Source organism: Oreochromis niloticus, linkage group LG16, assembly GCF_001858045.2.
Source record: "Oreochromis niloticus isolate F11D_XX linkage group LG16, O_niloticus_UMD_NMBU, whole genome shotgun sequence".
Lineage (NCBI taxonomy): Eukaryota > Metazoa > Chordata > Actinopteri > Cichliformes > Cichlidae > Oreochromis > Oreochromis niloticus.
The window spans coordinates 13,296,095-13,523,782 of NC_031987.2; the positions used below are offsets into that span (position 1 = coordinate 13,296,095).

Here is a 227,688-nt window from a genome sequence, read left to right on the forward strand (position 1 = left end):
TTATATCTTTGGACAAACCAAATATAATGTTTCCTAGAATAAAATGTCCACATAAAAATGTCATTCTATCAGCTGGACAATGCTATACTATGGAGAACACATGTGGGACCACAGCCGACTGTGCCAGCAGCTTGTGACTGTGAGATAAAACCCCTGCCAAAGTGGAATGGCAGAACTGGCAAAACACTCACATTTGAGAAGAGACACGTGCATAAAAAAGAGGTAATGGTCAGAGTCTGCCCTCTTGTTTCTTCAGAAATGAAAGTGTCCAGGAAAAAAGGTGACAGCTACTCCAGGAAAGAAATCACATCAATAGAAGTATCCATATGTCACATACCCTTTGATGTACAGCACATTTAATGTAGTCTAGATAGATAGAAACCTATTGGGTTTTTGTTTTTCAGATCTAAACTGGTTGGAACAGCTCAAAAATATACAAAAATATATATTTTGTTGATTTATTATTAATTATCAACATTGTCATTGTTGTACACTTATGATGATCCTTGAGTTTTAAAAGCGGTATTCGTCTTCTGGTTCTCATTACACTGCCTTTACACAATTATCCTCAACATGAACTGAGCTTCCCTTATCAATAATTTAGGTACAGGAATTTGCACAGCACCTGTCCCAAATTAGAGGGTATTAAAGTCCTCAGTGGAAGAGAATTCAAAGACTTAATGTTTGGATAGGATAAAGCGTGTTTGCACAGCGGTTTTCTTACAAAAGCGTGCATATGCTTTTGTTCGGGCATTTAGACATGGAATACGCAGACAAAGAAGAATGACTTGTTTTACATGTGTTTTACTCCTTTTAAAACTGGGCTGAAAAGGCCAAAAATGAATTCTAAATAAAGATATTATTAATGAATATAATAACAAATGTTCTACTGGTGGCCAAACTAATACTAAAAGCCTTAGTCTTTAGCATATTTGTATCTTCCCTGCAGTCTCTCCATCCATTTCTTGCACTACACCAAGTTCAAGGATTAAAATAAGGCAATAATGCGGATTTAAGTAATGCAGTTGTAATGCAGATTCACAGTAATGCAGATTATGTTGCCTTGATGTGAACTCTGAGAAAAGATAGAATACGTTTAGGATATGCAATATATTATACAGCAGTCCATTTCTTACTACTGTTCCAGAATGCGATTTTCTCCATTTAAAAATGACTTTAAGCTACTTACCTATGACCTGCTGTATGACACAGACATATTTGTGACAGTTGCTGAAAAGGTAGTTTATTTGTTACCAAAAGCTATGTCTAGAAACCTCTTTGGCAACCATACACTCCGTGTAGCTCTGCCTCTGATTTCCTAGTAACAAAGTACCAGGTTATGTGAATAGCGTCCAGGGATGGAGAACCTAGCAGCTGACATCTTCTGAAAATGACAAACTGTACTGAGTTAAAAGTAAATTATATATGTGTGTGATTTTAATTTAATCAGACACTGTTGTCCCTGGTTATTATTTGTATTTCACTCTATTTGGGGTTCATTAGATCAATATCAATGTTAAAATGCTGTATTTACTGGGGGGGAAATGATTCAAAAGCAGAAACCCAGAGACAAATTCATGTTTTAGGAGCTTTTATTTTGACAGGATTCTCAGACAGAGGCACGCGTTAAAATAAGTTTTCTTTAAGCACAGGGACGAGGGAGGATACCACCAGAGAACTGCCAGAGAAGAGAAGACAGGTAAGTATTGAGGCAGCTGAGTATTTTGCCAAAATTGTTAAAAAACTTAAATTGAACTTACTTGTGATTCCCTTGTGATTTGCAGGCGGGGGAGGCAGGCAAAGGCTTCGGATGTCAGGGCTGGTGGAGAGTGAGAAGACGTGTGAGATTCCTGGGTGAGTCTGAATGAGATCAGCTTGGGTTTATGGGAAATCCGTCCTTTGCAGGTGAACAAAGGGAGCCTTGCTTCTGACTTGAGTCCAGCCAAGGAACACACCAGGACAGAACTAGCAGTGGAGAAAAGAAAACAAGGTCAGGTAATAGAAGGTACAAGCAAAAACTACAAATGGTTGTGAGCCAAGCTACCACCACAAAGGTAACAAAAATCTGGCAAAGAGTAAAGGTTTCAGTTGGACCTTTATCTACAGGATATAAGGAGCTAATGGTAGATAAGCTGTTCTGGCTGCACTGAGGGCAGGAACATCACACCCTAGGGCAGGGCTGGGCAACAAGGACTTCCTCTATACCACCTGAGAGCAAAAGAGAGAGGAGGAGAAGAAGAGAGAGTGAGAGAGAGAAGGCAAGCAACAGAAGCAGGTCTGCTGGGAGCATGACACACACATACACACAATATTGTCAAAGTGGACTTGTGTTTTTTTTTCACTGTTCTTACAAAAGACACAAAATATCTTGTAAAGTGTTGTTATCAGCTGGTATTGCTAGCCATGTCAAACTATACAGCCAACCACCCAACTGCTTTATTGTGTGTCGTGTGTGTGTTTCTAATTAGCATAATTACTAATCCTGGAGAATTGGTAGCTGCAGAAAAACTAGGTAATCAAAAATGGGGTTTTTTTTTCATCAACTTGAAAATCAGAAAATAACATCCAGTTTTATTATAAAAGCAATACTCTGACCTTAAATAGCAGTTAAGGAACATTGACTGACACAAAGGGGAAACTTCAAAAGGTCCTTCAAAAAATTATTTGCATAAAAAAAATCCCTGAAACTGAAAGAGCCTTCAGGAATTGGAAATACATAGCAGACAAAAGATATGCAAATATACTTTGTTTTAATGACAAGCAATCAACTGTGTTAAGAGTAAAATATTTCCTGATAATATGTCCATCTACATCAACAAGAACTGTATTCTGAACACATATATGCAGGGAGGAGGCTGAACTGGTTTCAGCCATGTAAGCTGTAGCTGCTCATAAAGGCTGTCCTGCAATCATTTATGAATCATTGTGACTCACTGCAAAGAGAAACGCGGCGCCCTCCGAACACAGGGACTAAATGTCCAAATTTTATCTGTGCACTTGTTTTCCTGTTTTAATAAAGAGTCACATTCATTACCCTTTGACTGACAACACAGACCTTCTATTTAATTATTTCACAAGCACAAAGAATAGTCAGTTTTCCCAGCAAACATCAATGTTCCTGGCTGAAAATGGTCACAGACCAATGGCAAAAGGCAATGCGAGTAAAATTAGACCATCTAATTTTCCTTTATTTAAAAAAAAAAGGCAAACTTATTTGTGCTCTAGATTGGGATAGTACCCAACAACCATGCCTGTACAATTCTATTGTAAGCAATATAAATCTGTTTATGGCATGGCAACTGGTTAAAAAATTCCATTGTCACACCTTGCTTTACTTTGTAAGTTATTTCTTCTTCTTAGTTTAAAGAAACTGTGGATAGAGGTCATCAGTGGCCAACTATGAATTCAATCAAATACATTTCAAAACAATTTGAAGGCTGGCTCAATATTCATCAGCTCAAAATTATACAAAAAGGAAAGATTATAGAAAAATGATTTTATTTGTCTGAAGCGTACTTTAGATTATGTGAGCGCTATCATGTTTGTAACACTAGTTCTTGTGTTAGGAACACAATTGGCTTCTTAATGAAGAATTAAGGGCTGAAGATTTTACTGACTGGGTAATTAAAGAGAAGACAGTGGCTTTAGAAAGCCTCATACAATTGGAAACAAAAGACAGAGGAAATTAGCAGCTAATAGACAACCCCAAATTCCATTTTACTGTCAGCTCTAAATCAGGCCTACAGTAAACCCATGTAATATTATAATCCACTAATGGAAAGAAGCACTTTAAAATCTGCTTTTTCCACCATTGTCTACAAGATGTTGCAAGACTTGCTGAATGTTTGGTATTAATATGTACAATCTTTAGGAACTGAATTTGAAAACGCTTTTGCCCTCAAATTAAAGTGGGCCAAAAACATCCAGAATGGTTGGTACATATGTCTATAAGCTGTGGTTGCAGTACTTCATTATGTCACTAGTGCTACAGAATAGGAGAAAGCATAAAGAGAGTATTGTTTTTTTAAGTAATAGGTAATTTAAAATGCAATGCTATGATTAGCTTGTCACACGTAACCAGAGGGTGTTGATTCAATCATCCTCTTGTGGGTTTTTTTTCTTTTTTTTTTGTCACATTAACCTGTTTTCTCACGTCTTTGACTTATTCAAGGTTCTGATTGGTTGCTGAAGGCTCCCAGCGCAAATATAAACCAAAATAAGGCAGAGCATGGTGATTGGTAACTTTCTCTTTCCTTCCAGTTTTTCCAAATCAATTTTATTTTATTTATCTACCCCTAAATCACAACTACAGTTCTCTCAACGTACTTTATCTTGTAAAGTAAAGACCCTTCAATAGCAAAGAGAAAACCCCAATAATCACGACCCCCATTTGAGCAAGCACAACAGGAAGAAACCTTCAGCAGAACCAGTATAACCCAGGGAGGATTCATGGTCAGCTGATCCAGCCCTAACTATATGCTTTGTAAAGAAATTTAAGCCTAATCTTGAAAGTAGAGAGGGTGTCTGTCTACCAAATCCAAACTGGGAACTGGTTCCACAGAACAGGGGCCTGAAACCTGAAGGCTCTGCCTCCCATTCTACCTTTAAATACTGTAAGAACCACAACCAAGCCATCGGTTTGACAGCAAGGTTCTCAATTAGGAAGACATGGTACAATGAGTTCTTTAAGATAACATGGGCTTGATTATTCAAGACCTTGAGGAGAAGGGTTTGGAATTGGATAGAAGAAATATGTTTTCTCTTTCTAGCCGCTGCCAGTACTCTTGCTGCAGCATTTTGTATCAACTGAAGGTTTTTCAGGCAGTTGTAAATAATGATAATACATTTTATTTAAAAGTGCCTTTCAAAACACTCAAGGACACTGTACAGAACAAATAAGACAAGCATAAAAACAGGAAATGAACACAATAATAAAATAAAGTTTAAGAGCATGGAGTAGTTATACAGAGTAGGCTATCTTGTGGATTTTCAGTGTGGACTTAAAAAGGGGGAAAAAACTGATATTTCTGAGGTCAGGGGGTAAGGAATTCCAAAGTTGAGGGGCAGAGCAACTTAAAGCCCCGCCCCCCATGGTAATAAGACGAAATGAAGGAACAGAAAGAAGAAGAGAAGAGGAGGATGTTAGGATGACTTGATGTTTCTAGTGGTCTAGTGTACCAAAACAAGCTTGGTAAGAAGCCTGAATCTGACAGCTCATTGTATGTTAGGTTCACGTTTTTGGGGTTTTTCTTCCATTTTTGTTTGCAAAGGGTAATTTTGGATTTAAGACTGCATTGTATACTTATGTCAGTGAAACACTCAGGACATCAAAACAGACACTAAGTTAATTGATTTTTGTGCATTTAACAAACAGAACAAAGTGAATTAAGATGACAAGCCCATCCTAATGAATATTGTTTTTTATTCAACATCATTGTCATTAACACACTCTAGACCAGACTGTTTTTAATCACCAAGGTGATAACGGCTGGTTTGTTATGCACTGTTATTTTTCCACATGGTGGTTTTGATGTTCTGCATAGTACTCAACACCAGTAGAGTGCTCAACACAACTTTTACAGAAAACTGGCAAGTTTTTCAGGCACCATACAACCTCTCTTCCTACCTATCTACCACACTGATGTGTTATACTTTCATGCACTATTAATTAACACAGGCATTTTCTACTTTAGTAGGAGTACCAAAACCCCAAGAGAACACAAAAAAGGACCATGTTGAAATTATTATTCTACAATTTCAAGGTTTACTATAATAAAAAAATATATTTTTAAAGAGAACAACTGGGGAATCGATATTAAATATAGACTAATGCTACAAAGTTTGAAATGTTATTGAAAGTTTTCACTAAAGCCAACTACACTTTTGCTTGTTTGCAAAGTAATGAAGTTTTTCCTTTGTTAAACTTGTATTTTGCTGCACAAAAATCTCAGGAATATTTTGAATTGTGTGCTAGGCTATGTAAATTTGACTTGAAAATCAAAATTTATAAAACGAAAAGTTCCAAAGGGAGATAAAGCCATCTCCTTTGAGATGGCTTTGTCATCAGAAGGCCGTCTCAATGGATTTTGTTTGTTATTTAACATGTTTGACATCTACATATGCTCCTGAGTGCCCTGTTGACTTTAATAGACAGTGCATTCGTAAGTCCAAAATAAGCCTTTGTTAGGCATTAACAGTTAATGCAGATATGTTAGTGTCACATTTTCAAGTAATACCCAGTCTGCAGAGCCAGACCTATCATCTTTCCTGCAGACAGAAACCGGACACAGCCCAAAGGATGGGGAATATTAATTCACCAGCCAGCACACTGCCAAGCTGTCATTAATCTCCATGCAGCACCAATGCTGTGGTATCAAACATTTATCCCATTTGCATACAAATCAGAATCCCAAAGAAATCTAATGTCAAAGCCAAGGCTGCGGTAAAAAACTTTTCTTTAAACATCCTTGGGGCTAAAGCTGAGGTTGATGTGTGGCTCATTCATTTGGGGCAGTGATTGGGAATGAGGTCAGTGGCTTCTTTTCTTCTGCTGAGCCCTTATATTAAAATGAGGGGTGGGAATTGCAGATTAATTCGGGATACAAAAGTATTGCTATACATTATCTACCATAACAGTGTTATTACTGTCAGTTTGACCAGCAATAGTTTTTAGCTTATCAGCCACACTTTCTCTTTACTGAATGTCTTAAACAGGTGATTGGTCTTCCTTCACACTTTGTCTCATGCACCACTGAGGACTACTACTACTACTAGAGAGAAGTAAGTACTGCTAATATTATAATTTGTATATTATTAGTTGACTTACTGTTGGTGAAAAGACAGACCACAGAAGTACAATGTGACCTAATGACACAAAATAATACTTGTGTGCAGTTATGATTTAGGTTTTTGCTTTTTCACAGGTAGGACGGCTGGCCCAACTCTTCTTCCTGTTGTAAACTGTCATGGTTTAATATCAACAAAAAGCAATGAAAAGTGGAAAAATAATGAACATGAATGTCAATTTACCTTGGAATGCCAGTCAGTTATTAACTAAAAACATTATTTTATTGGAGTCTCCATTATAATCACAGTAATGGACTACTGATTACATCACAAAACAATCACTGGTGATATATCACACTATCTCTGTAAGTGAGGAAGAAAGCATACCCATAATAAGGCAAAATGCAGAAATTATTTATTTAATTTCCACACATGTCTTTATATGTGAATGCATTTTCAGAATTTCTACTTAAAAGATTTACATTCAATTAATTAACTCTCTGATTTGCTGTCCTACAGTCTCTCAGAACAAATAGTGTTAGTTTTGGTGCAGTTTTCCTTTTCCTGTTCACTAAATGAGGAGCACTATTCTGTGATTGGTGAGAACAAATCTCCTTACAGAACCAGGATATTTTAAGAAAAGTAATGACACCATAAATATAATTGTATTGAAGGAGGAAATAATTTTATAAATTACTGTATCAGTATTTTGTCCTAACCTTAAAAATAGTCAAACTGAAACTGAACAGATTTGTATGTCCTAAAAAACATGAATTGGTTTGCCCAAATTTGGATATATAATATCATAGTCTAATGACCATTAATATTACTTAGCATTCGACAGAAGGTTGATGGATGTGTTTTGCTCATAGCAGCTCATATTGAATACACACATGGATAATGAAGTCCTCCTTTTAAGATATTTTCAGCATCCTAATGTCAATGACAGACTGTTCCTTGAATCAAGAAGTAGGTTATGGGTTCAGAGACCTAACAAACTTCACAGGTCTCCCAAGAGTGTTAACATTTTAGTCTTCAGTGTTGGCCTATAAGCAGAGGCCTGGCCACTGGAGATAGGGGTGACAAATGTGTAGGCTACCATTGGAGGAAAATTGCACAAACACATCAGGGCAAACAGAGGGCAAAAGGCTGTGATATTCCTGTGTTCTGCTGAAACGCCGGGGCAGTGACCTATATGAATTGGATATGCAGCTTTCCAAAGCTTTGCAAAAACTTCTTTTGGTTTAGGTGCACAAGTAAAAGGAGAAAAATATTCTTTTGTTTTATTAAAGAAATGTTTGTACACAGTGCTAATCACAAAAAAAACAAAACAATGAGGAGTCTCTCTTTTCTCTGTTTGGCAGTCTCCAAATCCTGTCTCGGAAAATTCTTCAAATTTCTGTGAAATAAGAAAAACATCAATATTTATTATTTACTTTTGTTACCAGTAATCACACACATTTACATATAGAAAATATTGGTTTGAAAAAAAAAACTGTGAAAACTAAAACTTTGATTTTGGAGATCTGGGCACAAAACAGTACTTTTAGTGTTCAGGTTTTTAAATTTACTCATGTGAAGATAATTCATCAAAGAAAAAAGTAATAAAGAAAAGATGGATTTTTTTTCAACCTCAGCTAAAGATTACCTCTTCAAAAGATCCTTTGAGAATAATTTATCTCCATCAGGAATGTGAAGGTCTTTCTCATTTGAACAACAAACACAGACAAAAACTGAATGCATCACACAGTAACTCTAAAACTTAGGAATTTAGTATTCTTGTCCCCTGTTGTCTTGCATTTAGCCTGTCCATATTTCGTTTTAATGGATTTTAAATATGATTTGAGGAAAATAAAGCTGTCAGTGTCATCACAGCTTTTAGTTAGATACATTAGCTTAGGAGGCTTTGATAGTTGAGATGAAGGTAAATACACAAACAGGTGTGACTTGATTTCTTGGCATTAAACTGACATGTTGTTCAGCAGCAGTCAATAACAGCTCCATCTGATTGTTTAGGGATTTCTTGAACAATTTGCTGATTGATTAGTGTAATGCTACAGGGCAAACAGTGGTTTAAGACCTCTATCAAGGGATTGAGACCATGTGCATTGAACTTGCAATCTCTTTACCTTTGATAAGATAAGATAAGATAACCTTTATTAGTCCCACACATGGGAAATTTGTTTTGTCACAGCAGGAAGTGGACAGTGCAAAAGTTATATAGCAAAATTAGAATACAATAAGAATAGAATAGAATAGAAATAAGAATACTGTACACAACTGTAAAGAATAGAATAAAATAAAATAAAATAAAATACTATATACAGTAGAATAAATAGAATAAAATATACAATAGGATAAAAATAGAATGCAAATGCTATATACAACTGAGAAAGGGTTGCTTTAAAAACAGGGACTTGGTAGCCAATCCCTTGCAGTTGATTGCCATTTTCAAAACATTTTTGGTGCTGATTGGTCAGGCTGCTATTACTTTGCAATTGAATGGGGTCAAACTGAAATAACATGCTGTCTGTGATAATAGTGTGAAATTCAAAAATCTACACAGACATTCACATAAAACATAAATTGACATTAATTAGTCACATTCAAAGTCCATTCAGAACCTTATTGGTTTGACACAGAAATTCCTTAACAAATAGTGACATAGTTGCTGCAGGATGACGATGTAACTGTAAAATGACATAGGTGCTCGACAACCTCACTTTTATATAGGAATACAACTAGTATACAGAATACAGCTAGTTGGCAACCAGTATAATCAAGTCCTTTATTCAAAGAGATGTTTCACAGACAGATTGCACTCATTGCCACAGATTGACTCAGACTGACTGCAAGATTTTGGTAAACTGTATTTATAAATTAGACACATTTAGCTTCACCAGTCTGTCTGAGAGCGATTGCAGTCAGGTTGAGTTGCACAACGATTGTTAGCTGGCCTGGAGCACCACCCTACTGACCTACTGCTGGACTTGAAATTGCATAGCCCATTAGAATTCTCTGTCTTAAGGCTGCATAATGTATTTGTAGCAATAGGTAAGGGGTAGGTAAGACAAGAAGGGTATATTAAAATTATCTTTTATACTAACAATATAACTTTGATATAATCAAGAGAAATAACAATTTTAACATAAGCCATTGACACACTCCGGGGCCTGATCAGCCCTGGCAGGGCCTCCTTGGATGAGGGTGTCTAGTGGTAATGGCAGAAACACCCGATGAATCCAAGGTCCACTACTGACGATGTGTCCCAAATTTTAATAATTTAGATCAGATCTCTAATCCCTAAACCTAACCAAGGAAAAATGGCAGATTAGGTTGGGTAAAAGAACAAAAGTTGAGGCACACAACGATGTGTGCCACTGGTAAAGTTTGTGGGCTGCTTTACCTCATAACAGCCATCCCCCAAGATTTTCTCCATTAAAAGCAATGCACTGTCAGGGATTGTAACATCTAGTCCTTTTACTGAATCAGAATTAGATTGATTTTTGATCAGCAGCTGCTGTATCTGAAGCACACTATGTAAATTTACTTTGGGTTTTTTTCTCTCATGAATTCCACATATAGTTAAAGTATATGCACAAGGGCTTCGTACTATCCTCTCGTAACAATGCTGGATTTGAGTTTACATTCATGATGCAATTTTCATGGACCTAAAAAAGCATTTTCAATGTGCATCACTGGAAAAAGAATTATTCTAAAATAGGGAATACATTTTTACTTGCAAACCCTGTGAAAATAATCTGTTTTCAGAATTAGATCAGTTCAATCTAGAAAAAAAAGTAAAATCTGATTATTTTATTTTTACCCCAAGTTTTGTATGTTCAACAGAGCCTCTGCTGTCACAGCCAGCAGAACTCTTAGAACTGAATGTAGACATTTTGACTATGCATGTTGTATAGGGAAATATGTTGATAGTGCAGCCTTGCAGGGTTTTAAAGACTCTGATAAAAAACAATCCCCGAACATCTATGCATATTTCAAATTATGTCAAAAAAATCCCTTTTTGAATCACAAATTAACTAAAAAGCATCATCCATGGCACATCAGAAGAGACCAGATCTACATAATTGATTCTCACATATGACATGAACACACTTTCCCCTCTCCTTGCATTTGATACACAAGTATAACTCAAAAAATTAATGTATATATTTTTTTATTCTTGCACTGATTTCAGATTTACATTAGAGTTTAAGATCAGAAATTTTAAAAGCGAATACAGAAATATCATGTTTTATTTTTGCATTAATTTGTCATCATACTGTGCAACTAATAGGTACAGTTTTTAATTATTTATTTATTTATTTGTACAAAATGTATAATTTTCGCTACATAATAAAAGTCACATAACAGCATTAGACTTTTAAGTCCTCCTCAAAAAAAGGGCATGAATGGCAGCAATTTCATCCTAAGCTCCCTCTCATTAGTGTTTTAATCAGAACATGATAATGAAGGAAGTAGAGAAAGGAAATGACAGGGTGCAGCAAGTCATGAAGATAATTTAGTGAGCCTCCAAACAGCAGCATTGCCCTGCAAAGTCTAAAACAAATTTATGGGACAAAAAAGGTAATAGGCTTAGATTAACAGACTTGAACTAACACAGCTCAACCTTATGGCAGCATCCCATTCATTGATTCTAGTCAGCAACCAGCTCTGACAAGCAAAAGTAACATTAGGAACTAAAAATAATAAATACAGCAATACCGTATTAGTATGTAGGGCCTTAGTATAGTAAATTTTGCTTCAGGTGCTCCACATAATTTCTGGGTTGGTTACCATATGTCAGCTAAAGGAAGCTCTAGAGAGCTAGAATAGTAATTTACACCTTTAATACTTACTGATTTGGATAATCAGCAACAGATGATCTCTCTAGAGGCTCACACATGATGCTATGAGATGAAAACATCTGCATTTTTCATCCCTTTTCAGCGTTCTTTTCAGATTCTTTTAGGATAACACACATGCACACACATAATTCATAAATTTGCATTACTTAAAAGTTTCTTGATTGTGCATGTTATTATACAAAATTTTTAGACTGAATTGAGAATTTTGACCAGCTTCACACTCGGTATTTTCTTCATCAAAATATGTATGCCTGCAATTGTCTGGGAATAATGTATGCATGAGGTTCTTCGGTAGGACCAGAATACAAAATAAAAGAATACTTGGAACACAAAGGTCTTCAGTGAAAATCACAGTGGGATGGAGCAGTTGCAGGCACACAGTGATGAGACTTCTAATAAGGGCTGTATTACATCAGCTCTGCTCTTTGTGCAGAGATGTTGCATGATAAGTCAAAGTGGCTTTGACACAAAATAAACAAGGTGATTTTCTCTGACACTGTTTTCTTCTCTGTATGAGAAATCAGCCCAGACTGCACTGAAACAAAATTACTTTAATATATTTAAAGACATTCAATTTATAAGGTGATGTACAATGATGGGGTATTTTTCATGCAGACTGCTAAGGTGTATGAGGCTCACACCTGTCAATTACCAGTATGTACCTCTAATCTTAGAATAGAATAGAATAGAATAGAATAGAATAGACTATCACTTAATTGTCATTGTACATTTACATGTGGATGCTTCACACCAATTGTGCTGGAATAACATATAAATAGTAGACAGCAGGAATAAATAGCAAACAGGAGAAATGTATACAATCAAGAGGGATATATACAAAACAAGAGAAATATATACAAAAATACGCTGTATATGGTTTAATTCATCTAGTAGCTACATGGCCACATGCATTATTTTCCAGTGACTGAAAGACAGACAAGACAAGTTTCTCAGCATTTTGAGACTTTTGAATACAATAGATTTTCATTTCATTTCAGGCTAAGCCTTGGCCTTGTTCCCTTTGGCAAAGGTTAGACAGCCTCTGTGATGAGGAATCACATTTTATCAAGGCAGTCTTATCATGCCTTATGCCTGACTCATGCTTGTTACAAAGATTGTTGCACACAGTCCACTTGCTACACCAAACCCAGCTGGAGTGTTAGGTCAACTGTCCGGCCAGAAGCAATTGTACATGATTGGAGACGAGCCCTGTTTGAACTGATTTCCAATAGATTATGATATGCATTAAGGTAAGAGGTCACACTGGTTTACTGATGATTATTAAAAAGATGCATAGACAAAATTTCACAAATAGCATGTTTGCACTTTGGAAGGTTTTTTACTATCCACCGGTTTTCACAGATTCATCCCAGAAAAAGAAGATGCAGGATGAGGGCAGTCAGCTGGAAAAGATGCAGCAGTGCATGTTCCTTCAACACTTAAACCCACATCAACCTGGCATCAGATGTGAGCACTTTATATGAAATATATAAAAAGTACCGTGGTATGCTATCACATGATAATGCTATTGCAGTGGTTGGTGTTGTCGTTAGGGGATTTAGTCTTTTGAAACACTCAATAACTCTTTGCTGAATTGGATTGACTCAGAATTTTAATACTCTTACATACAGTGCAGACAGCCTTCAGGGCTTGCAGTTTTCCTAATCTATGTTTTCTTTAGAAACGGGGTGTTAAATGAGACAGCCAAGATCCAGCAAACAATTTGGTAATATTTGACTTAATTTAAAAATGTATATAAACCTTTTTTTAGTAAAGTTGCATTTTTTGTTTTCAAAGAACTCAAAAAAATAGAGTAGAGCCATAGTAACTACTGATTTGATTATGTTTTTCAAGCATAAAAAATAAGTTTCCAATGCTTTAGAAATAAACCCGTTTCATCTGTATGATTGTATATATTATTTTCTTATACATTACAGCAAACTTGTGTGGTTTGTATGGTTTGTACCTCCTGCAGTGATGTGTAGCATGTAATTATAACTTAGGACTGGTATAAAGAAGGCATTGTGCAGCATCTATTCATAGCTGGGCAGTCCTGCTGACAGAATTGCAGGAGTGTGATTGGCATCTATTCATTTCCTCGGAACCAGGAACAGGCGAAATCAGAGTCAATCATTGACCCTTTCAGACAGATACCAAGGACTGAATGATGCAGAGGATTAGCACTCTCATGCCATTGCCTTGTTTACTTCATCTTCTCTTCATCTTTAAGCCAGAAAATGACTGCATAAATTTCATAAAACCATTATTAAGAGCATACAATGTTCTCCCCCAAAAGTAACCCCTTCTCATGCAAAAAGCTTTCATTACCTGTTCAGTCTCTTGACAAAAATCCAATCAGGAATGGACCATAATTTATTCACATGTGGAGAAAGAATACACTTCAACTATATAAAGACATCTCATTATTTTACTACACATACACAAGAAGGACAAAGCCCTGCATTAGCAGGTTACAAACAGGGATTGCATTTTGAGCTTGATTGACAGAAAAGTATGGATATTAGAATAATCGTCAAGCAAATACTCATTGGTTTAAAAAGTTGCTATCAGTTGCTAACTGATAATGCGAATATTGAACAAGAACAAAAAGCTAGTGGATGAACATGTGCTGTTGTCTATGAAATGTGCTACTGTGTTTGACAGCAAGTATCCTAGTCCTAAGAGACTGTAATTAATTTGATCATTTTCACCTGAAGTTGCATAGTAATTAAGTGGTTTATTTCTGCAGCTCTAATCTATAAAATAGTAATATAATTTACATTTGTATCAACTCTCTGTATTTTGTAATGTTTTTGTTATTAGGCATTAGGTTTGAGAACAGAGAACTGGCCTCAAGCCAAGTGATAAATGGCTGGTATGCAGGGCAGTCAGTTTTAATAGATGACTGTTGGCTGTTTAATGACACCTGCTACCTGCTTTAAAATAGAAAAGTGTACAGGTAGTTTGGCACAGCTATAGCCATTTTATTCTTTCTTGTAAACATTTCAAATCAGAATACAGCCATAGCTGCGTGTAGTGCATATTACATTTTCTTACATATTTCTGAGTGGCCTGCCATGTCAGGGCAAAAGTAAATTAAACTGTCTTTGTTTTCCTTTATATATCTGCTACAGACATTTGCTCAGCAGCCACTTCATCCTGCTAGTACTGTATTCGACCCTTCAGAACTGGCTTAATTCTTTGTGGCATAGATTCAACAAGATGCTGGAAACATTCCTCTGAGATTTTGATACATATTGACAAGATAGCATCACACACTTGCTACAGATTTATTGGCTACGCATCCATTATGTGAAACTCCTCCTGTGTTATTGGATTGAGATCTGGTGACTGTGGAGCACAATGAACTCATTGTCTTCATCAAGAAACCAGTTTAAATTGATCATGGTATGTTATCATGGAGCAGCCATCTTAATTTGGATGACCATGCAATTTAACCAATCCTGAGCTGGTAGTTAGGGGCACAAAGTATTGCCAAGAAGAATATCCCACACATCATTACACTACCAGCAGCATCAACGACTGATACAATGTAGGATGGATGCATCAATTCAGATCATTTTCACCAAATGACCCTGACCCTGCCATCTGAATGTTGCAGCAGAAGCCTCATCAGATCAGGTAACATTTGTCCAGTCTTTTATTATCCAATTATGGTATATTTATGCAAACTGTAACTTCACTTTCCTGTTCTTAGGTGACAGAAGTTGCACTGGGTGTGGTCTTCTGCTGATATAGCCCATCTGCTTCAAGGTTCTGCATTCAGAGATGCTCTTCTGCATACCCCTTGTTATTATTTGAGTTACTATTGCATTCCTATCAGCTCAAAGCAGTCTGGCCATACTGCCTCTGACCCCTTGCATTAACAAAGCTTTTTCACCCAGACAACTGCCACTTTTCTCCTTTTCAGACCATTCTCTGTAAACGATAGAGATAGCTTTATGGGGAAATCCCAGTATATCAGCAGTCTCTGAAATACTCAAACAATCTCATCTATCACCAATAAGCACATTCAGTCACCTTTCTTCCTCATTCTGATGCATTTCTGATGTTTGAACTTCAGCAGGACATTTTGATTATGTCTACATACCTAAATGCACTGAGTTGCTGCATTGTGATTGACTGATTAGATATTTGCATTAATAAACAGCTGAACAGGTACTTAAAGTTGGCAATGTTAAACTGTTTTGGTAAACTTAGAGCTGTGTCTAATAGTGTGTTTATGGACCTGTGTCTAAGCAAAATATAGACTTATTGCATGTTGTGAATAATCTGAGCTAAGAAGTTATTTGCTTCTTTTTCTTTCATCTCTCTCTCTCTCTCCCTCTCGTTCTCTCTTCCAGGTTCCTCATCAGCATGAGTAATGATCTTGTATGTGTTTGATAAGAGCATTTGCTGTACCTCTGGAATTAAAAAATCAACTGATGCATGAAATAAACAAAAGAGAGACTATGATAAGGCATTGCTTTCCCAACAGTTACCAGGCAATGAAATGTAGGATTCATAATTTTATAGATGCAAACACACAACACTAGCCTTTCATAGTTCAAACCCTTTAATATATTGTAAAGAATCCAAAATTAGCACTAATTATTCCGCTACCGTGACAAAATAAAAAAATCTCTACATGTGTATCAGACGGATTCCAATATTTTTACTGCCAAGTAAACTTTTCTGTTGCCAATCTGTAAGCTGTTATTTTACATTAAATTTTACATTGATCATATAGCAAAATGACAAAAAGAAAGATTAATGTGGATTAAATACTGAAGCCTTCTCATCCTTTCATTTAAGTTGATCCTAACATTTCAAGAGAACAAAAGATCAGAGATTGTATGCTTCCAGTTTACGCTCAAATAGGATCCATCTCTTTGCTCTGCAAAAAGCATAACTATACTGTGAAATAGCAAGAATGCTTCTGCAGTTGAACTGTGTATCCATTGAGCTACAACATAGAGAGGAAGGAAACTGAAAACAGTTTAAAGTCACACTTGTATTGATTTATCTTTTATTGCTTGGGATTTATGAATTATTGTAAATCTGACAGTGTCTCTCATGATACTGCCACAGGGTTTTTAAATCAAGCTGACAGGCTTATTATTGAGCTCTGGTGGAAAAAGCAGAATAGCATAGGGGAATGTACCATCCCTGATCCAAGAGAAAGAGAAAATATTACCCCACACTCCCTGGTGGTGAGAAGTTGTAGCAACCAAACTACATCCCCACACAATTGCCATGGCACTGTAAATCACTCATATCAGTGAAACAGCATCAACCTAACAATAATGAGATCTTGAGCCACTAACTGTATTATATTTTAATAATATAATACATCAGCCTACTTAAAACACACATCCTTAGGAATCTTCCTTTTTCAATCTATATGGATATAAGTAATCCATGCAAATTAATACACAGCATAATGGAAACAAAGTGGCAGTCTTTGGAGGTATGGCCAATTGTTGCCTACAGCATGACTACCAGGGGCTTATTTTAGCCAGTTCGGAATGTGGACAAACTGTTGGCATGACCACAAATTATTCAGTTCTTCAGAGCAGTTGCTGAATTAGTTGTCACAGCAACACATCCAAGTCAAATGTTTTCTGAAGCAGGTTTACTCAGTATACACTGGATTGGATGAGGGATTTAAAGAGTGTCACCCAACTATGGCAGAGGCTTTGGCTTACTTTAGCAAACATAAAGTCCACCTCATCCTGCAGAGGAAGAGGTTCAGCTACCAACTGGTCTCCCAGTGGTTAGGCCCTCAATCACAAGGCAACTGCACAGGTTACTTGATGGAAAGCCACAAAAAAAAATGAATAAATAAATAAATCAAAAAGTCAGTCTGCAGAGATTACTGCAACCTGTCATAGATTCATCTCTTTGCAATAGGCTACTCAACTGTACTGGTTATCAGCTGGTTGTTTTCTGGTTATATACCTAAAAAAAATCAAGGTTGCTGATTGCCATTGTTATTTTGCAGTTAAGTCATTGTCCTAAAGCAACTCTGTCACTATTTGTGGATGAATTTCTGTTTAATGGGAATTTCTGTGTATGTAGATGGCAACAGTATGCAACAGATGGCAGAAGATTTGCAATTCCTGCAGATTTATCACAGTTAGTTGCCATATTATGACAACTAGATTGCATCTAATTGTCAGTTTGACCCCTTTCAATCACAGACGGATAGCAAACTCATTCTATATTATTGCCATTTTATCAATGTCTTGATGCATCAAGTTAAGAAATGAGATCTTGGTGCGGATGGGAGAAAATACATGCAATCATCAATGTTTAAAGAAGAAGGACTGTGACTCTCTTATGCAGGCCATTTCATTGTACTTGGAAATCCCCATACAGTGTAAGTGCTCATCTTAACTCAGAGGAACAGCTTAAGCTGCATGCTTCATGAATAAAACTGTGGTCTTTAAAATGTCCTCTCTTCATTGCCCTCTGTGCTTCTATTCTACATTTTATGAAGTATTTTTTTTAAACTGCCATTATACTGAAGTAGAAGAAATATGCTTTGACTTCTAAAGCACCAAATCTACCCGATATACTGTATCTCAGATTTATCTCTGGCAGTACCAAAAATGAAAATGTGTCTCCATTTGTGTGAGCTGCCACTCATTTTTATCTGAAGCACTCAGCTGCCCTGACAACACTCCATCGTCCACATTGTTTGATAATAAATTGTGCTTTTTTTCAGTTCTAATTCAAGAGCTCAGACTGAGATTAAATAGATTCAAAGTGTCCAAGATTCACATTCCAATTTAGAAAACACAACAGATAAGATAAGGCAGTGTAGAGAGAATAACTTTAAACAATTTGGACAAAGCTGAAAGGCCTTATTTCCTATTATGAGCACGTAATACCGTGGCATGCCTATATAGTATAAAATGATCTGTGAATTTATACAGTTCTTTGGTATAAGTATGACATTTTCTGACAAATGCTTTTTGAGGCCCATGGACTTGAAAACACTTATATCTCCACTATGCACTTCACATCTGCTATAAGAATAAGAAACTATAACAAGAACAGGGCAGGACTGTTGCACAGTCTACATGATGTGCTAAAGCCTTTGGACAAAGATTCTCAAAAGGCCTGTGCATTTTTCTGTAAATGGATAAACAAGCATGCAAATCAATCATGTGTCATGCTGATAACATCATAGATTAGATTTCTCTCCAGCCTTTGTCATTTCATTTTGCTGAAGCATTCTCTGATTTGACTCACGATGTCCTTAACAATTTCAGAAGGCTGTACTGCAAATAGCCTTTCTATTCCTCGTAGTCATCTATTGTGTTGGAATCTTGGTTTTTTGGCTTTCGTCCACGCTAAAATATCTCAATAAGTTCTGGAAAAGAGCATTTTAAATGCATAGTTCAAAGCTGTATTTGATAAATTCAAATGGAGTCTTACAAAACTGTTTTAAGCAACAAAAACAACTTCAGCTGTTGATTTTGTTACTCTATTAAAACCTGTTCTAAATAGCCTCCTTATTTATCATAGTCATATATTGTGTTCATATGTTGATAGTTGGGGTGTTGTCTGTCTTTTTCATATTATTGCAGTCTTTGACTTACAATATAAAGTGCCTTGAGGCAACTGTTATTCTGATTTGCCGCTGTATAAATAAAATTGAATTAAACTGAATAGAATTGAACCAATAATGTTACCTGGTTCTTTCTAGTAGTACTACATTAGTTTTTGCTGTGAAGTATTTTGCAACCTCCAGTGATGTTGCAGAGGAGCATTTTGTGTGAATATGCTGCTCCCGATTGTTCTGGGCTTCATCTCTAACGTAAGAGTTGGTACAAAACAAACAAACAAACAACAGGTATTTAGCATCTTACTATACTAAAACAAAATGGTATAGATTATAAAGGCTCCACATTGCAGCACCATTGTGAGGATGGTGACATGCTGTGCTTAAGTAGAGCTTCACAGAGCGGTTAGCATAGTTACAGACTCCTAGTCTTGTTGTGTTTAATGGCAGGTTGTGTAACACTTAGCGGTAATCACAATAATTCAATATGCCATACACCTATTTACTGCCATTTTAGTACCTATCTAGTACTTGTGATAGCTACTGTGTAACTGTGTTGATTTGCATGCTGACACATACAGTTAAAGAGCAGTTTCTGATATACATCATGAAGGGACCTAAGTTTATCCAGACAGCTCAGTGAGTCACACACTATCCTAAAAGACAACATGTCACAGCTGTATCTTTAATTAGGTACAACTGGCATTGACTTTTAGAGAGAAGCTTTCAGATGGGTTGCGTGTACTCCTTTTATCCTTTCTTGCGGAGAAAATTATGTTTAGAAGGAAACCTACTCGGTTATTGAAAGGCTTTCTGTGTGCATCAGTAATCACTCTGTCCTTTTTTCCCTGGGTCAGCCACAATGCTGGGGGTAAAGCAGCTAAATGCTGATGGGACCAAGCAACAGCCGCAATCCCATTTGAGCAGTCATTGGTACTTTGCCTTAAATGCTTTTCAATCTGCTGAAGATCACATTAGGCGGCTGCTTCTTATCGACTCATCTAAAGAGTTTATGTCTTCATCTAATTAAGGACAGTGCTTCCTTAATAGCCTCATGCTTAGGATGAGTTATTTCATAAGTGCATATCTTGGCTAGTAGTCCACCATCTTCTACTTCACTGTCAGCTGAAAATCATATTTTTTCTCTACCCAGGTCTGTCTTGTCTCATGGTGATAAACTGTGGTCATAGTCAAAACAGTGAACATGTCACAGATGGTGATAAACAAATTCTAGTCAATATAAGCTTTAAGCATTGGGTCTTTGTAATTTTTCAGTAGTTCTAGCCTGGTTGCTCTCCATATGGACTGTGGGCTTACAGCAGTGAGTGTCAGTTTTTTGATATATTGTATCCCATACCTGTGAGGCTTAGTGAAGTTGACAAGATCACAGTTCAAGCATATATTAGATAGATCCAAGGTGTCCACTGCCAAGGCCTGCCAGCTCAGCCCGTTTCCATGCTGCTCTGCATGCCGTGAGGGCAAGCCTCCTATTTAGACAAGGGAATGAAAGATGGAGCTGAGATGTATAATGCATGTGAATGCAAGGGAGGCAGGCATCTGCTCTAACAAGCCACTTCACTTTCACTCGCGTGTCTTCGCCTTTCACCAAAATAGATTAAACCGTTGTAGATACTGAAGTTTATTCTTTCAATGGTAAACTTTTCTAATGTTAGAGAAATAATTTGCAACATTTTCAACGTTATATAAGCCACATATTTGCCACAAGGAAATATGACAAGGAATTTGAATTGCATTTGACAACATATTCCACATTGTTGTCCAAGAGAGGTTTTAGGTCTTCGGAAAAACCAAATCATGAACAAAACATATCCAACACACTATACAATTCACATTTAACTTTATTTATACTGCATAGATTTTAATTATTTCCTTTCTATACATTTTCTTTTGGCAGTATTTTCCACCTATGAACTGAATATGAAGTTAATGCAAAACCAAAGACAATGACAAAAGCAATGTGAACTTAATTTGCCAGTGTAAGTATGCCTTCTGGCATTAAAAAAAGAAAGGGTTTTTTTTTCTTTCTGCTGTGTATGCACATTCTCAAACCAGCAGGTGTAGAGATCAAGTATAAACCTGAGGCCAGTGTGCATATTTATAAACAATACGAAGCATTATATAAAGTGGGTGTTTTACTGGTGGCTTCCATTTAATTGTTAAGTACTGAATTTTGAGCTCACACTGACTATGTTATTTATAGTGAAGTCTGTAAAAATGAAATTCAAGAATGAGCTAAAGAGCTTTTACAGTTCATATACAACATCTGTATTTTTTTAATCACTTATCTGAACTTGCTTTTGGATGGCTTCCATCAATAAACAAAGATGAAATTCTTCCAGATAGGTACCTTTGCAAAGTGTAGAGTCAAACGCGTCCACTCAGCAGCTTTCTTTCAAATGAATTACAGGAGCTTCTGCTGTCAGCCAGTCTTGTCCACTATTGCGATTTTGCCTAGGAGAGTTCGGTTGGTCATAACATTTATATAATTAATAGCCCTTCAAGCTGAACTGAATTTGTCTGAAAAATGGGCCATGTCCCAGTGAAGGCTGTTGAGAATAAAAGCTGCAATAAACCATCATGTCCGTCATTGAGAGATTGTTCAGGAAAAGAGCCAATCTTCTCTTTCTGTTTGTTGTTTTGATGAGCTTATTGCTTGTGTTGTGCGCCCAGTCAGTTGTTTGAAGACGAGCTTCTGTCAAAATACTCTCTTATTTTGTTCCTTATCTTTGATCTTCATGGTTTACATGTGCAAAAAAAAAAAGCTATGCCCCTGGAACGTTAGATGGCACACAAAGAAATCCAAGTCAAATAACACATTCATGTTGGAATGAAAAATTGTATCATCTTTATATAAATGTTATTGAACATAAAATAAAGGACTTTATAATGATTTGCTTCCATTCAAGTTGTGCAAATATCATTGGGTGTTGTGAAAATGAGTGTAAGGAATGTGCAGGCTGTTAAATCTGGGATAGCTATGTAGCCATGCTATCTTTACAATAACATAATGCTCATTTTAGGCCTATTTTCCAAGCATTTTACTGTGAAGCAATATTTTTTACGCACCTGACTTATACAACCTTTCTCTTTTGCGGTACTTATTGTGCATTTATCACTCATGCATGCTGATGTTTTAGCGATCCTCTTCCTAAAATAATTCTAAAGGGAACAATTGGTTCATTTCTTTTCATTGCTATCATATAGATGGAGAACTGTGTGCTTTATTTCATTACGGTGATAAAGTTGTGAATAATTAAGCAGCCAGGCTGGCTTTTATAACATGCATACTCATTTCAAGTGACTTCAAAACATTAGACTGGCCCTATTCACAGACAGACCTCATAGTGGAGCCCTGTTAATGGCTCTGCATTAATTTATTCACAAGACCTGTGGAATGCTAAAATAGGAATTAAGAATTAATTTGTGGGATAATTGAGATGCAAATTAAAGCAGACGTCTACCCCAAAATGAAATTCACGTTTGGTATTCTTGTGATCTTGGGGCAGCGTCCCAGTTGCTGAGAGTATTAGAGTTTATGACTAATAGAAACAGCATTCTTCCTAGCAGCATTAGTGGTGATTTTTAGCGAACATTTTAGTGAACATTTTTTAAAAGCCCATTAGTGTCAGAGAAGGTTTGGAATAACCCAAAATTCAGCTTTATCTAGAGGTTCTTTACATTCCGTAAAACAAAAACGTCAATTATATTTTCAGATGGACTTCTGATGAATATTCTTGATTTAGGAAAAAAGTCTTTCTCATATCACATTAGTATTCAAGTCATGCGTGACAGATACACCACAGGAGACAGCATTAGGAATGCATTGCACAGCCAAGTGAAAAATTAAACTCCATGTCCACTCTATTAGCTGTTCTAATAACGTGTGCAGACACATTTATTGTACAAACAACATCAATTAATGGTATCCGTGTTGCACGGTAAGATGATTGGAACATGTAAACTATATAAGAATGATTAGAAATGGTTCCCCCTAAATGAACAAAATCAGAAATGTGTTGTATCTTTTTTCAGAGTCCTAAAATCAACCAGCAGAGATCAAACCTTTGGAAGCTACATTTGAAGTCAATGGTAAAGGGACTGAAGTCTACATAACTATATAGACTTACCATTTAAAATTGATTTAAAAGTTCACATATTCATTCTTATACCGCTTTAACGTATGCTACACACTGCATTTGCATTCAGCATTTAATTTCTCTCTATCTCAGACACAGATGAATGCTTTGGGAGCAATGTCTTACCCAAGAGCACTTCAACATATGGACTGCCCTCTCACCTATAAGAAAAAGACAGAGGAACCGAATTTATAACAAAAGTTTGAGAAATTTAAGCAGTGCCCAGCAGTTGAACTGCATGATAAAGTAATGTCTGAAAAAAATGTTAGATCAACTTTCCTATGATTTTAACTTTTTTCCCATGAACTGTTTTTCACATTTATATCTTTAAAATTAAAAAGATATAGCAATCAAACTTATAATTAAATGTGATTAATAGCTAGTTTAACCTTGTCAAAGCACATGCATTTTTTAATAAATTGCTCCGCTATGCACAGTGTCCTTCATGTTGTTTGTATTCACACATATTTTAACTTCATTCATTCAAAAGACAAAATGTCCTGTTACAATAAAGACGTGCTCATGCTGTAACAGTAACAGAATACAGTCAGAGACTGCAATCTAAGAAATCATTTCTTAGATAATGATCAAGTTTTATTTTTTCACTTGGCACAAAATAGATGAAACTGTTGAGAGTTTTCAGCTAAGGGACTTTTGCCACAGAATGCAGTTTGATCTCACATATGTGATATCACATCTCATTTTTCAGCTTAGGGGTCACAGATGGATAAAAATATATTGTCAAAGGGTATTCTACACTGAAATTATTTTTAACCCTGTATTTGATTGTGAGGTAAGTCACGGGTACGTCAAAATTGTAATCATCTGCATGTTGCGAATTTGAAAAGATGTAAATATTTATTTTGTTGTCAAATGCTGGAGTAAAAACTCTCTTACTGTGTTTTCAGTTGCATTGTCTGATAGCACAAAGCTGCACTATTGAAATGCTATAAAATTGCTTTAAGATAGCAATACGACAGCAGGAGCAGTATTTCCTCACTTTGTCATAAGAATACACATGCAGCTTACCTTTGCTGTCATTCTGTACTTTCTGAATATCTGTGCTGCGTACTTTAGCCATTTGACACTTTTTTTGTTTAGTTTTAATAAAAAGCACACTTTTTGTCATCACTTCTATAATGATTTTGTTCAGTTCAATTCAAATAAATATATTTAAATAGCAGCAAATCTCAGTTTGCTTTACATTGTAAGGTAAACCTACAATACCCTACAATAATACAGAGTATACGGAGATGACCCTGTTTGAGCAAGCACTTGGTAACTGTGGGAAAGAAAAACTCCCTGTTAATAAGAAGAAACCTTGAGGTTCAGAGAAGGGCAGACATCTGCCATGACTGGTCGGGGGTGATGGGAGGGAGACAGCTGTGGAAGAGAGCCTGATAATTAATAATAGCTAATGATTAAATGCAAAGTTGTATAAAAACACATGGAGTGTTGTGTGAAGAAAAAAACACTCAGAGCATCACTGGGAGCCCCAAGTAGCCTAGCTCGATTGCAGCATAACCAAGGGAGGGTTCAGGATCATCTGAGCTAACCCTATATAGATTATATACTTTATCAAAAAGAAAAGTTTAAATCTTAACCTTAAAAGTAGTGATGCTGTCTCCAAAATCCAAACTGGGAGCTGGTTACATAGAAGAGGAGCCTGAAAACTGAAGCCTCCCATTCTACTTTTAAATATCATAGGAACCACAAGTAACCCAGCAATCTGAGAGTGAAGTGGTCTGTTGGGGTGATACGGTCTTTGAGATAAGATGGGACTTAATTATTCAAGACTTTGTATGTGAGGAGGAGGATTTGAGATTTGGTTCTGGATTTAACAGGGAACCAATAAACAGAAGCCACTATGGGAGAAATGTGCCCTCTCTTTCTAGTCCCTGTCAGTACTCTTGCTGCAGCATTTTGGATTAACTGAAGGCTTTTCGGGGAGGTTTAAGGACATCCTGATAATAATGAATTACAATAGTCCAGGCTAGAATTAATAAAGGCATGAGTTTAACAAATTTTATGAATCATCTTGGTGCAGTGTTACGTACCAATGAGCCATTTCAATTGAGTCTTTGATAAACCAAAATAAATACAGATAACTAAATACAAATAAATAGGATAGAAATGTGGAAACAAGAAGGCAGTTAAAGTTAAATAGTAAATTATTACCACAACATTACCAAAGTAATATCCAAGTAATGATTAATTCATTCTCTTGTTGAAAATGTTTTAACTGAGTAATATTGCACGGCGATATATGTAAGTGGGTAATAATTGGTCAGAAACTGTAGGAATAATGTGGAAACAAGCATTTCTCTATGAGGGAAAAACCAACTGGCATAATTTCATAACTTTTTAGCAATTACATGATCAAATCTGTGCATTTGACTTTTTTTTATCATGACTTTAAATTGGTAGTAACGCATGATAATAAGTTAATATTGATTGTGCTATCTCAATTTGTTAAAGCGTCAACCAATATTGCCTAATTAGCATGAAGTTACTGCAACTTTAAAGTCAGTTTATACAAATTCTACTACACAACTGGAAACGGTGTATTGCTAGTAAGCTATCATTTTACCAGTATATTACTATAGCCTTACTAATTGGTTTTTCCTCATATGTTTATGTTCTACATTATCACAACCAGGTGCTGGCCCTTATTACCAAATGGCATCAGTTGCAGTGTAACAATACTCAGCTCTAACTATTGCTTTGACACAGATATTTTGGTAATTAAGTGCAATAACGGTATTTCCATATTATTGCCTTGTTACTTGTTTCCACAGTTTCCAGATACTTACTGAGCTGTAACGTCCTATCATTATGTATTTAAAACTGGATTGACCTAATTGTTGGTTTTTAATCATGGTATTTGCATAAATTTGCTGCTGCAAACACCAAAACAAATTTTGAACCATACCATTTGAGGTGTCTCTATAATTTTTGTTCTAAGAGAGCACACTATAATAAAAGTTGTATCTCAATTTTGAAATCTCATTTTACATATAGCGATAACAGCAGTGAAATATGTCAGTAGAAGAAACGTCCAACTTTTAATAGGGACAGATGTTATGAAACTGAAATCACTGAAGCAAAGTGCCAGCAATGATCTCTGTGAAGTTAACCCTTCATGCTAAAAAGCTAAAGCATTAAAACTATTTTTTCTTTTCTCTACCTGGGAGCAGTGATAATAATTTGTGAACAAAACACTGACATCGTCACCTTTCAATTTAATAAAGCAGAGCTGCTGGAAAAGGCCATAATTGCACATTCCTCTTTTACCGAGTAACATACTCATTATAATTCAATATTATCATTCATTTGGAAAACTTTTGATCTCTTTCAAGGGAAATATGTCTCCCTTTATGTAAAGGTATGTAAAGCCAGAGGAAACTGTAGATGCGGGTTATAATCCTCTGTGGGTTTACTATACAAGTGATTTTATCCTTGGATACATTATCATTGCTAAAATATAGCCACTTTGATTAATAGCGTATACATGACAGTAATTACAGCTTAATAACATTGTACTCATTGACTCTACTGTAACTGTATTATGTAAAGAGTCTGTTAAAAGTATTGCATGATAACAGCACTGAAAATCTGTTCATCAGTTATTAAACTACTTGTTTCATAACACATAAATCAGGAGGCCTGCTGACCTTGTTCATCATGTATACAGAGTACAGTGTGCCTAGGGAAATTTTATTTATCATAGTTTTCTCACTAGTTCTTGTCATCGCTCCACTTGCTAAACAATTAGTCAACAAGTCAGGAATCAGTGGGCGTGTGTGTTTAGAAAGTGCTTTTATAAATGGAGAAGGGCATGAATATTAAATGCATCCCAGATGCTAGGCTTTCTGCACCTTGCACACACTTAACAGTTAAATGGCTTTGCATTTCATTTGCTGTCCCATTTAAAATGCACTGTCTCTCATGGTGAAACACCTGGTCTTATTAGTATAGTGCGAAAATCCACATTCTGCCATCTGCAGCCGTGATGTCAGCACCTCAGTGGGTAACAATTCCCACTTCTACATCTCCCTGAATCAGTGGTGTTAGATGGAAGAAAGAGAGCTGATGAAGAAGGGAGCAAGCAGAACGAAAGATAGAGAAGATAAAAATCCCTGCGGTGAAAGGGTTTTGAAATTGCTGGAAGCCAGCGCTCCCTTGAGAAGCAGTCTGTGAGTAGCAGAAATGAGGATGGAGAGGGGCCATGTGCAGTAACTCTTTTGTATACTACTGACTAATTATCAGTCCAGCAAGGAACAACCAGCTGTTCACGTCCACCACACACCATTAGACTAATATCACACATTAGCATCAAAACTGTTCAACTACAAACTTGGAAAATAGGGTAAATGAAGATCGCATCTTGAAATAGGTTTTAGAGGTAAGACATTCCTGTGTAAAAGCAAATAAGTGGCATTACAAATATTTGTGATCTAGAAATGGTGAGTAGCAACCACAAGCATCTGCTATTACAGTTTTCAGCTTTAATGTAAATTTCCAGTCTGATAAGCTGATAGAATATTTGAATGTCAGAATCCTATAAATTTACAGGTATTTATATAATAGTTGCAATTTTCTTATTTTTATGCACGTTAAATTCAAACTTGTTTGTTTGCCTGCTTGCTTGTATTTTTCAAATCAATATTGATGGCCTACAAACAGATCATATCACAAAAGACTGATTTTGTATTTAAATTGCTAGGGACTATTTGTAGCCCCTGTGGCAGGGGATAGTTGCAGGGTTGTGCATTATTTCCCAGCAAACAGAAACCACATGTCTAATGCTGTCATCTTATTAGGACCCATATGGACATGCAAATTGATCAGATGTCAGTTGACTGTGAGGTTACAAACAGTCCCATATGGCAAGGGTAGCAGTAAAGAAAACATGTACAGTACAAGATAAAATGTCACACAGAATTTTTTTTACACACATATGTGTAGATATATATATATATATATATATATATATATATATATATATACAGACATTAAAAACTGCTTAGGCTCTAAAAAACTTTCTCTCTGGCAGACATCGCACATTTCTTCTTTCAAAAACAGTGAAAATCCTGTTACAGACACCAGGGCCACAACTCAGTAGTTCATATCCTCAGGGGTTAGAGTAATTGTCAAGGATTACAGTTGAATACATTACTCTCATGACTGACACCCTTTGTATGTAGTGACAATCAGTTTAATTGGTTGCAAAATGCCGGGTAGCACTATACCTCCCTAGTGCTTTATGAGTATTGAACTGGAGGAAGTTCATGTTGTATCACATCATGCCACCGTGTAAAGTTGACACAAAGCATAATAATTTAATATCTGACGTAAAGCAGTTAATACCAGGAATCATGATTTGTCCCAGTGCAGTAGCAGCAGCTGTCAGAGTCTACGCTGAGTGGATGTAAGGTGTCTCCCATGCAAATGCATTTAAATTATTGTCAAAAATGATTAGAGTGAAGTACTCACGCAGCGTACATACACTCTAAGTATAATGGAGGCAATTGTAAACAGTGAAAAATAGCTCGCTGTGACATTTTGTGATAATACTTTTAGTGTTAGTCATCTACTATACGCAATTTTCAATTTAATATTTGCACTGGCAAACAATTTAGTAACAACGAGTGTACGCATTTAGACTACTGCTTACATTAGAAGCTGCCAAATGGGTTTTATATATGTAAACAAAATCTGACTCACCCACATTGCATTCGTAAGAATGGACCAAATACACATTCACAAACACCGAAATGTAGGAGTTAAAAAGGACAAAAGTTAGACTTTCTATTTCAAAGCCATTTACACAGCAAAAAAGTAAAAGCCACCACAATGAATTTTAAAATGCTTGTGTGACTAAACTCCAAGCCAGAAGAGAGCAATTAATATTCCCAAGGGCCCACATGAGGAACTGGGACCATTATGGAGGGAAGCGCCAGCAAGCTTATAAAGAGATTTAAAAAATAATAATAATAATATTGAGCAGAATTGAGTTCATCTAATTCCTGCTGCCCTCTGTGACAGTCCCAGTTTTTCATATGGCCTCTTCGGAAAATGAATTACCCACCCCTGCCCTAACCTAAGGTTGGCTATATCAGTTGGCATTCCCATCAATTTGTTTCAGAAGAAATACATCACAACAATTACTACACAGACTTCCATTTCTTTTTTGATATTGCCCCAGAGATGAATTCCTAAATAATGAAAACCTCAGTCAGTCAGTCTACTTGTGAAATTATGGCTGATATGTTGCAGCAGCAGAATACTGTTGGGGCTCGGCATGTGAGCTCCAAGCGTATCACTCCCTCTAAAAGTGGTACTTAAAAGGTTGGAGAGTAATAAGTAATTATCCCTCCAGCACCTCAGGTTGATGTTGGGGTCCACACAGGGTGGGTTTTAGAATATGATGTGAGGGGAGAGAGAGAGAGAGAGAGAGAGAGAGAGAGATAGTGTTTTTTGTAAGATTTTGCTTTTATTTCTACTTCTTTTGTGTTTTATTCACCTTCTATTGTGTTTTTGTGTGTTTTTGAAGCATTTTTCTAGTTGCTGGTATTTTCCAGCAACTGGTATTTGCACTGCATTTGACCTCTCAGGACCAATAGTCTTCTAACCCATCCTATATGGACACATGTAAATGGTCCTGTTGTGTCACACTTGAATGAACTGCATAGTAGCAAGGGTTAGCACCAAAAAGTATTATTTTCTTGACCAAAACCTGTTTCAACAACAAACCACATTGTTTTGGTGAGTAAACCAAACCCCAGAGGACACTTCCTCCTGTGTTTTCTGTCACGCCAGCAGCATCTAACAGAAGGGTCATATTTAATGGTCAGGGATGGCATCCTAAAGCATTTCCAGATGACAGCCTTTCCAAAGTGCAATTCAGACTATTGTGACCAAAATTATTATTACAGAAATAAAAACTTCATCCTAACAAAACAAACGAGCAAAGCCATTTTCAATTTGGCTTTTTCTTCCCTTTTTTGCTAACCTGGAAAAACTATCTCTTGCTCCCCAGGGATTCCTGAGAAGCAAGATGTACCTTTTCTCCAAAGGCCTTTCTTCAGCCTTTGGAGAAAATGTACATCAGACTGATAATATTCTCATCTTAGCTACAAAGAAAATATTAGGTGCAGTCAAACTTTTCTTTGTCCCCCCCCAAAATGTTCTTAAAAATGTTCATAAGCCTAAGGTGGGAAATGCTTCTCACATGAATGCTTCTTATAATCATATTACCCATGATGAACACTGGTGTTTTTGGTATTCAATTAATGCATTCATTCATACAGCCTAGTCCCATATTACACCCTTAAAATCCAGCATATTGCATTTGATGCATATGCCAAAGTGTCCCTCCAGGCTTTCTCTCCACTTCAGCTCTATTTGCATGTCTAAAGCAGCAGAGTCATTAAAAGGCAACCAACCACAGCAGCACAGTCTCAGTGCTGAGTACCTCCCTGGAGCTGCTGAAGCATCGTCAGCCTTTGGAGAAAGCGAATCAGAGAGTCACTACAGGTCCCCTATGGGAGGAGAAAAGAGCTCTTATTCTAACTTGGTGGAAAATGCTAGCACCCATAGGGGCACTGTTACACACAGCTGGGATAATAAGTATCACAGGGAGACCCACGATCTACCAGCGAAATTAGACCAGCACATGGATTTCTTCCCCTATTCACCGATGCCACCAAGCTGACTCATCCCAAAATACCAATGAATATCTCCCCCCTTGCTGTAGCAGGGGCTATTTGAATGTCTGAATCAGTGTGGCATGTAATACAGGATGTGGATTATAGGACCACAGAGTAAAGTGGATGGGGTGAAACAGTCTGGGCCTATGAGATGCACTCTCTGGACAGCAGGCTGGAATTGAAACACTTAAGCATACAATTCACACTGCACCCATTTTCCAAAAGACTTACTAGTTCCAGGTTTTTTACACTGTTTTATACCTTCCTAAACCACTTAACACACAATTACATTTTCAGCTCCTCTTTACAGCTACATAGCTTCACACATCTTTCTCCACAGTATTTGACATTGTTATTTCCCCAAAACATGACATGCACTTTTTTATTTTAATTTCAGGATCCAAAAATGTTATAGAATTTTTTTTAAATGGCATCAAGAAATCAAATCAACCTTAGAAAATCTTTTTGTTTCCCCAATACTGCTACTACTATGAATCCTTCGTATACTGAGAGATACCGTACCCTATATACAAAGACTGTTCTTATATAGGGGTTCTTGAATTCATTATTATCAGATGACTAAATTACTTCACCAACTCAGAGCAGATTCTGCAAGAATTTTTTAAAGTAATGCATGGATCAGCCGGAGAGTCGTGGATTCACATTGTTATGCAGTCAAATCAGTAGCGGATTGCAGCGGATTGGAGCTCAAGCCTAGGATTACATTTGTCACAGTAAAATTGTACTACCAATGTTAATTTCAAGCCATGAGCATAAGACTCAGCAAGTGAAAGGCATATTGCATTGTTATGTTCAAAAAAAACCTGCTAGAGATATTAACGCAATGCCTTTATCAAGAATAAGCATTATTTCTATGTAAGAGGACAAATATATGCTTCACTTACACAAAAGTCTTAAATCACTGAAAGCCCCCTTCCTTACTCCTAGTGGTTTCTTGTCTTTTTCCCCTATCTCACAAGCTCAGTCCCCTTTCTCCCACTCTGCCATTCAGTTTAATAGGTTAGCATGAATAGCTGTGACCGAATATAATGCCTAAGACCTGCTTGCAGGCTATAAATGCAGCCCTAATGGCAAAACCATTATACCATTTGGTAGACTCTGCTGTAGTGAATGTGTTGCTGCAGGAAAACTGAGGTGGTGGAGGGCACGAGGCGCGGTGGGGGATGAAGAGCTCGTTTTTTCCATTAGCTGATTGAACTGGAACCACGTCATGTGGGCTGCCAATTGTTTGCCTCGCATCGAACACTGCTAAGATGTAAACACCTCAGTTAGGGTGTTCTGGAAAGTGTCATATAAAAGAACCGTCCTGCCAACAAGAGCACTTCTCCATCCAGCAGTAAGACACAGGTAGTCTGTTAAGTGGTTGCTCTAGTACATCTTTCAGAATGATGTTTTGTATCATCCACCCCATGTTTTCATGAGCCAGAGTGAAGGCCTAATGGACCATAGCGTGCTGGAGTAGCTGGCTGGCTGTCTTAAACAACACATCTCATATTAGGCTCCAACGTTTACTGAAGTGCAATGTCAGATTTAATAAATGATATATATAGTTGTGCTGACTCTATTGCTGGAAGTGGTGTGAGAAGAGGAAGGAAGATGAGAGGCTTTATAAAACATAAGTGTTCCTTTTCTTTTTAACCAGGTCAACAGCCAAGATGGTACTATACAAAGAGTGGGGGAAGGGTTGTGGGGAAGAGGTGGTTTGTGCTGCATAGTAAAGAACATAAAGTAGTTCATGTTGGGTAAAACAGCATATTTTTACCCAGGATAAAGATGTTTGTCTTGGACAGTCTGGGGAAAAGACATGCACTCTGAAACCACAAGAAAATGTTTGGTAACATGAGCGTAAAACCGTTTGTGAAGGAGGCAGAGTTTAAAGAGGAAACAGCCAAAAGAAAAAAGTAATGGAGAAATGGTTTCCGCCAGAAGTAGCTTCCATTTATAAGTCTACATCCAATGTCAAATGCAGATTGATGACAATGAGATGTTAAAGATGTTAGATGTTAAAGGAAATTGTATAAAAGTTAACAGTGTAACCTTAGTTTGCCCTCACGTGTTTTCCTAAATGCTTCAGCTGATACAGTAATTATCCACTTTGCCAGGGTTTCCAAGAGTAACCACTTGCCACAGGTTTTGTTGTGATTTGCAGCTTCGCTTGTATCTGCATTTCAAAGACCTGCCACCTTTAAGAGATAACTAACCATCGCACGAGCCTTGTCAATGGCTGTGGCAGTACCGTCTCACAACCTGAGTGACAAAGCTTTGCTCTCAGATACTCTGTTATTTAGTCTAATCACAGAGATCTTATGCAGAATCTGAGTCAAACATTTGAGCCATTAGATTCTCTAGTATTAGAAAAATAATTACTTCAGTTTCACTGACAGGAGCGAGCAAACAGAATGCTCTCTAAATGGATTTTCACTTGTGCAGGGCAAAATATTATAAAGCTTGATGACTGATGCTGAATTTTCTTGAGTTATGTTACCAGAGATATATTTAGAAGAGAAGAGGCCCAGCACAAGCCAGTGCATTAATGAGCATAAACACTTGATTTATTTAGACTACCTCTTCATGTTGAGCTGTAGCATTTCTTGCACAGTTCTTATCTTTTCAGTCTCCAAACATTCACCAATTTCACAGTTTTCCTCTCAGTCCTCCTCCCATGTGATTAGTGAATACTTAATGAAGAGAGCCAGCATGGGATGGTGAGCTAAACTAGGTTCACCTCATCCGAGGAAGAAGTGTCCCTGCGCCTTCATACCTCATATAGTCACATGCATAGACATAGACACAGTAGTTTTTCCTAAACATATGTAAACAAGCAAACACTTAAACCTCTTTAAATTTAAAAGATGACTTTGTTGAACAAATATGAAACATAACATTGATATATTTTTTGAGATCAGTTTTGCAACTACTGCAACTGAAAATTCATAAATTCATAAAAATGAACACCTTCAATGGATGAAAGGTGGAATCTGCCATGCATAAAGCTTTCTTGCTTCAACCCATAACATCTAGGGTCTGGTGTTACCTTTGCTATTAAAGTATTTGTTTCCCTCATGTCACAATCCCAAGATTGTAATCCCAATGCACTTTATATTGTTAGGTAAAGACCCTAGAATAACACAGAAAAAGTAGATATCCACAAAAAACAAGCCCAATTTCTCCAGGACTGGCTGAACAAGAACCCCAAAAAATGCATCACATGATCTACAGGTAAGTTATGCAACTGCTCATCAAAGTGCATATGTCTACAATCAGAAAGACACAGCAGACATTTGACCTTCATGCCAGCAAGAAGCCTTTGCTGACCAAAAACAGCACAAGAGGAAAACAACCGTTTTTAGTCTATGAGCGAGCCGTTATGTGGTCTGAACAGACAAACCAAAGCTAGAGTTGTTCGACCACAGGACCCCTGGACATGTTTGGCACAGTTTTTCAGAGAAATACCTTATACTAACTATGAATCATGGTTGTGGATACGTTAGGGTTTTGGATGGCTTTGCTGCCTTGGGGACAGGGCAGCTTATAGTCACTGATTCAGCGATTAATTCTGCATCATATCAAAAAGTGCTTCAAGATAATGTGAAGCCATCTGTCCAAGAGTAGAGGTTGGACAGGAAATGGAGCTTTTAGTGTGATAATAATCCTTAGCACTGCAGCAGATCCATTAAGGAATGAATCAAAATGAAAAAAAATAAAGGGTTGTGAAATGGCCCAGGCAAGAAAAAAAAATGATTTGAATCCATGTGAAATGTTGCTGGGGAGTATCTGAAATTGGCAAGAAAATCATCAAATATAGTGCAGCTGAAAGAATTTTGCATGGTGGAGTGGTCAGAAATTTCAGCATGCCGATGTCAGAGACTGGTGGACAATTATGCAAAATACCTACATGAAGTTATTTCAGCTAAAAGAGGGGCAGTACTAGCTTCTGTGGCCAAGGATATACCTACTTTTTCCTCAAAAGAATATTCTATCTAGCAATATTTTTGCTTTAATAAATATTTGAAATGTCAAAAAGACAGTGTGAAATGCTTACTTGTACAAATATGTCAGAAAAAAAAGACAACAATTGCCATGGCATATGTTTGCACATGAGTTTGTGCCAAGTGAACACCTAAACATACATGCAGATGTCATGTAGGTTATGAAACCATGCAGTTAAAGTTAATGCGTGAAAATATATCTGCAGCAGCATCAGTCAAAAGTATGCTGTGATGTATAGTTAAATGCATTCTGTGAATTAGCCTGATCTCATTAGATCTGACCTTCCATGATGTCTGCAGCAGATGTAAATGTATATTTAAAGTTGAAGAACATAAGTTTTTGACAGTCTCACTCAACCTGAGGACTAACAAGTATTCATTACTCTAAAAAAAACATATCCATTACTCAGAAATGACCATAAATGCATAGTAGGTTGCAGCTGACAAGGTGTTTATCAGTCTTTGTGGGAATGTCTAATTAAGTGCTGGTCTTCTAGCTCTTAGTCGTCTACCCTTAGACTGACTGTAGTCAGGCAGTGGCCCCTATGGGCTACCATTTGTAAAACAAAGCTGGTGTTGCTCTGCAAAGCCATACTGTACTTTTCAGTTAATGTGGTGGTGTTTGGGGGTGGGGAGCTGAGAAGTCAGACTCCCTTTTGCAGTGCACCATTGAATACAAATAGGTCTCCGTAAAGTGCGCTAGAAACGAGTGACTCAGAGAAACATGCTGCGGGTCATGTGTGAAGACACTGTCACGGGCTGGCACACTCGCGCACGCATGGAAACACATATTCACAGGCGTATAATGAGGCAGGCGTGCACATAGGCGCACCCGTTTACAGACAGGGGAAAGGCTCGCACACATATTTAACTGATCTAGCATACCTCCTCAATTTACCAGCTGCTCCTGTCGGAACCAGTCTTGACTAATGACCACCTATTTGATCGTTTTACTTCGTCCCAGCCTTTAACCCTTGCAGTAATGCAGTCATACTTGTCCTCGGATCGTGGGAGGTGAGTGTTGTTGTGACTGTGGTTGGCAGAGGGGACTGGGGGGGCGCTCTGCTCTGCTCGGCGCAGGACGCAGGAGATAGTCGCTCTCCAAGGTGCTGAAAGTCGGAGCGCTCCCTCGTCAGTCTCGCCTGCTGATGATGAACGTGACCTCGGCCACAAAATCAAAAAATGACTGGCTTCAGCCGCGAATGGGTCGATTTTTTATACTCTTTAACTTCTACCCATGTGGATTTTTTATTTTCCGCACAACTGCTGGATGTATACACACATGTGCAACAAGACTGGCTGCTGCTTTCTAATATTCACCTCCATCGTGGGGAAATACTGAATTGACTCCGGATTCTCAGGGAACGCTATAGAGGATTTCTCGAGCAGTTTCTTTTTCAGTCTCTCTTTCTCTGTCTGTAACGCATGCAGTTGGACTTGAACTGCGATATTGTCTCGAAAAGGTGAGTCGAATGAGGATAATCATGAAGAAGACCTACTTTTACGCGGATGTCTTTTTCTCTGCAAGGGGAAAAAGGGGAGCAAACCTCCAAAAGGCTGTTGTTTAGTTGCTTTTAAGCACATCATCACGACAAGAGGGCGGATTACAGTATCTCGTGGAGACTGGTGATTTCAGCCTGTGGATAGAGTGAAGTTTCCAATAGGCAAGGCGACTATTTGTAATCTGTCGCCGCTCTCTGTGTTGGGGATCCTGCCTTCACACTTAGTGGATATCAGTCTTATTCAAAGCGGTGAGTGAGTTAGAGCTGTCGCTTAATACGCATCATAGAGATATTTATCTTCAGCTATATATTGCCCAACTGTCTGGATTGTCGATGTGTGTGTTTCCCCTTCCAAAGGGTTGACGCATTCTGGGTTAAATCATTGCGCATTTCTCAATATTTGCATGTATCTGCATGGAACATGGTTAATATAATAAGAGGTGGTTACAAGAAACCCAGAGTCGGAGAAGTGATTACTATCATTACTGGCCTGGAGGAGAATTGAAAGCGTTAATGCTACCTGTTGTCTCTGATGCCTCTCATAAAGTTTTAAATTGTAATATCTGATAGCTTCGGTTTTATTTAATGGGGAGAAGACGACCGCGAGGAGCTCACTCCACCCACTTTAGATAATCAGTGTTATAACCCTTCCCTCTGTTGATGGTCGTAGCTGTTGCTGTGATTTTGAAAGAGGAGAATAATTTGCATCTAATGCACCACCAGCACACTAACGCATATAGACTGCATGCTTCTTATGTTAGCAAATGTTTTTATATTTGTTTTCACCATCCCTGGCTTTAGCTTTATGTGTAAGATATTTTCTTTTGTGACAGAGCAATGATAAAGAATTCCGAATGATCTCTATTGAAACATTGGTGCAGCATCTGTGCACCGTAAATAAAAGATACCCTACATAGGCCTAAGCCAAACAAAAAAGAGAAAAAAGGGGGGGAAAGTATTTAAAAGGTAATTTTGGTTTGTAAGGATGTGCAAAACAGCAGCTGGGGAGTCATCATCCATCATATCATCTTTTATTTTTTCCACTGCAGCTCATTTCCTTACGTGATGGTGGTGATAATGAAGCCCTGGACAGATCCGGAGAGGATACAGAGAGGCTAAGGATGACATCCACACAGCCGTTTTGAACGTGGATGTCAATGCCGCGGCAAAGGATGGGCCTTCTCCTCTTGACTACCTTCGTCCCCCTGTTGGCCCTGAGCGCTGTGTCACCGGCCACGGTGGGTAACCCCGAGGATTACGCCGCAGACGAGGCGGAGCGGACCGTCGGTGAGAACATTGTGTTTGATGACTACCGGGGCAAGGGATGCGTGGATGACAGCGGCTTCGTCTACAAACTCGGGGAACGTTTTTATCCGGGACACTCGAACTGCCCGTGCGTGTGCACAGAGGACGGGCCTGTGTGCGACCAACCCGAGTGCCCGAAACTGCATCCAAAGTGCACCAAAGTGGAACACAATGGATGCTGCCCTGAGTGCAAAGAGGTGAAAAACTTTTGCGAGTACCGAGGGAAAACCTATAAAATTCTGGAAGAATTCAAGGTAAGCAATGAGTAGATTATGATTCAGTCTTTAAAAAAACATGTGTTTACCAAAGTCCACTAGCAAAACTCTAGCACTGAACATGAATATTCCACCAACAATCACCACTTTGCATCCTATTTATCTTTATTGACGACTAATTGATGCTCAAGACCCATCTTTCCAGTTCATTTGGTAAAACACAATCAAGCCACACGCAGGGTAGATGTTTTAAAACAAAACAGGTCTGTGACAATCATATACATTCACAGCAACACCTCTATGGTCAAGGTAAATTGAAAAGTTAATTCAAACATAATGTAAAAACCACGTCTCATATTTTTCTTTCCTTTTTAGTCTGTCAACTTGTTGACAGCAATCATATTTGATCACATTTACTGATGAAAATAACAAAATGTAACACAACAGTGGGGCAGATGTGATCTGGTGGGGCTGTTAGGGTTCAAATTAGTGAGGCTTTGTATTTGAGTTTAGATCAGTCCTTGGCATAATGTGAAAGTAAGCTCAAAATGTGTTTATTGGCCAAGGGCACCAAGATGGCTGCCACCCAAAGTGATGTCATCCTTCAGCCTGCTTCATCAACTGAACATTCATCCAGCATTACCAAACTGACAGATGCTATAACAGTATTTTAATACTGTGATTTGTGGACACTGAGTCATCACTGGCAGCTCCAGTTTCCCCGTGTCTGTTGAAAAAAAGGTTTCTACCCATCAGACCAGTGTCTCAGTGGTTGTTACAGAGCATGACAGTACTGCCTGATTATAAATGACACTGGGAGCATGACAACTACAGTCTGTGTTTAAATTGTTGCTGCCCATGAGGAAACCTCCTCATTCACATTTCTCACTACTGGATTGAGGCAGTAAGTGACTGAAATATAATATGACATGTCATAGCCAAAACAAGGGTATAGCTCTGTGGTTAATCATAGCATTTGTTCATATCTGTGCAAATGTATCAGTTACCAGTTAAGATAAGTGCATCTATTGCGGTTGTCAGCCAAATGCTATAAGCCTCCAATGGTAAAATGAATTTTTGCGGGCTCCACTTTAGTGACATAAATTAGCTTTTGAATGACGCAATCAATCAAAAATTCAGTTTTTTTGTTGCTGTACATAATAGCTGTGAGTTTATCCCATTATGGAGTTAGCAGTTACACAGTAGAAACTAATGTTAGAGGTATGTTCTCATCATCAGCAACATGAAAAACTTTCTATCAATTTTGTGAACATCTGCCGAAGATGTAAAATAAGACAAAACTAGATAGGATATTTCTTATAACAGATGTACTCTGAAGATAATTCCTGTAGTTAGAATTTTTGTTTTTCAAAACCAGCTACCAGCATTTGCAGATCAAAATCAGAAGACATTAGAAGCAAAAGCCTGCACTAGCTCCTTAGACAAGGGTTATTGTATTCAGATAGGATTTATGACCCCAGCAAATATCTGTTAAGTGTGACCGGGCCACAGCTGGGGAACACAAGTTGTTGGTTACCCTTTTAAAGACACATAAAAGGTACTCAAGAACTAAATGAATAATTGAAAATAGCCTTTCAAAAGCTCAAAAGCATCTTCAAAGGTAACTTTGTCAGTTCTAGTTTGCAGGAGTGGGTGGACTACATGTGCGTGCGTGTGTGTGCTTATACAGTCCAATAAGTCTGACTATTTCTCATAAGGTTTCCTTTGCAGGGTTAAAAAATATTGATCTTATGCTGTCAAATATGCAATGGAATGCACAATATCTATGTATCATTAAAACTGTTTTCTAAGATGAAGACTGCCTTTGAAAAATGTAAAGTACCATACATAAAATTAATTTTGTGCATAGCTTTAATTATGCTTTTTGGTAACTTAGAGGAAGTGAATCCAGCAGTGCACACAACATAGAATATCAGATTATGAAGTGTTTACATCTATAATAACTCTGTAGGTCTGTTTTAGGTATTTGACCCGGTTAAGTACCAGATGATCATCTTTTTGTATTTACAGCAACTTCTAGTGAATATAGACACTATGGTATATTGCCTTTTGTCTTCCTTTTTTGCTTGCTGTCCAAAACTCCAAGAAAACATGAAGTGTTTTAATGTAGTTTTACAACAGCTTCAAGGTAAAACAAACAAAGCTCTCTGTAATGTCAGAACATTTTGCATAAGAAAATAATTAGCATGCCACTTGAACGGAAAGAAAAAGAAAAACTGACGCATGCATGGGGCTAAAGAGTGAGTTAAGCCAAGCAGGTGTGTAGACAGGCCATCATAATTAACTTTTCTGCTACAGTTTCTCTGGAAATGCATTTTTTGGACAAATCACAAGAAATCAAACAGCACAAGGAGGGAAAAAAATAGTGCGCTAATGTTTATTCATCAGTTTTTAATGTAAAACCTTTTAGCGGCTGTGGGATTCATCTGCATTATCAGCTAGAGGCGCAAAGAGGCATTGCATTGGAGTTTATGCCTTTGTTCAGAACTGTTACAGTACGTCTCTATTAGGTGCCATTCTGTCAACAAGTCTGTCAACAATATTGATATACGAATATCCATTCAAAGATTTTAAATATTCAGGTGTTCTCTTGCCATTGTAAACAGAATGACATAAAGATTTCAAATGTTAAAATAAAGAAAAATGATATTGAAAAAATTGAAAAATGTTTTGCATTAGTAGGCAACCACAACTCTTGGTGGCATGAAAGTGACATAGTGTTCCCATTAACAAGGGGTGTGAGAGATTAGCCCATTTGAAACCCATGTACTTAATCTGTAATGATTGGTGTGTTTGCACGTCAGACACAATCAAGCTCCTGCAGCCCCACAGATTTCTGTGATTTTGTAAGAGCCACTTTAAGGGCAAAAGCTTCGCAGTCTGATGTAACATCTGATCTATCAATAGTGCATTTAAGAGCAAGAGAAGGGAAGGACATTTCAACATTACTTCAAGGTGAAGAACAAAAATCATTTGTTTTTATGGATTGTCTCGGTAGAAATTGCACTATGGTTCATAATGATCAACTTTTTTTAAAAAAACAATCCATGCCCACACAAGTAGCAGTGTCTTAGTCCAAACTGTGAAAGTTGAGTTTCTTCAGTAAAGACATGAAAGCCTCAGAACCCCGCAGTGTTAAAGGAAATCAAAGGCCGTCAGTGTCTGATATGCAGACCCCTGTTTAAAGATGCCGACAGGTTAACCTTTGGTTTGGGCCTTGTTGGCATTTCATTTGAGGTGATTGTGTTGCATTGTGTAGAGGTTTGCATTTATATTCAGTAGCAGATGATGGAGAAGAGAAGAGAGAAGAAGAGTCAGTATTTTGGGAAGATAACAAGAGAGATGTGGGCTGTTTAGAGCTTCTGGGAAACTGGGATGTCTGGCTATGAAGAACTGTTTTGTACAGTATACATAATTTGGCATCCACCAACACTTCATATTGCCACTTTCCTTATGCTGAAAACCTCATTATACTGTAGGCTGATCATTAAGTATATTGCACCTAAAGTATGCAATCATTATCATGCAAGTAGTATTGGGCATTCCTTCAACACAAAGCAGCTGACTCCAGCGAAATGTCAGCCTGTCATTTGTGAATCTAATGCTGGCATAACTCGTGCATCAGCAAATTGACAAATAGGTCCAAACTACATTTCCCACTACAGCTCATCCACTTAAAAGTTTTTGCTTGTAGCAACAAAGAATTTAATACTGATACTGTTGATTCAGCATTCAATTCTTTGTAAAAGTAGATGCAGTAATTTCCAATATCTTGTTTTATTGCCATGTGAGTGAGTCATGCCACTCAACCATAGTAGGTGTTTCACCTACAGGGTTTTCCATCTGATGAGGAAGGGACCAGTCCACCCAGCATGGCTGCCGGTGTGCCTCTGGCCTCAGCGCAGCTGCAATCAAGAACCAGGAGGTATAGGGTGAGTTCAGATCCCAGATCTTCAGGCTAGGGCTGGGATGTGAACTCAGATGTGAAGAATCCCATCCATGCTTCTTATGACCACCCTCCCCCCTAGGGAAGGGATGCAGATTTGACAAAGGTGGGAGGGCTCTAATATGTTCAGTAACAAAGGTACACACAGTGCAAATCAGCCATCAGATCTTGAATAGGTTCTCATTTAAAGACAAACAATTTTAATTTGTGACTAATAGCCTTAATGCTTGAGTTCTGCTCACCTTTCACTTAATCCGCATGAGACAAGTACTATTCAGTGGAGTGCAATTAAGCCCTGTACCAGATTTAGATGTTGAGGAAATCTCATAAATGCATTACTGCAATCAATGTAAATCAAACACAGTGGTTGGATTTTTTCATGTCTCTGTTTTTTGGTAACTTTTATTATATCTGTACTTTTCTATCACTGCAGTGATCTGGTGAAGTCACAGAAGCATTCTGTGAAAACATGTCTGCAGACAATTATAATTTGTTTAAAATTGTGCACACACACACACACACACTGAGCTGCCCACACATCACACACAACCACAGTAAGTTGTTGTGCTTTTAACATACCTATGTGAGAAAACATCCATAAAAGCTGTTAAAATTATTGCTCAAATTGATTTTCTTATCCAATTTGCTGGAGGCAACAATAGTCGCAATTAGGGGAAAAAAATTGTTAAGTGCAAACAATTTGACCGCACAGAATGTCAAACACGTTTTTATGGTTTTGACATATTTGCACTTGCAGAATTGGTGTGCAAGTGTTAGTACTGCATGTTTTTCATCCTCATCCTCAAGTCCTTTCTGTCTATTCTCTGTGTTATTTTACCACTGGTAAAACATTGTTTTGACTTGAACAACAGAGCATGCAGTTTGACTGTCAACTCATTCCTGTCACTGCTTTTAACAGCATGAGTATATTTCCTGTGACCCTGTCGTCCAGTCTCAGAGTATTTTGCATTGCCATTTGCCCTGCTGAAGGTTACTTGACTATTCATTGCTTCCCTGCCATGTCTCTGTTTGTCTCAGTGTGCGAATGAAAAGCATGGCAGTCGATTGACTCTAATAGCCAGCCAAAAAGATGGGGACAACAGGCGTCTTTTCCTCACCAAAACATCTGGCAGCAAGTCTAAATTCAGTACTAGTGCTCCATTTTCTTTTGTAAGTCTGGGCTTAGGCATGACTGATCTTCTTCACGGTAGACCTCACACAAAAGGACGCATTGAAAGCACCAGGCATGGCTCAATACATTGAAGGATTCTCAGCAATGTGTCAAAGGTGCATGAAGAAGTTTTCTTTTCCAATTGCATTTTTAATATACTTTTTCCCGTAAAGCATCTGAACTAGCAGGCTGCATTACAGGCCGATCTGGCAGATTAACCTACAGAGAAATACCACTTTCAAATTAATTTATTTTAAAGGTCAGTTGTGATAGTGAATAAAAACTGCTGTCTCTCATAGCCACAATCTCCAGTCTGTACTTTAATACAACTTGTTACATCTAGAAACACCTAGGGATTAAATACATGCACATATATTAAAGTAAGAACCCAGTTCCCTCTTCTGTGTCAGTTTTTGGATGAAACCTTGTTCAAAAATATTTATTCACATTTGTGTCGCGTTTGTACCTACCCACTCATGTTATCCATTGTTTTTATTATACATGATTTCATGCAAGTTTCTGTCTGAATGGATTTCAAGTAGCTCCTCTACAGCATCTACTCTGGTATCTGTACCAACTGAGCTTTTTCAGCAATTAAGAATGAGTCCACTTTTATTTCTGCCTGCTCAAGCTCTGCTGCATTCTGGTTGCAGTTCCTCCCATCTTATCAGTGACGTTAAAGGAGGAGAAAACAATGGCATTTATCAGGACTCCTGCTTGTAACTTCCACTTTCATTTTAGCATATCATGCAACAACTACTCACATTGACCTGAGAGACAAATTATGTGAAAGACATTGTTGGAAAAAGTAGATAAGGTATTTATGTGCCACAGTGGAAACACATTCCTACACTCTTCTGTGGAGCTGTTGAATCCACTTTTCAGGCTCACAGCTTCACTTCAGGATTAGCTAGTGCTATAATCAAGTCTATAACTGTGAAACATAAGGTTCTCCCCAGGGTTTATCCCTAAAGCTTTGTTGTTTCGTTGTGAACATGTATCATATTACGTTATATCTAAAGTGATTATCTAAATGGATCTGTTCTCATTGTAAAATACACAATTAGATCCATATGTTTTGTTTTGGTTAAGATTGGATTTGGGGGTTTTTTGGTCAATGATAATGAAAAAAATCTATCAGTTAAGATTTGGTTTTTCATACTTGGATTAAAATCATTTACAGTCTGTGACTGCAAAAATGTTGCGTTTCCTCCCTTGAGATGTTCTGCCTGGCCCTTGCTGCTGGTTCTTTCTCCTTCCAGGTTTGTCTTCAGTAACTGAAAGGCATGCTCTATTAGGTTGGGATCAGGTGACAGGCTTTGCCGTTGAAGAATACCCCATTTCTTTGAGAAAGCTCCTAGGCTGCATGTGGAGGATATTTTAGGTCAAAAGCCAAATGCTGCAAAAAAAACGTCCTGTTTGTTTTGTAGCATTTGGCTGAATCTGAGCAGAGAGTAAAGCGCTGTACACTTCAAGATTCATCCTACTATCAGTACTTCTATCAGCAGTCACATCATCAATAAACAGTAGTGGCCCGGTTCTGGTGGCAGCCATAGATGTGCATACCATGCTATAACATTACTTCTACCAGATAAAGTGGTATGCTACAGCCGTTTCTCATCCTTGTGCATACTTTTCTCTTCCTATCATTCCGGTAAAAGTTAATCTTGATTTCATCCATCCAGAGACCTTTTTTTTTGTCAGAAATGTGAAGGCTCTGTCAGAAGTGTCCAAGGCACAGACTAATCTGGCCTTCATGTTCTTTGCACCACATTGTAAACCTACAATGTGAATGTGTCTCTTAAAGGTTTAGACAATGATGCACCTACCTGCCTGATAGTGTTCTTGCTTGGCTAAATGTTGTAAAGGATTTTTCCTAAACAAAAAAAAGTGGACTTTGGTGCTGTTGAGCTGGTCAGTGCATTCCTTCATTTTAAGAATTTCCAAGCATGGCCACATATAAAGTTTTTGACATCTGTCTAATAAGTAGAGGTCGGTGGATTGATGCAATATCAATAGTATTGGTATTCAGCTGATGCTTTGTTTCTACCCTCTAAGCTCAGCAGATTTTTTTTTTTTTTTTTGGAAATGAAAAAATATGACTCAAACATGCGCTATGAAAAATGCCTGAACATTTTTGTGTTGACTGTCACATCTATTTCATTTATAGCCTGTGGCACATTTAAACAATAGAAGATGACCAAAAGTGCTTTAGAGACAAGCACATTTAAATTCCAGGTCTCCGAAAAACCCAGTTTTCAAAATACGTGTAAACCGTGAAAAAGTTGTTGTTGTTGTTTTTATATTATTAACTAATTACTGTAGAAAGTAATCCCAATCATAGTAATCACAAATTTGTACTGAATATGCAAATTAGTGATGATTCATTTTATAAATTATGACACACTGCTCTCTTCTAGATGAGGCGCCTTTGCAGGTCAAAAGCATCAGTATTAGTATTCGTATCTACAATACTGGCCCAATTTACTTGGTATCAGATCAATACCAAAATTTTCAGTATCGCACAACACTACTAATAGGCTTACTTTGGTTTTTCAGTCTAATGATGACCTTTACTTCTATTGGCATCTCTTTGCATGTCATATTGAGAATTCCAGTGGATAGATGCAAGTTTAACACTTGGAATAAACTCTTTAATCGGCTTAACTTGTCATGGAATAACGAGGGAACAGGCTTCACCTGGACTTGAAACTGCTTGTCCATCAACTGATTTGATACTTTTGCACCTGGGGGACTACAGTGGGGGAAATATTTTGGATGCTGTGCTGAATTTGTAAATTCACTGACTTACAAAGAAAAGAACAGCCTATTTTACACTGTAATTTCATTTTAATGGAGAGAGACAGAATATTATCTAGAAAAAACATAAAAGTTATGAACTGATTTGCATGTCATTACTTGAAAGTACTTGAAGTAATTGATCCCCTAAAACCCAGCCAGAATTTTGTCTCTCACAGATTGCCTGCGGGCTCATAGATTACAGTCAATCAGTCAGTTTATCAGTTACAGATACTCCTGATCTCAACACGTTATGTTTATAAAGCACATGACGAGTTGTCCACAGAATCACTCAATTTTCTGTCCACACAATAAATTTCTTTCAATCTAACATCCTCACCACTGTGAGCAAGACCAAAGAGCTGCCAAAGGATCTCAGGGTCAAAACTGTAGACCAGAACAAGACTGGCATGAACTACAAAACCATCTGCAAGAAGCTTGATGAGAAGGTGACAACTGCTGGTGCAGTTATTTGGAAATGGAGGAAATGTAAAATGGCCAACATCTGGAGCTTTGCAAGATCTTGGCTCCTGGGGTGAGGATGATCATGAGAAAGGTGATAGATCAGCCAAAAACTACACAGTAGGAGCTTGTTCATGATCTGAAGGCAGTTAGGACCACAGTCACCAAGAACTCCATTGACAACACACTACATTCTAATGGATTAAAATCTTGCAGTCCCCACAAGGTCCCATTGCCAAAGAAGGCACATGTACAGGCCCTTCTTGTGTTTCCCAGTGAACATTTAAATGATTAAGAGAAGGCTTGGGAGAAAGTGCTGTGGTCAGATAAAACCAAAATCTAGCTATCTGGCATCAACTCGATCCACCGTGTTTGGAGGAAGAGAAATGCTGAGTATAAAGAAAAGAACACCATCCCCATACAGACATTACGGGCCTTTGGGCCTGTTTTTCTGCTAAGGATACAGAATGACTTAAACATACCGAGGGACTAATAGACAGAATCATGGACCATGACTCAAAACATACAGGCATACAAGGCTACAAAAGAGTGTCTAAGGAAGAAGTGCATCAGTTTCATGGCGTCTCCAGACCTCAATCCTATTGAAAATCTGTGGAGGGAACTGAAACTTTGCAAAGTAGCACCCAAGAAACCTAAAGGATTTCGAGAATTTCTGGAAAAATCCCTCATGAGCGAACCTGTTGACCAACTACAAGAAATGTCTTACCACTGTGCTTGCCAGGAAGGGTTTATCCATCAAGTACTAAGTCATGTATTGTTTGGAGATCAAGCACTAATTTCACTCAATGACCTGGAAATCATTTTATAACCTCTTTTGTTTTTTTTCTGCATTATTGGTTAATATTCTGTCTCTCCATTAAAATGAAATCACCATAAACTCCTTGAATTAAAGTATGAAAATCTGCACTTCAGTTGCATCCAGATATAAAATCCACACTAGTGCTTTACAGAGGCAAAGTTACAATAATGGTGCCAATGTCCAAATAAATATGAACACAACTGCATACTGTATGTAAAGCAAGTAATTTACATAATTAATAACTTCAATCAGTGTGGTCAGATAAGAGCATTTTTTGCATGGCACTTAAATTGAGTTATATAAAATCACTAAAACATGATAATGTCATAGTAACCAAAATATTTATTTGAGCAAGACTTTACTTTCTCATATAATGTATGTTATCATATTTTACTGTCAGTTTGTTTGTTTCCTTTCACTGAAATTCTACTCAAAACATTTAAAATTCTAAAATCTCATCCTGTGTGTTGTCTCTGGGTACTTGGAGACACAGTTCTGCATGTTAAGCTAATTAGTGATTCTAAATATACTGTATCTGTGGATGTGAACATAAATGGTTGTCTGCATCTCTTTGTTAGCTTTGTAATGGACTGTTTATTGTGCTCCTCACCCAGTGTCAGCTGGCAAAGGCTCGAGTCATCAGCAGCCCTAGTTAGATAAACAGTTTAAAACGAAGGATGGATAGATATCGTGTCAGCTGGATTCTGTAGGCCTCATTAAATTTCAGCATGTGATGGTGCAAAGCTATATATTCACACAGGACAGCACAATGCCATGATGTATAAATAGATGCAAAATACTATAATATGGTGATATTTTTTTTCAAGATCTAAACACTTCTGGCAGTACAAAATAGCTGAGTACATCTGCAGAAGCGCTGCCATGTTCCTGTTTTTATATCCATCCATCCATCCATCCATTCGCTTCCGCTTATCCTTTCCAGGGTCGCGGGGGGTGCTGGAGCCTATCCCAGCTGTCATAGGGCGAGAGGCGGGGTACACCCTGGACAGGTCGCCAGTCTGTCGCAGGGCCAAGACACAGGGACAGACAACCATTCGCACTCACATTCACTCACACATTCACACCTAATGGCAATTTGGATTATCCAATTAACCTATTCCCACAAGTTGCATGTCTTTGGACGGTGGGAGGAAGCCGGAGTACCCGGAGAGAACCCACGCAAACACGGGGAGAACATGCAAACTCCACACAGAAAGACCCCGGCCTGATGGTGGAATTGAACTCAGGACCTTCTTGCTGTGCGGCAACAGTGCTAACCACCGTACCACCGTGCCACCGTGTTGCCCCCTGTTTTTATATTTACTCTGTATTTTGAATGTGGTTATCTGTGCCCACAGTTTGAGCATCAGTTTGGTTTTACATGCCAGATATGTCAGAAGTTTAGATCTCTGCTTGATGTCTTGGGACTTTCTTTGAAAAGCATCCCATCATTTCTTTTTAGTCTGATCATTTTAGCTAGTTTGATAAGTTTATTCAAGGGTTTTTAACATTTTCTGGGCCATGTTTATGCACCACATCCACGCATAATATTCATTTGGAATATTCTCTTCTAAACATTGTAATAAACCCATGGAATGTAGTTCATTATTGCAAACTAATCTTGCTTTAATATCCCCAATGAAACATATTACCCAATATAATCTTGATTTAACCTGAGCTTCTTCTGTTGTCAGTGTTTTTGCATTTTTATTCAAGTCGTAAATGTGATGGACTACAGAGCTACATCGGCTTTAAATATTTAATCAGTCTTCTCATAGTAATATGTTAGAGATAAAGACTTTGTTATTTGTCATGATTTAAAGCTTTATTCTTATATTGCAAATGCATATAAGAAATTAGTGATGATTTTCATCTACATTCATCAGAATTACAGCATATGTAATGCAAAGTTATCAGATGTTCTATCGTGAGGAGAGAAAGTTTAATAAGAGGAAGTAACATTTTAGATTTTTTTTTTATCAATTTATTTATTTTGCATTGATTCAGAGAACTCTTTCTACATGGTCTTGGGAATAGCTACAATCAGTAAATGGATTGTATTTATTTTGCACAGTTTCCCCTATATCTCTTAATTTGAATGCTCACTTTCAGTTTCTAGCCACAGTGCATGCTGACTCCTATAAACTTCAATAAAAACATAAGGAGTTTTGACACTTTTATTATGTGTCACTTAATGCAGTCTGCCCAGAAGAGATGGGAAAAGTAACACAAATACATCTTGAAATACCTTAGCCCTTTCACCTATCTCTGCACAAAAACAAACTGTGGAGCTCCTGTTGTTGTGGCTATAAATCCATATATTTTGGGATCAAATGCAGCTCAGATATTTGATGACACAGTTCCAAAGTACTACATTAATCCATTAAAGAAATCAGAAAAAATGAATCTGTTATAATGACTTAAGCGCAGGCATGAGCTGGTTAGCTTAGCATACTATACAAAATGGAAAAAGTCCATCCAAAGAAAATAAAACATACCTCTGCCTAAATATTAGCTTACACTGTAAATTTTCCATTGTATAGAGACATCCCATAAGGCAAACCCACACCAGCGGGGAAAACGATGTATAAATAGACAGCTGCGGATCTCCTTTTTTTTAATGCATGAAATTCAATTCTGTCTGCTAGAAAAAAGAAAAAAAATATTGCAAGTTGGAATGCAACACTTGACCAACAGGGTAAAGACCCATGAACTAATCATTTAAAAGCTGCCACCACAGAGTTCACAGGAAATTCTGTGGTAGCAAATTAAAGGATGAGTTTGTAATTGATATGTTATGAATTAAAATTATTGACTGCTGCAATAAGTGAAATTTTATCCTTCAAATGAATAAATCATGAAGATTATAATCATAATGTGAAGCTTATTGTTTATGTTGCACTGGCTGCTGTCCACATAGATCAGCTTTCCCACCAAAAAAGTTAAGACCACAAAAGGGGTTATCAAATATGAAATATTATTACTGTCTAAGCCCGACACCAAATTGCTGATACAGCAGTGCAGAGACACACTCAAAAGGCTGTTTACTATGATGAGCAAAAAGAAAATCTAATATGATGAACAGCTGACCTTTTGTGATTTGGAAACAGTTTGTATTTTTCCACTCCATGAAATTGCATTACAGTTCATTTTCCGGTCAAGAGACTTTGTAAAGATAGAGTCAAGTATGAGGCAGCTGCACAGGGAGCTGCATAGTAGCTACTGATTTACATGTTGCAGAGGTGGTGAGATAAGTCTCTGAACTGTTTCCTGAGGCAGGCCACAGCAGAATGCAGCAAAACATTAAATATCATGAGCATTACTTTATAGACTCCCTTAGTTATTTCTCGAGATTTTGTTGTAAGCCAGCAGTAGTATAGGCTGTTTTTGTTAAGGCAAAACTACCCTAATAAAACTGGGGATGTGAATAATTTATTAACCTGTGTCTTTGTTTATCACAACACATTTTTTTCACATATCTGAAACTATTAAGAATGTGCATATGAGAACAACACGATCATGCATGGACATGCACACACATACACACAAGGTGAAAGCTACTGAGTCATCTAACCCAGATTCCCTGTCTCTTTCCTCCTCTGCCCACAGCCGTCACCCTGTGAGTGGTGCCGCTGCGAACCAAATAATGAAGTGCATTGTGTGGTGTCCGATTGCGCCGTCCCAGAGTGTGTCAACCCTGTGTACGAGCCAGAGCAATGCTGCCCCATCTGTAAAAACGGTAAACACTCATCTCCTCTGGAAGTCAACTCAGATTCCTTAGAAGTCATTAAATTTTCATTAAACCAATGACAGCAAGTTTATCGGTGGTATCACCATTTGATGGCCGTGCCTTTAGATCAGGATGAGGATGTAATTGATGTTTTATGAATTAAAATTATTACCTTGGGCCCGTTGGACACTAATGAGCAGTACTAGTTTTAATTATAAATGACACACTAAGCAGAGTAAACATTAGCCCATTGATTAAAGGGATGGTAGGAGGGACTAATGGGTCCTCAGAGAGCCTTTTATTTCCCAGTGCCCTGGAGCCCTTGTCACACGCAACCAATCCCTAAATTAGAATTATAGGATTCCAATGGTTCATTGACTATTTACAAGGCGAGGTGAGAGATTTCCCTTTGCCAGCACCAGTCCTGAGGGACAGATGGAGCTTTATGAGTAAAGTACAGTAACTGCACTTTTGCAGTGTGAACCTGGCGTAATATCAAATTCAAAGTCTAAACTTGACGTTGCATTCACTAAACAAAATGTTTTTACATTCTTGTTGAACTTAAATGACAAACTAATGAGAAAAGAAAGTGTATATGTATATATGTATATATTTAACTGCTGCTGACCTACAGGATAAAAGTAAAGGGAATAACTTAGTTGGAGGCAGATGCTAAATGCCCGCAGTGGCACAACTACAAACATTTTCTTCCTTGTATTTTTTCTTTCTCACCGTTGCTTGTTTTCTTCTGTTTCAACACATAAACACACATAGAGTGACACACACACACACCAAAGTAACAAGGCTACAGAAGCTGCTAGGAGAGAACTAATCCAGGCTGACAGGACACAGTGACACCCTTGGCATTTCAGTGGTAGGCCTGCTGTTTCTAGGTTACCCAAGGGTTCCTCATCAGGCTCTGGAACCAGATAAATCTCTACGGGAGTGGATAGCTGAGGGCTGCGAAGTGAGGACAATGAACGAATGCTATTTAGCTCTCATTTTTGGCCAAGGGACAATGAAAAGCAGACACCCAAATGTCCTCAGTTCAGTTACATATAGTCAGAGAGACAGATATTTGTGTTTTTCTTTACCCGTTACAAGTTTTAGTTTTAAATAAAAATACAGTTATAGAAATCATTGCACTCAAACAAGGGCAAAAATTGTGCAACTAGGATGTGCAGTTAGGTTCAACGGCACAATTTATGTAGTTGTGCCTCAGGACACCATCACAGTGGAATTTATTGAAGTGAAGTTCAAACTTTCAGCCTTAATTCAAGGGATTTTACATAAGTATTGCAATAACTGGTTAGGAATTACAGCCATTTTAATACATAATCAACCCCCCATTTTTAGAGGCTCAAAATTAATTGGACAATTCACTAACCAGCAGTTTCATGGCCAGGTGAGTCCTGCCCCCTTGTTACTTCATGGCAGTTAAAGAATAATTAATATCTGAAGCTGATTTAAAGCATTTGATTTGAATTTTATAGCTTTTCCCCACTATATTTAAATACAAGCCCCAAAGAAATATCAGTACAATTGAAGGAGGCTAACATTAGGCTGAAAAACCAAAATAAACCTATCAGAGAAAGACAGAGACAGAAAGAGCAAAACCGTTAGGAGGGTCCAAATCACCAATCTGATAAATTATTACAAATAAATAAATTCACTGGCCAGCTCAGCAACACCAAAAGGCCTGAAAGACCACAGAAGACATTTATAGTGTATGATCACACAATTATTTCTGTGGTTAAGAAAGAACAACACAACACAAGATCACAAGATCATTGTCAAGGTGTACAAGTTTAACTTATACTAAAATTATCACAAGAGAAAAGCATGGAGAGAAACAGCTCATGATCTGAAGCCGACCACATCATCTGTCAAACGTGGTGGGGGGCAATGTTATTGCATGAACCCATACGGCTGCCATTAGAACCAAGAGACAAGCATTTATTGATAATATCACTGCTGATTGAAGCAGAATTAATTCTGAAGTGTACAGGACTATACTCTGCTCAGATTTTGCCAAATGCTGCAAAATGATTGGACAGCACTTTACAGTACAAATGGATAATTATCCAAAGCAAACTGCAAAAGCAATCCAATAGTTTTCTCAAAGCAAAGAAATCTGGTATTTTATCAGTCACGTGATCACAATCCAATAGCCCATGTTATTCAGTTGTTAAATGCATAACTGAAAGGACAGAGACCTATAAACAAGTAGCATCTAAAAGTATTTTAGGTAAAAGTCCACAGCACAAAAAACCCCCACAGCACAGCACATAACATCAAATGCACAGACTCTATATTTTTATGTGGTTGGCATTTAAATCTAGCTTTAAACAGGGAGGTCTACAGGTCATCATAGTTCAACTGTAATCTGGTTTACCAAAGGTCGTATGTGATCATCATCTCTTTTACTTTGTAGCACTGCTTGCTGACTTAGAGCAAATTATATTCAAAGGATGCGTGAAGTAAATATCAGTGAGACTAAACTGTGATGATATGAGCCCATTCACAGCAACAGTTTGAACTCTCAGTTAGACATACTTTGAAGCAGCAGTAAGCAGAAAGCAGTATATTTAATAAGATGTTGACATCATCAGAATATATAATGTGCTGGGTCATAGAAACAGGTCCTGACCTCATCTGATAGACATATTATCCCAGCTGAAGCCACTTAGCTGTAACATGAGTCACTTTTAATTTTGGATCAACGAGCCAGCTTTGTTTTAATTGAGTAGTTATTATAATTAGAGAGTTGCTATGCTTATGGCTGTATGAAGTTCTAGGTATAATGTTTATCATCTATACAACTTAGACTGGATGACAACCAGTCGTTGTGTAAACAAATGCTAATTACCACTCAAGACAAAGTACATTTGAGAATAATAGGTCATATGAACAGGACTAAAGCATGACTGCTGTGCCTGGAAGGCATTATTGTCCTCCAGCAAGCCACACAATTGTAAGCTGACTAATGGCTGTAGGATTTTGGACAGACAGGTCATCTTGACTGTAGGCAGGGCTGAATCTGATTACCTTGAAATTTCCTTGGTTACTAAATACAGATCCCGTGGAATTTTAATAATATTAAATTGATCCACTGGAATATCACAAAAACATGATGTGACTCCAAAATGAAAAACTGGAAACACTACACCTTTTTCTCTTTAAACATAAAGAATCAGTGTTAATAAAATGCATTTTGCAAGTTCAGCATTTGCTGTCAAATTACATTCCCTTTAGAAACATGTCTACAATATCCAGCTTTTTGTTGTGTCATTTATTTATTTATTTTTATTGCTGCTCTCTTTTTTCTTTAATCCAAACATTACGTAGAGGGCTTTGGTCTTATAATACAAAAAGGATTTTATCTTTTTTAAATAGGTTTAATTTATTGTGGCATAAATGATTAGGAGAGGCATAATTATAATATTTTATGAATGCAAACAATACTAAATAATACTCTTCTTAACAATCTAACAGTGTAAGATTTATATGGGACCAGCTTTAATCTTTATAAAAACAATCTTCTTACTGAACAAGTAAAACTCTTCAGGTAAATGCTAGTGTAAGTATACTACAGTAGCTTGTCATGGTAAAGCTTTGGGTTAACTTTGTGTATAAAACCTGCACATCCTGCTAAAGTACTTTAAAGGGAAGAAAGTCACAGAAAGCAGAGTGAGAACATTTTCTTTAAAGTGTACTTAAATGCCTGAAAGTACTTGAAAAAGATTCTCTCTGTTATCTATCAACATGTTTACATTCACTACTTTTTACTTCAGAGATTTAGATGGTAAATGGAAATTAATACTGAACAGATATAAATTTGAAAGGTTTATTTAAATTAATAATTTAATTACAATGTAACACTAACGTTCCATAAAAAACAAACAATCGTAACAGTCTCTGAAAATGAGTCATGCTTATTTCACAGAATACAAGACAACTGGATTTAATTAAATGGCCCTTGAGAAGGCTTTATACAATTCTTAATACAATTTTGTCCCTAAAATGAGCTGCTTCAATTACTACTTTGAGTTCTGACTGTATCTCCATGCACCACATGTACAATTCCAGCTCAGGCAAAAGGTCCAGATTAACCTATTCTAGTGAAAGAAAGGTTTTAGGGTTGCTTTGTAAACAGAATTGTGCAGCGATGACCTAATTGCCAGTGGCTAAAATGTTACTGAGGAATATTTGACTCATTTAGTCCAATTAGTCACTGATTTAGGAAGTTTAAATGGAGCTATATGTGGGTACACAGTGAAAAACAAGATTAATCACCCATGTTCCAGTGTCTTAACTATATTTTAGACTTTTAAAAAAGCAACTTTGAACTAAACTGATATGACCTTGATATCTGGATGTCTTTCAGCTCACAAATCAGCGAATCAGTGCTTATGGTTGCCAAACTTTTGTCAGAGCTTTCTATTATTAGGCTGTAGCTTTTCAGCTTGGCACCTTTTTGGTGTTCCTTCCTGAAAACACCAGCAGAGAGGAAGAGGCAGCACAATAGAATAGTCAGCCAGTGGCAGTGCTCATTTCTGAGCTCCACATTCATTGAGCCCAACTGATTCAGCTCTAATCTTTATCATGAATTATATAGGCTACTGTAAATTAATCAGGGAATATGTAATTATGTCATTCTCAAAAAGAAATGAGTAGTATCCTGAAAATGGCTAGTGGTTCCTCAGTATAATAAGATTAAACCAACTACAGATCTGCCACTTCTTATCTGTCAGAATGCCGTCATTGTGGTCTTTTAACAGACATATCATAGAGGAGCAGTGCCATGGAGCTGGATACGGTTCAGGAACATATTCGCTTTGACATATTCTCTGAACAAGCTGCAGTTTACATTGTAATCCTTAGGCAGTAGTCAGAGAAAGTATGATGTGCTGAGACAGTTTTGACACAGGACAAACATTTTCTGACTTCACCAGATTTTATTGGCCACGAATTGATCACATGCTCGGACGAGTGGCCGCACGCCCTTCACATGGTGACAGGAAGCTCAGACTGTGTCCTTGCGTCTCCCTATCTAACGGGCTATAAACAATCACACTTGGCAGCAGCACAGGTCACCCTCCTCCCTCATCAACCTCTGCCGAGTTTGTCCTGTGACCTGTGCCAGCTGTCCAGAGGCAGATCATTGAGAGTTAAGACTTGGCAAGTGCTCTCTATGTCTAAGATCAGATCCCATGCTCTTTTTTTTTTAAGTAGAGCATAGGACCCATCTATGCTAAAGCAAAGGATGGGGGTAGCAGGCAGCCAGCAGCTCCCTTTGTCAATGTCACATGGAAATTTATGGCTTCCTGCATCTTTTATTTCTCATACAAGCACTGCCTGGAATTAAACCTAACTCCTTCGATGCATAAAGCAAGAATCTGTAAAATATTGGGAGTTGTCCCTCTGTAGACCATTCCAGCATTTTTAGCTTTGAGGTAAGGTTAAACTCATGCTCTTGATGTTCCCTGTGTCATGCTGCGAGTCAGCGTGACGTTTTAAATATTTAACCACAATCCTGATCTTTAGGTAACCTTAATCTAATGCCCTGAGTTACTTTTCCATAAAGCATTAACAAGCCTTTTTTTAAAAATGGAAAACAGAGGTGTTACTAATAATATTACCGATGGCCGCATTGTTTCCAACTGTTCCTGAAAGCCGTGACAGTGAGACGATGAGGCAGCATGCACAAAGGCAGGACCTTGAAATTGAAGCTGGTAAATGAAATTCACTCTTTATTTATTTTATTACTGATACCTGTGCTTGTGTGTTAAAATGTAGGTGTGAAAAAGGCCCGAATTGTGTGACAGGTGAGAAATTCTACAGTGTACCAGAAATGTACCTCTGATCTTTAGGTTGACTATCTTGACACATTTACGTTGCTATCATTAAGCTACCAGTCCCTAAATCATATTCACGGGACACCACGATGTTTCGTGAATATCAGGCGTGAAAGCTACTGTGTCTTCAAGAGTTATGGGACATATGAGTTTTTATGACTGCTCGTAGAGGAGTCTTGAATCTGGCAGGTTTTACAGAGCCGAACACTGAGAGCGATCCAAAGTCGCCGTCACACCAATTGAGCTGCTGATTGCTTCATTTTAAATGATTAAAACTAGGATGAACTCATAGCACCTTCTGGCTCTCCTGTCTCTAGAGGTAGAGAAAGAGATGCACTACCTCAAATATCTCTGAGGCAAAGAGAAAAACAAATTAGATGTAATAATTTCAGGTGGTAATACAGATAAATCTTACAAATGTAATACCGTTCTTTGGCGTCCTGGAAAACAGATCCTAAAATTTACCCAGGATAATCTGTCTATCTGGTGAGATTATTAGAAACGCTGGTGTAAGGTGTTCTAGTCGTACACGGCACGTTTTAGAATTAAAGGAATCTTATCAACATCCGCACAAATAAATCCTACAGTGTTTAACGGATAAATCAGATGTCAAAATTAATCTGAGTTCTTTATTGGTTTGACAGTCAGCGTGTGTGAATGCGTGGAATGAAGCTGTGTAAGGAATTGCTGAGGAGTTCTGTGGCCTTTTCAAACAGACCGAAGTGATTAACACCATCCTCCCTACTGCCTCTAAAAGCAGCTTTCTCTCTCTTCCTCTGTCTCTCTCTGTACTCCAGCCTCTCTGTACTGCCAAGCCAGCGCCTGGCAGGCTTCTCTGCTTGCGGCGCATTAGGATGCAAAGCGCTCCATGTCGAGGGAGAAGGGGAGACTAACAAAAGCGCTTTAGTGTTGCAAAAACAAGCCCATCGGTGCATGCCCGTGAAAAGATCTGTACGTCTGCTCTGACTCCCCTAACTCCCTGCAGCTCTCTGCATCACTCCACCACCCCACTGCAAAGAGAAGCTCTCAGGAGAGACACATCCATTTCTTGTCGTTCTCATTCCCTCTTCTTCTGTTTCTTTCTTCCCTTCCTTTCCTTCCCTCCCTTCCCATGCGGCAGGTCCAAATTGCTTTGCTGGAACAACGATCATCCCAGCCGGAATTGAAGTAAAGGTGGACGACTGTACCATCTGCCGCTGCCACAACGGAGACTGGTGGAAGCCGGCGCAGTGCTTGCGGCGAGAGTGCCTCAACGGCCAGTCATTGTCATAGACGGACTCCTACGGGGATGGTAGAAAAGCTCAGGCAAGGCTCTGCCTACTGTGCCATTTTGTATGATTGACAGGGCAGGAGCACAATTCCTATAAATCCTGAGACAGCATACAGTAGGATCGAAGAGGTGATCTTGCTGGCTTCACACAAATGTAGCCAGCGAGAAGAAGATGGAACTTGTCTCAGCTGTTTCCACACTCTGGTTTTAATCGTCCTATATATTTTCAGAAGTTGACTTGCTTGACTTGCTGCTCTCACACACACACAAAAAAGTTTCTTAGCTCCCTGAACTCTTTCCTAACCATTGGCAATGTTGAATTGCTCAAATTGATTTCTGTACGTATGTCATCAGCTTGTTGTGCGTGCCAGTCACAATCACACAGGTGTTCCAGCAGAACAAACCGTAAGCACACTTAGCAGCGCTTCTTTTGGCATACAAGGATTAGCACTGATGAAAACACAGCAAAGATGTGCTTGAGTTACACGACTTCACTCTAAGAGCTTGTTTACAAGATGTGCATCACACATAAATGTTTGCCTCTTCGTGAGACTTTATCGCTGCGGCAGGAGCTCGCTCCTAACATACATGATGCAACTTGCAACTGTCATATATCATTAACAGCTATGGAACCTCAAAGGCTGATTTTATTGATCAACACACCATGGTTTTGAGTCATGTCTCACGGGCAGGATAAGTTTGTACCACCTGGAGCTGAGGGGGAATGAAATGTAGTTTTTCAAAAAAGAAAAAGAAAAAGAAACTGCATCCCTGAGAAGAGCCATGCTGCATCAAACCCCTCCCCCCCAAAAAACAACAACTTTGGGCAACCCTTTCCAGTTCAATTGGCTTTATTGTTTTCTCTAAGAGGTCCATATTCTCCAAAATATTCCCACTAACTGCTTGAACTTGTTATCAAAGCAATTTGTGAGCCAGTAGCAGCCTGCTTTAATTTTCCTTAATCAAGGAGTATTCTGTGATAAATCATCCAGCTGGGTGCTTGGCGCTGCTGCAGCCTGCATGCTGGGCACATTCAGTGAGAACCAACAGACAAAAGGCGGGAACGTGCATATGTCTAAGTGCTTTTAAGCAGCATTCACAAGCATATTGTTCATATGAGTGTGCACTAGCGTGCCATTCATATACAAACTCGGGCATAGAATGATACACACAGTTAAATTATATCGCTCGTTTAGCTCATGTAATAGATTTTCAGTTCCTACTCTTCTCGATATGTTGAAATGGCTCAGGCGCTGTGGTGGAGCCACAGCCATGGCTATAACATAAAGACAAGCTAATGTATTGCTTTGACATTTTTTTCATATCAGAGTGGTCCTCAAGCAGCCCTGTCTGAAAGAAGAAAAACAAAAAGCACCCAAGCAGTGCCCAAAACACGATGTTTTTGAAATGATAAATACAAGTCATTAATTCAAAGGTGAATTTCCGTAAGCTAATGCCATTCATCACTAGAATTTTTTCCATTTCCAGAAAATCCGTTCCCGTTAACCTTTTAGACCCTATTCCTGGGCGGTGATGGATGAGCTGCTTAATAGCAGCTCCCAGCACTCTGTAATGAGACAGAAATGAACATAGGATAAAGACCAATGACTAAAGAGGTGCATTACCTTAAAAGGAACTAAAACGAATTTTAGAGGAATCTCATAGTCTGCAGAGTTGCTGGTTGCAGCATATTGGTGATGAAGAAATCTCTGAATTGGAAGATCTGCAAGGTTCAGTCTTAGGTGGAACAAAGGAGCTTGGTTCATTTTTATCAGCAAGTTACAGTGATGTAGTATGTTTCAGACGACCTAATCTATCTGGTCTGAGGTCTGAAGGCTCATAAAACAAAAATGACATGAATGGTTTATCAGTCACAGCCTCAGTGCTCCACACATTTTAGAATTATTAAACGAGCTTCATTCATCTTAATTAAGTTAAATGCCACATAATTTTTCAGCCTATACATGCATCCCCCAAAAAATGAGAGATGCTCGGATATTTTGGGTCGCAACAAAGAAAGACTAAAGTGAACGTGCCAGCTGACAAGGCTCAAAGGCATTGCTGCCACCACAGATGCCTTATTGCTACTGTTCCAGATAAGATTCACAAAGCATGGCCTTTGGCATCATACAGTATGAACAGCCGACTGCTTCAAGTGCTACTTTGTTTCACTTCTGTGTGCAGTGGTTACTGCTCTGTATTACCCCAAACTATTTATTGTCTTATCCTACGACGTTCCAGAAACAGTCAGCAGGGTGAATGAAAGAACAAGGACGAGTGCAGTTCAATCGCAGCTAAAAGTGCAGAACTGAACCCAGAGATGGCTCTAAAAATATACCGTCACTTGATAGTGGTAAAGAGAGAAGCTCAAGGAAGAAACTAAAGAAGGAACTTGATCTCTGTAGAAAAGTGACATTGTAAGTCATTGTACTGGTTGTTCTAATACTGATTCCTCCAATGCTTCTTATCAAACTAAACTGGGTGAGCTGCCGCTGCTCATTTTTATGATGTTTCAAGCTGCTTTCATCACCTGAGTTTGAAAGTTGGAACAAAGAGAGTGAAAGGGTTGTCAACAAAAAACTGAAAAGTTAAAAGGTGTGATCCAGACTGCTAGTGGAAAGAGGGCATGGGAGATATGACATCAAATAGAAAATCATACATTCTAAGTTGGTCGTAAAGTTAAAGAAAAACTGTGGAAGAATTTAGTTTCACTGCACTGGAACTCGCAAGCAGAAAAGTGCTAGTGCATACTTTGTATTTTAAATAACAAGCGAGATGGATTTGAAACCACACAGATCATCCCGAAATCTTGCCTACGTTGTCATTTGAAAGAATAGCCTGTCTGCTAAAAACACAAAGTGGTACTGTGGCACACATCCACTACACCGCACGTGAGAGTGGCATCCCAGGCAAACCACACAAAATTACATTTCTCCTTCCAAACACATGAAGCTGCAAGGTTTCCAGGACAGATTAGCCGCACACGCCGTCTTTCTTCATCTCCTGCCAAGAAACTTGAGTCTCTATGTATGTCTGTGAAGGTTTATTCAAATGACCCCAATGTCTCCTCCTCTCCTCTTGTCATTAAAACCACAGGCTTGTACATGGGCATTTTTGTAAAGGTGCATCATTTGCTTTTTTCCATGAGACACCGACTTACTGTAGCTGGAAACAATGAAAGATTGTTTTATCTTTTATTTTTTTCCCCATTTGTAATTTTTTTTCAGCAACAAAACTGTTACATAAAGTGTGCCTGAAAAACAACACAAAGTATCGGTAGAGAAAGAGAGAAACACTGTTATTATACAATCAACTGTATTATTTTTTTGGTGCACCGAGGGTCTGTTCATGTGGGGCTCAAATATGGGATAGTACAATTTCTATAACAAATTGTAATTTTATGTTTAAATAAAGTTGATTGTATGTGAATTCATGCTCACTCGGGTTCACCCTAAACCACAAAGCAAAGAGTCCAAATTTCAAATAGTTAAACAACCCTTGGTGCTCCACATGTTGTACATATGTAAATATCTTCAAACATAATGTGTTTCCTGAAATCTGAGGTGGAGTAAAAAAAAAAAAAAAGAAAAGGAAAATGACTCAAGAAATAAGAAATGTGTATTATTCATCAAGACGAAAATATTTTGTTAAATAGAATTCAAAAGAAGTGTTATTCGGCAAAAAATGAGTGTGGATTTCTTTTTTTCCATGTTAATCCTTTTTACATACTTTGGAGACGTTTCTTGACACAAAATCACTTAGGATGGCATGAAAACACAACATGAACTTCTAGAAAAAAAACAAATGTGCATTTCTCCTCTGCAAAAAGCACAGCACAGCATTTTTTTGTTCCTAAATCAATGACAGGTGCAAATTCAATATAAGCCAAGAGGATGCTGGAGGACAAGTCTGTTTAAATTCAGGCACATGCGCTTAAAAAGAGGGACACAGCCAAACCCTTAGTAATGGTGTATATAAACAGAGCATTTCAGAATAAATGCGAGCACAATATTTTCCTGGCTCGTGGTCATGTGAGGGGTAGAATAAGAAGATACTGGTGCTTAATGGTTTTGTAATGCTCCCCGAGTTCAAGGGCATTACTCACAGGTTTATTCCTCCATTCCATTTCATTACAAGTCAGTCTGGGCTTCTATCTCGTCCGTACTGCTAATTGCCTTCTCCCACCTCCCACCGTGGACAAGAAAAGGGAAGCAATTTTATGCAGCACATAGCAATCAATAGCAATTAGGTGCATCCCTGACTAATCCTGTTGAAAATGGCATCTTGGGAGATGGCCAGTAGAAGAACTCTTAAAGCACACATACCTGCAAAAGTTTTCCTTTTTCTTCACAGCGAGTGCCAGCACTGTGACGGAACAATTAATTGCTTTGTTTTCCAGTTCTACACTTAGTATTGAATTTCCATCAATCTTTCTCTAGGAGCACAGTCTGCTGTTGTATCAAACAGATATCTTCAATTAGATAATTGTCTCTTCCTGGTAAAGCCCTACATATTACGGAATGCATTTCCACTCTAAAAAAAGAAAATGGCAGAAGATAACCAAATGACTTCAGTGGGACACACAATAGGAAAAAAGGAACACCACAATCTGAACTAGAATGGTGTGAAAAAGATGAAAAGGCTTAAAATGAGGTTGTTGCATCTGCAGTGATGTCTATGTTGCACTGGAGTGTTGTTGTGAAGAGGGAGCAAATTACAATCTAATTCAATCTAATTTCAGTCAATCTATATTCCAACATCACTTATTTGGTTTCTAGGCTCATTCTTTTAGATTGGGTGAGAAGTCTGGAGAAGAACTGCTGCTCCTTCACATTAAAAGGTCAGTCAGTAAAGGAGTTTTGTGGCATCTCATTAGGATTATTCCTGGACGCCTCCCTGTGGAGGTTTTCAAGGCAAGGCAGACTTGATGAGAATGCTTGTGCAGGGCCAGAACACTTTGGAGGGATTATATATTACAATGTAGTCCAGAGATGCCTTTGAGTTTCCCCGGGAAGAGCTTATGGACATCAAAGAGGTGAGAGGCATTGGAGCTACCTTACTGAACCTGCAATGAAGGTGAAAAACCTCCACTGCAATTCAGTAGGCTGACGCAATCAGATGTGTCAAGTAGCCTAGTTTCATTTCTAGTCAGTTACTGTATTTTATGCAAATTACATGGACTGCAGCTGTAAAGGGCCATGCCATATCTTACCAGTTACAATACTAACATAAATTTTGACACGATAAACAAGTGACGCAATGTGTTTACTTCCCGTAACACACACAATGACACAAGAACAGATACACCATATTGCCAAAAAAGATTTGTTCATCTGCCTTCACACACATTTGAACTTGAGTGACATTCCATTCTTAATCCATACTTTTAATATGATGTCGGCCCACCCGTTGCAGCTACAACAACTTCAATTCTTCTGGGAGGGCAGTCCACAAGGTTTAGGAGCGTGTTTATGAGAATTTTTGACTATTCCTCCAGACACTGATGTTGGAGAAGGCCTGGCTGCAGTCTCCACTCTAATTCATCCCAAAGGTGTTTTGTTGGGTTGAGGTTAGGATTCTGTGCAGGCTAGTCAAGTTCTTCCACACCAAACTCGCTCATCCATTGCTTTATGGACCTTGCTTTGTGCAGTTTGCAGTCATGTTGAAACAGGAAAGAACCATCCCCAAACTGTTCTCATAAAGTTTTGAGCACGAAACTGTCCAACATGTCTGGGTATGCTGAAGTGTTCCGTCCACTGGGACCAAGCCCAACTCGTGAAAAGCAACCCCACCAAACTTTATACTTGGTACAATGCAGTCAGTACCCAGGATGCACCTGCTTCTCCACGGAAACCCATTCCATGAAGCTCTCTGTAAACTGTTCTTGAGTTAATCTGAAGGACATATGACGTTTGGAGGTCTGTAGCGATCGACTCTGCAGAAAGTTGGTGACCTCTGCACACTATGCACCTCAGCATCTGCTGACCTCACTCCATGACTTTACGTAGCCCATCACTTCAAGTTTCTGTCATTCTCAGTGACTTCTACTTTGCTAGAATACCACTAACAGTTGACTGTGGACTATTTAGAAGGAAATTTCACCACTGGACTTGTTGCACAGGTGGCATCCTATCACGGTACCACACTGGAATTAACTGAGCTCCTGGGAGTGACCCATTCTTTCACAAATGTTCTTAGAAGCAGTCTGCATGCTGGGGTGCTTGATTTATACACCCATGGCCATGGAAGTCATTGGAACACCTGAATGCAATGATTTGGATGGGTGAGTGAATACTTTTTCCAATATAGTGTTTGAGAGTGGTGTTAGATGGTGTCAGATGACTGAACAAAGAACAGTACTTTGCAAAATACATAAGTAAAATGTTCCTGCTAAAGCTGAAAACAACAAACCTGTTTTATAACCTGAGGCAAAAACACAGTGAAGGCATGTGAGGAGGAGATACAAGCAGCCAGTGATGTTTGAGCCAAATGTAAACAAATGAGTTGACCAAGCATCACTGGAGCACTTACTCCATACGACAAGAAAAGCCAAATGTGGATAAAAATTACTGATGATGATGATTTACATGGTAATCGCTTCAAGCAACTAGTTAAGCTTGACCTGAAGATGAGTCCCAGTTAGAAACTTATATTTTTAAATTTCAATTTTAAGGACCTTCAGGTGTCACAGATTTGTTTCATTTACTGTTAAACTAAAGTATAAATCAGTTATTTTACACTTTTACTTTGAATCTCCAGGGATAATACTACCTAGGCTACTTTTGTGCTTACATTTGACTTATGCTGTGTATACAATTGGACTACAGTGCTGTCTGTTCATTTCAGGAATAGATTCATACCCCAGATCAGGTAGTCTGTCATCGGTGACAGTGGGTCAATGGAACATTTCCTTGAAATATTGACTTTGAGGGTGTATCACTGACCCCAATCTGTAAATCCAGACTCTGTTATTTGGCATGTTTGATTCATATATACAGCTCCTAAGCTTTTTATCCTTTAAATGCTGGTAAATAATTTGTTTATTTCTGAAGTCTTGCCACTTGGATAAAGGAAAGAAATAATTTCATCAACAACTTTTGATAATTTGAAGAGGTTTTTTTTAAAAATATAGCATTATAACCAGCAATAACTGTTAATTACAGTCAAAAAGCAAACTAAGAAAAACAGTTATGTTAAAATGGCTATGTCCATCTTTTCTAATATAACCTCTTTCCCTCTTTTTATTTTTCATTTATTTTTATTTGTGTGCAACGCAACTTAGTTTCCTCACTTTTTTGCATCAATTATAGTGTCAAATCTTCTATTATAAAGTTCAATCATACTGTAAACAAGTCAGATTCTCAGACTTGTAAAAAAAAAAAAACAATCTATATCTATCCATCTATCTCTAGACAGATTTGTACTTTATTTTTACATTGTAAGTATGGACCATTAAAATTAGCAACATTATCGTTTTATTATTTATTTATTCTGTATATGACTTGCTATATCCACTTAATCTCCATAGATTAAACAACAACAAAAAAGACATACATACACATTATGGCCATGCTTATGGGTAAGTTGTTTGGTGCAAACATAATTATTTAACAAATTTAGACCAATAGTTCAGGGTCTGGTACAGGGAGGAGGCTGAAGGCAGTGATGCAGTTGATGACCCAGGTGGTGGGAGCTGACCACACCTTGCCTCGTCTCACTACTGCAGGCTTGTGAGGGCCTTGAGGGTCATAGATGATGTACTGTGTGCAAAGGGCCTGGTCGGACCCTGGCAGGGCATGATAGGCTGCGGCATTCACAGTTTGTGTCACATCACTGTCTGGCTTGGGTTGCCGGTTCAGTAGCTGAGCTCCTCCCTCCCTGAGCAGTTTTGTGAGCTCATCTTTGGCAGGCGTCTTAAAAGAGCCAAGAAGGAAGAAGAAACATCCATCGAACAGTGGTGGAAGCTGTGAAATACGATGGGAACAGACATTAGTGAAAACTTTGAAGACCGCCTCATCCCTTGAAGAGTCCAAGGCTCGTCCAAACTAAAACTGTCTTGCTGAGAAGACTTCTCTATTATCATCCTTCATTAAAAACTGTAAAAACTTGAGCTTAGTGGCAGAATGATTAATGTCTTCTCTTTTGTTTATAGTGAAGTTAAATGGTAAATAATTGTCTTTGCTACTAAATCTAGGCAAGCGCCTAGATGCTTTGTGTTCATTTCTTTGCTGCAGCGCCAGAAGACATTTTTATAAGCACTCTTCTCCAGACAAGCTCTGAACCACTTGGCATTACTGTTTAAAGCAGCAGTGAATTAGGCCACTGGAGACTGTTCTATTCACAGCATCAAGGAACTCAGCTGTTTTGCGTTGTAAATTAGCACTCTCAAGTGTTTGAGATTCAAGATTCTTTTACTATACATTGGCAGGGTTTTACTTTTGCTTGTGCATGTCCTTTATTTAGGATTTTGATTGATGGTTTTTACTGTTTTTCAAGAATGAACATTTATTTTGCATCAGAGAAAAAAAAGAGTTATAAAAGAGTGTGGGAACATGTGTCTCCTTATGGTTATGACCAGAACATGCTGAAAATACCTTAAGAATTCCTCAGGGAACTAACAGGTAAACACTTCATCAGGTACATATACAGTGCATAGAATTTTGTTTTTGCACAAATGAATCTGGACCAGGCAGACTAAGGCAACTTTAGAAGCAAATGCAGCTTCTAAAGAGTCTTTTGCCAGTATTAGCTTTGACAATGCAGTGTCCCCATTCTCTAAAAACAGCACAAGCTCTATCGGGTTTCATGCTGATTGGTTGGGGGAAAGCAATTTTCAAGCCCTGCCAAAATATCTTCTTTAAACTGAGGTCATGACAGACTTGGCCACTGTAAGTCATTCATGTTGTGTTAGAAACGATGTCAGTGTAATTTTGGCTTTGTGGTAAGCTGCCGTCTTTCAGAAGCGGTTGGCTGCAAAATCAAACATGTGGGTGAGAGAACAAAAAGATTTGAATACTTAACTTAATTAAGACTAATTTGAATTGAAGAGATCAAAAATGTAATTTTTTTATATTGATTTGTGTCTAAAATGAGCAAATATGTTATGATTCATGACAGAAAACAGATATATACAAAAAAAACACTTAAAAAAAAAAAAAAAAAAAAATCAACAATCACCATATGTCACTGCCTGGAAAAACTAATTTTTCCCAAGGAGAGAGAGCTTAAACAACACATATTCATCAATTTCATATCTTTGTTTTTGGGCTTCTCGCTTACCAAGCTGCATCTGTTGATGCGACTGCGCTGGGGGCCTTCTCCTGCTTCATGCTCAGCTTCAGGCACCCACTTCCCCGCCTGGAGACATGCCTCCACCCCTGGCATCAAAGAGAGAGAACAAAGAAAATTAAAGCTACAGCTAATTATGTTGACTTTGAGGGAATGTGACAAGGCTGTTGCACACTAAGGATGACAGTCTGTTTTATCACAAGTTAGAAGATTTCATGTATTGGCATAGCTGCAGTTGTTGACAGAGAAAGATGCCCACAGCATGATGGAGTTAATGATGCAACCCCCGTTTTAAGTATTAAGCAGAATTCGAGCATCATCTCTTTCTCTCTGTCTCTTGAGGTTTTACAGAGTCAAAATAAAACCGTGTGACAGTCAGCATCCAGGCATTTTTTGTGTTAGAGATAGAGCTTTTGTTAAAAATCCTTAGGAAAAAAATATTAAAAAGGCAGGAAACTTTTTAAAAGTAAAGGCAGATAAAGGGGGGAAAAAAAACACAAAAACATGCACATTTTAATGACCCCTCACTGTCACAGATAAAAATGCTTCTGAACATGTCACAGATCAAACTGCTGCTGTTCTCAGTAAGTGTTCTATTACTGAGCATCATTTTGGGGATATATTAAAAGAAACCCCAAATCCACAGTTTATAAGTGGCATATCTAAACATTAAAGCTAGATTAGGTTGAAAATATGACACTTTGCTGTTGGGGGAAAAAAAGGAAAAAGGATAAGAAATAGACCTGAGCATACGCCTTGGCTCGAATAACTCTTTTCATTACAAACACACTGAGTTTTCTCATAACGCTTCTAACTGTTAGAGATGCAAACTATTCAACAGACACATTTGCAAGGTATATACACAACACTTCGCCTCAAGTTCTCTCTTACAAACATTCCACCTTCCAAATATGTGAGCAAGGTGACAAGAACAGATCCGTGTGTGTACACCGTGACAGCACCATTACAAGGGGTGAGGAGTAGTAACATTTCTTCATCCCCCTTAATTACAGCCGTCTTTCACGAGGACCCCGCTAAAGACTTGGGCAGAGAAGAGGGAAGATACAGGGGTTAATCTCTCTCTGGACGATAGCACTTAGTTTCTTAGAGTCATTACCATATTTGTTAATCATGCACCGAAAGAGAGCATAAAACATCTCAATCCTCATCCTTACTTCCTTACTGAGTGAACAGTAAGATGAACCAGCCCTCTTGATTAACCGTAAGACCAAACTGGAACTGCGATCTCATTATAAAGACAAAAGCTGACGAAAACTTGTCCTCTTATAATGAGACAAGAAGAATTGTATTGGCATTTCGAATGGATAAGAAGTTCTAAAGGCCAAAACAGACGCTTTAGGAGTGAGACAGGATACAACATTGCACTCGTGGTCATTATACCAAAAGTCAGTATGAAGCCATACTAATCAAAATTGAAATTTTCTCCTCTTCAGAAGCACCTCCACATCTGACATCAACTCCTAGGAAAAATAGCACAAGTCCTGAATTTTCTCCATTGTTATGTAATTTATCTTTATGATGAACACCAGAACCTATAGAAATGCCCTTGTGGCCTATGCTAGTTTTGTGCACCTCTCTAAGTTCTGTAAAAGTTGTTGTGATCAAAGAATGACCTGCCAACCAGTCTTTCTTGAGAACAGACTGTAAGCAACCAGACTTTGTAGGCTTTTATTGATACTAACAGGCAACTCTGCATCCCACACTTCCAATCTCATATCTTTAAGTAGAAAAGCTGACCCCAAGAAGTTTTCTGAGAGTTGCAGTGAGAGTCGCACTTTTTTCAGGCTGCACTGATTGCTTAGAGCATTCAGTAACATTAAGAAAAGTAAAACTGTATGTGCTTTATTAGTTTAGCTTTTCTGTGTAAATTCAGTCACCTATGTATAGGTGAACTCTTAGTCTTCTTATGACTAAGGACTGTGCAGTGAAATGCCTTCTTCATGAAATACGCAGTGGAAAAATGTTGTAATTTTAATGTTTAAACGTATGACATAAAAAAAACAAAAACAATAAGTGGAATTTTTCCAGCTATAGGTTGCCAGATACAGCTGGTGGATGCAAGATAAAAAAAAAAAAACAACATGTTTACAAGTGAGCTAATTGAGATTAGATTGAGGTAAATAATCATCTCATTTTACTCTAGCAAAAACGTTAGTGTGTTTCCCACATGCTGGTCAAAATCATTTCAACTGTTCTGAACATGTCTTTTAGTTTTAAATGAAACCCTAATAAAAGGATTTTGGTTAGAATATAACCTTGTTAGGCACACAGAGACTGTGCATTTCAATCAAAATGCAATGCACTGAAACAAGTCTGATAAAGAGGTAAGCCGGGGCTCGGCTTAGCTGACAGGGATGGCATACAAAGTCAGGTGACAGTGAAAATGCAGCTCCTTGTGTGTGCTCACATACACAAGGAAAAGAAACAGATAGGATGCCACAGTGACTGTCACAAGGGAGACAAGAAGTGTCAAGTGCTCAGCCCGCGTGGAGAAAAGAAAAGGGGAGGGGGGGATAAATATGGTCCAAACACTCAAAACGTTACAGTGACACAACTACACACATTCAAAGTTGAATTGGCTTACTGGCAGAGACAGAAACAGGAATGCACGGCACTGTACTGTAACACTCACACATTCCCACACATACAACAGTCAAGGGCATGCCAAGGTGCCAGAAAACTCTTTGACTGCAAGTCTCTTTCTGCTTCCTGTGAAGCTGATTGTCTCTGAACATATGCTTGCTGACTTGGTCCAAGGATACCAGAGAGACTAGCCAAGAATAGGAAATTTTTTGCAAGGTATTTATCTTGGTAAAAAGAAAAAAGATCACGAAAAAGAGTTGACCAATTTTTTATCACTAGTGATATTGTGGCCTTGTGATATATTGATTCCCACCTACTTCACTTGGCCGTCAGACATAAGGAGTTGTGTGCACACAGAGCAACAGGCACAAACAATCTGATATGAAAACTGCTTGTTGCTAAATGTTCTTTAAATCTTCCCATAGAGACTGGATGTTGTTCGTGAAAAACAACAACAACAACAAAAAAACCCTGTATATTTTATTTGGACTTTTCCATCGCAAAAAACCCCCCAAAAAACAAAAACAGAATAATTCACTTAAAAGCTTCCAAAATGAGAGAAATTAACACCATAATATTGTAGCACTAAGTAACACATCAGCAATTATAATGGTTTACATGTCTCTTAATATAGCCGCATAAAAATATTACCTAAAACAGTCCTATGAAAAATCACAAACAGCCCAGTCGTGGCCACTGTTTGAAACAAAGATGGCTGTTAAAATGTTCTGTGGGATTTAGCAGGAGGCTAATCTGTTACCTCAAATTGTTTTGTTTTGTTTTTTTCTATGTAGAAGCATCTGGGAAGTCTTCCTTGGAAATGTTTCAGAAAGGGCAGGCAATTAAAAAAAAATACTCAGCAGGTGACTGGATGAATCATGCTTGTAGCAGTGACCTTACTGCTGCAGGCTTATAGGTTAAAGCCGATTAGAATGGATTCCCTTGCAATCAGCAACCTCAGTATTTCTGCTGTCTCGTAAGGTAAGCAGAGGGCGTGCTACCAACATTTGTGCTGTACTTTTGGGAGATAAATGACTAACTGTGCCAGCAACCTGAGCAAGCTGAGCAACTACAAGAAACATAACTTCTATGTAAATGGAAATACTGTTTTTATATCTAGAAAATCTCTGAAAGACTTTAATGACTTTTCTGTGAAAAATGTATATATATATATATATTTATCAGGTACAGTATAGAAATATTTACATGTAATTTTTCCACTCAGCACAAATAGCCATCTGGCACTTACTTCTGGATGAAAGGTATTTAAGTACATTGCAAACAAAACTTGCAATGTAAAAATATAATGGTGGAGCATGTGAGGAAACATGTGATAGTAGCAAATTAAAGTTCTTTCTATTTTTTGGCAAGAAGCCCAGTCAATACTGAACTTTTTATTAAAAGCAATATATAACAGGACAGATTTAGTAACTGGAATTACATTGCTTTTGTTAAATTATAATGATACTACTCTAAATGTCCAAGACTTTTCAACATTAAAATTCTAATGCTATCAGAGCTGTCGGAGCCAGAAGATCACAGAACAATTTATTCATTTATGTTTTATACAGAGTAATGACATCAGTAAATCTAAAAATATTTAATTCACAATTCTGGATTCATTTTCCAACAGTGACACCTACACATTAAATGAATTAATGTGGATTAAGGAATCAAAGGCTGTTAAAGTTGACAGCCTTCTCTGTACTTACATTTGTATCTAACAATCCAGCAGCCAGCAAGAAGACCCATGAGGGTGGAGTAGGTGGTTGGCATTTGCCCTTCCGGCACCACAATGTGACTCACTGGAAAAAGAAAACAGACACACCCGTCGATACAGGTCCACATTTTGCCTGTGAAACAAATTTTGGTAATTTTGCACCAATGTATCTGAAAGCATGCAATCAGTGTGTAGTTTCGGGGTTTTATAACAGTGAAATTCTAAATGTTTGGCATTTTGGCCTTTCATACATGTTTATATATCACGTTTTTCATATTTTATACATCATGTATCTTTATATATTCAGTTATTTGCCTTAGTGTCTTGAGTCAAAAACCATTCCAGTTCTTGGGTTGCTTTTGCAGTATGTTCTGGGACATCATCCCACTATACTATCAGTTTCAAAGTTTAGATTTAAACATGAGTGCAGCTTTATACACGTCAAATTCCATACTGCTATTTTTAACAGTAGCAGAAGTAGCAATGGCAGCATTAATAAGCACAAGTGATCCACTTCCATTGGAAGCCAAATGTCCATGACATAACACAGCTTCCACCATGTTTGACAGATGACACATTATGCTTCAGATCACAAGCTCTCCTTTTCTCTCTCCATACTTTACTCTTCCAATCAATTTAGAACAAGTTTATTTTGGTTTCATCTGTGCAGTGAATCTCCCTCTGGGCATGGTCAGGATATTTTTTAGCTTTTGTTTGTGTCAAATTCTAAGCTGACCATTCTGTTTTTGCATATTGGTCCATTGGTAAAAAAACAAACAAAAAAATAAACACTTTAATAATCCAATCCCTGCCTACACAGGTCTACAAAAAAATTTGCAAATATTTTTGACACATCTAAAGAGACAAATGCAATATAACTACACAGAGTTTATCTTTAATAGTATAGTGTTTTTCATCTCAGCTCAAGTTTATCTCTAACCTTTTTGTTTGTTTGCTTTTTTTGACACATTTATTCTGTCAGTTTTCATGAGTTCAGCACTACTTTTAAGGGGAAAAAATATCTGAAAATGTGCAAAATTATTAACATCTGTCCCCTCTCCACTCTCTTTTTGACAGTGTGTTTTTCACTTTGCCTTCCAGCATTTCTGCCCCAAACAGCATTATAGATTCTACAATATATTTTATACTACATGTAGGCATGTTATGCATTTTATGAGACAGAGCCATTTACATGTGACTCTTTTATTAAATCATTTGTAAAAGGGTAAACCAATGTAAATATGCATTAAAGGAAAAAAACCCTGTGATTTTGATTTAGCAACACAAACCCAACTGGATGAAATAGTTTTTATTCCAGGTTAGTCACTGCCCAACACTTCCCTAATGTCCCTCACTTTGAGCGGGTGAAAAGTAAGCTTACTGAAAACCTGTCAAACACTTCATGGCACACTTATTGCATAAAAGAAAGGGATACATAATTATGGTTAATTAAAATTTAAATACAAGCTTATTGGCTCTTCAATCAACAAGTGAGCACAGTTGAAAAATTCAAAATGAACATAATTATACCTCCAGGGTGAAACCTTTTTACATTGTGTATTGACCATGAATTTGGTGGATTTGCAGGCTTCAGTTCAAAATGTGAGAAATGTTCATTGGAAGCTCCTACTCTCACCCCTCAGGCCAGATGAGGGAGAGTTGTGAGACACGCTTGTGTTTTTCATTAGTGCGTATTCATCACTCTGACAGTACCTCCAAACATTTTATGAGGAATGATTTCAATTACTTTTGTTCTCTTGTGTTCTTTCAGCTATAAACTATGCAGCAGTGAAGGAGCTGCTGTATCACAATGATGTATACAGCTCTAAAAGCGTTTGTTAGTTACCGTTGAACCTTCACGAGTGATAATGCTCAAGCACCTGACGTTGGCTTTTACAATAAAACGGATTTGTGTTAGACAGTAAAGCCTATGAAGCTTGGCTCAGTAGCAAAAGGACCATTTGGGATTGTGAACCATCTCTAAGGTTGGTGAAGTAGCAGCATTATGTAATTTTTAGTAAATGTTTGGATGAGGCCAAGAGACAACCTTTTCATTACTGAATAAATCAGGAGGTTCAGCCTGAAATTTATCCTTCAAATATATATTTTGACTGCACGTAGATGTGTTTGGCAGTTAAACAAGCTTCTGTACAAGCAGTTCGCTGGCAGTTGCATTTAATTCATGATGCTGTTAGGGCCAACATCACAAATAATGCTGAAAGCATTCATGAAGCTAGTATTGTAAGGGGCTTGGACTGGAACGTTGATCCCCTGGAGTACAAACAAACAATACCTGAGCCAGAAAATGTGTCAGCCATCCTCCCTCCCAGTAGCTGTCCCAGTTTGACCAGTTGATGCCGTTCAGCTGGTGAGAGCTTGCTGGACAAAAGCACTATGGTTTGTTCCCTCCTCACACAGTCATTTACCTACAACAAGCAGGAAAGAGGTTTCTAGGCTTTGCAATAATATCTATTATGGTTCACTAAATCCAATCTGAAAATGAAAACCACCTGTAGGGAAAAGATCATTTTCCAGAAAAAAAAATGACTGGAAATATCTCTGCCTTTAGTATCTGTTAATTTTGTTCAATTAATCAACACAACCAGCTTCAGGAGGCACTGGTCATTGTCATGTTGCGTTTTTGTATTGTTCTGAACTTCTTAAATCTTGACCCTGAAAACACCAACCATTACATAATACGGACAAATTTAAACTAACAATGAAACTAAAAAAAACTAAACTCAAATGAGAAAACAATTGTGGAAACTAACTAAAATGAAGATGAATCAAAAACATTTTAAACAATATGAGTAAACAGAGTAATTATAATAACTCTGCTCTGGAGTTGATCATTTCAAGGGAAAAAGAGCTATTCACATCATGGCGACATACCACGGAGAGACTGGCTGAGGGGCTATGAGATGTACGAGCATTTGCATATTGAGTTCCTTCTGAGGCTTCTTGGAAAATCTCCAGCATCTCCAGACTCGCTGCATAATCTGCAGGCCGCTTTCCATACAGATTTCTATGAAGAGGAACAAAGATAAAAGGTGTCAGTATCTAACAATATGCACACACTTATATATTTATTCACTTGCAGTGCTGCAGACCATCTGGTGACCACCGGGAAGGTCAGACACATTAACACCAAAAAATATGTCAGCACACGAAATCTAAACCCAAGGAAACACCACCAACAACAACATATTTTGCTGTGTAATCCTGCATCTCTTGTAGGTTATTTAGTCATGATGGATAAGTGCAAGCATTAAATAGACAGTTGGTTTTCACAGGAACATTGCTCGGGATCCAAGGAAGTGAAGTGCTGAGTCTGAAGTCATTTGGATGAGTGGTTCAGCTTGCACTTTAATCAGTCATGTTATTTGTATAAGCTCATCTTGAGAAAGCTGTAAGTCACAATATACCTTTACAGTTGCATTTTGCATGAGCAATGCACTACTAAATTTCCATTAGGAAACAAAAACAGCCCAAGAAAATATATTACATGCTATACTGTAAAAGCATATTATTATAAAAATGATTCAGACTCAGCTGGCTGCACTTCCTTAGCCAGGAGCTCTAGAGTCTTGGGAACCTGCACTGAAGGCTCCATCCACAATATCTTACCTTTCAAAGGATCTTTTTAATACTTGTTTTGGTTAAGTTTTTAAGGAGATCATGTTTTCAGACAAGATCCTCGCCCCATTTCATCATTTAGTCCCAATCTGTGCAAATTCAGTTTCAAACCAAGCAGACACTGAAATTCAATATTTGCTACTGCATAGCTGTGAAAAAAAAACTATTTGGCAATGCCACATCCTGCTTGCTCTGTGAACTCTGTGTAACAGTGTGTGTCAGTCACTCGTTAGTGCGTAACAGTTCGATATAAGGTTAAGCTGAAGTCTGTCCTATACTTCAAGCATAGGTCACATCATAACACTCACTAAATGCAAAGCAATTAATATCAAAAGGCTGCATACTGAATGCGTTTTAATATTGATACATGGTAACCTTCTAGAACAGCGTGTCTAATGGAGGCTTTGCATCTCAAAAAGCACTATTATGTGCAGAGACTCAAAGACGATGAAACAGCCTTCCCTTGGTTACAAAGGGGACAGCTTTAAAGTATGCGTCTTTACGTATGAGAAATCTGCATGAAACAAGACTTGGGTCACCTTGAAGAAAAGGGGGGCGGAGAAAGGAATCACGAAAGGCACAGGAGGAGGAAAGGAGACAAAGAAGAACCAAGCCCAGCAGGTCGTCTCTAAAAGATTAGGCGTCAGCAAAGATAACACCTGGGGGACAATTAATAGGTCCACTGGTCCATAAAATATTTCATTTGGATTCATACCCCCAGCTCCATATACACACAAATACAAACAAACATAAAATGTCCCTGACACTTAAACATATGCACACACACACAAGCTGGTTTAAGCAGCAGCACGTGAGAAGAATATCTAAAAATAAAACAAAAAGTAGAGAAGGAAGTAAAGTCACAAATACTCTTCCACAGGCCTCTGCTCAAGCACACAAGTGGGTGGAAGGTGATGGTGGTTCTAGTAGGCGTCCACTATAACTGTGACTATCTAGTATAGTCACAGTTATAGTGGTAAGTTATACGAGAAAGTTTAAAGTTATAGTGGATCCTTTCAACCACAGCAAGAAGATTTCAGTTATGAGCTGAATACATAAAAATGTGTCGCATGCTACAAAAGGTTCATACCTAACATTCTGAGCTTTTCTGCAAATCACATTTTTCATTCCTAACTCCACTTTGGTAAAACAACACAAACGCTCATAAAAGCGGTTTCTTGATATAAACCTTAAAAGACTGTTGCCTTACTTAGTATTTACAGTTTATATACAGTTTAAACCACTCCTGCCTGAAATCGCATTAGCAGCAAGTGTGAAGAGTGAAATTAAGAGGCAGTATAAAATGTTTTCTTTTTTTCCAAATCAAAGATAATTAGTTAAATTTCCATCTTTGAAATTTGTCCTGATGCTTAGATCACCTTACAGCCAACACTGCTAAGTTAGACTACCCAAACACTTTCACTTAACTTTTTAAAAGTACCGCACTGTGATTTTATTTTATTTTTTGCAAATGCCCTTCATTAACACCAAACCATAATCACAAATAATGTCGAGTACAGCTTTAAGAGTTTTCTTAGCTACACCCTTCTTCAAACTGCTAACAATATTTCAAACTTTGTGACTGCACAAAAACAATAGTCCAGTGCATAAAAGCCAAAAAAGGATCGGAGCAATGCACTTTGTTATGACAAGAGAATGCAAATGAAAAGAGGGTATGCATTATGGAGTACATTTCAAAAATTGGAAAGAGCAAGAAAATGACATCCATTAACTGGAAGTTGTCATGTCAAAGGTGCCCTCTGAGGTCTTCTTGTAAACAAGCAAAGCTTCTTTTCACACTTAGTTCAACTCACCAAAACAGACTGAGTGTCTCCTTGAGGGCTAACAAAAATGATGAATTACCTTCCATCCCATTAAAACGACTGAAAAGCTATTTTTGGAACACTGTGACCTGCATTCTTTACATTGTTTGCCATCTTCCTGACTTTTCTGATTGGTGTATTACTGTAGTCCTTAATGATTTATAACCACCATTTTTTTTGCTTGCCGATACCAACATCGTCATACTTGTGCACCTGCATCATAATTTCACTGCAAAAAATCTAAACAACATCCCTAGAGTTATGATTAATTTGAATTAACTTTAATTTGACTATATTAAAAATCACAAAAATCTGTATAAAACCAAAAAAAGTCAGTATATATACTGGATTTGTGCATTATTACATATATATATACACACTATATCCTATACTAGTAAGTGTAAATAGTGACAAAGAGTGATGTAATGACTAATTACTAGCATTTGATGAATGTCATTGCTAGTTTGTCGTACCCCTGCGTATTTAATTATACCCAATGGCATGTTAGTACAAGGCATCCAGGTGATGTTAATTAATGTCTGTATGGATTCAGTGCTTCCGGCTTAACGTGGTCATTACGACTTAGTCAATTTAAATATATTGGGTACCTTGTTGCCCATGTCTCATTAGCACAAATTTATTTTCACACTGCATTGACCTAAACATAAACAGTGAAATCTAAAAGCTTATTGTATGCTAAGCAAAATGCTTCAGGCCTCCTCTAAGTGTACAGATGTCCTGCCCTGGTATACATTTAGAAGCTCATGCTTTAAAGCGGTCTCAGAAAATACATGTTGTGACAAAGCAGATATCGCTTGAATATATTAAAAGGTACTCAATTGATAGTTTGTCTCTCTTAAGACTTCCTTCAGCATTTCAGACTTCAGTCAGATTAATCAAAAGTTGAGCTAGATATAAAGTGGTCTCTGGCACCGAGTGATTTATAGAACTGTGACTAACCAACAACAAAATGCAGCTGAATCATTCAAGCTCTACTTGCACACAAACATCAACAGAAGAAAAACGAAGATCTGCAAAATCTGTGCCTCTAAACCCCGAGCTGTGCGCCAGTCAGTCCATTAGGGATTGCACTGGCAGATGTCTTGGTTTGTGTCCTGTGTGCATGTGTGTGATTCTGCAGGAAGAGTAGCTAGGACAGGAACTGTATTGATCTCGGATCCTGAATAGGGATGACTATTAATAACAGTTTCTGGATGCCAATGACATGGCTTCATGGATTCACTTATTGTCTCCCGATCAATTTTCTGTGTAGAAAGAATGTAGGCCTGCACTAGTATTTCACACTGAAGTGCCTGTTTTATTGCAATACAGAGATCAGACCAGTAGAACAAAGGCTTGCATTTTCTCTGTCCGAGAAGTCATGAGGTTGTAAACTATTCCATTAAAAAAAAACAAACAAACAAAAAAAACTCTTAAAAAATACCTTTCAACTTACAGTCTTTATTTAAAGAACCAATCAGGGTTCACAGAGACCCTCTTACTAAAGTCAATGACATGGAGATTAACAGTGACTCAGAGTTTCTTTCTTAGTCTTGCTTGATCTCACAGCTGCCTATGACACTGGTGATTGTGACATTTTAATTCTGGCTTTATGATTCAGTTGGTTACTCAGAGGCCTTCCAGGTAAGAGGAAATTTGACCATATTACCCCAGTACTGAATTCACTTCACTGGCTCACAGTATAATATAGAAATACTTTTAAAATCCTTTTATTAGTTCACAAAGCTCTCGATGATTTGCCCCCCAGCACATCTGTGACTTGCTCACTGTTTATAACCCAATCACACCTCACAGGTCATCAGGTGCAGATCTTTTAAATGTTCCTAGAATCACATTCAAGTATGCTGAGGGTGCTTTCAGTTATTGCAGTAACCTGCTTGGTGACCTGAGAACAATTACATCTGTACTGGCATTCACAAAATAAACCTAAAACCTCACAGAATATCCCTGCCCTTTTCGCCTTGCAGACAAGTAATAAGGCAAAAAAGAACAAATGTAAATCAGAGTTATGAGACAAGCACAACTAAATAAAGACAAAAACAAACAAACAAACAAAAAACAAACAAAGGATGTAAGGCATTCATTGATTATAAGACTGTAAAAGAGCTGATCATCTGATCAAAGTACTGAGTCTGATCATCATCATAAGGATTAGCCAGTTCCCTTCCTCATTATTGACAATGTACAACAAGCCAGAAAAGCTCATGTGGCATCAACTGATTGACAAATAATCAGCAAAGGATCTTACATCTGTCCACCTATGTACTGCACTAACTCACAAAAAGCTGAATGTCTTGTACGATGACTGAGAAACAAGACTTCCACAATTTATTGAGGAAGTGGGGGAGAAAAAAAAGCAGTGGTCCAGTAGGACAGAAACACCTCTATGATGTAATACCAGGAAACACAATAGGCATGGAGTAAATATTAACTTGGTGTAAATGTTCTGTTTCTTATGAGATTTATGCTTCAGTAGTGCGTGCGTGTGTGAATACGTGTGCGTGTGATACCAATGAGAGATCACATCATCAAAAGATGATGTCTCTGTCCAAGAACACTAGCTGGGATTTAATTTGTCAAAAGCATTGATTCTCTAACTTTTTTCTTTATCCATTCACTAAAAAACGCTCCAAAAAAAGCATTTCGAAAAGAATATTGGCCTAAATTTTTTAGTCATCAACAACAATTAAATTAGGACTATAGTTCACTTTTTAGCAAAATGAATGTCATCACAAGAGCTTGAGCAAGCCACACTGCTCAAAAAGTTTTTTACATTTAATAAAAGACTTGATTGTCACAGTTTAACAGAAAGTTAGTTCAACTTCTTGGATATTGATCTGTCCAGTTGGGATGCATTAATCACGGTGAATCCATATGATCTGCTTTGGTGCAAATGAACGCAACAAGAGATACACTAGAGAGGCAAGAAGAGAAAAAGGGAATGATTTTACAGGTTGTGGCATAAATCATTGCTCTTCTCTCATCCCTCCTGACTGACTTTTCTCTAGTTTTGCTTTTTGCTAGTGTTCTTTCACTAGTGGTAGCATTAGATGGTACCTGCAGCCCATTCATGCTGCACAGGAACTCTATCTGCTTCAAGATGGCACATCCACATGAGCCATCCCAAGATGGTCTGCTGTGTCTGCCAGTATATTCTCAAGTGTATGGAGGAGATGTGGGCCATTACATGAGAAGAGTTGAACCAAACCAGCAGCCATACGAGTATCTGCTCCTTTGTGCAAGGAGGAAAATGAGGAGCAATGCCACAGTTCTGCAAAATAACCTCCAGCTGGCTACTTTTATACATGTTTCTGACCCAACTGTCAAAAAACAGACTGCATAAACATGGAATGAAGTGCTGACGTCCTTTAGTGGGACCTGTGCTCACAGTCCAGCACCATGCTACTCAACTGGCATTCACCAAGGATATGCCTTCCCAGACCATTACTGACCTACTGCCAAACTGGTCATGCCGGATGATGCTGCAGGCAGGAAGATAAAAAAAACAATATTCACCATTGCAATGACATCTCCACACTCTTAATGCTTCCTAACTTGATTAAGTTTAATTCCTCTGAAGTTTAGGTTATACTATGGATAATTGAGTGCAATAAGGGTGCTAGAAACTATTGTTTTTACGTCAAACCTTCGGGCCACTGAAAAAGAATTCAACAAAAAATAAACAGCTCGCACAACTGTGGGGCTTTAGTTTTCACTCATTCATGGCACTTAAATAAAAGTGAGTTTTTGAGCTCCAGTGTTCTTCACTGGGCCTTTAGGTCAGAACTTAAAACACTGTTACAAAAGACCAATGTCGCACAAAATAATGTATTTTCATTTTCTCTCTTGTGCTGCAAGAGGACTGAAGCACTGACCCACATTAGATGTAGAGGCCTCATCATTTAAAGTCACTATTGTTTGTGTGGTATAAAATATAAAAAAACCTTTGTAAAAGTACAACTATAGTTGCAGTGTAATAAAATAAAGTCAATGTAACAATGGATACAAAACTGAAAACGCAGTATTATGAAACACTTAAAGCAACTTACAATACGTTCTGTGAGGCGCCAAGCTGCAGTAGTAGCTTTACAATAGATGAATGTCCATTCCTGACAGCATCGTGGAGTGGGGAGTCATTCTCATACCCAGGCGTGTTCAAGAGGGCTCCCATTGAGACCAGTACTTCCACAACTGCCAGATGACCCAGGTTACATGCTTCATGCTGAAACAAAGTAGCAAAGCTCAAAAGTTACACTGCTACTTTTTGATCTAATAATATCCCTCAGATCTTACATTGTAATAAAGCATTTTTTTAATTTATACGAAATAAGTTTTGCTGAGTAATAACAATAACATGTCCTGCCCTAGTTTTCCACTTTCTAAAATTAAGAAGAGGGGTGCCTTAATGTTGGTCTGTTTTTAAGACTTCACCTTTGCAAAGGATTAATTTGCCAAAGTTAAAGTTCAGCCTGAGAATTTCACTAGGAATGCAATTAAGACACACTCAAACAACTGCAGAGTGATTAAACACAGCATTATGCTTTAAATAACTCGAGCAGCTAAGGCATTTATTAAGAAACTGGCTTTTTGTTCCAGTTTATTTTTATTTGGGTCAGGTAGTCTAAGCTATTAAGCCGAAGGGCTGTGCAGTTATTTCTTCTCAATGACTGTAAAAATGATTTGCCACCTGAATGAGCAAATATTAAGAAGAATATGCATCATCTATCATCATTTTCATCATCCTCACCATCATCAGGGACTAGAAATGAAAACATGCCTCTTATTTGTGACAACTGTTTCATGTATTGCTGGGACACTTCCAAGTTTTTTGTAGTACTGGCCATCTGGACTGTACAAATGTTTATTTTGCACCCAGTTTGGAACCAAATCCATGGATCTGTAAAGTGCATGCTGAAATCGCCTTCATTTTGTTTGTTCTAAACTTCACAAATACAGAGAGAAACATGTAACAGGCTGAAATGCTCTGGCTGTACAATTGGCTAAGTTAAAAACTACAATGGTGCTAACAGAGGTTTGGAAAAACACAATGGTGGCTGTAACATCAAGGCATATAGCTACCAACCTTAACACATACATACAAACACACACATTTGAATATTTCAAGCATTAAGCGTACCGGTAGCAATTTCAATGATCAGCTAAAAACTGTCAAAACTCAAATTGAAAACTCAAGTTTGAGTGGAGCATCTTGACATAAAGTGCTGCAATAAAGATGCAAACACACACTCAGTCTCGAGCAGCTGTCGAGGCGTTTCCAGCTTATCATGTGGCAGCAACTTGAGGTTAAACTGATAAAATAACATGCCTGTGATTGTTGAAGAGGAGGTACCACCACAAACCAATAACCCCTTGTCTCATCAGAACATATTACTTTTCAAAGAACTATATTCTTCTATCTTGAAGGATGAAAACAAAGTCAACCCTGGTAGAGGAACTAATGCAATATTGGCAGCAACAAAACCCTGCCATTTGGAATCTGGACCTATTCAAGTCATGCAGAGCTTTACTTTCAAGTGTAAGGCTTCATCTCATATGCACACTAAAAACAAAAGAAATCTTCACATTAATGATATTTAAATTTCCCATCTAGTGTCTGCACAATGTTTCACCAGATTTTGGAGTTTGATAATTAAAAATAATAATAATAATAATAATAATAATAATAATAATGATAATGATAATAATAATAATAATAATAATAACAATAACAATAATAACAACAACAACAACAATAAAAAATAAACTTTCTGCAAAAGTGCCTCCCCCCTTAGTTAATCTTGTTCAGACTTTTGTTCCAGACGCTGGTTGTTGTCATTTCTGAGACTTTTACAAGCACAAAAAATTCTCCTTACACTGGGCTGCTGTTCCCTGAAAGAAACAAATCCATAGGACCTAAAAACAATTCTTGTATTATGTTTGATTAAAATTAACAAGCTGTGCTTGTGCTGTTACTAGATCACTTGTAACCTTATCTAGTCTGGTTGTTTGTGACCCCATGCCAGTTTGCACTGCTCTTGGTAGACTTCCGATTATTATTATAATGAACTCACTGTGCTTTGGATCATAAATTTATGCATTGTTTAACATCACCATCTGAAATTTCCAGTCCTATCTGTACTTTTCTCTGATTTCAAACTAGTGCCAATTTGCCCTGCTTAGTAAATCTGGCCCTTATTATCCCATTCACACAAACAGTGCAGATGCTTAAATTTTAAAAAATGAGTTTAAAAACAAACAGAAAATAGAGATAGCAAAAGAGTAACCAAGCAGGAAGAAATCCAAATATTTAGCTATAATAACAATAATAATAAGTAGCAAACATTAGAGAAGTAAAGTTAAAGTCTATACGAAAACCTATGTGGAAAAAGTCATTGTAGTTTAAAAAAAGAAAACAGGTCACCTATTAACATGGAAACACCAACTATTTGTCATCAAAATAAGTTAAAAAACAAACATGATTGTGTGTAAACAAATGCTACATTGCTGAAGAAACATAGTGTAACAACAAATGAGACAAACAAATTCATCACCTACCAGAGGTGTCCACCCCGCATTATCTTTTAGGTTAGGGTCAGCCCCCTGGTCCAGAAGATCCTTGACAGCCTTTACATCTCCCTGCAAAGACCAAAAGAGAACAACAAACCTGAGGTCAGATCTACAGACCTGTAAATGCAAACCTTTAAACACAGCAGCTGATCTCAGTAAACCAAAGCTCTCTGGTTTATCAATCACTCAACAGTGGGCCATTGATTGCTTTGTCTGGGATCCAGGGAAGGATTGCAGCTATGTTTACAAGGATTACTGTAAGACAGTTTAGTCTCAATAGAGTGGAATATGGCTGCCTGATCTAATACAGCCAAATATGTTCAACTCCACAGTACAGGAGAATATTTAATTATATATCTGCAATTTTAAAAAAAAAAGAAAAAAAGAATAAACAGGAAATGCCAGGTTTGCTCCTTATACTCACTAATTTTCATGATTTGTATTTCTGCAAAATGCCCTAACCCAAGAACAGCATTACTGAGCTAAAATGAATGAAATTCTAATTGTTTACCATTTTAATATCTCATTTTTTAGGGACACTGTGCACAGACTTTATTCTGTCAGTCTACTGCAGATATTTTCATGCCTAGAGTATAAAGGAAACTGAGTAAATAAAGAATTATGCCAACACTTTATGACCTTGATTGCAGCTAAATGAAGCAGGGTCTCTCCCTTGTGGTTCCTCTTCATAACTGCAGGGCTTCCTGGACTGGGCCGTCCAACAGACGCACCATTAAAACAGGGAGATCTCCTGTAACTTTCTGTGGAGGGGCTGGCTTGAACAGAGGGGCTGTCCCTGCCCTCTTTTCTGGACTTTTTGGTGCTCTTAGGGGTAGTCAGAGATGGAGGATTTAGCACAACTGGAGAGATCGGACTCAATGATTTTCTCCCCCTTCTGCCTGGAGAAGGTCTTGGTCTTTTTGGAGTGTTGTCCAAAGTGCTGTTTCTTTCTTCGGTCCTGGATCTTTTTGAGGAATGCTCGGATGGAGACACGTTCTTGGGTTTTTTGGGGTTATCATTTGGTTTGGGTACATCTGCAGACAGCTGGTCATGCTGAAAGGCACTTTCCAGCGAGGGTTGAACAGGTTCGGTTTGGCAATTCAGTACAGTCTCGCTGCCTTCTGAGAGACTCTCTCTCACTGTGCTCTTGGCAGGACTGAGTTTGTCAGTGCTCTGCTGTGCCATCTCAGGCTGAGGCCCATCATAAGTGACAACAGGGCTTAGGAAAGAAACCCTTTTACTGGACCTTCTTGCTCCATCAGCACACACCTGCTCATTTTCAGAGAGATGAGCCTCTTCTGGGATTCCCCATTGCTGGTTTATGGCTTCTAACCTTTTCTTCTTCACAATTTCCTTCGTCTGTTTTCGTGTGGTTCTGGTGGCTCCTTGCACCGGGACATTCCTGCTGGTAGCATTTTTCTTAGTTGACCTCTTCTTCCTGTTGTTTGTTGCTTCACTGTTGCATCTTGGAGAAGAAGAGGAGCCAGAGTCTTGGGAGGACGAGGTGAAATTGAAAACTGACAGGTCCTGGCATTGAGCAGTGAGGGTGTCTTGCTGTGCTGCAGCTGTTTCTCCAGGAGACCTGCTGTCCGGTACGGTGATCTCTGCAGCCTTTTGGACTGTGCAGCGTACCTTGCGGCTGCGGGGACTGAACCAGATTTTAAAATTCTTCTTGTTTTTAAGTACAGGGCCATCAGGCTGAATCTCAGCCACAGATGAGTCTGCAATGAAGTATGAAAAAAAACCCAAATATATATATGAAAACAAAGTGCTAACAAAAATTATCACATGGAACTATTCAAGCTAATTAAGAATAATTTATATACTGAAAGTTTAATATTGATCTTTGAGGAACTGTTCTTAATTTATAATTTGGGGTGGTTTGATGATGACCTTTTTTCCATGTTTTCTTTTGTACGAACGTCAGTATTAGTTGCATTTCAAGGATGGTCCTTTAGTTAGGTGTTACAGTGGTTACATACGAGTACATAAACATACACATATAAATGAATAAAGTGCTCAAGGTAGAATAGCAAACACTGATGCTACTGCTAATGGGATCCTAATAAAATGCAAGAAAGCAAAAGAAAAAAAATAGCAGAAAAAAAAATCCCTCATAAACAGAAACTGCACAGTTTATTAGGTGTAGTGAAATAATAATGCTAACATATGAAAGACGTATGGGAGCACTTCGTTTGCTTTCTACATCTTTAGTTGTTTTTGTGAACACTGACAACAATGTGTAGATTTGTTCCCATTTTAACTACATGGCTTTGAAAGCCCTTCTGAAATTCTTTGTCAGAGCTGAGATCTACTTGCAAACTAAACACTAATGTGGATAATTGCACTGCATAATTAGTGCCATTACCTGGATGCCAGATGGGCAATAAATACAATAAACCAAAGGAACAAGCCACTAACACTGTCAATCACAGATCAGATTAGTGGAGGAAAATGTTTGAACATTTCAGTCAACAAGTGATAGAGGAGGGTGTGGAAGGATGAGTGTGGTGAGAAAGATAATGAACCAAACACATGGATTTCAAAAGATAAATTGTCAATTATGCTTTCAGGCTGCTATATTTTTATATATAGCTTCACTCTACCTGGATTTTTAATAGGATTGAGCAGGGACTCTAAGCCACAGAAGAGTTCTACAATGCTGCTGAGCTGCCTGTTGATTTGGATGTCCTTCACCCACGCAGGGCTGTGACACACCACACAGCCATCTCCTGCACGTGGCCCAGCACAGGACCTGAGGAATAAATACATCTCAGATTAGGAATCCACACTACAGCTCAGTAAGAAGAATAACAGACTGCATCATTCCTTTCACTTTCAAAGAACATCCAGTCATGAAGAGAAGAATCAAAATTTGGGCTGTTGTTTAAGCATGCAGACATGAATTCACTCAGTAGCCACTTTCACACATCCACTTCAGACAATTTCAGGGGAATTAGGTTGAGATATTGTCGACATTTCAACTTTCCAACATGTACCACACAGGAAAGAAAATGCCAGTTTCAGATGGATTGAAACTACTTGAAATACTTTTTGTGTTAGTGTGAAAGAGGGAACACATTATGCCCACTCACTAGCAGTAAAGGCACCAGACTACTACCTGCATTGTTCGCACAATGGCATAAACCATCACCACATAGATTTTGCATTAGGTAGCTGCCAAGTTAAACTGTGGAAAATCAAGCTGCTTTGGATATATGTGTTTTCTCCACTAACTCTAATAACTGATGTCTAAAAGTTCAGGGCTACAGTGCATGTGTGAAAAGCACTATAGTATCTGAGAGGGGAGGCAAGACTATGCTCCCATATTAATCTATGATGGAAGGAAAAACATACTGCAGGTTTTAAAAACCATTCAGATTTACCAAACAGAATTGAGCCATTAGTCTTATTGGCTACAGCTGTCTTTAAGAGTCCTATTGGTGTTTAATTAGTTAGAATACACTTAAGTTCATACATTACCTGCACAGCATATGCTCACATAAACCTAAGCAAACAGGTTCCTTCATTAAATCTGAGCTGGGGAAAAAAAGAGACCAAAACAGACAGAAAATAGGTTAGTTGGACAACTGTTGTATGCCCCCAAGATCCACAAATTAATTTAAAGTGAGATAAAAAAAAATTAAAAAAAAAAAACATAAGGCTATGTGGGCACGTTTGCAGGGCATAAGTGTCTTTACAATAGCCTCATTAGGAATGCAGGGTGCTGCAATAGTTTTTGAGCCAAATGTGTAAAATCTGAACTTTAGAAGACCCTGAAAACCTTAACATAAAGTGCATTACCATCATAAAAACAAAAGCACAGTCCCGGATGTTTAGCAGCTTACACTCTGGGGCAGTCCGGGACCTTGCGATATGCAGAAATAATCACCTGAACTCCATCACAGCTACAAGTACAGTCACACATAATTCTAAGCAGCACCCCACTGTCTCTGTTTTCAATACGCTTTGCGCTGTGGTCTGTCACTTATTCGGCGCCAGATCGCTTAGCAAAACATGCCAGCGTGTTCATTGACAGGTGCTGCAGGCGTTATCGCCGCTATACCGTAATTGTTGTGGCCGAGTCACAGGTTCAGTATCTGCGGTTTATTGTGATGACACGGTTTACCAGGTTATATTTTGAAAGCTTTCATCGTTGAAGTGCAGGCTGCGTAGTGTTTTCTCCTTGCTGCACAGAGGTCTTCAACATCTCATTGCAGTGCAGCCCGCGTGTGGTAATTAAGGATGAATTGAAAGTGAGGTTCTAAAGTTAACGATAATGGACAAGGCTAGAGGCACGGTTAAGTTTCTTCCATGTTGCTTTGCATTTCTCCATAAGCATCAGGCCACTGTTCGACTAAGCAAACATACCAAACTGACATTTACATATTTGCTAGGCCATTCCCACCACTGTAAGCGTAAGACAACACTTCGTTACTTTTGCTGCTACCTAAAAGCTTAAAAAAAAGACCCCGTTTAGCCTGACTTCCAGTACTACTAGATGACGCACGGTTAGCTTGCCACTCGATACTGCAGTTAACGTTTACTTACCATTTGGAACAAAGTAGCAACCGTCGGAAGTTTGCTACCGCCTCCTTGGTCTTCTTCCAGTCCACTGTTTGCACGGAGCTGTCCTCATCCATACTTAGAAAAGGAGTGTTGCTCTGTTGTTGTTGTTGTTTTATTAATCAAACAGCAAAACAAGTACAACTTCCTCTCTTACTTCTTACATCTCCCGCCAAATATTTACGGAAGTGAGCAGAGCGCATTACCACAGTGGATTTGTCGACGGGCATACCGGTAATGACGTGAACGCTGACGTAGGGGTTTTTGTTGTTGTTGTTGTTTTGAGAATCGGACGTGTGAAATGGACGGTGATGAATGAATACCAATACATATGTTAAGACTGAACATAATTTTGTGGTATGTCTATGGATAATATCTTATATACAGTGGATGATGGTTCTAAACTTCCCTATTTTGTTACAGTGACAGTCCAATTTGTTTAACTTCTTTCGGCTGCTTCCTTTTAGGGGGACGCCATAGTGGATCATCTGTGCCCATCTCGACCTATGTGTACTACTTTCCGCTGTCACACTTTCACAACATCCATGAATCTTCTCTCTGGTCTTACTCTTTTCCTCCTGCCTGGCAGCTCTATATTGAACGTCTTTTGTCCGATATATTCACATTTTCTACACATGTTCTGCCTTGCCCCTCTGACTTTTCTTCAACCTGCTGAACCTGAGCTGTCCCTCTGAAATACTCATTTCTAATATTGGTCCTCCTGCTCACTCCCAATGAATATCTTAAACTCTACAACCTCCACCTCTGCCTCCTGTCTTTTTATTAAAGTCACCATCCCCAAACCATACATCATGTTTACTATTTTGTCAACCTTCCCTTTGATTCTTGTTTTTAATCTTAGTCACAAATCACTCCTGACACGCATCTCCACCTACTCCACCCTGCTTACTCTCTCTTCTATACCTCTCTTGTGCACTGCCTATCACTTTGGATGGTTGACCCCAGGTATTTATACTCATCTACTTTCAGTACCTCTATTCCTTGCACATTCACTGCTACACCTGGGTTTCTCTCATTCACACTTTCTATTGACTCTCATTCCTCTTTTCTCCAAAGCATACCTCCACCTTACTAGGCTCTCTTTCACTTGCTCCCTAGTCTCACTACAGATCACACTGTCATCTGCAAACATTATAGTCCACAAAGAGTCCTGCCTCACTTTACCTGTCAACCTGTCCATCACCACTGCAAACAAGAAGGGTCTCAAAGGTGATGCCTGATGTAATCCCACCCCCACCTTCAATTCATCTGTCACTCCTACCACACACCTCACCACTGTGTCTCTGTCCTCATACATGTCCTCCACAGCCTTCACATACACAGTCTCTTCTACGCTTCTGTACTTCTCTATCGACACTCTCAAAGCAAACATTGCATCTGTAATACTCTTTCTCGGCATGAAGGCATACTGCTGCTCTCAACAGCTCTTTCCCATAGCTTCATGGTATGGCTCATCAACTTTATCCCTCTGTAGTTACTACAGCTCTGCACATGACTCTTGTTCTTGAAAATTGATACCAGTACACTTCCCTGTTCCTCTCTCCTACACATTTCTCTCTATATATACTAACTACCAGCTAATGTGTCAAAAAGCTATATATTGTGAACAATTAAAACCTATGGATGAATTTTTGTGCATGTAATCAGAACAATAAATCAGAAAAAACAGAGAAGCGTTATCTTCTATCAGTTGTAAATTTCCTAGCCTCTTTTTTTTGTATTTTTGTATTATCCATTTGTCTCTATATCTCTGAGACTAGTCATTAATATTTTCTTTAGGCTATGCTAATATCCTACACTTAACAAATGCAAAGAGACTTTGAATAATCTTTGACCTAGACTCCTCTTTTGACTGGCATTTTAAACAGATCTTTAGGAATGATTTTTCTTCTGCAGAAATGTGTCAAAATTAGCAATATCCTGCCTCAGGGTGATGCTAAAAAAAACACCAAGTCCTTGCAATTGTTATGTCTGGGCTGGATTACTGTAATTCCTTATGATAGACTTTTCCTGAAAGGTCCCAGGAGAGGCTTCAGTTGATCCAAAACACTGCCACCAAAGTGCCATCCAAGACTAGGATGAGAAAAAAAAGATTCTTCCTGATTTGTATTTAAAATCTTTCTCCTCTGATATAGACCTCATTTATCATGCCATCACCATATCATTCCAACAGAGGACTTCATTCTCAAACTGCAGGCTTATTTGTGATTTGTAGTTTACGTAAGTAGAATAGGAGAAAGAGCCTTCAGATATCTGGCCCCTCTACTGTGGGGCCTAGTTTGAGCTTGAAAGACATTAACTCTTTCCGCTTTTAAGATTAGCCTTTAACTTCTGCTATTATAGGTGCAAGGTACTTGAGAGATTTTGTCTGACGCACTGAGTACAGTTCCTTCACTCCCCCTTTTTTTCAGTCCATGTGCATGTTATTAACTTTTGTCTAATTTTTCCTGAAACCTTTTTTTGTTGTTTCTGGTCTCTTCATGCTTCTCTTTTCTGTCTCCCCTTTCCCCTCACCAGTCACTGCAGTTGGCTACCTCTCTGAACCCTTCCTTAGGTTTCTTCTTGTAAAAAGATGGGTCTTCCCCAGTGTCGCAAAGTGTTTGCTCATAGGGCATTATATGAATCTTAGGGTGTCTACCTTACAGCACAAAATAGCTGGTGATATAAAAATAACTGGTGCTAAATGGATAGAACTGAACTGAATTAATTAGTAGAAATGCAATAATACATCTGCAATGTTTTTATAACTTATATTGACCCTGAAGCAAAATCAAAGACCTTAAATAGTCCCAGTTCAGAAAAATAGTAGAAGCATACACAGTAGGCAAATGAACAACAGCTGCACTTGAAAAATAGCTTTATTAAATTATAAAAATAGGCTTGATGCAGTTAATACCACATGGAGCAGGTCCATAGGCAAAAAGTCTATTAAATATTCAGTACAGTCATTCCAGAAGTTACATATGCCCTTGGAGAAAGTGTTAATGAGTGAGGGGAAAGTGCATATTAAGCTCTCAGTGTCAATATTTTCTTTTGTCAAATTTCATCTCAGGAGCAGAATTATATGTAGTTCACATAAAAAAATACATTACTTTTTGTTTGTGTTATATATTTATTAAGTGAGTATCTTATGATATTGTATAGTGATGGTTTGCCACCAGTGACCTTAAGTAAAAATCATTCTAAATATTTTTATTAGTTATGGTATAATATTCTAGGTAAAGGTAGGTAGGTAAAAAGAACCCTAGCCACAGAGAGAAATTAACAGACTACATAATTAAATTAAACTTCCTAAATAATGTGACCTGAATGATTCAAAGTGAACATGCAAACAGTGTTATGTAGAAGAGGAATTATCCACCTCATCTACGGATGTATGCAGATGGCCATGTATTCTTGTGCTTTTCATCAACAGTTTGATTTGGTAAGAAAAAAAAGTGTAATTTAACCTTCATATTCACAGTCAAGAGACTAAAAAAAATTATATTCCTAAATAGAACCCACACACATTTAAGTCACATTTTCTACACTATTAAGGTCAGATTTAGTGTGAATGGACACACACTAAAGATGGCAGTCAGCTCTATGCTTGTACTTCATTTTCATCTTCGGCGTCAATTGGTATGGTTTCCATGCCGATCTTCCCCATGGCGAAATTGATGAAGACCTGTGAAGGTTCAGTAATAATGTAAGAGCCATGTCAATATGAAAGGCAATTATTTTTCTCTGACCTGCTTAATTTTGGCTGGTCAGTTTCCCACTGCCCCCACCCATCCTCTCTGTTTTCTGCCTATAGTATGTTCCAATCCCCGAGCCTCAAAGGGGTAAAGTGGTTGAAGAATATCAGCACTGGCTGCATATAAAGCTCTTGGATTTTCACCCTAACTCATATTCCATTTATTTTCCCTCAGGCCTTCCCTCTGTCAGTTTCCCTCTGCCTCTTTTAAACTTTCTCTTTCTCTGTCTTTCACTCCCACTCAGCTTTCTTGTGTCCCTGCTTCCTTTCCCACCTCTCTCTTCTTCTCTCACTCCCTGTCCCTTTTTTCTGTCCCTTGCCACCATCAACCCACACCTACAAAAACCTCACACTAGTTCTTCCCCTCTCTCAGTTTATGTTGTCTCTTTTTTTCTCACCTCATCCAGTGTGGTCTGGCTCACAGAGAAGTGCTTGATCTGCAGAGCATTCTTGTTGGACTCCAGCTGGTCGAAGATGTCAGCCAAACCTCCAGGAGCAAATGGGACGTGGTACTCCACCACAGTCGAGTGCTGGTCCTGTGTGTTGAAAAAGGATGACCAAATGTGAGGTTAAAAGTTAAAAGAAAGTGCTCATTCTTCTTTAACTATAATTCTATTCTTGCACCTGTATGAAGAAAATAAAATCCATCTTAATCTTACAATGCTGCAAACATTATTTTGGGGGTAGAAAATCTACATTATTTTTAAAATACTGTATACGCACTGCACTTTTGGTAAGGGCTCTGGGCACAGCAGGTACTTATATAATGAGTTTCCTTCTATTCTTAGCTGAGCAAGTCAGCATTATAATGAAGAAAAGTCCACATGGGTAGCGAGGTATCAGTTCATTTTTATAGATTCTTTAATGGTGCACTGATTATTATCATCATATTAACACTGACTCAAACTAGTATTGTGAACGGGGTTAATCACGGTGACAAATACACAAAATTATCACCCAGCTCGGAAGGTAACCCCATGCTTAAATGACTGATTTAGCGTTTTCACAGGCCACAACTTTGCTGTTTTGGTTCACTCCCACGTTCCCTCAGGAGTTGATGAAGACTAAAACAGTAGGAGTGAGGCAGACAGAAACATGACGCCAAATTAGTGCTTATGCTGATTCATGTCTGCTGGATGTGTATATAAGCAACTGTTTGCTAACACGTTTGCCTTAAACACTAACAAATGTATCCATATTTATATATCCATCTGTTATATATAAACAATCTAAAGGACCTTAGAATACTGCCAGGATTTATCACAATCACTACATCTGTGGATGTATTATATTAGTTTGTTAGGCAAATAATAAAAGCTCATAATTCAAGAGTATATTGCCTTATTAATTATTAATTGATCATTAATGCCTCGTGTACTTTAGAGTTTATAGTGCATATTTAAAAATATGCACGCAAAGTAGTCAAGAGTCCTTTTTTTACCAAGTACTCTTGACTGCTCTGGATAGCTCACCTTGAGATAAGTGCTGGGGAATCTGCGCTGCATGAAGCTAGTGATTTTCCCTACGTCACAGGAGGCCTCAGCCAAGTACATCTTCACAGTGAACCCACTGCCAAACCTGCACGAGGGAGATTTTATGAACAAAGCAGAGTTATTACATGTCTGAGGCATGGGGCTCTGGTGGTGGAGTGAGAGAGTGTGTGTGCGTGCATGTGTGTGTGTGTGTGTGTGTGTGTGTGTGTGTGTGTGTGTGGTGGAGGGCACTGTTCTTACAAATGAAATTGAGCATTCAACTGCACAAAGGACCATAGGGGGCAAGAAAGAGAGGCAGTGGAGACAGGGTGTGGAGAGCAGTAATGGCAGGGTTGTAGGATGAGGAGAGGTCACTAACCTGTTCTTAATGTGCTGCAGGGAGCCCAGGCATCGGAACTGACCTTTCACCATGATGGCAAGACGGCTGCACAGTGCCTCACATTCCTCCATGCTGAGATTTGGAGACAAAGAGGGAAAGATAAAAGGTCATACAAAGGTCCATTAGGATAAAAGTAATTACCCATGCCAGCTGTCACACAGAAATAAAAATATATATATTTATATATGTTATTGCATTTGTTATCTAGAGTATGCTGTGGGAAAAAGATTGAATGGCTTTCTCCTAGAATGCTAATCATCTCTGCACAAATCTCTCCTTTGTGCTAAGGTCATATAATGGGTGCATGATATCTTCTAACCTGTGGGATGTGAGAACCACGGCGCACTTTCCTTTCACTTCCTCAGAGATGATTTTCCATAGGTGACGCTTAGTACGAGGGTCCATGCCAGAGCTTGGCTCATCCTGTGGATAACGGAGGAATGAGACAAGAATAGAGAAATGGTCAAAACAGCATAAAGGCATCAAATGAAAACATGGAAGGCAGCATGTAGCAAACACAGCGTAGTGCATAGAGGGAAGGGCACAGCAAAGAAGAGAGAGTAAACACATATATAAATGCAAAATAGGAATGGGGATGGGAGGTCCAGTGTTGCATGCAGAGCAAACAACAGAGAAATGAAGACAAATCAAACAAGGGAGCACTGGTTACTGAAGAAAACATGGGGAGGAAAAGGGAATAGCTGAAGACAAAAAGGAATAGGAAGAGAAAAAGAGAAGAGAGGATTTGATGGAGACATAAGGCACAAACAAACTTAAAAGCTACAGGCAAGACCACCCCTCGGGTAAGCTTGGGTAAGCAGACTAATTAACTATATGAGATCTGTCAAGTCTAAGTGATCGATATCTGCTTTCCTTCAAAGACCATTTCAGGAGGAACGGTGCAGAGTTAGTTTAATATTTGTTGTCTGGTGACTTGTTAGGAAATTAAATGTGCAGCTAGAGCAGTGTGAACAGGTGTGTCCTCACCAGGAGAAGGATTTGTGGATTCCCGATGAGAGCCAGCGCTGTAGAGAGCTTCCTGCGGGTGCCACAACTGTAACCGTCGGTAATGATGTTTCTGTGGTAGTTGAGCTGCAGCCTCTTCAGTAGGTAGTTCACCAGCTACAGAGGAAACATGCAGGGGATTACAAAGTGGATGGACAAAATAACAAACAGCACATGTGAGAGGACTCTAGTTTGGCATTAACTAATCCCAGCCAGAATGTGACTACACAGATATTGTAATAATTTTTAATTAGCAGTATGTTTTCTTTTTTAATTGGTGGTGCAGCACTTTGCTAGTTTACATGCCAGTTGTCAAAGCAAATCATTTATATATTACTGCATGGACTACCACCTGTAATCTTCTTTTTAGACACTTTACATGCTAAGTGATAAGCACAATTAATGATAGAAAACAACAGTAATTAAAGGTAATAAAATTTGCTTTGCCTTTTTCCATCCATGTTTATATCAGAATCAGAATACTTTATTAATCCCTAAAGAAATTATGTTGTGTATGCTCTGTATGTATTATATATATATCTGAATGTAGATCATGGAAATTTCCAAACCCCGTCTGTTGTAAACTGCTAATCATTGCAGGAGATGTGTAATGGTCTTTCAGTGATGTAACGGGAGTCGATAGGTCTAATGATTGCTCCTCGTGGCTGTTTGACCCCCTGCCTTCACCCCAAAGCAAAATGAGACAGTGTTATAGACTACCATGCTGTTCCTAGCTTCATCCACATGATAAAGCTTCAAACAGATGCTGTCCCTTAACAGCCAAATCACAACTGCAGTCACTTCAAGACGCTTTCTATTGTAAGGTAGAGACTCTAAGATAATGCAAAGAACTCAACTGGAGACCCTCAGTGGAGATCCAATATATAACTACACATACTTGTTTTCACAATAGGAAAATATAGATTTACATGATAAAGGGTAAAGGGTGATTCTGTTTCTTACTGCCAATTTTATATTCATGTTACGCGTGTAACTGCTTTCTCCCATTTCGCCCAGTACAGCCACACAACAAATAACTAAGGTATCTATCTATTCCACTTCCATGAATATTTAATTCTGTTTGTACAGCAGTGATGACTTTACTCTGTGACTTTATTCTATCTAAACTCTATGCAGTCCCGGGGCTGCAGAAGCTGATGCAGTATAATCCATTTGGTGCATGGCAGTTGATCCTGTGTGTTAAACCCAGCAGGGATCAAAAACCCTTAATGACTTATAAACATTTCAGTCACTTAAAACTCTTCAAGGCTTTCCTGTTAATCAAATAAAATAGTGTGCTGTAAATACAACTACATTTTCAAATAGCTTAAAGTGATTTCCCATTGGTAGGCTTTAGTCTTTTTCCCATTAGTTGGCAAATTTGGAAACCAGATCGATGAAGCAAGTTAATGCAATAGATACCTTCACTTAGAGTCTCTGCTGTTTCTCTGTAAGACAATTCGCCTTTTGTCTAGAGTTTTCATTACCATTCACTGTTTTTAAAAGTTTCATACTAGACAAATACACAGTATTTTGTATATGTGAATGATAAAGACTGGTAACATAGACTATTCCTCATGCAGCAGGTTCAAATCAAAATATGATGTTTTTATGTTCTCTCATAAAAGCCGCTTTCTATCACCTTTGATGTTACAGCTCATTAAGCCAACAAAACCATGTCAATGCAAAATGACCCCATTAAGGCCTGTCTCATTATGCACAGCTAGGGGACTGTCAGTAGGAGACAGCATAAGAGGAACTCTATATATAACCTCAGCTTTGAGAATTAGCCTGATGCTGCTGCAGTTGCCATTATAACCATTGTTGTCAGTATACCGACCGGAGAGGAGGGGCTGTAACAACAGCAGTGAGGGTGATTAGTGTCAGACAGATCCATTTCTGTGCTTTACTGTCTGTGTAAGCATGTGTATCTATGTGCAGCACACTTGGTAATGTGCGTGCTCAATTCTGTTGGTAAAATGCCTGAGACTGTCAGAGACAATGTTTTTGTTGTTCTTCATTCTGACCTCAAAATGGTGCAGAGAGAGAGAAAAAAGCAGACAGCGCTTACAGCTTGTCATGATATTTTCCACAATTTCTCACACTCCTAAGAGCTGCTTATTTTTGTTCTTCTCTGTCTTTCAAAAAATAAATATTGATGGGATATTGATATTAAAAATCAGCACACATCACGTGCTGATTGGTTGCTCTGCAGAGTCCTCTAACAGGCAGACACACTCAGCAATCACCACAGAAGCAAGATTGATTAGTTCTCAGGAATGATAAATGAGAAGATTGAGGCTTAAGTGGCATGTCAAACAAGATTCTCCCGTCATAAAAGCAGAATTTAAATATAAATTTGTCCGCAGTAATGCATACTACATCAGCTCAGTTCTGAAGTTTGGACTGCGCAAGCTGACAACAAAAGCTTTTTCATTTCGCTACAGATTCTACAGCTTTCATCACACATCATTCATCGCTGCACACTTTCTGATTCAGTATGCATAGGAGCAGCATCAGCTACTAGTCCTGCGCTGGAAGTGCACCTTTGAATTTATATCAGATCCTGTGTCACTTTTTGAATGCTATTGTCACTTGGCAAAGTGACAATAGGCAGCACTGAGTCTGCAGCTCTTTCTTACCCGGTCTGTCTCCCACTTTGAGACGCCACGTATGCGAGCGTAGAAGTACAAGTGCTCTTCTCCAGTGAGCAAATCATCCAGTGCATCCACTTGAGGACAGTAGCCGATGTTAATTCCCTGTTTCCGGCACTCCATGATGTCTACCAAACGTCTGGGGGGAAAAACACACACACACAAAGAAAGATTTTCTTAAGCAGCATTCACCACATGATGTGGGACAGGTAGGCATGTAAGGTGTTTCAGAGGATCTGCTGTCTGTGGGGTGCTATCTAGCTTGCTAATATCCACTTTATATACTGACAACACAGCAGGACTGTACATTGCTACTTGTATGAAAGCTCTTCAGATACATCTTTAAGATAAAATTGCTAGTTTCTAAATCCCAAAACTATCATATTCAAATTTTCCCCAATAAAAACTAATAACATCCCTCATATGTGAATGATTGCATTACGTAATTAAATTTTGGGATTACCTATGCACCTGTACCAATAAAATGAAATTTTTTCTTGTAAATGTTTAATTATATAAGTCATCTTTATTTTGCTGGAATGTGTACATACTTATCCTGACACCTCTGCATCACTTTAGTGTTCAGCTAAGATGCAAGAGTGGTCATAAAAACACAAATATTCCCACTAAGTTAATTCTGTGATAGGTTATCACAGTGGTGGAAGAAGGGGGTAATAAAGAAAAACAGATTAAATACAAACATGCACTAGGCCACATTCGCATGTTACATGAGTAAATATATTCAAGTAAAGCTTACCCATCCCAGTCCTTGATCTGTGCAGTGCCATCAGTGGGGCTAACGTCTCCAGTCAGCATCTTGAAGGTGGTAGTTTTTCCTGCTCCGTTCACTCCCAGCAAGCCAAAGCACTAAAAATAAACACTAGTTTCTTAGTAACTTCAAGCATTTTGCTATTATGCAGTACTGCGACGTAAAGATGGGTTTTTTAAAGATCAGCTAGCTCTTTAGGCCAGTATTTAGTGCTGCAAAACTGTGTAAAAAAAGAAGTGTGTCCAAAGAAAGCTTTTTCATACAACCAGACATCTGAAGTAATAGAATAAAAATGACTCGGATCAAAGACTGGACTGAAGTTGGTCAAAGTAAAATAAAGGCTTTGAGAGTAAATTAAAATGACAGCTTAAAATGATCACTTTTTACTGGCTGCAGAAGAATATGAAAATGCTGGGCTGTCTTTTTAGTCCATATTAAAATGTACAATGTTGTACAACCTTGTTATAGCCGCCAACAGTGGCTCCAAATCCTCTGCTGTGTTAATAACAGTAGGCTGTTGGTATTTTAAATTAATTCCAATCTTTGACGAGTCCATTGCACACAGCGACTAGTACCACCATACAGCTCTTCAGAAATAACAAAACAGGCTGTGTGATTTCTGGGTAATTATAGAGTTATGCTGCTGCCATAAGAGATTAGTCATTATTACACAATACCCCCCATTTTGCTATCCTCTTGCCTTAGAACAGGTTTACTATATTAGTATTCTGTGCTCCTGTCTCTGAGGCTTACCTCTCCTGCAGGAATGCCCACAGACAGATTCTTGACAGCGTGGACCTTCTTACTGAGGTGTTGATAGATCTTTGTGAGCCGGTTGACTTGCAGTATGTCTGAGCTGGCTGCTCCACTGGCCACTCTGAGATGCTCAGACACCACATCCTCATCCTGATCATCATCATAAGCCGCCTGGGGCACAGTCTTGATGTAGCAAATTAGACGCCTACAATACAGAAAGATTGTTGTTTTGTTTTTAAATAAGTGCAAGGCATTCAAGTTAATATAAATGTTTTATTTCCCCCCCCCATACCTGCCACAAAAAAAAATAAAATAAAATCAACAAAATCTTGGCCCACTTAGAATTAAAAAAAAAATATCTAATTTTACTTGCGATTGTCTTCTCTAATTACTTAACATTGCTCTGTTGCATATTTAACCACCCCGTTGCATATTATCTGCATTTATCACATCTCATTTTCAGATTTTTGGCTACAAGAAGACTGCTTTATCAGTGTTAGCAGAAAACACATCTTGTGCATTTGCAAGTCCGTCCTACCTTTAAAGAAAGCAACTGAAACTGATCTCAGTTAAAGATTCTGTGAATGTATATTCTCCTTTATATTACCAGCTCTGACGTCTGTGTTTCTCACCTGACTTTGCGCATTAGAGATTTGTTGATCAAGAGGCGCAGCGTGAAGAAGACCAGGCCCTGGATGATGGAGGAGATGAACATCCATCCCAGACCTTCTGTGGAGAATGGGTTCTTGTAGGCATCGACTCCATAGCCACTGAGAATCTGGACCTCTATGTCACCTCTGGCCAGTTCCATCAGCCCGTTCCCAAAGCTGAACTGGGGGAAGATGAGGAAGGCGTAGCTCAGCTTCTGGAAGATTTCCTGGATTGCCTACAGGAGAGAAGGACAGAAGAGGGGACATTTAGAAGAAGCTGAGAGAAAGATCTGAGGATGTGAAACTGAGTTTAACTGAGCTCATCTTGAATTTTTCACTTTCCTGTCAATGGACAAGCAAGGCATGTTTTCTAAGTTTCCCCTGATTCTTACAGTTAATCTTACCTCAGGATTGCGCATTGATATTTGACCCAGAAAGTAGAGGATGCAGGTGGTCAAGATGGTGTTGACACTGATGAAGAGGTTGATGCACACGTAGCTGATAAAGGCCATCTCTGCATCCCTGAAGATCCCGGCAAACAGATACATCCATGGGAAGGTGGAAAACCTGAGGTGACAGAATAATCACATTTTAAACTTGGTATCAGCAAAAAATAACTCCACAGATGCACTTCAAAGCTGCGGTAATGTGGTTGGGTTGGTTTGAAATACAGAAAAACAGTCAGAAGGTTATAATATAAAATTAATAGTGAAATTGTGCAGTCTTGCTTACAAATGCACCTTCTAAAACATAGGCTGGTGTGAAGAGAGCCAGACAGAGTAGCTATGAGCCTTAAGAAAAAGAAGCCAGCAAAGAATACTGAAAAGAGAAGGTGGAATATACCATGCTACAAGGAGGGTAAGCATTCAGTCATGAAGCCAAAATAGAGGAAGATAAATTACTTCTCCCTATATTGTCAAGGTGGAAAAAAGACCTTTCTTTTTTTGTTCTCTCTTTTCCCTCGCATAATCTGTTTGTCCATTTGATTGTTAAGTCTGGGTCAGCAATACAGAGAGGAAGAGAAGGAGGGGAGAAAGAAATGAAAAAAAAAAGAGCAGGGTGGGAAATGAAAGAGACAGACACAAACAGATAGAGCCAGACAGAGACAAAGCATCTGCATGCTTTGCCCAAAAAAGGTGCTTGGTAGGCAAGTGTGGGTGCCAAGTCATGACAAGGAACAGAAGCAAGAAGGCTGAACACCAGACCAGGTGGGTGCAGCCTGACAGATGGAGCACTGTGATTACTCATTGCTTGGGAAGGAGACATCTGTCTGATAAATGAGAAGCAGAGTGCTGACTTGGCCTTCTAAAATCTAGGGCTCAGGGCGAGGCCTCCAAACAACAACGGCAAACACAAGAGTGTAAACCTCAGCAGCAGCTCGGGGATTGATGTAAATAATCCCAGTAATTCAGATGAGGCGAAACATGACACATCAGTGGTTTTGATACCATCCCCAAATCTCTTTGTCAGACTGAATTGAAACCTTGGTATTTCGAGATTATAGCTAACCTCTATCTCATACTAAGTCATTCTGTTATTGCCATAAGCCCTGTTGCTTCCTGATTCCTCCCTTTCTCCCTCTCTAGTGTCTTTGCCTTGAATGGGATAAACATGTTGGCAGTGATTTTTCCATCAGCATTGCAGTCCTACTGCCATCTGTCTTAGCAAGAAATTCACAATAAAATTTTTTGCAGCGTTTGCTCGTCCTTATGCTCTGCACTGTAAATCCAACCTACTGGCACAGAATTGCAGTGCATGTGTGGAGATAGGCTTTTGAAAATGTATAAACCTTTCAATGATTGCTTGACTTTGGAAAGTCCTCTGCAAGAAATGTATTGTCCATTTGAATGAATCAGTATTTTCCCTGTTTGGCTCCTTGGATGAGCTGGGTTCATGTTGAGGGTGATGGGCCTGCTGCAAGCATAAAGCACCATTCAATGAATAGGTTTGGTTTTGAGCAGTGCAGATGCTTCTGGAAACTTCACACACTTCCTGCTGTTGTCTCAGCAGGGCAACAGCCAGAACAACACATTCACCATCTCTATGACAGATTTGATGCGGTTCCCTTAAAACATTTTTTATAAACATGTCCATCATTCAGTGTGGTTCAGGTTGAAAATAAACTCAGAGGTAAGTAAAAAATAGTTACAGTACTGTGCAAAAATTTTAGGCAGGTGTGAAAAAATGCTCGAAACAAAGAATGTTTTCCGAAATATAAATGATTGTTTACTGGCCCCAAATGTATCCTGCAGCAGGATGATGACCCCATTAAGAAATCATTAAGAACTATCTTCAGCACAAAGAAGAACAAGTACTGGAAGTGATGGTATGGCCCCCACAGTGCTCTGATCTCAACATCATCAAATGTGTCTGGGATTACATGAAGATACAGAAAGATGTGAGGACGCCTACATCCACAGAAGATCTGTGTTTAGTTCTCCAAGATGTTTGGAACAACCAACCAGCCGAGTTCCTTCAAAAACTGTGTGCAAGTGTACCTAGAAGAATTGATGATGTTTTGAAGGCAAAGGGTGGTCACACCAAATATCGATTGGATTTAGATTTCTCTTTTGTTCATTCACTGCATTTTGTTGATTGATGAAAATAAATGATTATTAAACTTCCATTTTTGAAAGCATTCTTTCCTGCACAGTACTGTATATTGCAACTAAAAGTGTCATAAGCAGTCATTACAGTACAGACCATTATCCTAGTGAACATTTAGGCCATTAGCAGTCTCTTTAATTTACCTCTTTATGAAGTGGTAGCAAAGATTACCTGCACTAAACCTTTCAATCTGACTGCTTGTCTAATGGCTACGTTGCTATTGTGTTGCATCTATATTTTGTGACATTGCCATGTTCTCTGACCTTAGCCATTAGTAAGTATTATAATATTATATGACAGAATGATACCCAAATTAAGTTAAAATAAAATAAATGTTTGCTTTCATAATGGAAAGCAATCCAGTAGTATAGCTACTATACAGAGAACAATCTCTAAAAGATTGTTTTCCAAAATTTTCACCCACATGAAGGACTGGTTCATAATCAAATACATTTTTGTCAACAATATACACTCCAGTACAACTACAATGTGACTACAATTAGTGAATCTACTTTTTTCAAAGTTACTGACCCAAAGAGCACCAGGAGGAGAGTGACGGCACCCAAATTTTGGCGTTCTGTAAATGCTGGAATCTGGAAGGCAGCAATCACAGCAACGGTCGCAGCTACGGGGACCAAATAGATGACCTATGGAAAAAGGTGGGGCACGATGAAGCAACAGAAAGTCACTTCATTTAATAACTTTTAAAAAAGATATATGGATGAAATTAAGTTGAACACATGGTTTTCAATATTGTAACCAATTTACGAAATATGACGTTACCATGTCATAGATGAAGTTTACAATCCAGTAGAAGGACTCGCTGATGCCAGCGATGTGCTGAAGCCTCTTGGACCCTTTTTGGTGCTCAGTGACCTCATAGATGGCAAAACTGGCTGTTGTAATTGAGAAGCCTGTGAGCACGCACATAGCCACAAGGATGTGGAGCAATCCCTGGACACTGTGAAGAAAAGATCATCCAGGTTATGTGATTAAATACCATTAACCATTGAGTTATCATGAATAATGCACTTATCATGTTACTGGGCCATGCATTGTGTGGCGTTTTTTTTTTTTTTTTTTTTAATTTTGTTCTGTTCTTTTGAATTAAAACTAATACAATAGCAACAACAAAGGGTGCAGAAGAGTAAATATAAACTGGCGTTCAACCAGGTGTATGTATTTTCTGAAAATACGAGCTCATTTTAACCAGAATTATCATATTATTCCCTACTGGGACGTGACTCATTTGAACTACTGAGGAATCTCACAATGAATGGAATCCCATTTATAACAAACAGCTTTGTGAAAAAAAATCTTTGACAAGATAACAGCAAGAGAAACAGATCACTTCATGCAGAGAACAACTTCACACTGCTGTTGCTGTACAGTCAGCAAGCCAAGGGTGTTGCTGTGAGACTGCAGAGCCTATTGTCCAGATTAGACCCCAGAAATCCAGTTGAAGCTTTGATCCCCTCAGTTCGTCTTCTACCCAGCGTGTTCATTTAAACTTTCTTGATGCCAAGCCAGTACCTGTTCGTCTCCAGTGCTCTCTCGCCTACCCTACATGCAACTGAACTACTTTTACCACTCCCCTCTGGCTGGGGCACAACACCTCAAACTAAACACAATGAACTGCACGAAGCTGAAAAGAGGATGAAGATGAAGCTGGCAGAGTGTCCGAGTGGGAAGGAGTGAGAACAACAGAGAGGGACATGTGGTGGGCGTTTCAGGGCAGCACTAACTACAGAGGATAGCCAGGAGCGACAGCTACAGAGCAGGCTTGTTATCAAGACAGCCAGCATAGCCTTAGATTTTCTCTCATGGGCAAAGCTACTATATTGTGAGAATCAAGACATTTAGAGTAATAAGTCTGCTGTATCTTTAACACAGCTCAGGGCAAATCAATACATCTAGTAAGAAAGCCTAATATCACCCATTCAGCTGCTACAGCATCTCAGCAGACTACACCTATTAAAGTTTTACACAGACACTGAACATAAATATGACATATGTGGAAAAGCCGACCAATAACTCTAAAATTGCCAGTAAGATGCTTAGTAGTAATAAGGCTCTAGAGAGGACAGACCTTCATGAGGCCACAAGGTCAGTCCAATCCACTCTCAAAATGATGTATTTGATTTGATCCTCTGGAACATGTGCACACATCCATTTAAACTAAATCTCTTTTCCACCTTTACCGAAATATTCATTCCAAAACTTTCATTAAATTGGGACTCTGATCAATACTGTAAGCTTAGGGAAATCCATTTAGAAAATCAAATATGTATAAATAATGCTGTCATGTACATCCTTGCCCTGAATCCACCTTGAATTAGATTTAAAAAAAAACCCAAACCCAAACACATAAACACATGATTAATTGGGGAATATTTTCACAGATTAAGATGCAAATACAGATCTATTTTTCTAAGATTATTTGTCTAGTAATGCACGAACAGTCAATTCAGCAAAAGAATTTTAAGCATGACCCTTACACTACATCTTCATCATCCGCCCGTCCAAAATAGGGTTGGCTGTAAACTGAAATGGCTGTAACAGAAAGAAACAGAGTACTGTGTTAGCAAAAGAAAAACAACAGCATGCAAGCTATTTTTCAGCACAGGAAGCAAATGAGCAATGATATTCTCTTAGCCTAGGACACAGTCAATTGAAAAATATAGCGGAAGATGATTTCATTTGCCAGTGCGCGCAAAGGAAATCGAATTTTCTTTATCATTTTTCTGGGTCTTCGAGATGCTCAGAGACATGAACTGTAGCCCTACATATTTTGCATTTCCTGAAATAGGAGTGTGAGTTCACCTACAGCACAGAAGCCCCAAAGCAGGCTGCAGGATTAGCATTACTCAAGACAACTTTGATGAAATTGATTAGTACCACTGCCTAAAACATCTGTAATTACTGATACTACAAGACAACTGCACTGAATTCGAATGTTCCCATACCTGGTTTGTGTATTTGCAACGATAATTAGCAAGAGTTATAATAATAAGTATAGTTAACCAACAGATATTATTTATGTTGTCATAGTAGTCTGAAAATCAGCAAATACCCCCATTTTAGAGAACCTGAGCCATTTGCGCCTAAAAAGCCAATTTTGCCCAAAACCTAAAAAGCAAATATTCGTGCTTTATTTTGACTGACATGTAGTTCAACTGGCTAAACTAAAGAAATTGATTATCTATACTATGTTTAGTTCTAACAGACTCAAGCTGAGCATGTGTTTTCAATTCACATCTTCTAAAGGTGGACTATTAGACAGGTGAGAAAATCAATGCTTTCTGAAATAAACAACACAGTTGCAGGTAGGAGTGATCTGGACAGTAGTGTTATTGTACAAATGCACCAGTGGGTAATTTGTAGTCAAAAATCCTGCAAGTCTGGGATAAAAAATCTGTTTGATGCAAACATCCAGTGGGGCCCACCTCCAAAATTAAAGTGCTGTACACAATGCAAAGGTTAGGACATAATTTTTGACAGATAAAGCAGTCACCTTGAAAAGTAATCTCCCTGGATCTCCACCCCAGACAACCCCTGCCACCGCTTTGAGTTTGCAGGTAACATTTAAATGGTTACACTTTACCCTCAAGCACTTTTATCATCCACTGGGGAATAAATATGTGTGTGTGTGCCCGTTCTGCTATTCATACATGTTTTTATGAGCAATTCTATATATGCATTTGTGTATGAGTGCATGACTGTGTACTCCTGCCTGCAGGCAGATGGTCAGGATAATACACAGAAGCTGAAACAGTACTGAAAACGTGGGCCAGCCTCGTTTCTCTTTAGCAGATCTCCCCAGTGAGTGGCACTCATCAGTATTCACCATGCATAGTGATGTGAGCGTAAGGACACACAGCACCCCCTGGCTTTAATCCAGTGAAATGAACCATGAGTAAACACGCTGTTTACAGCTTTCTTTACTGTACGTGTAGTATAAAAAATGCACCGGGCTATCAGTGAGGGGCAGCTTCCTAATACTGATGTGCCTCTCTCCTGTGCAGTCATGTCTTTTTCAATCTCTGCCTTACCCTATCTTTGTTTACCAGTGTTTTGTGCCTGAAGGCATAAAATAAAATACCACAAACATAACATACATATACGGTACATTTTCTAAAACTCACTTTAATCACATTACAAATAAGAGTAAGCTGTGGCCAAAATCCATTTCAGTATTCCAAAAGTTAGATAAAACTGATGGCTGCTATTAATGCATTTGTTTGTAGAGAATCCCCCATCAGCTGAAGTGACATCTCAAACATGTTTACTCAGACTTTTACTTTTTTTTTCTTCACCAATTCTAGCTTACCATATTTGCGTGGATCCTTGTCTGCTGGCAGATTGGCGCGTAGGATGAAGTTGTTGAGGCTGTTTAAGTATGCTGGCATTGTGTGGTGACCCTCCGGGTTGAACCAGACCTACACTCATGCACACAAGCAAAAACACAGACATGCATAAAAACGAACATCATTCACAACACTAGAGATCAGGAAATGTAGGTATACTATATATTAAAACAACAAAAACACTTTAATAACACAAAGAAGGCAGACGTCTTCATCTACACTGGCACAATTCCTGCAGTAAAGCATATTTATGATGACAATGATGGTGTAACAATTCAGCTCCATTTCCATGCACTGAGTAAACACGTTTGGTTAAGACGTCAGGTTTTAACTCTTGACAACTAATCAGTACGGCAGTTAATCTGATAATGAGAAAAGGGGCAGGGAAGCATCGTTACCTTAGACAGCGTACGGTTTTCGGGCACAGCTGTGATGTCCATTTTTAAGTCCGCCGGGAGTGGCATGCCAAAAGCAAAACCACCGTACCTGGAAAAACAAAATATTGACTAAAACAAGGAGCTTTGCTTGATGCTGAGAAACTCGATGTAAAACGCTGTGATTTTCATTTGGTTGTTTTGCTTTTAATCAAGAGTAAATTTTCAACATATGCAGATGAGAGAACCATTTCAGGGTAAAAGCACCCAAGCCCAAATTATAAGTATGATTACCATTATCAACAAGGTGCTAGAAACCAATTTGTGTCAAGCTGAGAAACCAGGAAAACTATGCCTTTAGGCACTTACTAACTATTTTTCATAATTAATTAGATTTCTGCACATCTTTCTTTGGTAAAACGCCAGTCATTCCATGCAACTGAATACTGTGAAGACCATTTAAAGCCTCCCAGATGACTAACAAACTTTATTTCAGAGACTGCTTGCAGAATTCCAGAATTTCATTTAGGTCAATCGTCTCCTCTGAATTAATAAAAAAATGAAATGAATGAAAAGATTTGCAAACTATTCCTAACTATGTTAGCTCATTTTAATGATGTAATGTTATGAAATATGATTTAAAATTGTGAGCAATATGCCACAGTATGCTGAAATTTGAATGTACTTGAACAATGCTTAATTCGGCTCATTTAATCAGAGAATACTTTGATTGCACCACAGAGTACAGTAAATTATCAGTGAGGCATGTATAAAAGTTTCACTGTGGCTTCATTAACCACATGGATACATAGGCTCCAGTCACCTGTTCCTTATGAAGTCATTGGCTGTAGAAACTAGGTAGTTCTCCACATTGATGCCATTCAGATCATAAACAATCTGAGATGAGGGGATCTCCGTATGGGGGGGGCTGGTAGTTGTCTTTGTCGCAAATCTGCAGTGCAAAGAAAAGATAAATAAATATCTTCCCTTTTTCAAAAAAAACGTGAGCACAGGAAACACGTTTATGTGCCGACACACACACACACACACACACAGAAGTGAGAACACAGAGAATCACTCAATCGCACTGTTCTCGGTGACCTAGTCTCACCTGTTCTTTCTGAGTGCATTTGCAGATGTTGAATCCTTTCGAGCTGTTTCCACTGGAGCTCCACTTGTTTGTGTTTCTTGTGCAGTCGCTGAAAAAGAGGGAAAAAAAAGTTTCACCAAGTGAAATGAAGTGAGTTTGCAGTGAGCGGTACATACCACAACACTCTCCCTAGACACACCCCAGAAAATATTTTGAAAGTGAGGAGATATGATGACCCGCTAAAAGAAAGAAAACTGTAAAATCTAAAACCATTTATGAAGTAGCTGTAGGCTTACATGATTTTTGTGAGATCAGGATCTAAATCTTTCCTTTGATAACAGTTTTCAAAGCTGTTAATGTGTGCTGTAATATCATATTGTGTGAAATTTCTGTTTGTGTGGGCTGATGTTCAACTCCCACGCATTTTGCTCTCTGCCAAATGCTTTCAGGGACGCTCTGTGCAGATCAAAAACAGGTTGCGGCAATATTATTTGCATACACACCTGTTACTTTAGATTTCTAACACCAAGTAACAATGATCATAATCAGAGGATGATGCAATATATTTTCTATATATGTAAAAAAAAAATGTAAATACAGTAATCAGCCATTGTCCTGCTGTAATTACTGGACATGATGAGCAGACATGCAGGCTCTTTTTCCATGACAGGGTCTCTCTCTCTGTCCCTTCTCTTTCTCTCACTATCTTTTTTTATTTGGCTGAGAATTTTAAAATGCCTCTGAGGTCTGGTTCATGAGTGCCAACATTGATTTGAGTGCCTGCAAGGGGAAAATCTTCCCTATAAACACGGGGTGTTTATGGAATACAGATGATGCTCTCACATCGCAGAGTCCTGCTGCAGGCTTTCAGCCACATACACTGAGCAGAGCAGCAGAGAAATGAAGAGTGGAGGGACAGGAGAGAGACCAGAGACAGTGACAGGAATTGCAGAGAGGAAACTCTTGTAAAATAAAGATGGAAAGAGACTTGGATGAAGTGAAATATAAAAACGCTGTACATTTGACAAAGGCTTAAATACATAGAGAAAGCCAGTACAGGAATCAGCATGTCACTGATAAAAACAAAAAAAAAAAAATGCCATTAGTAGTATAATTACTTACAGGTTATCACGCTTGTCGAGGCAGGTGGTGTCCATCCCAGGGAATGACATCATGGTGTCTGCCAGACGCTGCGAGTTGGGATTCTGGTTGCTGTAGAATCAGAAAAGAGTTAGCCTTGACTCGGGAACACCAGATATGTTACAATAAGAGGATGTAACAGACACAAAAGGCTATTTCATGAGGATTCACTCAGCAGACTGATACAGCTGATAGCCAGCCAGCCAGATTTTACTTAATTTATGTGATGATTTGGGGGCCAAGGATCAACAGCATTTAACTACTAACTAAGATATTCTAATGGTTACATTAGTAACCATTAGAATGGCTTCTCTGAGCAAATAGAGAAAGAATGAGGACATTTGACTTGTCACTTTAGATTTAAGTGGATTTGTTTTATTTAAACCATTCCTTGCCTTAAAACGCACACAAGTAGCCTCATAAATAAAAATCATATTACATTTGCATCACTCTCAGAAAAAACTAAGAAAACACAGTGTTCTGGGAAAGTTCCAAAAATGTTGAAACGCTGAAGCATCTCTAGCCCTAAACTACCTATAACCTTCTTCTGCACTGCAAAAAAACCAACTGTTACTGAGATGAATAATTAATTATCATTTTTCAAGCCCTTTTGTATATCAAACTAAAGAGGAATGGGAGGAGCATCCATACGGTCTCTGATACAGTTTGGCACCTCAGCATTTTCTCTCTTGCTACATATCCCCTTGATCAAACAACAGCAGATCGGGAGGATGAAGACATCTTGCAATCTCCTGACACTCCTAATCTCTCTTCCTTTGATCTCACATTGTAGCCGTCTTCATCGCAAACATCTCTTACCCTCACATAGTCTCTTGTGCTCTCGCATTTTAAGGTCCGCATGCCCTTCAACAAACTACAGGATCAAATCAAAATCCTTTTATAACAAGTGTGGCATGCCTCCTGCAAATGATGCAGGACCCCAATGAACCTGTCGAGTAAGGTGGTGTATCAACCATTCAGTTCAGGAAGTGATTATCAACATCAGTTATGATGATATTTGTCTGTAGCCCTGTGGCTTATGTGATTTATATGGTTCCCCAGATACGATGCCCAAAAGTGTGGGCTTGTTTTATATTGCTACTTTGGCAAATCATAAAACTACTTTTCCTCTTTTCCAGTAGAATTGTCACTTTTCTGTGTTTATTTATTGCTTACTCAAAAAATAACTTCCTGAGATATTCTCAACTATTTCAAACATTTTTCCCCCACAGAAGCACACTTATTTGCCTAATTAACTTCTGTTTTGTCACTTTTTATGGTTTAACTGTATTTTCTGCGGGTACTGACCTGAAGAAGGAGTAGCTTGGTCCGATTTTGTAGAGCGCAGGGCTGAGTTGTAGCTCAGGATAGTGCTGTACGTCACTTTTGATAGACCCCAGGCTCATAGCAAACACTACAAACAGAACAGGAAGCAGGATTTGGGAAATCAGGCCCTTCCAGTCTCTGCGGCTGTGGTGGAATCTCTTGATCAGGATAGCTGACATTTGCTGCCAGGCCAGAGCCATGCCGGTCACTGTGGATGAACTGGTAAGTTCTGAAACACAGAAAAGAACAGAGAACAGAGCGAGGAGAGAATGATTTTAGGGCAAATTCACTTGCTATCTTAGTACTTTTATAAAGCCTTCATTGTCTTTTAAAGACAGTAAAGCTAAAGGCTACCATGCAGGCACAAAAGATGACAGTGCAATCCATCAAGAAGACTGCTCCAGTTGTAGAAGTTGTAGAACAAGCTCAGCAGAGTATTGGCAAAATATTTTAGGTTGTGTATGAAAACGTCAAATTTAAAATAACGAGCTCGGGTAAAAACGAAATGTCTTGAAAAGCAGAGACTCTGACAGCCATTGTTCCATATGTGGCCACCTTTAAGAAATCAATCCAGTTAATTTGTGAGAATTTGTCTTGTTGGAGCTGGTGGTGTTTATATTTAAAGTGTAACCAAAGCTTTTATAGTAATCTCTTATTTCACTTTAACACATGCATGCCTGCTGGAAGTGGCAAGTGTTAACTCTGAGATCTAAAGGTGTGTGATGCTGAACAAATGTTATGTTGATTATAAATTATCTATTCTCTGTGTAGTGTATTTTCAGTCTCTTGTTTTCTTCTATATGATTAAAGTTACTGTTGAATATTAACAGAATTTAACTTTTTTGACTATAAAACCTCTGTCATTTAATTTGCCTTGTCTTGACGTTCTAGTATATACTGCTTTTTATCAGTGTTTCTTTGTTTCGTTGTTTTTTTGTCAGAGGTATCAGTTTAGCAGCTTTTTTTTTTACAAAAAGAAGATGACAGCCATTGGTTAACAAAAAACAAACAAACCAACAAAAAAAATAACAGTGAACTCACTGATCCTGTCGCTGAAGCTTGTGCTGCTGTCACTGTCGTCTAAAGACAAGCTGTCGATGGATATAGTGTCGGAAACTGTCTCTGATATAGATGGGAGGCCATCCTCAGCTTTAGCTTCTGTCTGTCCATGAGTCAGTTGGAGGAACACCTGCAAATATATATAAAAAACAATATATAGTATCTGTATATGATATTTTTGACATTTTATGGTTTATGATATGCTGGCAGATATGTTAGTATGATAAAGTTTGGATCATATTAACCAAAGGGGCCTTTAAATGTACCTCGGCATCAGTGTGAGAGCTTACCTCCTCTAGTGTGGTGTCAGAGATACCATAGCCCCCCAACTGTAGAGCATCCAGGTTGGAGTCCAGTGCGGTAAGCAGAGAGCGGTATGAGGAGGCGTTGGATGAGTTGAAGGGTGGCAGTGAGTAGACCAAATCATTGCCCTGGGCTTCTTTCAGTCGTGCTTCAGGTACATGGGCTTGGACAAAGGCTTTAACTTCAGCGCTGTCAATCTGTTTATCTTCTGTTTTTTGCACCTGCAAGTAGAAAAGATGGAGAAAGTCAAATCTTACTTATAACACACTACCTAACGTATAACACACTGTTCCTGCTTTTCAGGATTTTTTACATGACATGACTAAGCAAAGCTGAGATAAACTTGGAAAAACTCACTTTTTTTCCTCACACTGTCTGATGGTTTCTGCTTTAGATTGCTGACATGACTGACTATCATCATAGAGGACACTTTTCTTAAAGTACAGAATACTGACAGAAACTTCAGGTTTGATCAAAATATACAAAATCAGATCGTTATTTATCCATGAGAGGGCATCATTTCTGTGTGTCTTAACACAGTTCATGTGGCCCTTTTTTAATATATCTGATACAAATTGACCTATTGCAACATGTCATGCGGGAAAAGATAAAACCCTGGGTTTCATTTTACACAAACAGTCCAGCTCTTTCATAAAAGCTTTTGGTGAAATGTTGCGCCTCTGCTGACCATTTACTTTGCAAGATGCCTCCCTGGTAAGAAAGATTCTGAGTAAAATGCATCAGAGGTAAGCTGCTGTTCTCTCATTTTTGGAACCAGTTGTCTGCTGGGAAAGCATATTTCACTAAAAAATAAATAAGTGGAAGTAGATTTTCATTAAAATTTCATGTTGTGGAAAAAAGCTGCTGTAAGCAGTCTTTATTGCTTCGACTGACATGGCGATTAGATGATTACCTTTTTGGTGAGGGTGAGTTTGTATCCTTGGCCTAGCTTTTCTTTCAAGTAGAATGGGGATCCACAGCATTTTAATCCTCCTTTCTCCAGGAAGGCGATGCGGTCACTCAGCACTTCTGCTTCGTCCAGGTGGTGGGTGGACATGATGATTGTGCGGTCTGAGAGGGCACACATATAAAAATATTTAGTCATGAAATATTACACTCATCTTTAACAGGTAAACCTTACACAAATGTCAAATGGAAGTGAAAATTACAAAAATCTGTAAGATTATTTTTACCAACTAAGCTAGTCTGTAAAGCTTTGTCATACTTTTATGGCTTCAGCAACTCCAAATAAACAAGCTAAAAAGCAGACATTATAAAGACAAATCCAAACACGAGCTCTATCATGCAAACACATCATAGAAACAGGCACACAAACAGCAAGAGATGTGGAAGATTTATTTTGAAACAGATTTTTCTGGCACTAAAATCTCCCAAAAGTCTGAGATGATGCCAATTACATGATATTTTCCAGAAACATCTGCTAAGGGAGCCTAAAAATACCTTTTCATTTATATTAAAATTATGCTTCGCTAAAGTCCATTCATGAAACAAAGCAGAGAAAAGTCCTGCAGTGAGCTGCAACCTGCAGGTTCACAGCTTGTTGCCCACCGTGTTTCTTAGAAAACAGATAGGAGGGTGCGTGTTCAGAGGAAAAACCCTAGTGTGAGACTTTCAGTTGTCTGTGCATTTTTAATACTAACAATGCACAAATGCAGTGCAATTATTTTTTTATGTACTACAGAGATTTTACATTGTACTTTAAGGGTAATTTAAAAAAGGTATGAGCTACACACTTACATACATACATATATTGTGTTAGAAAATAGAGCTACAATGTGCTTCAAACGAGTATGGCTTTCTGTCTTTGAGGGAAACCTGGTGTTTCCCTCAAAGACAAGGATAGACAAATACAACAAATTAAAAAAATATATATACAATTTGGTATATGAGTTATAAAAATGCAAGGGTACACAGGTGGGTATTAAAGGGCTTTAAAAGCAATCAACCAGTCCTTAAACTGTATTCAAAAACAAACTGTGAGTCAGTGTAACTCAGACAAGTGAGATATTTTCCCTGCACCTGGCGTTTGTCACCATCCAGGAAGGAGGATGTGCATTAATAAAACTACAATAAAAAACAATAAAACTACAAAACTACAAAAAACAGCGATTTATACAGACGAGTCAAGCTAAAGTTGGCCCACTGAGACTGCATATGTGCAGGTCTAAGATTTCCTGTGATAGAAACAACTTCATGGGGATGTTATTTCAGTGTTCAGTGTTTGAGTGTATCTGTCAGACTTACTTTTCTTGTGCTGGATTACAATGTCCCAGATGTTGCGCCTGGAGCAGGGATCGACTCCTGTAGTGGGTTCATCCAGAACCACCACACGAGAGCCCCCTATGAAGGCGATGGAGATTGACAGCTTGCGCTTCATGCCGCCTGATAGGGTGCCCACTCGCTTGTGTCTGTGAGCATACATCCCCGTGTCCTCTAGGATCCTGGCAGCAAAGTCGATGAAAAGCATTTAGGATGGAGCACATGTTAACTTTTTTTTTTTCAATGCATTATAATCCAGTTTGTGGGTGGTAGTTCCATCACTTCTATCAGTTACTCAGCAGGGGTTTGAGATTTCCTGAAACCAGGAGAGAGGTACATTTCTTGCCTTTAAATTCACTACTATTCTGCTCATATAAGACCATCTAGAAAAAGTCACATGAAGCAACTTAAAACTTTTTATGGTTTTATGGTATTCTGCTCATGTTTTCCTGCAGAAGCACATGGTATATTTGACAGCTCTAAAACACTAAAATAAGAGCGCGTTTCAAAGACAACAGGGATGCAATTTTAATTTTTTTTTTTTTTTTACTGCAGACTTGGAAATACACTATATAGCCATTACTGATTTTCAAATTATCCCTGTATAACCTTTCACTCTTGTGAAGCACTGGCAATTATTTCTTATGAAAGTCTCGTAACCTCTGCACATATTTTCTTTTTATTTGAGGGCCATGCCTTTAACTGAGCAAAGGACGGAGTTTAATGATGTACATATAAAGCAGCTTGTAAAGAGAATCCTTGTAACAGGTTAAATATATCATCAAGGTATCATTCTTAAAACAGAGCGTCTTTTTATACACCGAGCATATCAAGCTTTCTGCTCTGGTCACTCACGTGCGGACTTGTTCATGTAGTTCTCTGTCTGACCAATGTGGGGCCTTGATCTGTCCATACAGCAGCAGGTGCTCCTTGGTGGTCATGTGATCAAACAGGACGTCATACTGCATGCAGACTCCAAGCTCCCTGCGAACGTTCTCAATGTTTGTCTGCATGTCTCTACCGTAAACCTCTATGGTTCCCGAAGACGGGGCAAAAAGCCCAGTAAGAAGAGACCTACACAAAGAATACATGCATTTGTTAACAAAATTCACAAAAATGAATAAACAAATTCAATTTTTATTTCTCAGATCAAGTTATAAATGACAGAACATGCTCAAAAGACTTTTCATATACTAGGTGGCACATGAAAAGCTGAAAATGCCTTTTCTTTTTGTCCTATCTGCTAGTTTTCATATTTTCTCCCTGGCAGTTTCTTCTTAAATGACGACTTATTGTTCTCAAAAATATCATAGGGCATAAAATCCCTTCTTGGTTTTTGGTTTTTTCAGTGGTGTTAAATCTCATTCTGCCACTGCACTCATTGTATGTTTCCCTTGATAAGAGCGTCAGCAAAATGAGTCGCATTTAAAATGTAAATGTAAGTGCTCTAGTTGATGAAGACCCGTCAGGCGAATCGCTACCACAGTACATTTGCTGTGCCAGATTTGGACAAAACAATCTCCCTGTCAGCATCAGACCCTTGAAATGATTAAAGGGATGCACAAAATCTCATTTTAAATTGGATCATTTTGCTGCCAGGGAGGAAAGGAACAAAACTGCCCCACTTACATGGTGGTAGTCTTTCCAGCTCCATTGTGACCGAGCAGTGAGGTGACGTGGCCTTCATAGAAAGAAACATTAAGGTTTTGAATAGCCGCTTGGTCACCATAGGTCTTGGTGAGACCATGGAGAGCAACGCCAACTGGGAGCTCTGAGAAGTCTTCCCCAGTCTTGGTGGAAAGAGCGCTCTTTCCTGTTACAGACACAGAGAAGACAAACTGTAAATTAAACTAACAGCAGGCAAGAATTCCTTGTTCCTGTGTGTGCCACATTATAATTTTACGCACCTTTTCCCTTGTCGTTGGAGAAGGCAAGCTGGTCATTCTGCATGATGTTTGAGAAGAGAAGTCCTTTGGCAGTATTCTTCTTTGGTCGAACACAGCACAGGTCAGCCCAGAAGGAGAGTTTGAATGGGAAGTACCACGGAGCAGGGATGCCATATTTTCCTAATGGGTAAAATAACTGCAAATAAATCTCACATACACAATATATTTATATTTACATACCTATTTAAAGCTGGGACTACTAAACAAAGTAAACCAAGCTAAACCAACATGCATTTGCTTCAACTAGAAGCTGATTAATGTACAATTCACTTGATATTTTAAGCCAACGCTTACACATTCGCCTGTAAGTGAATTCTAACCTGTGTTATTCTAATTCTATTACTTTCTTTGAGAATAGGATGTATATAAAAGATGGACACAGCCACTGTTATTCATTGGTTGCACAGTGCTATCTTTTTAAGGCTTGAGCTGAAAATGTTTGCTGTCACCATCTTTTTGAAACCAAGCATTCAAGCTTGGATCTGACTATGGAAGCCAGGGAAACTGCACACTCATACAGAAGCAACCTATCAAACACTAGGAAACAGATGGACGCCACAATTTACAAAATGAACATCATGCTGTATTCATTAAGATTTCAAACCAGACCATAAACTCATGCATCAAGGGAGGAGAGAGCTGTTTTCCCATAGACGCCTATGCAACCAGCCCCCTGCTGGCCATGAAGAAGAATGCACTCTTCCCCTTTTCTCATTACTTTTCTGATCAACAGACTACACCTATATTTTATATGCAGCGTATATATCAGCTGACCTGACAAAAAAGACTAGCAAACAAAAACTCTAAAACATAAATAAATAATAACGATCGGCTTGACAAACTATGTCTGAGGTACTAAAATGGCCACAGGACATCAGCATCAATAGCTGAGTGAAAGAGGTAATAAATTTGTTCTTTTTTATTTTTTGTGCCCCAATTTACCTGGAAACACTGTGCGAATGTAAGCCCCAATGGTGAAGTAGAGGATAGAGTCGATGAGCATCAGCCAGCACAGCCAACCGAACGAGGCTGTGTCTCCAGCAATGGGCGAGGAGTATGAGTTGCTCCATTGAATTCCTAAAGGGGTTAACATAATGAAAGTTTTATGCTGCCTTCCACTGATTCACTTAGCTCACATATCAAAGAGATCTTGATGGTAGTCAGATGTCTACATGCTTGTACCTTCTCCTTGGGCCTCGTAGCGAGACATGTATTGACTGGCGTAACTGAAACAGGTCGGGGAAAACAATCCCTGTCAAAAAAGACAGAGGGAAATCAGACAGGATGCAAAACCAGAAAAAGGAGCATCAAAAATATATATACACACACATGTACATGTGCATATATATATGTGTGTGTGTGTCTGTTTATGCAGACATCCCTATATTAGGAGTGTCATTTTTTGAGACAATGTAAACAAAAAATCATTAATTTTGTAAAAAAACAAACAAACAAACAAAAAATGTTGTTCTAAGATGGATAGAATAAACAACATTTTCAAATGAAATTAAACGTCACCATGTCTTCTTCTACATTATTTATCTTCGCAAACCAAATTACATTACTTGGTGTTTAAATTATTCCAGAGTATACAAATGAGTTTCATATTCTTTAATAATGACAAATGAGGTTCACGGGAGCCTTACCAAGGCACTCTTCTGCATGAGCGTTAGACTGCCCTCCAGTGCGGTGACGATGATGAAGGGGAAGAAGCAGAGGATGTAAAGCAGGCTGCCACTCAGGCCGGCGATGTAGGTTTTGTCAAAGAAGGAGCTGACAAGATAACTGAAGGCTAAGATGCTCAAGCCATAGTCACACAGGTACAGGAAAATGAGGAAACTGTCACTGTTGGGCAGGATCTTGCCGTGCTTCAGCACCAGTGTCATGATGATGATGGTCACCAGCAGGTAGATAAAACACTCCACGAACCAGGCAAAGAAGTGACTGAGTGTGTTGACTCCCATCATTTTCATGTACTGTAAGAAAAACATGAAGAGAAAAAAACAGTTATGGAACTGTCAAAACAGATCCTGTGCCTATTTTGCCAATGGCGCCTGTCAATAAATATGGAATGAAAGTTTAGAAAGTGAAAAAACAAAATCAGGAATTACATGGCCGAGAAAATAAAATTCAGTTGTTTTTTTTAAACTTATCACGCTGTCTGTTTACCAGAAATAATTTGTATTTACAAACGACTGTGGGTGACTAATTACTTTTTGGAAAGAAAAGCCAAACTTTTCTTTTCAGGGGAAAAAAAACATTACCTCATGCAGCCTCAGTTCTCTCTCGTGCACAAGTTTCTTCACGAAATCAGCAATAAACAACACCCAGGCTACCATCAGCATAAGAGGGAAGACAAAAGAGATGGCCTCCAGGTACCTGGGGAATACAGAGATGGCAACTGTCAATCAAATTCCTTGAAAACATCCAATCATTGTCAGCAGCAGCAGAAGAAAACGCCTATCATCCAGTCACTGACTTGACAGATAGCGGAAGAGCAACATTGGGGTGGTTTGCAGATTCTGCCAGGAATCTTCAGATCCTTGTATTATTTACACAAATAAATGCCTTTCTACTGTATTTTTATTTTATTGCCAGTCATATCTGGAGCCTGATAGACAGGCTTTTAGTGCTTGCCATTGTACAGATTCACTATCCATATTTCACAGCTATCATATCAGAAATTGTGCAACTGGGTAATAAATCAGAATGAGGGAAACGCAAGGATCACTACATCTTATGGCTGGTCACAAAGCAGCCTGCTAGAGTTTGTGGCCTGCTCATTCTTCTTATAAGAGATATCAGGAGTATCTTATGTCACACTTGAAGGCAAGCACAAGCATACATATTAGGTTTGAGCATGATCTATTGGACAAAATGTGGCATACTGATGCCAAAAAAATGTTGAACTAGATACATACATATATATCTATATATATATCTGAAGAGTATACGATGAGTTTCCTTTGTAGGTAGGTATTATATAACTCTGGTCTTAATTGTGAATATTACTGTGAATATGAACTCACTCATCCCGGTGATAGCACGGATAGGGGAATGGCTGCAGCTGCACGGCTGTCTCTTTGGCTTTCTGTCCCGTCTGCGTCTCAATGATAGCTCGGTCAATGCTCTCCTGTAGGTAGATGAATCCCCGGTTGTAGCGCATTGTCTTTCTGGATGAGATGTACGACTCCTTGACAAAAAACCTGTTCCGGGCTCTGTCAGTACGCATTACATTGTCCATATGCATGCGGATAGTGTAGCTGACTTCGGGAGGCAGAGAGGTTGTGGCCTCACGCTTGTTTCTGGATGAGTCTGCATCTTTGGGAAGCTTGAAGATCACACCTGAAGGGCAGATTGTACAACCTCACTGTTAGGTTACCCAACTAACTTCGTAATTCATTACCCTAAATACAAAGTTGCAGGGTCACATCCCTTGTATCTATCTCATCTTAATACATTATCAACAGCCTTTAGAGAAAGCACTAGTGTCTAACCCAGAAACTAGTTGAGAAAAGGTCGTGAAAGGCACAATAACAACCTGAGTGGCTGTAAAAGTGAGCTGTAGTCATTTGCTATTCTGAGCCTAATGGGTGAATCATTGGAATTTCCCCTATTATTAAGGTGATATCACAGTTCTTGTCTACAGCATTACACTGTTCTAGGTCAGTTGTGTTCTCATACACATAATTTCATCTGTTAAGGAACTTTAGATCAACTGAAATTAACTTTCACTCAAGCAGATTAGAAACCACTGCTGGTCCTAGATACACGTGACATAGTCTGGTAGATCTCATCCTTTCACACAGAGATTCAACTCATTTACTCACTTCCATAGAGATCACGGTTTTTGGCAAGTTCCTGCGCTGCACTGTTGAGCTCGTCGGCAGAGTCAAAGCCACGGTATCGGTCAAACTTGATACAGGAAGAGATGTCAACCATCAAGGTGGATAAGGTGTTGATGTGATCCACTATCTCTTTGTTCTTCTCCAGCATCAGCGTCATGTTAGCTTTGAAAAGAATGAGATTTAGAAGTTTAGTGACAGGATTAAAACTCCAGGTGCAGTTTTATCTTTGATGGCAATAGAGTGCACCTAAAAATAATGGCACCACTTTACATTGCAGATCGGAAATAATGTGGTAATTGTGGAGTGCATTTGATAATAAAGGTGGAATAATTTATTCGTACCATGTAATTACCAAAGTGGTGGGTTATATCACATTGGCTGTAACAATGCGCTAACATTAATACAATTTTTATGTCAGCCAGCAGAAGCAACTATTTATCTCTTCCAGGCAATTCTCTGCCGTATTATATGATAACTCAAATAGACACAGTCTGACAATACAAGTGATCAAATTAAGTGTACATGTATGTGAATGTCACACCTGGGAAAAACTGACTGACTCAAGAAGAAACAGCCTAAGAAATCCATGCAGAAATAAATCTAATGCTTCCTGTAAAGTCTCATCTTTCACCTATTCCATGGAAGTGTGGATATTTTACCAGTAATAAGCAAGATGGGAATGTAAAGGTAAACGTGGTATATGCAGCTTACAAAAGTAAGACCTTCAAATGCTCACTTACAGAAGCTGCTGAGTGTCTCCTGCATTCTGTCTACATCGATGCCTGTCAGCCTCTGAATGAAGTTCTTCACAAAGGGATTGCCAAGGGAATTCTGCAGAAGGGGAGAAAGAGTGGAAAAGACGACATCAAGATTCAGCTGCAGAAACTTGTTGAAGACCACTGCATAGTTTATCTCTATATTTTCATATGACAGCAAGCCAGCTAGAATAATCAGATACAAGGACGACAGTTTTGAGTTTTCATACCTGCAGCATTGGCAAAGTCTTTTTGAGTTTGTTCGCAGACGTAAAGAGGTACTTGGAGGATTTTATCCAGTCTTCTGAATATTGCCTTACATTTGCAAAATCTTGCAAGGTGGCATTGGCCTGAGCAGTGATAGGACAGACAAGAACATGTAAAATAGTTGGTTATGTGTATGAAGCTGTGAAGGTGGCAGTGTACAAAAAAACAAAGTCAAACTTGCTCAAAACAGAACTACAGCTGGAGATGGTGATGCCTACAAATAAGTGTGTATCTTGTCAAATTTTAATATTTCTTGTTTGCTACATGTGGCTGGGGGTGAATGAATAATAAAAAATTAAAATCAACTAAATAAAAAAATATCTAGAAATAGCAGTGATAATAACTCTAGCAAAAAAAAGGCCTCAGATGAGGGATTTTGAAGGATTAGAACATAAACTTCGTGAAGGTCATGGAGTCGCTAATCCCCAGTTAAAATGTTTGAAGTGAAAAACAAGGGCAACGGATCAGAAAAGAAAGTGGAGATGACGATACACAGGGCCAGCCATGATCTTGCAGCTGCTGGCAGGTGAGTACATAAGTAGTTTAAACAGCAAAGCAGCACAGTACTATCAGTCAGCAAGGTTCCCACTAAACTCAATCCATCAGTCTATTGTTGTGTGCATGGAGCACAAAAGCTGACTTTAGATGCATTTGTTCTTTTATATTGCATATATTGTATACCTTCTCTATTATGGCTCGTGTGCTGGGTGTATCAGGTGTGTACAGGATTTGTCCCATCAGCATTGGCTTGAGGAAGGCCCAGGCAATAGCTCCTCCTGTGGTGTTGACCATGTCCAGGTACATGTTCATACAGAAGGGAGCTACACAAAGACACAAAAGAGGAGCAGATCAGATATGCAGAATTCAAAAGTGGACGAGGCTTTTTTTGCCCGACATGCAAAGTCACAGGAGCTCCAAATTTTATAACAGCTTTTCAACAACTGGCTAGAATTGCTCTCCACTTGTTGTGCACTTTATCGAGATATCCTTCTTTTAAACTTGTTTGCTTTTGACTGTGGCTCTTACATAACTACTTTTGCTAATTTACAAGAAAAAAAGAAAGAAACTAGTAATGGAACTGTGTGAATCAAGAGCAAATATACATGAATGCAGAGGTGACAGAGTTCCATTTTAAAATCTGTTCCCTTCAGAACATACTGGCATTCCGTGGTATCTTGAACCTCTCAATCATCTCCTCCCTCTGTGGGTTGTTTGTAATGGAAGGGTCCGACTCTTTGACGAGGGGCAGCTTGGAAATTCCAAAAAGAGCCTTGATACCATTGCTGCACAGCGCTCGAGAAAGGGTAACGAATGATCCTGCGCTGGAAGTGGCGGACCTCCGCTGCCTCACTGGGTGTGGCTAAAAAAAAAGCATGATGCTGTTACTTACTATCTGATTCAGTACTGTGAATGCAGCAGAGTACTGAATCATTCACATTGTTTGCTTGGGTTAGGTGTAAGTTGAGTGATCTCACAAACATGAATATATTATTGATAAAGAGCAGTAAAGGTGGAGCAGTTAAAAGAACTCACTTGGTTCTTGGCTGTCAGGTTGAGGTTTTTGATGTTGTTCAGGTAGATTTGCAGTTGGTTAATGGCAGGAAGCATCTTGTCCATCATGTCTGTTATAGCCTCAGCCACCCAAACCATGATTCCCACCACAGTCTGTATGTCGTCAGACAAAACCATCTGAAAGAAAAAAACATTTAAACACACTTTAATCACTGTAACACTTTTTCGCCTCTCTTGTCTTTAATATTTTACAGGGTTTTGAAAACATCGGTCTACCACTACAGTATAACACCCAACAAATAACTCATTTCGGTGATTAGCTACTATCGTGTCACCAAAAACCACAGGGAAAAGTTTCATGTAAGCCGAGGTTGTGCGTCTTTAACAAGTTTTATATCAGGAGAAAAAGGCACAATCAAAAATTAGATTACATGGAATAAAACAAATTTTGTAAGTAACTAAAATGACCTATCATGGTCAAACAAATAAAATGCTGCATTTAACCTTTACTGGCCTAACCTTTGTTGAGCCTTGGATGAGTTTTCAGCCATTGGGGGAAAAACGGGTTTGTCTAGTAAACAAACATTTTCTTGTACAAAGGCCTTTTTTCTGGCTCACGTTGCTCAAACAAACACACCCTGGAAAAACATGTTTTGTGACTGCCCAATAAAAATGATTTCTTTGTTGAAGACAGATTTATGTGCCGTGACAGAATTCCCACATTTTTTTGTGTGTGTGTCCCTGTGTGAGTGTGTGTGTTCGGGGTTTTTTACATAACAATTATTAACAATAGACTTAAAGCCTTACTTTGTATAACACTTGTTCAATGTTTAGATGTCGAGTCATCAGCAGTGACAATGTGTACCACTGTTCAACAGACAGAGAGCAGAAGGTATTCATCAGATCAGCCTCTTCCATGTTTGCGAGTGGTGTGGAGGGGCAGTGACGCAGGTTCAACAGCCAGGACAGGATCTGTTCCAAAAAACATGAAGAGAGTTAAAGATCCAGCCTATATGACCAACAGGGGAGCAGAAGGAAGGAGGCATGTCATGCACAAAAATACAGGCCTTATAGCACATATATATCATAAATAACAAATTTGCATTTCCACACTGTCTAACTGAGGTCTCTGTGGGCAGCCGACTTTCAAATCCCTGTACTGGTGAGGCATTTGGAAACATAGTGGGTGTGAGTTCTGTCCCATTTAGTAAACATAAATGAATAAAAAAGACACTGTCTAGCATATTTATTAACATGAGTTTTGGATAGAGAAAAAATACTATGAGGCTTCGTGAAGGTGAAAGCCTGAAAGATGTTTAAACCGCACTAAAGATGTTCACAATCATGGAAATGAGTTTGCTCCAATTCAAAGAATGAGCAAGTCACAAATGTTACTGGCAGCCACTTAGTAGTCTATTTTGTCAGTTTACTCACCTATGTAGTGCGCAGACAGGCATGTTTTGCCTCCTGCTGGCTAAACTCTATTTAAGTGATTTCTTTGTAGTTTTTTTTTTTACATAATCTGCAGTGCACAGTCAAAGACATTAAGAAAGCAGCCTTTTATTCTGCTCTGCTGTACGTCTGCTCGAGAGAAACCTTCTAAATACAGTGACCAGTCGCTGAGTAATTTTCATTAGGCTTGCAATGTTCCCTGCAACATTAAAGATACAGCCTGTTTTGAGCTTTGTTGTAAATGTACTGTATAAAATAAGTAAAAAGCAAAGCTATATTAAAGCTGTGGTATTTTGAAGCAGTCTTACCGACTCTGGATTTTTTTTATAGACTCAGTGTTGTGTGTATTCAAATTTACTGAACAGTGACACAAGCTGTCTTTGGCTTACCACTAGATTGTTGTTAGGGAGCGTGCTGTTCATTAGGAGGTCAAGAGTTGCTGGATCCAAATCCATGTACTGCTGCACGTCCAGAACAAAGTCTGTTTTATTCTTCAGCATCTCACCAAATGTCATCACTCCTGTGAAAAAATGTCAAGTGAATACAGATCAAATATTGTCAGTTGATTCCTGCTGTTTCTGTATATTTTTCTAAGACTTAAAATTACAAATAGACTTTGAAAGTTACAAATTGTTCATTAAAATTTATTTTACATTATTTGATATACCTCTAAAAATATGCTTATCTATAAACAATTAATCTAAAATACTGAAAGGCCCAGAATGTCACGTATACGTTTATATGGTGATTTTATTGAATGTCTTTAAGCCGATTTTACTAACAATCACATGCAACTTGAGCAATAAGCAGCTTGAGGATCTTGCCCAAGGACCCTTTGACAGACTGGGGAAGCCAGGGGTTGATCCCCAACTATTTCTGACTGGCAGACAACCAACTCTACATCCAGAGGAACACAGGCACTGTCTAAACAATGCAGGAGCCTCACAATTCCTGGTAGATGTTTTTATATATTTAAAAAAAAAAAACAAGTTTAGAAACATAGCACTGTTTTCCAGCCAGTCCCACTCAGTGAAATGGTGGGTTTGATCTTTACACGAGCAACAAATACGAACAGTGGAAAAATTGGTCAACGGAAAGACAAAGTGGTGGCATCAGATGGAAATGAGCGAAGGGTGAGCTAAAATTAGTATTTTGTGTAATATCTACAACGTGGAAGAAACAAATAATAATACATGACTAAAAGTTTACATTTTTAATTCTGACAGTTCGAAATATACTTATCGGTCACAATACGCCTAATTTAGGACAAAATTGATATATAATTTTACATATAAACTTTCCTTCTTCCATATAAAAAATTTTAAGGTGCAAAATTCTTAAACTATTGCAACATAAAGAAATATCTCACTTGAGGAAGTGCTGTTAATGTTGAGAGAGCTCACGCTGCTGATGTTAAAGCCCAGAGTTTGGCTCAGGACAGCAGACCTGTTATCACAAACAGAAAACAGACAACCCCACTTTGAGCAATAAATGAAAATAAAAAAAAATACATATATATACACATATATATATATATGATTTTCCAGACCTCAATACTATCCAAACAGAGCTTGGACAATTCAGTGATACAACGTATTTTGGAAATTAAATGATAGGTAAATCTCTAGTCAATTGCAAGAGCAGCTTTCTTGGAAGAAAGTGCTACTCTCTGCTAGGAAAACCGTTGAAATAAAAACTTTGACAGAAGGATGATGACATCTTTGTACCAGTCTGTGTGGACATTGTAGCTCCTGGGGTCCCCGATTACAGTTTGATAGAAGATATCAACCAGAGACGTTGTGTTCATCACCAGACCCTCAATTATGACCTCTAGGCTGGGCAGGAAAGTGTTACAAAGCTGACCGGACTCTATGTTGAGGCTCTGCATCAGGAGGTGTACAGTCTCTGTATCCTCTAACATACACACCTGTAAGAAATCAGTCACATTATGAAGTGCAATGACGAGTTTGTCTAAAGATTAAACATATGCAAGACAGATCAACTGGTCTCTTGTGGGACTATTTTACTCAGTGGGGAAATTAAAAATTACATATTTTGAGGATTTATAATTAATCCAACAAAATGAACTTGTTCTGTTTGGACACAGCATTTCACCTTGTCCATTTCATGCTTTGGAGAGGGAAAGCATAAATGGACCCACATGCAAAAGTTGCATTACCAACTTCCGCATGCGTGTATATCCGGTTGTGAGAAAAAGAATGTATGAAGTACATTCCGGGGTCCTTAATCACCAGAAATGATTAAGCTAGATGGCTAATATGTATTTACATGAAAATATGTTCATGTCTGTTTAAACCCTTTCCTATGATTATTTTCATGTTTGCTTGAAAAAAAACCTCCCTCTGCTTTACTGCAACTTCTGCATACATGTGCATTTCACACTTTGGAGAGGCAAATGTGAAATGTACACGGTGGACAGGCGTGTATATTACCCATTTTGCTGTGATATTCGTTTGAGATAGCTTCACTATTAGCCTTAAAAAAACAGGGCTTGTTCAAAGTGTTTCAGTGTTATTTTTGTGGAATACTGATGTCAATGCTGTGGCTACTTATTAAACTCAGCAGTTTAACAAGTTTGCACAGGTCTCTCTGGAAAAGTAGGCTTCAGCTAAATAAAGAATCAAATTAAAAACTATATTTCCATAGGTATATACAGCACAAGTGAGACTATATGTGTGAAGTCTGCAATAACAAAAGGATATACATTTTAAGTAGTTCTAATTAAATCATCTGTTAGTAAAATATATAAAAACCCACACAGTGTTTTCCATGGAAACACACTGCTTCCACCTCATCTTGGGGATGCAACAGCATGTATAATTATGACTTACCTCATAATTACCTTTTAGTTAGTGTAATTAGGATTCTCAACCAGGTTTTGAATTACAAGCTATCACATAACCAGGGTTAGCTAATGGAACGTGCAGCAGGAACAAATTTGGCATGCCAAGTTTTCCAAGCAAATAAAAATTATTAATTGGTAGCACACAATGCAACCTATTGCATGCAAGTATTTTCCACAATGTAAAAGGAATAAAACCCTGGGATTCTCAAGTATAGTAACAACTTTTTAATGGTGTTACCAATTTCTCATATACGATTAATCTCTAAATTATAAGAAAGAACCCAGACACTTGTTTTGCTTTTTGAAGCAGCGAGCATCTGTAATTTTAAGTTGTGAGTTATTATTTTACATTTTGTTTTAATGATAAATGTGTGCAATCTGAGTAATTAAGTCACAAACCAGGACTCTCAAGAGGTCTAGATTTTCTTTAAACTGTGGGTCTGTTGGGAGGATCTGGAAAAGCTGACCAGCTGTTCGGATGATCTGCTGCACGAGCATCATGTTCTCTGTGAACAGTGAGTGAGAGAGAGAAAGCGAGAAAGGGAAGGGGAAAATGAAAGTGAGAGGGATGCTATTAGAGTTTGTAGTCTTAGGGAGTAAGGGCTGTAAGGTGACAGAATAACATGACATCCCACTGGGCTTCATTACAACTTGCACCATTACGGGGCATCGTCGTCAGGCAGCAAGCAGCAAATGATGTGCTTAAAGTGAAACCCTGTACTAGACTGATGGGGCCAGAAGGGCCAGCAGTACTAGATGCTGTCGTGCATTAAAACGCATCTGACAAGCCCTAAGAAAGGCACCACCTCAGGCAGCATGATATGATGACAGAATATTTAATTAGTCCAAAATTAGACAATGTTGATGTTTAATCTCAGGCTGCTAAACACCTAGAGGCCTTTGCAATTACAACAGTGGGCTGTGCGTGAGTGCATCTGTGTGTGTGTGAGTAAATATGAGTAGGGCTGCAGAGAAGTGAAGCTGCTGCTGCTTACAAAGTGATTCTATGCACTAAAAACATTATCACACAAGCACAGAAGCAAATTAAAAGGAGGTCATAGATGTCCACTTGTGTGAGTGCGAGGGGAGACGTTTAGCGAGGGCGGACAGGATAAGTGATTGAATTCTACTTTGCTAATGAGATTTAAAAAGGTGCTGAGTGGCTTTCTGCTGGAGAACGGCCATATGGCCTTGGGCTCTTTGGGAGCTCAAGCTAAGCTGGTGTGAAGTCTTATTCCTCATATCTCCAGAATTAATTTTGCAATACTTTAATCATGTATACAATAGCAACAGCATTGGCAAAATATATTCTGGTCTTGCTATGGTCTCGCAAACGCTACAAAAGCTGGAGAAAAGGGTGGCATTGCTCTAAGCTGTGTGATTGTTTAATATTGCTTATAATAGACTGTTGCTTATATGTACATACCTTCCCAGCAGGTATGTAAACACAAGCTGAAGCATCAGCGTGAGCTTGACAGCATGGCAACAATTAGACTAAGCATGGATAAAAGGAGATTCACTCTGGAGTCAGTAAGGTGAAGTCACTTTAGTTTAACTAATAAATGAGCATTTCTCAGCATAATGCTCCTCTTGGACACAGAAGACTATAAATGTCCAGACTGGGTCAAAAAGAACTGAACTCTTGAGTTACCTTGAGATTCATTGGCTAGTGCTCTGGTGAAATTTTTAATCACAGAGGAGTATGGTAAGGCATCAGGAAGCATATCCACGGCATTCTTCAGGAGATCCATTGATGACCTACAGGAAATAGGGAGGACTGTTTGTTAAATGGAGGCTTTTAAAATAGCTGACTATAAGGCAAACAAACTAAAATGAAAGTTTCTTGAAGCTAGAGCAAATATAGATCTCACACTACATAATGCACAAGACACATCCTTTTCAGTCAGATGAGTTGCAATGAAGGACATGAAAATAACACTTACTTTTCAAAGACGTCAGGGAGAGTGAGGAAGGAGAGTACCCCAAGTGCAGCATCAACGGTCTCTTCTTGAGAGGCATTCAAGCCCCACTGCATGCCACTTGTAGCTCCCTTCATCACAACGCTCAAATCGGGATTGGCAAAGAACACATGGGCTGTTTCCATAATTTCTGGTGTTGTAGGAGGGACAGCCATAGCTTTGAACATGGTTGGGTAGTCAATATAGAACAGGTCTATGAAGTCATTCATCGGGTCTGTCATCATTAATGAGGCATCACGTCTGCGTCTGACCAAATGTGTGTGGTAACCGTCTGTCATTTCTGAGTCACTCAAATATTGGACCATTGGGTCTGGAACATTACCGGTGCTTACCAACTGCCTAAACATAGCAATGGAGTTTCCTACTAAGTCTTCCAGGAGCTCTACAGTTGCTTGCATGTCTGTGTTCATCTTGGCCAGGGCAGACAAGACAGGCCTCACGATGTCATAGGATCTGAACAGAGCCTCACTCAGCAGATCTATCCCTGATGCTTCGGTGGAGTTTAACCACACAGACAACTCGGCCACCTTCTCTGCTATCAAGTTTGTGTCATTGGATCTCAAAAATTCCTCCAAGACTTGGTAAATCATAGGATCATCACCAAATGCCTTAATGTTAATCATCTGTCTGATCATTTCTGTTGTCAAGTCGTAAAGAGATGCAGTCGTGTTCCCTGCCGTCGTGGAGAAGATATCATAAGAGGACATGTTTGCAGAGGAAAGGAAGTGCATTGCTGCTTCTTTGAGGAGCTCCTCAGCTGATGTGCTCTGTTGAAGTAGTTGATAGTTGTCCAGGATGTAGCCTGTAGCATTCATAAGAGCGTCCATGTAGGGCTGCAAGGCCGGCGCCACATTATGCAATTCATCTGAGAGCATTTTGATGGAAGACAAACTGTAGAATAAAGAAATTGACTGAATGTCAGGTTAAGCAGCACAGTACATCAAACATGGTCTCTGTGACTGTGACTCTGTAAGCTGTCTCATGTAAAAAATATAAACATGAGTTCAAAATCTGGAGATTATTGGAACGCCAAAATACTCATTGAATATAATGAAACAGATTTTTTTAATTGGTCTTTTCAATACTATGATTAGATAGAACTTATGCAGATTTAGAAAGAAGAAATATTTCCTCTTCATCAGCCTTTTCCCATTTCATCTTTGATGAAAAAGACTGTAGAGTGTTTCCACTGTGATCAGTGATCTATGACTTATGTAGTAAGACCTGACTGATTCCCTGCGATATGCAAAATGTGATCCTTATCACCACGCTGGTCTCATTATAGCAGCTGGCATATAAAGGGAAATCAATTTTAAGAGGATGTCTCGGCTAGCTGAATCATAGTTAAGCCGCTATCTGTGCAAGCCTGCCAGTTTTCAGGCAGGCTTGCATTAAATTAATCAAGTTCAATGCAAATGTGATCACTTCACATCCTTGTGTAATTACGTACGAATCAAATTGGTTTGACTGGAGCATCGTGGATAATGCTGTTATACCAAATGGAGTGGTAAGTTCATGGTGAGTTCATGTATACTATAGGTGAGTCATTTTCTGTGGTTCTTTATAAAAATTAAATTGACTGTTAACAGAATCTAATGGGAATGTAAAGAACATTTCCACATTCAGATACCATGTTCAGGGGGTTTCTAACATGGCTGTACGACATTTTGTTATGATTGTATCTTGTGATTGTGATCTACTGAAGGCTTGGATTACTCTGATAAAACTATGACACGATTCTCATTCCTCATACTTGCTGTGGTCATAAAAACAGTTTGTTCCTCAAGTAAGTTTCGAAAAGTCTAAATCCAGCTAGATGTGATGTCTCATCAACAGTCACTTAGTGATTCAATGGATTGACCATTTTGACCATAAAAACCATTTCCTCTAAAACATAGCAAACCATGGTCACTGCACATAGCAGTGAAATTATCTGACTGTAGCTCACCTGTTTTGCAACTGCATGTCTTGGAGCTGGTTTTGCCAGTAAAGCTGTGCCTCAGGGCTCATAGACTGCTCTACCAGCATTGAGAGGTGGTTGGAGAAATTCATGACCAACTGGTTTATCACAAGTATGTTGTTAATGTTGACTTGGTAGAGTGACTTTGCAGTTTCTACAATCCTAGCAGCTGTGTCGCTCACATTGGTTGGTCCCATGATCGTCTGCTTTAAAGACAACATAGAGCAGACAGGGACCAATCAACAACTTTCTCCGTGCGTCAACACTGACCCCAAGTGGTAAAACTGTTAATTGTACTTGCATGTATGAATGCGGTATATATTTTACTATCAAGTGAAATTAAGTAGTACTTAATTTGACATTCTTATACTTACACTCATGTTCATTTGGGAGTAGAGATTCTGTGCGGAAGCATAGGCCTCCAAAACAGGCTGCAGGCTGATGTTGCACCACACAGCCATGGTGTTAGGGCTTAACCCTGCTGCCTCACTGAATGTCTCCCACACTTTGAGAACTTCACTGCACTCCAAGGTGCCATTAGCCTATAACAAAACAAAGATGTCTCACGTGTTTCATAAGCACTGAAAAAACCTGTTCAGTTACTAAGACAAAGAAATGAGGGAAAGGTCAGAAGGTTCACACAGATATTTTCACTTTTAATAGACTGGTACACACCCACAAGCAAGCTGCTCTTTAAAAAAATGTATTTACAAAGCAGCAAGTGTTTCTGTCACGTCAAAAGTCTATGACAGGGATTAATGTTAAGGTAGGCTATAATAACAAATCTAACAGGAATTAACATGATATGAATACATAAATATGCACTGATGCAAGGAATTTAAGTAAGCTTACAGAGCTGCTAGAAATGTATATCAATATATTAACTCAATAGACATTTAAGTGATATCAGTATATACATACAACCTTCACAAGGCAAGTCATTACTGCCACACCAGTTTAAGAGAGCAGCACGTTGCAAACAAGCGCAACAGTAGTTGTCCTGCAATGAATCACGTTATGTGTTTCAAATATCTCCCAGTCAAGGCTGAAAAAACATTTAAAAAAAGACCTATTCTGATACAGGTATCTTGGATTAGGCTAAATATGTTGATATTATCACCTGGCCAGTATATACTACAAGACTTAGGAGTCGAGTTTGTGGGTCCGTGAAACATACGCTGACAAGTTGTTATTGTGTGTGTTATTTTGTGGTTCAGCAAGACTATATAACGTCTACCTGGCATAAATAACAAACGAAAAAAAAGAAAAGCTTATATATAGTCAACAACTCTACCCTGGTGTTAGCCATAGCTAAATGTTTTCTGTGTCATCGCATCAGAATCTTGTCTGTCTACATCTGTCTAAATCTGCCGAAAGTTAAATAACTCAACAAATTCCGATGCGGAGAAGTGGAACAGAGAAAATGTGAGAGAGAGAAAAAAACCTCACTGTCTCACTGTTTTAACTTCTGTCAAGGATGAAGCAAGTAAGACAGACATTGCTGTGTGCAATTACGCACACACATACACATGCAAACATTTCCATAAATATGATACCAGCAGATGACTATGACACTTGCACGAATGATACAGCAAGTCTAAAAAGCATTCTTTCAAGAACACTGACCTGCTGAGCGGCCTGCACTGTGCTTTCAATGGCAACCTGAAATTTTTCCAGGACTTCAGAAAAATTGTAATGAGTGTTGTTCAAAGACTGTGCAGTTTCTCTCATCAGGTTCAGGATGGGGATTTGAAGGCTTTGTATCATCACTGAAAAGAAGACGACAAAATGCTTTGACCCACAAGTTTTGAAAAAAACCCCCCAAAACAGCAGCAATACAGCACATTAGTAAAATCATCCAGACATATCAGGAAATGATTATCTCTTACTTGGCATGTGCTGCATTAGTCATAAGTTGTGTCTAAAGAACAAGTAAACAAAAGCAAACCTGACTCTATATGTTCTTCCTTAACATTCTCACCATTTCCTGCTTGGATGTTCTCCACTAAAGTTCCAACCATTTTTTCAAACTGTGGGATAACAGATGTTAAATTGTCCAATAACTCTGTTCCTTCAAGGGTGGACAACAGGGTTCCCAGCACCTGTTCAAGCCTGTAACAAATTAGTAACATTTTAGGTATGGTTTAGGGTAATCACAGAACAGAGCGGCAGTCTTTACTGTGGAGCAAGTTACAATTGCTGTCAAATTATCGTGGGCATCAGAGTAATTTGGGGCTTTTAATGATTTCTTTGAACTGTTACATATATAAACAACTGCAGATTCAAAGATCAATCTGGAAACCCCCAATACTCAAGGCCATGAACTTGAAACCACAGCAACACCAGAGTCACTGTCCACAGTGAAGCCAGATTTATATCGCCATGGACTGAGACATCTTGAAATCTGTTGCTGCCCAAATGAAAAAGTCAAATGCCCTTTAAAGAAAATTTTTATGGTCACACAAGCTATTTGGACACCCCAACATTAAATGGGTTTGGAGTAGTAAAAGAAAGGTTTTCTAACCTAAGAAATCTTTATCAGCTTTCAAGCATGGTGGTGATAGGATCGTGGGGCTGTTCTGCTGCCAGCAGTACTGATACATTAAACAAAACAGATGGAATAATGAAGAAGGAAGACTACCTTCAAAATCTTTGAGTGGATGGTCCAAAAGTAGAATGATGCCAAACAAAAACAATGTTTTTGAAATGAATAAAGCAGGCTAACATTAGGCTGCTGCGATCAATTTGAATGAACTTTGCTAATTCTGCCAAGATGGGTGGTTAAATATCCAGCCAGAATTATGACCAGAGGCTTGCTGATTGCTACTAAAATTTGGTTGAGGTGCAACTTCCCAAGGCACATTTAACAAAATATTACTGGGGTTAAATGGACAATAGAAATAAATATACATTTATTCAATCTTGTGCACCCAATTCCTGTTTTTCAAAGGTAATCAAAGATTCTTATCAAAAAGATAAGAATGTACACAGTACAATCATTACACTCTGGAAAAAGAACAGTTCAAAGAAATCATTAAAATCCCCAAACTGCCATGAAATTTATGCTTATGATGAGTATATGTAAACTATTTTTTTTACAACTGTAAAACAAAATTACTTCCTACACATATCAGGTGTGCAATTTAATATCAAACTGCTGTATAACAACAAGCCATTTGGTTTGTTGCCATTACACTGGTAATTACACTTACTTGTTCCATGTGTCTTGGTCTGCATTCCCAGTTAATATGGTCTCCAGGACTGGAACAAGTTGAGTAAAAGCCTCCAGATTTGGAGCAGTCATATGTGAGCCAGTGCCATCCGCAACCAGTGGCCAAAACATGCTCACAAGTTTGCCCAACTAATAATAAAAAGTGTCGACAATAAGCGTGCAGTTTGGAATTAGAGGCCTAGCAGTCCCGTGAGATGTTTTTATTATTAATAAAATTATTATAAATTAAATGTCATTTTTAAATTGAACACCTTTAGATCTTATGTTTTCAATATATAAATGTACATTAAACTAATTTTACCAGACATATAATAAAATAAAAATAAAAGTGCAGACATTTTACCTGCTGAACGATTTGTTGTGCATTGTCTGCTGATGCATTTTCAAAGCCTGCCCAGAGGTTCATTTTACCTGAAATCATGAAAAAAAATGTGCTCACACATCAGGCCTCATTTTCAGTATCTAACATACTAATATGTTAGATACTTATAGTAACCACCCATGTGGAACTGCAAGCAGAACGACCAACTCTTACAACATACATCAGAAGCATTTGTGGTACTTTGATCTACTTTTGTTCTTAGGCTTTTTGGCATAAATGCCTGAATGATGAAGTGCACAATATGACCTCCACTCAATCAGATTTCATCAGGATTTAACATGCAGTCCACCTACAGTGGTAGTGAGAAGTTGACTTGCCTTGGCCAGACTCCAAGATAACCTGAGTGATGTTAATGAGGGCAGAAATGTAGGGCTGGACTGGGGATTGCTGTGACAGGAGGCTCTGCAGCGTCTTCATTTCATTGAAAATTCTTAGGAAACAAAGCAAATCAACATTTCAGATCTTAACAAGTCTTATCAAAAGTTCTTTGTGTTCTCTAATGATTGCATAGAATAGAACTGCATGCATGAAATCATTCTGTTAATTTATTTATTTTTTATCTCTGAGCATTAATAAGGACTAGAAGTACATGTAAAATCCCCAATACCTAAAATAACCTTTTTATTTGACAAAAATAAAAATAAAATATACGAGAGAACTTTTGGACAAGATCTAAACTACAATTAGACCTGTAAATTTTCCTTAGAAAAATTAAACATCAGATTTGTTAAATTTCACAGAGAACTGCAATAGGTTGAAAGCAGAGTATTACTACAGACTACTTTTGTAGAGTAAACATATCTGTTGCAGCTAAAAAATATATTAAGAACTTTAATTTGAAGCAACTTGCAATTTTGGGTGCTGGAAAAGCAAAGTGATACTTACTGTACTTGTTTATTTTTATAGTAAATCAAAAGCATGCTTTTAATTCATCTAATGCTTTATTAAATTTAATACATCATATATTAGTTTTTGTGAGGCATTATTTTAAAGCAATCCTTATTCTTAAAGCTATTTTGAAATGATTCATATTTGTTAAAGAGTACTCATTTGAGCCCCTTCTGTTACAAAATTATGGTAATTGTGTACAGTAAAGTAGGGAAACTCACATCTGATTCAGGTTGTCTTGTCCACTTGCTTCAGAGATGGTCTCAAAATATGTTTTTACGAACTTGAGTGAGCCAAGCATGTATTCTGCAACCATTTCTGGTACAGTTTGTTGGATGATTCTCTCAACTTTCTCCAGGATGACGATGGAGATGTTTTTAGCTGAAGCAAAGCTCATGTTTGGTTGGACAATGAGATTTACTGACTCTTGCACAATGTCCAGAAAATCCTGCTGTGGCAGTGGGATAACAGTAATGTTTGGGATCTGTATAGCATGTTGCACTACTTCTACAATGGCAGCTATGAAGCTTTCATCCTGTAGGCCTTGTTGCTCTGCCACCATCACAGCTTTGCTTAGAGACTCTGTGATATTGTTCATTATGGAAAGGTAGGCCAGCTGATCATCACTGAGAAAATTTTCCACTGTCTGCAGGATGTATTGGAGATCTGTCACAGGGGTGGCAATTGTGGAGTTTTCCCATTGGAGCATACTGCTAAGGAGCAATGTGACATTGGGCTCTGTCATCCACTTCTCAATGAGACCAAGGTACTGCTTAATTTGGAGCTCAGTGGAATGCAGAATGGTTGCATTGAGCTGCTGTTCAGAGCCTTCAGTGTTACTCCATGACTCAAGGTTGACCTCTATTAAGTCCAACAGATGCTGAAGAATCTCAGTTGCTGTCTGGCCAATTTCACTCACAACGGTGCCATCTATTGGGCCCTGGAGGCTGTTTATTAGGAACTGGACCTTGTCACTAACAAACAAAGAGAAATTTGTCTGTGCCAGCTGTAATGCCACTTGCATTTGTGTGATGGAAAAGAAAGGATGAAGGAGCTCTGCGGTTGCACTATCGCTGGTGATGTTTTCCAGCCGTTTCAAGTACCATTCTACAAGCTTCAGATATACTGTCTGGACTTGCACAGGGTCCGTCATTTGGGAGGTGTTTACTGGGTGCATGTCGGCAATCAACTGTATCAGACCCTCTACCACTTGTATTTCATTCATGATCTCGGGAGTGTTTAGGTGGCTCTGGTCTAGGCTCATCTTGATATTAGTTAGGGTGAGATCCAAGCTGTCTACAAGAACCATGTTAGGACCGGAGTTGAAGTTAACTTGGGTGAAGTCATTAATAGTCTTATTGACAATTACAGGGATGAGGGAGAGAATGTCTGTGTTGTTATGGAGAGAAGGTACCTGTGTCAGAAAGCTGCTGAACATATCTATGAGTCCCGTAACACACTTGGTTGTTAGCATGATGTCATTCTGGGGTTCAAAACAGCTCTCAACATTTGCAATCCCGATTATATTTGACATGAGTTTATTTATGTCGGAAGCTCCAGCTAGCTCGGCAATAGCATTTAGGTCCTCAATGGTTAGGTTTGTCTGTGTAAGGGCATTCTGGACATCGGACACAGTAACATTTGGTGTATTCATGACCAATTTGATGAATTGGAGGGTCTGCTTGAATGTTTCCAGAGAGGCATTATCATTTGGTGACAGGAGCAATGAGAAAACCAAGCAAGCAGTGTTTTCATATTCTTTATCCCCCAAACCAAATGGAGCTACTTTGATGGTGACAGTACCGTTGGCTGTGAGCATCATGTCTAATATCTGATCCAGAAATTTAGAGATTTCTGAAAATCCAGCCAGACAGTCCTCGCCTGCTGCACATTTGGTTATATTACTCTGCAGAGCCTTGAAATCCTGAAGAAACTGAGCAGCGTCACTTTGGATTTCCTTTGGCAGGAATGCTACAAATTTCTGGATAACGATGTCCTGGGCAGCATCTGGTCCAGCCTGAGTGAGGTTCTGCAGGGTCTCAGGTGTGAGGAGGTTGAGAAAGTCCATGGAAAGCAAGTGGAGGTCAGTGACTTGAGCCGTGCTGTACTGGCCACTTGGTAACACGACATGTTCAATTCTTCGCAGCCTATAGAGGGAAACCACAAACTCTTGAATCTGACGGATGTACCCAAGAATGATCTCAGTTGGGTCACCATTTGGAGAGTCCATCACTGTCTTGAACAGCTCCACAGCACTGATGATGGCTTCTACAAAACCCACTGAGGTCTGGTTGGTGAAAGGCTCAATTGCTTTTATGAGACTGTCCGCTTCATCAGAATGGAAGTAATCAGAATAGGTAAGCAGAGTGTGTCCCATGATGTTTGGGAGAGACAATGTGAGGTTACCCTCCAAAGAGAGGAACTCCCTTATCAGCTTTTCCAGTTCAGGCAATGTTGGGTCTGTTTCATTGAAGGTAAAAATATGCTGGCTTAACCTGCCAAGTTTGGAGGCTACAGCAAGGATTGTGGAGGCATTAAGAGGAGACTCTTGGCTGAGCAGAGGAACAAGTGATGACAAACCCGTGGACTCTAACAGGGCATGAATGTTTATAGTCATGGTAGCTGGGTTAGTGATGTTTTGATTGGGAAGCTGGGAGATTGTACTGAGGAATTCATCCAGGTTATGCATCAGGTTAATCAGATAATCAGAGAGGGCATCACCTCCTTTGATTTCCTGTTTCAAATATACAGCTGTCTCATTTGTATAGATTTCACCATACACATGTTGCAGTAGATTCACAGATCCTTTGAGACAGCTACAGAGAAATAGAAGAGTAAAACAGAACATGCAAACTTTATAAAGTCCTGAAAGCAATGCATGTGTAACATTAAAAATAACAGAGAGAAGTGAGCGTTTCTATTTAACTGCAATATGAAATGCTGTTGTCACTACAAAAAACATGGTAATCAAACTAAAGTGTTGACAAACATGTTATGCTAGTACACATTAAGAAAACATTTTTGTAGGCTACTAGTTACAAAAAGGCAGTGCGACAGCAATTCCTGTTGGCTTGTTAAATAGGCAGCTCACTGTAGCTACTTATTTAACAAACAGAACAGAACAGCGTAAATCTCCTTATCTACACTGATTATTATGTTTTTAATAAACAGAAGACATGCTTCAATTCTAAAGCATAAAAAATCCATGTATATTTCAATCAAAACTAAAAATCTTTGTCACTTACTTCACAAGGGCATCACTTGGTGACATCAGAGCCTGAGTCATTGCTTGAACAAAGTGTGGCCAGTCGAAACCAGTGTCGCAATGAAGGGCTAAGTTCTTGTTCAAAGAACCTACAAAAACAACAAATGCTAGGAATTAGTTACATTGACTGGAACAAACCGGATTAACAGGCTTTTACACGTATACTAAAATATTTTGTAACTGAGCTTCTTTGATTTGTAGAATTATAACAAAATACAACTTCAATCCTTTCTTTTGTTGAACGCAGTTTAGTAGTCACATATTGTCTAAATATATTTAGATATATTTGTATGATATTTGTATATATGTTAGTTTTCAGTTCAGTTCAGTTCAGTTCAGTTCAGAGAAGAGAAGAGAAGAGAAGAGAAGAGAAGAGAAGAGAAGAGAAGAGAAGAGAAGAGAAGAGGAACTCACAGTTTGCTGGCTGAGTGGTGACATCAGGGTGGTAGTTCAAAATCCAGTAAGCAATGTGGAAGTAGTCCTTTACCGGTGGCCACTGATCACTATTCTCAATTCTTTCACCAAGACTGATCATAAACCACACAAGACTATAAGCAAAGAAAAATCACAACATGTCTGAGTCAGTAAAGTAATAACACACACCTTGTAAAGCATTGTGCACATTATCTGAAATCTGTTTTCTTCTATTACATTTAGTAAAGTGGGAAATCTGCACTGTCTTATCATACTTAAATCTAGTTACCAAAAAAACCCCGTATGTTAGACCTGTTTCTTATGTGCTATGTTTGTTATGCTATGTTGTTATCCAAGTAGAAAATGAACACTTTGTCAAGACCTTTTTTGAAGAGCTCCAGAAGCAAACTGGGTGTTGTTGTCCGGTGTCCAGTTCATCCAGTATTCTTCATCCAGCTTTTCTGTCATTTTGGTCAAAAGCTCAGTAAACTCAAAGCTCTCCTCGTTCAGCTCTTGCCACTCAGACAGAATCATGGGAAGTGTTATGTTGAAATCTGCTTTGCCTGTTAGGCTGGAGTACAGATCTTGTCCCTGGGGATTATAATATGAACGATATAAGACACAAAGAAATTGTTTCTTTAAACAGTTAAAGCAAAATAAATTAATAAATCCCTTAAAAAACATATTTATACTTTTTAATTTACAGGATTAAGCCTTCCTTGTTAAGAATCGGTTGCTTTTCACTTGAGTAGGTTTATTTATTATAATATAGTAAAACAATTATGACATAATATAGCATTTTTTTAGACCACAAGTTGCACACATAAAATACATTTTTACCTTTTCAATCAAGTCCTCCCAGTCCATCAGCAAAGCTTGTTGCAGACTCCCGTTGTTGGGGCAGATCAGTGCTGTCCATACTTCAGTTTTTATGCTATTGATGGATAACAGCCAGTCCAAGGAAGCCAGAACTTCTTCACATTTTACATCCTCGGTTGACATCACCTGGTAAAACAGAACAACACATCATCTGATTTACTGCTACGGAAGCCTTGAAGGAGATACTTGATGTATGAAGTGACAATGAAAAGCTCAACTGGCAGATGAGTCGACATCAAACAGCGGAGATCACATGTGTAAGATGCCAGATTTTGACACAGAACCTGTTCACAGGCCAAAAGTTAAGGTCAGTTAACATAAATCCTACATACCTTCATAACTACTTCCATCACACTGTTGAGGACACGGTCCATCAAAGCGTGTGACTCGGACTGGTTTGTCAGCAACGTATGATAAGTCATTTGGAGGTTATTAGCATCTTCCAGGACATTTTCTAGAATGTCTGCAAAGACAGAAACAAACCAAACTCAACTCAGTGAGAAAATCGTTTTTTGGATTAGGCCATAAAATCAGTAACTTTTCCTACTTTAGACACTTTGGTAAGTTACAAATGACACACATATCTCTTCAGTACAAGTGCTGTTTTGTTCAGTTTTGTTTGTTTTGTTGTTTTGTGTGTGTGTGTGTGTGTGTGTGTACTTTCCCACAAGCTAACTAATCCGAATTGGGTTCAACATTTCATCTTTCATCAGTCCCATGAGAAAGGGTGTGAACTTGTTCCATTCATGTCTTTGATATGTATTATGTAACGCAACTGATGATAAAACAAAATGTCCGCTGAGTGCATAAGCTTCTCTATTTCTCAAATGCTGCTCTCTTTTTAAACCTGACATTCTTACAGCCCATGTCTTTATTTTTATTTTAGTTTATGTTTCCCTATTGGACGTATAAGAATCACCAATAATGATTGGAAAGACATTTTAATAGTGCTGGAAATAAAAGTGAAACATTCACCGTAATGTTAATTTTCAAGTAAATGCTCTCACAGGTGAGACCTCACTATGGACATGATGCTTTGTTGTCATACCTTTTAGCATGTCAATGGTCTCTGACGCTAGCTTCATGGACTGATAACCAGTTCTGAGGATGCCCTGGACAACCGTATTCACCTCAGGCACATTTTGTACAAGCTCCAATGCTGTCTGACCGATGTTCAGAAACCTAACAAAGCAAATGATAAGACTCAGCTTAAAGCACAAGACATCAAAATTACAAGAATCAAAGGAGAACTAGCAGAACGAATAAGTAATACGAAAGTTTTATCAGCTTCAGGTCAAAGGTAAGAAGAACAGTCATTTTAGCTTCAATGGATTTTCTACTAGTTTTAGCAGTATTTAAATCGGAGAAAACACTGTACTCACAGCTCTTCCTCTGCGTTTTGTGGTTCTGCATCTGAGCTGCGCCTGGTCCTTGTGATGTTGGAGGCTTCAGATTCTCCTGAAGAGAAATCTCCAGTCAGATTGTAGACCAGTCCTCTGACAAAGAGCACGTCATGTTTAGCGACCTCCTTAATCCAGGCCAGGAAAACCTGGGAACGAAACATGAATCTCATCAAAACATCAATATTGTAAAGCCATTGCCAACTGAATACCGTTGAGGTTTCTGTGCAGGTGTGGACTGGAAGATGTGGTTGCTTCTTGCTATCACGAAAGCATTTCTAATGTCATCAAATAATTATTTGGCATGCTCTTAATCTTAAGTGGCATTGGGAAAGCAAGTTAGGAGCATATGGAACAATTTTATAAAACAATCAAAACAATGGAAAAGGTATTAAAATAGAATTTTATTTCTTATATATGTGATCCTCTCTGTTAATGCTAATAACATTAGCCTACCTGTTTTGCCACTTTTTCTGTGCTGATCACGCTTAGAACCTTGTCCACAATTCCTGAGCTGCACGCTGTTGCTGACCACAAGATGTTGCTGCTGTTATCACACAGATAAGAACGCACCAGATCTTTGTCCAACATCAGGCCGAAAGCCTAAATTAGAGAATGCAATGGTCATGGAGAGATGATAGTATTAACCAAAAAAGTAAATATATATGTTAGCTTTAAGTGGGCTCTTTAACTGGAATATGCTTTAGATACTTTTAACTTGCTAAACTTGGGATCCTTAATAGTTGCATTTTCTGTATATAGTATGGTCTGATAGAGAGTAATATCACTTTATCAATCAGCAAAAACAAAAACAGTCATTATATTACTTATCAAAATGTTTATTTGCTCTACATGCAAATGTTATTTCTCTGTTTTCCCTCATTTGAATCTTGTTTCCTAATTCCCATTGTGAAATTCAGTTACAAGGTAATGTCTGTGAGCACTTTGGAATAACCAGACTTTCAGCTAAGAATAAATTCTGCTGTAATCTTCATCTAAGCCAGAAATTCAAATTACTAAGAGAAAAACAGTTGTACTTTATATGTGTTTGTAAGCGAGTGAATACTGGACCACTACTCCCTGCAAGCTTCTTAACTGTGTTAAAATATTTTGTTGTTGGTTTAAATATGTGGTTTGAATAAATGACTTTCCTGAACTTGGATTTATACAGTTGCTCTGACATTCTCATGTAAAATCTCTTCATATGTAAAGTCAGTACAGTAGTCAGTAAAGACAATAAAGTAAAAGTTTAACAGGATGTGTCTGTTTAAATGTGTAAATGAATTGCACACAACCATCACAACCCTCTTTGGGGAACTGTTGTTGTTGCATAAAAGACTTCCTTATTAGAATGAAAATTCCTAAGACCACCTTAATGACCCTGAAGTAAGAGATGATGACTTTCTTTTAACCTTATAACTAGAAATATTTAATGTGCAATGTATTGAAAGGCAAATGTAAAACTCTTTTGCTATTACCTTTTTTCACATGAAAGGAACTGCCTTCTGTGGCATTGCTATTTCTTTAATATACTGCATAGTACTGTTTACTGAACTGTTGTATGATAATGCATACCTTATCCAGTGGTATCTCATAATCCAAAACATTTTCTACGAGGTATTTCACCGTTGTACCTAGTGAGTCATTTGTGACCAGTTTTCCAAGGGGAATGGTGACATCTATGAAGAATTCAAGCACATTGTCAGATATTAGCAGACATGGGTGATACATAGAGTATTTACAGTAAAGCTAATGGTCCATAGTTACTTTTGCCAGGCCAATGATTGATATAGGTGATCACTCTGATGGCTTCAGCAAGAAATGAATCATACTTGGAGAATGGGCCACTGGTCTTAGGGAAATCTTCCTCAATGGTATATGCATCACTAAAGAGAATTTCAGAAGCATTAAATCTTCAAGTCCAAAATATAGTGTGGGCTGGAAATATAGTTTAAAAAGTGAAAGGCAATATCAAGAGTACTTCTAAGCTGAATTCACCAGGTTTCAAGCTTTTATTGACCACTAATAGGTACTTTGAATGATATGTTATTTTTACTAAATATGGTTTGATTTTGCCATTCCATTCTTTAAAAAAATCTGACATACTATGTTAACCCCTTACTTCAGCTACCTTCATTTATTTTTTAAAAACTGTTTCATCACTGAAAATACTTTACCCCTGTAGGTGCTTGAGTACGTCTTCCAGTGTTCTCAGCATTTGGTCAACAGAACCATCTGAAAAGAGCTGAGGAAGAGCTAGAAGACGTTCCCATAGCAAGTTGTCATTTTGCAGCTGATTGAGGAATGTCACTGTCACCCATGCTACCTCCATCATTTCCTCTGGTTGGGTCAGCATCCACTCTTCCAGTATCTGACAACCAGACAGAGAAAGTATCTAAGCCTCCTAAAGCAAGGTTCAATTACAAAAAATACTAAACATAAAACAAATAAAAAAGAATACATTTGGTTAGTGTCATCGCAGTGTGCTGTCTAAAGTCGACCTAACATACATGGGCCTATATTTAACAAAATGTATAGGATCAAGTGCAAACACAAAAATATACCTGATTGACTGTATAGAGTGAGACTTCGAACACGGTGTTATTGGTCTTGCAGAAAGTGAACACAGCATTGGTGAAAACATCTAGCGAGCTTTCGTTCAGCATGGGCAGAGTCACAGTGCATATGCCCCTCTTTAACAGGTTGGCTGACTCAAGCATGTTATCCAGGTTCTCCTGCAAGAAATGCAGTTTAGGTGAATGCATGTTGTTGTTATTATTACTAGCAAATATACAAGTGGTCTGCTAACACAACATTATTAGAAATTGTAAATGCAATATCTCCAAATTTAGTCAGTAACAGCAGCATGGTTGTAGGGGAAACTGAATATTTTTGACATATAAATTTATCTATCTATCTAGTTATCTTTCAAATCTTGGACTGGGTATATGTTTAGTAACAACATAAATAAGTATAAGTGTGCTTAGTAAATAAATGCAGTATATGTTTTGTAGCCATTGCTGCAATGCAAGCTTGAGGTTTGACTATGATCTACAGGACCTACAGGATCATTTTCAAACTTGACTGAAGATGCTATCAATCAGCTCTTAATACAAACTGTACTAGTACTGAGAACCCTTGTATCTTCTTTTATTTCTCCACAATACCCACCTGATCTTCAGTACTGTTGAAGAAAGTTGTTACAGGAGCATTTTTAGGACTTCCATGGTGAGACGTGCCTTTAAAAAGCAAAAAAGATATTGTGAAAAACTGCAGGACTTTGATAAATACTAGATAACCATTAAAAAAAAAATCCAAATACCTACATCTACCCCAAACTGCCAGTGATAATATTTATTCAAAAACATCAAAGTGATTATGTTAGTTGAGCAACGTACCCAAATTGTCCAGCAGTTTAACCAGTTCTGCATGATCATTGGTGAAGTCGTTGGGGAGAAGGTTAAGAAAATCCCCCACTTGACCAAGACTCTCCAGTGGAGAACTCTCTGTCACAGACCTGTGGTACAGGTATAACAGGGCAGGTGAAGTAGTAAATACATTCTATTAGATGCATTTAGGTCCCTTTTAGTGGTTTCAAGGTTTCATCTTTCTGTCTCAAATTAAAAGTACCTTTTGTTTCTGTGTTTAAGGCGCTTGATTTTGACCATGCATTACAGTAATCATATTTATAATACTGCAGTTCACTGAAATAGATCCTAACTCTACAATACTTTGGTTCATTGAAATGAAGCTTAACTCGATGACACTTTGATTCCCTGAAAAGAAACCTAACCTAACAATACTTTTGTTCCCTGAAATGACACGTAAGTAAAATGTACTGGTAGATAAGAGGTAGACAAACAGGTTCTTCTAGCAGCCATTGACATTCCAGTAGCAGGGAATTTAAATCCAAGAAGCTTCCAGATAATGGCATTTGTTAACACATGTAATGTGATAGGTAAGGGTTAAGATCCTTCCCTTCCTCTACAGGGAAAAGTCTGTTGTTGCCAAATTTTTTTTTGATCACACACTGACTAATCATGCCCCGTGATGCTGTGATCCTAAGGCGTGTCCCTCCTCTGAGACACAGGGACCTTGTGATTTAAAGTCAGCAGAGTTCAAAATGTAGTTTTAAACAATAATATATGAAGGGTTATTGACTTAAATCATAGTTGCAGTAAATATGCAATTTGTAAATATGTTTTAGCACTTAGATTGCAGATTATATACATAGACTGTATATACACTGACTATACTGACGAAGAAGGTACCTTGCTCTCCTCGACTTTGATGATGCTGGTTCTACCAGGCGAGATGTGTTATGGCAACTGCTATCTGTGTTGCACATGAGGGTCTGGAGGAAAGGAAATAAGCCTGTGCTGGGGAGGTTTCGGGGACCCACATAACCTAGAGGAGACATGATAAAGGTTTTGCTGTAGTGATGACACTGGAAAATGTCATATTTATTAAGAATTGTTTCTAGATACGTAATTGCATGCATTTGGCAAATGCAGATAGTTCAGAAGCCTTAAAAATGACATAAATTCAAGGTAATAATGTGAATGACAATAGGATATCTGATACTGAGAAACAGTTTTACAAACACTCTGTCTGAGAAGCTCCTGGAATAGTTAGAAGCATCTACAGCATAACTGTACACGTGTTTCATGACCGATGCGCAACCTCTGCCTTCTTTGTTAGAAAACAATCTGAGCTATTGTATCTGGCAAAAAAGAGAGATCCAAAGATTAACTCAGAATGACTTGTGTTTAATCGGGTAACTTTTGATTGATTGCCATGACGTGTGAGTTTTGAAAGCTAGAACAACAATGAGAACTGCTTTGCTGTCTCCAAAAATGTTTATACATAAGTTGGATTTCAACCAGGTATAAAATAAAAAACCCACTAAAAGGTATCTCAGGGGGAAAAAGACATCCTATTGGTTTAACTGATTTGCTAAAAAGTTGAAACACTGGGTTAATAAGTTCAAGTGAATTCACATATCTTTCAAATCTAATCTGCCAATCAAGTCTGAACCAACAAAAGTGGGAGGGTCAACTGGTTATCTAAAACCTTTGTTTCACATGGTGGCCATTATCATGAGAAAGACGGTTATTACTACGGTTTTTATGGATTTTATTGAAATTTAGATTCACGACTTCTTGAATGCTGCTGTGATTACATGTGTTTTTCAGAGGCCGAAAACAGTTTGAGAACCTGGCTCTCTATTAACCAAAAAGCTTAGTCTGGAAAAGCTAAATATATATTTTCTTACAAACTGGATAGTCTGCCCTTCCCTCTTTAAACAGTTATTTAAACAAGGCTGTAGGTGGCAAAACAAAGGTATCTCAAAAGCCTCTCCTTTTACACTTTTACCCAAATCTAATGCAGAGTGTGATGTCAGTAGGCATGAAAAGATAAAGCAGAACAAACACCATGTCAATAGTGATGGGATAGGCTCAAATCTGAAGGCCCATTGATGTTTGAATTTAGCTGTCCATTTGTTTACTTTGGTTGCAAAACTGGAATGTCTCCAAGTATTTACCTCCTGACCTTTAAGATGACAAACAAAAGCCTGCGGTCCAATCAAGTTGCTATTGTGTCATTACTTACATAACTATATGAAAGGTAGGTTTCAAAAGTATTCTTTATAACTAACAAAAGTCTAAAAAAAATCCATCAACCTCATGTAATTTGTTTATTTAAATATTTTAGGTTTGCATTAATGCTAAATATAAGGTCATATTTCCAACAAAGCTTTTACTCATTCTTTCTTTATTGTTGTAAAGTACGCTTACAGTGGAATAGGTAGGCTATGTATCTCCAATATGAGATAATAAAGGCTTGATTTGGTGTGTGGCATTAGCAGCAATTGGTTTTTTGTTTTTTTTACACTTACATGTTTCTCTCACAATGGGAGGGAACTGGTAGCGGGTCACAGCAAGGATAATGAAGATGACCAAAGGCCATGTGATCAGAGTTAGGGACCATACCTAAAACACAACATATTTTAAAGCTTTGCAATAACATTCATTTTAGGAAGAATTAATTTACACAATGCCCTTTTTTCATTCTTAGGTAATTCACTAGATATTTTTGACTCTTTGAATCTCACTCACTGGTCGTCTAATTACTGCCAGTCCATTCTTCCAGAGAAGAAGTTTTAGTTGCTGAAAGAAGGCCATCACTGGTGGAAGAGGCTAAAATAAGGAAAGACAGAAAACAATTTTAAAAATGATAGTTTTCAGTCCATTAAATTATATATTTCAGTGTTCATTTAAATACCTTAGCTGGCCATTAATGAGAAAAAACAAAGCATAAACAAATGGAGTAATGGAGTATATTTCATGACTAGTATTTCCACATATGTAAACAAATTCAAATTCAAATTCAAAGGTAGGCATAGACGCTCTTTAGACATAGACACTCTCCTATTTTAACTAAACGGGATTAAGACAAAGCACTAGTAGTTAGAGGAATTGGGGGGAGATGGGGGGGAAAGCTACTCTATAACTTGGTGATGATGTATTCATTAAATAGCTCACGTATACGTTACGTAAATCATATGACAGATTTTTCCTGCTTTTTTGCAAGTCTCATCAACTGTAGCTAACGTCAATAGCACATACTTGCGGAAATAAAAGATAGATTTAAAATCATAATAAATAACAACAATGTAAATATATTAATGCTGTCACTCAGTAGCTTTGCCTCATGTAGTATACGCTTTCTACTAAAAAATAGTCCACTGCACACTCACCTCGCAGCCGCTTTCCTTTTAATCGCTCAAATGATTTGTTATGTGACTGTCGCTCGCAGATTTGCCAGGGAGGGCATGGCGCCAGGTGGCTCCTAGCAGGATGCCCTTTCCATCAGTTGTTCACCGGAGTAAGACAGAAGAAGACCACGCTCAAAAGTAGAAAAATACTCTCTGAATGCCACCGCGGTTAGTGTAAAAGCAACAACAATACTGACAACCTCAACCTCTCTGTCGCTTGTCTTGTGTGTGCGTGTATGAAAAGGTAAATCTGGAATGGAAAAGGGCGTGTTCTCCTGTTGCACCTGTCTGCCCACAACAACAAAAAATGGGCCGGATTACCGCTTAGAACAAGAAACCGCATACACTGGTACAAGAAAGGGCGCTACTCGAGGACGCTTTATGTGCCTATCTTAGAACAATATTTAAGATTCTAGGTACCTCAGATAATCACAGCTGATAGATTTAGAGAACCAGAGCTGCTTAGAGAAGCATATGACGGAATTAGAACTGGTATTATTTATTTTTTTTATGTTTCTGTATTTTGCCCTAAATGATAAATAGAAAACCTCAATTTGAAGGTTGCATTGATCTTAAATGCCTTCTTTTCGTTTCTATAACCAGTGAAACTGGGAAAGTTAAACCTCTTATTAAATCTACAAGGTATGAAATTACACACCTAATTATCTAGTGTTGTCAAGGAGCTACTGTATAAGTCTCCACAGAGAATAGTCACAATGATATGTGTGAGGGATCCATTGGGAAAAGTTAGCACTCACACACAATTAGAGATGGACCGATCCGATATTACCTATCGGTCAGATACTGACGTAAATTACTGGATCGGATATCGGAGAGAAATAAAAAATGTAATCCGATCCATTAAATATCAAAAAAGCACCTCACAAAACTTGTGACATGGCATAACTCGGCTCATACCCATAGCACGTAGGAGCAGTGTGCTCACGTGATTGAGCGGCTGTGTGTATTTGTAGCCTTGCTACCAAACCAGCATTTCATCTCCGAGGAAGTTATCCCAGAGAGAAGTAAAGCAAGTGTGTAAGTTCATCTCTGAATGTTTGCGTTCCCACGTAAAGCTTAACAACTGATATATGGAGCGACTGCCTCTCTCTCTCCCTCTCCTGCTGCTACTTCAATCGTGAAACTGATCAATGATCAGCTGATCGGCTTTTCTGTGGCGAGTCCATCTCTCTTCTTTGTTTTTGACCCACTTTGCACCAGAAAGAGGAAACCAGCGGCTGAACAACAGCAGCACGTTTAACCTTGATAAGCTGTTGTTAGAATTTATTTAATATTACTTTCTACACCAGGATCCTTTTCTACGTAGCTGACGGCTGGTAACTGTGCAGGGGCGGATCTAGCAAAGTTTAGCCAGGGGGGCCGATAGGGCATTAACAGGGAAAAGGGGGCACAAAGACATACTTTTCTTTCTTATTCTCATTTAAAATGTCTAGCTTTTAATAAATAATTATCTGAATCTTACACCCAAAGTTTTAATCTGATGTAAAATGTATAGAAGTCCATTACTGTATATAGTAACTGTTAAGTCTAATATACCTTAGTAAGCTTTAATACTTTTTCCTTTGGGAAGATACCATCTGTGCAGTCTGCAATTCTGTAGAAGAAAGATGTTGAATCTATTTAATTATTCTTGAAAAATAATTTATTTCTGTGCATTTTTTTTCACACTGCATCAAATTAAAGTTGATTACGTCGATTAAGCATCATGAGGCGGAGGGTGGGGGGTGGTTCCCTATTTTTTTTTGTTGGGAGTTTGCAACCCTATTAGTTAGGTTGCTTAATATTTCTGCTAAGTACTCTTTAAAATACCAGAATAGGAAGGATGGAGTAGGTTTATTAGATTGATCAGTATTGCTGAACTATGAAATACTTTGGGTGCAGTGTATTTTTTACATACAGGTATAACAGAATAGCTTTAGTGTTGTTGTTTATTTAAACTTGAGTATAAACTTATACAAAATGCAGCAAGATATTAAAAAACAGTTTTATTGATTAAAAAACACACTATATCGGATTCATATCGGTATCGGCAGATATCCAAATTTATGATATCGGTATCGGACATAAAAAAGTGGTATCGTGCCATCTCTACACACAATACTGTTTCCACATAATGTTGAGAGGGAATAAGATCCGTCCAATTCAATTACACATAAATAAAAATTATCTTACACGTTCATATTTCACTTGTGTTCTTGTATTTTCAAAAAGAATAATATGACTGAAGCTTTCTTTCAAATGTACAAGCATCCTGTACAGACCTTGTGAGAAAAATAAATGTTGACATTGACATTGCTGCATTATGGTGCATTCTCCAAAAGTTGATTCTGTTCATCTGGACTTAGCGTTTTCAGTGGGAGAAACATTTCATCACTCATCCAAGTGACTTCTTCAATCTCAGCTGACTGCATGTTTCCCCAGTCTTATAAACTTACAAACATATAGTGTACACTGTTAAGTGCCAGGAGGATTGCCAGGACTTATTCATTGGGTAAATCAAACAACCTCTGGCGAAGCGGATGACACAACACAGAAGAGCTACCTCGTCAGGCCAGGACTCTGTAGTCCTGTGGACACTTTTTCAATGATGAGGATGTACACATCCTGGACAGGGAGGAACGTTGGTTTGAGCGCGGAGTCAAGGAGGCAATTTACGTGAAAAGGGAAAGACCATCTCTGAATCGAGGAGGGGGCCTAAGGGTACATCTTTCGCCATCATACAATGCTGTGATTGCAGCCATTCCCCAACTCTCTGTGAATGGTACTCATGGCCATTGACCAGTGGGCTTTGATCAGTGGTTGTTGATCAATGGTCATGAGAATTTGCATAATTAATGACTCTATAATGCAGCTTAACATTCTTTTGGTCATCTTACTCACCAGCTTGTTTGTTTACTGTACATTCTATACATAGCTCTGTAGATTTTATACATAACCCTGTGCATTTTATACATATCTCCATACATTTTTTTCAATTTTTCTATACATATTCTGTACATTGTTGCCTGTATATACCTGTATATACAAACTTCGGTTGCTTATGTCTATAGGACACCTTGTGTCTTCCTTTTATATTTTATTTTCCCTTGCTGTAAGAGCTCTGTAACACCGACATTTTTCAACCGTGGGATAATAAAGGTTTATTCTATTCTATTCTACGATGAAGGAACTGGGATGAGATGAGTGACAAAACGTTTCTCCCACTGAAAACACTATGTCCAGATGAACAGAATCAACTTTCGGAGATTTACTTACCTGGATGATTGAGCATGCATCAAGAAGATTATGGTGCATTACATTATCTTTAACTCAGAGTACGAGTGGAAATTTACTGTCACCCAGTCTTTCTTTTATGGTACTAACATTTGTTATACAGGCTGAGTATTACATACTAAATCTTTCCACAGTCAGACTGTTTGAGAAAAACAACAACTGCGAAACAATGGACAACAGGAATAGGGTTGGGCCATTTCACCTATGCCCAACAAGGCCATGATGACCTATGACACTTGTATTGTTATCATAAAGGTAGCAATACTGGTTTCTGATCTTGCAGTGTGCTGGGAAAAAAATGTCAGCTGTTTTTATGCAGTGTACTGTCTTACCACAGGAAGCTCATTCGACTAGCTACTGGAATCCAGTGATGTATAATACACTCTTCTTTTTGACTTTGCTCTACATAAAGTTAGTTTTCACTACAATGTTGTGCGAAAGTCATGAGCAAGACTTCATTTTATATTTTTCCTTCAAGGACACAGACTTTATTGTAATAAAGTCTTGAACAATAGTTCTTCAGTCATTCTAAAGATCTTTCAAAGGTTTTCTTTGGATATTGGCTGCTTTGTCTCTTTTTTTCAGTCCAGTTTTTGTATCCGACTGTTTTCAGAGGAATGTCTTTTGTTTGTTAAGTCACTTAACACTAAGAAGTACTAGAGAAGTACGACTGTAAGAGTCTTGACTTTCAATCTCAACAGAATGGTATAATAAGGGGTTTTTTTGTTTTGTTTTTTTGCTTTATAAACTATATGTTTACACATATTTCAAAAAGACAATACATCTTTTTTTTCCATTTTCGCAAAAAGGGGTGGTAACACTTTTTGTTTCTTTGAAACAACAGAACAATTACAGAAAATAATCAATTTGTAGGTAATTCCCTAAACTGGCTTTATTAAACATCTCCATTTACATATGTACTGGGGAAACTTAATTATAGTTGAAAAGAATTGGAATTATGTGGTGGTATTAATCAGATTCTGAAATAACAAAATATTTTATTTTAGTTTTAGTAGGTTTCTAGCAGGGTGGAAGGTAATGGGTAAAAGTGCCTTGAAAAAAACATGCAAGTCTTTTGTACAGTACCAATTTGATGGCAAGTTACGTGTGACTTCTTTGTGTTATGTCAATACTGCTCCCTGTAGTACTTTAAATGAGGATTGCAATGTGTATGCTTGGAAACAGTTTGCGGTTAAAAATCAGGCTGGAAAAATTAGGCATTGTCTTCATCATGGTGGTATTCACAAAGTAAAATGCCTGATTTCTGTTTTCTAATTTCCTACCGTTCCAGCACTGGCAATATTATGAAAGGGAAGGTACTGTATAAAAAAAGTGAAACATATTTGTGTTTCTAAAATCATAATTGATTGTGCTTCTTGGTAAGACACTTCACAAAAGCAAATTTTCTTAATCTAATTCACAGTATAACCTTTGATTACCAATTTGTAAAAAAAAAACTCCCCTCAAAAACCCCACTGGATTTAAAATGAGAATACATCATCTAATACTTTTTGTTCCATTACAAGACAATCTGTTCACCATTGCCATGAATACAAATTAAAATGAAAAATACAGTTAATAAACAAAACAAAAAACAGTACGTATACAATCTAAAAAACTAAAATGTAAGCAGCTTTATTTTTTGAAAATTTAATTAATACTGTACATGTTTGGCAGTCCTCTCTTTGCCTATTTAGCATAAAGTCCAAAAGAGTGGTCTTTTCAGACCTGGGACCACAACACTGAAACCATGAAAAGTAAATAAAAATGAACAACAAAATTGTTAAAATATCTTGAAGATTCCAAACACTGCATTTGGCCTTTTTATAACCAAACTCTTAACTGTCACATCAGTAAACAATTTTCCAGTGCGTGGGCTGTTCACATTCTTTCTCAGTGTCCCCACAGAAACGGTTGTATGTAGTTTTGGGGTCAAAGCCCAGAATTTCCCTCTCTTCGTGGATCCGGAAAGAGAAAGTGGAAACTGATGTTCCTATAAAAAATCTGGAAAGACATGCAGAAAAATATAAATTCAAAGAAAGATGGTGTCCATGAAAACTACGCAAGATGGTGAGAACAGCATGAGTCACCGTGAGTAGTTTTTCAAGTTGAAATATTTTCCATGGGCAGGAACACGTGATAAAGCCAATGAAATATCTAAGCTATTTTCTGTTAAACTAAAGTTGGGCATAGGTGAAAGAACTAGTATTTCCACAATAATCAAACAAACATTTGTTTAAACTGATGCACATTATTGTGCCTATATGTCTAATTTAAAGGGAAAAAAGTTTGGGATATTTTTACATTGTGCTTAAATTAGTTTACTGACAAAATCATAAAGAACAGCCGTATACAACAATAGTGGGAACTTTGAACTACACAACACCTTTACCGTAAGTTACAAACTAATGTGCATTACATTCAAGGATAAAGGTGTTTGGCCACTATGTGACAGCATTTACCTTTTAGTATAGGTAATGATTGAATGACATTTCCCCCTTGAAACTTACCATTAGCTGTATGTGCTTGCTGCTGAGGCTGCTCAGTTTAGAAAGACATGCAACACCAGAAATTTGAAAACTCAAAATGTATCATCTATTAATATTTTCTCACTCAATACTCCTCTACAGAGGTAAAATAACACTACCGTAATGTTATATTAATGTTAAAAACTGTAATGACTGAAATGAAAAAAATAACTGATTTCCATGTCATATACGTGTAATTTTATATTTTTTGAAATAAATAACCTGTCTTATTACTAGTATCACAAATGTTATCGAATAATGCATTAAATACTGAATGTATTAAAACCGTGAAACTAAATATACCTTGCATGGGCACATATCCACTGGTCAATTATGGCAACTCCTCCATCTTTAAAGAGTTCGAGGTCCTCTGTGGATGGCTCAAACTGCACCATGTCTGGCAACAACTTTTTCAGCTCCTTTATTTCTGCAAAGTTTACAGATTAACAAGTATAATAAAATCATATAAGTAACTATTATCTATTAGATAAACTACTACTAAATGTTCACACTGTTCTTTAAATATTTATAGAAAACTCACAGGAATACTCAGAAATTTAAACCACAGAGTATTACTGGAAGATATTACTATATATATATATATATATATATATATATATTTTTATACATTTTGTAAATCAAGTTACCATACAGCAGGGGTGTCAAACTCAAATACACAGTGGGCCAAAATTCAAAACTGGAACAAAGTCGTGGGCTAACATTAATATTTATTGAAAAAAAAATCTTCCTCCAGATATAATAATGAATCTTTTCTTATGGACTCAAACAAGTTTTGCTGAAAAACTGAATATGGAACAAGCAAAGCTTAATACTAAACGATATATATATTAGCTGTATAATACCAGTAGGCCAGCTCTAATAGTAATTTGGCATGGCTTCGCGGGCCAAATGTAATTAGGCTGCGGGCCAAATTTGGCCCGCGGGCCAGAGTTTGACACCTATGGCATACAGGGTCCCTCGTCCAACAAAGGTGTACAAAAGGGTTAGGTTTGTGTATGGGGTTTCCTATGCCCCCTGAGCCTTCACAGCAAAGGAACTTGGCCTAGCACGCCATAGTTACCCAATAAGAGCATTACAGGAGCGGTACCATCACCTTAAGCACCTGCCACTGCCAGACATAAAGGAAGTACAGCCCCTTCTGCTTATTGGGACGGATAATCCACATCTTCTCACTCCTGTGGAGCCAGTACGTCTAGGCCCTCCAGGTGGACCTGCAGCTGTGCACACCCGACTTGGATGGACTTTACAGGGTCCATCGAGAGTCCTACGTCAGCGGCTAACCCCACAGCAGTGTCTCTTCACCTCTGGGGCCTCACCAGAAGCTGAGCTCTTCAGCCATGTTGAGAGACTCTGGAAAATGGATACCTTGCCATACCGGAGTAGGCTCATTACCAGGTTACGACAAGACGCTGAGGCCATTCAGAGACTTGAGGAAAGGACAATTCGAGTAACAATTGATGGAGTAAACCGCTATGCCACCCCACTACTGTGGAAGAAGGATCTTCCCCCTCTTCGTGCTACACCAGAGGCAGTTCCTTCTCAGGTTCATGGAACACCCAGTCGCCTTCAGCAGTGACATAAAGGGGATGTTCCATCAGGTCCGTCTGCTAGATGAGGACAAACCCTTTCTCTGTTTCCTGTGGCGAGACATGAAGGTAAACGAAAAACCCACCATCTACCAATGGCAGGTGCTTCCCTTTGGGACTACATGCAGTCCGTGCTGCGCTACCTTTGCACTTCAAGACCATGTCCAGAAACACACTGAGCCAGAAGAGGATGCTCGTCTGTTCATAGAACGTAATTTTTATGTTGACAACTGTTTGCAGAGCTTACCATCAGAAGGCCAAGCCAAGAAGTTGGTGGATCGCCTCCAGTCTCTCCTCTTGGAGGGTGGATTTGAACTACGACAATGGGCTAGCAATGTCCACACGGTCATCAGCCACCTACCAGTTGAGTGCCAGTCAGAGGGTAGCGTTCTCTGGCTCTCCCAGGAGTCAGCAGATCCTCAGGAGCACACTCTAGGACTCGTATGGCACTGTAAGGCTGATGCACTCCGGTACAAGCATCAGCAGAGCGTCAGTTCAGAGCCAACAATGCGCAATATTTATTGGCTGCTCGCCCAGCAGTGTGCCTATGGGTCTGTGGCATATCTACGCACCGACAAAGGGGAAGGAAAGGTCCAGGTGGCTTTCTTGGCTGCGAGGTCGAGAGTTGCACCCAAGAAGCAACTCTCAATTCCAAGGCTAGAGTTGTGTGGAGCCCTTACAGGAGCACAGCTGGCTTCTGTTCTGAAGAAACAACTGACCCTTGACATCCAAGATGTGGTGTTCTGGACAGACTCGACTACAGTGCTTAACTGGCTCCATTCAGATTCATGCAGATATAAAGTCTTTGTGGGAACCAGAGCTGCAGAGGTACAAGAACTCTCTGCTGCAGCATCTTGGCGGTACGCTGACTCAGGAACCAATCCAGCAGACGATATCACGAGAGGGAAAACTGTGGCTCAGCTTGCTGGTGAGAATTGCTGGAGCCGGGGGCCACCATTTCTTCAGCTGCCACCCGGCCTTTGGCCACAAGCACCAGTGGGAGAAGCTAAGGAGGAAGTGGAGGAGCTGAAGAAGCCAGTGTTCTGTGGTCTGCTTACTGGATCCGCTAGTCCAGCGATACCTGACATCAAACAGTTCAGCACGTATGAGGAACTCCTGAAAGCCACTGCTCGATTGATGCACGGGGTGGCTAATGACACCAGTCACCCTGATGTTGATGACTTTCAAAGGGCAGAGCTGGCCCTACTTAGACATTCTCAGATGGAGAGCTTCCCGAGAGAATTCACATTACTTAAATCAGAGAAGCTGATTCCATGGCTGATTCCCATTCCAGGCTAATTACCCTCGCTCCTGAGTATGACAAGGCTTCTGACTTGATTAGAGTTGGAGGTCGACTCCGCAGATGCGAAAGCCTGAGCCCTGAGGTACTACACCCTGTACTTCTAGAGCCCGCTCACCCAGTTACGAAGATTCTGATCCAGCAATGTGACAATAAGCTCAACCACCCGGGAGCTGAACGTGTTTTCACTGAGTTGCGCCGGAAATACTGGCTCTTAAAGGGGAGAGAAGCAGTCAGAAGACATCAGCATTACTGTCCCGAATGCAAGAAGTGGAGAGGTCAACCAGATGTCCCGAAAATGGCAGATCTGCCGCCCTCAAGTTTGAGGCTCTTCCGACCTGCTTTCTATTCGACTGGAATGGACTGCTTCGGCCCTATGCTCATCAAAGTGGGTCGGCGCACAGAAAAGAGGTGGGGCATCCTTTTCAAGTGTCTTACTACTCGAGCAGTTCACCTGGATCTGCTGGTAAATATGGATGTAGACTCCTTCTTGATGTCGCTCAGACGGTTCATTGCCCGTAGAGGGAAGCCCTTTGAACTCCTTTCAGACCAGGGTACCAACTTTCGAGGTGCAAGTAAAGAACTACAAGAAGCATTCACTGCCCTAACACCAGATCTTAGACAGCAACTGGCGGCAGAACAGATCCAATTCTGTTTCAATCCCCCCAGTGCTCCACTTTGGAGGATCTTGGGAGAGAGAGGTACGATCTGTGAAAACCGCTCTGCGCACCACGTTGGGAGCGCAGATAGTGTCAGAGGAAGTGCTGAGGACTGTCTTGCTTGAGGTGGAGAGTATACTCAACTCCAGGCCTTTGGGTTATGTTTCTTCAGACATCGCAGACCCAGATCCCATCACGCCCTACTCTTTGTTGATGGGGCGGCCAGATTGCTCTCTACCACAAGTGTTCTATCCAGAATCCGAGCTGCTCAGTCGTAAGAGGTGGAGACACACTCAAGTCCTGGCTGACCAATTCTGGAAGCACTTCATACGGCATTTTATGCCCACCTTGCAACCACGGCAGAAATGGCACAAGGAAACAGAGAACATTGCAGTTGGGTCTGTGGTTCTCATTGTTGATCAGGAGACCCCACGAGCGCTCTGGCAAGTAGGAACTGTGAAAACTATCTTACCGGGGGCCGATGATCGTGTCAGAGCTGCAGTCGTTCAAGTAAAGGACCGAACTTACACTCGCCCGGTGGCACGGCTCATCAGGCTGCCTGTTCTACCCCAGGATTCTGCTTAGGTGCAGAGGACGTTCCATCAAGGTCAAATTTGTACACCAAATTTGGGGGCGGCTATACAAAAGGGTTAGGTTTGTGTATGGGATTTCCTATGCCCCCTGAATGCACCATAGGTGTGCATGTCCGCAGCTTCAGTTCAGAGACAAACGGCAGCCGAACAACGGACAGTGTGTGTGTTCATAAGACCGTGAGTTAATGTTTTACTTCACTCAGTTATGTTGGTGTTCAGCTATGAGTGTATTTGATGACTTACCAGCAGTTTCTGCTTCTGTTTAAATGACATTATGTATAAGTGGCAGTTCGCTAGCATAACAGATTTGTTCGCTAATTAGCTTCTAGCAGAGAGATTCGTCGTTATCGTGTTGTTGATTCTGTGCTCTGTGTAACAGATGATAAAACAATGTAAAGTCGCCTTCAGTGCATAGTTGTATGCGGTGTGTTAATGCATAATACCTGACTTTAAGTTTATGTAACCAGTCTGAAGTATAATTTCAGCTTATTTAGGTATATACTGTACTTGAGTACACCTCAGTTGTATCTTTATGTTTATTATGTAATTTGATTCTAATTGATTTGTATCATTATGCTCTGTCTGCAGAAACCACACTCACACACACTCTTTCGCCCACCTGCGGGCACATTCTTAATTGGAAATACAAAGAATGACAACTTTATTCCTGGACTCTGCCTGTTTGTTCCTCTCACATCTGAACATTTGCAAGTGTTCTGACCCGACACTCTGAAGTGATTGCTGCCAGCTCAGATTTCTTTCACCCTTCTAAACAAAAGGGTTAAAGGAATTATTAGCAGATTATATTTTATTACAAGTATTAGCTAGAAAATAGTGTTCTAAAACTTGACTTAATATGCAAATCACTGAAGCGTCAATGCATTACAAGTATAATTTCTCTATCTTTAAAAATGTGTGTGTGTCACTACCTTCATCGTCTGCATCTGTCGCAACAAAAACTTTATCAAGTTTATGTTTTTTCATCAAGCTGCGTATTTTTTTGACAGCTCCCTTAAGGCTCGGCACATCCTCTCTGTGACCCCAGATAAAGTCTTTCCGGCGCAGGTGGACACCCAGATATGGACCACCTTTAGCTGAGCCAGGCTTGGCCTGAGGAGCGATCAAAAAATAGCACATCACTTCTTAAAATGCTGCTCAACATGGAAAATGGTCACACCCATAACCAGTACAATCCCATAAATATACTATTATAAGACACTGCCAAACCTTCATACGAGTCCAGTCCTCGCTGTATGGCGTATGGTCTGTTTCATCTGTAGAGTTCAGATAACTTGATCTGAAGTCATCCCCTATGAGACGCAGGTGCTTTGCAAAAACCATGCTGCGTCGTGTCTAGAATAAATACAGACCACAATTTACAGACAGCCAAGTTTCCCAGAATCCCTTTGTTTTTGAAAATACAAAAGATACATAATGTAACTTATTATCAGTAACAATACAGTGATGCCACAGTAATGCTACAGTATACTACACATAGAAAAAGTCTGGGAACAATAACACTGCCTAAGATGACCTAACCTAACCGAAACCTAACCTAAGACGTTATGTATCACAAACTGAAAGTTCTATACTTCTTGACTTACATTCCAGTAGTCCTTCCCAGCATAGTGATCATGAAGGAGTGTCTCTGCTCGGTCGAGCATAACAGATCTGCAAAAACAACAGCATGCAAACAGGATTACCACTGTAGGTGTCATAAAATCTGACAGAGCTATAAGTAATGGCAGAGCTGAATAATAATGAAGTGAGACCATCTTTCAGACATGTTCCAAAAAAAGAAGAAGAATCAAACACCATTTTTTAAAACGATGATCATATGATCAGCTTTATGTTGAGACAATGTCACCCTGTTATTATGCATACTTTTTTATATAAACCTGTATTCTGAATTACACACCAGGAATAGTAATGTCTAATTGTAACGCCTATACTGAAATGATACACCAAGTTGAACTATTGTAATGTTTTAAAGTTCTTTACAGTTTTAAGTCAGTTCAATTTTAAGGTGGAAATAGTGACTTTTAATGAAGACATGTTACATTATTCCAGTAAACTAAAAGCCTAAACCAGATTTAAGAATTCACACCGCCCATTACATAATTTTCTAAAGTAGATATAATCTTTTATTCATATTTTAGTATGTTTAAATGTCGACTCACCCTCTATAGGTGACATAACAGCAAGAAAATTTCATGATAAATCCAAATGTTTTACCAGCATCACTCAACAGCTTTTACTGTTTGACTGATGTCAGATAACAAATAACAATAACGTATGGTTGGTGACTTTTTTATTAGCATGTTCCTTTGTAGACTCACGTTGCTGTAATGTTTTTCTGAAGAACCGGTGCTATGACAGATGCATGGCCTTGTGCTGATAAACACGTTACATTTCGAGCTCTCGTCTCCTCGTATCCCCAAAACCAGCCCCTAAAAAACAGACAAGATACATGTGGCAAGTAGTGGACACAGATAGACACAGAACTGTGAATATGTGCTATCTACAGTATTGTGCAAAAATCTCGAACCACACCTCATTTCTTTATGTTTTCCAGGAAATGTCAGTAATATGTCCCAGGAAGACTGAAAGTCAATATTTTATAATCTAATAGATCATTTTTATTCAGTGTGCACTTCTTCTTTTGGCCTCCAATTGTCCAGTTTCCTCAGACTTTTTAAGGACACACTGCACCATGCCAAGACACAGTGGGGGAAATAACTGCTGAATGTGTAAGTTTGCTTATTTACAAAGAAATGAACAGTCTCTAATTTTTGTTGTTTCAGTTTAATGCCGACAGATAGAATATCAACCAAAAATCCAGAAATAAAGGCACATTATATAAAAGTTATAAATTGATGCATGTCATTGAGTTAAATAAGTATTTGATCCCCAAGCCCCAATTTAAAATGAGTTCTTTGCTAAGTTATCTGTTATGTGTAGCCACAAAACTACTTCATCCCATCAGTCAGGTGCTTTTTATGCTTTAATGATTCATGGGTCAAGTGGTATCTAGTGGTTTAACAAACATAAAATATTTCTTTGAAAATGGCCAGGTGGAAAAACTAGACTTAAAAACCCTGAAACAACTTCAAAAGGTTTGGAAACCTATTGCTCAAGACCACTTCTGGCTCCTTGGAAGCAAATTTCACAGAAATGAGGGGTGGTTTAAAACTTTTGCAAAGCACTGTAGACGTGAAGTAGGTTTGAGTATTTTTTTGTGTAATTACATCTTTGTTACTAAACAAATACATTCATCACACTAATACCCACATCTTTACTTCTGACCCTTGTCATGATACAGATAATGGCATCTAGTTGTTGTGTGTGACAAAATGTATGACTGGTATTGTATTCGCAATGCAATGTATTATACATGTTGCCGATTTTCTGCATTGTTTAATCACCTGTAGTAGCCATGTTTATCTTTGGAGTACATCAACTTCTCGATGCATGGCCGCTCGTCAACCTTTTCCTCCCATTTTCCGTCAGTCCATCCTTCCGCATAGTTTTGCAGTACCAGAACATGGTCTATAAACGGGCCTCCATTTTCTACAACAAGGAGAGTTCAGTTTGCCATAAACAAATAATTGTGTTGCAAAAGATTTTAATTTATATATTTTAATTTATTGAGCTTGAAATTCCCTTTCAAGCTCGGGTCCAGAGGCCTGGGAGCTTAAGGGTCCTGCGCACTATCTTAACTGTTCCTAGTACAAGGTAGGCAAGTGGTTCCTGCAGATCCCAGGAACAACATCCGAGATCTCTGTCCAGAAGAGCGCAGTCCTGGAAACAGTAAGATACTGCGCAGGACCCTCAAGCTCCCAGAGGACCCGAGCTTGAAGGATAGACCGCCAGAAGGGGCAAGAGGGGAATTTTTTATATATATTAGATATATCTCTTTCAAAAAAATGAAACCTAGTCTGCATCACCCATCCAAATGCTCACCAGCAATGAATTCTTCATACTCAATGACAGGTACGTTGGCCTGAAGGCTAGTAAGGCTGAAGAACTCCCCCCATGGAATGCGGATTTGATGGAGGTTAGGGCTCTGCCAGTGGTAAAGGCGACCCCATGGGGGAAGCACCAACACCCAGTCATCTCCTTCTTTCCTCAATGTCTTGACCAGAGAAGCCATGCGAATATAGACATCTCTGCGCAGATTGAAACCCTCTGGAGGGTTTACATCATACAAAAGGTACCTGTGGTGACAAGACAAAAGCATAGCACATTATTTGTATACTGTAGCTAATACTTTCCAAAATTGAGGTACCACCTTAAAACTTTAGAAAGCCTTACTCACTGCTGCAAATTTAGCTTTTAGTGATCCAGGCAGTTGTGTTCTCTGTTTTTTTTGTTACAGCAGGCTGTTTAACAATTCTGGAAGTTACAGTCTGATCAAACAAATAAGCATGGGTACAAATAACTCATTCATATCACCTAACTACAGAAAGCAACAATACACATACAATAACCAGAAAACTAAATTCTGCATTAAAGGTAAACACAAATGAAATCATGTTGTTGCAGAACTCCACTATAGAACAATAATGTTCTGGCTGTGCACAGATCTACAAGGATCTGTGGTAATTTTATGGAAGAAGGCATTAAATTGTAAAGTTTTTAATAGATTAAGATGACGCTTGACATAGTCAAAGCTGACACGATATCAATATAGACTTAAAAGGCCAAAAAGAAAAAAAAACGACGTGTTTACTACAAAGAAACACTGCCTGTACGGTTAAATGAACAGCTGCTTCCAAATTTACGTTAGCATTGCTGGTTAGCCCAGCGTTACGCTATAAACTTACCGCAAATCCCTGGCGGCAGCAACGGGTGCAGTAACCGTCTGGCTTGCACTAAATACATTATCACTGTTTCCTTCATCGAATGCGGAAAGGGCGACGAAAACTGAAAGCAAGAACGAACTGAAAGAACACGCTGAAGCAAAGAACATCAGCAGTCTATTCAGTACGCTCTGCGCCATATTGACTCTGAGCCACGCACTTCCGGAAGCGTCGGCATGGTTGCCGGGCAACCAGCAATCAGAGACGCAGACGACAAAAACGAGGCCAGAGTGCAAAAGATTATTAGCCCTTTTTAGTTAGTTGTTTTTTTGTTTATCTATTTAGATAACTTACATTTTTAAAATATAAATATCTTGTTGACTGCTACATGCTTCCTTTCTGTGCAGGCAGTGCTGTGCTGCCATATTCGCAATCAGACTATTTTTTTTTAAGTAGATATTTCACAAGTTATATGGCTAATTTCCAACCCCTGGATAGGATAAAGCTAGTGTCAAAGGTAGAATTAGGTGAGTGAATCTAATCAAAATATTACCTTAAAGTAAAATACTTGATAATATATAAAATACTTGATATATGCTATCTTTGATTTAACTTAACACTGCACCATCAGAGTATCAGTATACACTTCATCACAAATGCCTGGACTAAACTGCATTTTTTTTATACAGCCAAAAGTGTTGAATGTATAAGCGGGTTGTGGCATGTAATTATTTTGTTATGATTGAGAATCTCCATGCAGTAAATATTTTACTTAAATTTGAGGTTGAGAATTACCTTCTCTGTGACCTGCACACAGAATTTAGGGGAGGCATTTAACAACATGGTTGAAACAACACAGGAGGCTACAACACATAATTTCCCCTTACTGAAATGTTTTTGTGTGCATCTGGTATTTTCAAGCAACCAAGAAGGTAGCTGATGATGGTTACTGAGCCCTGAACATAAACTATTTCTTTGTTTAAAAAAAGACGTATGGTAAGATAGAATGGATTCTTGAATGGATGAGGAGAAGGGAAGAGGAAAATGAATATAATTACAGATCAAACTAAATTGTTTTAGTTTGACTCAAAAAAGACAAAAAATGGTTTTATGCAAAGCTGTCTGTTATGTGTAGGTACACTATTAATTTAGCCACTGAGTTCAATGACTTTTCATGATTGAACAATTTAAAGGGTAGTGTTAATTGGTTAAAAAAAAACAATAACCCAACATTCCTCTGAAAATGGTCAGCACATGTCCAAAGAAAGCCTTTGAAAGACCTTTAAAAGCTCTCCATGGAGAACTATTGCTCAACATAATTTGAAAACATTAATATAAAGTTTGGTTTCTTGAAAAAAAAAATAAAGAAATGACAGATCACTCAAGCATTTTATACAGTACTGTATTTTGGAAGCAATTTTTTGAGCAACAACAGTTCAAAACAGTTTATTTTACATTTTATCATAGTGATACAAACTAAACAACCTACAGAGTCTGTAGGTAAATTGAAGAAAAGTAAATTGATTAGAATTTAACATTTTAATCTCACTTTTACAAATAATAAATAACCAGTATTAGTTTTATCCCAGAAAATAGCAAATAAGATATAATGCATTTTAATATTCATCATCATCTTCAAATGAATTGATACCTGCCACCTCTTCATAATCCTTCTCCAGAGTAGCCATATCTTCTCTGGCCTCTAAGAACTCTCCTTCCTCCATGCCCTCCCCAACATACCAGTGAACAAATGCTTTCTTGGCGTACATTAGGTCAAACTTGTGGTCCAGTCGGGCCCAGGCCTCAGCGATGGCTGTGGTGTTGCTTAGCATACACACAGCCCTCTGCACCTTGGCCAGGTCTCCACCAGGAACCACAGTTGGAGGCTGGTAGTTGATGCCCATCTTGAAATTTGTGGGCAACCAATCCACAAACTGAATGGTGCGTTTGGTCTTGATTGCTCTGATAGCAGAGTTGATATCTCTGGACACCACATCACCACGATACATCAGACAACAGAGCATGTATTTACCATGACGAGTATCACATTTTAGCATCTGGTTTGAGGGTTCAAAGCACTCATTGGAGATTTCAGCCACAGACAGCTGCTCATGGTAGGGTTTCTCAGCAGAGATGACCGGGGCATAGGCGGCCAGAGAGAAATGGATACGAGGGTAAGGCACCAAGTTGGTTTGGAAGTCTGTCAGGTCAACATTCAGGGCTCCATCAAAACGAAGTGACGCTGTAATGGATGAGACTATTTGGCTTATAAGGCGGTTGATGTTGGTGTAGGAAGGACGTTCAATATTAAGGTTTCTTTGATAAATGTCATAAATGGCTTCATTGTCCACCATGAAGACACAGTCAGAGTCCTCCAGGGTGGTGTGGGCAGTCAGGATGGAATTGTAAGGTTCTACCACTGCTGTGGAAACACGAGGGGCAGGGGAAACAGCCAGTTGAAGCTTTGACTTTTTGCGAAACTCAACAGAGATTCTCTCCATCAGCAGGGAGGTGAAGCCAGAACCAGTTCCTCCACCAAAGGAATGGAAGACCAAGAATCCTTGAAGACCATTGCACTGATCAGCCTGTAGATATGGAGAAAAAAACCCACTAAGACTGGTGGTTATGCAGAGTGGGCTTGATTGCAAGTTCTTGTCTCTCTAATGGCTACTCGCTTACCAGTTTGCGGATCCTGTCAACGACAGAGTCAATGATCTCTCTCCCAATGGTGTAGCGTCCACGGGCATAGTTGTTAGCTGCATCCTCCTTTCCTGAGATCAGCTGTTCAGGGTGAAATAGTTGACGATATGTTCCTGTTCGAACTTCATCTGGAAAATTAAAAGAGAACACAAACTCATCTGTTACAGGAAGTGCTTTTAGTTAAATGCTTTTAGTTCAATTAAGCTCAGATTCAGAGCACTACTTACCTATGACAGTGGGCTCCAGGTCAACAAAGATTGCCCTGGGGACATACTTCCCAGCCTCCGTTTCACTGAATAAAGCACTAGAGCAATGATTGTTGCCACCTATAGGCTTGTCACTAGGCATTTGGCCATCTGGCTGGATTCCATGCTCTAGACAGTAGAGCTCCCAACAGGTGTTTCCTATCTGAACACCAGCCTGGCCGACATGAACGGAGATGCATTCGGGCTGCAAAAAACAAAACAATCCCCCACGCCCCCAAAACAAAACAGTATATGTTTATGAAAAGAAAACACCAAAATAGTACATTTGGACATGCTGCTGTACACATGCTGAACAATTCTAGGAAGCAATTTGGAAATTTTGCCACTAGATGGAAGTAAAGAGATATTTAAGAAATAAAAAAAACCAAGCAAAATGGCAGTTGTCACTAGATGTTATGTACCTGCAAAGATCAGTCAGGAGCTCAAAAAAACCCCAATGGCAGTCAAATTCTGCACTTATTCTGCACAAAATATATTTTTATTTATCTGTCATAAGCTAGAGAAAAAAATATAAAGCTTTGGGGTTTATCCTTTTATGTCTTGGCTAGTAGACCACAAAGAGCCAAACTGCTTTCTACCAGTGTTTTTTTAGACTTTGTTTTAACAGCTCATGGATCATGTAGACAATATCTACCGGAATTTAAGGTCAGGATGACATAATAGTAAACAAAAAGGTGTGGTGGCTGTTGTTTAGTCCACATGAGGTAACATGACAGTGAGGTAATGGTAAACAAGTTGAACTGCAAGGATTGTAAGAAATTATGTACCTATGTAGCAATGGGTGACAAAATAAAGTCTAGTTGATCTGCGAGTGCTAAATAAATAATCTCAAACCATGCAGAAGATTTAAAAAAAAAAGCAAAACCTCAGTTCGCCATATGACAATCTGTTGAGAAACTTTACCTGATTCTCCAAAGGGAAATGTGATGCATCCCTGCAGTACCCACCACTTTAGTGTCTTCAGAAGGTGTGGCCCCCAGAGCCTTATGGATTGAGTGGAAGATGGGGGTACATCTTCAGTTATGCTACAGGGGACCTCTGTCTGAGCCAGCTTGATAAGGGTGAGACTTTAGGAGAAAGGTGCTTTGTGGCTCTAATGACTCCTAAGTATTAGCCTTGCCCATGAGGAGGTGAAGCCTTTTGCAGTAAAAGAAGAGAGGCGGTGCCTGTGGCTGTGTCCAAGACTGCATTTCTGGAAAGAAGATAGTTTTCAGCGCTGTTTGGAATTTGAAAACAAGTGATTCTCTGAGTGTTTTACATTTAATCTCACAATGAGAATCTGACTTGTTATTAAGTGAAATATCTCAACAACTGTTGTTTAGATTACTTTCTTGTTAAGGAGTTGCTGACTGATACATATTAATGTCTGTCTCAGCATAAACTATAATAACTCTAAAGCATGTGGCTTGACGTCAGACTTTGCTTTGGCTGTTTCGCCAGTGCCTGCATTGCAGTGCCATCTAGAGGTATGTGGGCCAATTCGGTTATGAACACACACACACACACACCACCTGGTAAACCTGCAATGTTACTATCAAGCCAATAGGATTTTTTTTTTTGTTGTTGTTGTTTTTCAATTCCACTTCTCTGATTTTATAATTTTGATGTCTTTAGTCTCGTCTTACTGAGCAGAACACTGTATTTTGCCCCTCAGTCATCTACCCAGCACTGTCATCAGTTTGAATACGAGCTCTCAGTGGAAGAACCCATTTTACAGATCTGGCATTGTTGTAAATGTATATGATTCAGACTGCACGCAGCCATAATTTCTACAGAGAATCAATGTATGTGTAACAGACTAAACCTTTTCACTGTTTTACAAAAATATGAGCAGGATATTATGTTGTACATACAGAAAAATGCCATTTTAACAATCTTAGTATGATCGGTACACCAGGCACCCTTTAACAAATGTAATTCTTTCATTCCGTTTTTGCAGCTGTCCATACATCAGTATTTAACAGTGTAGTCCAATATTTTCATTTTTTCAATCAATTTCTTTATTTAATAAAATATTTCTTTCGAGATGTATTTTTCATGATGAAAGATAACATGATGAAAAAAACCAAGACAAAACATGAACAATAACATAACAAATCTTGGTAAATCCTGCCTCTGGACTATCCCTAAAACCACATGTAGCTCAAAGGTGAAGCAATATATGTTCATTTATGTTTGCACAGACAGAGATCCACAATATATGTGTGTTAACCAATTGCTTGTGTGTGTTTATAATCTGCAAAAAAACATCTATCTTTTAAAGTCTAGAAAAAAATATGCTACCAAAAAAGGAAGGTATTTAATACCAGAAAATTGGCAGTGTTCATTTGAACAGTGTTTTTAGTGGGTGAAATGTTTCATCATTCATCCACGTGACTTTTTCGGGTGTATGTAAATGCAAAGAATTCATAAAAAAAGAAGAAAACTTTCTCCTTTCTTCTTCTTTTTTGTTCTCCACAAAAGTAACAGTAGCAGACATTGTGTGCATTGTGTTCCTGCACCACTTAAATTTAAGAAGTCCTTTTGCCAGGCCTTCTAATTGAAAAGCACTAATTGCTTTGCATATCCTTTGGAAAATATTTGGGACTATAGACCTAATAAGCCCTATAACATTTCTATTTGAAATTGCAACGCTGCACCAGGTTCTTTTATGCAACAGTTGACAGCAGCCATGAATTAATATTTAGCTGATGAACTGATAAATCAACTAAACACTTTTCATAAGTATTATTCAGACAATGAAGTCTCTTACTTTGAGATTCAAGTTAGTAAGTACTGCAATAACAGTATGCATATATGTAGTGTTATTGAAAAGCTACTGTTTTAATGACTCTAGCCTTCACAGTTAACAGTAAAAATACAACAAGACTTGTTATTATCCTCTCTCTTGATTCCAGCATACTTAGCAAAAGACAGGAGAGACAATGTAAAGCAAGTTACTGCTGTTTTGTGTGTGTGTGTGTGTGTGTTTTTCAGGGCTGCAAATGAAAATATCATAAATAAGTTGACAATGCTTTTGTAATGAATTAATTGATTAGATTTAAAAATGCAGGATGATGATGGTAATGAAAAGAAATAAACGAGTTCATCAGTGCCAGATGAGACATTTTTTGGGATGGTTTTCTAAAAATCTATTTTGCTTTTTGTTTGTTACCATGACCATAACAATTGAAAAATGCCTGCCTGCTGTAATATCGGCAAAATATTGGTTAAAAACATATCCGATATATCACTGAAAATCCCTTGGTTTCTCATTAATATTTTCTTGTGACCTTTAGACTTCCAGTTTATCTGGTTTACCATTATGTCACCATTAGGTGCGTTGACTACACATTTCCCATTACATGACCTTGAGCTGTCAAAACAAAGTTTAAAGAAAAGGGACTTGTATCATTTTATGAACTTTAGCACAGAAAATATTTATGTATCATTTATCAGCCAAGTTATCAGAGTGATTTTATAGAAAAGATACTTGCATATATTTACTGTTGCATTTGTCACACAGTCATTTTTCTTGCAGATTTATCAGTTAGCAAAGCTTTGTGTAGTATTTATTTTAGGTTTCTTGTGTTAACCTATCGCCAAGCTGTGAGTGGTTGCTGTTCCAATAAACACTGACTGTTGATCATCAAAACAGTGGTCCTTGTCAGGTAAAATTTTGCAGCAAATCTGTAAAAAGTGTTTGTTACCATGATTTTACTATTTGGAAACAGAGATTTTGATAACTGCAAGTAAAATGGTAAATGGCCTGTATTTATATAGCGCTTTACTAGTCCCTAAGGACCCCAAAGCACTTTACACATCCAGTCATCCACCCATTCACACCCACTGGTGATGGCAAGCTACATTGTAGCCACAGCCACCCTGGGGCGCACTGACAGAGGCGAGGCTGCCGGACACTGGTGCCACCGGGCCCTCTGACCACCACCAGTAAGCAACGGGTGAAGTGTCTTGCCCAAGGACACAACGACCGAGACTGTCCAAGCCGGGACTCGAACCAGCAACCTTCCGATTACAAGGCAAACTCCCAAGTCTTGAGCCATGATCGCCCAGTATGTATGATATGATAATTAACTATTATTTAGGGCTTGTCAAAGACAAACGTCTCTCTAACTGTCTCTGTTTTGTTTCTTTTTAATTAATTTTCAAACATGCATGTACAAAACTACAAACATGTCTGACTTGATATTCCAGTTTTTGTTGGTAACTGAAAAATGCAGGTTGAAATGAATACTCACAAATCTACCAGAAACAGATTACAAGGAAGAACAAGCGAAATATAGTCAACAGTAAACTTCCGCTTCAGGAAGTGTTGGATCGCTTATTTCTTGTCACAGTAAGACCTGGAAGATATACATAATGAATTTAAAATATGAGAAGATGAGAAATAATGATTCACTGCCAAATGTTTTGTTGTTTTTGACCTTAACATGCATTTGACAACATCTTGTATGTTTGAGTGTTATTTGAATCTTTTGTAATAATCATTTACTTCTTTTTCGTTAGGTCACTAGTTTTGCATGTAGAATAACCGTGGTCAGGACCATCATGCTTATCCTGACTGTATGTGTGCTTTCCAATTCTATGAATCAAGCGATTCTCTTTGCAGTCACAACAGTCTAAGAGTTTAAACTTTGTAACTAATATGGTTTAGCATGAATCAAATGCATTACTTTGTGGATATTCACAGTTTCATGTTGACTGTTTCTCATCCAGACCATGCTGGGATGTTTCTCCTGTTGTACAGTGGGATGCAAAAGTTTGGGCAACCTTGTTAATAGTCATTATTTTCCTGTATAAATCGTTGGTTGTTACAATAAAAAATGTCAGTTGAATATATCATATAGGAGACACACAGTGATATTTGAGAAGTGAAATGAAGTTTATTGGATTTACAGAAAGTGTGCAATAATTGTTTAAACAAAATCAGGCAGGTGCATAAATTTGGGCACTGTTGTCATTTTATTGATTCCAAAACCTTTAGAACTAATTATTGGAACTCAAATTGGCTTGGTAAGCTCAGTGACCCCTGACCTACATGCACAGGTGAATCCAATAATGAGAAAGAGTATTTAAGGGGGTCAATTGTAAGTTTCCCTCCTCTTTTAATTTTCTCTGAAGAGTAGCAACATGGGGGTCTCAAAACAACTCTCGAATGACCTGAAGACAAAGATTGTTCACCATCACGGTTTAGGGGAAGGATACAGAAAGCTGTCTCAGAGATTTAAGCTGTCTGTTTCCACACTTAGGAACATACTGAGAAAATGGAAGACCACAGGATAAGTTCAAGTTAAGGCTCGAAGTGGCAGACCAAGAAAAATCTTGGCTAGACAGAAGCGAGGAATGGTGAGAACAGTCAGTCAACCCACAGACCAGCACCAAAGACCTGCAACATCATCTTGCAGCAGATGGAGTCACTGTGCTTCGTTCAACCATTCGGCACACTTTACACAAGGAGATGCTGTATGTGAGAGTGATGCAGAGGAAGCCTTTTCTCCGCCCACAGCACTAACAGAGCCACTTGAGGTATGCTAAAGCACATTTGGACAAGCCAGCTTCATTCTGGAATAAGGTGCTGTGGACTGATGAAACTAAAATTGAGTTATTTGGGCATAACAAGAGGCGTTATGCATGGAGGAAAAAGAACACAGCATTCCAAGAAAAACACCTGCTACCTACAGTAAAATATGGTGGTGGTTCCATCATGCTCTGGGGCTGTGTGGCCAGTGCAGGGACTAGGAATCTTGTCAAAGTTGAGGGACACATTGATTCCACTCAGTATCAGCAGATTCTGGAGACCAATGTCCAGGAATCAGTGACAAAGCTGAAGCTGCGCCGGGGCTGGATCTTTCAACAAGACAACGACCCGAAACACTGCTCAAAATCCACTAAGGCATTCATGCAGAGGAACAAGTACAACGTTCAGGAATGGCCATCTCAGTCCCCAGACCTGAATATTATTGAAAATCTGTGGTGTGAGTTAAAGAGCTGTCCGTGCTCGGAAGCCATCAAACCTGAATGAACTAGAAATGTTTTGTAAAGAGGAATGGTCCAAAATACCTTCAACCACAATCCAGACTCTCATTGGAACCTACAGGAAGCGTTTAGAGTCTGTAATTTCTGCAAAAGGCGGATCTACTAAATATTGATTTCATTTCTCTTTTTGTGGTGCCCAAATTTATGCACCTGCCTGATTTTGTTTAAACAATTATTGCACACTTTCTGTAAATCCAATAAACTTCATTTCACTTCTCAAATATCACTGTGTGTCTCCTATATGATATATTTAACTGATTTTTTTTATTGTAACAACCAACGATTTATACAGGAAAATAATGACTATTAACGAGGTTGCCCAAACTTTTGCATCCCACTGTAACTCTTTGGATAAAATCTCCCCTTCAAAATATAAGAATATCTCTGGGGATAGTTCAACATTGGACTTTCATGAGCTCTTTGTTTCTTTCTCCTTTTAGTGATGTCCAAGTCTGAATCGACTGATATTGTCTAGCGTGAAAAGCCCTCACTGGCTGGCTGTTAAACATGTGTCTTCTGGTGGTGTTTTGGGGGGGGGAGTTGCTGACCTATTTCAAAAGCTTGGCGAAGATTAAATGCTAGCCAAACAGGTTGATGGTGGCATCAAAGATTCATGTCATTTCAGATTAGAACTACTGTTGCACACAGTTGTAACTGGCACTTTTCAGCACACTTGGCATGTAAGGAATCTTTGTAATTTACTCTCAGAACATATTTCTGTGTATCTTTGTGACCTTTTCTTTAAACACAGTGCAATATTTACACCGAATATATTTCACAAGGAATGGCATGATATTTATGAATTTATTATAATGCAATATTAACAGCACTAACGAGCAGAATTTTCTGACAGTGAAATGAGACTATGACTAAAAATGCAGTGCATCACCACCCATTTGAGCCATTTGTAGAAGCTGCAAGGTCATGTCTCATCATGCTTGATTATTAAGAGTAATTCTAAAACTTTAAAATTATTAAAAATGTATTAACCAGGCCATTAATTTAATCTGCAAATGCTGTACATACCTGCATGTTTAACAGGGCTACTTGAATTTTAAACAAAAAATATTTCCTGTTCTGCAGGTTGATAGATTTAAAAGATACTTACATTCCACACTGACTTAAAGGCTATGGTTTTAATCACCACACCTTGTAACAAACAATTATTAGCTTTTTTATTTAGTTATTAGTATTATAGGCTGCAAGATCATGTCTCTTTCAGGTAGGGGGTATTTGTGCCATTTGATTCAGCTCAGCTTGACTGCGAGTCATTGAGCTAAAAATCTATTTCTGCTACAGGAGGCCACACGGAGAGCAGTAACAAGAATCTCTGCATCACCCACTTTAAATCTGGAGCATTTAAATAGATCTACTGAACATTCGTTGACACATATTGCAGAAGTGCACCTGCTAAGGAAACATTTCATAGCAGATAAACCTTTCTAAACTTTGAAGAAGAAATTTCTTCACAGTCTACTGACAGAATTATGCTTACCATTGTTGATTGTTGGTAGATTGGCCCTCAACGAAAAGCGAGTCCCAACTGGTTTCAGCTTCTATGTAACTTCTTACAGTGGCTGTCACTGCAGCTTGATAGAGTAATATCAGGAGATCGAGGAGCTGGTATTTATGGCTGCAAACAACTCCCAGCAAATTCTAAAACACACCCACTTTTCTAAAGAAATCAACAAGTCTAAACAATCATGTGTTTCGTATTTCAAAGGAACTGAGAAGTTACCCAATTGATGAGACAACTTTGTGTCCTGAAAGGTGAATAACTTCCAATAGATGGCAGTATCATGCCGATTTTAACAGGTTACAAGAACACACGCGCACGAGCACGCACACACACACACACACACACACAAAAATACTTTTTGAGATGCATTGGGTTAAAAAAAAAAAAGAAAAAAAGAATCCATATCTTGGGAGAGATTTATTGAGCCACAATAGTTCAAAAATAAAGATTCACTCACTTATTATATTAACAGAACCTAACAAACATAAAAGCTGTCAAAACAAAATTTTATTGGCAAAACAGATATAGATTTTAGGTAGATTTTTCGGTTTTAAAGTGTAAATAAAAAGTTACATTTCTGGATTAAAATCCAAAATATTATCCCCCCTCCAATAAATAACTACTACCAGGACTAATTTTCCCCTGAAAACACTTGACAGCTGACCCTGTTTAATATTCCTCTCCCTCCTCATCTTCTTCAAATGAATCAATCCCCACCTCTTCATAATCCTTCTCCAGAGCAGCCATATCTTCTCTGGCCTCTGAGAACTCTCCTTCCTCCATGCCCTCCCCAACATACCAGTGAACAAAGGCTCTCTTGGCGTACATCAGGTCAAACTTGTGGTCCAGTCGGGCCCAGGCCTCAGCGATGGCTGTGGTGTTGCTTAGCATACACACAGCCCTCTGCACCTTGGCCAGGTCTCCACCAGGAACCACAGTTGGAGGCTGGTAGTTGATACCCACCTTGAAGCCAGTGGGGCACCAGTCCACAAACTGGATGGTGCGTTTGGTCTTGATTGCCGCAATGGCCACATTGACATCTTTTGGCACTACATCACCACGATACAGCAGACAGCAAGCCATGTATTTACCATGACGAGGATCACACTTCACCATTTGGTTTGAGGGTTCAAAGCAGGCATTAGTTATCTCAGCCACTGACAGCTGCTCGTGGTAGGCTTTCTCAGCAGAGATGACAGGGGCATAGGTGGCCAGAGGGAAATGGATACGAGGGTAGGGCACCAAGTTGGTCTGGAACTCTGTCAGGTCAACATTCAGAGCTCCATCAAAACGAAGTGACGCTGTAATGGACGAAACTATTTGGCTAATAAGGCGGTTGAGATTGGTGTAGGAAGGACGTTCAATATCAAGGTTTCTGCGGCAGATGTCATAGATGGCCTCATTGTCCACCATGAAGGCACAGTCAGAGTGCTCCAGGGTGGTGTGGGTGGTCAGGATGGAGTTGTAAGGCTCCACCACTGCTGTGGAAACCTGGGGGGCTGGGTAGATGGCAAACTCAAGCTTTGATTTTTTGCCAAAGTCAACAGAGAGTCTCTCCATCAGCAGGGAGGTGAAACCAGAGCCAGTGCCTCCACCAAAGGAATGAAAGACCAAGAATCCTTGAAGACCAGTGCACTGATCTGCCTGTGTGGAGAAAATATCACAAAGTTTGCTATTTGTGCAGAGTGGGGTTTGAATGTCAGATTTTGTGCAGTTGAGGGCAACATTAATTAAAACATGGGGATTCCCTTTAATCACTTACCAGTTTACGGATCCTGTCAAGGACAGAGTCAATGATCTCTCGCCCAATGGTGTAGTGTCCACGGGCATAGTTGTTAGCTGCATCCTCCTTTCCTGAGATCAGCTGTTCAGGGTGAAAGAGCTGACGATATGTTCCTGTTCGAACTTCATCTGGGAAATCAAAAGAGCAAGCGCTAAGAATACAAATTCATCTGTTATAGGAAGTTTTTTTTATTAAATGTTTTTAGTTAAATTAAGGTCAAATTCAGAGCCCTACTTACCTATGACAGTGGGCTCCAGGTCAACAAAGATTGCTCTGGGGACATACTTTCCAGCCCCAGTTTCACTGAAGAAGGTGGTAAAGGAATCATCATGGCCACCGATGGGCTTGTCACTAGGCATCTGGCCATCTGGCTGGATTCCATGCTCCAGACAGTAGAGCTCCCAGCAGGTGTTCCCCATCTGGACACCAGCCTGGCCTACATGGACAGAGATGCATTCACGCTGCAAGACAGAAAAATGTGCAAGATAACATAAATTCAGTGTATATATTCACACATATATACATACAGGAAAAAAAGAAATACAGAAGACACTAAAATACCACAAATTTGGGCATAATTATATTTTACAATCGCTGTCAGAATTCAAGGAACCAATCTGGAAACTCTGCCACTAGATGGAAGCAAAGATGCATCAGAAAGAAGATTAACAAGCAAAACAAATTTTTGCTGCAGCTGTCACGGGATGTCATGCGTTTGCTATGAGCAGTCAGGATCTCATGAGCTGGAATGGAGGCCAAGTCCAGAGAGCAACTAAGCATTTGTTATACTTTAAACATGACCTAAATTAAAAAAATAAATAAATAAATCAAAAGTCCACTGACAATCAAAGCCTGCACTGTGTTTTCCTCAGTATTTTTATGCATGTGAAGCCTAAAATAAATTGAAAAACGGTTTAAATATTCATTATACAGAGAACAAAAGAAGGCTTTTCACTGTATCACTTTGCATGTCTTGGGTATTAGATCACACAGAGACAGACTGGTTTGTGGTAAAACTTGATTTTTCTACCAGTGAGATTTATACAGTCTGACATGCTGTTTAAATGCTGAAAATATTCGTATTTTCAGTTACTGGGATGATATCTCACATTTTTATGTCAACTTTACTTTATATTTTCCAATAATATGAATGCCAGAGAACAAAGCCTATCTTTGAACGTCAATATCCAACTCATAAAACTTTATTTTTCCCAACTGATTTGCTAAACTGAATGCTAGTCTCTTGTTTGGACTTTTATATAGACTCTGAGCTAAACCATCTTTGTTTGGTTCGTAGGTGAAAATAAGTCTACCCAGTTTATATCTCAACAACCTGTCACATATGGTACACTGTATTTCCACACTAGTTTATGTCAGGCAGCTATTTTTACATGTCCCCAATTTTCTCCTTCTCTGTGAACAGATGGTGAGTCAGGGTATGGTGTTAGTGGTGTAAGTCATCTAGAGAGTGACCATATTCCATTTATTGAAGAAAATATACTTGGATATATTCACTATTTGAAGTCTTATAATTCACATAGCCATTTTTCTTGCGGACTTCTCAGTGATGACCCTCATACTTGCCTGGGCTTCTAGGTTAGCAGAGCTTTGTGGAACAGTTATTTTCGGTTCCTCATGCTAACCTGACACCTATCTGTGAGGGCTGGCTATTCCTGTAAACACTGACTGCTGGTCCCCAGAAGAGTAGACCTTGGCAAGTGGAATTTTATAACTTATCTGTTGAAAGTGTGTGTTAAAATGATTTTGCTGTTTGGAAGCTGAGATGTTTTTATGTCTATAAGTATGAGTACAGTAAGTTGTAGATATTTAGGGCTTTGTCATAGACAAATCTCTCTCCAACTGTCAAACTTAATTTTCATTCAGACTGTCAGGGTGTGTCGACAGAAACACAAACATGTCTGAGGTGTCTCAACACTTACTTGACATTCCAGTTTTGTCAGTAATTAAAAAGCACGTCTTTGCAAGCAAGTCACGATCCTGACACATGTGGATTGTAAGAAAGGAAAATATAAAAAAATAATAATAGTTTGCAAAAGATTTTTTCGGTCAGGAGCATGGAAACTGATTTAATGCCCACTCTCACAGTACAGTTTGGAAAAAAGAGATCAAGAATCAATAGATGAATAATATGTCATGTGTTTTGTTCATATTGGTTCAGAGCTCTCCAAGAGAACCACTTGCCATATAAATAGCCATCTTGTATATTTGAGTCTTGGATGAACATTTTGTTATTACCATTTATTTGCATTTCTTTGTGCCAGTAGTTCTGCCTGTATATAAACCTTGGTCAGGTCAAACATGTAACATTTTGCCAGTCTGACATTCATTAATAATTTTGAGTCTTGAGCCACAAGCACTGCATAATGCCACGCTTGCCCCAGAATCTGCTTTATCTAATCTAAAACCTACTTTATGGATATTCATAGTTTCTAGTTGATCATTTCTCATCAAGACCATCCTGGGATGTTTCTCCTGATATAACTCTTCACCCCTTAAACCCCTTAAAAATCAAAGCATGCCTCTGGGGATGGTTCAACACTAGATTCTGGTAAATAATTGATGTGTCTAATTCCTGATATTTTTAAAATAAATAAAAGCTGCTGACCTATTTGAAAAGCTGCATGGTGAAGATGCAATACTAGCCAAGCAGGTTGATGGCGCCATCAACAAATTATGTAACACAGTTTTAACTGTCACCTTTCAGCACATTTGCTCTGCAGATTTTGTATCGAAGGAAAGCCTCCGTTTTGAATTTAGCACTTCCAGAACATGTTTGGGTGTGCTTGAACTTGTCTTTAAGTGTAATACTTAGCCTGATTATGGAATATATATTGCATAAGGAATGGCACAGTTTGTGAATTTATGTATGGAGCTCTCTCTGTGTAGATGTATTAATTTAGAACATTGTTTATACATATATATAAAAAAAAAAAACTACTAAAGGAAAAAAGAATCCTACAGTTGCTATACAGGAAATAAAATTTTACGCATTAGGAAAATGTTATCAAGTTGGGTATACTGTAGTGTACACAGTGATACCATTTGGTTTAAGCAGTACTGACAGTGCTAACAAGCTGTGTTTACACTACACAGAGCAAACAGAGGTAAAAGGTCAGGTGTGTGTGTCTGTGTGTTAGCTGAATTTCCTGACAGTGAAACATGTGACTAAAAATTCAACATAACACTTATGATCCAAGATCATATCTATCCCAGATGGGAAAGGTTTGTTTCATTTGATTATAAACAGGGGATTTATATAAAAAAAAAAAAGAAAAGAAAAAAAAAAGGATATTTAAAATTTTTATTATTGAAAATGTAGAAAACAGGCCATGTATTTAATCTATGCCATTGTTTGCTTAATATGACAGAAAATAAGAAAATATTTCCTGCCCTGCAGAACTACACACTGAGACTTATTTTGGACTTGATGAGAGGTGTGAGACATACCTACATTCCACACTTGCTATGGTAATCAAGGCACACCTTATAGCAAAGAAAGATTAGTATTTTTATTTATTCTTATTCTCAAAGCTATTTGAAAGAACCAAACGGTTCCCTAATTTGAAAAACACTCTGTTAATACAACAAATGCCCCACCCCCTCCTTTAAAAAAAAAAAAAATCTGAGTCTGCTTTGCATAGCTTCTCTCTAATGAGGTGAAAGTGTCTAATCATCACCACTGCTTTTCCAGGACAGCAGTCAGCTCAGCTTTACTGCCAGTCATTGAGCTAAAAATCTATTTCTGCTGCAGGAGGCCACACGGGGAGCAGTAACAAGAATCTCTGCATCACCCACTTTAAATCTGGAACATTTAAATAGATCTACTGAACATTCATTGACGCATACTGTGGAAATGCACCTGCTTAGGAAATATTTCATAGATGATAAACCTTTACTTAACTTTGGAGAGGAAATTTCTTTACTGACAGAGTTATGCTTACCATTGTTGATTGTTGGTAGATTGCCCCGTGAAAGAAAAAAAAAACCGAGTTGCAGCTGGCTTCAGGTTATGTGTAACCTCTCACAGCGGCCGTCAATGTGGTCCGAGTGAGTAAGTAATGTCAGGTGGGCGCGGAGCTGTTACGGTATATTAGACTGCAAGCCACTCCCACTTGTCTCTGACGTGGACGCACGTTTGGAATGTGCAGGGTAGTGTAGCACGAGCATAGTGAAAAATATATCTGTGAGCAAGATGCACGAGAAAAGGAAGAAAACCCTGAAATGACATTGATCCTATATGTCGGGAAAAAGTGAAGACGCTAACTATTTGTACTGTTTTTGAAAAAAGGTGGCTATCAAATGTCATGTTGTCAGCGTGATTGTCCAAGGTGCCGGATTATAAAAGACATTTAAACACTGAGCCGCACTTATTCAGTCCTTTAGTTTCAAGGTAAACACTAGGCATATATGTTTTTTAATTCTTATTATAGCTGTGTGTTTTTTTTAAAATAAATTATGTAAATCTGACAGCAATCAGCATTTACGTGATCAAATTCAGCTTTATTCAGTAAAAGAGTAATTAGGATTGATCACGGATATGTCTAAGGCATATATGGCATACATTTATAGTTTTGGGGCAGCCATTTACAATAAATTTAAGTACAGAAACCATGAAAGCACAGAATATTCTTATTCTTATTTACTAAAAATGTAGCTGGTTTAACAATCCCCACCTTTTAATTACTTTTACTGGTCAGGAAATCCATTTTTGTTGTTGTTGTTGTTACAAGACCTTGTTGGATTATTTTCAGTCACAGCACCAGCCATCAGCAGAAAAAAATGTACATTACTAGCTCTAAAAATGCCTAAAAATAGGTGCAGACATGCTGCCACTTAACATTTTAAAAGCTAGAGGTCGTAGTAGCTTCATTATGACCCACTGAGTGAGTAAATGTGTGAGAGACTTTGTTTTCCCCTCTCCTATTGGATCCTGCCATTTTTTCATTACCTCTGCCAAGCAGGTAATGTTTTAGGTAGCATCTCCATGTCATTCTGTTAAAAACCACGATATTTTGAAAAGGTTTGAATGAATTCTGAATTAAATTAGTCAGGGTTTAGAGAGGAGTCATGTTAACAATCCATTAAAATTTGGCTTACATCCATCAAGGTCCTTAAGGTCAACTTAATGATTTACTGGTCGAAAACTGACAAAAAGTTTTATAACTTAGAAAATATGATTGCAAGTTTGAACTTTTACCTCATCTTCAATACAGTGTCAGTACAGTGATCTGAAGGTCAAAGTGTAATATAGACCTATTCTTACTGCCATTGTTTGTTTTGACAAGATATATGCATATACATGCATATAGGAAATGGTAATGTGAGGATTCTAAAGATCAAGCTTCTTTAAACCTTTCAAAAATGTCTTTTACTTTAAAACTATGCTTAAAATTGTGCTGCCTTTGTTAGTATTTGGCAACATTTAAGATAAGATAAGATAAGATAGATCTTTATTGTCACTGTTGCTAGAACAATGAAACACAGTGTGGCATCTCTCAGTTGGCAGCTTGTAAGAGAATAAGATAAATAAAGATACAAATAAGTTTAAGCGGTCCTACACAGGGAATGCATGTAAACACAGGAAATGTATGTAATGCACAATAACATAAGTTTCTACAAAAAAGGATATGCAGAAGTTGTATACAGAAATGATACTGGTATATGGGATTCGAAATATCACAATATAGTCCCGCCAGCCATCCTCTGCACTTGTCCTTATTGGGAGGGGGGTGGACCTTGGACAGGTAGCCAATCTGCCACAGGGCTAACACAGAGGCTGACAACCAATTGCAGCCATGAGCAATTTAGGAACACCAATTAACCCCATGAGTTGCATGTCTTGCTCAAGTTGCTCAAGATGTCTCTCCAGAGCCAGGGCAATTATAAAGGACCACCTCCATCCTAACCACCACCTCAACATCCTGCCCTCTGGAAAAAGGCTCAGATCCATCAGGTGCAAAACCAACAGACTAAAGAACAGCTTCTTCCCGTGGGCTGTCAGAACTATTAATGGAAACTAAGAGTGTGTAAAGACTTCCCCAACACATCCACCCTGACACTGCTGTTGATCATCTATGTGCAATATCTCAGTCTTTCCATGTTCTGTGCAATATTTTTGGCTCAAGTGCAATTATTTTGGTCCCAGTCTGTTTCAATGTTTCCTACACATACACCATGTATATAGTTCCACTCACACATGTATATATATACACTGCTTTTTATTTTATTCTAGTTATTTATTTTTTTTTTTTCCACCTTCGATGTATATTGGTTTCTCTTTTTCTTACCTTAGCACCTTTGTGGTCCAGCTACCCAGTTTCGCTGTGCAAGAAACTGCACAATGACAATAAAAAGCTCTTAAGTCTAAGTCTCTTTGGATTGTGCTTTTCTTTATCTCACCTCCAACAGGTCATGGACAATGGCTGTCCTCTGGCTGAACCTGATTCTACCAGAGGTCTTTTCCTGTTAAAAGGGAGTTTTTCCTTTCCACTTTTGCCAAGTGCTTACTCATATGTTGTTGTTTAATTTTGGGGCTTTTTCTATAATATTGTGGGGTCTTTACCTTACAATATAAGATCCTCGAGGCAACTATTGTTATGATTTGGAGATATGTAAAAACAACTGAATTGAAATTTAATTAAATTTGATTCCAAAATGCATTAACTTTAAAGAAAGTGTTGTCATGACCTTGGCCAAGTTAGTTAGAAATATCCTGTAGTATCATGTTATATAATAAGTTATCCATACCCAATAATTTCTTTTCTTCTTTCATATTTATACCACTAATGCTATGCTTTTTTCCTTTTTTAAATTATACTATAATCTTCTAAGGCTGTATTATACAGTTAATTTATGTTGACTTTTTAATTTGTTTTTTACACATATAAAAACCTCACAGAAGCATAGAAATTATTTAAATCCTTTTCTGTTATTCTGCTTTGTTCTAGGTTGCAAATGTCATCTCATTTTTTCCCAGCACTAACACTGTTATGACCCACTAGTCAAAAAACTAATTCTGCGACACTGGAGAACTACACTCTCAAACAATAGAAGTGGGTCACAGCTTTATGCAACAACCTTGATGACAAATCACATAACACACACAACAGGATATGTGTTTTTCCAGTGAAATCCCTGCTTGTGGAGGAGTAGCATTAAATGCTCAGAACATTTTTTTTTTCAAAGACGTTTTTACATTCATTATGTTTTACGGTACTAAAATGTAATGTAAGACTGCTTTAATTATAAAATAATATAAACTATACCATTGTGTATAAAATCAATTAAACACATAGAATAATACACAGTAGAGTTCAATATGATATAGCACTGAGTATTATTTACACAAAAGAGCTTTGTTGTGTGATTGATATAAAAGGATATGATAAAAACGTCAGTTACTCCTTTGGTAAGTGAGTCTCAGTCCCTCAGGAGGGGAGCTGAGCTCAAAATGAATAGCGGTGCAGTTTAAACTATGGTATCACTCTCACTATAGGTTCCTAGTTATTGCAATTGGATTCAAGACAAAAAAGAAAGAATTACACAGGGTGGTTTATATGAAAGTACATTAGTAAATATTTAACTTTCAAATATTCTCACTTTCTCTCCTGAAAATAATTATTAATGCTTAAATTCTACGTGGAATTTGTGAACCACGTAGTACAACAAGTACAACCACAGGCTGCTTTAGTGTTTCATTACAAGACACTGAAAGTAATGAATCAACATTCCCATATGTTTTGATTTCAGCTCTTACTGTGGGCACCTACGGCTCCAGAAAGTGGTTTGACTTGTTTTACATATCACAGAACTGAACAATATTCAGTATATGCTGACTGGCGTTTGTTTTGCATACAGTGAAACAACTAGGACAGTGAGTTATGTTAGCACCTTGCTGAAGAATCAACAAGAACATAGGAGCATGTATCATGCATAGGTACTTTATAAAATAATACATATATTACCAATATGGCAATGGAAAGTCAGTGATTGTTTCCACCATACTTCACAGTTTTTTGACTGCAACACTTTCTCATACTTTGTGTTTATCCCTGACTGATTATGAATATTTTAACTTAAAAAAAAAACAATTTCAAAGCATGATGAGGTTTTTCAAAAAAAATGCAAAATCAAATAAGCTGTCACTGCAAACACTACATTGAGAACTGTCAGCTGAAACTATACGTTACCTTCCTCTCATCTGGGGTTTCCTTCTGCTTTGTGAAATATACACACCTGTACAATCCACTCAAAGACTAACACAATGACTAGGGTGTTGACCTCCTTTTGCATTGTCTGTCAAGTATATGATATTATCTTGGTCTCATCAGTAGGTCTGATTACAGTTCATATCAAATCACTATACACCTTAAGCCACAGGTATATAAAGCAGAGTATCACAGCTGCCTCGGGAATGACATCCTGTTACTGATACTTGGACATTTCGAAGAGAAAAAGTATGGTAAGATATGATTAGCATGCTACTATATTCTAAATAGCTGTGAGACATTGAATATTCTTCAGGATTAAGCTGAAGAATATTTTTTATCTAAAACCAACAATAAGTGTACAATATGATAGCTTAAATTGGGTTTGATAAGTGGTTTGATAGCATGTAGACATGTGGAAAGTAAAGCAGTTTCACTCTCTGCAGCGTGAATGTATCTCAATTCATGTGGGCCAAGCTGGGGCTCAGATTGGTAATGCATGCTGGGAACTGTACTGCCTGGAACATGGGATCCAGCCAGACGGACAGATGCCCACTGACAAAATTGTTGGAGGAGGCGATGACTCCTTCAGCACATTCTTCAGTGAGACACGAGCAGGAAAGCACGTTCCCAGAGCAATCTATGTTGACCTGGAACCTACGGTCATAGGTCAGCACCAGTTATATTTGATATTTTAAGTTGGATATTTTTTAAAGTTCTTTATTGATGTTTGTAAACAGAGTTATATATTTGTTTACTGTTTTTTTTGCATTTCTATTTGTAGAACTTCAATTCATTAAAAGACACCATTTAGATGTGAAAAGCAGCATGTTGAAAATTTAAAAGTTAGATTATATTCTTATTCCTGGAAAAGGTTTCTTGTACCAAAGTAGAAACAGTAAATGTTTTGATTTCTCATCCAGTAAATATCTATCGCTGTTTTGTTGTACAGATGAGGTGCGTGCAGGAACCTACCATCAGCTTTTCCACCCTGAGCAGCTGATTACAGGAAAGGAAGACGCTGCCAACAACTATGCCCGTGGCCACTACACCATCGGCAAAGAGATCATAGATCTGGTCCTGGACAGGACACGTAAATTGGTAAGACTCTATGATAGTGTTAAAGTTTAAATTTGGAGTATATTGAACATTTTGCTCAACTAAATTAAGGGTTTTAATATTTATTCAGGCTGATCAGTGCACTGGCCTGCAGGGATTTCTCATCTTCCACTCTTTTGGTGGAGGCACTGGCTCTGGTTTCACTTCCCTCCTGATGGAGAGGCTCTCTGTTGATTATGGGAAAAAATCAAAGCTTGAGTTTGCCATCTACCCAGCCCCTCAGGTTTCCACAGCAGTGGTGGAGCCTTACAACTCCATCTTAACCACCCACACCACCCTGGAGCACTCTGACTGTGCCTTCATGGTGGACAATGAGGCCATCTATGACATCTGCCGCAGGAACCTTGACATTGAACGTCCCACCTACACCAACCTTAACAGGCTGATTGGCCAGATTGTGTCCTCAATTACAGCCTCACTTCGTTTCGATGGAGCCCTGAATGTTGACCTGACAGAGTTCCAGACCAACTTGGTGCCCTACCCTCGTATCCACTTCCCTCTGGCCACTTACGCCCCGGTCATCTCTGCTGAGAAAGCCTACCATGAGCAGCTGTCTGTAGCTGACATCACCACCACCTGCTTCGAACCAGCTAATCAAATGGTCAAGTGTGATCCTCGTCATGGTAAATACATGGCCTGCTGTCTGCTGTATCGTGGTGATGTGGTGCCCAAAGATGTCAACTCTGCTATCGCAGCCATCAAGACCAAACGCACCATCCAGTTTGTGGACTGGTGCCCCACTGGCTTCAAGGTGGGTATCAATTATCAGCCTCCAACTGTGGTTCCTGGTGGAGACCTGGCCAAGGTGCAGAGGGCTGTGTGTATGCTAAGCAACACCACAGCCATCGCTGAGGCCTGGGCCCGACTGGACCACAAGTTTGACCTGATGTACGCCAAGAGAGCCTTTGTTCACTGGTATGTTGGGGAGGGCATGGAGGAAGGAGAGTTCTCAGAGGCCAGAGAAGATATGGCTACTCTGGAGAAGGATTATGAAGAGGTGGGTGCTGACTATGTGGGGGAGGAGGATGAAGGAGAAGAATACTGATTTTAATCCAGAGTAAATTCATTTTTCCTGGTTTTCAAAATGTGTCTTTTTGCTTTTTTTTTTTTTTTTTTGTAGTGAAAATAAATGTATCAGAAATATGACTACACCAACAAAGTTACAATTTGTGTGAGCAAATGTGAACAGTTTTAATAATCCACATTTCACTAAAAAAAAAAGGTGTTTACATTCATAGCAAAAGAGTATAATGTGCTCTTGGTGTTTTAAGTGTTTCTTTCTCTGGTTTCTGCCTGCTTTAACCACGCGCTCTCTCTCTCTCCCCCCCCCTCCCTCTCTTGCACCTCCCCCACTATCCTCTCCCATGAGGAATGCAAGTTATGAAAGGGCTCCTATGTCAGTTTCTATATACCATTCAGCTGTGACTCTGAGAATGAAAGCAAGAGAAAATAACCGACGGACTCTGGCTGGTGTTGCTTGTGTAGCTCATACTCAGACCATAGCCTGCAGCAACAATAGACTCCCAGTTCGGTTTTGTATGAATCACTGCACTATGATTCAAACAGAGTGGCTGAAAAGCTGCATTAAAAACTGAGCTCTACATTTCTTGGAAACTTTATTTTTTAATCTTTTCACAGTCTGTGATACATTATTGTAATTACCACACTGAAGTTTCTTTGTTCCATATTATTTCATTTGATGAACTTTGGATTATCTTACTTGATTATTTGTATGATTGTTTACTTCTCATCACTTTTTTTTTTTTTTTTTTTTTTTTTACCATTAAAGCATTTTTCTTTTACATATAATAACCCAAATAAACATGTCAGTCTTTCCATTTTTGATTATTTATTTAGTGGTTCAACACAGAGAAGTCTTAGTGTGTGTGTGTGGGTATAGATGACTGAATAAAGTAGCATTGTCAATCTCCTTGCCTACTGATTTTGTTATAGTATATGTATGTTGAGAAATGTGTGGGGGTGGAGTATTTGCATGCTGCAATATAAACAGCTCATTTAAGTTATGTGTTAAAAAATCAAACTAACTCTGAAACTCTAAATGGTGCCATTGCAAACGGACACAAGCACACTGAGAAAAAGAAGTAGGTGGGAAATTGTTAAAAAAAGAAGCAGCGAGGACTGTAGGCAGGCTGATGACGGTGTCTGAAGGGGAGCTGTGGAGGGAAGCTTTTCTGGGTTAGATGAGTGGACAGATCCGGAGAAAAGAGATATGAGTTAGAACAAAACAAAGAAGTCATTAGGGAAGAAAGCTAAACAAAACCAGAACAAAATATGTGGGATACTAAGTATCTCTAGTAGAAAGCTCTGACAGGGAATGACTTATAGATAGTCATAAGACAGACTGCTGGTTAGTGGGCTGATGGGATCAAAGGTGTGCACAATGATTACAGAGGATCTGGGAAACGTAACGAGCCACACCTGCTATACACACACAGACAGAGACATGACATGCAGAGAAAACAAACGGGGGGGGGGGGGGAAGGAAAGAGAACACAGGCAAGTCAGAAGGGGATTGAGGTGTGTATAATAGTAAGAAAAAAATATGTTTTTCATAATGATCTTATGTAGATAAATGTAAGGAGATTTGCCATTAAAATGAGTATTAGGGACTTCCCTCTTTTTTTCCCCCTCCAACTGCTGTTCCCTCCCACAAATGAGCTATGCAGCTGCCTGCTGTGGTTTCCTGCCTGCCCCCTCCACATCCTTGTCTATATAAACTCTGAGTCTCCCTTTTTTCTGCACTTCTGCCTTGTGTCTGAATCCTCAACGTCGGTCGAAGGACAAGCAGACAAAATGGTGAGTAACTGTCTGGCTGATGACGTAGCCTTGAAATTTTCATTGTCTCTCCCCTCCTAACTCCCTTTGTTTCTGTTGCATGGATTAAATATCTAGGCTTTTTTAAATGCTTCAAGTCTTCAGTGTTGTGTGGGAGTTTACTTAAAATCAAATTCTATTAAGTGATCATACTTTTGAGCTAAATTTACACAAAACTTTTTCTAGGGCTTGTCTGAGAATTCGGTGAGAACAATGCACTAGTGTACTTGCATTTGACTAAAAGAGAAGTCACTTCTGTACTATTGGAAAATCTAGGTCAGATGAGACAATGAGTTGAGCTGTTGTCCTTTTCAAACCTTAATCCAGAGCTTTTGGTATAAAAAGAGAAAATCTATAAAGTCTTTAGTTCCTAAACAAGCATAGGATACTGTTTTCACAACTACAAAGTAGTGAGCAGGGTAATCGTGGCAGTGGGGGATGGATTAAAATGAACAGGGAAAAAGAGGAGTGGTCTGGCCTACAAGTGAGAGTTAGTTCGCTGCCATTTTGCAGCTGTTAAGAATTTTAGGGTTGAAGGATGTGGAGAGAAAGAGAGGGTGAGACAGTCATCCCTTCCCGTTACACAGCACTATGGAGCCGGAGAGGATAGGGGAGGGGAGACACAAAATGGGGAGGGATGAGGAAAGGGAGGAGATTCAGGATGAAGAGGTGGGGGTAAGGTTTTCTTCTTGCTGCATGACCTTCCTGTTTGCCATATACAGGATTGTATTTTGCGCCCCCCCCCCCCCCCAGTCATAAAATTCTTTTAGGAAAATAAGGAGCTTGCAGTTATTAACTATATTTCCTGCCCTTTCAACTGTAGAAACACAGAGTTCAGACACTGCGTTGCTTGTATTATATGCACCACTGAAAGCTTAAACATTAGTATTCTGACACACACTTCAGTAAGCAAGCTTTCTTTCCTTACTGAGGTATTTCCTCTTCACAAATTGAACATTGTCTTGTAAATTGATTGGGGGGGCACACTAAGGATCTCTAACAATATACACTCCTAAGAGTCCCCCTGACCACCCCACCCCCATTAGTACTCATTAAATAAGTGCCCCAGTATATTGCTGTGCCTTTCAGCAGTCATAGCTAGTTCAAACTATGATAAATGGTGTCAGGAAGTACATGTGTACATAAACTTCCTTTGTCTAATTTTTTTTTTTTTTGTTCTCCCCTCCCCCAGCGTGAGTGTATTTCTATGCACGTTGGCCAAGCTGGAGCCCAGATGGGCAATGCATGCTGGGAGCTGTACTGCCTGGAACATGGGATCCAGCCAGATGGACAGATGCCCTCTGACAAAACTCTCGGGGGAGGAGATGACTCCTTCAATACCTTCTTCAGTGAGACGGGGGCAGGAAAGCATGTCCCCAGAGCAATCTTTGTTGACCTGGAACCTACTGTCATAGGTAAGTAATGTGCAAATAAACACGTACTTGCATATATTGTCATGGATAATCTGAAAACTGATAAGATAAATTAAAAAAACAACAACAAAAAACCAGATGATTGGGTTAAATTTCCTTTCGAATTGTCATTGTTTTTTTTTTTTATTATTATTTCTAAATGGCACTGTCTGCGAATTAAAGGGACTGATCTTAATTTGATGCAAGAATACTCGAAGCTGCACTCCTAACTTTTTTTTTTCTGTTTCTTGCAGATGAGGTGCGTACAGGAACCTACCGTCAGCTTTTCCACCCTGAGCAGCTGATTACAGGAAAGGAAGACGCTGCCAACAACTATGCCCGTGGCCACTACACCATCGGCAAAGAGATCATAGATCTGGTCCTGGACAGGACACGTAAATTGGTGAGACTCTATGATAGTGTTAACGTTTAAATTTGGAGTATATTGAACATTTTGCTCAACTAAATTACTTTAGGGTTTTAATAATAATGAACTAATACATTTTCAGGCTGATCAGTGCACTGGCCTGCAGGGATTTCTCATCTTCCACTCTTTTGGTGGAGGCACTGGCTCTGGTTTCACTTCCCTCCTGATGGAGAGGCTCTCTGTTGATTATGGGAAAAAATCAAAGCTTGAGTTTGCAGTTTACCCAGCCCCCCAGGTTTCCACAGCAGTGGTGGAGCCTTACAACTCCATCTTAACCACCCACACCACCCTGGAGCACTCTGACTGTGCCTTCATGGTGGACAATGAGGCCATCTATGACATCTGCCGCAGGAACCTTGACATTGAACGTCCCACCTACACCAACCTTAACAGGCTGATTGGCCAGATTGTGTCCTCAATTACAGCCTCACTTCGTTTCGATGGAGCCCTGAATGTTGACCTGACAGAGTTCCAGACCAACTTGGTGCCTTACCCTCGTATCCATTTCCCTCTGGCCACCTATGCCCCGGTCATCTCTGCTGAGAAAGCCTACCATGAGCAGCTGTCTGTAGCTGACATCACCAATGCCTGCTTCGAGCCAGCTAATCAAATGGTCAAGTGTGATCCTCGTCATGGTAAATACATGGCCTGCTGTCTGCTGTATCGTGGTGATGTGGTGCCCAAAGATGTCAACTCTGCTATCGCAGCCATCAAGACCAAACGCACCATCCAGTTTGTGGACTGGTGCCCCACTGGCTTCAAGGTGGGTATCAACTACCAGCCTCCAACTGTGGTTCCTGGTGGAGACCTGGCCAAGGTGCAGAGGGCTGTGTGTATGCTAAGCAACACCACAGCCATCGCTGAGGCCTGGGCCCGACTGGACCACAAGTTTGACCTGATGTACGCCAAGAGAGCCTTTGTTCACTGGTATGTTGGGGAGGGCATGGAGGAAGGAGAGTTCTCAGAGGCCAGAGAAGATATGGCTGCTCTGGAGAAGGATTATGAAGAGGTGGGCACTGACAGCATGGGAGAGGAGGATGAAGAGGGAGAAGAGTACTGAAGAATCAAACATCACGCATTCCAAATGTTATGAAAGTAACACATTCCCACCAAAATCCACACATGTGGTGATTCGTCAGTATTGTCAATAAAAGTTCTCATAAACGTGTCCTATGAATTTGTGGACATTCTTGATCTACTTAACCAGGCTATGTTAGCAAATGTATAACTTAAGTGTGTAATATTGCAACAATCGAGTGCCTTTCTAGTTCAAATGCTAATAATTTATCTTCTGACACAAATGGTGAAGTTATCAATTACACATATTTATTTTTAACAAGGTTCTGGATTTGAAAGTGGAAGAAGATATTTTATCAGCATTATGATGAGTTAGTATTAGCAAATCCAGAGACATCAAAAACACTGTTTTGACACATTACATAATTTATCATATACTTATATTTAAACTTGATATACACAATATTGGTTTTTTTTTTTTTTGTTTTTTTTTTTTTTTTTCCCCCCTCCCCGATGTTTCTGGGCGGCTCCACTTTACTTTTAGAAAAGAAATTCCAGCCTCTGTTTTCAGTTTCCTGCTTTTCTTCACGCCAAGCTGAGTGGCCATTAGGCCTTTTCGATTTACCCCTGGTTCCTGAACTTTTTCCTTAGGCCAGCAGGTGGAAACAAAGTGACACGGTATATCGAGGTTTGTGTAGGTGAGATTGTCTGGTCGCCCTTCAAACCTTTATTCCCTCCGATTAACATAATAGTCTCATATTGGACCAAATTATTTTCCTGTGTAATTTATTCTCCTAATCAAACTGATTTGATGTGAAGTCGAGCCCACTTCAATTCACTGCCAAATGATAACATTCATACATAAATGGCAATCTAATTACGAGCCAAGGTCCCTCATCAAAAATAAAACAGATTAACAACAAAATAACTTAAATTACAAAATTAATCTAATTTATTCGTTGAACTATATTAAATGCCAATATCAAATCCTAAATGTTTCATATGTTTTTTCAGTCTTATTTACAAAATTCACTTAAAAAAATATCTAGATATCTTTCTTTGACAGCCCACCTGCAGTACCCATCTGCCCACCAGGAGGTGGTCTTCTACACTTTACTATTCATAACATGGCCTTGGAGGTTTGATTACACATCGCTGAGCAGTCCACATAACTCTGATATTACATGTGCTCATTGTGTGATCCAGACCAATTACTCTACCGATGAATCACGTGGTAAACTGGAAATCTAATTTCTATAATCGACCTATATGATTACCTACCAATAAGAAAGTGCAGCGGGATGTCAGAATTACACCTTGACTGTAGTAAAACGCAGTACTCGTTTCACCGTTCCAGCTACATAGGAGCGACTGTAAATTATTTAGTAATATCTGCGATGATTGGATGATCTATATTTGAAAAGAAAAAAATAGTTTCTAGGTTTTGGCATATGTTTATGTTTCGAGGTTAAAGCATTATCACGGAGCAACAGGCGGGCGCTGAGGCATGCAGGGCGGGCCCGGTGACGTTTCCAAACACTGGCATTTTCTAGACGCTCAATTTTTTTCTATGCGCTCGCGGTGACGTAGCGCGTGCGGCTTAGAGGAGCACTCGGGACAAACACAGCTGACTGCGCGCATGCTATCTCGGTGGGGACTTCAGCGCAGACCCTAACGTTAGGTTACAGTCATATTGGCTTGGTGGAAAATATTTGCGGTGAAGAAACAGGCCGAAAACAGGGGAGGTGCCTGTACGGCTGTCAACAAAGGAGAAGAAAAAGAGGGGGAGTGTAGTCCAGAAGGACCGCTATAACAACTAATTCATTGTCGCTCCAAACTGGTGGACAGACGGCTAAACTGCTCACTCATTAGGCCAAAACACTCCTAAGGTAGGTCCATTGCCGAGGTTAGCGTAATAACTTGTGCCTATCCAAATAGGTGCTGCAATTTATGACAGATGTCCAACTTTACCATAAAAGGAGATGTGCTACCGAAATACCAAATGATGTTAATTGTGCCCTAATGTCAATACTCGAATAGCACAGCACCTGTGCCTCCAAGTTCATCTGTCCCTGTATTTAAGCGTCTATAAGGCCTGCAGTCATGTCAGCACTGCAGCAGTTGACGAATGCCTTGGCGCTAGAAATAACATAGTAATGAGGCTTGTATGAGTACATGGCTCATCCTGTAGGGGCATAGAAAGTTAGATTTAGTTGTTTCACCTCAGTTTGGAAGCCCCCTTCAGCCCCCAAACGATTACAAATGAGACTGGCATCTCGGTTAGGGTGTCGTCTGTGGCTATTATAGAACTGCTGACTGTGCCAAGATCTTATTTTTTTGAAAAAGATCACAGGCTTGATGCTTTCATGTGACCGTTGTAAAACAGTTTATAACAGGTTAATTTATGATTCAGTGAAGTCTGCTGATTAGGTTTTTATTTACTCTTTCAAACGCAATATATTTGTTGGAAATTTCAGATTATAAAAGGACCTGAAGGGTTTTTTTTAGACTAGTTTAAGAGAATGTGTTTGGCTTTAAAATCTCTACAGATTGACTTTTCTGTCCTTTTATGCATGCATCACATACAAGTTGCTAATTGTTTAGTTAAAAATTAAAACATTACTAACCATACTGCTTCCACACTAATTTCATGTTCTAGCTTCAAAGTGCTGATTAATAATACTTAACTCAAGTTAAAAAGCATTATTGAAATTAATGTAGCTTTAAACTCAGTATAGTTCAACTCACAAGTCTTACAGTAATACAGCTGTTGAACAGTTTGAGCAGCACTGTCTCAGTTAAATCATAATTTAAGTCAATTTTAGGAGGATATTATTTCCCAGCTTCTAAATACATGTTTTAGAATCGTTTTACTGTATACAATAGATCCATTGGGCTCATATAACCTCCACTACAATGGTGATTAAGTATTATTTAAAATCTATCATTATTATTATTGTTATTGTTGTTATATTCTATCTATTCATTATTTAAAATCTACTTGGTTCCATAGATACAAAAGTTTTTTTTAGTCAAGAGCAGCATTTTTTTAAATGATGCAGAAGCTGTGCATCCACACACATTGGTGCTTTTAATTTTTGACCAAACGAAAACTTGTATTTATATTTTTCTTTCAGCGTGGTGTTTTGAGGAGTAACAGGAGGTGACATGGTGGACTACTATAGCATCTTGGGAGTGTCCAAAACAGCCACTCAGGATGACATCAAGAAAGCGTAAGTATCCTGGGACTATTTGAAGTGTTAGAAAATATAGTCATAAGTAACAAAAAGTTCACTCGAGTAAAAAAATACTGTTTCTGAAGATATATTTGAAGTGTGAAAACCTACTGTAGATAACAAGGTTATGTAAGCACTGAAAAACTGAGGCCACTGCCAGTATGTGTTTTTGTGTGTTTATTTTTTAAGAGTTTACGAACTTAAGATAACCTTTGAGTTTAATTTCAGTCCAAAAAATGTGTTTTTCAGGGCAAAGATGCATCATCATATTATGTCACTAAATAAGCTCATATCTCATAGATAGAGGTTTAAGAACTAGACCTTCATTATGTGTGTGGTTATTTATATATTATCATGGATGTTCGATGTTGTTTGTGTTTTCAGGTACCGGAAATTGGCCTTGAAATGGCATCCTGACAAAAATCCAGACAACAAGGAGGAAGCAGAGAAAAAGTTCAAAGAAGTCGCTGAGGCCTATGAAGTCCTGTCTGACAGTAAGTCACCATAGATGACAACTGGTCTAATATGTACAAGGTACACTGTAGATGTGTATGTGTACAGATATTGATATCCGTGGGTAATTTTTTCCTTTTTGACAGAGAGCAAACGTGATGCATACGACAGATATGGAAATGACAGAATGCGACACACAGGTATATATATATTTATAGATATATATATATATATATATATATAAAAATCAGGGATATTGTTGCATCCATTATAGTAATCATTAGCAATCTTCTAATTGTTACAGTTTAAGAAAAAAATGTGTGTTTTGGTAATTTTCTTACTACTACTACCTATCCTTCCTACTTGCTACTTCTCCTTTACATTTGTCCTTATTTTACTTTTTCCTCCTCGCTCTCCTGACTGTGACATGTTGGTTTCTCAGGTTCCTCCAGCTCGGACTTTACAGATATCCCAGGCTTCACCTTCACATTCCGCAGCCCAGATGAGGTGTTCAGAGAGTTCTTTGGTGGACAGGATCCCTTTGCCAGCTTCTTCGGTAAGTAAAACATATACTGGGGTGGGGTTCATCTGTTATTAGTATTAGGTTCAGAAACTAATACTAACATTTATTTATTCAGTTTAGAGGTAAAATAAAAAATATGATGAGAGTAATTTGTCTTAGGTCTACTGTAACCGAACTAAATTAAAAACTACAGTATATTCTAAAGTAACAAATATAAGAACTAGCTTGAATATAGACAAATAGCTCAATTATAAATATTCAGAATATTACAGAAATTAAATGTAAATGGGCAATATTCTACTCTAAACTGTCAACTGTAAAACCTCTAAAGTGCTATTTGTTATTTTCACTGCAAAAGGGAGTAACTATTGCACTGTGTACTGTATATTAGAGCTGTACAGGCAGATAGCCACAGGCAGGAAAGATTTCCTGCTTCGTTCAGTGGTGCATTTGGGTAATTTCAGTCTGTCACTGACTGTGCTCCTGTGACTGGCCAGCACGTCATGGACTGGATGGGAGGTATTGTCCATTACTGTTGTATTTTTATGTACTTGCATGTTTCTGTCTCTTACTCAGATGACTTCTCCTCGTTTGGAAGCTCATCCTCTCGTCTTGGCCCAGGGCGATTCTTCTCTTTTCCATCAGGAGGAGGTAAAGAATTAAATATTATAAGTAAACTGTTTGCAGAGGATTGAAGAGGATTTTCCCATGTAGTTTTTCTTTCAGCTTTCCTTTACTGGTAATTAATGCAATTCTACTCAGTTAAACCTCTATCATAAGTGGTTTCTATCATCAGTGGTTGCCAGGAATGTCTCACAGAAAGAGGGTCTATAACCTTTTGTGTTTTATATCATCAACAAATGCCAGATTAATGTTATTTGATATTGTTAATCTCAAGAGTTTCACTTGTTAATTTAAAAAAAATGCTTAAAAGAATTAATATCAGGAGATGGTTTAGATACATTAAAAACTAATATTGCTTTCCTCTCCTCTCTTTGATTGTTTGACTCTACAGTTGAATTCTCCTCTTTCTCCACTACCTTGGGTGGTCTGGATGGGATGGACAGCATGGGTGGAGGGATGGGCAACTTTAGATCAGTTTCTACTTCCACTCGCATCATAAATGGAAAACGCACCACCACCAAGAAGTATGTAATTCCTTCTCAATTCCTAATATGTATATAAGTATATTATCGTCAAAGCAAAAAGTGAAAAATTAATTGAAGAATATATTAAATTTAGCATCAGTGAACAGTTTTACATTCCAGCATTTTAAGAATTATCTTGATGTGACTGTGGTTGCTGAATAAGAGAAGTGCTTATGTGCATATTTGAATTGTACTTGTCTCAGTAGATTGTCCCTAGAAGCAGATCGTCATCTATTGTTACCATTTACCATTGTTAGGGAATACTTTAGATTTAGAACAAAGAACAAATCGTATGCAAAGGGCGCCATAAAGTTGTGTTGGCACTACAAAACAACAAAACTAATGTATACACCTCCTAAAAATGCAGCATTCACACTGCAGTATGAAAAATGCATGAAGACCCTGAAAGACCTTGTAGAGGCTGATGACATGTCTCGTCCAATAACAATTCATAAATCCATAAAAGTGAGGCTGTACATCACATACAGCATATCGTTTAAGCCCACAAAGATGTAGTGGAAATGCGAACACAGTCTCATTTCATTTCTCTATAGATCTGTGTTTTTCTAAAGGGGGAAAACTTGCACTGTATGCAAAATGCCAGAGGGTAAGCGTAATTAACAGGAATATAGTGCAATGTAAAAGTGAAAGCAGTGCCCTCGTTATTAGTTTATATTCTTTTTCTACTGAAATGAATCAAGGGGACTGTCTACAAAGGTTTGTAGACAGTCCAAAGCATAGATGTGAAAGCATTCTTATCTTTATGTGGCAGTGCATTTGTGTCACTAAAATGAAAGTGAGTAATCGTGGTAGATAATCATGATTTTGGTGTTAATCAAAATATTTTTTGGCTGTAATCTCTCAGCCCTAAGACTGAGTGTGCACTTGCACAAACACAGAGGCACTAGCACTGATGGTGGCTTTTAAATAATTCCACTTATGTCTGTATTTGTCTTTCCTACAGGATAAAGGAGAATGGGCAGGAAAGAATAGAGATCGAGGAGGATGGCATGTTAAAGAGTGTTCTAATTAATGGTGAGACAATGCTGACTGAATAAATGAATTGAGAACAAAAAAAACCTTTATTCTGGTGCTTATTTGCTTTAACCTGAAAATACAAATTCAGTGTCAGCGTTTTCTAATACAGCAACAATTGTGTCAAAATGCAGTGCTGCATTTGCTTATTCAAAAGATTTCAATGCAAGCATGGAAATGTTTTAAAAAAACAGACGAGGTTTCAGTTTGTATTTAATCTGTCTTATTAGTTCTTATTTTTAATATTTTTTGTATTTTTAATTCAGGTTATTTTCAGTCAGTTCCCACAGTAGGTTTGCTTTTTAAGTTTAGTTTAATTTTTAAAAAGGTTTAGTTATAGTTGAGTTTTTATGACTTTCAGTGTTAGTTTAATCGTATTGTATTGAGAACATGCGCCAAAGGCAAAATTTAAGAAAATTAGTATAGATATTACAATAAAAACACTGAACGTTTTGAAAGCAGTTAACTCTTAGTCTTGTAGACATCCGAAGTCTCAATAAACACATTCATCAGTGCGTCATCAGCTAAGTTATGATATCTAATTTTACATGTTTAACAAATACCAAAACTAAGGATATTTGCTTGATATTTTTCACAAAATAATTTCAGTTAGTTTTTTTAATGTTTTAGTTTTTGGTTTAGTTTGGTTAACTATATTAACCTTGGCTTTAGTTTTTCGTATTTCTGCTTGACCTGAAGTTTTTGCTTGGTTATGTGTTTTTCTGTATGTCTAAGGTTTTTGCTTTGTGTTGATTGTGCAGTGAGACAGCTGTCTTGTTGTTTTTGTTTTGATCGAAGGTGTGGAAGATGAAATGGCCCTTGCTCTGGAGCTGAGCCGACGAGAGGAACAGGCCACTCCGAAGCCACGACTCCAGAACAGAACCGCAGAGTCAGACAGATCCCGGCTGAGCCCTTACACTTCACCCACGCATCGTTCATTTAGCTCGGCCCCATTCTACCACTACGGGGTTGCAGGAGGCAGCGAGGATGATGAGGAAGATGAAGACCTACAGATGGCTTTGGCATGCAGCCTGTCAGAAATGGAAGCCCAGCAGAGAGCTGCTGCTAACGACTACATATCAGGTGCTCGGGGTGGGGGCAGAGCTGTCAGTGACAAAACCAGGGGCTGTTTAGATGGCGGGATTGCTAAGGCAAAACTTTTGAATGTACAGAGCAGGGAAGAGGTTGTTGCAGGGCAGAAATGTAAAGAGATTAAATTGGGTTCAGTGGCTGGAGATGGATGCAAAAGTGTGGCAAAGGGTACAGTCGAGCCAGGCTTCTCTCCTGAGTCATCCACAACTGCCAGCAGTACACCCCTAAGCCAGTGCAGTGAGGATAAGTTTAAACCTGTGATAAAAAGTGATTGCAGTGTGAAAAAGAAAAAGAAGTGTGGGTGTGTTGTCTCCTAATGATGTGTTTGTGTAGGTTTACTTTCTTTGGGTTGCCTTATTATACTGACCTCAGTGTTTTGCCTTCAGCCAGCTCTAATGTAATGTGAATTGAGCAGATCTTTATTTGAGACAGTGCCTATACTGATGACAAGGCTTCACATTCCTCCAAAGGAACACACTAAAGATAAGATTTGTGGTTACATTTCTACATTATCACAGGCATTTAAATTGTTTTTGCAGTTGGGTGCAAGCCGGTGTGGAGGATTGCTTGTGAACGCGAATTTGCCAGATATTTGCATAGACTGATGAATTGCAATTAAGTGATGATTTAGATCTGTTGTATATATGGCCGCAATTGAGTCTTTTGTGAGGACCAGTTTAAGTTTAAGTAACTCTAAAACAAAGCTTGAAAGGCCTTTTAGAATTTAAGGTTTGTGTTTGGGTTTAAAGCCAAACCTGGAATATATTTGGGAATTTTGAGGTTTGTGTAAGTTTTTTTCAGAATACATTATGTCAGTGAAGGTCTAAATTTGAGTGTGTGCGGTGGTGTTTGTGTGTGCATGTTGTACTGTGTAGGTCTTTGTGTGTTTGAGTCAGCTGAGACCTTGCCATAGAATTTTCTCATTCAGACTCTCTGGCAGTGGGAATGTTGCACAACTGTGCCACACGGAAATCAAAGGTAGCCCACAGAACTTTTTGTGGTTTATTTCCAGGTTGCCACATAAAATACTTTTGACTGAAGACCAGTGTTTCTCAGTCAGCTACCGGTAGTTATAATGTCAAGAATATGTATGAAGCAATAAGTAGTTAGGTGAAGCACATGCTCACACACTTTGACTATCTTGTTGTTGGAAAGTTGAAGTAGGGAGGAGCTCATATATCATTAAATCCAAGTTTATCATATGTTGATCCTGCACTTTTACCACAAATAGCATTAAAATTGTAATCAGATTTTAGATTATAGTTTGGGGAAAGCACTTTATTAAGGACAAATAACAGTATTGTGACTGAAACAGCTACAAATAATGATTGTTAAGTCTTTGTACATGTTAACTACTTATGTGTTTACTATTCTTACATTACACGATGCAAACGTGCCAAGCTTTATAAACAAATTAAAAAGATAAATCAGTTTTTGGTTTCTCCTTGGTCCTCCTGCAGTAGATGTGACTGAGAGTGTTGTCAAGAGATTGGAGGAAGAAGAAAGTGACAATGATTGTGACGGCAGTGTGTTACCCGTCCTGGATTTTTTAAAATTTTGTATTATTGCATCTGGTTACAGGATGTATAATAGCTAAATGATCAAAGAACATTTGTTTACGTGCTCCCTGAGCGAAATATTAAACCTCAGCCAGTTCCAGGTGAGCTCCCTTGTGTGCAAAATTACAAACACTGTACTTTAGGGGTGACTTGATGACTTTCCCTCCTGCACTGCTTCCCAAATTTCAGTTAGACAATCAGTCAGCTGCTACTAAAGTTGGGTTTAATGTGAATGGTAACTGAAATAGTTTATCCAGCTCATGTCCTGCTAATGTAGATTTTGTTGGGTTGCATGTTTGTGTATGTGAGACAGTCACAGGACGGAGTCACTGAAGATAGTGTTGGAGCTCATGGATAAAACTCAAATATGCCTTTTTCGTAGATCTCAAGTAACATGAAGATACTGCCAATGTTTTAAGTGCGACACTAAGAAATGTTTTAAATGTGGTTGTTGCTGCAGGGCAAAGCTGAAGGCAAAAGAAAATCATGCTGGTGCCAAATCATGCAGATGTTAAAATAATTACTGCTGCCAGTGTTATGTTGTAATATGCATTAAAAAAAACACACATGCCTGTCACAGTTAGTTTCTAATTACAGGCAGTGTCCCTTTGCCCTGGTGTGTTTTATGCTTTATGTTTATAATTTTTATTGACACATATTTTTCACGAGTGCCTCATTCATCATAGATTGCATGAGTTTTGTTTTCACTTGAAAGTATAGCTGTCAGCACTGGCGAAGACTAAGAGTGAAATAGGCAAATGAAAACTTTAATAAATATATCAGCCTGTATTAATTGTTACTGATTACTCATATGTTGATGTTCTTTTTATTTTCACATTGTTAAAAAGGAATTAACGAATAAAGATTGTGCCACAAGATAATTTGGAATATTTTTTTTATTTAGAATATGGCAGCCACGTATTTCCACTAATTTCCACTAAATTCATGCTAGTGCAAAATGATGATACAGTATGATAACTGTTTAATAATTATATAGTCATGGAAATTTGAAGGATTATTTTCAGTTCTCAGGACCCTTAAACATTATAAGACAACAGAATCATGCATTAAAAACTACTTCCTGCTTTTACTGATTTGGAAACTGCACATGTATGTGGGTTAACTGTTTCTGTGTGTGTCTTCATTAAGTTCAAATCAGGAGCTTGTATTTTCAGTGTAGCCCTTATTATGCGAGCGGCATAATGCACCATTTGTGATAAGATATGTAACAAGGGCAAGGGCATCATTAGACATTGTGTTTTAAACTAAAAAAGTAATTAAGTCCCATAGACTGTTGTGTGTTTTTATTTTATTGTATTTTTAATTTCGTTTATCTCTACTTACGACTTCCTTGGACCAGGTTATTCAGTCTTGTTGGCTCTAATGTTTAAATGTGCTGGATCACATAAACATTACTTTTCATCTGTTATGTAGCAAACACATCTAGTATCATATTTTTGGGACATAAATTTGAATACTTGTTCTTTTCTCTTACGATTCATGCTTCCTGTTTCAGACTCAGACTTCGAGGCCTTCACAACCTAACCTGATTGGCTCACGCTGCTCTGTGCCCTTGCCCTGCCCTGAGGTAAAGAACCAGTGTGAATCTGAGGCACCCATTCCTTCTCCTGCCCCCAAACTCTATGTAGACGAGATCAGATGATGCCTACTTGCATATCTGATTAAGTATAACCTGTCCTTGTACATCTATTCTTACAGGTCAAAGATTATATCCCACGATGCACTTTTCTCTGCCCACCATGGCTCCTACCTGCTGAATGACACTTATAAGATATATGTATTTAATATGTGTGTGTCTCTGAGTGCATGTGTGTACGTAGCTCATTGTGGAACAAAAGACTGAAAACTCTAAAGAGGTACAGTAGTTATAATCATCTCTTCATCAAATGATCATGTTTCTAATAAATATGAAAACGGTGCACAAAGCAAAAAGAAAGTTCTTGTAAAACATATGAAGCAGAGAAAATAAAGATTTTCCTGCTGATTTTTTTTCCTCAGTTTGTGGTAGCGTCTTTGTGACAAGATTAAGGCTAACTGTCTAAGGGTTAAGATAAAACCATAAAGTTGAGGTAAAAAATTGTAATACATTTATCTTTAACTGTTTTGGAGCGTTAAAAAGCAAATGTGTGAAGCACTGATAAAATGCTGTGCGTCCTCATGTTTGTTGTTATAAGAAAAAATTTCCTAATGATCTGAATTGCTAGTTTCAAGTGTTAATGTTCATTTTGTAGATTATGGTGTCTGTTGATGTTAAGAAAGGGATAAAGCAGTCCATACTGTAGGGTGGTTGGGTGGGCCCGCCTTGTAATTGTCTGGAGTGCCTTGGTTTCTCACTCAGATCACTCTAGCTCATCACATCTTGTTTCCAAAAGCCAAGTTGGTGAGTCAAGATGCTCAAGGCTTCATTATGGTACTTGATGATGGATTATGTCACAGTGACTATCTTGCAGTCATGGTAGAATCAGCAATCCAGAAAACAGAGAACACTGAAGGCATTTGGGTTTGTTTTCTGCTGCATCACATCACAAATTTATTTAGGTCAAGTCAAAAATACATTTTTATAGATATTTTCTGTCTGTCTGCTACATGAAATAAACACAATCAGAATGAATTATTTACACGAATCACAAGGTCGTACACTGAGTAAGACAGTAGAAGAACGCAAAGTTACTTTGTGTGCAGAAAGGGAGACAGCGAGAAGGTACTTCATGGTCAAGTCGAGCATCCATTACGAAACGACCAGCGCTGAAAGCAAACGATCATGTTTTCAAGGCAAAAAAGACACGCCTCAGAAATAAAAACACACTTGGCAAAAGAATACAGTATTCAGATGGACACGAATAACAACACATTCAGAGTTACATCGGAGAACAGCCACACCATGTTTAACTGGGATGGCAGTCATAAATATTTGATACGTTTTGACAGGGGATTTGACAGTATTATAACTTTGGTCCAATTTACATGTTCACTAGAGCAGCCAATACAAACCCTGTGTTGGTCATAAATTATTTTTATGTTGGCTGATCATTTGAGGTAATAATGTCCAGTAACAATTTAATCAGATGAGTACAAGATAACTATTCTGTCTGACAGCATGATCACCCTTATCCCATATTCATCTGGATTCACACAGGCACCAAGGTTTTCTGTTAAATTCCCAACTGATAACTGCCTCCATGTGTAATTAGAAACTTAAGATACTAATGGAAAAAATCAAATCTTGCTGTAATTGTAAAGAACTTTGATTCTCTTTCCTTTTGCTTCCTGGAAAAAAAAATCCTCAAAATAAAATTGGATTTCAAAATGTTTTAAACACCCAGACAATGAGTCAGCAGGGGAAAAAAGCAAGAGCAATAATAGCTCCAGTGTGGCCAAGCAGATTTTTATATACAGTAATGATCATACATGACTGAATCATACAATTGTGTCCACTGGAGCGTGTATTCTTTTCTGTCTGCATGTCGTCATTGTATCCATCAGCAGCTGCATCTCACTGTGGCAGGGCTTTCAAGATGGCATTCACCTCCTCAGCTACCGCCGTCAGGGCAAACTCAAACTGGTCCTAATTAGGAAGAGCAGGGAAGTGAGGCACTTGGGTAATGATGCACAATCTGAAGACTAGAAAAAAACATACTAAAAACAATATGCCTACAAACAATGGACGGTATGTACCTTGGTGCGGACTAGGCCAGGTCTCTGGTCTCTGATGTGCTCCAGTGTGGCTGCAATGTCGATCTCCTTCACCCCTAATGTCATCAAGAATAGTAGCAGCATCACTAATAGTTTTTTTCTGATCTCCATCAATCTAAATCTGCTATTTTCAGATGATATGATGTATGATGTAGAAAATTCACAAAATAGATCTGTTGAGGTTATTTGTGAAGAACTATTGTGATAGAACTGACAAGAGACAGTGAAAAGGTCAATGTCTCATTTGAGGTTGAAGATTAAACAGACAGCAACCATCTCTGATAAACAAAAACAGATTCTGACAACTGCAAGAAAAAAAAAGGGAAAAGATAATGTAATCCAGCTGAAATTAGTTTCATTAAAATAAGACTTTGAATGGTATAGATGTAATTTGATTGCATTTCAAGTTTCCTGACTCTTTCTAAAGGATTCCAGTTAAGCTGCTAAACCACTCAGCTCGAGAAATACTGCAAAAGCATGCGCACATGCTTATGTTTGTAATTATTAAAATGTAGTCTGAACTACCAGTACCCAATTTCTTTCAACAAGCAGCTTGTAACTATAGCACCCTCTGCTGTAGTTGATAGGAAATGCAACCGTAATATGACTCAGACCAATTAAAGGTTTGACTTCTCAAAAGCTTTCACTGCATCATCTGTGGGCTGTAAGTCATAAAGATTAGGTATGGATGTAATGTATCTGGGTAATGTTTTTGTTTTTAACTGACTCACCCTTGGCCATGCGGTTCAGCACCATGTCAATAAGGATATACGTGCCAGTTCTGCCAGTGCCATCACTGTGGGAGTGACACAAACGCAAACATGATCTTACAAAGTATTTTTCTTTAAAATACCCTTTAAGCAGAAAATTCACATGTATATCTGCAATTTCTGTTGTTCCACAGAAATCTGTGATCCTACAAACCCCAGAGTATCATCCTTTCATTCTTACCCGCAGTGAACGATGATTGGACAGGAACGACCTCTGTAGCATTTATTCACCTTCCTGAACAAGTAGAAACCAGGGAGAGAAAAGAAAGAAAAGGACAAAGGACAGAAAAATGTGCTTGGTTATAAAATATTTATGGTAAAGGTTACAACTGACCTTTGCACAAAAAAATAATAACATCTTATTATTAATATAGAAATGGCAAATTCTGCTTTGCGTATTTGTGGAATATCACAGTGAAAACAAAGTAAGTGACCATGTTGGAAATACAAGGAATGGAATAACTGTATGTGACAGGTAAACAAAATGAGATCAGGAAATTTGACTGGACAAAATTAGATACTGCATGAGGGTGTGGAGGACAGTGAGGTGGTGAAAACAGGATAGAATAAGTGGAGAGGAAGCCACAGATTCACTGTCCCTCTTGCAGTAGCCAGTCACACCTGCCAATGCTCATTTTTGTGACTATGCAACTGGAGCCAGAGTACTAGCTGCAAACCACAAAAATGACACTGGGAGATGTTAAAATACAAACCTGTCAACCTGCACACTGGGGTAGAGGGAGAGAGAGAGTGTCAGCGATGATGGATTAAGCTTGAAATGAATTACATGGAAATTGAGCATATACACTGACAAATGGCAGGGAGGATGGAAAACACAGAAAAGAGATGGACATGAAGGCGATCAGCGGGATTCAAATCCACCAATGTGACCACTGGTATTTCAAGGGTTTATACATATATTTATTTGTATACTTTTGTATAAACAAGGGCAGTCTGCGTGCATGTTTGTGGATAGTTTCTTACCTGCGGAAGTCAAGCAGTGGTCGTGTGGAGGTGGGGATGCCATCAGCTGGCCAGCTCAGCAGGTGAAACTGGGTCAAGGTACGTGTCTCCTGCGTCTGGACATTTTTCAGGTAGAAGCTACGCACCAGGAAGTCCTTGCACCAGATGTGTTCTGACACCAGGTTCACCTGACACACACAAAGACACAGTGGGGAGGAAAGAAGAGAGGGAGGGGTTGAAAAATATGACTCATGAATCTTTTGAATTGTTTAAAATTTAAACATACAGGGATTCAACTTGCAAGCATTCAGTCAGGTAAACTAACAGGAGGGAAAAAAAGGTTATACATACTGTGTACTGACTTACTTACTGTGAAAATACCTTTAGTATAAACAAGGCACAGTGACTCTTAGTCTAATCAGCTTTATTCACTGTATTCTCTATGACTCATCGTTTTTTGTCATATATTTTGAACAGAAACAGCAGGGCTAATCAAGGGATCTTTTCCATGAGTGTTGAAACAGTCTTGCAAATATCGATACAGGAATCAAACTTTGCATCTTTATCTCTCTGGTATGGAGCCATTAATTTGAAAAATCCCATTAGCCACAACAGTTTTCAATTTTTTCCAATTTGACCATCTCAGAAACAGCTGTTTTATTACATCATTTCAAACACTGCCTACTTTTCAAGTTTCACTTTGATTTATATGCCTTTCGCTATAGGTAGGTCAAACATAATGTAAACCAGTTATTTTTCTAACATGCTAACAGACAGATAACATTAGGTCACACCAACAGCCACTTAAGTATCACCAGTTAACCCGACAAGCAGTTGTTTGGAGACGTTCAAACCCAGAACCTTCTTGCTGTGAGGCTGCCCAGATATTTGTTGTATTGGCTAAATAAAATGACAAATCCAACTATGATATCAAGTATATAAAGTTATTGCTCTCTGAGTTCTGCCCTCTCCTTTACTCCATGGTGAATGATTTGTTTCTCCAGGAACACATTTTTAACACTCATGCAAAGCCGGATGTAGGCACCGGGGGTATTTGGGGTTTAGTACCATGTCTAAGCTCTCCTACATACAGCTGGAGATGGAACCACCATCCATTTGAATAGTTGGCAGCCCTCTCTAAATCATAACCCACCATAAACAACAAGCTTTTTGGGGACTAGCTAAGAACTGGGTAGCCAGTGAGGAGTGTAAGAGATCTATCATGGAGATGCAACTAAAATAAATACTGTTAAAAATATTTAAAAGCTTTCAGACTTCAATTTGGTGAAACTTGTAAAATTTGACACTATGATCATTCTGGAATGGCAAGTCTAGTTTACTTTACATAAAAATATACATATTTTCTTGCCTTTGTGGACAGCCATCTTGAAAACAGCCACCATCTTAAGACATCAATTAGCTAACAGGCTTTATAAAAACAAAAATGTGGTGACAGAAGCAGATATGTGCCAATTTTTGCACTTGTATCCACTTGTGAATGATTTCTCTGTAATGTTGTCTTCTGCACTACACGAGAAAAGTCAAAGTTAAACAGGAAATGAACCTCATAGATGTGGTAGAGTGACGAGCCCTCGTCAGGCCAGTATCGTTCACACTGCTTCTCTCCATCCTCCACCAAAGCTGTCATCATCACAATCACTGTGCAGCCGTTCTCCCACACCATCTGAAGGTTGAACAGAGCAAGCACACACACAAACACACATCTTAACGTCACTTTAAGAAGACTCAGTATATAGCTGTAAAATATGCACTGCTTTACTATTTCTTTTGCACTGAATATATTACAAATTCATAGAAATGGGAGAAAGACAGAGTGATGGGGAAAAGAAAGCAGAGGGGAGACTGCACCAACCTGCCAGAAATCAGCAACAGTATGGGGAAGAGGTCCCTGTGTGGCAATGTAAGATGGTTGGCGAGGATCATGATCAAACTGTTGATTGAAAAAGGAAAAAGATGCAATTTATATTTTCATAAATCTCGAATATCAAGAGAGAAAAATATGTCACAGTGTATCCTGATTGAGCTGCAGATGGATGTGTTGTATGTTCTCATACAACACATCCAAATAATTATGCTTCAAAGTGTTTCCTTACATCCAAACAACGACTTCTTTCTTTATAAAGTCATCTATGCAGCAACAGAGTATTACACAAATTTATACCTAACTGAATAACTATGTCATATTTTATATATGTTTTATTTTACATGAGGGATTCTTACAATGATGCTGGCATTGATATAATCTTGTTTATTGGGGTTTACATCAGTCTTCAGTTTCACACGAGAGTGATCATCTGGAAGAAAAAAGAAGGTGTTTGGGCTTTAATTATGTTTAGGTTAAAGGTTGGTGAGACTTTCAATTAAACACTTTGCATGAAAATGTGCAAAATATAGAAATGATAAAAAGTGTTACATGTTAATGAACTAACAGGGGAGGGCTTCAGCATGTCTGTTTTTGTCCATGTTGTCTGCGGACTGAGCCACAGCTACTGAACTGGGTTCTGCCTGATAGGAACACAAAGCCTCCCACTCCTTCTGGAGACGGTCCTTATTACGCAGGTGATCCTCCATATACGCCTGAGGAAGAGACGGGACATGAGAAATAAATATTTCATAAACAAAGAGCAGAGAATACCTTTCATCAATCTGTAGTACTGTAGACTGTTTTCACTCACTAGTATCATGTGACCAGTGGAGATGTCCATGTTAGACTGGGCAGGCTCCTCACTCCAGGACGGGGTGGAGCTGTGAGTGGAGGATGGGCTGTGCTGGGGACCATCACTGAACTGGGAGGAAACGCTGCTGACACGGGATGTATCTGTACCCCTCCGTCCACCCGCACCCGTGTTTACAGCAGGTCCAGAGATGCTGCTGGTCACCCCTCCCACACAGTCCTGGCGGCACAGGGAGGATTTAGATGCCATGTGCTGCCGACATAGCTCCTGAACAGATGGAAAACTGCATTACTTTAGGCATTTAATGCATAAACTGCACGCAATTAACTGCCTGACTTAAGAGCTATTCTCTATGCTTCAAATTATCTGCCTTTTTCTCCTTTTCCAATCCATTATAACACCTCAACACCGGGAAAATACATAATGATGAAAATGCATCGAATAGCACTAAAAGGACACTTGTATGTAAGGGATTTTGACCAGACCCCTTATGTAGCCTTACCTGGTAGTCAAAGTGAGTTTCTGCTCCTCCCTCTGGCCCCAGGCCAAGCTTGCCATTGTTCACTTGCTGAGCATAGTGCCTGAGACAAGCTACGGCCATGGCCAATACCAGCACACCTCCAACAACTGCCATGGAAACAAGGGTGATAACTGTCCCACTGGAGCCCTGGGAAACCCTGGTTACCTGAGGGAGACCCCGCGCATCTGTCCTCTAGAAAAAGGATGATCATAAAGAGCAGTGAGTAAGATATAGACAAGTGGGCAGGAACACAAAGAAAACAGGTTGTTATCTCCATTTTTTAACATGCGCATCAACAGTCAACCCAAACTAAGGTGCTCCAGCAAATCCACCCTCACTACTGCAATTCAAAGGCCACTCATTTCCTTTTACCAACAGAATTGCTTCTCTGTAACTGCACCTGACAGCAACGTGTGCCCAGTGAGCAGCTGAGCTAAGTTTAAAAGACAGAGGTCTTAAAGGTCAAGGTGTTGCGCCCCAGAAATCATTAAAAAGACAGCTGAGGCTCCAGGAGATCAGCCAACCATCTTATACGACATGCCATGTATCAGTGCTATGAGGTATCGTCTGCCCCCAAGTGTCATTCCACCTATTCTTCAACTTGATCTTTATTTACAAACAATTTTCCCCATGCTACCCGCATACAACAGAAGTCACCAGCTCTGCTTTGCCAGCTAATGCTGTGGCTGTTTCTCAGTGGTGGAATTGAAATGTCAGTCCAAGGAAAAACTCATAAAAATGAATAAATAAACCAACCAGCCTTGAAAGGACAAGTTAAATTTGAAGGCCAAGCTAGAGAAGAAAATCAAAAGCCAGAAGGGAAGTGCACAGCGGTAACCAAAGAGACAGAGGTAGTACAGTATCTTTACTTTGTCCTAACTTTACAGTATATCATCGTTTCTCTGACAAACACTACCAGCACTGAGATATTGTGTGATTAAAAATGCAAAGAAATTGTCCTTTGTCGTAGTTTACAAAATTTACATAAAACCACTAAAAACTGCTTAAGGTAATTTAGAAATGCAGTAATTTAGGAAGGGGGGGAGGGGGGGGGGGACAACATCATTTGAATAAATTAATAACACACACACACACACACACATGTCTAGTGAGAAAAAAAACATCAGCTTGTGCCATTTGATCACATCAGTATCAGATACACAGATGCTGGCAGCACGACTGTGATATTATCACTGTAGCCCTGAAAGCAATCTGTCTGTGTGCGTGCCTGTGTGTGTGTGTGTGTGTGTGTGTGCGTGCCTGTGTGTGTGTGTGTGTGTGTGTGTGCGTCATCCTTATATTCAATCTACATGTGCATTTTGGAAATAATGATCGATTACACACAAAGACTGACACATGAGTAAGGATTCAGAGGCTAGGAATCAAGCTGTTTATGTGAAACGGTGAATAATGAGGTTAATGACATTGGTGACTGTTGCCATAGCACCTGGGATCTGGAAGCCTCAGTAGGGGTGAGGTGGGGGGGGGATGGAACTCCATGGCAACAAGTGAAATGCTGGTTGTTAGGATGTGTTGCCTCACTTATTGGTTCTGGCAACCAAAATTTACACACACAAAAAAAGAGTTGTATACAGCACAAGTGTAGTGATGGTGTTAACAAAGGTTACTTTATTGCTGAAGGTAATAAAAGTGATTGGAATCAAGTTATTCCCACTGAGCAACCTAACATAGCCCATCCTCAGCACTTTCTTAGCTATGCATTTAATTCATGTCACAGTATCAGTACTAAACAAAGCCACAAAAGATAAGCGCAAATAAAGAAGCAGTACACATCTGTGATTAGATCAGAGAGAAAATGTTAACAAAAAAGATGAAAAATGTCCGTGTGTTAATCAAATACCTCTCCCACACCAGTCTGCACAATCTTCAGACCCGTCTCAGACTCCAGGAAATTCTTTTCAGATACTGTTGGAGTAAAAAATAAAAAAACAACACAGGCTTTTTAATATCGGGTCTAACACTGTAAAGCGACTCTTGCATACAACCTGACAAAAACACATTTATTTACAACGTTTCAGTTCTCCATGAGGCAAACGGTTCATGGAAAAGAAATGCCTATAGTATGTATAAGTCTACCAAACAAAAACATTCCTAATGTAATATAGAAAGGTAAACTCTTCACTTTTTTTCATTTCTGATGTTGTTTTGTCTTGTACTCTTCTTAGTGTTTCAGTGGGGATGAATCCAAAGATTGGGAACGTATATTTTGAGCCTTATGGTCTTTTTTAGCCTTATGGTGAAATCGTGTTTAACATATGTACAGTATGTGGATAAATCTGTGTTTTTGAGCCTTACCGGCTTTAGCAGCTACCTCTGCTGCCGTCATGTTGTGCTCGTTCTGTCGGATACGGAAAGTCAGTGCAGGACCGACGACGCTGGCAACACATAAACACAGGGACACACATGTTGGATCGCTGAAAACTGTAAAAATACAGGAATGAAGAGTACAACAAACTAACTGTCTGAAGCATCAAACACATGCAACTGCAGTGCTACCTAATGTTGATGAAGCTGCTTGTTGTCAAGTGTATTTTATCAGCCAGCAGCTCCAACATCTTGACTCCATCGTACAGACTCAGGGGACTACGAATGAAACAAACATCATTAATTTTGCTGTAAACACAATTTTTTAATAAATGTCTTGTTTTCTGCTTTTTACTTTTAAATAAATGACTATTGACGTTACAAAACAGGCTATAATTAGACAGCATTTATTAAAGCATCACTACATTAAACAAATCATTAGTGACTCAAACAAAGTTGTTTTTCATGTTTTAGACGTGTTTACTATGAACTGAAGAACTGAGTGTTAAAATAGATCAAGTTCTGACCTCTGATTGGTGACAATGTACCCATACTCCTCTTTGGCCCCTGTGCTCTCCACTACTGGCAGCCCCTGTCCCTTAAAATCTAGTCCAGCTTCAGCGGGAGCGGCCTGCGGAGGCTGGGAGGCAGACGGGGGAAGGCTGGGACTCTTGGATGAAGGTGTAGCTTGGACTGAGGGAGTGGAGGGGACAGGGGCAACAGGAACAGGCTTCTCTGGTTTACTGGAAATGCTGTCTGTTTTTAACAGCTGCATATAAGGGGGAGAGGAGAAAACATGCCTATGTAAGAACCTATGATTACATTTTTAATGACTGCTATCAGTAGATGCTAACATACTTCCTTGAGGGTGTTGAGGTCTTTTTCGACTGGATCTATGAATACAGAGAAAATCTGTTTTACAGAAATGCTAAATAAAAATTGCTGAAAATTGTAGGGATTAGGATATTTCTATATTTAAGAAATTATGAGTTTGTTGGTTTTTTTGTTTTGGTTTATTACCAAGTTGGGGGTGTGTGCCAGTTTTGCCCTGATGCTGCAGCAGTGTGAGAGCTAGCTTGTAGAGCTGCTCCTGACTGAGGTCTCTTGGATCGACTCTGTACTTCTGCAAGACAGCCGACATCCTTTGGAGCAAGTCATCTAACACAGGATGGGTTTACCGTTATTTTTGCAACAATCATTTTTCAAACATATTGGCAGATTTTGTATGTGCATCCATAGTTTAAATATGTGTGTCATTATATTTATGCTGTATATAATTATGCTTGCGTTCTTTTTCTCACCGTTATTCCCAGACAGTGCGCTATAGTCCTGAAGAACTTTCTTATTCTGCGAGGGCTGCTGCCTGCCTGCAGTACCAAGCCTCTCCTGTAGGGTGTAGTCTTCCACATAGTCCACTGGTATATCCAACTCCAAGTCCTCATAATAAGGCAGACCTGCTCATGAAAGCAGGTACAGTGGGAAAGTTGTTTGTGATTGGCACAAAAATGTGCCAGAGTTCTATATTTTTTTTAAGTCTATGGATATTTTCTGCATGAGAAACTGAAGGTGTGCATGAGATTTCATAGTTAATATATATAAGTTTATGCATTTAAATATTTTTAAACTATCTATTTATCTTTGTGGTGAATTAGTAAAAAAAATTTATGAAAAAAAGTAATTATGTTTAGATTTTTTTTACCTGCAGGAACCATGGAAGGAGCTCCTCTGTGGCGGTAAGACGGCTGTGCAGATGCCAGGTAAAGAGACAGAGCTTCCAGGAGCAGCTGCCTGTCACGCTCACGTTCTCTCTGGTTGGTCTGGGACCTCGAGGAAGGGCGGGCATAGGCACCTGCTGAACCCATGAGAGATCTCTCTACTTCGTCTTGGTACCTATGCTGTGTTGGCAGGGACAGTATATAATACCTGTTATACTAGATGTAAACTGTGGCACATTATTATGTGTGTTACACTTATATGCAAAAGTTTGTCTACACCTGTGCATGAAGTGTAAATGAATGACATAGACCCTGCTAATCTGCTGCTAATCACAGTGTGTGTTTTCATACCTGGCGGTATGTGTATGGGTCCATAGATGCTGTTTGCATGCGCAGTGGCGACTGAGGCGGCTCAACAATCATGTAGTCCACATATTTGCCACTAGGAGAAGCAGATGCTGACTTTGAACTTTGGTGGTGGGAGGAGGGCTGTTTGGACCTGGCGACCGAGAGAGAATCGACTAAATCTGTTATATAAATATACAATCTCTCTCTCTGTCAATTTCAAAATAACTAAGGTGTACTTGCTGAGACAAGGATGAGGTGTTTGGCTTTGAGGGAAGTGTGGTATGAGGAACTCTTTTCAGCTCCTTTGACAAAATATACTGGGTGATGTCATCCTGCCATGACAGCCCTGCACACACAGATGGAAAATAAATTTAAAAAAATAGCTGTAAGTAAAAAGTGCAAGACTAACGTGTGTGTACAGATTACAGAAATACAGACAGAAAAAGGGGCTGAAATTATGAATGAATAGAGCACTTTTTTGTTTGATCGCAGCTATTTAAATACACGTGCGTATTCACTTTAACACTTTTAGCTCTCTATTATGTTCTGTCTCACCTTCTAGCATGAGCTGTTTTAGAACTTCTTGCATCCTCTTCAGAACAGGAACTGACACCTGGTACTGGACCTGGTCCTGCTTAGAGCTTCGACACTGACCAAACAACCCATCTGAAATACACACATGAATACGGATGTAATTATGTAACCCCAAATTTGGCAAGGGCAGCCTCTCGAGTCCTGGTCCAGGATACAACAACTAAGCTGATAGTGATTTCACAGCGCAGCAGGAAATCAACAGGTGCAAGTAACAAAATTTGGCTGACTTTTTATGTGGCTGTGTCAGCTGTGTCTCCGGACCCCGTTGTACTACGGCATCACTGACATACTGCCATGTCTGCTTACAGTTATGACAAAAAAGCCAGAGTGCAACGCTTGAACAGAAGGGAGCAATCGTTAACTTTTTTCTTCATTCAAAATGTCTGCTGTGTAAAAAAAAGCCCTCAGGAGAAATTCCCCTCATAACAAAGACATTGCCATAATGGAGAAGCTATTATATTTTTAAAATCTCAATAAGCCTCTGAGAATGATCCCATTATTTCACAAGACATCAAGCGAAGTTCAGTTTTTTGTGCTTTTTGTGATTTAACCGTATACATTTCAATACAAATGGTTCCACTGACACTGCTTTGGAGGTTATTTAGTCATAGCTGTAATTCATATGGTGGCCCACACTACACTAGCCCACAGCAGTGAGTCATAGTTTTGAAGTTCAGCCCACACACTTGTCACAATCCTTTTGAAGAGCTCCTGTCGCCATCTGTGTGTGTAAGTGCTTTTGAAAAATTGAAGTCGCTAACTTACAGGTACCTTCATGGCAACAGAAATATTAATAGCATATTGTCAGGATCACCTGGGGACAGCTTTCTCTCTTTGTTATCATAAACCGCATCCATCGTCATGGATCTGCTCTTCAGCGATAAATTACTGGGATCTTAACAAAGTTAGTATTTGCTGCACTTGCACTTAGGTAATCAGTGCAATGCAATAGGAATTACCCCTATAAATAATAAATAAACTGTTTGGGTTACATGGAAAAGGTCTGGAATCAGTGCTTAAAAAGTGTATGTTCCACACAGATGGATGATAAAAAGTGTAGGTTAGAGTTTTGTAAGCATCTGACTCACTTGGGTAAGTTTATTGCAAATGAAACGCTGTGAAAAGTCTAAATCAGATATAGAAGGCTTGTGTTTCTAATCTGAATACTCAGTGAATTAGGACCTAGATTGCTGAAATGCTATGTGATAGGAATAAAGATAAAACCGAGCAGGCTATGCTTTAACTGGTGCACTGATGAGTCACCACAGCCACTACACCAGCTAAATCTCACACAACCCACTTTGCCACACTGAGATAGTGAATTGTTTTAGTGAACAGATTAGAGAGGATTAAGGTGTTTTTATAGCCACACATTTTGTATGAAAGAGCCCAGCTTTTATTTTTTCAATTGAAAAGTCAGGAGCAGTGTAGAAAGTGTTACACATGCACTATGTCAGGTCAGGTATTGATTTAAAAGATGTTTTTTTTGTTTTTTTGCCCGAAAAGAAAACATTAATTCAGTTCCAGCTTGTTATTGCTTTAAGAAACAGTCACTAAAGGTAAAGAAATGATACCTACACAGTCATTATAATCTATGATTAAAGCCAAGACAACACTTTGAGTTAAGGTTGACATCGGAGCAGCTAAAAATGCTGTGAATTAGTGAGGTTGGACAGCAAAAACCAAGAGAATTTCTTTAAGACTTTTACTACGAGACTTTTCACTCTATTTTACCATTATCTATAGTAAAAAAATAAATATTCTATTATGTTTATTTAGTTTCCTTTTTGCAGAAAATGTTTCATGTGATAAGACCTAGGCCGTGTGCTGCATCACAGTTTTACCAGAGACATTTACAATCTCATGAGCGATACAGAATTTAAAAATTCTTATAAAGAAATAAAGATACAAACTTGTATATGTTTCCCCACCAAGACCACTAAAGAAAAACAATCATATAAATACATATCTCATCCTAATGATTGTGAAACGCACCATCAAATTACAAATGTTGATGAAGTGACATCCTGGCAGTTTATTGTACTAGTAGAGTGTAAAGCTGTTATTATTCCTGGTGAATGGACTGATGACAGAAAGAAGAAGGCAGAATTGAAGACAAATGAAGAGAAGCCATCAAACTGGACGGCTTGATTGGACTGGGATTATTGTGAGAGCTCAGGTTATTGCAGTAGATGTCATTTTTTTCTGCAGGGAACATAGGATATCGATTTCAGTGTTGTTGTCATCCAAAAGAATCTGACAATATGAAATCTGACAAGAATCTGACAATAGAAAGGTAACATTCAACATAAATGATCTCATTTAAAAACATACTCCCCCCAATATATTAACTGTGATTAAAAACATGCATTAGTTATTCATATCCTTGGAACAAAAGTATGCATAGTAACAATCAAGCTGTAAAACATTAATACATTTATCAGTCACGTTGGATTTATCACCTTAACAACAACAACACAGAAATATTAACACTCTGCACTCTGAGGGCTTAAATAGCATAGAAAAGAACCATATAAGTACCAGTCCACTTGTTTGGAAACAGTCCCAGTTTAATATTTTTGGTAACCTACAACTTGCTGTCCAACTGACAGAAAACCTGCAACAGCAGTTTCGTCTCATTTTCATCCCAGGTAAATAATGTAAAATAATGTAAAATAAAACAGGAAAAAACAGCCAGATGAAGTAACGATTTAATAAATTGACGCTACCCATACATGTAAAAGCACAAGCTCAGCCCAATCATCAGGTCATATGCATTCACTCACATTTATAGCACCATATATAATATAGGAAACCTCTAAACCGTCCTTAGTAGACTTGTGTTGTTACACATTAACCAGCAAAGATACAAGGTCAGGTTACTATACCACTATGTAGAAGAGGGATTAACATGCCTCCTACATTACACTGATAATGCTTCCAACAGCATACCCTACTAGAGTAACTGACCCTTCACAATATGATAAACAGACCAGCAACTGAGAGGGGAAAAGAGTGAGAGATTCTAAGAATCATAGGGATCATCAGTAAACCTACAAACACTTCTTTCTGGAAGAGACTGTCATGAGTAAAAACTACAGGCCTCAGCATAAAAACTTGGATCGTGCAGAGCAAAATGTGTCACTGCACACTCCACTACTTCTTGCAAATGCATGCAGAATAAAGCAGCTCGTTCATCCTGTCACAGACACAAACTCAAAGTATCTGAAGGGAGGTGTGTATTTCATTAAGCACACTAAAAAGGATGCAGTACGATACAATCATTGTTCCTTCACACGGTAGGCACACAGCAGTACTGAAGGTGAAAAGGGGACTTCACTACAATAATTCATGAAGGTATTAGATTTACTGCAACCATATAAAAGACTGCTTTACAATGAGCAGACATTATTAGAGTAATTACTGCTCAAGGGGTTATTGTGGATGCAATGAAGCCTTGGTGAAACCTCAGAGGACATCATAGATTAAGCCCATAAGTCTCTGATTACTGTTGGGTTGAAACAATAAACAACATTTGGCAGATCATTAAATTATTTGTTCTGTTTAGTTTTTTAAAAGGCACATTCACAAATCTTGTAGTTATTTAAGTTAAGTTAGAGAATGCAAACCTTATTTTTTGATTTATTCTTAGAGTTCAGTACCTTTGTAATCACAGAAATTATTGAAAACATTATTAGTGACTGAACAGAGTATAAAATATTAAAGTCTCAAAGATTAACAAAAACTGCTAGGCCTATATAACTACAACGAAGCCTGTGTGGACTGTACATTAGAAGGTCAAATAAATAAATAAATAAATAAGTAAGGCATTACGGCTACTACAAGGTTAGCAGTTAACTAAAAATGATCACCTTGCTGCCTACCAGCATATGAAAAATGTCATCCAAGTCCTTTATTCTGAACACAAACAGAGAAGATGTGTTGCTTCAGTTAATGAGGACACACCTTAATTCAGCCTTAATGTTTTTTTTAATTATTTTATTATTGCTCCTCGGTGTCTTCATCTAAACTCAACACAGTTGCTGTTATTCTTTATGAGTTAGTCATTTTTAGTTAGGTGTTACAGGAGCTGTGCTGGCCAAAAATTAGGTCAATTAATCTTTGTTGGCGTCTGACAAACACAGACCGTTTACAGCTTATTTTGCTTAGTAGGTTCTTGAGGTGGTACAGACATCAACAGGAAAAAAGAAAAAGGGGCACATTTCATCCACTTGGACTGTTTTTCTCCCAGTGTTGTCAGACACGCTGATATCTGTCTCTGTGTCTGCTCCTGGGCAGCTCATCCATTTAGTATTCTGTCCAATGGCTGTGCGTGTGCGTAAGTGAAGCTTCCACGGGGAAGGACGTAAGTGTGTGTGTCAGTGACTCATCACTGTATTAGCACAACAACTGTGGGGGTGTCGACCTCACTGTGATGTCAGTGTTGCTATGGAGACAGAGGGCAGGGGTGGGGCTTAAAATGAGGAAAAGGAGAGGGGCAGGTGACTGAGAATCTGTGGTAAATAAGGCAGAGAGAGCAAAAATCCTTGACTTGTGTTTGTATGAGTCTATGCGCAGCCTTTGTGTCAGGATCTGTGTGCGCCTAGCGTCGAGGGCTAATAATTTAGTATGGTGCAGTGTTACAGAAGGATTAAGAAAGCGGTCTGTCTTAAAAGTTTAACAAGTTCAAGAACATTGTGTTTGATTGTGTGTGTTTGTCTGTGCACGTGTGTGTGTCGTACTCACCATCTGAGCAGAACTGATCCCTAGTGCACAGTTTTCGCTCAAACAGGCAACCTGAGACAGAAACACAAAGAGAAGGCTAACAAGCACCCAGAGTAAAATCTTTTACAGTAATTTCCATGGAAACGACTGCCTTAAACGCACATTCAGAGGGCGAAAATGAGACAAAGTGAGCTTAACCTGGGCTTATTCATTTTAATGAGACACAAACTCAGTGGCAACCATAACACAAGCACCCACTATCGTCACCTTGCCTTTTATATACAAATGTTACGGATGTCAATACAAGTAGATGCAATTATTATTTACATAAGAATAAGCCTCTTATATAATGGCATTTTAGTCACCCCCTTAACCCAGTTAACCCAAAAAATAAATGGCTAAAACTTTATGACTGTACTGTGTTATTATTTGCATTTTCTGATGAAATGACACAGTTAAAATGATATCTGTGTTTGAACAAATGCATTTGATAAGCCTGGCTGAAGACAAAATGTTCGTGACCTTTACATTTTGTGGGTATAAAATGCATATTTGTTAAAAGATGACACTGTGATTGAACATGGGTGCAAATAACAATGCTTTCATTATATATTTTGGGGTATTTTACTGTAATTCATTTGTAGATTTTACACTTTCTTTTTTTAGGTCAGTGAGTAAGACCTTGGAGGGTACGGCAATGTGGGAAAGAGCAGGTGGCTGGCGATAGAGAGGAATATAACCCAGCAGAATATGCATGAGATAACTCGCCCCAGCTTTCTGTCTTTTTTCTTCTACGTCAATGCTTGGATCCCTTTGCATGTACCAGACAATAATTCAAAATCAATAAAATAAAACAAAATAATTCTAAGTAGATGTGTGTGACAGAGTGTGTACATGCAAAACTATATCTCAAATATGTCAGTAATCTAGCTGGCTGGTTAAACTCAAACTCGAGCAGAGAGCAAAGAATGAGAACTATTTTCTCTACCTTTTATTGAAATGACGCAGTACCTAAAAATGACTCACCGCTTAGAAACAGACACACTGCAAACACACAGTGCATGGATTTTGTATTGCTGAGAAGCCCTGAAACTTTCTTTTAATGAGTGGCATTAGTGAAGCAAAATCTTACAACTGTGAGTACAAACTGGATTTCTTTCACAAACAATAAGCCAAAGATGTGTTTGCGTTGCACTGACGTCAACACACCCACCATAGAAGGGATGGTGGTTACTACCTGAAGTAAGCTTTGGCAAAAATAAAAATATACATGCGCAACACTCACTGAATAAAAAAGCATCTGTGCAATTGCAGGGGCTTGCAGAAGGACTGACATACACGTCATCATAAGTGAAAGTAAATACCCTAATAAAATAAATTAAAAAAGAAAAACATATAAAAAATGTCTAAAGTTGATTTTAAATTATGGCTCTCATTTATTTATTTATTTTATTGTATGGTTTCTGTGCACTCTGGTTTATAAAACAGCACAGAGGAAGACCTTCAATATCTGAACAAGATATTGTTACATGTGTTTGCTTGCTATATATTCAACTATTATGATTTCACTGTAAAACTTTCTGCAGGCAGGTAGAATAAGTCAGCTTCCTCACATCAACAGATTAGATGGAGATAGTATTGCAAATATATCAGATATATCCTTTTCATAGTGATTATAATGTTCACTGTTGTATTTTATGTATATGTATATATCTATATATAGAGAGAGAGAGAGCAAGAGAGAGGGAACAGTAAAATGTATACCAGAGCAAGGTATTGTAATGTATCACAAATGTATCACAAAGATCCCAGTAATTCCATTAGCTTTTCTGAGGAAGCCTGACCTATCAAACAGTGTTTGTTTTGTCAGGCCATCAGAGAAATAACTGAGCGGAGCTACTCAGACACTGAGCATCATACGGTCTGCGAGAGGACGGACAGTCAGACATATGGATGAATTGTTCATCAAATGAACAGATGGAAGGAGGCATGTGTGAAAGAAGAGAGATGGAAGGAAAGGAGAGGTGCCAGCGGATGAATGGACAAAGGGAAGCAACAGTGGTTACTGGTTTCTCTCCATGGTGCTGAAATTTGAGCAGTACGGCTTTTCATTGTTCTTTCTGTTTATGCGCTTTCTTATTCTTTGGGTTTTACAATTCACATTGTTCTTTTTAATGACATTCTCAAAAGCCAGAACTAACACACCAAGATTTTGTGTTGATTTTTAAATTTTATTTTATAGAGATTTTTTAAGTAAGTAGCTCTGTCCTCCTTCCAATTTATTGTTTATCATTAAATTGTCACAAAATGTTTCTGGGTTGCTCTTGTGTTTGTTGCCAAAGAAGCCCACAACAGAAAGATGAAGTGAGAGAGAGAAAAAACAGTTGCTTTTTTCAGCTTAATTCTGAATTACTCCCTGAATTCACTGCCTGCATCACAAATCTCAACCTGCTCATGTTACACACACAATGCATCAATCTACTAAAAGAACTAAGCTCATAACCCAACCCAGCTGCCGTCAGTTTGAAATAATAAAGCTGAAACTGTATTGCTAGCATTGTTATAGAAATGACAGGGGCTATAATGCCACGATCATTTCTACTGAGTGGAAATGTTTAACTGGTTTCACATGTTTCAGCCCAGTAAACAAAATATTTATTGAACTTGAATTAGGTGGGTTTTTTGGTCACATTATTAAATACAGCTTTAGTTAGTTTAGTGATGTACATGTATATACCCCTGCTGTTTACTTTTCATCTTGTTTTGTAGAGCCTACACACACTAGTGTGGGCGTTATTCATTAACAAGTGGCTCCCTACTCTCTTGTCTCTCTTGGAAACGTGAAAATAAAAAAATAAATAAAAACTGAGCCCAACAAGGAGCGTCAGGGTGGTATTGTAAGTGTAATAGTACCCTAAAATGATCCCTTAATGCATCACAAGCCAAAAACAAAAAGCAAAAACAAAAAACAAAACAAAAAACTACTCATTGTTAAGACTCGGTTTTGTTTTCCCTGTTACTCCCCACATCCTCCATCTCTCCTCTGCCCGTGTTTAATCTCATTAAACATCCTCTGTATTTACACACACAGTCCATCTCTCAGTCCGTTGTTGAACGATAAGAAGAGTATAATAAAAGAAAGGAACTCATTACAAAACCAAAAACAGAGGATAAAGTATCCCACGGTAAAGGTGACACCATGGTAAAGTCATCTGCTAACATCAAACTGCGACTACATCCCAGGAGTGTATTTCGCGATGATTACCGCTCCACTATCATTTCTATCATTGTCTTACCGTATTTATCACAGATCCCTGGTTGATACAGCACCGTCAAAAGGAGCAGAGCTCGCCATGGTTTAAGGTGTTGCATGATCTTGCGAAGCTTCACAGCAGAGGAGGAGACGGAGAGAGAAAGATGCGGAGTCCCTCTGCGTTTCCCCTCTTTTAAACGTCCATATTGATAAAAAGAAGAAGAGCCCGTGCGGAGTCGACAGCTCACATTGAACCCTAAAAGCCCATGTGACGGGAAAAATATAAAAAATAAATAGGAGAGAAAAGTAACTCTTCACAGTCACCGGGTGGGGCGTGGAGATCGAGAGAAGCGGGGATAGACTGTTAACATGCAACGTATATCGACTCAACGACGGCACAGTTGCGGAAATAACGTAGAATCTGTAGAAACAAGGAGCTCTCTTCCATACAGGAGCTCAACCTGCACCTACGTCATCACGGCTTTGAGAAAGGGGGGCCGGGGGAGGTGAACGAAAGCGTTAACTTTTATAGTCCGTTCCTGAACGTCATCCATTCGTTATCCGTATTTGTTTTTCTTTTTTCTTTCTTTCTTTTTTGTGCGTCCTCTCACGTAAAATGTAGGTATATTTCTCTTCCTTCAAACATGTGCACATGTGTCAGTCGCATCAGTTGAAGGGTATACAGTACAGCCTCATATTTAATTTCTTGCCTCATTAAGGATTTGTCCGAGGTTAACTTTCTTGTAGCTGAAAGTAAATATGAGTCTTGTTAGAATTTAGCGCTAAAGGTTTTTGGTTTATTATTAAAATAGTTAAAAAATAATGTGCTCCACAGTCAAAGGTTTGGCGAGATTGTTAATTCTTCAGCCCTTCAATGAATTCAGGTAAGAGGACAGTGCACTAGGAGACCAGACCAAGGGAAAGGATTCCCACAGAATAAGGCTCTCTGAGCCCTACTCTCCCAAATATAATGTTTATGTAGGCTACACATTTATATTCTTCATCATTATTATTATTACTGTGTGTGTGTGTGTGTGTTCTTCCATCTCAAGGCAATTTTCTTTTGTCAACACTTGATGAGCTATAGCTAATAGAAACTCCACTAAATATGGCAGAACTCTCTTTTCCCCCAGAGTAAGCAGTACCACAGCACTTTCTCTTTTCTGCTTGTCCTCTTGCTCCATCTTGTGTCTGTGAAAAACCAGTTGGCACTTGTTAGATTGTGGCTGCTGCTGTTGCTGGAGGTACACCACTCTAAAACAAAACAAAACAAAACCAAAAACATTCAAGATGCTTTTTATTACATATAAAATATTTAAATGATGACACAGCTCAGGGATTAGAAAGGGCATACATATCATTTCCCTCTACACATGTGGTGTTTGCTGAAGTCAAAGTAACTTATAATACTGATTCAATACAACAACAGAAAAAGGTTAAAAAAAGGAGAAGAAGAATTAAATACATAATCATGCTACTAGCTTATGTTTATCTGACTCTATGCTGTATGTAACCTTCAACTGCTGCACATTCAATTTATTTTTCTTGTTATTTTTAAGTCAGATGTCCAAATGACTTATTTGTGACAGCTGACTACCGATCCTCAGCCAACAGATTAAAACCTTTGACCTTCTTGCTGTGAGGCAACAGTGGTAATCGCTGTCCTACGAAGTAAACAGCAGTAATTGGAAAGCCACTCTTCTGAAACATACTAAAATTTCATTAAAAACAGTGTTGTGTTTTTGCAACAGTTTGGTCGGTAACATATAATATGTGAAACTGTGTCATGAAATTTGCATTACACCTTTAAATGCATACCTGTTGTGAGCATCAAATTCTCTTCATTTTAGCAGCTGACTGTCTGCTGTACTGGGGTCTCATAAAATAGGAAGTAGCCTTTCTATCTAGCGTGACTCATGATTTGATGGTTTGACATGGTTTGATGCGGAGCCTGCTGCTCTCTATTTCAGGCACATTGTGGTTCTGCTGGCATTTGATATCATATCTCTCTCCTGTGATAGACCCCAAAAAATCTGGAACAGGTTCTCTTGTAAAAGAGGTCTATAAAGTTGTTACACACTTGTATGTAATCACTAATGTGCAAGCACACATACTGCACACACAGAAATACACATGAACGTCTCTTTCCTCCCCTCGCCTTTACTCAGATCCTTTTAGTCCCAGAGTCACTTTTATGCTAGAGCTCAGCTCTTTGGCATGTGTGTATGCATGTTTGGGTGGTTGCAGGGCAACAAGCATTCTGCGTTCATGAATGATGAAGTCGCCTGACCCCTAATCACCTATAGATGCTAGTTATATCATATTTCATTTTTAATTTTTGTTTTTTTCTTTCATTTTTCCAAACTGTAAGTGTATTCACCGTCATGTACAATGTATCCATAGAACAGGGGCTATGTAACAATTCTCCAGGACTCCCACAAAAGCTTACAGGTCGTCTATACGTTCTCTAGTTTCAGTCTTTAAAAAACAATCCCCAAACAGTATTCACATCATTCCATTTTCCCATCATGCCATCACGTTGCATGGCTTTTGACTGCCCAAGCATTCCACAGGGTCTAAGAATTTGCCACAGTTCTGCCTTGGATATAGATCGACACAGATCCTTCTGTTACTGAGGTTGACATTAGTGCTGTCCTATAGGAGGAAGGTGACATATGGGAGATCATATGATCGTTTGAAGGACACTTTAACCTTCTTGTTGCTGAAGATAGGCTTGTTCTTTATGACTCTGGCTGTTTGGGGTCGTTGTCATGCAAACCAAGATAAATTTGGGGTCAGCCAGACCCTCCATGGGGGTGCTGTGTAAGGATTAGAATCCAAATATCTAAAGCGGCTGGGTATTTCCCAACTAAGAGTTGAACACAGGCATAAAGCTGTATTGTATGGGGGGGTATGGGGAAATTACTGCTGATATTTTTATACTGCAGTGTTGTATCCTACTTCCAAAATAGAATTGTGACATGCCCTGAGTAAAGGGTTCGGCTGCTATGCACTGTTGATATTCTGAGACTTGGTGCGTGCATGTGTCTGTATTATAATGCTTTTCCCAGCCGTTCTGGGATCTGGTTCTAATTTAAGGGTGTCTTTTCTAGGCTATGGGTCATGGTGTAATAGTTATGAATCTGGGGTTGTTAGGCAACTTGTAGGTAGCTCATTTTCTGTCCTGAGCTAATGATGTGTTCTTTAACGGGAAAACACCTGGATGACTGCTCCTGCCACGTCAGCAGATGGCACAGTCAAGTCACATCGAGCACGTATCAGATTTTTCCCATCACCTCTGGTGGTGTCCCTACATTATTTCTTGGGGCGAAAAGCCCCCTCGTCGTTTCTGATGGATGTTTGCAACTGGATGGAAAATTGAAGGAAATAAACCACAGGATTCATGTTCAGTAATGGTATCATTAGAACACAATATGTTTTTGGGTCCAATTCTAGACACGGATCTTACCCAGACTTGATGGGATTTTGGCAATGGAACAATCAAATGGCCCTGGAAGGGAGCCTTACAAGTCCTTGATTCCCAGTGTCTGACTGTGGACTGAGCTGCACTTTAGTTAAATACTCCTATATAACATCGTGAGCATGCTAGCATCCTACCAACAAAAACAATGCTCACATGGTAATATTTAACAATTAGTGCGTTGCTAATTTTGATCATGATCACGATTGTTTTCTTTGTCATGTCAGCATGCTAAAATGTGCTAATCACCACTAAAGAAGCTGGCAGTGGAGGGTAAAGGAAATGTCATTTGTTTTACAAATAATAAGTCGTAAGCCAAAGAATTAAACTAAATTAAGTACTTCATTCATATGATTCATATGGATTCATATGATATCAACTTTAGATAAGTCAGATCACCTATTATGATTCATTACATATGAAGACATGTACATATGAACATTATATAGTTTTTTTTGTAAATAATAAAAATGGGATTTTAGTGTTAGACTGACAGATCAATACTAATATCAAAAATGAATTTCAATAAATGTATTTCCCTATTTAGTTCCCCCAAGGCACTTTATATTGTAAGATGAAGACCCTACAATAATATAAAGGAAACAGAGAAAACCCCAACAATCATGTGACCCCCTTTGACCAAGCACTTTGGCCACAGTGGGAAGGAAAACCTTTAACAGGAAGAAGCCGAAGAACCAGGCTCGGGGAGGGATGGCCATCTGCTGTGACGGGTTGGAGTGAAGGGAAGAAGACAGGACAAAGACACAATGTAGAAGAGAGCCAGAGATCAATAATAACTAATGATTAAATGCAGAAACACACAGAGTGAAGAAAAGGTGAGCAAAGAAAAAAATCCCCGGTGCATCATGGGAATCATATGATCCAGCTCGAACTACATGCTTTATCAAAATGGAAAGTTTTAAGCCTAATCTTAAAAGCAGAGAGGTTTTCTGTATCCTGAATCCAAACTGGGAGCTGGCTCCACGAAGAGGGGCCTGAAAGCTTAAGGCTCTGCCTCCCATTTTAAATACTCTAGCAACCACATGTAAACCAACAGTCTGAGAGCTCTAATGGGGTGATACGATACTTTAAGGTCATTAAGATAAGATGGGACTTAATTATGTATGACAAGCTGTCTGACTTTTACTAAAGTAATTGTGATATCCCTTGTTATTATGTTATAGCTCATGAAATGTGACAGGAATATTTAAAGAATTGTAATTTTAAAAAAACTGTTGAGCTCCCACAGAGAAGTGCTTTTCATAAATTCTTTAGGTTTTTAAAGAATTGCAAGCAGACTTTAGAAATTCAAAATGGTGAAAACTAAAATTTTACATTTACACATATCTTACATTTTTCAGCTTGACTACTTCAACTAAATATTAAACTTTTGTTGATGTTGCGATTGTTTTTATAATGCAAGAGATCCATCTTGAATCACTCTTATCTGGTAATAATGACCTGGCACCAGTCAGTTTTTGTAGTGAGCCAATTTAGGTCAGGCCTATTTACATTTTCTATCTGACTTTGATTAGCAGCCACAATAATCTCACAGCATGGCAGTAAAAGTAGTCAAGCTCTATCTCCAGTCCATTGGCCACACAACAGAGTTCAAACGAGAAATCTAAAAATAGAGTTGACACCATTTGCAGCTGACATGCAGACTGCTCTGTGAAACGCAAATATGTGCACGACCACACACAACTCCTCCAACAGCCACAACTCCCACGTACATTAGTGGCATGTTTCCTCTTTGATTCAGGACTGAAATTCTACAGACAGGGTTTTAAATTTTGCAAAACAGCTCAGATATTTGTACTTTATGCCTTTGTTCTGTTGTAAGCATTGCTTTTTTATCTGGTAGATTGCACTCAGAGGAATATTTAGCATCCTACAGAACGAGAGTTAGTCATCATCATCCTTTTTATTATCATTACTCAGCTATGACACATGAGAGGGCAATGATTCCTCACGTGTTAGTATGCTTTCAGCTGTAGCCAGTGAGATCATTACATTAATTTCCTCATCCTATAGGCTCCAGCCTTCAACAACGCTGGATTAAAAATGTATTTCAGAAAGTGCTGGACTTTCCTTACCTTTTCTACTTGTAGCAAAATAATATTTAAATAACATTTACATTTTTATAATATTCAGAAACACAATCTACACTGAAATCTAACTAAGAATTTTCAATATGCTAGCAATGACAGCATTGTGATTGTGTATTATGTCAGAACAGTGTGGTAAAGGGTAAAACTTTTGGGATGGATTTCTTTTTCATTCTTTCTTTTTTTCCTGAGCTGAGAAATTTGACAAATTTAAAACACTCATATATGGAATTACACAAAGTTGCAACTTGTATTGACATTCATTATTTTAAATTTTCAGGATGCATGTAACAAGATAGCGCTCGGCTGATACGCACAGATTTATCCATCTGCTCTCGGTGTGTGCGAGTCGGGTAGAGAGCTCTGATGACAAAGCTGAGCGTGTGACCTTCCCGGCAGTAGTCGGTCATACTTCTTATATAACCAAGGATACATAACTCTATTGTAACTCTATAGCTTTATACTAATTTAAACAATGCATATAATAAATTCTGATGTGCTACATTAGGACAGAGCAGAACACATTCTTTCCACGTACTTATAACACAAAATGGTAATAATTTTTAACATGATGTTGCCCATATTTTAGAACAATCATTCATGTTAATTTTGGTTATGTGCTTTTCTGAGCCAGTTTCTTTAGCCTAAACTGAATTAAGTCTGACAATTTCCACTAAGTGAAGCTTCATACAAAATATAACCATGATGTGATGCAGTGTTTCTCACAGCTCTTGATCAAAACTTCCTATATTAGACTTTCTGCACAAAAGTGAAGGGACTGTCTGACTGATTTTCATTCATTCAATCACAGATCGTCAAACAGACATACATGCAGAAGGCCATCGTGAAACCAGATCCCTACAACAGCTGAATCAAGGGCTGGCAAAAGGTGCAACAAGGGGGGCAGGGAGAGGCTGAAAGACAAGAAAAAGAAGGCTGGACAAAAATGCATCGCTGAAGAGCATAAAGAAATATGAAAGAAAGGCTTTTAGTCCAACAGATAACATCTCAAGAGATGACAATAAACTGAACAAAAATGTCCT

General features: G+C 38.6%; 10 protein-coding genes and 1 long non-coding RNA gene across 20 annotated transcripts; 5 read left to right on the forward strand and 6 right to left on the reverse strand.

Annotated features, from left to right (window-relative positions):
• Positions 1-35,776: 35,776 nt before the first annotated feature.
• Positions 35,777-61,890, forward strand: vwc2l (von Willebrand factor C domain containing 2 like). 3 transcript variants are annotated; one of them, XM_025903740.1, is made up of 5 exons: positions 35,777-36,569; positions 37,658-38,167; positions 41,983-42,081; positions 50,957-51,086; positions 58,056-61,890. In XM_025903740.1, exons 2-5 carry the CDS (start codon positions 37,760-37,762, stop codon positions 58,205-58,207), a joined length of 789 nt encoding a protein of 262 aa, XP_025759525.1. In that variant the 5' UTR covers positions 35,777-36,569; positions 37,658-37,759; the 3' UTR covers positions 58,208-61,890. The 3 variants fall into 3 exon arrangements, with proteins under 3 accessions (XP_025759525.1, XP_005451976.1, XP_003445397.1); XM_005451919.4 differs by having other exon boundaries at positions 35,778-36,857; XM_003445349.5 differs by lacking the exon at positions 41,983-42,081 and having other exon boundaries at positions 35,785-36,857.
• A 3,702-nt stretch (positions 61,891-65,592) lies between these two features.
• On the reverse strand, positions 65,593-88,649 carry bard1 (BRCA1 associated RING domain 1). 2 transcript variants are annotated; one of them, XM_003445348.5, is made up of 11 exons: positions 88,416-88,649; positions 87,348-87,404; positions 86,471-86,619; positions 84,504-85,585; positions 83,853-83,933; positions 81,347-81,519; positions 74,710-74,842; positions 74,111-74,243; positions 71,810-71,902; positions 67,485-67,582; positions 65,593-66,169 (listed from the first exon to the last, which is right to left on the reverse strand). In XM_003445348.5, exons 1-11 carry the CDS (start codon positions 88,505-88,507, stop codon positions 65,822-65,824), a joined length of 2,439 nt encoding a protein of 812 aa, XP_003445396.1. In that variant the 5' UTR covers positions 88,508-88,649; the 3' UTR covers positions 65,593-65,821. The 2 variants fall into 2 exon arrangements, with proteins under 2 accessions (XP_003445396.1, XP_025759524.1); XM_025903739.1 differs by lacking the exon at positions 88,416-88,649 and adding an exon at positions 87,994-88,330.
• Positions 88,526-94,372, forward strand: LOC109197611 (uncharacterized). 2 transcript variants are annotated; one of them, XR_003216727.1, is made up of 3 exons: positions 88,526-88,664; positions 92,595-92,750; positions 94,059-94,372. It is a non-coding gene; the product is annotated as an uncharacterized LOC109197611 (long non-coding RNA). The 2 variants fall into 2 exon arrangements; XR_002058672.2 differs by lacking the exon at positions 88,526-88,664 and adding an exon at positions 88,681-88,787.
• abca12 (ATP-binding cassette, sub-family A (ABC1), member 12) lies at positions 91,292-148,514 on the reverse strand. Its single transcript, XM_003445347.5, is given in 72 exon segments — positions 91,292-92,118; positions 92,586-92,723; positions 93,660-93,765; positions 94,039-94,131; positions 94,379-94,482; positions 95,047-95,181; positions 97,707-97,857; positions 98,476-98,585; positions 99,241-99,448; positions 99,876-100,129; positions 100,298-100,460; positions 103,032-103,147; positions 103,284-103,461; positions 104,999-105,053; positions 106,831-106,939; positions 107,266-107,353; positions 108,065-108,168; positions 108,170-108,193; positions 108,353-108,440; positions 109,454-109,543; positions 110,780-111,026; positions 111,839-111,986; positions 112,147-112,380; positions 113,073-113,230; positions 114,425-114,621; positions 115,295-115,513; positions 116,069-116,252; positions 116,347-116,505; positions 117,328-117,462; positions 117,568-117,637; positions 118,032-118,361; positions 118,650-118,764; positions 119,415-119,730; positions 120,216-120,395; positions 120,974-121,064; positions 121,219-121,338; positions 121,937-122,076; positions 122,414-122,615; positions 122,789-122,944; positions 123,575-123,739; positions 124,609-124,739; positions 125,589-125,665; positions 125,947-126,146; positions 127,485-127,591; positions 128,737-128,843; positions 129,029-129,955; positions 131,013-131,230; positions 131,399-131,566; positions 132,651-132,793; positions 133,006-133,136; positions 134,237-134,385; positions 134,600-134,667; positions 134,956-135,068; positions 135,748-138,342; positions 138,772-138,880; positions 139,206-139,339; positions 139,588-139,796; positions 140,046-140,210; positions 140,417-140,547; positions 141,133-141,266; positions 141,467-141,633; positions 141,941-142,087; positions 143,060-143,163; positions 143,252-143,370; positions 143,662-143,855; positions 144,049-144,219; positions 144,656-144,723; positions 144,883-145,001; positions 145,756-145,891; positions 147,384-147,477; positions 147,604-147,684; positions 148,245-148,514. Coding segments are annotated over 71 exon segments (13,365 nt in total). The 5' UTR covers positions 147,670-147,684; positions 148,245-148,514; the 3' UTR covers positions 91,292-92,034.
• Positions 148,515-152,143: 3,629 nt separating this feature from the next.
• Positions 152,144-163,293, reverse strand: pofut2 (protein O-fucosyltransferase 2). Of its 2 annotated transcripts, XM_013271446.3 has the most exons (10): positions 163,070-163,200; positions 162,562-162,652; positions 162,207-162,460; positions 161,669-161,813; positions 160,583-160,693; positions 159,848-159,914; positions 159,471-159,596; positions 159,173-159,353; positions 154,388-154,511; positions 152,144-153,560 (listed from the first exon to the last, which is right to left on the reverse strand). In XM_013271446.3, the coding sequence occupies exons 3-10, from the start codon at positions 162,394-162,396 to the stop codon at positions 153,407-153,409; spliced, it is 1,098 nt and encodes a 365-aa protein (XP_013126900.1). In that variant the 5' UTR covers positions 162,397-162,460; positions 162,562-162,652; positions 163,070-163,200; the 3' UTR covers positions 152,144-153,406. The 2 variants fall into 2 exon arrangements, with proteins under 2 accessions (XP_013126900.1, XP_003445344.1); XM_003445296.5 differs by lacking the exon at positions 162,562-162,652 and having other exon boundaries at positions 163,070-163,293.
• A 1,168-nt stretch (positions 163,294-164,461) lies between these two features.
• On the reverse strand, positions 164,462-173,854 carry LOC100708793 (tubulin alpha chain). Of its 2 annotated transcripts, XM_005451916.4 has the most exons (5): positions 173,543-173,854; positions 166,915-167,203; positions 165,973-166,195; positions 165,725-165,873; positions 164,462-165,630 (listed from the first exon to the last, which is right to left on the reverse strand). In XM_005451916.4, the coding sequence occupies exons 3-5, from the start codon at positions 166,091-166,093 to the stop codon at positions 164,662-164,664; spliced, it is 1,239 nt and encodes a 412-aa protein (XP_005451973.1). In that variant the 5' UTR covers positions 166,094-166,195; positions 166,915-167,203; positions 173,543-173,854; the 3' UTR covers positions 164,462-164,661. The 2 variants fall into 2 exon arrangements, with proteins under 2 accessions (XP_005451973.1, XP_005451972.1); XM_005451915.4 differs by lacking the exon at positions 166,915-167,203 and having other exon boundaries at positions 173,543-173,853.
• A 110-nt stretch (positions 173,855-173,964) lies between these two features.
• LOC112841648 (tubulin alpha chain) lies at positions 173,965-179,454 on the reverse strand. The gene is made up of 4 exons (XM_005451917.4): positions 179,312-179,454; positions 175,588-175,810; positions 175,329-175,477; positions 173,965-175,210 (listed from the first exon to the last, which is right to left on the reverse strand). The coding sequence occupies exons 1-4, from the start codon at positions 179,312-179,314 to the stop codon at positions 174,236-174,238; spliced, it is 1,350 nt and encodes a 449-aa protein (XP_005451974.1). The 5' UTR covers positions 179,315-179,454; the 3' UTR covers positions 173,965-174,235.
• Positions 179,455-183,793: 4,339 nt separating this feature from the next.
• Positions 183,794-186,783, forward strand: LOC100708257 (tubulin alpha-1A chain). The gene is made up of 5 exons (XM_019353232.2): positions 183,794-183,831; positions 184,024-184,246; positions 184,530-184,678; positions 184,767-185,693; positions 186,066-186,783. Exons 1-5 carry the CDS (start codon positions 183,829-183,831, stop codon positions 186,078-186,080), a joined length of 1,317 nt encoding a protein of 438 aa, XP_019208777.1. The 5' UTR covers positions 183,794-183,828; the 3' UTR covers positions 186,081-186,783.
• Positions 186,784-187,145: 362 nt separating this feature from the next.
• LOC109197651 (tubulin alpha chain) lies at positions 187,146-190,547 on the forward strand. 2 transcript variants are annotated; one of them, XM_019353229.1, is made up of 5 exons: positions 187,146-187,234; positions 187,384-187,513; positions 188,724-188,946; positions 189,198-189,346; positions 189,453-190,547. In XM_019353229.1, the coding sequence occupies exons 1-5, from the start codon at positions 187,161-187,163 to the stop codon at positions 190,428-190,430; spliced, it is 1,554 nt and encodes a 517-aa protein (XP_019208774.1). In that variant the 5' UTR covers positions 187,146-187,160; the 3' UTR covers positions 190,431-190,547. The 2 variants fall into 2 exon arrangements, with proteins under 2 accessions (XP_019208774.1, XP_019208775.1); XM_019353230.1 differs by having other exon boundaries at positions 187,179-187,513.
• A 1,340-nt stretch (positions 190,548-191,887) lies between these two features.
• Positions 191,888-201,612, forward strand: dnajb2 (DnaJ heat shock protein family (Hsp40) member B2). Of its 2 annotated transcripts, XM_005451912.4 has the most exons (11): positions 191,901-192,276; positions 193,525-193,620; positions 194,008-194,117; positions 194,223-194,276; positions 194,519-194,632; positions 195,176-195,250; positions 195,615-195,747; positions 196,712-196,782; positions 197,581-197,865; positions 200,950-201,021; positions 201,153-201,612. In XM_005451912.4, the coding sequence occupies exons 2-10, from the start codon at positions 193,556-193,558 to the stop codon at positions 200,976-200,978; spliced, it is 936 nt and encodes a 311-aa protein (XP_005451969.1). In that variant the 5' UTR covers positions 191,901-192,276; positions 193,525-193,555; the 3' UTR covers positions 200,979-201,021; positions 201,153-201,612. The 2 variants fall into 2 exon arrangements, with proteins under 2 accessions (XP_005451967.1, XP_005451969.1); XM_005451910.4 differs by lacking the exons at positions 200,950-201,021; positions 201,153-201,612 and having other exon boundaries at positions 191,888-192,276; positions 197,581-200,311.
• A 343-nt stretch (positions 201,613-201,955) lies between these two features.
• ptprna (protein tyrosine phosphatase receptor type Na) lies at positions 201,956-221,533 on the reverse strand. 2 transcript variants are annotated; one of them, XM_005451908.3, is made up of 24 exons: positions 221,100-221,531; positions 217,825-217,875; positions 213,040-213,150; positions 212,725-212,830; positions 212,488-212,635; positions 212,121-212,316; positions 211,723-211,875; positions 211,442-211,579; positions 211,280-211,314; positions 210,949-211,190; positions 210,614-210,700; positions 210,413-210,492; positions 209,958-210,022; positions 208,079-208,288; positions 207,577-207,843; positions 207,331-207,478; positions 207,122-207,195; positions 206,754-206,831; positions 206,445-206,564; positions 204,902-205,068; positions 204,099-204,152; positions 203,879-203,943; positions 203,130-203,203; positions 201,956-203,019 (listed from the first exon to the last, which is right to left on the reverse strand). In XM_005451908.3, the coding sequence occupies exons 1-24, from the start codon at positions 221,173-221,175 to the stop codon at positions 202,948-202,950; spliced, it is 2,817 nt and encodes a 938-aa protein (XP_005451965.1). In that variant the 5' UTR covers positions 221,176-221,531; the 3' UTR covers positions 201,956-202,947. The 2 variants fall into 2 exon arrangements, with proteins under 2 accessions (XP_005451965.1, XP_005451966.1); XM_005451909.4 differs by having other exon boundaries at positions 202,948-203,019; positions 207,577-207,795; positions 221,100-221,533.
• Positions 221,534-227,688: the final 6,155 nt, after the last annotated feature.

What these genes read in the sequence shown, in the direction of transcription:
- vwc2l (XM_025903740.1), top strand. Translation starts at nt 37,760, where the DNA reads ATGTCAATGCCGCGGCAAAGGATGGGCCTTCTCCTCTTGACTACCTTC. An exon ending in CAAGAACCAGGAGGTATAGG is followed by an intron (nt 42,082 to 50,956) that starts GTGAGTTCAGAT and finishes CTCTGCCCACAG; the next exon opens with CCGTCACCCTGTGAGTGGTG. An exon ending in CTGCCCCATCTGTAAAAACG is followed by an intron (nt 51,087 to 58,055) that starts GTAAACACTCAT and finishes CCCATGCGGCAG; the next exon opens with GTCCAAATTGCTTTGCTGGA.
- bard1 (XM_003445348.5), bottom strand. Translation starts at nt 88,507, where the DNA reads ATGGATGAGGACAGCTCCGTGCAAACAGTGGACTGGAAGAAGACCAAG. An exon ending in TGTGAGCATATGCTGTGCAG is followed by an intron (nt 86,620 to 87,347) that starts GTAATGTATGAA and finishes TTTATTCCTCAG; the next exon opens with GTCCTGTGCTGGGCCACGTG. An exon ending in GGCGCCTCACAGAACGTATT is followed by an intron (nt 74,843 to 81,346) that starts GTAAGTTGCTTT and finishes TCCTCTTCATAG; the next exon opens with AAATCTGTATGGAAAGCGGC.
- pofut2 (XM_003445296.5), bottom strand. Translation starts at nt 163,245, where the DNA reads ATGGCGCAGAGCGTACTGAATAGACTGCTGATGTTCTTTGCTTCAGCG. An exon ending in GCTGCCGCCAGGGATTTGCG is followed by an intron (nt 162,461 to 163,069) that starts GTAAGTTTATAG and finishes TTGTCACCACAG; the next exon opens with GTACCTTTTGTATGATGTAA. An exon ending in GATAAACATGGCTACTACAG is followed by an intron (nt 160,694 to 161,668) that starts GTGATTAAACAA and finishes TCTGTTTTTTAG; the next exon opens with GGGCTGGTTTTGGGGATACG.
- LOC100708793 (XM_005451915.4), bottom strand. An exon ending in CCTGGAGCCCACTGTCATAG is followed by an intron (nt 165,874 to 165,972) that starts GTAAGTAGTGCT and finishes TTAATTTTCCAG; the next exon opens with ATGAAGTTCGAACAGGAACA. An exon ending in TTGACAGGATCCGCAAACTG is followed by an intron (nt 165,631 to 165,724) that starts GTAAGCGAGTAG and finishes CCATATCTACAG; the next exon opens with GCTGATCAGTGCAATGGTCT.
- LOC112841648 (XM_005451917.4), bottom strand. An exon ending in CCTGGAGCCCACTGTCATAG is followed by an intron (nt 175,478 to 175,587) that starts GTAAGTAGGGCT and finishes TTGATTTCCCAG; the next exon opens with ATGAAGTTCGAACAGGAACA. An exon ending in TTGACAGGATCCGTAAACTG is followed by an intron (nt 175,211 to 175,328) that starts GTAAGTGATTAA and finishes TTCTCCACACAG; the next exon opens with GCAGATCAGTGCACTGGTCT.
- LOC100708257 (XM_019353232.2), top strand. An exon ending in CCTGGAACCTACGGTCATAG is followed by an intron (nt 184,247 to 184,529) that starts GTCAGCACCAGT and finishes TTTGTTGTACAG; the next exon opens with ATGAGGTGCGTGCAGGAACC. An exon ending in TGGACAGGACACGTAAATTG is followed by an intron (nt 184,679 to 184,766) that starts GTAAGACTCTAT and finishes ATATTTATTCAG; the next exon opens with GCTGATCAGTGCACTGGCCT.
- LOC109197651 (XM_019353229.1), top strand. Translation starts at nt 187,161, where the DNA reads ATGACATGCAGAGAAAACAAACGGGGGGGGGGGGGGAAGGAAAGAGAA. An exon ending in CAAGTCAGAAGGGGATTGAG is followed by an intron (nt 187,235 to 187,383) that starts GTGTGTATAATA and finishes TGAGCTATGCAG; the next exon opens with CTGCCTGCTGTGGTTTCCTG. An exon ending in TGGACAGGACACGTAAATTG is followed by an intron (nt 189,347 to 189,452) that starts GTGAGACTCTAT and finishes ATACATTTTCAG; the next exon opens with GCTGATCAGTGCACTGGCCT.
- dnajb2 (XM_005451910.4), top strand. Translation starts at nt 193,556, where the DNA reads ATGGTGGACTACTATAGCATCTTGGGAGTGTCCAAAACAGCCACTCAG. An exon ending in TGACAGAATGCGACACACAG is followed by an intron (nt 194,277 to 194,518) that starts GTATATATATAT and finishes TTGGTTTCTCAG; the next exon opens with GTTCCTCCAGCTCGGACTTT. An exon ending in TCCCTTTGCCAGCTTCTTCG is followed by an intron (nt 194,633 to 195,175) that starts GTAAGTAAAACA and finishes TCTCTTACTCAG; the next exon opens with ATGACTTCTCCTCGTTTGGA.
- ptprna (XM_005451908.3), bottom strand. Translation starts at nt 221,175, where the DNA reads ATGCAACACCTTAAACCATGGCGAGCTCTGCTCCTTTTGACGGTGCTG. An exon ending in TGGCACACACCCCCAACTTG is followed by an intron (nt 211,315 to 211,441) that starts GTAATAAACCAA and finishes CTGTATTCATAG; the next exon opens with ATCCAGTCGAAAAAGACCTC. An exon ending in ACCTCAACACCCTCAAGGAA is followed by an intron (nt 211,191 to 211,279) that starts GTATGTTAGCAT and finishes CCTTATATGCAG; the next exon opens with CTGTTAAAAACAGACAGCAT.